Here is a 231,728-nt window from a genome sequence, read left to right as displayed (position 1 = left end):
AGGATTCGGAGTTTTGCCTGGGATGTCCCGCTGGGATCTGAGTCTGGGAGAAGAGCGAGGAGGATGGAGGTGGGGGGCTTTATTTGAAGATTAAGAGTTTGGGTTTCTCTGGTGGCTCAGACAACAAAGAATCTGCCTGTGATGCAGGAGACCCAGGTTTGACCCTGGGTCAGGAAGATCCCCTGGAGAAGGAAAAGGCAACCCACTCCAGTATTCTTGCATGGAGAATTCCATGGACAGAGGAGCCTGGCAAGCCATAGCCCATGAGGTCTCCAAAGAGTCAGGCATGACTGAGCACACACAGGGGAGACGGGGTGAGGCTGGTACCTTATTGTGGGGTCAGACAGGTGGGTGAGGATTTAGCATCAGGCTGGGACCCCATTTAGGGGCCTGACTGAGACAAAGGATCTGGTATAAAGCTCTAGCCTCTAATTCCAGGCCCTAGATGGAGGCTGCAGGTTTGAAAGCAACTAAGCTCTTCGACAGAGCCTGTTTGGAGAAAAAGTCTGGGACCCTGGAATTTAAGGCTGGGTGGGAATGACCCTCCTCCACTACTGTTATTGTTCAGTCGGCCAGTTGTGTCTGACTCTTTGCAACCCCATGGACTGAAGTACACCAGGCCTCCCTGTCCCTCACCATCTCCTGAAGTTTGCCCAAGTTCATGTCCATTGCATCGGTGATGCTATTCAGATATCTCATCCTCTGATGCACTCTTCTGCCCTCAATCTTCCCCAGTATCAGGGACTTTTCCAACGAGCCGGCTGTTCACATCAGATACTGGAGCTTCAGTTTCAGCAGCAGTCCTTCCAACCAGTATTCAGGTTGATTTCCCTAAGATTTGATGGTTTTGATCTCCTTGTCCAAGGGAGTTTCAGAAGTCTTCTAAAGCACCACATTTCGAAGGTATCAATTCTTTGGCATTCTGCCTTTACCCTCCACTGTCACAACTGTACCTGACCACTGGGAAGACCACAGCCTTGACTATACGGACCTTTGCCGGCAGAGTAATGTCTGTATTTTCCACCACACTGTCTAGGTTTGTCATTGTTTTCCTGCCAAGAAGCAGTCGTCTTCTGATTTCATGGCTGCAGTCATGGGGCCAAGTGCCATGATCTTAGTTGTTTTTTTTTTTTTTAATAATATTTAGTTTTAAGCCGGCTCTTTCACTCTCCGCTACTGTGGGGTGGGGCAAAAAGGGCCCAGCTCCCGGCCCAGGGCTCCACCCTTAGCCGTCCAATCAGCGCTCAGCACAAACTTTCCCAATTCCCCACACCAGCTGTCAGCTGCCCCCCCTCCCTTGAGCTCCGCCTGGCCGGGCGCTGGAGCGCAGGGAGAGGCCAGGGCGGGGTCTCGGGCAGTCTCCTGCGGATCCAGAGTGGAGTCGGCCGCGGAGGGACTGCACCGAGCCCGAGGAGACGCCGCGCCCCGCAGCCGCCCGGGCTGGTCCCCCGCCTTGAGTGTGGGCCCCACCGGGATGGGGAGTCGCCGGGGCCCGGGCCAGCCGCGGGCCGGCCTCTGCCTGCTCCTGGCCTCTTTGCAGCTTCTACCCCGGACGCAGGCCGGTGAGCTGGGAAAGGGGAAATAGGACCTGGAGTGCAGGGTCCAGCGAGGCTCCCAGAGACGCCGCGGAGTGGGGAATGCGGGTGTGCACGTTGCGTGGGGCGCTAGTGTTTGACTCTGGGCGGTTTGCGGGTGTGACAGTTTGGGGAGGCATGGAAACCTGTGACCCTGTTTCGTGGTGTGTGCATGGGAATGCATGCAATTTATAGGTATGTGTGCGTGCGCAGCCATGAGCTTGGGGGCATTTAGAGTGAAATTATGTGTGTGCTCGGAGTGGGAGTTGACGATTGTATGGATATGGGCGATGGGATAATCCCTGGGAGAATCTGTGATTGAGTTGTATTGCGAGTGTGTGTCTGTGTGTGGGGCTGATTTTTAAGAATAACCGCGCGTGTTATGCGTGTGTCTCTGATTGTGTGTCTCTGGGTGACGCTATGAGGGCTGTGGTTGTGACTTGGGGGATACATAGGTAAATAACTGCCCATGAGGATCATTCTAAGGGGGATGGTAGGTGGGGACTTGTAGGGGAGAGGGTTGACCTGGGATTCAGAGCTCCCTTGGCGGCTCCCCAAATGGCTTCACCTTATTCTTCCTCTTCCTCCTTTGTGCCCAGTTAGCGCACTCCCACCTCCTTTCCCCCACATCCCTGACCCCCTCCCCCACCCCGCGCTCCCCAGAGCCGGGATCAGCACCATGGACAGGGCCTCGGGAGGGCCCTGGGGAGGGGCGAGACGGGGCGGGGCTCAGGGAAGGGAGGGGCGGAGTGCGGGCCGGGTGGTGGGGGGAGTGGAAGTTGCTCCCCCAAGCTGAGCAAGCCTCGGGTGTTTTTCCCGAGGAATTTCTCAGGGCCCCCCCCAGGGGGTCCCGGGGGCCGCCGGACGGATGAGTCAGCGCTGACGCACGCCCAGCTGTGCGGTTCTGGCAGGACGCCACGCCCCGCCCCTCAGGGTTCTGGGTCGGGGGCGCCCCGGGCTTTGGGAAGGTCGTGGTTCTTCAAGTGTGACTGAGGGGGTTTCCCTGGTCTAAGATACCCCAAGTCAGTCCCTCCCGGTAATCCTCCACTAAGGTGAACTCAGACGCAGCCCACCCCCACCCGAGCACCCTGGCCCCTCCAACTTTCTCACTTTCTCAGCAGTTCAGAGAGGTCCCTGTTCACGCAGATGATCCCAAATTAGCCTATGCCCCATTCCCACGCTCACACATCCACACAGTCGTGCGATCTCACGCACGCATTCCGAATATAAGGCCCCTGGGACGCCAAGAATGTTAAACACCTGATGCCCACGCCCAGGCAACCCCATCAGCCGTCCGCCACACGGCCTCGGCTTTTGTCACCCGCCTACACTTTCAAACTCTCACACGTTCTTCCACTGGCATCCACACAAAGCAGTAAATATTCTCAACCAGTCACCCACTCGCTGACTTGGCCTCAGGCTCACAGTTAACCCCACGCCTGCATCTGTTATAGCTCGAGTTTGAGCTATAACAATCACAGATTTCCCTGAATCACCTGCAGAACCTCTGACTCACTGCTGGGACCCCAGAACAAGTCCAAGAACTGCACCTAAACACTCCATCATAGGCCAAATACTCACAGACATAGAGACACCACAAAGAACATGCTCAGCTAGTCCCTGGACCATATAGAGTCAGTCATACACATGCCTGCAGTCTCATCCACATACACTATGGCACGTATACACATTTGCACATTCATATATAAGCTCCCCTACACATCTGAGGGGTCCCAGCCATGTCCCAGCCTGATCCCTGCCTGCCTTTCTCCAGATCCTAGACCCCACCCAGCATCTCCCTGGGGTCCTAACCAGCACCGGGGAGAGTCTGTGGGGAGAAGGGCAAGCTGGGTGCTTGACAGACCCCCACCTTCTGGTCCTGCAGGCAGAACTCAATGCCTCTTGTGTATTTCCTTGTCACCAAGCCAGCTATGAAAAGAAAGGCAGTTAGTTTCTGAAAGGCCATGACAGAAGGAACACAGATTGAAGTAGGAGACATTTGGGTTAGATGATGGGGAAGGCTTTTAAAATGTGATTGAGCAGTCGGTCGAGGGGAGATCCTTCTGAGTTTGGGTGAAAGGAGAGCCTGGGAGAGCCATGCTGGGTGGAATCATGGATCTCAGCCCTCCCCGGGGCTCCAGCCTGCAGAGAGGGCAGCTGGGCTGATTATTCCACCCAGGAGTGACCCTTGTGGTCAGGAGAGCCTGGGAGTCCAGATCTTAGCCCCAGGGGGCTGTAACCCAAATACCTCTTAATGACAGCCCAGCCACAGAACAGGCAATTCAGGCAATTAAAGATGAGGCTGGTGGAAGCAGCAGAGTTGGGCGGGGGGGTGGGGGGGTGGGGGGAGTGGGTATGGATAGAAAGAGAGAGAGAAAGAGAGAGAGAGAGAGATGGGAGAGTAATCCACACATAGAGATAGAGAGAGGCATGCAGAGAAAAACAGATGTGAGAACCAGGGAAGTACCAAGAGGCAGAGACAGAGAGAGCTAGAGAGTGAGAGCGAGCGTGAGTTAGCAAAAGAGAGAGGGAGAGGGACTGATTCAGAGTTGGACACAGAAAGTGGGATGGGGAGAAGGCGGGGAGGGGGAGAGAAGGAAAAATAGCAGAAGTTTGGGGCAAGAGAGAGCTGAGGCTGGAACAGGGCTCTGTAGTCTGGTGAATGCGGGATCTGACCCAGGGGGAGCGGAGATGGGAAGCCCACATCTGAGCCCCGATCTCCCCCAAGTCTGGCCCCTCACCCTGGCTCCCCAATGGTGAGCTCAGCCGAGCCGCCCCCGGGGTGAGGTCATGGCAGATTCGGCAGAATCTGGCTCCTGCCAAGAGGCTGGGTCAGGGGGTCAGTGGGACAGTCTGCTGAGGGGAGGGGGATCAGGCAGGGGCTTTGGGCCCAGGGGAGGACCCCGCCCACCCTTGCCCAGCCATGTGGTTCTACTTAGCACTGGCCAGGCTGCACCGGGTGGGGCTGGTAGGACAGCCTGGGTTAAGATCTGACTGGACCAGTCTCTTCCTTTGCTGGGATGAGAGGGAGAGGGTCAGAGGGAGGAAGTCAGGAGGTTATCAGGGAGAGGTGGTCAGAGGAGAAGGTCGGAGAGGGTGATGAAATGGGGAGGTCATGGGTTGAAAGAGACTGGGATAGGCAGAGGAAAGAGGTCGGGGGTAGTCAGAAGGAGACGGTCAGGGTCAGGCAGAGGAAGGTCAGAGGGCATGGCCAGAAATCAGTGGGGATCAGATAAAGTGTGGTCAGAGGGAAGAGATCCAAAATGGCAGTGGTCAAAGAGAGGAAGTCCTGGGCGATGGTGGTCAGAGGAAGAAGCCAGGAGAGGTGGTGGTCAGAGGGAGGAAGTCATGGGTGAAGGTTGTCAGAGGAAGTCATGGACGAGTGTGGTCAGAGGGAGGATGTCCGAGGGAGTGGAGCCAAGGGAAGAGGTGGGAAGGACATACAGAAGGAGCCCCTCCTCTCTAAGCGGGTTTCCCCTGGCAAGGGGGCTTCAGGCCTGGGAAGCAGCCCCAGGGAGCTGGTGCGGGGGAGTGTGGAGAGGGGGACCGCCTGGCTCTGGGGCTCAGGCCAGGAAGCTTTGATTCATCCCAGAACTAGGTCAGCTTTTTTTTCTTCTCACCAAAAACCAAGGGAAAAAAAACAGGAGTCAACAGGCTGATGAGGCCGGAACAGCTGTGGAGGGGTGAGGGGAGCACGGGTCCCAGGCCTGCTCCTTCCCCCAACCCATAAACACAGTTGGGGATGCTGAGTCCTCCAAACTGGAGCTGCTCACACAGAGTCCTGGGCTTGTTCTAACTGCCCTGCACCCCGCCTTCTTTCTCTAGTAGATCCTGTGGATGTGCTGAAGGCACTGGGCATGCGGGGGGGCCAGGCTGGGATCCCTGAGGGACCCGGCCTCTGCCCCCAGAGGGTCCCGGAGGGCGACCGAGCATTCCGGGTGGGCAAGACTGGCACACTTGGTGTCCCCACGCAGGAGCTCTTCCAAGGTGAGTCAGGGCCAGAGGGGCTGTGGGTCATCCTGGGAGCTGGGGTCACAGCATGAACTGCCCCCTTCCCTCTGCCCTCCCAGATGGGCACTTTCCTGAGAACTTCTCCATCCTGATCACCCTGCGGGGCCAGCCGGCCAACCGTTCTGTCCTTCTGTCCATCTATGATGAGGGCGGCGTCCGGCAGCTCGGCTTGGCCTTGGGGCCAGCTCTGGACCTCCTAGGTGACTCCTTCAGCCCCCTCCCCCAGCAGGTCAACCTCACGGATGGCAGGTGAATATGGGGAGGGTGGGGGATCCCGGGAGGGTGAGTGAGGAGCACCCCTCCACTGAGACTGTGTGCTTGCAGGTGGCACCGTGTGGCAGTCAGTGTGGACGGTGAGATGGTGACCCTGGTGGCTGATTGTGAACCTCAGCTCCCCATGTTGGCTCAGGGACCTCGATTCATCAGTACAGCGGGACTCACTGTGCTGGGGACCCAGGACCTTGGCGAGGAGACTTTTGAGGTAGCTTTTCAGGGATTGGGCTTCCCTGAAAGCTCAGTTGGTAAAGAATCCGCCTACAATGCAGGAGACCCCGGTTCGATTCCTGGGTCAGGAAGATCCACTGGAGAGGGGATAGGCTACCCACTCCACTATTCTTGGGCTTTCCTTGTGACTCAGCTGGTAAAGAATCCGCCTGCAATGTGGGAGACCTGGGTTTGATCCCTGGGTTAGGAAGATCCACTGGAGAAGGGAAAAGGCTGCCCACTCTAGTATTCTGGCCTGGAGAAGTCCATGGACTGTATAGTGCATGGGATTGCAAAGAGTCAGACATGACTGAGTGACTTTCACTTCACTTCACTTCACTTCAGTGATGGGGAAACTGAGGCAGAGGGCTGAAGGAAGGTTTGTCTGCAGCCTGAATCTGGAGAAGAAATGGAAGAAGAGAACTATCCAGCTTCAGTTCAGCACCAGGAAGCTGAGAGAAGGGAGCCCATGTGTTGTAGTGCATCTTTGGTGTCTGTCTGTGAGACTGTAAAACCACGATTCAATCATTTGTGATGGTGCATGCTAGGCTTAGGCTTCACAGGTGGCACTCGTAGTAAAGAACCTGCCCGGCAATGCAGGAGACAAAAGAAACGTGGGTTTGACCCCTGGGTCGAGAAGATCCCCTGGAGGAGGAAATGGCAACCCACTCCAGTATCTTTGCTTGGAGAATCCCATGGACAGAAGAACTTATCGGACTATAGCCCAAGGGGTCACAAAGAGATGGACACGACTGAAGCGACTTAGCATGCACACACGTACTTAGCTTAAGGTGGGAGGATAAGACTGTGATGCGTGACCACACTGGCTGTTGTGATGGTGTGTGTTGCCAGCAAGGCAAGGTGTCATGAGGCTCTGTGACAGACGTGTTTTCAATGTGTCATAAAATTGTCATGTGTGTCATAAAAATCCAGGAAACTCATCATCCGGTTTCTTTTTCTAAAAGAAAAAAATGTCTATTGTTATGGCTGTGCTGGGTCTTCGTTGCTGCTGTGGCTACTCTCCAGTTGCAGTGCATGGGCTTTCCCTTGTGGTGGCTTTTCTTGTTGGGGAACATGGGCTCCAGGGCACGTGGGCTTTAGTAGTTGTGATGCATGGATTTAGTTTCACTGTAGCACGTGGCATCTTCCTGGACTAGGGATTGAACCCATGTCTGCATTGGCAGATTTTTAACCACTAGACTACTAGGAAAGTTTTTGTTTGCCTTCTCGTCCCTGGTACCTTGAAGGGCACCTGACTCACAGTAGGTGTCACCATGTGCCTAAGAGAAAAGGAACAAATGTGCCTCTGATGGGACAGACGTTTTGGGGTGTGGCTTGTGGTTTGGCATTACCCTGATAGAATCTTCCTGCTCTCAGTTTTGGGGTGCAGAGGGATTTCTGGGGCTGTGGTGGGGCTATCCCTTCCTTATACTTAGTAGTGGTGATTTTGTGGAAAAATACGAGACCCTGCTGCTTGGAATGGGGATTGGGGTCAGGCTGTGGACCCCTTCGCCAACCCCTACTCTCTCCTCAGGGAGATGTTCAGGAGCTGGTGATAAGCCCAGATCCCCAGGCTGCCTTCCAGGCATGTGAGCGGTACCTTCCTGGCTGTGATGACCTGGATCCAACAGTCACCACGGTGAGTATGGGGCTTGTCCTGAGGTCACTGGCTCAGACATCCCTGGCTCCAGGTCTCAGGAATAAGTGAATTCTGAGCCCTGTCCATGGGGCTGAGTGACCCCCGCCCTCAAACCATTCCTAGGCATGAATGACTTTGACCTCCAGTCACATAACTGACCCTTGGCCCCAGATCATGTATTGACCTTGACCCCAATTCCCAGGGCTGAGTGAGCCCTGGCTTTAAAACACAGGACCAATGGACCATGTGCCAGCATGACCTCCCGTGATCTGAGTGATGGAGTCTCCACTCAGGGCCTCTGGATCTGATTGGAGTCCTCTCCCCAGGTCCCTCAGGGGGAGCCAGAAACCCCTCCCCCTAGGCGAAAGGGGAAAGGAAAAGGGAAGAAAAAAGGGCGAGGTCGTAAAGGGAAGGGCAGGAAGAAGAAGAACAAGGAAACTGTGGCTGTGAGTCCTCCTCCTGGCTCCCTGGACAACCAGGTAAGGGGTCTGCCCTTTGCCCGCCCTGCTTCTGGACTCTGATCCCCACTGATCCCTTGTGCCTCATCCAGGGTCTCCCCCTCTGGTCTCCAGTCCCTGACCTTTGACTTATCTCGGCTGACCAATCACTGTTGGGGGGGGGCTTATCCTGTCTTAGGAGGTCTCTCATATCTTCCTCCCAACCTCCAGTTCTAGGGGTGGGGGTGCTGGAGGGAGGGGACACACCAGATGAGTACATTATTATTAGTGGGGTTCTTGTGAGGGCTACTGTTTAAGAAGAGCCACTAGCTGGGTTCAATGATGGGTTTGTTGGTGCGTCATTGTTTGGCGTTGACTGGTTGGGGTTATTCAGTGAAGGGTCACTCACTGGGGGGACTCATTGGAAAAGACCCTAATGGTGGGAAAGACTGAAGGCAATAGGAGAAGGGGATGGCAGAGGATGACATGGTTAGATAGCATCACTGACTCAATGGATGTGAATTTGAGCAAACTCCAGGAGATAATGGAGGATGGAGTTGCCTGGTCTAATAACATCCATGGGGTTTCAAAGAGTTGGATGTGACTTGGTGAGTGAACAGCAACAACAGCAATTAGGGGCACACTATTTGGACTCCCTGATAGAGATTACTGGTTGACATGGGTTACTGTAAGGAGATATTTATTAAGGTTGATGTTTGGGGGTTTCTAATTGGAGGTCATTCTTGGAAGCCATTGATGGAGGCCATTGTTGGTGTTATTGGTGTCACTAGCTTAAGGCTCATGGTGGGGGAGTGTCATTGTTGAGGATCACTAATTGGGGAAGTCGCCAGTGGGGGACTATTGATGAGAAAGCACTAGTGGGGTCACCAGTTGGAATCACTCGTTGGGGAGTGATTTTGGGGGGATCATGGATGACATAGTTAATTTGGGAGTCCCTGATGGGTAATTAGTTGGGAAGTCATTGATGGATCATTGGTTAATGAAATTACTGTCTGGGGGGGTCATTGGTTGGAGAGCACTAGTTGAGTTCATTTGTGGGTATTCGTTGTTGGAAGATCACTGGTTAAGAGGATTCATTGGTTGGGGGGTCACTGGTTAGTACTTCTTGTGGGGGTCATTGGTTGGGGAGGTCACTGACTGAAAGAGTAACTTGTTGGGGTCATTGATGGAAGTCGTTAATTGGGGGGCCAGTGATGGGTGACTGGTTATAGGAATACCTGGTGGAAGATCAAGGATACAGATTATTAGGAGGTGTTTTGGTTAGTCATTGGTTAGGATTCTTAATGGGGGTCACTGATCACAGGTTATTAATTGGAGGGTCACTAAATTGGGCTTCCCAGGTGGAGCTAGTGGTAAAGAACCCACCTACAAATGCAGGAGATGCAGATTTGATCCCTGGGTTGGGAAGATCCCCTGGAGGAAGAAATGGCAACCCGTTCCAGTATTCTTGCTTGGAGGATCCCATGGACAGGGGAGCTTGGCAGGCTATAGTCCACGGGGTCAGAAAGAGTCGGATACGACTGAAGTGACTTAGCATGCATGCATGCAATGGTTCATGACTGTAGGAATAATTGGGGGCCATTGATGGTGGTCATCAGTTGGCAGGGCCACTGTTTAGGTGTCCCTGGTAGGTGCCCTTTGTTGGGATCCTTGTTTGGAGGGTCACCGGTTGCATTACATCTGTTCTCAGCATCATGGAGAAAGAGGTTAGCGCTTCAGCCTAGAACAGAGATGCCAGGACTATTCTACCCTTCCTCAGCCCCTTCCTCAGCCCCTTCCTCAGCGCCAACCCTTCACCTGGGCCCCCACCACCCGCTTTGCACCCTGACCCAGTTCCTTTGCAGCTGTCTGGGCCAGCAGGAGCTCAAACTCCCCCTCTGACTGCAGCCTGGCTGGCTGACCGCTGAGCTCTGCCTTGGGAGCGGACACATGAGCTAGGCTTCCGGGAGTCTGGCCCTGAGTGCTGGACATTGACCTTGACCACTGGGCTTTGGATCCAGTCCTGCTGTGACTCCCAGCCCTGGCCAGCCCCGACCATCCTCCATACAAGAGGGCTCCCCCTGCTGGCTGTCCTCATCCAGCCATCACACCTTCGCCTCCACAGGCCTGAGGGTGCCCTATATACCTCTGATGTTTTTTGAGAATCCTCCTCTGTCCCCCTCCCTGGACTGAGTGCTCTGGGAGACAGGGTCTGTCTCTTCCTTCACCTTCCTTTTGCCTTTTTTTTTTTTTAAAGTATCTTCCCTTTTGACCTTAAAAATTATTTATTTATTTATATAGCTGTGCCTTGTCTTAGGCTTCCCTGGTGGCTCAGATGGTAAAGAATATGCCCAGAATGTGGGAGACCCGGGTTTGATCCCTGGGTTGGGACGTTCCCCCTGGAGAAGGAAATGTCAAACCACTCCAGTATTCTTGCCTGGAGAATCCCATGGACAGGGGAGCCTGACAGGCTACAGTCCATGGGGTCGCGGAGAGTTGGACACAATTGAGTGACTAACACTTTCACTGTCTTAGCTGTGGCACGTGGGATCTTTCTTAGTTGCAGCGTGTGGGATCTAGTTCTCTGACCAGGGATTGAATCTGGGCCCCCTGCATTGTGAGCGCAGAATCTTAGCCACTGGACCACGAGGGAAGTTCCCTCTCTTCCGCCTTGATTGACCTGGTACTCTCTCTGTCCTTCCTCCAGACCTCCACTGACATCCCCAAGACAGAGACACCAGAACCAACTCTGTCTCCGACACCCACGCCTTTGGTCATCACCACAACTGTGACCTTTGGTAGCAATGTCACCATCCTAGAGGTTGGTGGGAAGTGGACGGGGCTGGAAGGGAAGGTCCTGGGGTGGTGGTGGCGGCAGACAATGAAGAGCTCGGGGCAAACTTTGGTCTGTTCCAATGTCCTCAGGAGGGCCTGGACCCTGACAATGGAACTGAACTGGAGACCCTGGAGACTGAGTTAGACAGAGAAGATGAAGAAGAAGGTGATCCCACCATGGGCCCCCACTTCCGGGCAGCAGAACAGTCATGGAATACTGAGTTCCAGATCTTTCCTGTGAGTTTGGGTGGCTTAGGTGCAGGGACTCCTTCCTGGAGCCACACATGGCCACATTCTTTTTTTTTTTTTCTTTGCTCTTGCCTAGAATGCCTTCCCACCACCCCAGTGCAGTTGACAAATATTTATCTACAGATACTGTGCTAATGTGACAGGCATTGTGCTAATGAATGGCTCTGTGGGTAGGGTGATTCATTTGGCTTTTAGTCTAGGCATGATGAGAAGCCCTCTGGAGAGGGAACATGACTTGGGAGTTTTCAAAGCTCTCTCTGGTGCTGAACAGCCTGTGGACTGTAGGGGGAGCCAGAAGGGCAGCAGGGAAACCAGCGGTCTATGCAAAAGGAGAATCCTGCGGACAGAAGAGCCTGGCCCGCTACAGTCCACGGGGTCGCAAAGAGTAGGACACGTCTGAGTGATTAATACACACATGCATGCAAAATAGAAAGTGGTAACCTGGATGAGAGTGGTGGTGGTTGGGGGAGGGCGGAGGGGGCGGATAGAGACGAGTGGACTGACTTGAACCGTGCCCCATTTTGCTCTTGCTGCTGAAGGTGAAGAAAGATGCTAAGATGACTGGGGAGATGCATGGTGGCACCACTGAGTAAGATGGGGAAGCCTGAAGGAGGAGCAGGTGGAAAGGGTCAATGATCTTATTTCGGATGTGCTAAATTGGCAACTGGGCTTGCCTGGTGGCTCAGTGGTAAAGAACCCGCCTGCCAGTGCAGGAGACGCTGATTCGATCACTGGGTTGGGAAGATCCCCTGGAGAAGGAAATGACAACCCTCTCCCATATTCTTGCCTGGAAAATCCCATGGACAGAGGAGCCTGGTGGGGGCTTCAGTCCATGTGGTCCCAGACTTGACTGAGTGACTGAACAACAGTGACAAATTGGCAACCCTTGTTCGGTTGTCAGTGCAAGTGATTGGTTAGAAAATTCTGGAGCTCAAGGGGTGGTCTAGACTGGAGATAAAGACTTAGAACTCATTAGCAGAGAGATTCTATCTTTAGTCCAGGGATTGGAGGAGCTTGTCTAGAAAAATACTGCAGATAGGGAAGGCATCTAGGTTCTAGCCTTGATGTTGGACAAGGAAGAAGGTGAATAATCCTACCATCTTACCCTGAGTGCTTGTGATGTGCTAAGCATTGTTTTAACTTCTTCATCCTCCCATGGGATATATAGAGCAGGCTTTGACCCATGAACTTTGCACGTGAGTCTGCAGGAGTTAAATAAGTCTGTAGGAGTTGAATAAGTTGAATAAGTGAGAGGCAGTTCCAGGATTAAGATCTCACAGCATGCCCCAGAATTCATGGTCTTCACCTTGCTGCAGCACAGCCAGCTCAAAACTGGAAGCTGAGCTGCTGGAAACATATTGGTTGAAGAAAGAACAACAGAGGCAGCTCAGAGAATGGACTCTGTGTATGCATGTGTGTGTGTGTGTGTGTGTTTAGTGTAAAGTCAGTTAGCTGAGAGTTCTGTGTCTGAGTTCCAGGCTCACATCTGTTTTCTTTCCACCCCCTGCTCCAGGGTGCTGGGGAGAAAGGAGAAAAAGGAGAACCAGCTGTGGTCGAACAGGTAAGGGGTCTGGGGCTGGCAGAGTTGAAGGGGTATGGGCAAGAATGGGGGTCACACTCCTTTCTCCCCCAGGGACAGCAGTTTGAAGGACCCCCAGGAGCCCCGGGACCCCAAGTGAGTCATGACTGCATTCCCCTCTTCTTGCCTTTTACTTCCAGTTGGGGTGTTTGATCTCCCCGGGTGCGGAGTTGGAGTGTAATGTTGCCAGATCATTCAATGACTGTTAGATACTTGAGGCTCAAAAGATGAATAAAAAACGGGATTGAGATGTAAAGTTGGAGGTTTATATGGATCAGCGTAGCATTGAGGGGCCAGGAGTGGCTCAGGGATGGGGTAGGAAGGTCAACACGGGGCCGAGGTCAGTGGTGGGCCACAAGTCCCCTTGGCTCAGACTTTGCACTTCTCATGACCTCTGTACCTCTGTCTGCAACAGGGGGTGGTTGGCCCCTCAGGCCCTCCTGGCCCCCCAGGATTCCCTGGAGACCGTGGTCTACCGGTAAGAGAGTCTCTCTGGCATGTAACCTTTGGGGAGAGGGAGATTTCAAGCTGTGGAGCTGAAGCTGGGAGCATGGCTGGGGCTGGGGACATCACCTTGGGGCTGGCACTGACCCCTCCTGCTCATCTTTCTCCCCATTCGTGAATTGCCATCTGGCTCCTCTTCCATCTTAGGGGTGGGGCTATCCCCTGCTTTTTTCCTTCTGTCTCTATCCTTGAGTGTTTTTTGTCTCTTTCTCTCTATGTCTGTCTCCTCATCTCTCTTTCATCTGTCTCCTTTCTGTTTCTGTCTCTTTCACTTTTCATCACTTTCTCCCTCCCTCCCTCAATTTCTCTGTGTTTGTCTTGTCTTCTGTATCTTCTCTCTCCCTGCCCCCCTCTTTCCATCTCTCTGCCTTCACCTGTCTCTCTCCCTCTCTCCCGCTCTGTTTCTCTCTGTCCCCTCCTTCCCCTATCTTTTGCCCCATCTCTCTATCTCCATCCCTCTGTGTCTCTCTTCCTCTCTCAGGGCCCTGCTGGCCTCCCAGGCATCCCTGGCATGGATGGGATCCGGGGTCTCCCAGGCACTGTGATCATGATGCCGGTAAGAGGGAGACAGGCTGGCCTGGCCTTGGGGAGTGGAGTCCTGACCCAGGAAGTGGGGACCTCTTGTAGAAGTTACCCTCACTACTAGTTGCCCTCTAGTTCCAGTTTGCAAGAGGCTCTCACAAAGGACCCCCAGTATCCTTCCAGCAGGCCCAGGCTCAGGCAGTCCTGCAACAAGCTCAGGTGAGGGGAGGATAATCCGGGGACTGTTGGAGGGTGGGGCTTCCCCATTGGCTCAGCGGTAAAGAATCTGCCTGCAATTCAGGAGATGTAGGTTTGATCCCTGGGTCGGGAAGATCCCCTGGAGAGGGGAATTGCAACCCACTCGGGTATTCTTGCCTGGAGAATTCCATGGACAGAGGAGCCTGGCAGGCTACTGTCTATGAGGTAGCATATAACTGAGCATGCGTGTCAGGAGCTAATGGGAGGACATTGAGAGGATGACAAAGATGGGAGACTCTGAATAGTCAGGAGACAGGTGGATATTTAACTCTTGACGATGATTTTGTGGGGGTGTGGAAGACTTGAGGCTTTGTTCCCCTCTGTCTCTTCAGCTCTCTATGAAAGGCCCTCCTGGCCCGGTGGGGCTCACTGGACGCCCGGGTCCCGTGGTGAGTAAGGAGGCTGCGTGAAAGAGGGAACACATCCGTGGAGATGACTCTAACTCAAACTCCCTCTAAGTGCATCACCCTATTTTTCTTCTCCAAGGGTCTCCCTGGGTATCCAGGTCTGAAAGGAGAGATGGGAGAAATGGGGCCGCAGGTGAGATTGGTGGGGTGAGGGGCAGGGTGGATGGGAAGGTGGATGTCTCCCATGGCCACAGGGTAAAGTGCGAGTTGGGGAAAATAGCAAAAGGGCTGATGATACACTTGCAATTACTGCCTTTTTGATGTTTGAAATTGTGGTGCTGGAGAGTCCCTTGGACAGCCAGGAGAGCAAACTAGTCAATCCTAAAGGAAGTCAACCCTGAATATTTGTTAGAAGGACTGATCCTGAAGCTGAAGCTCCAATAACTTGGCCACCTAATTCGAAGAGCCAGCTCATTAGAAAAGATGCCGATGCTGGGAAAGATTGAAGGCAGGAGGAGAAAGGGGCAACAGAGGATGAGATGGTTGGATAATATCACAAACTTGATGGACATGACTTTGAGTAAACTTCAGAAGATAATGAAGGACAAGGAAGCCTGTCATGCTGCAGTCCATGGGGTCGCAAAGAGTCAGACACGACTTAGTGACTGAACACAACAGGGAATGACCTAAATTAAGTCCTTACTCTTTGTTAGTCTTTTTCTGCCTCCTTTTCTTTCTCTTCTAGGGTCCCCGAGGGCTTCAGGGACCTCATGGGCCCCCTGGCCGAGAGGGAAAGATGGTGAGTGATTCGTATGTCTTCAGGTCATCCCTTAGCCATCTCTCAGCACCCAACACGAGCCTCGGCTCTGTGTTCTCAGGGTCTGCTGGTGTCATTGGTGGGATAAGAGCACTGAGGACAGGGAATGGCAGTCCACTGAGGGTTATGGACTGCCGTTCCCAGTCAAGGGTGACAAAGGAAGCTGGCCAGGTCATGGAATCAGGGAGGACCAGCTGAGGAATGATGCTTGAGTTGAGATTTGAGGTATAACCAGGGAAACAGGAGGGGAAGGGCATTCCAAGCAAAGGAACAGTACATGCAAAAGGAAAGACTGGCACATTGGGGAAAATGATAATTCCAGATAGTATTAATGTTCCATGGGGAACATACAGCAAGGAGATTAATGCAGACTGAAGATGGGGGCTTTTTTTTTTAAGTGTACTCTTCTCTTTTCAAAAAATTTATTTGTAAAAAATTTATTTATTTTTAATTTTTCTGACTGTCCTGGGTCTTCCTTGCTGTGAAGGGCTTTCTGTAGTTGCAGTGAGTGGGGCCACCCTCTCGTTGTGGAGCACAAGCTTCTCATCGTGGTGGCTTCTCTCATTGTGGAGCACAGGCTCTAGGGCCCACGGGCTTCAGTAGTTGTAGCTCATGGGCTCTAGAGCTCAGGCTCGGTAGTTGCGGTGTACAGGCTTAGTTGCAGTGTGGCATGTTGGATCTTCCTGGATCAATTCTCAACCACTGGACCAAAAAGGAAGTCCTCTTTTTATTTTATTTTATTTTTTGGCCATGCGGTATGTGGGAATCTTAGTTCCCCAACCAGAGATGGAATCCTTGCCCCCTTGCAGTGGAAGCATGGAGCCCCAACCACTGGACTGCCAGGGAATTCCCTGAAGACGAGGGTTCTTCATTTTTGTGATGCTGGTAACTCGGATTAGAGAAAGGGCACTAGGGATAAAGAGTAATGGATGGGTTTGAGATATACTTGAGAGGTTCAATTAGTACACAGCGAAACCACCAGCACAAGGGACTGCATGAGGAAGGTACTCCCCACATGGCAGTAGATGTCCTGACTATGTCACCCCTACCCCCCACAGGGCCGCGCTGGAGCAGATGGGGCTCGGGGCCTCCCCGGCGCCACGGGACCTAAGGTAGGTGATGTGGCCAGGACTGGGACTTGGAGGGACTGTCAGGGTAGAGGATTCAAGGCTCAGATGGTATCTTTTTGTGCAGGGTGATCGGGGCTTTGATGGCCTGCCAGGGCTGCCTGGTGAGAAGGGCCAAAGGGTGAGTGTGTGAGGCCCTTCCCCCACATCCACGCCCCTCCCGATATATTCATGACACTCTCCCCACCCCCAATATCAGAGCCTCCATCCCTGTGTCTGAGTGCTCGCCCCTCACACCCCATCTCCCTTTCTTGGGGGTTGATCTCTACCCTCACCTTTTGACTCTGAATGGCCCTCTGTGTTCCCCACTCCAGGGTGACTTTGGTTATGTGGGGAAACCTGGTCCCCCAGGAGAGGATGGACGGAAGGTAAGTTTGGAAGCAAGTTAGGGGGTGGTTTGGAAGCCAGAAAGCCAGAATGAGGGAAATAGAACATTCAGGAGACTGGGGGAGGGGTGAAGGTCTGCATTGGAGACTCAGGAGGCCCCATCAGGGGCTCAAAAAGACAGATGGAGAGTTGGGGGTTAGTACTAGAGTTACTGGGCTTTCCCTATGGCTCAGCGGTAAAGAATCCACCTGCCAATGCAGGAGACATGGGTCCCATCCCTGGGCGGGGAAGATCCCCTGGAGGAGGAAATGGCAACCCACTCCAGTGTTCTTGCCTAGAGAATCCCATGGACAGAGAAGCCTGGAGACCATGGGGTCGCAAAAGAGTCAGACCTGACTTAGAGACTAAACAACAACTAGAGTTCAGAGGTGAGGCCCGGGACTGCAGGTCCAGACTGGGGTCACGGGCCTGAATTTCAAGTCACGTACACCCAGCTGGCTGGATTCTGCCACAAGTTCTGACTCTGTGATGCCCTGGAAGGGGCTGCCCAGATGAGGGAAGGTGATTCTCTAAAGGTCATACCCTTGCCTCCCCAAGTGATGCCACTTTCCCACAGGGAGCAGAGGGACCTCCGGGGCCCACTGGCCAGGCAGGGGAGCCGGTGAGTATGAGGGACCCCTGGACTGCTTGTCTGACGCAGAGGAGGGAGGCAGGCCTCCTTGGGCCTCAGAACAGGGATGCTGGAATAACATTAGCTCCCACTTCCTTGCAGGGCCCTCGAGGACTGATTGGCCCTAGAGGCTCCCCCGGACCCCTGGGACGCCCGGTGAGAACATCACTGTCTTTCTACATCCCTGTTTGTCCTTTCCTCACCGTTATCTCCTCTGCATGTCCATTCCTTGCCGCCTGGCTTCTCTGCCCACTCACTGTTCCCCCTGTGCCTCTCAGCGTCTCAGACGCAGGCTCCTCCACGTGTGTCTGCCCTGGTCTCACAGCCTCTCCTCCCCCAGGGTGTGATTGGAAGTGATGGTGCTCCAGGTGCCAAAGGAAATGTGGTACGTGTTCCAATACCTGATGCTTTCTTTCTTTATCTTTGGCTACACTCAGTCTTTGTTGCTGCACGGGCTTTTTTCTAGTTGCAAGTGGGGGTACTCTCTAGTTGCAGTGCACAGACTTCTCACTGTAGTGGCTTCTCTTGTTGCAGAGCACGGAGGGGCTCTAGGCGCATAGGCTCTAGGTCCATGGGCTGCAGTAGTTGCAGCATGGGGACTCCATAGTTGCGGCTCCCAGGCTCTAGAGCACAGGCTCTATAGTTGTGGCGCACGGGCTTAGTTGTTCCTTGCCATTTGGGATCTTCCCAAATCAGGGATCCAACCTGTGTCTCCTGCATTGGCAGGTGGATTCTTTACCACTGAGCCACCAGGGAAGCCCCACCTGATGCTTTCTTTTAAATTAATGAATGAATTAAAGTTTCGTTTGGGCTGGGTTTTCATTGCTGGGCACAGGCTTTCTCTAGATGTGGCAAGCCGGAGCTACTCCTCACTGTGGTGTGCGGGCTTCTCATTGCGGTGGCTTCTCCTGTTGCAAAGCATGGGCTCTAGGCACACGGGCTTCAGTAGCTGGCAGCTCATGGGCTCTAGAGTTCGGGCTTAGTACTTGTGGTGCATGGACTCAGTTGCCCTGCGGCATGTGGAATCCTCCTGGACCAGGGGTTGAACCCATGCCCCCTGCATTGGTTGGTGGATTCCCATCCACAGTGCCACCGGGGAAGCCCCCCTGATGCTTTCAGACACTCTGACCCTATGACCACCCATATCCTTGTCCACTCCCATGACCCTTTCCCTCATTTCAACTTCACTGACACCTCAACACCACAACCTTTCCAGCTTCACAGAAACCTCACTTTCTCCCCAGGGTCCTCCAGGAGAACCAGGCCCCCCAGGACAGCAGGGAAATCCTGGGTCCCAGGTTTGAGCTATTTTTCCAATAAGGGGGGGAGGGGTGGTCCATGAAGGTCATAGACCATTCTTAGCTTCTCCAACTTCTGCACTCACTGTCCTTTTCTAATGCTTTTCTTGTCTTTTAAAATATCTCCAGGGAATTCCCGGCCCCCAGGGACCCATCGGCACTCCTGGGGAGAAGGTGAGTGACAGCTCTACGTTTCCCTCCTCCCCTATCGTCTTCTTCCTTCAACTCTGCCTGCAGGAAAAACTTCCCATTGGGCCCCTTTTGTAAGCCATGGATAATGATCAATTGCAGCAGTCCCTAAACAAGCCCAGAGTAACCAAGTGTCATTGTTGGAGAAGGGCTGATGGTGAGAAATAGACCTCGACCGAGTTTAGAGAACAAGGGGATATTATCAAGACATGGGGGAACCTCTCAGAAGCCAGAAAGTATTACCAAGATTCATGGGCCAAGAAATCCTTTTCTTTGGGGTCTTGCAGTGTCGTCTTTGTTCCTCTGCATGTCTGTTTCCATCTCCCCTGAAAGACAGGATTCTTTCTATATACATCTTGAAAAAGCAAAAATGTTAGTCTCTCAGTCACGTCTGATTCTTTCTGACCCCATGGACTGTAGACCACTACGTGCCTCTGTCCACAAGATTCTTCAGGCAAGAATACTGGAGTGGGTTGCCATTCTCTTCTCCAGGGGACCTTCCCAACCCAGAGATCAAACCCATGTCTTGCGCGTTGCTGGTAGATTCTTTACCGTCTGAGTCTGTTCTTACTTCAACCCTGTTTCTACACAATCTTGTACTGCTCTGTCACTATTTCAGTTCCCAGCTCCTTAGGATCTTACAGTTTCTTTACCCAAACCCATCTGATCATAGTTTCAATGAGACAAGGTGTTGCTTCCCTCAAAATTTCAGGAGAGAGTCTGACTGGCTTAGCTGGGCCAGGATCTCCCCTCTGGACTCATCAACTGTGTGCAGGACATAGAGGGGTCACCACATGCCTGTGTAGACCCACCACTCTTCGGTGGAATTGTGGGTTGAAGGGGCTTCTAAAGGAAGGGGTCCCCCTTCCCAGCATGTCTGTCACACTATTTTTATATCCCTTGCCTGAATTCTCCCAGAAGCAGAGGCTTTCTGAGGCATAGAGAGGGGAGGCGGCTTGTCCAGGGTCATACAGCAAGTTCGGAATTGCTGAGAATAGATTGCTTGACCAGTAGGATCTGCTTTTTCTCTAACCTTGAGGTAGCTGCATGTCTGAGCAGGGATTTCCTGGTGGAATGCCAGGCCCTGAGACGCTGTATCTCTCCCTACTTTTCATCTTCTTTCAGGGTCCTCCTGGAAACCCAGGAATTCCAGGCCTCCCAGGATCTGAAGGCCCTCCGGTGAGAACTAGATTCTGGGAGAAAGAGGAAGGAGAAGGGAGAGGCTTGGGAGTTTGGATGGCAAATCAGGTCTTTGACAACTCAGAACGTCTTTCTCCCAGGGTCACCCAGGTCATGAGGGCCCAACAGGAGAAAAAGGGGCCCAGGTAAGGGACCTGAAGAGGGGCTGATTTGGGGATGGGGGTTGGCAGGCAGGGCCAGGAGTCTCATGAGAAGAGAGAGGAGGGCGCTGGGAACATGGAGGGGGAAGAACAGGTTGACGCTGATCTTATCTCCATCTCAGGGTCCAGCAGGGTCAGCAGGCCCTCCGGGCTATCCAGGACCTCGGGGTGTGAAGGTAAGTGATGCTTTGGGCCTGCAGTTAGGGCTGATTCATCAGCACTGACTTCGGGAAGCTGGCTCCATCAGACACTTCTACAAGAGTGTGAGAGAGGAATCAGCCCGCCAGGCAAGGTGCGGTGGAACTGGCCCTATGCAGTAGGGTGTGTTCTACTTTGAAGCTGAACAGCCAAAGGGTAACATTACAGCATAGTTGTCACCTTGCAGTTGGGAATAGTTTAACCCATTACAGGCTGAACCCCACTGTTAAGCACACACATCACATCCCTAGGTCAACACATTATAATCAAGCAGGGTTGTTTTAAAAGCTCAAACAGATAGCCAGTGGGAATGTGCTGTTTGATGCAGAGAGCTTAAATCAGTGCTCTGTGACAACCTAGAGGGGTGGCATGGGGTGGGAGGTGAGAGGGAAGTTTAAGAGGGAGGGGACATATGTATACCTATGGCTGATTCTTGTTGATGTATGGCAGAAACCAATACAACATTATAAAGCATGTATCCTTCAATTAAAAATAAATAAATTAAAACAAACAAAAGCAACAAAAACTCAAGCCAAGAGCCATACAATCTACAAGCCTAGATGTGCTAGGACCACTTGAGAGCTGTACTGAATAGAGACTTACTGTTGACCAGCTGTAGGGACATTGTAATTAAAATCTGTGTGGTAGCTAAGTCCAGTTACCTTGTAGCTAAGTACAGGTATCCATCACCTGTAGTCTAAGAACAGAGTTTGGTTAGTCTAAGAACAGTCTAAAAGCCACATTTTCGCATTGTAGACAAGCTTCACCCTATAGCCAAGGAGGTGTAGTTATGTTGTAGCTGGCCATGAAGTCCTGTGGGTGTCCAAACTCAGAGTTCCATTGAAAGTCAGGCATGGTTTTCTATGTACAGTTGAAGGCTATGTTTTGGCTGAGTCTAGTTACACCATAGCCATGGTCAGAGAACAATTGTGGTCAAACTTGGTTACATCGTGGTCAATGAATTGCCCTGTGGCTAGAGACAGTCATGATAGTGTCAAAACACATAGTTACATCGTATCCAAGGGTAACTTCATTGTAGTCACTGAATTCCATTATAGTGTGTCTCCCTGTGGCTGGAAACAGTCATGCTATTGTCAAAACATAGTTATAGTGTATCCAAGTACAATTTCATTTAACTCACTGAGCTCAGTTACACTGTAGCCGAGTGCAGCTTTTCTTATGGCCCAAGCCAAGAATTTGGTGTGAGCAGCATCTGGGCTTGCACTGAGCAGTCTCACTGTAGCCAAGCACAGACTCCCCTTGTTGCCAGGCACAGAGTCGCACTGTATCCAGCACAATGGGAAACATTCCTTCGCCTTTAGAATGAAGCTGGGTTCTGGAATGTTCATCCTTTTCCTCCTGCCAGAAGGAACTGTGGACACAGTGTCCCTAGGAGATGGAAATCAATTACTTGGAAATTTGGCCTTCCCTTCACACCCCCACACAGATGATCTTGGGAGGCTGCCAGTGAGAAGGGGCGGGGGAAATGAACCTCTTGTACACCATACTAGCAGATGATGGGACAAGATAATTTTCTCTGGGGCTGCTGCCCACCCCCTCCCTCTAGTCCTGCATCCTCTTGGGACTGTCCTGGCTGTTTCAGGGCAGAGGACTGAGTTCAGGGCCCTTCTTAAGTGGGGGCAGCATGGGGACTGAGAGCTTCTTTCTTTTCAGGGTACCTCTGGCAACCGGGGCCTCCAGGGGGAGAAAGGAGAGAAGGTAAGAAAGAAGGGGATTCCTTGGGAGAGGGGAACCCTAATATTGGGGCTCTGACTCTGCCCCTTCATGAAAACCTTGACTTCTGATCTCTGTACTGTCTTCCACCCAGGGAGAGGATGGTTTCCCAGGCTTCAAGGGTGATGCGGGGCTTAAAGGAGATCGGGTAAGATGATCTCCAAGGGAGGAGTCTGGTGAATCTGGGGGACTTGGGAAAAACAGTGAGGAGGTGAACTGGGGCAAAGACAGCGGGCAGGGATGACAAAGAAGGACTATTATCAGGGTTTCTCCCTTCTGTTCCAGGGGCAACCCGGACCTCCAGGTCCTCGGGGAGAGGATGGTCCGGAGGGGCTAAAGGGGCAGGAGGGGCTGCTTGGCGAGGAGGGTCCCCCAGGCTCAGCTGGGGAGAAGGTGAGTGGACCTGGTCACCCGCCTCCAGTCTGTCCCCAGCTTCCTGCAGTCAAGGTGTTCCCTGGCCCTTTGCCCTCAGCCTTCTGTCTTTTTATCTCCAACTTTAGGAGGCTCTCCACTTCTTCACTTCTGCAGCTCAGCATGATAGAGCAATGCAATGCACTCTATCTTATTTATATCCCATAACCACTATAGGCAACAGACATTTTTATCCCCATTCTACAGACAAGTAAACTGAGATTTGGAACAGTTGAATGAGCTGTCCAAGGACATGCCCCTAGCAGACAGGGACCAGGAGTTGAACCCATGTTTCCCTGGATCCCACCCTCCTCCCTTTGCCACCGTGCCCCAGCCATCCTGCCCCTCCCCCACTGACCCCCAAATTGCAATCTCTGACTTTTTTCCTACAATCTCTCTGCAGGGCAAGCTTGGCGTGCCGGGTCTCCCAGGTTATCCAGGACGTCCAGGCCCTAAGGTCAGATGCTAGGAGGCAGGTGGTGGGCAAGGGTAGGGTTTAGAGACTGATTAACATCTGGGGTTCTAGGCTGTGGTCTGGGGGGTGTGAACTGGCCACCTCATGGGGCACTGAAAATGTAAGATGTGGGCTTTGGCATCAAACTTAGGCTCAAATACCCAAGCTTATCTGCTAAGTGGCCTTGGGTAAGTCACTCCTCACCTGCTAAGTGACCTTGAGTAAGTCACCCCCTAATACCTGCTAAATGAACTTGAACAAGTCTATTGAGCCATTTTTCTCAGTTGCAAAATGGAGATACCAGCAGTAGCTACCTCATCAATTTGATTATAATAATGTTGATGATTTTGGTGATAATAAATCTGTAGGACCCTCTTACTGGTATGATTGAGGTTGGCTCAAACAAAAAGTCAGTAAAGAGCAGAATCATAAAAAACATGCAGCTTACATATCTCGAATTAATTATAACTTAGAATGTATTTATGTAAAAATGTACATTGGCTGCCAGTGTGTTGATGGATGAGGCTATTGGTAAGACGTGTCTCTCTGCCTCAGCCACACCCGTGTTACATCACTGATGATTTGTAGTTTTTGTTTACATAAAGCGGAGCAGAAAAATCCAAGACATTTGGAAGAAATCTGAGCACAGAATCCTCGAGTTCCATACTTTTGGCGCCTTGTTCTGGCACAGTTATCTTGCGTTTGTGTGTCCTAAGTCTCTTCGGTTGTGTCTGACTCTTTTCAATCCCATGGACTGTGGCCCGCTAGTCTCTGTCCATGGGCTTCTCCAGGCCGAATGCTGGAGTGGGTTGCCACGCCCTCCTGCAAGGGATCTTCCCGCCTCTAACCCGCCCCTTACCCAACCGCCCCCACGTTTTTGACCCCGCCCCTGGCGCTGCCTCTGAGGCTGCCCTTTAACCAGGGCCCTGCATACCCTGGATGCCCTGCCTGCGTGCATGCTAAGTAGCTTCAGTCATGTCCAACTCTTTGCGACCCCATGGACTGTGGCCCGCTAGGCTCCTCTGTCCGTGGGATTCTCCAGGCCAAGAATACTGGAGTGGGTTGCCATGCCCTTCTCCAGGGGATCTCCCAGACCCAGGGATGGAACCCGCCTCTCTTACTCCTGAGTTGGCAGATGAGTTCTTTACCACTAGCACCACCTGGGAAGCCCCATAGTTATCTTGCTCATGTCTATCTAATTTGACAGTGATTTTTTAAAAAATTGCTTTCCTTTATGTTAAATCTTTTCCATTTCTCTCTCTCTCTCTCTTTTTTTGGGGTTGAACTCTGCTGTTTGCAGCATCTTAGATCCCAAGACCAGGAATTGAACCCAGGCCCTCAGCAGTGAAAGCGCTGAGTCTTAACCACTGAACTGCCAGGGAATTCTTGTCTTTTCCATGTAACTTTGATCTTAGAGATATCTTTCTTTTCCCTTTCTGCATTTCATCAGTTTTCATAAGCTTTCATTAAATCACATGAGTCCATTGGCAAGGGTAACTGCTATAAACAGGTTTGGGAATTAACTCAAGGCACCAAAATTCAGAGCAGAACTCAGCCTGTTGGAGCAGGAATTCCTGGGAGTTCAAAGAAATTCAAAGGCTCGAAGCCAAGGCTGAGCAGCGTGCCTTGAGCATCAAGCAATGAACACATTACAGGAGGCCTGATGTATCAGTTAAGTTGAAGTCAGTTTTGGGTTGCTAGAATAAAAATGCCTTGGACTGGATGTTTTAAACATAAAAATTTGTTTTGGAGGCCAAAAGTCTGAGATCAGAGCGCCAGCATGGTTGGATTCTATGAGGGCTTTCTTCCTGGTTTGTAGATGAACATTTTCTGTCTTTGTCCTCACATAGTGGAGGAAAAGGCCCTGATGCTGGAAAATATTGAAGGCAAAAGGAGAAGGGGGCAGCAGAGGATGAGATGGTTGGATGGCATCACAGACTCAATGGACATAAATCAGCAAATTTTGGGAGATAGTGAAGGACAGGGAAACCTGGCATGCTACAGTCCATGGGGTCACAAAAAGTCGAACATGATTTAACGACTGAACAACAACAAAGGAGAGAGGGAGGAGCCAGAGAGAGAGACAGACCGAGAGAGAGATAGTCTCCTTTCTTTAAAAAAAAACCTTTTTATTTTGTATTGGGGTATAGCCAATTAACAATGTTGTGATAGTTTCAGGTAAACCAAGAAGGGACTCAGTCATACATATGCATGTATCCATTCTCCCCCAAACTCCCCTCCCATCCAGGCTGCCACATAACATTGAGCAGAGTTCCCTGTGCTCTACAGTAGGTCCTTGTTGGTTACCCATTTTAAATACAGCAGTGTGTACATGTCCATCCCAAACTCCCTAACTATCCCTTCCCCCATCCTTCCCCCTGGCAACCATAGGTTGGTTCTCTAATTCTGTGAGTCTCTTTCTGTTTTGCAAGTAAGTTTGTTTGTATCATTTCTTTTCAGATTCCATATATAAGGGATGTCATACGATATTTCTCCTTCTTTGTCTGATGCTTACTTCACTCAGTATGTCTAGTCTCCTCTTCTTATAAGGACACTAATCCTATTTACGAGGCCCCTACCCTCATGACCTACTTAGTTCCCAAAGGTTCCACCTCCAAATATTATCACACTAGGGATTGAGGACTCAACATGAATTTTTGGAAGACACAAACATTCAGCCCATAGCAGTTACTAATTGCGTGAGTAACAATGACAGTTAACATTCGTTGAATTCATACTATGTACCAAGTACTTTGTAACAAAAATAAAACTAAACAAGACACTTTCTACACATATCCCATCTATCCTAACCAGAACCTTGTTCATATCATCCCAGGCTACAAACAGGGAGACTGGTGCTCAGAGAGTTTCAGCCATTTGTCTAGGGCCACACAGCTAGTCCAGAGATGGATCTAGGATTCAAAACACAGTGAGGGGTGGGAGGGGATATTGGAGCCTATGATGTCTTCTCCCCAGGTCAAGGGAGGATGCCTCCAAGATGGGCAGGAAAGCAACTACTGGAGTCAGTTAATAAGTATTGAGTAAGTGCCCACCATATGCCAGGCAGTGGGGATTAGGACTAGAGTGTTATGTCCTAGTCATTGAATAACTAAGCAGACAAGCAGGTCATTTCAAGACAAATATTATGGGGGAAACAAAATAGGAAAATGTGTTAGTGCATGATTTGAGGATGAGGTGGTCAGGATGGTGGTGGGAGGCTTCTTGAAGGAGGTGACATCTGAATGAGATCTAGATGAGGAGGGGATCTAAGAAGAGAATTTTAGGCAAAGGCAGACAGTGCAAAGGCCCTGAGGCAGGAATGTACTGGTATGTGAGTAGCATTAAAGGGGCTAGTGTGGCTGGAAAGGAGTGAGCAAGAGGAGAGAGGTGAGGATGCCTGAGGGCTGTCTTGGAGGAGGCAGGGGCTGGAGGGACCAAAGAAGCCTCTGGAATCAGTCACCTGGAAATGCCTGAAAAGATGGGATGACCAAATGGAGGGCTAACATTGCCCACCACCCATTCCTCATCTCCATTTCTTCTCTCTCATTCTCTTGATTCAGGGATCTATTGGCTTTCCGGGACCTCTGGGACCATTAGGAGAAAAAGGGAAGCGGGTGAGTCATGATCTAGGGGTCAGTGGGGAGGGGAAGGGCTCGCATGAGAGGAGGAGTGTGTGTGGCTGTGCGTGACAGCAGGTGGGACCATAGGCAGGTGTGTCTGTGCCTGGAAGCACTGTGTGCACACACATTGCCACATGCAATGCAGGGCACATGTAGGTGATCCCACCTGGCCCTACAGCACGTGTGCCCATGTGCCATGTGCATCCTACATGCCCTTCAGTGCAAATCAGATGGGACCTGGATGCTGCAGCCTCGGGGCTTGTGACTGGGTGAACAAGGGCACCAGCTGCATGTCTGTTGTGTGACTGTGGGCATAAATGCATGAAAGGGCATGTTGATGTGTGTTAAAGAATAGGGAAACACACATAGGAATATGTATTTCTATGCACCTGAGGGATTGTGTACACATGCGTGCATTGTTTGGCTATGTGTGCACTGCAGCTATGTAAATGGATATTGTGTATATGCACTCATCATGTACACCACTGTGTTTATCAAGACCGTGTCCTCACATGAGCCCATGTACATATGTGTTTACTACATTGGGTAGACACATGGGCAAAGAACATATTACCTGACAAGCTCCATGTGTCATCTCGAAGCTGTGGTCACCCCTTGCATGCCATGGTGGCACACAATCCTGTATGCATACCATGCAGCTGTGATAATTAAACAGGTGTCTGTGTGAGTGAACATGCTTCTAGGGGTGGACCCTCTAGGTACAATCCTAATATAACTGGGTGTCTGTCATCTTTTCATAGTTGGGTGTGTAAGTTGTCTTTATGTATTTGAGTGAGTGAAAGGCTTGCGAATGAATGTGAGACAGACATCTTCCAGGTCTCTGACTGGGTGTATTTGTGTGTTTCTGTCCTGTCTTTGCACCATCACCACCTTCTCCTTCCCCCTCGCCCCAATTTATGTTCCAGGGGAAGGCTGGGCAGCCAGGCCTGGAAGGAGAGCGGGGACCACCAGTAAGAAAATGGGGACAGGGCCAGAAAGATGGGCTATGAGGGGAGAGGTGGGTGGGAAGAGAGTTTGGGGGATGTCGGTGGTCCTTGGGTGGTCACAGAGGGAAGGGACCCTAAGGACTCGGCCTCACTTCCTGGCTCCCGCCCCCCCACCCCTGCCTAATCTTTGCTTCTTTTCACTTCAGGGTGCCCGTGGAGAGAGAGGGCAACCAGGTGCCACAGGGCAGCCGGGCCCCAAGGTATGGAGAGGGTGGGTGGCCAGGTACCCCCATGCAAGCCTTCTGGTTCAGGCCCACCAAGTCCCTCCCAACACATCCCTGTTGAGTTTGTTCTGCAGCCTGAGTCTAATTCATTCTATCCTAGGGTGATGTGGGCCAGGACGGAGCCCCTGGGTTCCCTGGAGAAAAGGTAAGTGAGTGAGTGAGTGAGTTTGTGTGTGTCTGTGTGATTCTGGCGGGGAGACAAGCCCAGAAGGTAGGGAGACATTATAATGCAGAATGCAGAAAGAGCCTCTGATATCCGAGAGCTGTGAGTTCAAGTCTTAACTTTGCTGCTCACCTGCTCTGTGACCTTGGTTGAGTCACCTAACCTCTCTGCCTCGGTTTCTCCCTCTACCAAATGAGAATAACCACAGTCCCCCTCCCAAAGTGCTGCTGTGGCAAATGAAATGACTTCCTGCAGGTAGAATGCTTGACCCCATGCCTGGCCTGCAGGAAGCACCCAGAATGCTTGTTGTCATTAGGTGGGACTCAGAGGGAGGGGGAGGAAAGCAGAAAGGATGCTCTAATGATTCTGCTTCCGTTTCAGGGCCTCCCAGGTCTGCAAGGTCCTCCTGGGTTCTCTGGACCAAAGGGTCCCCCTGTAAGTCAGCATATCCTGCTGGGGGAGGGGGAACCAGGCAGTGGGGAAACTCCTTATTGTGCTTCAGCTCTCTCATGCTTTGTCCATCAGGGTCCCCAGGGAAAAGATGGGGTACCTGGACACCCTGGACAGAGAGGAGAATTGGTGAGCAACCCTTTGACCTCTGACCCCTGACCCCATTGAGCACTTCATTTCTTCCACTCCATGATACTTTTTTTCATTTATATTTTATTAAAAAAATTTTTTTTTTTTGGCCACATCTTGTGGCATGTGGGATCTTAGTTCCCTTACCAGGAATGGAGCCTGCACCCCTTGCAGCGGATGCTCAGTCTTAACCACTGGAGCACCAGGGAAGTCCCATGACACCTTCTTTCAATGTTTCTCCTCAGGGTTTCCAAGGTCAGACAGGCCCACCTGGACCAGCTGGTGTCGTGGGTCCTCAGGTCAGAGTGGTCCCCACAGGTCTCCCCAGTTTTGCACCAGTTTGGGGATATTTGGGGAGGGGAGATGGTGATCCCAGACAGAACCACTACCCCAGGCCACCTCCATTCAAGATGAGCCTTCTTCCTCTCCAGGGAAAGACAGGAGAAGCAGGGCCTCTGGGTGAGAGGGGGCCCCCAGGGCCCCCTGGACCTCCTGGTGAACAAGGTCTTCCGGGCCTGGAAGGCAGAGAGGGGGCCAAGGTGAGACCACCACCCCATGGGACATCTCGGTTGAGTGACCCCAAAGATCCTGGAATGGCCTTAGCATCAACCCTGTGGGGGAGGGGACCCAGACTCACAGATTGAGGGGAGACGCCCCTGCTCCACAGTCTGACTTCCCTCCCCTGGACTCCTGCAGGGGGACGTGGGACCACTGGGACCCCTTGGGAAGGAAGGGCCACCTGGACCCAGAGGTTTCCCTGGTCCTCATGGAGCCCCCGGGGACCCAGTAAGTATGGTTTGCATGTGCCTGGCTGGGCTGTGAAGTGGAGAAAGAAAGGGGGGCTTAGGAGGGACATGGCCATAGCCTCCTGACCATGGAGGAGGAGGGATGGATCCCTGAACCTCAGTGCCAGGAAGGGGGTGGGAACTCTGAGCCCCCCAGAGTAAACACAGGACCTGGGAGCACTTTAGGGGGGTCTCTCTTTCTAGGGAAGCAAGTCATGGGGACTTGTGGATCTTAGTTTCCTGACCAGGGGTCGAGCCCAGACTCTCAGAAATGAGAGCACAGAGTCCCGACTACTGGACTACCAGTGAATTACCTTTGGGGGTCTCTTGACTATGAATCATCTCCTCCTCAGGGACCGACTGGTTTAAAGGGTGACAAGGGCCCCCCAGGTCCTGTCGGTGCCAACGTAAGTGTAAATCCATCTGCTATGGCGGGTGGGCAGGGTGGAGGGGTCTCGAGATATCTGGGAAGCTGGGTATGGTCATGATCATGTTCAGCTATTTTGGGAGCCAAACAGGCTTGAGTCACACTCCTCTCTGCCACTCACTGGCCAGGCAATCTATCATTCCATCAGCCTCAGTTGGTTTGTCTGTAAAATAGTCCCATCTCTAGGTTGTAAACCTCAATGAGATGATCTGTCTGACACATACTTACTTGCATACCAGATCTCACTGTTTAAATGTGGGCCCTAGTTCCCTGACCAGGAATCAAACCTGTGCCCTCTCAATTGGAAGGGCAAAGTCTTAACCACTAGACCTCAGGGAAGTTGGACATGAGCCCCTTTAAAAACCTCCTTTCTTCTGGAGCTTACTACTATCTAGTCAAGAAGATAATGGATCAGCGGCGGTGAATGCCACAAAGCCAAATAATGCAAACTAGTGGGGAGCAGGGGAGGGCCCTTAAATAGTCTGGCCACGGGACTTTCCTGGAGGTGCAGCCGTTAAGGCTCCGTGCCTCCAATGCAGGAGGTGCTGGTTCAATCCCTTGTGGGGGAACTAAGATCCCATATGCCACCCTGAGGCACCAAAAAATAAATAAAAAAGCTGACTAGGGAAAGTCTCCTGAGAAGACGACATTTGAGCTGAGACCTGAGGAAAGAGCCATGTGGTTGGCTAGGAGAAGGGAGGAAGAGCATGTGCAAAGTCCTGAGGCTGGAGGAAGCAGTGAGGGGGCCGTGTTGCTGGAGGGAAGTGAGTCGGAGGAGGTGAGGGCACGGAGGAGATGGGGGCAGGTCGCGTAGGGCCTCCTGAGATGCCCGGAGAGCTTTTTTCCTCCAAATGAGGTGGGAGCCTTGGAGGGCTGCGAGGAGAGGAGTCACGTGCTCTGACTTGGATGTTGATAGCGCCCTCTGGCTGCTGTGTGGGGAACGGCCTGGATTGGTGGTAACCACCTAACTCAGGCTGCTTACAAACCCTCCAATAAATGAGATCTACTGTTATTGCTATCATTCCTGACCCTCCACCCCTGTTTTCAGGGATCCCCTGGGGAGCGTGGTCCTGTAGGCCCAGCAGGGAGCATTGGGCTTCCTGGTCAAAGCGGAGGCCAAGGCCCCGTGGGCCCCACAGGCGAGAAGGGTTCCCCGGTAAGTTCCTGCCCCCTCCATTCATCCCCAAGAACCAGCCCTCCACATACCAGGACTGCATTTCTGCCCTGACTCTTTCTACTTCCCCTAACAGGGTGAACGTGGCGCCCCTGGCCCCACTGGTAAAGATGGGATCCCCGGGCCCCTGGGGCTTCCTGGGCCCCCTGGAGCTGCGGGGCCTTCTGGCGAGGAAGGGGACAAGGTGAGAGAGAGCTGAGGCAGAGGGAGGGGCTGGAGGAGGACAGGGGAAGAGGGAGGCTGGGTAGTCCCTCATCCTGTTTGCTTGCTTTGCAGGGAGAAGTGGGTGCCCCCGGTCACAAAGGCAGCAAAGGTGACAAGGGAGATGCGGTGAGTGGGGGACCCCAGAGAGGGAGCTGGTCTTTGGAGAGGGGTAAAAGGGATATTGAGAGGATGGCAGGGGGGCGGGTCACAGGGTTTCCTGCCTTCTTGAGCCCCATCTTGACACTCAAGTAACAGAAGTCACTTAAGCTACCCAGAATAAAGGGGCCAACTGCGTTCCCAACTTCCCTCCAGGAATTCAGTCTCAGCACCCATCACCCGGAAGCCAGCTCAGTCCTGGGAAACTGATGGGACTTTGAGGCCAACGTTCTGATGGGCCAAGCTTATGAGAGATGCTGTGTCTGGTCCCAGGAGTTGGTGGCTAGGAAGACAGGGTTGTGGGGAGAGAAATGCAATTTTCTAGTGGGGTGGGGAGTGGACAGGGGTGCAGTGATTGATGTTGCTAGTGTTCCCCCTTCATCTTTTTCCAGTTTTTTAAAAAAATATTTATTTATTTGGCTACACTGGGTCTTAGTTGCTGCTTATGGGATCTTTGATCTTCGTTGTGGCCTGTGGGATCCAGTTCCCTGACCAGGGGTCGAATCCTGACCCCCTTGGGAGTGCAGAGTCTCAGTCACTGGACGACCAGGGAAGTTCCCCACCTGCGACCTTAGTCTTAAACCTGAGGGTTTCTTGACTCTGTTCCCGCCTCCAGGGCCCGCCTGGACCAACAGGGATACGGGGTCTGGTGGGACACCCCGGCTCCCCGGTGAGTACTCCCAGCTTTGTGGTTCTCTGGATCCCTTATGGGAAGGGACAGTGTTCTCCACTGTGACTCAGGCCCCAGTTCAACCCTAACCCCTACCCTTTCGTGTCAATGCTCAATTCAAACTCACCCCAGAATCTGACTCAGTCTTGACCTTAACCCTCAAACTCTATCACAGCCCTAATTTTAATGCCCTAATTTTAATTGTGACCTTAACCTCAATCCCAACTCAGACCTTATCTTCACTATCCAACATTAGCTGAACCTGACCCAGTCCTACCCTTGACCCTAGTCCAGACCCACCCTCCAATACTGACCCCAGACCTGAGCTCCAATTCTGAATTTACCTCGGACCTGAGGTCAAGCTCAACCCTACCTCTCAACCCCACTTGGACCTTAATTGACCTCAGCTTGACCCTGACTCACTTGAGATGACCAAGGCTCATCTCGAAACTTTGCTCAGTCCTGGATTTCATTCCTAAACCCTGACCCTTAACCTGCACCTTTAGACCCAACCCTGACCCTCCCCAAACTTCATTCCAACCTTGAACTTCCATCCTGACTTTGACCTTGAACCTAACTCCAACCCTTGACACAGACCCTAACTGTGTCCTGCCCTGTCCGCCTTCTAGGGAGCAGACGGGGCTCAGGGACGCCGGGGACCCCCAGGCCTCTTTGGGCAGAAAGGAGATGATGGAGTGAGAGGCTTCCCTGGCATGATTGGTCCTCCTGGCCTACAGGTGGGTGTCTGAGTTTGAGGCTATGGCCTCTGATCCTCCCCACTTTGTGCCCCAATTTTGCTTCTTTGCTCCACAGGGAATGCCAGGCCCTGCTGGAGAAAAGGGAGAAGTTGGAGATGTAGGATCCATGGTATGAACTATGGGGGGAATGGGAGGGGTGGTAGGGCAGGGTTGGCCATCAGATCAATTTGGGGGTCATGGGGCACATGTGGGTCACCAATATCAAGGGTGGTGTTTGTGGTTTGTTGTTCAGTCACTCAGTTGTGTTGGACTCTTTGTGACTCCATGGACTGCAGAACGCCAGGCTTCCCTGTCCTTCCCTGTCTCCCCGAGTTTGCTCAAACTCATGTCCATTGAGTCAGTGATGCCATCCAACCATCTCATCCTCTGTCGCTCCCTTCTCCTCTTGCTTGGAGCTTTTTGAGGGGCCATGAGGTCACTGGATGCTATTCTGACTGTCCCATAGGGTCCCCACGGAGCTCCAGGCCCTCGGGGCCCCCAGGGCCCCAGCGGATCAGAGGTAAGAACTGGGGGAGGGGGAGGGCCTCAGGACATCACTTTCCCAAGAAGGGGCTGTTGGAATCCCTCCATCCCACCTATACCCTTCGTTGTCTCTCCAGGGTCCTCCAGGGTTGCCTGGGGGAGTTGGTCAGCCTGGCGCTGTGGGTGAGAAGGTGAGAGAGAGAACAAGGGGCTGCCCAGGGTCCAGGAGGCTCAATCAGTCCTGCCTGGTTTGGGGGAGTGGTGGTGGCAGTTCTGGCTGCCAGGAGGGGACCCCTCCTCACTTTCACTTTGCCTCCCGCAGGGTGAGCCAGGAGAGCCTGGAGACCCAGGACCCCCCGGGACCCCAGGCACCCCGGTGAGTGACTTTGTTCTGGGCCCCTGCACCCATCTCAGGGAATCCCTGACCCTTGGGCATCTTGGGCCCCCATGACCTCTGGGCAGCCCTAGGTCACTCATGGACCCAGACCTATGGGCATCCCCAGTTATTTTGATGACAGAGACCTGAAAGGTATCAGGGTGGCTACATCAAGTTCTCTAGGTTGTGTACTGCACAAGGGTGCGTGGCTGAGGGGGCAGGTGGGGCTCAGATCTAAAGCACAAGCCTTGGCTTGAGGATGAGCTGCCCAGAGGGGATCCCAAAAATATTGATTCATTCACTTGTTTGTCTGTGTCCAGTGTTAGTTGGGACACATGGGAGCTTCGCTGGGCCATGTGGGATCTTTCCTTGGGGTGCACAGACTCTCTACTTGTGTCGCGAGAGTTCAATAGTTGTGGCATGTGGGCTTAGTTGCTCCACAGCGTGTGGGATCTTAGTTCCCCGACCAGGGATTGAACTTGTGTTCTCTGCATTGCAAGGCAGATTCTTAACTACTGGACCACTAGGGAGGTCCTGGGATCCCTTTTCTGATTCACCCCAGAGTGGCACATGGGCTAGCCCAAACTTGCCCATGACCTCTGGTCAACTGGATCACTGTGACCCCTGATTCCAGTAAATCCTAGATTCCTCTGACCCTTGGGCAGTCTAGGCTACTTTGACCCCTAACCCCAGGAAAGTCCCAAGCCACGCAGATTCCTGAGTTCAGGTATGCTAACCTTGACCCCTGGAGAGTCCAGGCTACTCTGACCTCTGACCTCTGTTTCTGCCAAGGGCCCCAGGGGAGAAGTTGGTGAAAAGGGGGATACAGGTCCATCTGGGGCTGCTGGACCCCCAGGCAAGAAAGGACCCCCTGGAGAGGATGGAGCAAAGGGGAATGTGGTGAGTCCTGGGGCACATGGAGGCCGCAACCCAGGGAGGGGCACATGTGTCAACTCGAACCTGCTCCTCAACTTCCAGCCAGGGGTCCTGTGTGCTGATTCCACAAGCAACCCAGAACGTGGCCAAATGATTGAATGAAAGAATGAATCAGTGTAAACATACAGTGGTAATCGGTCATGGCAGCAGGGGAAACTTGCTTCCACATAGAGTCATTCTAACAGTGCTGGAAAGGTCAAAGTTGAAACTGATGAGGGATCAGGGTTGGCTGATTGGGATTTGCCATCAAGGCAGAGGTTGAGCCCCTCCTGCCATGGTGATGGTCCTCTGGGTGGGGAGGGAGGGCGGTGAGGAGCTTCAGAGTCTGAGGGACCTTGATTTGAATTTCAGCACCCCACCCCTTACCGGGTCCCCTCTCTGATTTTTATCTGTGAGTCCCTAGCTGGGAGGATGCAGTGAAATGATTCATGGAACATTTTTAGCTCCCATTAAACACCAGAATGTTCCTTCTAGCAGGGCTGGGGTTTTGTGTTTTCTTCACCAATGTATCCCCAGCAACCAGAACTGTGTCTGAGGACAGCTGAATGAATGAATAAATGAATGGATGGATGAATGCTCCATCATTCAGAGATATGATTTTTCATCATTATGTGTTCCAGGGCCCCACAGGCCTCCCAGGAGACCTAGGCCCCCCCGGAGACCCTGGAGTTTCGGTGAGTGTGACCCCCTCTTCCTCAAAAGCCCAGCATATTCCCTATTCTGTCCCCAATCTCATCACAAACCTGAGCAAGGTCGATGAAGCAAAAAACCTCCACTTGCCTCCAAGCATCACCCCAACATTCTGCTGTGTCTTCACGACCCCTCCCAACTTCATTTCCCCTACCACAGGGTCAAGATGGCCCCCCAGGGGAGAAGGGAAACCCTGGAGATGTGGGGGGACCGGTGAGTAGGGGAACAGAGGAGGTGGTGCCTAAAGAGGGGTGTTGGGGCAGGTGAGTGGGTGAATTGAGGGCCAGGAGAATGGGTTAATGAGGTCCCCAGGGCCCCCAGGGATGCATCTGCTTTGTACCATGAATGTGAGCAGCTTGAAGGAGGAGGCAGGGGGAGGGAGGGCTGGCTGGTGCTGGGGTGATGTTTGGGGAAGGCTGTTTTCCCATCAAAGGCATCCTGAAACTGTCATCCTTGACTCCCGTGCTGCTTACAATCTCTATAGGGTCCACCTGGCGCTTCTGGGGAGCCTGGCGCCCCTGGGCCTCCTGGTAAAAGGGTGAGTGATGCACACCACCCCCGGCTCTAACTTGGTTCCACTCACTCTCATAGGCCCCCCCTTACCTCCACAAGCCCCCCTCATACCTAGAGGCCCCCACTCATCCCTACAAGCCCTCCACTCACCATCACAAACCCCTACTCAGCTCACAGCCCTCTACTCAGCTCACAGGCCCCTACTCAGCTCACAGCCCTCTACTCAGCTCACAGCCCTCTAGTCACACTTTCTACTCACCCCTCAGGGTCCTTCTGGTCGCATGGGTCAAGAAGGTAGAGAAGGAGAGAAAGGTGCCAAGGTGAGTTCCCCCTGGCCAAGAGAGGGGTTCTTTTATTTTTGGCTGCGTTGGGTCTTCATTGTTGTGTGTGGGCTTTCTCTAAATTGCAGCAAGTGGGGGCTACTCTCTAGCCGTGGTGCTCGGGCTTAGCTGCCCTGCGGCATGTGGGATCTCCCCAGAGCAAGGATCAAACCCGTGTCCCCTGCACTGGTGGAGAAGGCAATGGCAACTCTCTCCAGCACTCTTGCCTGGAAAATCCCATGGACGGAGGAGCCTGGTAGGCTGCAGTCCATGGGGTCGCTAAGAGTCGGACATGACTGAGTGACTTCACTTTCACTTTTCACTTTCATGCATTGGAGAAGGAGGTGGCAACCCCTCCTATGTTCTTGCCTGGAGAATCCCAGGGACAGAGGAGCCTGGTGGGCTCCGTCTATGAGGTCGCACAGAGTCGGACACGACTGAAGCGACTTAGCAGCAGCAGCAGCCCCTGCATTGGCAGGTGGATTCTTAACCACTGGACCACCAGGGAAGTCCCAGGGAGCGGTCCTTGTCCTGACCCATTGGTCAATAGTTGGGCCAGCAGAATGGGGAGGGACCTGTGACCACCACAGTTGCCCCAATTTCTCCCCGCTCCCTGATGGTTCTTGGCTGGAGGGTCAGGAGGCAGGCTCCCCCTGATTCTCTCTGCCTCCTCCCTTCCACCTTGCTCCTTTTCAGGGGGAACCAGGTCCTGATGGACCCCCAGGGAGGACAGGCCCAGTAGGGGCTCGAGGGCCCCCTGGACGTGTTGGACCTGAGGGTCTTCGTGGGATCCCTGGACCTGTGGTGAGTGGACTGAGAATAGGGATGGGGGTTGGGGGGTGGGATCAGGCCCTCCCTGTCTGCTCGCTTCTTGTAATTTGTCATCACAGTTGGGAGGAGCTGACCCTGGTTGGGGTGGGAGGGGGGCGCCACACATGAGTTCTGGCAGGGTGCAGCCCCTCATGTTCTATTTTGCCCTAGGGCGAGCCAGGCCTCCTGGGACCTCCTGGACTGTTAGGCCCTCCTGGTCCCCTGGTAAGAGACTTCTTCATCCCTGAGGTCCCCGCACTGAGACTCACACTGGACATCTATCCAGTGACCATCTAGTGACCTTGGGTTCTGATAGTGCGGACTGACCCCTCACTGACTATCCTTCTGATGGTCCACCCTGACCATCTATACTAACCATCTCTTCAGATCACTCATCTTGGCGGTCTACACTGACCAAACCGACCATCTATCTTAACAGTCTTCACTGACTACCCACACCGATGTTGACTACAGATCATTTATCTTGACCATCCTCCAAAAACCCCTCCGTTCATCTCTCATCAGCTCTCTTCTCTCCTGACCACCCCCATGACCACTTCCCTGGTAATTCGATTTGAAATCTAGGTAATTTCCCATTTGACCATCCTCCAGTCACTCACATGAGGCTTTCTGTTTGAGACTTACCAACTGACCCTAGGGCTTCCCGGGTAGCTGAAACAGTGAAGAATCTGCCTGCAATGCAGGAGACCTGGGTCCAGTCCCTGGGTTGGGAAGATCTCCTGGAGGAGGGCATGGCAATCCACTCCAGTATTCTTGCTTAGAGAATCCCATGGACAGAGGAGCCTGGTGGGCTACAGTCCATAGGGTTGCAAAGAGTCAGACACCACTGAGTGACTAACACTTTCTCTTTCAACTGATCCTAACTCTCCTTCCAGGGGCCCTCTGGCCTACCAGGGCTGAAGGGAGATGCTGGCCCCAAGGGAGAAAAGGTAAGGATGCCTCTTTTTATTCTTCTTCTTCCCCAGCTACCTCCCTCTCCTCCACCTTTACTTCTCTCCGTAGCCAGAGGGCTAGGAGATTGGGGTCTCCTCTGCTCCCAAACTCACTACCCCAAGGCTGGAAGGGAACAGTCTGTCAATTCCCCGCCCCCATTCTTCCCCCACATGTGTCTCTCATATCCTCCAGGGCCACATTGGATTAATTGGTCTTGTCGGCCCCCCTGGGGAGGTTGGTGAGAAAGGGGATCAGGGGTTGCCAGGAGTGCAAGGCTCCCCTGGCCTCCAGGGAGAACCGGTGAGTGTTCGTCATGCCCCAAGAGGGAAGATTGTGTTCGAGGGGGATGGGAAAGCAGAAGTGGGGCTTGTTTGGGTGTGGGGGATTAGGAAGCCTGGGTCTTGAACAATAGGGATTGTGTCTGAAGGAAATGGGGGGCTCTATCTGGGGACTTGAAGGTTGTGACTGGGGTTGAGGGTCTTCTTTTGAGGAGACTTGTCTGGGGGATGTGTCTGGACCATAAGGATGAACCCCATCAGTGATGATTCTGATGCCCTTTCCCCAGGGTTCTCCTGGCCCCATTGGCTCTCTGGGCCACCCTGGGCCCCAAGGCGTGGTGGTGAGTATAAGGGGTTTGCAGGGGTGGGGGAGTCACCCTGTTGGGCCAGCCAGGAGTCCAAGCCCCCCTGTCTCTACCCCACAGGGTCCTCCAGGACAGAAAGGCTCAAAGGGGTCCCCGGTAAGTAGTCACCGCTCCCTTGGGCTCTCACCTCCCAACCCCTCAGCCCCCTTCACTGTACCAGAACCCTCAATGCCTTTGGGTTCATTCGTTTATTTATTCAGTCAGTCAGGCATTTGATTATGTCTTCAACACTTACCATTGTATTTTATAAAATCTAAGATTTCATCTGTTGTAAGATGCACCATTGTTTTATGAACTGCTACAGAAGAAGACAGTTCTGCCAAGTTAATGATGACTTGTCACAGATGTTAAGATGCTGATTTCAGAGATGTTCAAATATGGAAAGAAAATTTGCATTTTATGCTTGGGGCTGAAAATTGCATGTCCTTCCTCCAGTTGTGTGTGTGTGTGTGTGTTGGCAGGCAGGGGTCTCCATAGACAGAGTTCACACCCAAGTACTTCTCCCTATAGGGATCCCAAGGTCCTCGTGGAGACACTGGCCCCCCAGGTCCTCCTGGTCCCCCGGTAAGTTCCCTATGGGGCTCTGTCCGAGTGTCTCCCCTGGTCCCTCAGTGACTAGAAGTGGGCGGAGCACACACCACGTGTTCGGGGATTGCAGGTGGGAAGGGAGGTGGCTCAAAAGCTGAAGGAGGATCTGGGCTGTGTGTAGAGGGGCTTGGGGGACCTCCATGGGGGCTCTGATTGGATTTTGTCTGTCCATCTCTCTGGCCTTTCTCTGTCTCTACCTCAAAACGTTGTTTCACTATTTTATCTTTCTTTTTGTCTTCTGGGTCTCTCTCTGTCTCTCTCCTTTGCCTGACTGTGGTTCTGGCTCTTTTTTTTCTTCTCTCCACTTCCCATCTCTGAGCCTTTCTGTCCCTCTCCTTCCTGTGTCGCCCTCCGTCTCTGATTGTCCATGTCCCCGGTTCCTGTCTGTATCTCTCCTTACTCTCCACACCCCTGTGTCTTTCTGCCTCCCACATCTCTCATTTCTGCCTGTCTCTCTCCTTGTCTCTTCCTCTTGCCGTCCTCCTCTCCTCCATCCCCACCTCTGCCCAGGGTCCCTCTGCGGAGCTGCACGGGCTGCGCCGGCGCCGACGTTCCCTGCTAGGCTTGGGAACCCCGGAGGGCGGCCTGGAGGAGGTGCTGGCCTCGATGGCGTCGCTGAGCTTCGAGTTAGAGCAGCTGCGGCGCCCTCCCGGCACGGCTGAGCGCCCGGGCCTCGTGTGCAAAGAGTTGCACCGCAGCCATCCGCATCTGCCAGATGGTGAGGTCTCGTCCCTCCCCCCGGAGGGCGGGGAGACGTGGGATCCAGCCCCCGGTTTATCTTCTCCCACTGGCTCTGCGGCAGGGGAATACTGGATTGATCCCAATCAAGGCTGCGCGCGGGATGCGCTCAGGGTTTTCTGTAACTTCACGGCAGGAGGAGAAACCTGCCTCTACCCAGACAAGAAGTTTGAGACCGTGAGTACCTGAGTAGGGGGCTGGGAGGGGTTGGTGGAAGGAGGGACTCGAAAATATCTCATTCATACCTCACCGCTCCCCAACCCTCCCCCTCCCCGCCCCACCAGGAGTTGATTGGGATTTTATTTTTCCTTCAACCGACGTCTATTGAGCACCTTCTGTATGCCAAAGTCCTTGAAATGCTGGGGCTACAGCAGATAATCTAAAACAAACAAACCAAACAAACTAAAAAAAACAAACCCTTCTTTGCTTCGATTTTGTTTTATGGAGCTTATTTTCTGTGGGGAAAGACAGATAAGAAAAAATAGTAAGGAAATCAATAATAGTGGTGAACCTTGAAACAATAGGATATATGTGCCAGCCCTAAGAACTCAGCTGCATTAACTTACTGAGTCCCAGCCACCGATGCGGTCATTTTATTATTATCCCTAAAATAGATAACCAACAAGAACCTATTGTAAAGCTCATGGAACTATACTCAATATCTTGTAATAATTTATAAGGGGAGAAAGGGTTTCCCTGGTGGTTCAGTGGCAAAGAATCCACCTGCTAAGCAGGAGATCTGAGTCAGATCCTTGGGTCAGGAAGATCCCCTAGAGAAAGAAATGACAACCCACTCTGGTATTCTTGCCTGGGAAGTCCCACGAACAGAGAAGCCTGGTGGGCTGCAGTCCATAGGGCTGCAAAAGAGTTGGACACAACTGAGAGACTAAACAACACCAACATCAGGGCAAAGAATCTGAAAGAAAGAAAAAGATATATATGTATAATTGAATCACTTTGCTGTACACCTCAACTAACACAACATTGGAAATCAGCTCTGTTTCAATTAAAAAAATAACAATTCTGTTATCATCCCCCAGATAGGGAAACTGAGGCATGGAGAAGGACAAGATTACCCATGACCACCTGGCCCTTGTCTCAGCCCTTAACCACCCATCTATACTGCCTCCTAACCTGCTCTCTTATAGGTCCCATGGGTTAACTGCCCTCCACCTGGTCCCCCAGAAATCCTGGGGTTCTCCATCAGGGAGTCTAACAGTCTCTGACACTAAGAACCAGGCTTAGCTGTAGAGAGCAGTGGGTGAGCAGTGAGCCTCTGGACCCTGGACTGCTTCGGTTGGAATCCAGATCTGTTATCTCAGTTTTTTCATCTGTAAAGTGGGGGCTCAAGAAAGTATCTACCTGATAGGGTAGTTGTGCAGTCATGTTACCAGTACACATATCAGATGACACTGATACACTGACTGTGTGCAGTGCTGGGGTGGCTCAGATGGTAAAGAATCTGCCTGGAATACAGGAGACCCAGGTCTGATCCCTGGTTTGGGAAGATCCCTGCAGAAGGAGATGGCTACCCACTCCAGTATTCTTGCCTGGAGAATTCCATGGACAGTCAGGAGCCTGGCGGGCTACTGTCCATGGAGTTGCAAAGAGTCGGACACGACTGAATCACTTGACTAACACTTTTTGTTAATGTCTCTACTGCCGGTAAACCACTTAGTGAGCACAGGGCCTGCAAAAGTGCACAGTGATGTTCTTCTTTTAATTAATTTATTTTTTGGCTGCACTGGGTCTTCGTTGCTGTGTGTGGGCTTTCTGTAGTTGTAGTGAGCAGGAGCTACTCTTTGCTGTGGTGCACAGGCTTCCCGTTGCAGTGGCTTCTCTTTTTGAGGAGCATGGGCTCTAGGCGCACAGACTCAGTAGTTGTGGCCCACAGGCCCATTAGTTTGGCGCACAGGCTTTGTTGCTCTGCGGCATGTGGCATCTTCCCAGACCAGGGACTGAACCCGTATCCCCTGCATTGGCAGGTGGATTCTTAACCACTAGACCACCAGGGAACTCCCAAGGGGTGTGTTGTTAAAACATCACCATTGGACACCCAAGGCTCCGATCCACAGGGCCTTCGGGGAGACAGTGTAGGGCAGACTCCTGGGAGTTACCTCACCTCAGGGGAGAGGTAGGAGCCGGAGCATTTATCCACCAGCTCTTGTCAATCATCAGTGGAGGCACCCTCAGAAGTCAGAAACCCCCAGCCTCTTGGATCTATCCTGGGTACCAGCCAAGCCCAGTCCCACAGCCAGAGAATAACCTAAGAGTTCCTGATATTTATAGTCAGCAGATTTCTTTTTATTCATTTAGCTGCACTGGATCTTAGTTGCAGCATGTGAGATCTAGTTCTCTGACCAGGGATTGAACCCGAGCCTCCTGCATTGGGAGTATGGCCCCTTAGCCTCTGGACCACCGGGGAAGTCCCCTACAGTCCGTAGCTTTCAGTGTGGGGTGGTAAATGCAAAATTGACACGTTGCCAGCCCCCCCACCCCAGGGCACCTGTTACACCCTTCCCTCTGTCCCCCAGGTGAAACTGGCCTCTTGGTCCAAAGAAAAGCCAGGTGGCTGGTATAGCACATTCCGTCGAGGGAAAAAGGTGAGTTACCTGCAAAGCCAGGGTGGGGATGGTATAAAAATTGGTGTAAACCAGCATGGGAATTGGAGGAGGTGAGATGAACAGGATAGCCTCACCTCTGCCTTTATGCTGATCATAGGCTTGTGGGGGGAGGGGGGGGGAGGGGGCAGCATCATATGTGTGATGTGGGGGGAAACACAGGACATGGTGGTGATCTACAGGCAGTGCTGGAAGGACCTGAAGGCTTCCTGAGGGAAGTCACAGCTCAGCTGAGGTCTAAGGAATTAACTGGTTTGCAAGTTTGGGAGGACATGGAAGGGTGTTCCGAAGAGATGGAACAGCATATACAAAGTCCCAGAGTCAAGAGAAAGCCTGGTAAATTAAAAGAAGAAAATGCGACTTGCTCTGCTGTAGAGAGAGTGAGGGGGAATGTGGTAGAGAAGAGGTTGGGCAGGTAGGTGAGAGCTAAGACCACCTCCTCAGAAAGACCTATGGGCAGTAGGGAGCCATGGAATGTGTTTAAGTGAGAGGGACTGAGATTCAATCTCTATGATAGGAAAATGCCTCTGGGCTGCTGGGGAAACTGGAGGCTGGGAGACCCAGGAGGAGATTGATGTGTTGGTTTAGAAAGGCAAGGAAGGGAAGTGGCTGGAGCTAGGGGAATGGGGGATGAAGAGGAAGGAATGGCTTAGAACGTTATCTAAGAGGGCAAGTCCATAGGACCTAGTTAATTGATGAGATGGCAAGTCAATAGGACCTATCAATAGTAATTGATGAGATGAGTAATTGATGAGATGGAGGGGAGGAAAAGAAAGAGAGATGATGCCCAGGTTCCTGGTTTGAAGAACAGTCTAGTGAGATTCTGAGATATATAAGTGGGAAGAGGATCAGGTTTATGCAGTGGTGGGAGATCTTGGGTCCATTTGGGATTTGTTTATGTAACATATTTATGTATGCTAAGCACTGGGAACATAGCAGCAAAGAAAACACAGTTCCTGACTTCCTGAAGTTAATATTCTATTGGGAATGGGACCAAGGAAGCAGACAGAGAGTAACCAAGGAAACAAAGCTACCATATAATGTCAAGTGGTATATGGGTTTGGGCCCCCCTAAAACAGACCTGAGACTCAATTGCAAGGGGTTTATCTGTGATGTGAGTCCAGAAAACATCAATCAGGAAATGTGAAATGATACAGGGAAGAGAAGGAAGCCAAAAAAGATGTGTTACCGGGCTAGTTATCTCAAGCCAGTGATAACTTAATAATATATTTTATGTAGCCCAATATATCCAAAATATTGTCGTATCAATATAAAGATTACTGAAGCATTTTCAACTTTTTCCCTGTGAGTTCTTCAGAGTCTGGTGCATATTTTATATTTATAGCACATCATAATTTTGATACTAAATTTCCTTGGAAAGAGTTAGACTGCATAAAACCTGCAGTTGAAAAAGCAGATTTGCATCTTCAAGTTGTTCCAAACCTCAGTTTTCTGATAAATGGATTGAGGCTCAGTTGTTCATTATAAATTAAATAAAGTTAGACATTTTTTAATTAAATAATTTAAATAGATGGACCCATAGAGGTTATCATACTATGTGTAGTAAGTCAGAAAAGGCAAATATCGGATGATATTACTTACATGTGGAAGCTAAAATATGACAGGAATGAACTTATTTACAAAACAGAAATAGACTCACAGACATAGAAAACCAACTTATGGTTACCAGAAAGGAAAGGGAGAAAGGGATCTATTAGAAGTTTGGAATTAACATATACACACTATACACTACTATGTATAAAATAAACAATGAGGACCTACTGTATAGCACAGGGAACTATATAGTCAGTATCTTGTAGTAAACTGTAATCGAAAAGAATATGAAAAAGAATATATATATGTAATATCTGTGTGTGTATATCTATATATATATATATACATATAACTAAATCACTTTGCTATAAGCCTGAAACTAACACAGCATTGTAAATCAACTATACTTCAATTTTTTAAGAAATGAGTGCCAAAAAAAATTTAAAATTTAACTGAAATTGTGAAAAGTTTCTCAATCTCACCAGCCACCATTCAAGTGCTCAATGGCCACACAGGCCTAGGGGCTTGCAGGAGAACCAGGGATGATCAGATGGCTGGTGGGGCCTCCAAAGAGGAAGTCATGGCAGCAGGGGCAGGCCGGCAGTGGATACAGATCCTGGGAGGTGGGTACCTCGGAAAGAGTCGAGGCAAGGACACATCCTCAGCTCCTCTTTGTCCCACCTCCAGTTCTCCTACGTGGATGCCGATGGGGCCCCAGTGAGCGTGGTACAGCTGACCTTCCTGAAGTTGCTGAGTGCCACGGCCCGCCAGAGCTTCACATTCACCTGCCAGAACTCGGCCGCCTGGCTGGACGAAGCTGCAGGTGACCACAGCCGCTCTGCCCGTTTCCTCGGGGCCAATGGGGAAGAGGTATCCTTCAACCAGATGGCAGCCGCCACCATCACAGTCCCCTACGATGGCTGCAGGGTAAGGAAGAGGGCAGGGACTGGCCAGATTGGGGAGGGGAGCCTGTGATTACTCCCCTCCCCCTGACTTACCCACCATCCGTGTCTTCCCGTGTCAGCTCCGGAAGGGACAGTCGAAGACCCTCTTTGAGTTCAGCTCCTCCCGAGTGGGATTTCTGCCCCTGTTGGATGTGGCAGCTGCTGACTTTGGCCAGACGAACCAGAAGTTTGGGTTTGAACTGGGCCCTGTCTGCTTTAGCAGCTGAGAGCTTCCGGGGCTGGGAGGGACAATGAGGGAGCCCCCAAGACGGGCCATATTTGGTGCTGAGGCTTTGAAGCCGTCATATTTATCGTCTCCTGTGACTGCGTGGAGCCAGGAAACGGTCTGCTCATCATGGTCAAACAATATTCCTTCTCCGTTCCAGGGGGTCTGGGGGCTGGACTACCCTGGTCCATGGGTCCCGTTTCTCTGCACTGCGCCCCGGCTGGCATAACTGTAGTCTGGCTCTTTCTCCCCTCGGTGCCCACCCATCACTCATCTCCCTCCCCTGAGCTCCCCCACCCCAGCAATGAACTTCTGACTCAGAGCTGATGAATGCCCCCACCCACACCTGCCTCCCACCCCCTCAGTCAGTGCTCTCAACACCCTTTGGTGCTACCTTCCCCATAGTTAAGCACTGGATGTCTCCTGAACCCAGACTGGGATCCCTTTGCTCATTTCTTCTTTTCAGGTGGGTTCGCAGTGAAGGGACTGATGTCAGACTACAGAGGGAAGTGGGACTTCCCTGGACTGAGCTGCGTACTCTTTCTGCTGCCTCAGCCCAGCTCTGAATACTGTCTCCCTCCATGCCTCCCCAAATACACCTTGCCATGCCAGGTGGCGTGGGGACCAAACTGGTGGGGTTGGGGGGAAACTAGGATTCTAATGGTGCTGCCCTATTTATACCTGGGTCTATATTAAAAGGGAGAATCCCCTCTGTTGTATATTTAATCTGCTTCCTCCTTAGGGAAGGCTGGGATATGATGAGAGAAACCCCCATCCCCCCACCCTAACTCCCCCATACCACCACCTGCCCCAGGCCATAGGGCATAATTGGCATCTCAAGTCTGAGAATAAATCAGTGAACTGTGTCCTGTCTGTGTCTTTCTTTCTTTTTACTTTTTTATTTGCTTATTTTTAGTTTTGGCTGCCCTGGGTCTTCATTGCTGTGCTCAGCCTTACTCTAGTTGTAGTGAGCAGGGGCTACTCTCTAGCCGTGGTCCCTGAGCTTCTCATCGCAGTGGCTTCTCTTATTTCAGAGCATGGACTTTAGCGCACACGGGTTCAGTAGTTTCGGCTTCTGGGCTCTAGAGTGTGAGAGCGTGGGCTCAGTGGTTGTGGTGCACGGGCTTAGTTGGCCTGAGTCATATGGAATTTTCCCAGACCAGAGACAGAACCCATGTTCCCTGTATTGCAAGGCAGATTCTTAACCACTGGACCACCAGGGAAGTTCCTTGTCTGTGTCTGTCAATTGATGTTCTCTTAGGGTCTGGCTCTTGTCTCACCCAAGGCATCTTGCCATCACTTGTCTTAATTAATTGTGCCTTTTGGTAGAGGTAGCTTTAGTGATTCACGTGCATGCTGAATTGTGTCTGATTCTTTGTGACCTCATGGACGGTAGCCCATCAGGCTCCTCTGTCTATGGAATTCTCCAGGCAAGAATATTGGAGTGGATTGCCATTTCCTCCTCCAGGGGATCTTCCCAACCCAGACTGAACCCGCACCTCCTGTGTCTCCTGCATTGCAGGTAGATTCTTTATCCCCTGAGCCATTGGGGAGGTGGGTTAAAGATGAATCGGGTTGGAGGGTAGTTTGGAGTGAGTTGAGTCGGTCTGGGGATCTGTTGAGTTGGAGGTTGAAATGATGAGAGGGTTAAGGGTTTGAAATTGGATACTGGATTGAGTTGAATTAGGGTTGACTTAAGAAGGAGATTGAGTTGAGTAGAGGTGAGTAGGGGTTATTATGAATTTGAGGTGGAGGATTACCTATTTGGTGAGTCAAAATGGGATCAGTTAAGATGAGTTGGATGTGGGATGACTTGTGTTGGGGATTAGATGTTGGGTTGAGGATTTTCACTTTGGTTTTGACATGTACACACTGCTTTATCTTATTTATTTTTGGCTGTACTGGGTGTTTGTTGCTGCACGCAGGTTTTCTGTCGTTTCGGAGAGCAGGGGCTACTCCAGTTGCAGCGCAGGCCCCTCCTTGCAGTGGCTTCTCTTGTGGAGCAAAGGCTCTGGGGCACACAGTCTTCAGTAGTTGTGGCATTAGTCCTGGCTGTCGGGCCCTAGGGCATTCAGGCTTTTGTATTTGCAGCACGTGGGCTCAGTATTTGGGCCTCACAGGCCTTAGAGAACGGGCTCAGCAGCTGTGGTCCGTGGGCTCGTGGCTCTGCGGCATGTGGAATCTTCCCAGACCAGGGATTGCATCTGTGTCCCCTGAATTAGCAGGCAGATTTTTATCCACTGCGCCACCAGGGAAGTCCCCGGGTTGAGGGTTTTAAAAGACAGACTGATTGGGAATTCCCTGGCGATCAAGTGGTTCGGACTTGGTGTTTTCACTGCTGTGGCCGAGGTTCAATCCCTGGTGGCGGAACTAAGATCCCACAAGCCACCGGCTCGAATTGAGATGTAATTCACGTACCATCTAATCCACCCACTTAAAGTACATAATTAAATGGTTTTTAGGGTATTCACAGACTTGTGCAACCGTCACCACAATAAATTTTGAAACATTTCATCACCTCAGAGAGAAATCCCATATCCATTAACACTCATCATCTCCTCCAAACCTCTGAGTGGCAGAAAAGCACTAATCTTCCTGTCCCTGTGGATTTGCCCATTCTTGACATTTCCCATAAATGGAATCATAAAACATGTGGTCCTTTGTGTCTGGCTTCTTTCATTTAGCATGATTTCACAGTTCAAGTTGCAGCATGTATCAGAACTTCATTCCTTTTTATTGTTGAATAATAATTTACTGCATTTTGTTTATCTATTCATCAGCTGATAGACATTATTGAGTTAGGAGTGATGGAGGGCTGGTGTGATTAAGTTGGATCAGGTGGGATTGGGTGGGCAGAAGTAACAGGTTGGAGTAAGTTGCCTCTTCCAAACTAGGGCTTGCATGCATGCATGCTCAGTCATGTCTGACTCTTTGCCCGTCATGGACTGTAGCCCCCAAGCCTCCTCTGTCCATGGAATTTCCCAGGCAAGAATACTGGAGTAGGTTGCCATTTCCTTCTCTGGGGGATCTTCCTGACCCAGGGATCAAACATGAGTCTTCTGCATCTCCTGTGTTGGCAGGTGGGTTATTTACCACTGAGCCACGTGGGAAGCTCAAACCAGGGCTCACTCTACTATTTCTGTCAGCAGGCTCTCTAAGGCCACCTGGATTTATTCATTCATTCAATAAATGTTACTAAGAGTTGAAATTCTATGAAGAAGATGCCCAGAGGTCATCCATTTAATGGTCACCATTATTATTCATTCATTTGTTTATCTCTGTGGCATGTGTTCTCAGCACTAAGGCATGTTTCCAGATACTGCGGATAAAAGAAAGATGTGTCTGCCCTTAAGATCTTAGTCCCGCGGAAAACAGATTATATACAAATAGCTGTGTAATACGATTTCAGGTGGTAGTGATCGTGGTGAGGGCTTCCCTGGTGGCTCAGATGGTAAAGAGTCCACTGGGAAGATCCCCTGGAGAAGGGCACAGCAGCCCACTCCTGTATTTTTGCCTGGAGAATCCCATGGACTGTAGCCCGCCAGGCTCCTCTGTCCATGGGATAGCAGAGTCGGACACGGCTGAGCCACTAACACTTTCACTTTCAATTGTTGTGAAGGAAAATCAAACAAGTTGCATGGATAAAGACTGATGGAATAATGTCTTGTTTGAAACTGGTTGGTCAGATGAGGCTTTGCTGAGGAGCTGGTGTTTTAGCAGAGATCTGAAAGAGAAGAGCCATAGGGAGGTTGTTTTGGCCACGTGGCTTTTGGGATTTCAGTTCCACAATCAGGGATTGAACCCAGGCCATGGCAGTGAAAGCCCCAAATTCTAACCATTAGGCCACCAGGGAACTCATCTTGTGAAGTCTTAAGGAAGTATCTGACACACAGTGTAAGAACCCGGAAATCATCAAATACCCATGAGGGCTCTTGAGAGGATGGTGTTTCTCCCAGTCACCTCTTTTCTGGATGTGTGGCTTTTGCTGATTTCTTCATCCTGACTTTTATCAATCCAAACGTTGACTTGGCCCTGCCTCCTTTTAGTTCCTCTCTCAAACATCTTTAACTCAAGAATGCATATGATGGGCTTCCCTGGTGGTCCAGTGGTTAAGAATCTGCCTTGCAATGTAGGGGACGCAGGTTCAATTCCTGGTGCAGGGAAATCCCACATGCTGCAGAGCAACTAAGCCCATGTGCCACAATTACTGAGCCTGTGCTCTAGAACCCGAGAGCTGCAACTATTGAAGCCCACGAACCTAGGGCCTGTGCTCCATAACAAGGGAAGACACGGCGGAGAAGTGCGTGCCCTGCAACTAGAGAGAGCCTCCGCTTGCTGCGACTAGAGAAAGTCTGCGCGCAGCAACACAGACCCACCACAGCTAAATAAAATAAATAAATAAATGCATCTTTTAAGGGAAAAAAAACCTATAGTGGGAACTTCCCTGGTGGTCCAGTGGTTAAGACTCCAAGCTCCTAATGGAGGGGGCTCAGGTTCCATCCTTGGTCAGGGAACTAGATTCTACATGTAGCAACCAAAATCCTGCGTGCTGCAGTTAAGACCCATCACAGCCCCCCCCAGAAGAACGCATAATAGTATCACCAATGCTGTATGTTATTTTCCTCTTCCTGGGCACACATAATTGAGATCACATCTCGCAGCTCCCCTTGTAGTCAGGTTGGGGACAATTGGGTCTTGGCCAATAGGATGTGTGTAGCCATAAAATAGCCCACATAGCCCTCCTTGCTCTTTCTCTCCATTCCATGAAGATCTTGGAGATCATGTGTGTCAGATGAGAGTATCAGATGTGGAACTAGAAAGACTGCTTCCATTAGTTATTACAGCTGACCCTTGAACCAAGGCTGGGTTTAGGAAAACCAACCCCTGAATAGTCAAAAATCTGCACATAACTTTATAGTCAGACCTCTGCATCCATGATTACGAATCCATGGGTTCAACCAATCTCAGATCATTATAGTACTATGTGAGCATGCTAAGTCGCTTCAATCGTGTCCAACTCTTTGTGACCCCATGGACTGTAGTCCACCAGGCTCCTCTGTCTATGGGATTCTCCAGGCAAGAATACTCGAGTGGGTTGCCATCCCCTCCTCCAGGGGCGCTTCCTGACCCAGAGATTGAACCCACAGCTCCTGTGGCTCCTGCTTTGCAGGTGGATTCTTTACCGCTGAGCCACCAGCGAAGCCCATGGTACTGTATATATTTATTGGAAAAAATCTACATATAAAAGAACCTGTGAGTTCAAATTCATGTTCAAGGGTCAACTGCACTTGGAAGAATGCTGTCAGGGAGAACTCCATTAGATGTGATCAAGAAATTACTTGTTTTAAGCCCTTGAGATTTTTAAGAGTTGCTTGTTTACAGCAGCTATCATTAATTATCCTAACACAGTGAATAAATCCAACTTTTACCGAAGGTCAGCATGTAAGCATGTGTGCAAACCAGGAGGTCTCACTGCAGGAAAATCAAGCTAAAATTTATTGTTGAATATCATTATCTTCAAATGTGTCCACCACTGTGAATCTGTCACTGGAGGTGTGCTCTTCCCAAGCCCAGATTTCCTACCATTCTCCCACCCCTACTGTCTTTCCCTCCCTGATAGCTCTCCTTGCCTGCGTCTTCACTCCCTTCCTCTAAGTCTTTCTGCTCTTTTTTTTTTTTTTTTTTTAATTTTTGGCCACGCAGTGCGGCTTGTAAGATCTTAGTGCCCTGACCAGGGATCGAAACCACACCCCCTGCAGTAGAAGCAGAGAGCCCTAAACGACTGGAGCACCAGGGAATTCCCTGGATCAAACTTATCTTGCTAGATCGAATTTATCTCACTTTCTTATGAAGAGCAATCCCCTCAACCCTTCGTTCAGACCCTGTCTCCATGCCCACATGATCCATGATTAGTTCAACTCAGTATTAATAATGATAATAAAGACCATCGATTGGCTCCATGCCAGACACTGTTCATCAAATGTCTTTCCTGAATGCTTTTATTTATTTCTCATCACCACCTTTGAGGAAGGTTCTGTTGTGCTCAGTCACTCCAGTTGTGTCAGACTCTTTGCAATCCTATGGACTGTAGCCTGCCTGGCTCCTCCGTCCATGAAATTCTCTAGGCAAGAATACTGGAGTGGTTAGCCATTCCCTTCTCCAGAGGATGCCACTTGGTTCTCTTACTACCTCCTTTTTGCAGATAAGTGAGCTAAGAAACAGAGGTAGAGAGTAACTTGCCCAGAGTCTACAGCTAAAGATTTTGCTAAGCAAAAAGCCATCTTCTCCCTAAAGGGAATTATTTCCAACCTAATTTTAAAAATTATACCCAATAACACCCCAGAGTTTGAATGCGGGTCAGCCAGCATCTGCTTTGGCAACTCCAATCCCATGCTGGTACAGGTATTTTGGAGGGGAGGACCAATTAATAGTGTAATGAGGACTCTTTAATTAGGTAAAAGCTCATTAAAGAATTAGAAATCTGCCCTGCTAAATTAAAGGGTAATTGACAAAGATGTAAGGAGGGAATTCTAGGCCTGGCTCGCCTCTGCTCTGTGTATTTACTCAGCATCATCACCAGCACCCAGGCGGCTGCTAGGAAACCCCCAGCTGATTTGCATATTCAGCAGCCATAATTAATCACACCGCTAGTGCTTCTTGAGCAATTACTCTCGAGGTGGTGGTGGCGGGGGGTGGGGGTGGGGGCATGGGACGGCCAGCGGGGAGGCCTGCCTGTGGCTTTAGACAGGGCTGTAGAGGGTGGCTGGAGCAGGGTAATTTACACATACTCCCTGACAACATTGACAGAGATACAAACAATGACATACACAGACCAAGGGCAGGTGGAATCAGACCCGCATCTTGTCACCTCCTCCCCTCCCCCTCTGCCACCAACAGCTGCAAGTCTGGACCCACAAGCAGACTCAGAGAGGCAGACCTGCCTCACACACACCCCTACATCCTTGGCCAGAGGCAGATATGGTGACATGCATAACAGGCCACACACACAGTTGTGTCTGGATGCACACCCAGAACCCCCCAGACAACTGTGTTCACAAACCCACACTCAGAGACGGAGCCACCTCTGGAGGGAGATCCTCTTTGTCACACAGAGAAGTACCACATCCTGGGGCCTGGCAGACGCTAAATACACAGACGGACACACAACCCCACACACAGAGATGTGCCACCAACACAAAAGCCACAGATGTGGATCCAGGTAAACTCCGTCATGGTTGTTTCAGAGACAACCCTTGCTCTGCCTACACATTCATTCACTCAATCAATCCACCAATTTTTTAAAAAATATTTATTTATTTGGCTGCACTAGGTCCTAGCTGCAGCATGCAGGATCTTTCATTGCTGCTGCTGCTGCTAAGTTGCTTCAGTCGTGTCTGACTCTGTGAGACCCCATAGACAGCAGCCCACCAGGCTCCCCCGTCCCCGGGATTCTCCAGGCAAGAACACTGGAGTGGGTTGCCATTTCCTTCTCCCACGCATGAAAGTGAAAAGTGAAAGTGAAGTTGCTCAGTCATGTCCGACTCTTAGTGACCCCATGGACTGCAGCCCACCAGGCTCCTCCGTCCATGGGATTTTCCAGGCAAGAGTACTGGAGTTGGGTGCCATTGCTTTCTCTGTCTTTCTTTGCAGGGACCCACAGTTTCTAGCTGTGGCATGGGCGACTCAGTAGTTGTGATGCACGGGCTTAGTTGCCCTGTGGCATGTGGGATCCTAGTTGCCTGACCAGGGACTGAATCCACGTTGTCCCCTTCCTTGCAAGATGGATTCTTAACCACTGGACCACCAGGGAAGTCCCAACAAATCTGTATTTAGTACCTATCATGTGCCAGGCTGTGTTTTAGGCCCCAGGGACCCAGCAGTGAACAAAACAAAGATTCTCTGCCCTCGTGGAGTTAACACTCTAGTGGGGCTGACAGGCAGTAAGCAGATACATATGTATATGATATGTCAGGTGGCACTATGAAAATAAGGCAGGGAGGAGGACTAGAGGGGTGTTCTTTAAGACAGGGTAGTCAGGGAAGTCTTCCTGGAGAAGACATCTTTGAAGTGGAGGCTCATACAGAGAGACAGAGAGGGAGCCAAGCAACACCTCACACAGCCAGGCCCAGAGGCCGTGAACCGCTCAGAACCATGCCGATCCCCACCTGGTCACGCAAAGAGGTCCCGACCCTACAAGAGCAGACGTGTGGCCTCCCATGCTTAGTGTCCCAGACATATCAGAACTTCCTTTCGAGGAGACGGGCGTGGACCCTGAAGATGACTGTGTAGCACAGGAGAGATGGGAGGCTGAGCAGACAAAAGACCAGATTGACATCAAGAGATTATCTTGTCCCTCTGTGATGCTGGTCTCATCTCCCTTATATACGCTTTTCCTCCCTTGCTATATTTATTTTACAGTATTTTTGTGTTGAAAAACTACATAACATAAAATTTACCATTTACCATTTTTAACTGTACAGATCAGTAGTGTTAAGTATGTTCACACTGCTGGGCAACAACTTTTTCATCTTGCAAAGCCAAAAACCTGTACTCATTAAACGACTCTTCATTCCTCCCCACCTCAAACCCTGGTGCTCCCCTTTAATTTTGTTTGTTTGTTTATGGCTGTGCTGGGTCTTGGTTGCTGTGCATAGGATTTCTCTAGTTGCAGCGATGAGGGGCTACTCTTGAGTTGTGGTGCGAGGGCTTCTTTTGTTGTGGAGCACAGGCCCTAGGATGCCTGGGCTCAGTGGTTGTGGCACACGGGCTGAGTCGCTCCATGGCATGTGGAATCTTCCTGGATTAGGGAACGAACCTGTGTCCTCTGCATTGGCAGGTGAATTCTTAAGCACTGCGTTACCTGGAAAGTCCTGTCCCTAGGAATTTGACTTCTCTAGGGACTTCGTATAAGTAGAATCATGCAATATCTGTCTTTTTGTGACTGGCTTATTTCACTTAGCATAATATCCTCAAGGTTCATCTGTGTCATAGCATGTGTCAGAATTTCCTTGCTTTTTTCAGGGTGAGTAATAAGCCATTGGATGGTTGGCCCACATTTTGTTTATCCATTCATCTGTTGATGGACACTTGCATTGCTTCCAGATCTTGGCTACTGTAAATAATGCTGCTATAAATACAAAAGTGCAAGTATCTCTTTGAGACCCTGCTTTTGATTCTTTTGGATCTATACCCAGAAGTGGAATTGCTGGATCGGGTATTATTTCTTTTTAGAAGTTGTTTTCATTCAGACACACATTATGTACAATAAAATGCATTGATCGTAAGTGTTCTTGTGGAGGAATTTTGACAATTGTCTACACACCCTAAACAACACGTAGACTGTTTCCAGCACCCAGAAAATTCCTCACGTCCTTTCCCATGCCCCTCCAGACACACCCTCTTCTCAGATCCATTCCATGTGTGACAAAACCTGTGAATGAAACATGGAAGTTGTACAGAGGCCGTGTGGCATAATGTTTAGAGCCAAGTCACGTGGTGCAAGTGTCAGATCCTTTGCTATAACAGATGTGACCTTCACCATACCGAGTCTCAGTGTCCAGAGCTGTAAAATGGGGTGAATAATAGCCCTACAGCATCAGATTTGTGCAAGGATTGAATTAGTTAATAGAGATCACACACTTAGAACAATGTCTGCCATGAGGTAAATGCTATACAAATGTTGTATTTAAGTGTTGCATATATAAAAATATGCATATATATGCAACACTTAAATGCAACATATATATCCACATATGGAGAGAGAAAAAGAGAGAAATTTTATAATGAACACTCATATGCCTACCACCCAACCTAAGAATAAAGCATCACAACCACAATTGAGATCCGTGGGTTGGGAAGGAGCAGGGCATGGCATCCCACTCCAATATTCTTGCCTGGAGAATCCTGTGGACAGAGGAGCCTGGAGGGATACAGTCCATAGGGTAGCAAAGAATTAGACATGACTTAGCACGCACGCACACAAGAGTATATTTCCACCATGGCATTTCTCTTCCTTCTCCACCAAGGGTAGATGAATTTCAGTGAAAAATATGGGTTTAATTGTGGTTGAAAGAACATACTATAAAATTTAAACCATTTACCCATTTTAAATGTCCGGTTCAGTGCCCCATCGTTGAGCCATCATCTCCACCATTCGCTTTCAGAACTTTTTCATCTTCCCCAGCTGAAACTCTGTCCCCATAAAACCCTAACTCCCTATTTTTTCCTTTCCCTAGGTTGTGGGAATTTTTGACCTCATTATTTCTCCATGTTTACCTCATACAGGAAGTTGTATCCAGGGGTGATGCACAACATGATTTGGCAAGTTCCTAAACTGTCTCACATGGGTACGATATTGAACACGCTCTTTTGCGACTCACTTTGTTAGCTCAGCCAGAGAATTTTTTTTCCGTCTTCTCCATGTAGACACAAGTATTTCTAATCTTGTCTTTTTAATTGCTTTGAAAAGGTTTACCTCAACAGAGTTAGCTGTTTTCTTACTCATAAACTTTTAGGTGTTTCCCATTTTGTTCCTCTGCAAACATCCGGGCATGTGTGCACATGGCTAAGTGTATCCAGGCCGTGCGTGCTAAGTCGCTTCAGTCGTGTCTGACTCTTTGCAACTCTATGGACCGTTGCCGGCCAGGCTCTTCCATCCATGGGATTCTCCAGGCAAGAATGAATACTGGAGTAGGGTTGCCATGCCCTCCTCCAGGGGATCTTCCTCTTCTAGGGTGTATACACACAGAAGTCGCTCAGTCATGTCCGACTCTTTGTGACCCCATGGATTGTAGCCCACCAGGCTCCTCGGTCTATGGGACTTTCCAGGCATGAATACTGGAGTGGGTTGCTGTTTCCTATAAATATATAATAAAACAGGAAATTCTGGGTCAGGGAGAAAGTACATGTTCATCTATCCTGAGTATGATCTTCATGCTGGTTGTCCAGACTTCACTGTGTACCTTTCAGCTCACCACCCTCCAGAGGCTCCCTGTTGGCCCTGAGACAAAGTCCAAGTTCTTCTACCTGCCTCTCTGGTCTCATTTGTCACCGTACCTCACCAGAAGACATAGCCTCCTGCACCCCATGGCCTCACGTCCTTTGCACCTGCACTTCTTTCTGCCCAACACACCCTGTCAGCTCTTATTCAACCTTCCGGTTGCAACTCTGGTGTCACTCTCTGATGCTGACACCCCCAGTCAGCAAACCCTGCCCCACTCCTAACTCTCAATTATTTGAAAATGGGGTTGCCTCAAATCCAGTGCAGGCTGGGCCCAGACTGAGCACTCGGTCTCTGCTGCTGGCTAAATGGAGGAGTCCTTGCATCTGCCTTGGGGCTGGGGCGGCAGCTGCAGAGACACCTGGGCTCCAATCCCAGTTCCACTGCTTCCTGGCTGTGTGACCTCAGGCAAGTGTCTTAACTTGCCTGAGCCCCTCACTCTCCTCTTCTGTGAAACCCTTCCCAGGGCTGTTGCAGGGGTTCAAATGAGCCCCAGCCGGACCTGGCTCAGGATAGACCACTCTTGATAGGACCTGCTGTGGTTCAGAGCCAAGTTCCAGCCCCACAACCTTGGACTAGGGCTTCACTCCTTCCTGGCTTGGCAGGGCTGGAAAGCAGTGCTGGGTCTCCTTGTCCCGCCAACTCAACCCTCAATTCCCAAGCCTTTAATGGGAACCATATGCGCTGGACGCCTGCCCACCCACCCGCCTGCCCTTCTCCGCCTCCTCCCCCAGAGAGGCCTCCTGAGTCATCTGGTCCACCTCCCCTCTCCCAGCTTCTCACAGCCTCATTCCCACGCTGCCCTGGCCTGGGGTTCGCGTGTCCAGGATGTCTGTTGTCGTGTCATGGGTCCCTGTGGGTCTGTATGTGTGTCTGAGCTGTCTGTCTGAACTGTTTGTGCGTGTGACTGTGTCTGAATTATGGGTCTGTAGGTTGGCTTTAAACAAACAATGTGCCTCTTTTTGTGTGTCCTTGTCTTGCGTGTAGTCTATCTGTCATGTTTTGTGTGATTGTCTTGTGGGTTTGTGCATGTCACTGTATTTTTAAAAAATGTTTATTTATTTATTTGGCTTAGTTGTGGCATGCAAACTTATAGTTGCAGCATATGGGATCTAGTTCCCTGACTAGGGATCAAACCTAGGCCCCTTGTATTGGGAGTGCACTTAGCCACTGGACCACCAAGAAGTCCCGCATGTTAATGTAGTAACAATCTGTTTTACAAATCTCTACGTGTGTGAATCTGTGTTCTTGAGCTGTGTGCCGGAACTGTGAGGTTTGTGTATTTTTTGTGTTTGGGGTCTGTGTGTGCGTTGGGTCAACTGTGTGAGTGCTGGTTCCTGGGTAACTGGCTGGTTCACCTCTGATGTTCTTCCTCTCCTTGATGGATGTGTGTGTGTGTGTGTGTCGGCGGGGGTGGGGTGGTTTCTGGGGCCCTTGTGCCTGGAACACGTATCTGGCTGTATGTTGACTGTGGTTGTGTGTACTGGTTCTGGGTGACACTGTTCAGTCTGAGCATGGTGTTGTGCCTGGACCACTTATGGGGGTGTAGTGTCCCTGGGTGACCGTATGCTCATGTTGTGTGCTTCTGTGTCAGTTGACTTGAGGTCAGTCCTATGCAACTGGAGAACAAATTCCTATTTTCATGTGGTCATTCAGTGTGTATGTGTGTGTGTGTGTGTGTGTGATACCTGGAGAGGAGGGATTTCCTGGGGTGGCTACAGTCCCACTCTGAGAAAGGCCCACAAGAAGGAAAGAATGGGGCTGGACGGTGGGGACAGTCTGTGGGGAACCCCAAGGTCAAGGGCTCAACCTTGGAGCCTTTACCAGGACATGGAAAGAGAGCTGGGCTCCATTCTGGGTGAGCAATGGGAGGGGCGGGATTGGGAGCCCTGGACTGGAAGGACCCTGGAATGATCGCCATGGAGATGCAGAAGCTGGGGAAGGGAAGAGATGATGCTCAGCTCACCTGGGATAGATCAGGTCTTTTGGAAGCCACGTGACACCGGAGGAGCTGGCCCAGATATCCCCAGCAACCACAGCATTAAGAGCCTTGTGGATTTCTCTGGTGGTCTAGTGGTTAAGAATCCTTCTGCCAATGCAGGGCACACGGGTTCCATCCCTGGTCTGGGAAGATCCCCTATGCTGTGGGGCAACTCAACTCATGTGCCACAACTATTGAGCCCACACACCCTAGAGCCTGTGCTCTGCAACAAGAGAAGCCACTGCAATGAAGGGCAGCCCACGGTCTCCAAAATTAGAGAAAGACTGCACGCAGCAATGAAGACCCAGTGCAGCTAAAACTAAATAAATAAAATTTAAAAAATAAAGAATCTCGTGTATGGAATTGCACATGAATCAAATTATGGTCTTAAGCTCTGCTATACACCCTCTGTGGCCTTGCTCAAGTGTCTTAAGTTCTCTGAGCCTCAATTTCTCCATCTGAAAAATGGGACCAAGGCAGATGATGTCAGTCCCCTGCCTGTATACCCCTTGCCCTCATGGGTTCCTGTGCACATTTCAGCCTCAGGGATGTCTCAGCTCACATGCTGGCCAGACCATAAATGCTGAGGAGCTGACACTTCTGGGAGCAGCCCTTCCCCAGTGACACATGGGACTTGGAGAATAAAAACCCACCTCCCTCACCCTCCTGTGGGACAATTATGAAGGGCAGCCAGCATCTACATACTCTCCCAGGGGCCTCCAGGAGGACTGACCCTCAGTTGTCTAATCAGAATAACAGGAAAGGAAAGATGCAGAACAAATAACCCAATACAAAAGTACGGAGGTCAGTAGGTTGACTTTGCATCAGACAGAACTAGGTTTGAATCCTGTGTCTGCTATCTATAGCTGGGCAGCCTTGGCCAAGTTACCTAGCCTCTCTGAGCCTCAGACTTTTCAATCTTAAAATGGGGATAATAATTTCTACCTCAAGGGTTGTTGGAGGAATTCAAAGAAGCAATGGAAAAGACTTCACCTGGTGTTGAGTCCTAAGTGGGAGCTCGATGAGTGGGACGGTTGTTATTAAAGAGATGTAGGAAATTCCCTGGTGGTTCAGTGGTTAAAACTCCACACTTCCACAGCAGGGGGAATGGGGTTGTCCCCCTGTGAAGCATGGCCAAAAAAAATAAATAAATAAAAGAGATGTAGACCTGAGTGGATAGTCTCACATAGCCTGGGGTATTAGGGCTTTGTGAATGATGAGGTTTTCTCCATACAAATAAGAGGAATGCATGTTCCAAGCACATGTCAATCAGGGATTAGCTGTGGGAAATAAGGCCCCAAATCAGGGAACTTTGTGCTTCCAGGAGCTTCTGCCTCTATTATTCACAGGAAGGTGGAGAATAACACACTGGGAACCACTGACTTCAAGAATGCACCATAATGCGTATATAAAATCTAGTCCAGCCATATATTGGAATATTGAGTGCTAAGTTGCTTTGGTTGTGTCCAACTGTTTGTGACCCTATGGACTGTAGCCCTCCAGGCTCCTCTGTCCATGGGGCTTCTCCAGGCAAGAATACTGGAGTGGGTTGCCATGCATTCCCCCAGGGGATCTTCCCCACCAAGGGATCGAACCCACATCTCTTTGTCTCCTGCATTGACAGGCAGGTTCTTTACCACTGTCGCCACCTGGGGAGCCCATGATGAAATATTATTCAGCCATAAAAAGGAATAAAGTTCTCACACTTGCTATACCGTGGATGAACCTCGAAAACATGCTCAGTGAAGAGGCCAGACAAAAAAGGACAAATAATGTATGATTCTACTTATATAGAATATCTAAAATTTTGGGAAGATGAAAAAGTTCTGAAAACAGTTTCATGGGGGAGTGATAAATTGGGAGATTGGGATTAATATATACACACTATTATATATAAAACAGATAACTAATAAGGACCTACTCTATAGCACAGGGAACTTACTCAGTACTCTGTAATGACCGATATGGGGATAGAATACAAAAAAGAGTGGATAAGTGTATATGTATAATTGATTCACTGTGCAGTACACCTGAAACTAATACAACATTGTGAATCAACTATACTCCAATAAAAATGAATTGAAAATAAATAAATAAAAACTAAAAATTGAAAAAAAAGTTGACAGTTTCACAACACTACAGAGGTAATTAATACCACTGAATTGTACCCTTAAAAATGGTTTAAATGGCAAATTCTATGATACATGTATTTTACTACAACTTAAAAAAATTAATACGGCAATATACCAAACCCCACTGAATTGTACATTTTAAAGAGCAAATTATATGGCATGTGAATTATATCTCAATAAAACTTAAATATATATATCTCTCTCTCCCTGGTTTTAACTTAGAGATTTGGAAGCTTCCATCATTGTCACTTGCAACTGCCTCTCAACAAAAGTGAGCAACACTGGTGACTGTAGACAGTAGCATTCCTGAAGGAAAACCTAGTGTCTCTACAACTGTGCTTGCTAGACATCACTGCAACACAATAGAAAGATGACCTCCACCCACCTTCACTCACTTCCCCCACCCACATCTCATGCTTCTAATTGATGGAATCTCATTGCCATACAGAAATCTAGCTGCAAGGGAGTCTGGCAAACATAGTTTTTAGCTTTGCAGCTTCTGTAGTATAGGAAGGGACACTAGGGGCTTGGGATGGTGCTGAGGCAGTTCATTGTCTCTTGGTTTTGATACATAGAATTTTTTCCCTCTTTCAATGGTAAAAGTTTCATATCCTCCACCCCTACCCCCTTGTTTTCTATCCAATATAGTTTAAATGAGGCTAACTCCTCTTTCTGGCTCTGGAGGGGTGATCTATGAACCAGGTCTGGTCAAGCTACACAATCAAGTGTAATTGAAATTACACTTGAAATATGATTGGCTCAGAGATAGGCACATAACTTGAGATGGGTCAATGAGAGTCATTATTTTGCAAGCTCTCTTTTTGCTAAAGCTGCTGAGCTTGGAAGATGAAAGGTTCTGGGAAGTATCTATGTCATCTCCTGGCTAAAAGAGATCCCTTATAGAGAATAGGGATTAAAAAGCAGAGACATCACTTTGCTGACAAAGAGCTGTTTAGTTAAAGCCACTCTAGTGCTTTTGCCTGGAGAATCCCAGGGACAAGGGAGCCTGGTGGGCTGCCATCTATGGGGTCACACAGAGTCGGACCCGACTGAAGTGACTTAGCATGGTTCTTCTAGTAGTCATGTATGGATGTGAGAGTTGGACTATAAAGAAAGCTGAGTGCCAAAGAATTGATGCATTCAAACTGTGGTACTGGAGAAGGCTCTTGAGAGTCCCTTGGACAGCGAGGATATCCAACCAGTAAATCCTAAAGGAAATCAGTCCTGAATATTCATTGGAAGGACTGATGCTGAAGGTGAAGTTTCAATACTTTGGCCACCTGATGCAAAAAGCCAACTAATTGAAAAAGACCCTGATGGTGAGAAAGATTGAGGGCAGGAGGAGAAGGGAGCAACAGAGGATGAGATGGTTGGATGGCATCACTGACTCAGTGGACAGGAGTTTGAACAGACTCTGGGAGATAGTGAAGGACAGGGGTGCCTGATGTGCTGCAGTCCAGGGGATCACAAAGAGTCAGACATGACTGAGTGACTGAACAACAACAACAACATAGAGAATAGTAGATGATAAATGGGGAGAGACAGGATTCTGATGATATGACAGAATCCCTGGATCCAGCCATGCTTGCATTCCATTACCTCTGGATTTTTTTTTTTTTCAGTTTTGTGAGATAACAGATAGTCTTTACTGTTTAAGACAGTTGAAGTGGCTACTTGCTATCAAAGGAGCACTGAATAATATATGGTGGGATTAGCAAGAGCAAAGACATGGGTAGACATGCATGGCTTAGGTTCATTTACTCGTTAAATTATTCTTGATCATCTTCTTCATGTCAGGCCCTGTGCAGAGTAAAGGAAAACAAAGGCCTGGACTGTTTCTCCCTCTAGCTGGAGACATAGAGGGGTCAAAGATGAGTAAAGCCAATGGATACTCAAGCACCAATTAAGAAAACCCAGTGACACCTGATGAGAGTTGGCAGAGGGATCCACTGCTCTTCTACCCTACCTCTGCACACTGTGGAGAGCCAACTGCCAGTGCCAGACATCAAGCCACCTGGCCCAAGAGTTTTGTTGTACAAGGTCCTTGAGAAGCTGATCTCTTTTCAGTGCTGGTGCTCAGTTCTGACTACGACACTAACCACAGAGGAAGGCAGACACCATGCTCATCATAGCATTGACCATGATGCTGATCTCAAAGCTGACAACAGTACAACCAGGACACTGAGCATGACACTGACCACAGTAAAACCTGATCATGATTTTGATGGTAGCATGGCCAGGGCACTGTCCAAAGCTAGGTCAGAACCCTGACCACAGCATGACCAGGTCAGTGATTGTGACTCTGAGCACAACATGGCCAGGAAGCTGACCACCACACTGACCACAGCACAGTTAAGACCTGTAGAGACCACAGTACTGACTGCAGTGCTGACCCCAGTAGAACCAGGATGCTGATGGAAGCACAGATCACAGTTTAACAGGACACTGACTACAGCATGATCAGGACACTGAACTTGGCCACCGACCACAGCTGTTGAATGTATTGGTCAGGGTCCAGTCAGAAAAACAGAGCTCACACCAGATAGTTCAATAGCAAGAATTTAATATGGGGATTTAGTCATAGAGATGGCAGTTAAGCTTTAAAAGTAAATACGAGGAAGTGAATCTACTCAGGAGTAGCAAGCTACCACTTCCAAGGGCTGAAGCAGCAGAGGGGGGAGGGGGTTACCCTGGTAACGGCCACCTGGCAGGAGCTGAATGAACCATGGTGAGGACTCCCAACGGTGCTGATGTCCAAACTGACAACGTACTATCAGGACACTAAGTATGACCCTGACCGCAGTATGACCTGATCATAATTTTAATATAGCCTTCAATGTAGTAATACCCTCCGGGCATTGATTGCTGGCTAGGTACTCTCTTTATTCATGAGTCACAAAGTCCCCAACAACTCAAGAGGAAACAGTTCTCCCAAGAGAAGGAAAGCTCTTTGCCTGGCATTGCATGGCCGAGAAGGGACAGACCAGGGTGGAACCCAGGCCGTATCATATAACAAGCTCTTTCTCCTTGCTTTGACAAAAACACCCATAACTTGTTATCTGTCCCACACAGTAGGATCAGTAAAATTCCATGCTTCCCCATTCCCAATATTTATGATCGATTCCTCTATAACCTGACTGGCCTGCTTGGTCACTACCCCTCCCCCGCCAAAAAGCCACAGAGGGACTTTGGAGAAAGAAGATGATTGGGGAAGCCGAAGAGGGGGGAGGCAGAGAAAGGATGGAGGCAAGACAAGGACGCTCTTCATCTGCAAATAGCTTTGTGTGGAGGTGGCTGATTCTCTTAGGATTCTGGTCTCCAGTCTTGGGCCATTGAAATGAGAGGGAGAGACTGTCCCAGGTGTGGTGGAAAAAGGGAGACTGAGCCCGAGGACCCCTGGAGAAGGGGAGGAGGTGAAAACAAGGTGCCCACCAGCTGGTCACCCCTTTCGGCCTAGTCTAACGATCTCCCGCCCGCTGTATCTGTCTTCCTTTTTGTCTCCTTCTTCCACCCCACCCCTCGCCCCCCGTGTCATGGCCGTGACCCCTTCCTGCAAAGAAGAGTTTCACACACTCTGCCTCAGTTTCTCTGTTCACTCCTGACTTCCGTAAGCATGAGGCCTCTCAATGTCTCTTCTTTGCTGCCAGGCCTTCCTCCTACGACTCCGTCCCTGGATCCCCTCCCACCCCTCACTGACAGCGTAGGAAATGTCCAGGGAGGGGAAACTGACAACCACGTGACGGAACCTCACTCCCTCCCCCCATCTCCATGACCACCCCCCCCATGGCCTTGGGGTTCTGGGTCGCGTCCCCAGCTACCCTCCCCTTCTTCCTTCCATCTTCCTTCCCCCTCTTCCCCATCCCCAGACCCAGCAAGATCCGCTCCCGAAAACGAGCTGGGGGTTGGGCGGGGGGGCGGAGCCCGCAACAAAGACTCTGAGCGAGCGCGGGGGGCGGGGGTGGGGCGGGATCCCAGCCGCCGGCGAGGCGGGGGAGGCGGCGGCGGAGGGTCGCCCTGGCCGGCGGGCGGGCGGGGTCGCGCCTGGTGGCGGTCCCCGGGCCGAGGCGCCGCTAGGGCGGGCGGGGGACGGGACGCCGGGCCGGGGGCACGTCATGTGGCCGCTCGCGGTCCCGCCGCCGCCGCCGCTGCTGCTGCTGCTACTGTGTTCAGGCCTCGCCGGACAGGTAGGGGCCCGGCGGGCAGGTGCGGGCGCGGAGGGCTCCAGGAGGGGAGGGGGCTCAGGAGGTCCCGCAGAAACGGGACTGGGGGCTCCATGGCTTCCCCCCCGGGGCGGTGAGGGAAGGGGGGTCGCAGAGGGGGAGGGGCTGGGCCGTCCACCCTGGCTTTGGGAATAAGAAGGGAAGCTTTAAATTCAGCTTCAAAGCATCCTAGGTTTGGGGGACCACCTGACTCCAGCTTCGGGGTTCTCAACCTCTCGGTGACCCGGAGCCCACACCCGCCATCTCGCTCGAGCTTAGTGGGGTTGTGGGAGGGGACTTCAGTGGGGTTTGGGCATTACTTGTCCTTCATGCCCCCCATCACAGCCCCCGACTCCTCGCCAGCATCCCCAGTGTGGGCAGGGGGTGGGACTCGCATGTGTGTGACTGATGGGGATGTGTGCGAGGTGCTGGAGGGGTGCTGGGTAAACGTGGGTGCCTTTGTGTCACGGTTGGGTGTGACTGAGAGTTTGTGTGTGTGGCTGTGCAGGTGTGGGGCCGGCTGTGCGTGAGTTGGGGCGGGATTGGGAGAGGGTGTGTGTACGTGAGGCAGATTCTGAGTGTCACAGCTGGAAGCTGTGACTTGAAGGGCTGTTGTGACAGTGGGAGGCTTGTGAGGCTGCGACCTGGAGTTGTGTATCTGTGTGTGATTGGCAGAGTGACAGCAAGTGAGGTCTGTGTTAATCCCAGTGGTATTTGGGCAGCTGTGACTGTGTGTAAAGGGCTGTGTGTGTCAGTGTCCCCATGACTCTGTCCATCTGCCTGGGTGTTGTACAAAATGTGTGTGACCAGGTGTGTGCCTGGTGTGGGAGCTTTAGGTAATTGTGTGTCATTCTGTGCCCAAGTCATTCTAAAAGGGGGTATGTGGGGCAAAGACTGTGTGTGCGAACGTGTATATCCATGTGTTTGTGTGTGTGCACTGCACACGCCATGCTTTCACAGAAGTGTGTCTCCCTCTCCATGCTACCTCACCTCTTGAGCAGGCTTTGCAAAAGGAGGGGTGGTCCCAGCTTTCTAATGCTATTGGGAAACCTCTTTCCTGCTCCATCTTCGGGGTGGGAGCCCCCTAAGATCTCATCTTTAGAAGCTCAGAAGGAAGCTGGAATCCAAAATAATAAAATAATAATTATGATAACAGCTAACACTTATTAAATGCTTATTATGTGCTGGGCACTGTTTCAAGCACACAGAATGAACTAAGGCATTTAATCAGTAATTAATGGGTGCTCATGTTACCTTCACTTTACAGATGGGGAAACCAAGGCACTGGAAAGTTAGGTCACTTGCTTAAGCTCAGACAGCTAGGGTGTGGCAGAGCTAGGACTGAACCAAGGCTCCTGAACCCACACATTTACTGTCTTGTTAAATAATCCACTCCATGGGTGTGGACAGTGCCTGTGTAGACACTAGAAGGGTTTCTAGGTAGAAACTCAGAGGAAGAACAATCCTGGTACCTTCTCTTTTGTGGTCAAGAGAAGAAAAAGGGACTTCCCTGACAGTCCAGTGGTTAAGACTCTGTATTGTCACTACTGAGGGCCCAGGTTCAATCCCTGGTCAGGGAACTAAGATCCCACAAGATGCGCGGTGTGGCAAAAAAAAAAAAAAAAAAGAGAGAGAAGAAAGAAATCAGACCCTTGTGCCCACTCTGGGGGTCTGGGGACATTGGGAGAGATGGAGATAAGACTGTAGGTAGGAGGATTTCCAGGCCACAGAAGACCTCAAGAGGTGCCCTCCCTCACTCTGTTTTCCCATCACAGTATCCAAGTACTGACTGGGGTGGGGAGTGTGCTTAGTGCCAGGCATCAGGCTGCACACTACAGGTGCTCGACTGATACATGAATCCCAAAGAAGTAAAGAAAGTCAGCTGAGTGAGAGACAAGAAACCAAAAGATGTGTACGCTCAAGAGAATGGTGGATAAAAATGCACCAGGAGGGAAGCTGAATTGGGTTTCCCAGAAGGATCCTTGGAACCACCATCTGGGGACTCTTCCCCCATCCCCTGCTAACCTTTAGGAAACTCTACATTTCCTGTCCCGTGCCAAGATTGTCTAGGGGTGCGGGAGAGTGCAGTGAGAGGTGCTGTTGGGTGACCCCAGAGGAGGGTGGGAGATGCTTGGGGGCGGGGCTCACATGAAGATTCATAGGGGAGGAGCTAAATGAGGCTGTTTGGGGGCGGGACTAAACTGAGTCCGTGGAGGCGGGGCCAAATGGTGGATGGGGCGGGACTTAGCTGGGGTGATCAGTTGGGGTTATGCTGGTCGGGTCCTTCCACTAGCTACAGTGGGCGCTACTGTGTTGTGTGTCCCAGCTTGCCCACCCAGCCTAGCGCCCCAGGGAAGAGAGAGGTCTGGAAAATGGACACTCTATCCCCTCTGAGTCTCCTCCATTGTTTCCCAGGACCTCCTTCCCCGTCATTGATGGGCCCTGGGCTCCACCAGGGGTCCTTTCTGGAAATTATGCATTTGTCCATTCAATCAACAGATATGATGAAACACTGGAGATTCAGCCTTGAACCAAGTCATCAAGTCCCTGCCCTCCTGGGGTTGACCTTGTAGTAGGAGAGACAGACAAAAACCGAATAAATATATAATACCGTGTGAACAACTAAATCAATATATAATACAGTGCAAGTGGCATGAAGAATAATTAAACAGGGTAAAGGAGGTTAAGGGCTTCCCTTGTGGCTTAGTGGTAAAGAATCCACCTGCCAAGCAGGAGATGCAGGTTCTATCCCTGGGTGGGGTAGATCCCCTGGAGAAGGAAATGGCAACCCACTCCAGTATTCTTGCCTGGAAAATCCCATGGACTGAGGAGCCTGATGGGCTACAGTCCATGGGGTCACAAAAGAGTCAGACACCACTTAGTGACTAAACAACAAGGGAGGTTAAAGAATGATGGGTGGGGTGGGGAGCTGTTTTAGCAGGTTTGATAGAGACTGTGTCTCTAAGGAGGTGGTATTTGAGGCTCCCTGAGAGGTGAGAGAGATGCCTTCTGTGTCCAGGGGGAAAGCTTTCAAAGCAGGGACAGCAAATGCAAAGGCCCTGAGGTAGGAACAAGCTTGGAGTGTTTGAGGAGCAGCAAGAAGGCTGGTGTGGCTAGAGAGGAGTGAGGGAAGGAAAAGTCGAGGGGAAGATGAGGCCAGGGAAGCCAAGAAGGACCAGACCAAGTGGAAACTTGTGGGCTGTGGATAGGAGCTTGGATTTTACCCTGAGAACAGGAAAGTAGTACATGTCAGAGGAGTTGTCCATCCATCCAGGGTCTGGAGCTACCAGAGAGCTTGATAGCTTCAAGGCTCACCATCTTTCCTCATGGAAAGATGCTCCCTTCCTGACCACTGGGAAGTCCTCTTTCAGATCTAGCTACATTGGGACTTCCCAGGTATTCTAGTGGTTAAGAATGTACCTGCCAATGCAGGGGACACTGGTTCAATCCCTGGTCTGGGAAGATGCCACATGCCATGGAGGGCTACTAAGCCTCAGTGCACCTCAGTTACTGAGCCTGTGTGCCCCAGAGCCTGTGCTCTACAACAAGAGAAGCCACTGTAATGAGAAGCCATTGCACCAAAACCAGAGAGTAGTCCCCACTCGTAGCAACTAGAGAAAGCCTGAGCAAAGGAATGAAGGCTCAGCAGTCAAAAAAATAAAAAAGATCTAGCTACATCTCTGGTACTGTGTGAGTTTGGGGTCCCCTCTTTCCTGGGGTCCTCACAGGATGGGACAGGAGGAATAGCTCAGTTTATACTGCATGCCTCAGGGCCTTTGCATGTGTCATTCCTTCTGCCTGGGACACTGTTCCCCTAGGTAGCTACTCAACTTCCTCCCTCTCCTTCTGCTTAAGTCACCTCCTCTGAGACCTCTGCCTTTGTGCTGTTTTTCTTGATAGCCTTTGTCACTACATTTCCAGGATTTGTTTATTCACTTATTGGGCTTCCTAGGTGGCTCCGTGGTAAAGAATCTGCCTGCCAGGCAGAAGACATGGGTTCAGTCCCTGGGTTGGGAGGATCCCCTGGAGAAGGAAATGGCAACCCACTCCAGTGTTCTTGCCTGAGGAATCCCAGGCAGAGGAGCAGAGGAGCCTGGGCAGAGGAGCCTGTCGGGCTGCAGTCCATGAGGTCACAAAAGAGTCGGCCATGACTTGAGACTAAACAACAACAAAACAACAAATTATTGTCTCTCTCCCCCTAGAGGGGCAACTTATCGGGGTCCGGTGATCTGTTGTATCAGTGTTTACAGCAGAGCCTGGCACGCAGTAGGATCTCAAAAAATATCTGTCGAATGAATGGATCAGTCCCTCCTCCTCTTCCCCCCACAGAGTCTCTTTCTTTCTCAAACAGTGGGACTCTTGTGCCCAGGGAAGGTCAGGGGAACAACCCTCCCCTTGGGTTATCCCATACCCATTGCAAGTCAACCATCGCTCCTGGATTGCAGGCATTAGGAAAACCCGTCTTCATCTGTGCCTAAAAATTCCAGCACTCCAGGGCACCACTATTTAGGATTAAAACTCTGTTCCCCCAGGGCTCCATTAGAGAATGTAAATGTTTCGGGTGGAGGGAAGTAAAAGGAAATCTCGAGGACTCCCAGATAATTAAGTGAATTGGACGTTTTCTTCCTAAGGGGTTGCTGCTGAGCTCAAGCTGAAGGAGCTGGGGCGACATCTAGTGGTAGAATGAGGTTTGTGCAGAGACTGGTGTGTCCCGTTGACTGGTGAGGAGGTGCAGGCAGTGTGTGTCAATAGTCCTGGCCAGGGTGTGACAGGTGAGGCACTCGCCTTGGGTGCAAAATCGAAGGAGGTGCCAATAGCTTCAGAAACCAATATTTTTTTAAAAAAGATTTATTTTTACTTTTTGGCTGTGATGGGTCTTCACTGCTGCACGCAGGCTTTCTCTAGCTGAGGCGAGAGGGGGTCTACTCTTCGTTGGGGTGCTCGGGCTTCTCACTGTGGTGGCTTCTCTTGTTGCGGAGCACAGGCTCTAGGGTGCTCGGGCTTCAGTAATTGAAGCCTGTGGGTTCAGTAGTTGTGGCTCAAGGGCTCCAGAGCACAGGCTCAGTGGTTGTGGTGCACGGGCTTAGTTGCTCCGTGGCATGTGGGATCTTGGACCAGGGATCGAACCAGTGTCCCTTGCATTGCAAGGCAGATTCTTAACCACTGGGATACCTGGGAAGCCCCCAAGATAAATATTTTTATGCAATATTTTAGGAAAATAAAAATCAATGCAAAAAAAATCCATGATGAACAAAATAACAAAATTTTAAATAAAGGCAGGATCAAACTCTGCTTGTGTATGACTCACTTCACTCTAACCGTGCCCCAATACAATAGTAGTGTGTCTATAGTGTCCATGCGCATATGTGTGTATGTTTAGCAGCCGTGTACTTGGCATTGGTCAAACTGGGCACCGGGACACACGTGTGCCATATTCACACCTATGGGTATATAGGCACAGTGATTCTGTGTCCATACAAGTTGACCACATGGACGTGTGAAGATTTCTTATGATCTCAGCAGCTGGTGTTAGCAATGACTCTGTGTCCCCAGAATTTGGTGGCCAGTGCCTGGGAAGCAGTGACTGGCTGTTTTCATTTATCCATGCATTCATGTATTCATTTAGAAAGCATCCATTGTGAGTCTTCTGTGTTTCGAGCCTTATACCAGACACCGAGGCTGGGTGACTGTTTGAGCTCTCAAGGAGTGAGATGAAGATTTAACTTCTTTCAAGTTGAGCCTGGCTGTGTTGGGGAGAAGGGCTTTGTGGCAGGGGCAGGAGACTTTGTTCGTGTTTTTCCAGGAACTCATGTCTGAGCACATTGACTTATCTTCACTTTCAGAACAGAAGCCTGGTCTTTCTCACAACCCCATCCATTCAGAGTGTTAGTTGCTCAGTTGTGTTCAACTCTTTGCGACCCCATAGACTGTAGCTGTATCTCTGGGGTTTCCCAGGCAAGAATACTGGAATGGGTAACCATTCCCTTCTCCAGGGGATCTTCCTGATCCCCGGACCAAACCCAGGCCCCTGCTTTGCAGGCAGATTCTTTACCATCTGAGCCACCAGGGAAGCCCTCATCCATTCAGAGCTCAGCCACAAATCAAGAAGGAGCAGAGAGGAGTCAGAATAGGTTCCATGAAGTCTGTGCAGAGAAACTGACTTGTGTTGCTTCTGGGAAATCCAGTAGGTTCTCAGTGCTGGTTTACTCTTTAAAAAAAAAAGAAAGAAAGTGTTACTATTAAAAAAAAATTTTATTTATTTTTAATTAATTTATTTTTGGCTGTGCTGGGTCTTTGTTGCTCATGGGCTTTTATATAGTTGCAATGAACGGGGGCTCCTCTCGAGTTGTGGTGTTCAGGCTTCTCATTGCGGTGGTTTCTCTTGTTGCAGAACACGGGCTCTAGGGCGCTCGGGCATCAGTACTTGTGGCACATCAGCTCAACAGTTGAGGCTCCTGGGCTCTCATTTGAAGGTGTGTAAGGCGGTTCTCCATTGTGGCCTCAATTTGCGTTTCATTAAGTGATGTTGGAAAAAGAAGAGTTAGTGATGTTGAGCATCTTTTCATGTGTTTGTTTGCCATTTGTATATATTCTTTGGAGAAATGTCTAATCAAGACCTTTGTCCATTTTCAAAATTAGGACGTCTGCTTTTTTTGTTGTTTAAATACAAGGTTTTAAAGCCAGGAATAAGACGTGGTTGGATTTGTAAGAGGGAGAGATCCTCTGGTTGGAACTTGGAAGACAGGTCGGCATAGGGAAAGTAAAGGTATGAAAACAGAATTATTACAAGAGCTAACAAAACCAGAGGCAAGTTGGTGGCAGCCGTGGGTAGAGCAGGACCAACATTTAGGGGGCAGGGGGAATGTGACTCTCATTGTATAGTGGCCAAGGTCCTCAGCCAGGCCTGCTGTCTCCTTTGGAGTCTCCTCTTGGAATTCTGAACCAGGCAGGAAAGCAGAGATGGCAAGACAGAGAATTCCTGGGAGGAAGTGTTTCAACACCATTTCTAAACACTTGCTGTAACCAAGCGAAAACCAAAAAAGCTCAAGGCAGGCACAGGCTAGAAGATTAACACCATGTGTGTTTGTGTGTTCTGAGGGATGCAAAGCTGTGTGTGTGTGGACAGAAATTCATGCCTTTCCTCTGTGTGAATGAAATATCATGGGAGCCAACACGGTCCCTTTGACAGAGGCCACTTGGCGTCTTGCAAAGGACACTGAGTTTTTCTTGGTTTATGTTTTCTAGCTTTTCCACTGGACATTCTAGCATTTTTGCCTGCTGCACATCAAACAGAAATGACACTTATGTTTTATACTTGGGTGTTATTGTTAAGTTGCTACGTCATGACCGACTCTTTTAACTCTGGACTGTAGCCTGCCAGGCTCCTCTGTCTATGGGATTCCCCCAGGCAAGAATACTGGAGGGGGTTGTCTTTTCTTTCTCCAGGCGATCTTTCCGGATCAGGGATTGAACCCAGCTGCCCTGCATTGGCAGGCAGATTCTTTACCACTGAGCCACCTGGGAAGCCTCTTTACGCTTGGTACCTTAGTTCATAATTTTGAATGAACTTCCTTCTTGACATATCTACAAAGAGGTATGCAAATCATAACAGTGCCCTTTAGAAATTGTCTTAAAGTGACATAATGTGACCAGTACCAGGTTGAGAAACAGAACGTTTTAAGAATCCGGAGCCCGCTGATGCCTCTTCTGGTTCCCATCTGCACTTTCACCTTCCCCGTCCACCTAGAGGAACCACTGAGCCAGGCATCTCTCACTATGCACTGGTTTGACCTGCTTTTCAACTTAATGAGTCACTAAATATATTGTTTTTGGTGCCTAGTTTCTTTTGCTCAGCATAATGCTTGTCAGATTCCTCCATATTATTGTTTTGTGGTAGATTGCTTGTTTCTCTTGCTTTGTGCTGTTCCATTGTGTGAATATATCGAGTGTGATAGATCCATTCCACTGTTTCTTGGCATTTGGGTTGGTGAAGTTTGTGGCTGACACAAACATTCTTAAGTAAACACCCTGATACATGCCTTTAGGGGTGCTTGTTTGCATTTCTGTTGGGTGTATATATACAGTAGATTCTCTTTTTTCGAAGTGATTATGTTCTATAAAGAATTAGTGAGGTAAAGACTGAATGCTGTGAATACTGAGTTAGTGAATACTGAGTCATCATGGCATTAGATTCCTGCAAGGCTCTGGTCACATTTTTGTTTACGAAACAATACGCAAACCCCTTTTATGAATGTTTGTGTTTAAAAATACTTTATCTAATATATGTTGCTGATTCATTGGCATCAAACTCATGGCCAAAGGCATTCTTTTTTAAAAACTTAGTTAAATTAATTTATTGGTTGCATCAGGTCTTAGCTGTGGCTCGCAGGACCTTGTGTCATGTGGGATGTTTCCTTGCGGTGCATGGACTTTCTCTAGTTGTGTCTCTAGGGTTCAGTTGCGGCAAGGGGGCTCTAGTTGTGGCGCACAGGCTCCAGAGCGTACAGGCTTAGCAGCTGCAACACTCAGGCTTAGTTACTTCTCAGCATATGACATCTTCAGTTCAGTTCAGTCGCTCAGTCATGTCTGACTTTTTGCAGCCCCATGAATCGCAGCACGCCAGGCCTCCCTGTCCATCACCAACTCCCAGAGTTCACTCAGACTCAGGTCCATCGAGTCAGTGATGCCATCCAGTCATCTCATCCTCTGTTGTCCCCTTCTCCTCCTGCCCCAAATCCCTCCCAGCATCAGAGTCTTTTCCAATGAGTCAACTCTTCTCATGAGGTGGCCAAAGTACTGGAATTTCAGCTTTAGCATCATCCTTCCAAAGAAATCCCAGGGCTGATCTCCTTCAGAATGGACTGGTTGAATCTCCTTGCAGTCCAAGGGACTCTCAAGAGTCTTCTCCAACACCACAGTTCAAAAGCATCAATTCTTCGGCGCTCACCCTTCTACACAGTCCAACTCTCACATCCATACATGACCACTGGAAGTTCCCCCAACCAGGGCCCGAACCTACATCCCCTGCATTGTAAGGCAGATTCGTAACCACTGGACCACCAACTGAGTCCCCCAAAGACAATCTTGAGCAAAGCTTATCAATGAGTCCTATTTTCTCTAGAAGACACTTTACAACCTTCTTTTGCCTAGAACACTAGACAGAACTTAGCACTGTGCACGTGGTCCCTTAAAACAGCAAGATCACCAATAAAATGCATGAGAATGTGAAAGTTTCAGCATCAAGTAGACTGTGAGAAAGAAAGTTATTTGCAGTTATGAGAACTGAAATAAGAGGCCCACAGCATGGCTGCATTGGATCTCCATTGGGAACCTGCGTGTCAGTGACTCAATATTTTTGCTACCCTGTGAACGTCCATGGATTACCATAAAACTCCAGGAGGATTGATTTGAGGGTTACAAATAAATTGTAGTGAGTAGGTGAGTTTGACAACACGGAACCCACAAATAGTGAGACTCAAGTATATATACCTAGGAGAAGGACTGTTGAGTCATAGGGGAGGAATATGGGCTTCCCAGGTAGCTCAGTGGTAAAGAAGCTGCCTGCCAATACAGGAGATGCAGGAGACACAAGTTTGATCTCTGGATCAGTAAGATCCCCTGGAATAGGAGATGACAACCTACTCCAGTATTTTTGCCTGGAAAATCCCATGGACAGAAGAGCCTGGTGGTCTACAGTCTCTGGGATCACAAAGAGTCAGATATGACTTAGTAACTGAACGCATACACAGGGGAGGGATATATTGAACTTGAGGAGGTAAGTGCCAGTCTTCAAAAGTTGCAAAGACTCTTCAAAGAGTTTACCAGTTTACTGTCCCACTAGCAGCATCTGAGCCTTCCGGTTGCTCTGCATCATTACCAACACTTGGTATGGTCTTTGTTTCACTTTAGACATTCTGATGGGTGTGTAGTGGTATCACATTTTGGGTTTAATTTACATTTCATGATGACTAATAGTATTTAAATACCTTTTCACATGTTTATTGACCACTTGAGTATTCCCTTTTGTGAAATGCCTTCTCAAGTCTTTTGCCCATTTTGCTATTAGGCTGTCTGCCTTATTCTTATTATTTTGTAAGAATATGTGTTTTGTATACATCCAAATTTTGTATCTGTATTTCTGTTTCTTATATGAATTAAAATTAGGATATCAGTTCTTTGTTGGACATAGGATTGCAAGTATCTTCTACTATGTGGCTTGTCTTTTCATTCTCTTAATGTCTTTGATAAATAGAATTTAATTTGAATGTAGTTTATTTTTACTATGGTATGTTCTTTTTTTTTTTAACAAGTGAACTTTAATTATTTTTGGCTGTGCTGGGTTGGGTCTTCATTGTGCTGCTTCTCTAGTTGCAGCCTGCAGGCTTAGTTGCCTCACAGCATGTGGGATCTTAGTTCCTTGACTAAGGATCATACCCATATCCCATGCTTTGGAAGGATAATGCTTAACCACTGGACTAACCAGGGAAGTCCCTGAATGCAGTTTAAATAATAATGTTTTTCCTTCAAGATTAGTGCTCGTTAGTGTCCTGTTTTCGGAGAAGGCAATGGCACCCCACTCCAGTACTCTTGCTTGGAAAATCCCATGGATGGAGGAGCCTGGTGGGCTACAGTCCATGGGGTCGCTAAGAGTTGGACACGACTGAGCGACTTCACTTTCACTTTTCCCTTTCATGCATTGGAGAAGGAAATGGCAACCCACTCCAGTGTTCTTGCCTGGGGAATCCCAGGGACGGGGGAGTCTGGTGGGCTGCCATCTAGGGGGTCGCACAGAGTCGGACACGACTGAAGCAACTTAGCAGCAGCAGCAGCAGCAATGTCCTGTGTTGGAAATCTTTGCCCACCACACAGTAATGAAGATATTCTTCTATATTTACTTAAAATACTCATTGTTTACCTCTCACATTTAGATGTAAAATCTACCTGGAATTGGTTTTTGTATATGATGTGAGATACAGATCAACATTTATTCTTTCCCCTTTGAATAGGGCCAAATGACCCAAGAACAGGCTCCAGAGTCTGGGCTAGATTCCAGGGGATCTTGGAAGAATTTCTTAGCATCTCTGTGCCACTATTTCCTCATTTTGGAAATTGACATTATCTACTTCATATTGGTTTTCTGAGGGTAAATGAGTTATTACATGGACATTGCTGCAAATGGTGCCTAGCTCATGTTGTTGTTGCTGTTGTTCAGTTGCTAAGTTGTGTCCAGCTCTTTGCAGCACACCAGGTTTCCCTCTCCTTCACTGTCTCCCAGAGTTTGCTCAAATTCATGTCCATTGGTTGGTGATGCTATCTAACCGTCTTAGCCTCTTCTGTCCCCATCTCCTTTTGCCTTCAATCTTCCCCAGCATCAGAGTCTTTTCCAATGACTTGGCTATTCCCATCAGGTGGCCAAAGTACTGGAGGTTCAGCATTAGTCCTTCCAATGAATATCCAGAGTTGATTTCCTTTAGGATCAAGTGATTTGATCTCCTTGCTGTCCAAAGGACTCTCACAAGTCTTCTCCAGCACCACAATTTAAAAGCATCAATTCTTCAGTGCTCAGCCTCCTTTATGGTCCAACTCTCACATATGTACATGACTACCTGAAAAACCATAGCTTTGACTATATGAACCTTTGTTGGCAAAATAATGTCTCTGCTTTTTAATACACTGTCTAGGTTTGTCACAGCTTTCCTTCCAAGGAAAGCTCATGCTGCTGCTGCTGCTGCTAAGTTGCTTCAGTCGTGTCTGACTCTGTGCGACCCCATGGACGGCAGCCCACCAGGCTCCCCGTCCCTGGGATTCTCCAGGCAAGAACACTGGAGTGGGCTGCCATTTCCTTCTCCAATGCATGAAAGTGAAGTCACTCAGTCGTGTCCGACTCTTAGCGACCTCATCAACTGCAGCCTACCAGGCTTCTCTGTCCAAGGGATTTTCCAGGCAAGAGTACTGGAGTGGAGTGCCCTTGCCTTCTCATAATAAGTACTCAATAAACCTTAGCAATTATTGTTACTGTTTCTGACTCTTACAAACTTTTTTTCCTCCTGATAATTTATCAGATCAGGGGAAAAAGATATCTTCTCATGGCTCCTGGTGTGTTCAGGTTGCTGTAATAGAATAACATAGACTAGATGGCTTATAAACAACAGAAATCTATTTCAATTCTGGAGTTGGGGAAGTCCTGGATCAAAGTGAAAGTGCTGGTAGGTTTGGGGTCTGCTGAGGACCAGTTTCTTGGTGTCTTCTCACTGTGTCCTCACGTGGAAGGGAGAGGGAGCTCTCTGGGGGTCTCTGTATAAGGGCACTAATCCCGTACCTGAGGGCTCCACCCTCAGGACCTCGTCACCTCCCAAAGACTTCACCTCCAGACACTATCACATTGAAAGTTAGCTTTCAGTATGTGAAATTGGAAGGAGTAGGGGGAGACTGACATTCAATCTGTAGCACTCCCCAACACAATGTTTAGAGTCGTGATGGTGACAGTGAAAAAGGGACACTTTCTGGAGATATTTCTACATCAATTTCAGCTGGCATTGGTGATAATATGAATGGAGGAGTAGGGACAGAGAAAGAACACAAGAGGGGCATAATCGATAGTTTCTAACTGTGGGTACATCTGGGCCAGGAGCAGGATAGAGCAAGCAAGAAATATAGGATGTAGAAATTTAAGGAAGGGACTTCCTTGGTGGCCCAGTGTAAGACTCCATGCTTCTACTGCAGGGGTTGTGGGTTCAATTCCTGGTCGGGGAACTAAGACCCCACATGCTGCAAAAAAAAAAAAAAATTAAGGAAGAACTCATTCTCATGTCTGAAGAAGGCAATGGCACCCCACTCCAGTACTCTTGCCTGGAGAATCCCATGGACAGAGGAGCCTGGTGGGCTGCAGTCCATGGGGTCGCTAAGAGTTGGACACGACTGAGTGACTTCACTTTCACTTTTCACTTTCATGCATTGGAGAAGGAAATGGCAACCCACTCCAGTATTCTTGCCTGGAGAATCCCAGGGACGGGGGAGCCTGGTGGGCTGCCGTCTATGGGGTTGCACAGAGTCGGACACGACTAAAGCAACTTAGCAGCAGCAGCAGCATTCTCATGTCAGTACAGGGGTCCTTAGGGGAGGGAGCTTTCAGGGAAAGTTTAGGGATGGTCCCCCCTTTTAAACAGTTTTTTTGAGGTATAATTTATATATCATTGGTCTTCTCTGGACTTGGACAGTAAAGAATCCACCTGCAATGCAGGAGATCTGGGTTCGATCCCTGGGTCGGGAAGATCCCCTGGAGAAGGAAATGGCAACCCACTCCACTATTCTTCCCTGGAGAATCCCATCGACAGAGGAGCCCAGCAGGTTACAGTCTATGGGGTCGCAAAGAATCTGACACGATTGAGCGACTTTCATTTTCACTTTGTATACCATTAAATCCACCTAACTGTGCAACTCAATGACTTTTAGTAAATTTTCAGAGTGGTGCGAACATCATCCCAATCTAGTTTGAGGACATTTATATCACCTGCAAAAGATCCCTCACGCCTGTTTGCAGTTCATTCCCACGCCATCCCATTTCAGACAATCACTACTCTAATTTCTTTGTCTCTATATTCGCCTTTTCTGGACATTTTGTGTAAATAGAAATCGTACAAAATGTGGCCTTTTGTATCTGATTTCTTTCACTTAGCAAAATATGTTTAAGGTTCACCTATGTTGAAGCACATATCAGTTTGTTCCTTATGATTCTTTCTAAAAATTTATTTATTTATTTTTGGTTGTGCTGTGAGGTCTTTTCTCTAGCTGCATTGAACGGGGGCTACCGCTTGTTGCTGTGCTCAGGCTCTCACTGCAGTGGCTTCTCTCGTGGAGCGCTGACTCTAGGGTGCTCAGGGCCTGTGGGCTCAGTAGTCGAGGCTCACACGGGCTTAATTGCTCTGCCACATGTGGGAACTTCCTGGATCGAAGGATCGAAGCCACGTCTCTTGCATTGGCAGGCAGATTCTTGACCACTGAGCCGCAGTGGTATGGATGTGTTCACCAGCTGTATGGATGTACCACACAGCGTATCATTTCACCAGTTGATGAGCGTTTGAATTGTTTCATTGTGAACAATGCTGTTATGAATATTCATATGCAATATTCATATGTCCATTCCGTGGACATATACTTTCATTTCTCTTGAGTGGATGGAATTGTTGAGTCTTATGGTCAATTTCTGTTTAACATTTTAAAAAACTGGTAAATTGTTTCTCAAAGTAGTTGCAACAGTTTATTTTACTTTTTATATTAATTTTTGGCTCGCTGCACTGGGTCTTCGTTGCTACGCTTGGGTTTTCTCTAGTTGCAGTGAGCAGAAGCTACTCTTGGTTGCGGTACAGGGGCTTCTCACTGTGGTGGCTTCTCTTGTTGAGGAGCAGGGACTCTAGAGTGCAGGTTCAAGTTGTGGCACACGGGTTTAGTTGCTCTGCAGCATATAGGATCTTCCCGGGTCAGGGATTGAACCCATGTTCCCTGCATTGGCAGGTGGATTCTTACCCACTGGACCATCAGAGAAGTCTGCAACATTTTATATTTCCACTAGCAAGAGGTTTTGGTCTCTTCACATCATCACCAGCACCTGCTTCTGCCCGTCTTTTTGATTGAGGTTTGTCTGGTGGATGTCATATGTGATTAGTCCCATGAAAGACACAGGTGGAGATGTGCAAGGAGGAGATGGGCATGGGAATTTGAGCTCTAGGTGGAGATACGGCCTGTAGAAATACCTTTGGGAGTCTCAGTTGTAGATTCAGTCAATTCAATAATTTCTTGAGCACCTGTGCATGCGTGCGTGTGTGCTCAATCGCTTCAGTTGTGTCCAACTTTTTGTGACCCTTTGGATTGTAGCCCACCAGGCTCCTCTGTCCATGGGCTTTCCCAGGCAAGAATACTGGAGTGGGTTGCCGTGCCTTCCTCCAGGGGATCTTCCTGACCCAGGAATTGAACTCGTGGCTCCTGCATTACAGGCAAATTCTTTATCTACTGAGCCACCCAGACAGCCCCTTGAGCACCTACTATTATATGCCAAGCACTATCCTAAGCTGTAAGGATGCAGCTGTGGAAAACACAGGCATGTAGGAGCCCTTGTGAAGCTGAAAGTCTAGTGGAAGAGACAGACCAGAAACAAATAAAAGTACAATACAATGTCACATGGTGATAGATATTGTTCAAAAAAAAAAAGTAGAGCAGAGTAAGGGACGGAGAGGTGGTAGTGGTGCTGGAGGTGCTGCTGGAGTGGGGGGGCCAGGGGAGGGCTTCGAGATACAATGGTCAGATCACTCAGAGTCCAGGCAGGGAAGCAAGCCACTCTGGGTGTTTCAAAGAGAGGAAGTGTATTAATAATATGGAGAATTAGTTTGTCTCAAAATGGAAGAGTTGAGAAGCCAAACTGATGGAATGATCAGGGAATCCAGGAATAAGCCACAGCACAAAGCTACTGGAGGGACAAGACAAAAGGAGGGGTGTGATGAGGAAGAGGCTTGTGTGTGGGAGCTGGGATCATGGGGTCATAGAGAAGGTGTGGCCACTGTCAGAATGCACACTGCCACCCTAAGCAGAGAAAGAAGAAATACCCTGGCCCTCTCCCTTCCTCCTCACTCTCCAGTCTCCAGTCTCCCTCCAGGGCCTCTCATTGGGTGGGACTACCAGGAAGCCAGGGTGCCAGAGAACCTGGGAAATGTAGTTTTCTGGAGAAAGGTAGGGTATGGCTCTGACCTACACAATGATAGCCCAGAAATATAAGTGAAATAAAGGAATAAACCACAGGGACTTCCTTGGCCATCCATTGGTTAGGACTCTGCGCTTCCACTGTAGAGGGTGTAGATTCAATCACTGGTCAGGAAACTAAGATCCCTCATGCCAGGTGGCATGGCCAAATAAATTAATAAATATAGTTAGGGACGTCCCTGGCAGTCCAGTGGTGATAAAACTCTGTCTTCCAATGTCGTGAGCCTGGGTTCAATCCCTGGTTGGGGAACTAAGGTCCCACATGCCATTTGTCCCACACGTGTTAGTCGTTCAGTCACGTCCAACTCATTGTGACCCCATGGACTGTAGCCCGCCAGGCACCTCTGTTCATGGTGATTTCCCAGGCAAGAATACTGGAGTGGGTTGCCATTTCCTTTTCCAGGGGATCTTCCCAACCCAGGGATCGAACCTGGGTCTTGAACATTGCAGGCGGACTCTTTACCATCTGAGCCAACAGGGAAGCTTTCACATATCATGGTACAGCCAAAATAAATAAATACAGTAAAAAAAAAAAAAAAAGAACAAACATCGTGTATATCTGTGTTAATAGTGAAGACAGCAAGTGCAAAGGTCCTGAGGTGGGAGTGTGCTGAATGGAACCAAAACCCTAGGAGTGAGTGTGATGGATGATTCAGGCACAGAATACAGAATGACAGGGGCTAGGAACCTAGGACAAAGCCTCAGGAGACATTTAGGAAGAAGGCAGGAGACAGTGATGGTGCAGCATTGAATTCAGAGGACAAATGACTTTCAAGAAGGGAATGATCCACAAGGGCTTACTTGTGAGAGTGACTAAATGAGGCTGTGGGATGAACAAATTGTAGGGCCACTGGTCCTTTAGTGAGAGGATTGTGGGAAACATACAGGAAATGGGAGGTGAGGGAGCAGAGACGGCAAGAATAGATGTGAGTGTAGACCACTCCTTGAAGGAGTTTGGCTGGAAGGAGCTAGTGCTGTTTCCTGCATCACCAACAGTTAGTGAATGAGAGTATCATCCTGTTCCAAATTCTTTAAACTGGGAGGGCTTGGAGCCCAGTGGCTCGGGGATCTGAAATCAGACCCACCTAGGTTCCAATCCTGGGCTCAAATTTATCTCCTGGCTCCTCTCTGAGTGGTTTCCCTCTTGTAAATAGGGAAGGTGCTGTACTTTTCATGGGAGATTTCACCCAGTACTCAGCAAGTGTATTTGCAAAGTGTTCAGCACTCCTAAATGCAAGCTGTAGTACAAGTAGGCAAAGAGACATCTCATTTTTCTAAAGCTCATTATCAGTTGCAGATAATAACAATGTCAGCTATTTATGAAACACGATGTCCCAGACAAGCAGCAAAGTGCTTTACAAGCACCATCTCTCCCCAACTTACTCTGCTGCAACCTGCACACTTGGCATCTTTCCTGTTCCTTCAACATTTGCTTCTGTCTCAGGGCCTTTGCACTTGCTATGCTTCCTGCCTGGAGCTCTTCCTTCAGATATCCAAATGGCTCCCTCCACTTTCTTCAGGTCTCTGCTCAAATGTCACTTTTCCCAACCACCTTGATTAAAGTTTTACTCCCCTACTTAGTCCATATGTCCCCTCCTCTCCACCCCCATTTGTTGTCTGTCTGATCCTATTGTTGTTCAGTCACTCAGTCTTGTCCGGCTCCTTGTGACCCCATGGACTGCAGCACACCAGGCCTCCCTGTCCATCACCAACTCCCGGAGCTTGCTCAAACTCATGTCCATTGAGTCGGTGATGCCATCCAACCATCTCATCCTCTGTTGTCCCCTTCTCCTCCTACCTTCAGTCTTTCCCAGCATCAGGGTCTTTTCCAATGAGTCGACTCTTCACATCAGGTGGCCAAAAGTATGGGAGCTTCAGCTTCAACATCAGTCCTTCCAATGAATATTCAGGGTTGATTTCCTTTAGGATTGACTGGTTTGCTCTCCTTGCAGTCCAAGGGACTCAAGAATCTTCTCCAACACCATAGTTCGAAGGCATTAGTTCTTTGGCACTCAGCCTTCTTTATGGTCCAGCTCTCACATATGTACATGACTACTGAAAAAAACCATAGCTTTGACTAGAAGGACCTTTGTCGGCTATAGAATGTTCAGCTCCACAAAGGCAGAGCTTTTAAAATCTGTTGTTCATGGTGCTTGGGACATAGTAGATGCTCAATAAATCTTTTACTTGATTGTCAGGACATGGGAGCCATTTACAGGTGTTAGGTCTGCAGATCCTTAAAACCATCCACTTTGCAGATGAGGAAACTGAGACAGAGAGAGGTCATTGCTTGAGGTCACATAAGGGCAGAACCTGCCTCTCTGGATCGTTAAGCTCAGAAAAAAAGGATTGTCAAGACCCCCACCATCTCTACCCCCCATGCCCAGCGCTTCTCCCGAGGGCGGTGAGCGGCCACTACCCAGGAAAGGCCTGAGTCATCGTCGCCTCCAGACGGCGGCGGCCGCGGGCTGAAGGCGACGGTGGCGGCGGCCACGCGAGGTGATGCGGGGACGCCAGGAGGGGGCGTGAGTGCAGGGAAAACAGAGGAAATTAAAACCGGCAGGGCTCTCCTCCTGGCGGCCTGGCCGCCCCCGCCGCCGGCTGGTGCGTGGGTGGAAAGTCGGGGGGGCACTGCACGCCCCCCTCCTTCGAAGGGGCGGGCCCGGGAGCTGGTCCCTGGGGTCTGGAGGAGGGTCCGAAGCATCAGTTCCCCGCCCTCACCCTAAGTTCAAGTTGTGAGTGGAGACCCGCCTGGGACTGTCTGCAAAAGGCTAGTTCCTGTCTCAGCCGTCGGGGGTAGCCATGCCGCCCCTTGGAGTCATGTGGGCGGCGGGTCCTCCTGCTGCAAAAGTGACCCCATTCCTGAAGTAGTCACATCTATTGGTCTCGGACGCGCCACTCTAGGCTTCCCTCGTCCGAAAACAACCAAGGGGTCCCGAGTGGTCCTGGTACCGGGGTGCCCCTTCCCCAAGGAAAAGGAGACCCTTGGCCTTCCCATTCAAGGAAGCGCACCAGAGTCCCCCGCCCCATGCCTGGTCTCTCGGTTTTTAGGGAGCCGGTGTCGGTGTCCTAGCAGGAGGTGGATAGGGACTTGTGACTCCGGCCACCCCCCTCTCACCGCCCCCTGCCAGCTTTGGATGGTCGGGGTGGGGCGGGTGCCCATTTAGACGCTGGCCAAGCACCCGGGGGTCTAAGAGAGGGGCTGTGCGTGGAGAGTGGCCAGGGAATACCTCACTGGGGTTGGGGTGGTTGGGGGGTAACTGGGGGCGGGGACACCGCTGGGGGCGGGGCCGGGATGCCGCGGCGGTGGGGGTGGGGCAGGTGGGGAAGGCCGCCGGAGGGGGCCCCTCGCGGGATGGGTGGGTCCCGCGTAGAGAGGGGTGGCCAGGCCCGGGGGGGTGTAGTCCGGGCGCCCCCCGCCCCCTGCCGGGCTCTGGGCCGGAGCCGTGACGTCACGGCGGCTGGAAGTGCCCGGCGCGGAGGCGCGGGAGGGGGTGCGGGGGGGCCGAGGCGGCGCTTTATAAGCGGAGCCCCGCCGGGCGCGCAGAGCCGCAGCCCGCGTCCCGGAGCCCCCCGGCCGGCCTGGCCCCGGCCCGGCCCCCAGCTCGCGCTCGCGTCCCCTGGGGCGACTGGGCGGCGAGGGACGGAGCGCCAGGCGGCGGGCGGCCGCGGGGCATGAGGCGGGGGCGCGATGTCGGTACCGCTGCTCAAGATCGGGGCCGTGCTCAGCACCATGGCCATGGTCACTAACTGGATGTCGCAGACGCTGCCCTCGCTCGTGGGGCTCAACGGCACCGTGTCCCGTGCGGGCGCCTCCGAGAAAATCGTGAGTGGCCGCCGCGCAGGGGGCGCTCCCGAGGGGGGGCGTGGTGCCCGAGCCGCCGCCGCAGCCCCCGGGGGCCCCCGCCCCCCTGCTTTACCCGCGCGCCCGGCCCCGGGGGCGCCCTTCCTGGGCTGGGGGCTGGACGCCGAGGCGGAGGCGCCCTGGGACCCCCGGCCACCTCCGCGGCGCCTTTATTATTGTTATGATTATTTCTTAGGCTTAATGTGCAGTGTCCGAGTGGCGACAAGGTACTAGGCTCGCTCCGGCCCTGGGGCGCAGGCAGCAAGGGCTGCGGAATTGAGCCTGGTCCGGGCTGAATGGGGCGAAGAGGGAGGGTAGATTCGGGGGTCTGGGAGGAACCCAGCCTCTGAATGGGCAAATCTCAGGGTCTCAGAGCATCTCCACTGTCACAATCTCTCCCTGCTTGTGTCTTGATGTCTGAGTAGTCCCGTGTGTCTATCAGTCTGTCTCTCTCCCTCTCTTGTATCTTTGTCTCTCTCTGTGTGTTTCCCTGTCTCGCTCTGTCTCCTTGATTTCTTTTTCCTCTGGTTTGTTTCTCTGTTTCCCCTCTCTGTGAGTCTCTGTTGAGCTGTCTCTGACTTAGTGCTTCTTTTCTTCTGTGTTTCCTTTCCTCTCCCCTGTGCAGCCCCCGCCCCACCCCCCAGCATCTCCCTTCTAATTACCTGTCTCCCCATGTGCTGAAACCCTAGGAAGCAGATGGGGTCTCAGACTCTGGGGGAGGGGGGTGCAGAGAGCAGGGCTTGGGACTCTGTGCTGCCCGCAGAAACTCCAGGTTTGCTGCCTTCCCCATACCTTCCTATTCTCTTCTATCACCTTCATCCTCTAGCTTCCCAAGTCAGAGAATTTGGCTGGGGGTGAGGGGGCGCAACGAGAGAGGGCAGGATGTGTGTGTGTGTGGGGGGGAGCTCCTTCAGGGTTAATAATGGTGGTCTTGGTGTCCTGGGGAGACATCTTCCTGGACAAATTTCCCTCAGGATCCTCTAGGTATGCCCCATACCCCTCATTCCTTCCCCTTTTCAGTCTGGTTTTGGGACTCCTCCCAATATCTGGATCTGGGATTCATGGGATCTCCCTTTCCTGCTTGACAGTCCCCCAGCTTCATCAGCTCCCCTCTTGAGCCTCCAATGGCCACCACCCTGAAAGGAAAGAGGTCTTTGCTCCCAAGGGTTGCGGGCAAGTAGAGGCAGGGATGCCGTGTCCTGTGCTCAGGCTTCATCAGCCCCTGGAAGGAATTGTCACTGGGCTTGGCCCAGGTGAGGGCTTTCAGTCTGAATTCTCAGAATTGAAGTCAGTGTGTGAAACAATGTCTTTCTGTGTGTCAATCCCATCAAGCGATGTCCTGGTGTATCTATCTATGCGTGGGTTTTGGTGTGTGTATGGGGGCGTGTGTGAGTGGAGGTTAGAGAAAGTTCATGTGCTTTGCTGGCGTGAGGGCATAGATGTGTCTGCCTGTATGTAAGGGTGCATTCCAGACGGAGTGGGTGTGTCCCTGGGTACTCACTGTGTCTGGGTGTGGATGTGTCTAAGTGTGTATCTGCAGTTGTATGTCCCTGACTGTGGGTTTGCATGTATGTAATTGCATGTGTGCATATGTTTGTCTACATGACTCTGAGACAGACTTCTTACTGTTGCCTTTTGGGGGTGGGGAGGAGATGGTGTCTCATTGAAATCAGAAGCTGGATTATTCCACTCCCTTACCATCTAAAAAATATGAGTCAGTGTAAACGTGTGCTCGTATCATGTACAGCATATGGGTAATGTCTGGGGAATGTGTACATAAGTGTGTAACAGCATGTCTCTGAATTATGACTTTGTGTGTGTAAATATGTCATTGCAGATATGTACATGTGCATATAAATGTGAACATGTCTGTCTTTAGAAGTGCATGCTATATGTTCAAGTGTTTATTTAGGAATGGTATGTGTGCCTAGTTTGTATGTGTGGGTGGATTCCTGTGTGTGTCAATTTTTCTGTAAGTGTGAGGGTGTGTGTGGTTGGATGTTGTCTCTGCTCTAGCCTATCTGTAGCTGACAGGACCTTGATCCAATGCTTCCATGAAGTTACCTACTAAAAGCTAATAGTCCTCCCATCCTTGATCCCCATCCCCATTCCTCAGTCTCACTCAGCCTTGCTAGAAGAGCTCTATGGAGTGAGATGCCAAAGAACTCAGGGTAGGACCTAGAAGGAGACTGTGACATGAGAGTGCTCTAGAAAGGGTCTTGGGAGTCTGTAGACATAGATTGAAATGCAGACTTTCCCCCAACTTGCTGTATGACTTGCACTCCGGGCCAGTGACATGACACTGTAGGCAGAAGTTTCCTCATCTATAAAATGGGAATGATAATGTCTACCTCACAGAACTGTTGTGGGTAAGAGGTCTATCATCCAGGTCCTCATCCATCCATCCCTTCATCTACCTATCCATCCAACTATCTTTATACTCATTGTTTCATCTACCCATACATCTGTCCACTCACCTATCCATCCATTCATTCATCCAGTCAACCATCCTCCCACCCATTCATCTCTTCATCCTTCCATTTGTTTCTCCATCCACCTCTCCATCCATCTATCTTCCATTCACCTATTATTCATTATGTGTCTCTTAATCGATTCTTCCATGCATCCATCCTTCCATCTATCCATCTCTCTATCCATCCAACTCTTTTGTTTATTCAATAAAATTATTGAGTACTTTCTTTATGACAAGTGCGTGTATGCCTGAAAATCCCAGTTCAGTGCCTGGGATGTAGATGCTCAGTGGCAGGACTCTGAGTCAGATGAATCTGGGTTTGAATTCTGGTCCTACAAGTTACCAGTCTTATGACCTTGGGGAAAATTATTTAATCTCTCTAAGCTCCAATATCCTCATTCGTCAAGCAGGGTCCCCGCTAAACCACAGGATCCATGAGGACATCTGTGTTTTACTCATTATTGAAACCTAAGACCTGATGTATAGTAAGCCTACAATAAGTATTTGTCAAGTGGCTGAATCAACAATTGCATCTTCATAAAGATTCCACCTTCCAATAAAAACAAATGGTTAGGTTCAGTAAGGAGAGGCTTCTCTGTTTGCCATTACAGCCAAGCAAATAATAGACATGGAATAAATATTTGTCAAGTGTCTAAATCAGTAATCCACCTTCATAAGAATTGAAGAACAAATGGAAGGCACAGAGTAGGTGTTTAATAGGGAAGAGTTGTGGGAAGGTACATAGCAGCAACACGGTTAAGCTGAGGGGTTCAGGAACCCGGGTAGTGAGAATTCCCGGTCCTGAAGCAGACAGTTGGATGCTGGTGCTTGACTTTAAAAAGGGTCTCTTTGAGGACGGGACGAGCCCAGATCCTCTGGCCATTGTTCACCTCCCTGATCTGATCCAGAGAAACAGCTTAGCATGCTAAGAGATTCTGAGAGATGCTGTTACAAACCATCTCTGGAAGACAGGGGGAGGGGGAACTGCCTCTGCTACTACCTTTGGCCAACTCCCAGCCATAAACCATCCCTGTGGGATGGGAGACTTCAGCGGAATGGTTTCTCACCTGGGGGTCATAAATTCAGAGCCAGACCAAGCATTGTCAGCTCCATTGCCAGCGGCTGCCGTCATTCCAGGGCCTGAAGTGAGTTACCTGCATCTTATATGTTATGCCCTTGTCCATCCCCTCCTCCTTGAGGGATGGAGGGAAGGAAGGGGAGATGAAGGAGGAATATTCTGTTTGGGGAGGACCCTTTTCCTCCTGGGAGAAACAGGGATGGTCTGGCAGCTATTTTTGAGGACTTCCCAGTAAGAACCAAAGTTCGGAATCCTTGTCTTTTCTTGACGGTTTTCAGTGGGGAAAGGACCCTAATACACAGTCAGTTGAGGCAAGGAAGGACTGTAGCAAGTGGCCTCACAACTCAGTGATTTAACACTGCACTGGTTTATTTTGTGCTTGCACTATGCGTCCATGTTGGCTGGTGAGCTCTGTCGGTGGTAGTCAGGGACCTGGAATGAGGGAGGCTCTATAGTGACCTGATCATTGAAACAGGGAGAGCAAGGCACGGCATAGCCCCCCTCACTGCTTCCTAAAGCTTTCCCCTGGAAACCCCATGTTACTTCTGCTCACATTTCATTGGCCAGCACAAGTCACATGGTATGCTTAACCCCAAAGAGGGTGAGACAGGAGGTCCTACTATGACCTGGAACAGAGAGAAGTGGCCAAATATTTATGAAGAGCCCTAAACATGGCTGTATACTACTGATGCCTCCTCCTCTTATTCTATAACAAGAATTCTCTTGGACATTCTCTCCATTCATTAATTCATTCAACGAATATTTATTGAGCACCTATTATGTGCCAGGCACTCTTCCAAGTGGCAGGGATATGACCATGAACAAAACAGACAGATATCTTGTCCTGGTGGAACTGATATTCTAGGGCAGGAAGGGGGACAAATAGATAAGTGCACAGATAAATTGATAATATATACATGGTGATACAGGGCTTCCCCCGTAACTCAGTGGTAAAGAATCTGCCTGCAATGCAGGAGATGCAGGGTTCAATCCCTGGGTTGGGAAGATCTCCTGGAGGAGGGCATGGCAACCAGTATTGTTGCCTGGAGAATCTCATGGACAGAAGAGCCTGGTGGGCTACAGTCTGTGGGGTCAAAAAGAGTTGGACACAACTAAAGCGACCAAGCTCACCCCCACCCCCCCCCACACACACAGAGTGATAAATGTGCTGTGAAGAACCATAGAGCAGTATAAGGGGAGTGGAGAGTCTTGGGGAGACTATTTTAGATTGAGTAGATGTCTCTTAGGAGGTGACATTTGAACAGAGATCTGAAGGAAGTAAATGGAGGTAACAGCAAATGCAAAGGCCCTGAGGTGGGACTATGTCGGAAATTTTGGAGCGACGGTGAGGAAATCAGTGTGGCTGAAGGACAGTGAGTGAAGGGGAAAGCTAGAAGGAATGAGGGCAGGGAGGTGGTGGGAGCCACATCATGTTTGGGGGAGAGGGACTTGCAAGGATTTTAGATTTAACTTGCAACTTGTTGCACATTATCTGTCTTTTCATGCTTTCCTTTTCCGCATTGCGCTTTTAAAAAACTATTTATTTATTTATTTTTGGCTGTGCCTGGGTCTCCCTTGCTGCACTTGGGCTTTCTCTAGTTGCAGTGAGAGGGGGCTGCCCTTTGTTGCAGTGCTCGGAATCCTTATTGTGGTGGTTTCTCTCGTTGTGGTGCACAGGCTCTAGGCATACAGGCTTCAGTAGTTGCGGTACAGAGGCTTCGTTGCTCCACTGCATGTGGGATCTTCCCGGACCAGGGATCGAACCCTTGTCCCCTGAATTGGCAGGTGGGCTCTTAACCACTAGACCACCCGGGAAGCTCTCAGCATTGCAGTTTTAACCTTCTGTTGCTCACAGTGTAGTTGATTTATTTATTTTGTTGTCTGATCCTCCCCCTTGAAACGCTAACTCCATGAGGGCAGAGATTTTTTTTAATCCATTTTTGTTGACTGTTGTAGCCCCTGTGCTTTAGCACTGGGGCTGGCACACAGTTGGTGTTCAATGAACAGTTTTTAAATGAATAAATGAGATGCCGGGGGGATGCTGAGCACAAGAGGGATGATGACTCAGGTGTTCACAGTTTTTCTCTGGCCCCTGTAGGATGGACAGACTGTGGGAGGTAAGGGCAGGAGCCAGGAGACTGGGGAAGAGGCCACAGCCCTGGTCCAGGTGAGCGATGATGGGGACTGGACCAGGGTAGGAACCAAGGAGGCGAAGTATTGTGGATTTCACCCGCACCTGCCTATTCACCTGCTCATAATTGTGGACTACAGCTTCTGCTCAAACACCTCAATATGTCAGGAAATATTTGAGTACCTGTTTTGTACTGGGAAGGGTCCTGGACTGTGGAATATAGAGATGAATAAAGCCCTGACTTCAATCAGATTACTGTCTCATCCGCAGTACTTGTGACACGTCATGGTGTGCCTGGAGACAGGGATATTTCTAGAGTGTTGCGGGGACACAGGAGAGGGGCACTGAAATCAGCCGGGGTGTGATGGAGCTTTCCTGGAGGTGGTGATGTCCAACTGAGTCTTAAAGTGGAGAAGGAATTGGCCAGGTGAAAACAGAGCAGGGGGGCTCCAGACAGAAGGAACAGCAGAGACAAAGGCTTGGAGGTGAGGAGCCTCCTGGTGAGGACAGAGAGATGCAAGCAATTCAGAAAAACTGAGCACCTGAGTCACCATCCCTCTGGTGCTCAGCACCCTCCCTGGCATCCCATTTATTCACTTAACAGCTATTTATTAAACACCAATATGTACCAGGATGGGAAGAGTGTGGAAGTGGCCTAAGTGGCCAGGGGGGGACCATGTCATGATGGGATTTGGCCAGAGGTGCCTATACTTCATTCTTTTTAAAATTTTTTTATGTATTTATTTTTATTTTTGGTTACATGGGTCTTCCTTGCTGGTGAGGGCTTTCACTAGTGGCGTTTAGTGGGGGCTACTCTCTTGTTGCGGTGCGAGGGCTTCTCATTGTGATGGCTCCTCTTGTGCAGCACAGGCTCTAGGCTTACGGGCTTCAGTAGATGCAGCGTATGGGCTCGATAGTTGTGGCTTGTGGGCTTTAGAGGTCAAACTCAATACTTGTGGTGCATAGGCTTAGTTGCTCCATGGCATGTGGAATCCTCCCAGACGAGGGATCAAACCCACGTCCTCTGCTTTGGCAGGTGGATTCTTACCCAGTGCACCACCAGGGAAGTCTGCCTTTACTTCATTCTGAGTGTCAAAGAATGGGAGACCTGGAGGACTTTGGAGCAGGAAAGGAATATGAGGCTGCCCGTTGCATTTTTCTAGAGACCTAATTGTTAGCATATCCTTCTAGACTGTAAATGTGAAATTTGTCTCATTTAAAAATCTCCCCATCTCTTGTGCCAAATCTAAACTCCTTACCTGGCCCAATTCAGTAAACCTCAGTTTCTTCATCCATAAAATGGGGACAACAATAAAATACACACACACACACACACACACACACACTGTATAGCATTGTGTTTAGCAGTGTGCCTGGCATATGGAAGGAGCCTGTGAAGGTTAGCTATTATTATTATCACAAATCCCTACCTGCCTGAGTTGCAGATCTAGGAAGGACCACTTTTCCATCCCATGCTAGTCTTGTTTCTGCCTCTGGAACTTGTTCCCATCTTCTGGGAACATCCTTTCTCTAGCCAGCTCCTTCTCGCCCCTCTGATTCAGGCTCAAACATTATCTCCTCAGAGAGAGCTCCCCTGGCCTCCCCAGCTAAAATGCCCCCCACTTTATTATTTGAACCTGTTCTGTTCTTTTCCCAGTACTCATATTGATCTGAAATCATGTTGGTAACTGTCTTCCACCAACAGAACGGTAGTGCCATGCAAGCAAAAACTTTCGTCCCTCTTGTTTGTTACTGGAATTGTCTCATTTGGGGCAGTAGGTATTTCTTGAATGGTCTCAGTTCTGCCCCATGACACTACTGCCCCCTCTTTCTGCTAGTGAAACTTCTGAGCCTTAATTGAGTATTTCTGTGACTATATGAGTTTGAGCAAACTCCAGGAGATAGTGAAGGACAGGGGAGCCTGACACACTGCAGTCCATGGGGTTGTAAAGAGTCAGACATGATTTAACAACTGAATAACAACAACTCAATCTTCTCCCATGGCTCAGAAGTGCCTGTTTCTTTCTCTTTTCTATTTAATTAATTAATTAATTTGGCATTGTGGCTTGTAGGATCTGAGTTCCCCAATGGGGGATTGAACCCTCACCCTTAGCAGTGAATGTACAGAGTCCTAACCACTGGACTGCTGGAGAATTCCTCAGAAATGTCTGTTTCTTAAAACATTTTTTCCCCTTGTGTCTTTGTTTCTCAACTTGTCTCTGTTTGAATGGATGTCCAACAAACGGGCACATTGCCAGCAGCCCACATTAAAGTATGAAGTGATCTTGCAACCAGAAAGCAATCATCCCCGACTAGCAACCTCTGAGCTCTTCCGTGCCAAGTCCTGTGCTGGGGGCAGGGGATACAGCAGTGAACAAGGTCTCTTTCCTCACAAAGCTTCGTGGGGAGACAGTGAACCTGGAATTGTGCAAATAGCCATGTGCACACTTCTAGATAATTAAAAATTAGTGGGGCCGTGAAGGAGAAGATGTGGAACTGTGAGGACAGGAAGTTGGGAGGGACTGGCCACCTTCCCTGAGGAGGTGATGTTTGCCCTGAGACATGAAGGATGAGTAAGAGCTGGGTAAAGACGGAGCTGGTAACTTGGAGGGAGAGATGCCAAGAGAACAGGGCATGTAAAGGTGTTGGGATGGAATGGCAGGTGTTCTGTTTGATGATCTGGTGAGATAGGCAGGGACCATAGCTGTCGGGTGCTGCTGACTACCACCTGAGCCTGACGCAGCACATAGAAATGGCTTGAAATGCTGCCTTTTGCCCATCCAATTGGCACCACTAATAGCACCATGGACAGCTACCAAGGGAGGGTAGTCTGAACCTTGGGGCTGCTTGAGTGCAGTTAAAACTGGCTTCCTCCTCTTCCAGAGGGAAGCTCTGGTTTTTGCCTCTTGGCATCTGCATTCCCCCCAGCATCCTTCTCACCTCTGGCCCTGGGTGGCTAACGCCTCTTTGTGAAGCTCCAGTGAGGAGCAGCCGCGAAGCTGGGCGAGGAAGAAAAGCAGCCTTCCGGGGGAGGTTCAGGCGCTTGGAGAGAGTTTGATGTGGGGTTGGGTGTCTTTGTGTGTGGGAGTGAAGAAGTTGCCACTGAGAGATCTGAGGGACCAGGCTGGTTCTCAGTCCTCTCTTGTCTCAGCCTTGATGCTTCTCTATTTTTAAACATTGTCTTTTAAGTCTCTCTCTGTGTCTCTCTCTCTGTCTCTCATATCTTTGTCTCATTAGCTATCTTTGTTCCTCTCTTTGTCTTCACTGTGTATCGCCATCACATAATAGAAAGCGAAAAAGTGAAAGTTGCTCAGTCGTGACGGACTCTTTGCAACCCCATGGACTGTACAGGCCATCGAATTCTCCAGGCCAGAATACTGGAGTGGATAGCCTATCCCTTCTCCAGGGGATCTTCCCAACCCAGGGATCGAACCCAGGTCTCCCACATTGCAGGCAGATTCTTTACCAGCTGAGCCACAAGGGAAGCCCATCACATAATAGGCAATCAATAAATGGAGGCTTTTTTCCTTTGTTTATTATTTGTATTTATTTGGTTGCACCGAGTCTTAGTTGCAGCATGCAGGATCTTTTATTAGCAGTTGCCACCTGTGAACTCTTAGTTGCAGCATGTGGGATCTAGTTCCCTGGCTAGGGATCGAGCCCAGGCCCCTTTGCATTGGGAGTGTGGAATAATAGCCACTAGGCCACCAGGGAAGTCCCCTCAAAAAGTGTTTGTTGAGTGAATATTGATGGTTATCTGTTTGTCTGCCTGTGTCTCATGTCTGCCTCTCTTTGTCTCTGTCCCACTGTCTTCTCTCCATCTCTCTCTTGTCTCTACCTCTGTAAGTCTCCTTCCTCCTTCCTGTGTGTCTCTGTCTTTATGTGTCTCTTTTGTCTCTGGTTCTGTCCTTTCTGCCTCTTGGTGTGTCTGTCACTATCTCTCTTCCACGTCTATCTCTTGTGCCATGCCATGTGTGTGTGTGCTTAGTCATGTCCGACTCTTTGCGACCCCATGGACTCTAGCCCACCAGGCTCCTCTGTCCATGAAATTCTCCAGGCAAGAATACTGAAGTGGGTCGCCATTCCTTTCTCCAGGGGATCTTCCCAACCCAGGGATCGAGCCCTCGTTTCTTGCATCTCCTGCATTGGCAGGTGGATTCTTTACTGCTCTGCCGCGTGGGAAGCCACATCTGTCTCTCAGTCTCTGTCTATCTATGTCTCTCTCCAGGATTCTGTTTCTATTATTGCCATAGTTGCTATATCACAGTCCAGGACCCTGACAGGGGGTAGGGGTGAGGCTCAAATCCTCAGACCTGAGAGGGCTCCTGAGACAGGACAGAGCTGGAACCTATGTTGGGCAGGATTCAGTGACGGGCCAGGCCAGCATCAGCCCTTGAAGGCCCTAGAGGGACAAGTGGGGAGTGTCTGTACCCCTGGTGATGCTGGGGATGGGGCATGCTTTAATGGGAGTCTGGGGTGAAGGGTGGGTGGGTGCCCAAGCTCTCGGCGAGCCTGAACCCTCCTCCACCCTCCCCCACCCGCTCTGCTGCCCAGGAGGGTATCCCTCTAGGACCCAGCCACCAGGACCCAGCATTGGCTCCAAGATGGAACAGCTGTCTGGGCTACAGCTGCGGAAGCTCATTTTGAACAAGGAAGATGATTGCAGGAGTGATTGGGGGAGGGAGAGCAAAAGGGAGGGGAGCAAGGGCCAAAGAGGAATCAGGCTTGATGGTTGCCGCTGCTGCAGTGGGCAGTTTGCCTAAGAGATGGGGAGACCGGGCGAGGCGGGAAAAGGCAGAGGAAGGTCTGTTGGCCCAGCCGTGGTCCATCTGTCCCCACTTCTGGTCTTCCCTGGTGTGAAGTTTCTCCGCCCATCTCTGGCTGTCTCTCCCTCTTCCTGTATTTCAGAGCCTGAATTTCTTGACTCTGCCTGTGTCGCTTGGTCTCCCTATTGCTTGTTGCCGCCTCCTGCCCAGTATATCAGTTTCCCCATCTCTCCCTGCCTGCATCTCTCTGTCTCTCTGCCTGCCACTCCGCCTGGGTCTCTGTGTATCTCTGAGCCTCCTCCCCCAACCCCTCGGTGCTGCTGTCATCATCAGAAGCACGGATAAATCTCCAGCAGTCTTTTGGACTGCTCTTTTCTTTTGTTGTCATTTCTGCGATGCTCAGGGGCTGCGGACAAATAGAGATGGCAAATTCCCAGGAAATAATGGGATCGTGTCCTTCCATACAGGGGTATTTACAAAGATATCTCAATTAGGACTAATTAATTAAGCGAGCCACTTCCCCTGCCCTCTCCCCCACCCTGCAGTCCCGCAGCCTCCTGGGAGAGAACCAGCCAATGAGGCGACGGTAGTCTGGTGCTCAGATGGCGTCTCAATGTTTAATTTATAACAGCCTTCTCCCCGCTGCCCTATCCATCCATCCAGAAGAGCAAGGTGGCTTCGGGTGCATAGACTCAGGCAGAGGCTGGAGACCTGCTGGTCCCCCCAGAGCTGCACTGGGTCTTAGTTGCAGCATGTGAGATCTAGTACCCTGGCCAGGGATCAAACCCAAGGCCCCTGCATTGGGAGCTTGGAGTCTTAGCCACTGGACCGCCAGGGCAGTCCCTGAGTGCCAAGTCTTGATGCCCTATTTGCTCCTCTGTAGCTTCCCTCCCCCAGGGCGTAGCGCCAGGGTCCCCATTTCTTCCACTGCTCTGGTCCCACCAGGTCCCTTGGGATTACTCCTTACCTCTGCCTGTCCCTTCCCACTGCACACAGTCTGTTGAGGCAGCCCTCAGCATAGCATCCACCAGCGATGCAGCCTTCAGTATAATGACAAAGACGATGATGCCCCCCTTAATGTGATGCCAGGGTAGCATTGGCGTGATAAACATACCTTGAAATGTGACTTCGGTTCTGCAGACAGGCATTGGTTGGGGCATTTGGTGCAGTGAGAAGGAAGAGAAATTTGCTCATTCCGGTGAACGCATTCTCTGGCTATTCTAGGAGACCAGGAATCCCCAGCCCTGCTGGCCGAAGCTGGCTCCATTAGCCCTTGTAAAGTGCCATGTGACCTCAGCAGGACACCAGGCTTATTAGTAAAGCATAAATTCTGCAGGAATATTTCAGGACTGACTGCCATGCTAATGAATTGGTTGAGGACACCTAAGAGTGCAACCGACAGAACATATACAGATGTCAGTTCCTGCTGAGAGGAGCGTGGAAATATTCGCTGTTACAGGCAGCTGGACACAAATGCACATGGAGAGTTGTATTAATACATGGAAGGGCAGGGATCTTCTTGAATGGACACAAATGTGTAACATGTTTGTGGCTCCCGATTAGACATACAGATACGTACATGGCTGTGCAGATTAGCACACACAGGGTCATGGGCGTTTATAAGGGGGCATTCCCTTCTGTGATGGGCACTGTGGCAGTGCAGTTTCTGGATTAAGCAGTGTTCATTTATGTACGTGGCTACACAGTAGCACATGGACTTGAGGACTCAAGGAGAGAGGCATACAGATAAACATGTATGCAGTGTACACCTGATCTATATAAAGATATGTTGTGTTGTTTAGTTGCTAAGTCATGGCAACTCTTTTGTGAGCCTGCTAGGCTCCTCTGTCCATGGGATTCTCCAGGCAAGAATATTAGAGTGGGTTACCATTTCCTTCTCCAGGGAATCTTCCAGACCCAAGGATTGAACTCGAGTCTTCCTGCATTAGCAGGTGGGTTCTTTAGCACTTAGCTACCTGGAAAGCCTACACACACACACACACACACACACATATGTATGTATAATATGTATACGTATATATTTAAGAGTCCTTATGCAGACTGACTTGTGGGCTCACAAATTGCATATGGGAATAGATGCTTGTGAACACGTCTAAATGAAGGGAATGTTCACACCTATGGACAACAGTGCAAGAGGCATGCATATTTGCACTCGCGCAGTGATGCACACCAGCATTCCCCTCAGTTTATGCTTGTATGCACCCATGCACATGACTCATCACAGATGTGTCCAGATGTTCCATGCGTGTCCAGAATGCAGATGCTCACAGGTGCCTGTGGATGAACACTGATGTCCACAGTCACAGTGCCCCCTGTGGACCCCAGTACCCACATGTCACTATTTGGGATGCAAATGACCACCGCCCGACCAAATTCCCCAGGGTTCCTGGCAAAATGAGATCTCAAAGCCAGCATGAGTGACTTTTTCAGACCCTTTTTGGAGAACCATGGGGGAGGAGACCCGAGTTACACAAGTGCAAATACAGAGCCCCGAGCCAGCCTCACTCAGGCTGTCTTAGCTGAGATTCTCCCCTGTTTGACACCCTGCTCCCATCAGGGCCAGTTATGGCCGCCAATGCTCAGGTATGGCTTAAAGTGGCACCCAGCACAGGTGGAGCTCCGTGTGTGTTAGGGACTATCTCTAACACTGAATAGAACCATCATTATGAATATTCTTTTTTAAAAAATATTATTTATTTATTTAGCTGTACCAGGTCTTAGTGGCAGCACAAGGGGTCTTTAGCTGAAGCATGCCAACTCTTAGCTGTGGCATGTGGGGTCTAGTTCCCTGATCAGGAATGGAACCCAGCCCTCCTGCGTTGGGAGCACAGAGTCTTAGCCACTGGACCACCAGGGAAGTCCCCTATTATGAATATTTTTGAAATGCAAAGAGATTCTTTATCCCCTGCATTTCAGTCCTGGCATTATCATCATAGTGTCCCAGTAGCCTTCCAGCTTCATCTGTTTCTCTCCTGTTCTGAGAGTCAGTCCTTTAAAGCCATGGTTTCCTCTCCCACTGTGCACTCTTCCCTGACATCTCTCTTCATTCTCATTTGCCTCCAAACATCACAGTTCCTGTCTGTCTGCCTGGGGATGGGTGGATGTTGGAGCATCTATTTGGAATAAAAAAAAAAAAACAAAAAACCTAATATGGCCCAGTGAAGTAAGAGTTTTAGATAAAGAATACAGGGAGTCTCAGAAAACCCAATAACAGGGGCTTCAGGGACTTGGGAAGCTGTCATTCACTCACTTTTTTAGCAATTCAGTTGGCAAATATTTATTCTCTACCTACTAGGCGCCAGGTAGACAAGAAAAACAGGGTGTTTGCTCTCATGGAGCTGATATTTTAGTGGAAAGAGACCAGTAACAGGGCTTCCATGGTGACTCAGTGGTAAAGAATCTGCCTGCCAATGTAGGAGACATGGGTTTGATCCCTAGTCCGGGAAGATCCCACATGCCATTTAGCAACTAAGTCCATGCATCACAACTGTTGAGCTGGGCTCTGGAGCCTGGGAGCCACAACTAAGGAAGCCTGCGTGCCCTAGAGTCTGTGCTTGGCAACAGGAGAAACCACCACAATGAGAAGCCTGAGCACCACAATTAGAGAGTAGGCCCCCACTTGCTGTAATTAGAGAAAGGCTTGCGCAGCAGCAAAGACCCAGCACAACCAAAAATAAAAATAAGTAAATAAATAAAATTATACATAAGAAAAGAGACTGGTAATAAGTGAGAGATTATCAGCCGGTAACAGCACTGTGCATATGTAAACTAGGGTGAGGGATGTGGTGGAGGTGGGGCTCCTATGGATTCAGGAGGAAACCCTCTTTTCTGTCCACCCCCCTACTCTGAGGCGTCTTCATTTCTGCACTCCTCACTCCAGCCTGTCATGGCTCTGGTTTCTGCAGCCCCTGATCCGCCATGCGTCTCCAGCTCCAGGGCCCCACTGGCCCCCAAACCTTTTAATTGCCTTGACCTCCATGTTCCAATTCCATCTCCCTGGACTAGAGAATTTATCTCTTTCAACTTGTATCAGGAATCCATTTACCGTCCAGTTTGTCAGACACCCTGGGTGCCTGGGGACATGTGGTTTGGAGGTCTTCCACTCAGTTGGGATTTACAAGTAGAAGTTTTCTCTTGGAAGGGTCACTGGGAAGGGAGGCAGTGCTAGACATCATCACTCATTCACTCATGAATGCATTCACTCCACAAACTCTGACTGAATGCCTAGTGTCTCAGGCATTGTTGTAGGGGCTGAGATGCAGCTGTGAATATGATGGGTCTACCTCAGTTTTGTGATATGTATATTACATGGAGACGCAACAAACATCTAAGCAGATATATAAACAAGTTCGTTTTGGAGAGATACATGCTGCAATGAAACTAACAAGTAAAAGAAAGTGACCAGAGAACTTCATTTTGTCAAGACACCAGGATAGGGCTCTCTGGGGAAGTGACTCTTTGCCAGCTTTATTGAGATATAGTGGACATATAACATTGTGTAACTTTAAGGTGTACAAGAAGATGATTTGATACACACGTGTATTACAAAATGATTTTCACCAGAGTTAGTTAACACCTCCATCACTTCACATCATTACCATTTTTGTGTGTGTGAGGTGAGAACATTTAAGATTTCTCTCTTAGTGACTTTCAAGTATATAATACAGTGTTGGTAATTATTGTCACCATGCTGTACATTAGATCCCCAGAATTCATTCATCTTAGAAGTTTGAAGAGGTGACATGTCAACAGAGACCTGACAGATGAGAAGGAGCCAGCCATGGAAAGAACTGAGAAAGGGAAGACCATTCTTGGAAAAGGAAGACCATTCTGGCAAAAGAGTGTTCTGAGAAAGGGAAAGAACTGGGAGAAGAGCATTCTGAGAGAAGGAGAGAACTGGGAGAGGAGCATTCTGGGAGAGGGAAAGAACTGGGAGAGGAACATACTGGGAGAGGGAAAGAACTGGGAGAGGAGCATTCTGGGAGAGGGAAAGAACTGGGAGAGGAGCATTCTGGGAGAGGGAAGAGCATTCTGGGAGAAGAGCATTCTAGGAGAGGGAACCACAGTGCAAATGTTCTGACATGGGAATGAGTTTCATGCCTTCTGGAAAGAGGGCTGTGTGACTCAAGAGGAGGAGAGGACTAAGGTCTTACAGGTTGATAGGGGACACTTAATGCAGGGCCTCACGGGCCAAAGTGAGTTGTTGGGTTTTATTCCATTCTAAATACAATGAGAAACTGCTGGATAAGTTGCAGTGGAGAGGGGAGCCATGATCTGATTCACATTGTTTAAAGATCCCTCTAACTTCTGTGATGGGGAAAGGATACCAGTGAGTGAGCGTGGAAGCAGGGAGATCAGGGAGGAGGTGACTGCAATAGTCCAAGCAAAAGCCAGAGGTGGCTGGGCTGGGAAAGAAGCATCTGGAAAAGTGAACAGTGCGCAAATTGGCACGGTTCTTAGGGGAGAGCCATCAGGACTTGCTGATGGATCCGACTGACGTTGGGGAGGAGAAGGTGAGGAACAGAGAAATGGGGTGATGTTTGGAGAGGACCAGAGACCTGGGAACCATTTCTAAAGGTTGGGGTGTGGGGGGTGGTGAATAGAGCAGACCAAATACCAGCTGGGTCTGCTGCTGCTGCTAAGTCACTTCAGTCGTGTCCGACTCTGTGCGACCCCATAGACGGCAGCCCACCAGGCTCCTCCGTCCATGGGATTTTCCAGGCAAGAGTACTGGAGTGGGGTGCCATTCACCCTGCCCATTAATAATCAGGTAGATATAATGGCCTGGATTTCCCTTCTAAGTTCTGTGAAGGGCATTTCATTCCCCAAGATTTACCCGCCATGCTCCTTGGAGGGCCTGTTTTCTCTTGGTCATCCCTGCCTCTGACTTCCCACTTCTACAGAATTATTATTCTCCACTTTGCGTCTTGTGCCTTTTGGTCTCTGTTCTGACCTTTACCTGGACTGAGAGCTCAGTCCTCGAGGTCATGGAGATTCTCAAATGCCAGAGCACATCACTCTAACTTGATCCTGAAAGCAGTGTGGCCGTTTATCCAATTACTATTCAACAAATAACCATTGAGGACCTACTATGTGCCCTTCTTGGGGGATAAGATGGTGAGCCAAGCAGTGCATGGAGCCTCCTTCAAAACAGAAAGACAGGTGATGACCAAATTTCACAAATAAATATAAATGGCAGCTGTGATAACAGCTTGAAGAAAGATTCTTGGTGTCAAAAGAGCATCTAATAAGGGGATTTGATCTAATTTGGAAAGTCAGAGGAAGTAAGAGGTAAGATCTGAAGCAGAGAGCAAAGGGTATTCTAGGCAGAGAGAATTGCTTATGCAAAGGCTCTGGGATGAGGCAAACTATACGGCAGACCAAAGACGGCCCTGGAAGGGAGAGACAATGTAGCATGAAAGCAGAGAAGTAAATACAGGGCAGGCATGCAGGGCCTCGTGGCTGTGTTAAGGGGTTTTATCTGTGTGCTAAGAATAAAAGAAATCTGCCAGTGAGGTTTTGGTTGGGAGAATGATATCATCAGTAAGCATTATAAAAGTTCCCTACCCTCCTACACTGTTGGTGAGAATGTAAGTTGGTACAGCCACTGTGGAAAACAGTATGGAGGTTCTCAAAAAACTAAAAATAGAGTTACCATATGATCCAGCACCTTCACTCCTGGGCATATAAACAGACAAAACTATAATTCAAAAAGATACATGCACCTCTGTGTTCATAGCAGTACTATATACAGTAGCCAAGACATGGAAACAACCTCAATATTCATTGACAGATGAATGCATAAAGAAGATGTGGTCCATATACACAAGGGAATATTATTCAGCCATAAAAAGGAATGAAATAATGCCATTTGCAGCCATGTGGATGGACCTAGAGATTATCATAGTAAGTGAAGTCAGTCATAAAGAGAAAGACAAATACCATATGATATCACTTATATGTGGAATCTAAAAATATGACACAAATGAATTTATCTTCAAAATAAAAACAGACTCGCAGATAAAGAGAACAGACTTCTGGTTGCCAAAGGGGAGGGGCATGGGGAAGGATGGACTGGGAGTTTGGGATTAGCAGATACAAGCTATTTTCTACAGAAGGGATAAACAACAAGGTCCCACTGTATAGCGCAGGAAAACTGTATTCAGCATCCTCTAATAAACCATAACGCAGTAAGGAATATATTAAAAAAAAAAAGGTTCCTGAGGCTCCCATGTGTGGAGTGAACTGGCAAGAGAAAGCGTAGATCAAGACAGATCAGATGGACTTTCTGAATTGTGAGGGTGGCTTGGACCATTGAGTGATGATACAGCGCGGAGAACGCTGCATGAGTTGTAAAGTATCTAGGAGTTAAGGTCAACTAGACCAAGTGAGCGGAGAAGGCAATGGCACCCCACTCCAGTACTCTTGCCTGGAAAATCCCATGCATGGAGGAGCCTGGTGGGCTACAGTCCATGGGGTCGCTGAGAGTTGGACACGACTGAGCGACTTCACTTTCACTTTTCACTCTTATGCATTGGAGAAGGAAATGGCAACCCACTCCAGTGTTCTTGCCTTGAGAATCCCAGGGACAGGGGAGCCTGGTGGGCTGCCGTCTGTGGGGTCGCACAGAGTCAGACATGACTGAAGCGACTTAGCAGCAGCAGCAGACCAAGTGAGAGAGTAGAAATGTGGGTGGGGATAATGCCTGGGCATCTGAACCACTGGCCGGGGGTAGGGAAGGGGATGGAGAAGTTAACACAGGAATCTGGATCTGAACTAGGTTCAGGAGAGAAGATTTCTTTTCATTTTGAGCATTTTTGGGACTGAGATGCTTTTGAGAGCCAAGGGTCTTGGTGAGGGGGAGGGGATCAAGGAGTCAGATATATATATGTATTTGGAGGTCTGAGGTTGTACACACATGCAAGTGATAGGAGATTTGGTAAGAGTAAATACCCTCAGAGAAAGATCGAGGGAACGAGAGAGCCTAAGACTGAGTCTGGAGCACTAGTTCTCAACTTGGAGGTGATTCTGCACCCAGGGAGATATTTGGCATTGTCTGGGGACATTCTGTTGTCACAGCTGAAAGGGGATATGACTGGTGTCTAGCGGGTAGAAGCCAGACATACTGCTGAATATCCTACAATGCACAGAATTGTTATCTGGCCACAGTATCTGTCATGCTCAGGTTGACTTATCCTGATCTTGAGTAACATTTAATGACCAGGTGGAGGAAGATGAGTCTGCAAAGGAGACTAGGGTGGGAAGGAACCATGCAAACATGTGTGATGGCAGCCAGGGAAGGAAATATATCAAGAAAGAGAGAAAAGTCAACAGAGTTGAACCCTGATGAGAGGTCAAGAGAGATGGCAGGCTGAAAAATGGCCATTGTGTTTGGAAACATGGAAGCCGTGGGTGGACTTGGCAAAATCTGTGTCGGTGGTATGATGGGGTCAGAAACTAGACAGGAGCAGTGGGAGTGCTAGTTCGGGAAGTGAGGAAACGGAGGCAGGTAGTGTAGGCAACTGAGAAGAGGAGGAGAGGAGCTGAAGACAGATGGAAGGAGGAGACAAGTAAGGCGTTTTGTTTTTTCATAGGAGAGACTTGCGTTTATTTAAAAACCAATGAGAAAGTTCTTTTCTTACAAAACAGAAACGGATCCACAGACTTAGAGAATGAACTTATGGTTGCCGGGGGGAAGAATGGGAGGAAGAGATAGTTAGGGAGTTAGGGATCGACATATACACACTGCTATATTTAAAATGGATAACCAACAGGGGCCTACTGTACAGCACAGGGAACTCTGCTCAGTGTTATGTGGCAGCCTGGATGGGAGGGGGGCTTGGGGAGAATGGATGCACGTGTATGTATGGCTGCGTCCCTTCGCTGTTCACCTGAAACCATCACAATATTGTTAATCAGCTATACTCCAATAAAAATAAAAAGTTTAAAATGAATGAGATAAATAGATAAATATAGATAAAAGAGATCGTATAAGAAGGCAGAAGACTCTGGAGAGTCCCTTGGACAGCAAAGAGATCAAACTAGTCAATCCTAAGGGAAATCAACCCTGAATATTCATTGGAAGGACTGATGCTAAAGCTGAAGCTCCAATACTTTGGCCATCTGATGCGAAAAGCTGACTCATTGGAAGAGACCCTGCTGCTGGGAAAGACTGAGGGCAGGAGAAGAAGGGGACGACAGAGGATGAGATGGTTCACCGATTCAATGGACATGAGTTTGAGCAAACTCTGGGAGATAGGGGAGGACAGGGAAGCCTTTGCAAGCCATGGGGTTACAAAGAGTCAGACACAACTTAGCGACTGAACAACAACAACATAAGAAGGCAGAGGAGGACCAAAGCAAGAAGAGCTGCATGATCTTTGAGATAAAGGGCAACTCCTCTATTGTGACAGGAGCGGGGGCCCAGAATGGAGCAAATGATTGTAAAATATGTCAGGGGAGAAGAAAGGTTCCACTTTATGGCTGTTATTCTCCCTGGAAGATCAGGGAACACTGGAGGAAAATGGAGAATAGTTTGAGTCTCCCAGTTTAGCTCAAGTTGCCCCATGACAGTGTGCAGGGGTTCATTCCCATCGTACACACCCATGAAGAAGGCCCTCTTCAAAGTCTGCTACTGAGCTCCTGGCCTCAGACTGGTCCTCTGAGCCTAGAGACAGATCAGATGGGGAGAGGGTGTCCAACTCCAGTGTTTATGAGTTAAGACTCATGATGGATTCTCGTAAACTCCCCAACTCTTGAAGATTAATGCTGCTTGTAATAGCTTATCAAGAAAGCCTTGCAACAATCCTTGAAAGACCCATAAAATCCACGCTGGTGAATTTTAGATAATGGCATTGGAGAGATAAAATCCCCCTACCCTCATTAATCATGGGACACACCAATCATTTGAAGTGGACATTCATTCAAGAGGCCTAAGCACTTGTTGGGGGAAGTGATCCATGAATAAGGAGATGCTCAGAAAGAGGAAATGTCAGCTGTGGGTTTACCACTGATTGTTGAAAGTTGAGCTTGGGTAAGAGGGGCTCAGATCCTGAGATAGACCTGGGGGAAGCTGGGTTCTGAGTCAGAACAGGCTTAACTCAGGTTCTGAGACTGGAGATTAATTCAAGCCCTGCAGAGCAAAGGTTTACCCATGAGGTCTTAAGATACCCCACAGTTGACTCTGAGACAATCCAGGATCAAGTCCAAACCCTGGATCAGCAAAGACTGAACTTCAGTCTAGGGATAGACCAAAGATAAACGTGGTCCTAGGAGACCTAGGAGCCCAGGAATGAACCCAAGTCCTGGATGAATCGAGGCTACAGTTCAAGCTTGAGATAGGTAAGGTCAAATCCAGGTCCTCAGATGGGCCAGAGTTGAACCTAAGTTTTGAGATGAACTAAGGGCTTCCCTGGTGGCTCAGATGGTAAAGAATCTTCCTGAAATGTAGGAGACTCGTGTTCGATCCTTGGGTCAGGAAGATCCCCTGGAGAAGGAAATGGCAACCCATTCCACTATTCTTGCCTGGAGAATTCCATGGACAGCGGAGCCTAGCAGGGTACAGTCCATGGGGTTGTAAAGAGTCAGACACGACTGAGCAACTTAACACTTTCACTTTCTTTCACTTCCCTGAGATGGACCAGTGCTGACCCCATATCCTGAGACCAGAGAAGAGGTTATGAGGATAGAAAAAGAAAATGTGCTTCTCTTGGGGAAGTTGAGGAGAGCAGGGATCTCCCTACCTGTTGAGCCACTTTGCTCAAACCGTGGAGTACTGCTGATTAATGTCCATTGTAAATGACATAGCATGTCCCAGGACTGATGAGGGGAAGTGTATTTTATTTTCCAATGCCAGGTCATCCTAGGATGTAAGTTGAAGCCAGCTCAGGCCCTTGAGCCCAGAAACATGTTCAGCAGAGCTGACAGCTTGGGAATACCCAAGGTGGCCATGCCCGCCTCCGTGTTGACTGCGACCACTCTGATGGAGACTAGAGCAGTGCTTTCACGTCACACAGACTCATCACACACAGGGGGTCAATTCACACTGCAGCACACACACACGTAGCATCCAAGCCCATACATGTTCCTCAACCCACAGCAACACGCTTTGCACATATATGCACATTGATACAGTAGCCGTGTATAAATCCTTGCACACACACACATGGGCACAGAACGAATCACAAATACACTGCCAGCCAGCCAAGGCAGCGCATTCAGACGCAGCCTCCCACCCTATGATACTTTCATGTTTACAGCAATGCCCCGGCTCTAGGGGATATGTTCTCAGAGAACAGTGCCCCCTGGAGTTGTGCAGTGCAGTGCAGTGCCTGGACATTCACATTCACGTTTTTTTTACCCACCTACAGAGCCTTGCACACTCTTACTCAGTCCCTGTTTTATACACTCATATGTACAGTTCCATACACTTGCTGATGCTTGCACACTTAGGCCTGTACTTGGCTACACACTCACGTGTGTTCTTGGCCACATGGACACAGATGTGCCACTCATCCATCTCACACACTCAGGCTGTGTGCCAGTCAGAGCAAGCAAGGCTGTACTGCCTAACACACAGTCCCCAAATCTCAGTGGTTTAGCACAACCAAATGAGCAGCTGCTCATGCTACATGCCGGTTGGCAGGGGTCTCTGCTTCATGTGGCCAACTGCTGGAGGCTTCTCATCCACATGCACTTCCACAGTTACTGAGGCAAGAATGTGGCAAATCACGCACTGGCTGTTAGAGCTCTTCCCCGGAGATCACTTCCACCCACACGGCATTGGCTAAAGGAAGTCCCAGGGCCACACTGGGGAAGTAGAGTCTTATCCTGAGCCCAAGAGAGAACTGGAAAATTTTTGAACACTTCTACCAGCTGCCAAATCTGTTTCACATTTGAAGAGATACTCACAGATGCAGGTACACACACACACACACACACACACTTTATTTCTTCCCTTACGGACTAGTCTTTGGGACCTAATCCCCTCCATGGGATGGGACAGGAGGGTTTGCCTCCAGAGCTCCTTTGTCTCATCGTATGTCTGAGGGGTCTCCCACCCACTTCAGAGCCAGGGGGTCCCAGAGTAAGAAGTTTCCAAGCCGGAGCTATCGTCAGAGCTGAGAAAACAGCACACACGCCTTCTCTGCCCCCAGAGTGGGCGGTATTTTTCCACAGACGCTGGGAAAGAATAGTAATAGGCATTGAGAGATCTCCGTATTGGCCGAGAACCTTCCTCATCTCAGCAGCTGCATTGGAAGAGGAGCCCCGAGGGGAGAAGGCAATTCCAGAGAGAGCCCAGTCCTCTCCACCCGTGCATCCTCGTTGCCACCAGGACCCTCTCTTTCCCCTCTCATGGCCCACCCCACTCCTCCTCTGCCTACTTGAATATTCTGAGGCAGGAAACTCATGAATATTTATAAGGGCCTGGCAGTGAGGAGGGAGAAAAAAAAAAAAAAACATTTGGAATTTATGAACCAGGATCCGTCTATAAATAACAGGCCTGTGACTGGCGGGGCTCTTCCCTCACCCACCACATTCCTTTGACTTCAGCTCCAGCCCCATCCAAGCCTCCCAGAGCTGTCCCTCCCCTCTTCACACACACATGCACACACACACATGCACACACAGAGCTTGGCTGTGGATGCATGAATCCTCTTCGTCCTGTGCGCTGTCACACACACACTTTCCCACACAGCTGAGCGCACACACATTCCCACCTGTCTGGGAGCTGGCCCGCTGCCTCCCTTCCACACACAGACACTCACAGGCAAAATTTGCCTGAACATGTCCAGGCAGCCTCCTCTGGTGTTGGCGTCCAGACAGATCCAGGCATTCGGGCTCAGACCAGCACACACAACTCAGAATCCCATACAGTCACACACACACCCAAAGAGATGCCTCTGGACCACTCTTGGACCCACCAAGCATGGCACGGCCCTTGGCGGGTCTCAGTGTCCTCATCTCTGTGGGGTTGGTGCTGAGAGTCCCTGCCTCATAGGGTGTTGGGCAAATTGTTTTTTGGCCATCTCATGTGGCATGTGGGATCTTAGTTCCCTGAGCAGGGATCAAACCCGTGCTCCCTCCATTGGAATCATAGAGTCTTAACCACTGGACCTCCAGAGAAGTCCTGCTTTGCAAAAAAAAATTTTTTTTTTTTTGGATAGGAAAGTAGGATTTATTGGTGGGCATTAGTAGGTGGCTCAGTGGTAAAGAATCCACCTGCAGTGCAGGAGACCTGGGTTCCAGCCTCAGATGAGGCTGACCCTGCTTAGTCTCCTCTCCCTGACCTGCCACCTGCAGTGGGTGGAAAAAGAAGGTATTAATGCTACCAGTGGGGTTTCCCCAATGGCTCAGCGGTAAAGAACCTGCCTACAGTGTCGGAGACGCAAGAGATGAGGGTTCGATCCCTGGGCTAGGAAGATCCCCTGGAGGAGGGCATGGCAACCCGCTCCAGTATTCTTGCCTGGAGAATGCCATGGACAGAGGAACCTGACAGGCATAGGGTCGCAAAGAGTTGGACGTGACTGAAGCGACTTAGCACACACGCGTAAGTAAGGTGGGGACAGCACCCAGGCTCTCGTGAACACAGGGCCCACCATTTGTCCAGAGGGCAGTGATTAAGGATGGATTTGACCCCGTAGCCACCTGGAATGAGCTGCTTTTCTGCCACCACGTTTCCAAGTTCATCCACGTTAAACTTAGTAAATCCTCACTTCTTGGAGATGTAGATCTTCTGGCAGCCAGGGAACTTGAACTTGGCCCTGCGGAGGTCCTCAATCAAACACTTCCTGTTCTGCAGCTCGGTGCAGATGGACATTTTGACCTGCCCACTGTGCCCTGGGGCTTTCAAAGGCTCTTCACACACCTGTCTGGAGGCTAGACTGGGACTAGCATGCCATTCATGAATGTCCACTGGAAAGGACTGTCTCCAAGGTCCCTTAGGGCAACCTGTATAGACAACAGGCTGCCTACACTACCAAGGGGGCTGCAGTTTGCAGCCATTGAACACTAGGCCCCCATGGGGAAAAGAGAACAGTTGGATTAATTGGCTGCAAATATGCACATTTTTTAAAGTAACCAATGAATACCTGTGGTATGCAAGGTAATATTCTAGGCACTGGTGATACAGCAGTGAACAAAAACAGGTTAAGACCCCTGCCTGACATTCCAGAAAAGAAGAGAGATAACACACAAAATTAATGCATAAATGATGTAGTGTGTTGGAAGCTGATAAAGCAAAGAAGGAAATGGGTGGTGCTGAAACATTCGTTGTTTTGACAGGGGCGAGGTGGGGGGGTGCTGTCAAGGAGGCCTCTTGAAAAAATGATGTTAAATAAAGGAAATGGAAGGACACTTTCCAGGCAGGCGGAATAGTGGGTGCAAAACTTGATGTAGAAGAAGCGTGCCTGGGGTGTCGTAGGAACAGTGAGGAGGCCTGTGAGGCTGAAACAGTGAGTGAGGGGGAGCGTAGAGGAGGTGAGGGCAGAGGGGTGACAGGGGCAGATTATGCAAGGCCTTGTGGGCTGTGGGAGAACTTTGCAATTTACAAGTGAGGGTGGGAGTCATAGAGGCTTCTGGTCAGAGGGAGAATAGGATCTGACTTACGCTTGTAGGTGGCCTCTATTTGCTGCAGGGGGGAATGCTCTGTGGGTGGCGAGAGTGGGATCGAGGGGACCAGGGCAGAGGTGACTGCACTAAGATGTCCATCCAGAGAGCAAAAAGTGCATAGATTCTGAGTGTAGAGAGGTAAAAGAAAAAGATGGGTTTTCCAGGTGGCGCCAGTGATAAAGAACCTGCCTGCCAATCCAGGAGATGCAAGAGATGTGGGTTCGATCCTTGGGTTGGGAAGATCCCCTGGAGGAGGGCATGACAACCCACTGCAGTATTCTTGCCTGGAGAATCCCATGGACAGAGGAGCCTGGATGGCTACAGTCCATAAGGTTGCACAGAGTCAGACAACACACACAGGTAAGAGAAAGAGACATTTAAAGTTGTTTCTAAATGAATGCATTTAAGGGATTCATTCTTTAATTCCAGAAATGTTTATTGAGCACCTACTGGGTGCCAGGCCCCATTCTGGCTTGCAGATACAGCAACACAGAAAGCAATAAGCATCCTTTGGATGCTGCCCTTGGAACGCTGACAGCATCACGGGAGACAGACAAGAAACAAGATAAATTTTAATGTAGGGTCAAGGGGCAGTACATCTTATGCAATAAAATGCAGCACAGCAAGCCTTGGAAAGTGATAAGGACTGCACATTGTGGGCTGGGTGGACCGGGCAGAATTGGGGATACATTTTGAAGCAAGAGCTGTTCTCGGGATTAGCTGATGGATGGCCTGTGTAGGTGGAAATGACAGAACCTGGTGCCTGGGTGTGAAGATGAGCTTTGAAGGGACACTCACATAAATGCCCTCTCCTGTTGAATGCTCATTGTTTCTCCTCATCTTAGGTTGGGTTTGTGAGAAGCAGAACCCAAGACGGGGATTTGGAGCACATGACTAATTGTGAGTAGGGGGAGGGGTAAAGAGAAGTGGGACTAGGAAGGGGACTCAGGTACAGTGGCGTGATCCACAAGGATGGAGGAAGCTCTCGAATGTAAATTGCATTGCCTAGGGGTAGGCTTTGGCATCAGTTAACCATTGGCTGCTCCTAGGGGTGGAGGAAGCCTCTGAGGCATCTCAGGCTTGTGGTAGCTCCCGAAAGCCAAGGGCAGGTCTCCAGAGAAGGTCAGCAGTGCTAGCTCTGAGCTTCCACTCTCAGCATCTGTGGGGCGGGTGTGCCCCATTATAAGGAGATCTGGGCAGAGCCCCAAGAACATCTACACCCCCAGGCTCTAACAAAGAGGGTCACGGGAACACCAGGCATTTATGCCAATCACACTGCAGATGTCTGACACCAGAACCCGTTCTCAGCTTTCTTGGGATAAAAATCAGGCCAACTTGGCACTGGGGCTCCCTGACACAGCTGAGATCCTTTCTGGATTCATTAACTGCCGGAGGCTCAGCCCTCCGCTTCCCAGACTTGCCTAGACATTGCAGAAGGGAGCTGTGAGGAAGAGATACAGCCCAGAAGCAGTTCTGAATAGCTCACCTCATTCTCCCATGGTCCTAGAGGAAGGCACTGCCATCACACCCATTTGGCAGATGCAGAAACGGTGGCACAGAGTAGTTGAATCACTTGCCAAGGTCACATAGCTAGAAACTGGAGGAGCCAGGATCTGAACTCAGGTCTTCATGGTCTGGGATCTTTGTGCTTCTGAGACACATTCAACTGCCTTAGACCCCATGTGTGTTAGTCACTCAGTCTCCAGGCAGGAATACTGGAGTGGATTGCCATCCCCTTCTCCAGAGGATCTTCCTGACCATGGGATCGAACCCAGGTCTCTTGCACTGCAGGCAGATTCTTTACTATCTGAGCCACCAGGAAGCCCACCTTAGAGCCCATGTGTGTGTGCTGTGTGCTAAGTTGCTTCAGTGGTGTCTGACTCTTTGCAATCCCAAGGACTGTAGCCCGCCAGACTCCTCTGTCCATAGGATTAGCCAGACAAGAATACTGGAGTGGGTTGCCATTTCCTTCTCCAGGGGATCTTCCTGACCCAGGGATCGAATTCATGTCTTTGGCATCTCCTGCATTGGCAATGGGTTCTTTACCACTAGCACCACCTGGGAAGCCCTTGGACCCCATGATCCCTTCGAAACCTGAAACCCCTGCCTTCACCTGAGAAGGGATGGGAAGAAGGGAGGAAATCCCTGAGAGAATAGAACAGACAGTGTATGGAGGGTAGGAGAGAAGGAGGTCATCTGGAGGACTCAGAGTACGTAGGAGGCATTCATTTGTCCATTCATTTGTTCATTCATGTCCTGATGATGCCTGCCTATCTGTCCAGCATGTGCTGGTCCTGGGGCCACAGCGGGAAGGAGCACCTAGTTCTGCTCTTTTAGAGCTCACAGCCTGAAAGAGCAAGCAGACACTCACCCGGGCAAGAAAAACTATGAGATATAAGAACCTTGTAAGAAGGGAGGGGTGGGGACTTTGGAGACACACACAGAGGGGACCTTGACCCATCTGCAGAGATGGGGAGGCTTTTCGGGGGTGGTAATGTTTCAGAGGTGGCCTTCCCAGGTGGTAAAGAATCTGCCTGCCAATGCAGGGGATTCAGGTTGACCCCTGAGTCAGGAAGATCCCCTGGAGAAGGAAACAGCAACCACTCCAGTATTCTTGCCTGGGAAATCCCATGGACAGAGGAGCCTGGCAGGCTACAGTCCACGGGGCTGAAACAGTCAGACATGACTTAGAGACTAAACACCAACCATGTTTACTCTGAACCCTGAAGGATGCAGAGATTTTGGACAGTCCTGGGGTAGCTGGTAGATGGCAGAGTAGAAACACCAGCCTCTCTACAATGCCACAGAATTTGGTTCGTAATTCCAGCTCTACTGCTTAATTTACAGAGCAAGCAGCACCACTTCAAGGTCTTAAAAATTATTGTACAAACGTTTATTGAGCACCTGTGAAGTGAAAGTTGCTCAGTCATGTCTGACTCTTTGCGACCCCATAGACTATACAGTCAATGGAATTCTCCTTCACGGGAATGTAAAATACATTATAGTCAATAATATTATAATAACTTTGCATGGGCACAGATGGTAACCAGGTTTCACATGGTGGTCATTTCACAACATATAAAAACATCTAATCATTATGTTGTATATTTGAAATGAGTGTAATATTGTAAGTATATATATTTCAATAAAAAATAATGAAATGAAAAAAAAAAAAAGGAATTCTCCAGGCCAGAATACTGGAGTGGGTAGCCCATTCCTTTCTCCAGGGGATCTTCCCAATCCAGGGACCAAACCCAGGTCTCCCACATTGCAGGTGGGTTCTTTACCAGCTGATTGCCACCAGGGAAGCCCAAGAATACTGGAGTGGGTAGCCTATCCCTTCTCTAGGGGATCTTCCCAACCCAGGAATCAAACCAGGGTCTCCTGCATTGCAGGCAGATTCTTTACTAACTGAGCTATGAGGGTTATTGAGCACCTACTATGTGCCAAGTGCTATTCTAGGCACTGGGAACATGGTCGTGACCAAGACATAAGGTCCTTGTATTTGTACACTTCTTCCCTAGTGCGTCATACACTACACCAGCCAACAAATATAGTTTGATATCCGCTGTCACAAATGCCAGGCAGAGAGTTGGGGATTGAGAAAGTCTCCTTCATAGTTAAGAGTCACCTAAGTTTAATGTGGCCGATAAGGGACTAGTCTCCAAAATTTACAAACAGCTTATGATGCTTAACAGCATCAAAACAAAGAGCCCACTCAAAAAATGGGCAGAAGATCTGAATAGACATTTCTCCAAAGAGAACATGCAGATGGCCAACAGGCACATGACAATATGTTCAACATCGCTGGTTATTCGAGAAATGCAAATCAAAACTTCAATGAGACATCATCTCACACCAGCCAGAATGGCTATCATCAAAAAAAATCCATAAAGAACAAATGCTGGAGAGGGTGTGAAGAGAGGGGAGCCCTCCTTCCCTGTTGGTGGGAATGTAAATTGGTACAGCCACTATGGAGAACAGTATGGAGGTTCCTTATAAAACTGAAAATAGAGCTGCCAATGACCCTGCAATCCCATCCTGCACATATTCCAGAGAAAAACATGATCTGAAAGGATACATGCATCCCAGTGTCCACTGCATTGGCTGTTTACAATAGTCAAGACGTAGAAACAACCTAAATGTCCATGGACAGAGGAATGGATAAAGAAGGTGTGGGGGGTGTGTGTGTGTGTGTGTATGTATATATATATATGTATGTATGTATATATATAATGGAATATTACTCAGCCATTAAAAAAATAAAATAATGCCATTTGCAGCAACACGGATGGATCTAGAGAGTGTCATACTAAATGAAGTAACTCAGACAAAGGAGAAATATCATGACATCTCTTATATGTGGAATCTAAAAAGAAATAGTACAAATGAACTTACTTACAAAACAGAAAGAGACTCACAGACTTAAAAAATGAACGTACGGTTGCTGGGGGGAATGGATAGTCAGGGAGTTTGGGAAGGTTATGTACCACTGCTACATTCATAATGGATAACCAACAAGGACTTATTGTATTAGTACATGGAACTCTGCTCAATGTTACGTGCCAGTCTGGATGGGAGGTTTAGGGGAGAGTGGACACATGTATATATATGCTGAGTCCCTTCACTGTTCACCTGAAACTACCACAACATTGTTAATCAGTTATACCCCAATACAAAATAAAAAATTTAAAGTTTGAAGGAAAAAAGTCACCTCCTTGGGGAATTTCCCAGTGGCCCAGTGCTTAAGACTCCATGCTTTCATTGCCAAGGGCGTGGATTTGATCCCTGATTGGGGAATTAAGAGCTCGCATGCTGCATGGTGTGGCCAATAAAATAAAAGGAAAATTCAACAAGAAAAATTAAAAAAAAAATTTTTTTTAAATCACCTCCTCAAGGAAGCCTTCCCTGATTACCTCCCTTAAAGAAGAATCACTGTTCCTTCAAAGACTTATTATTGTGAGGCATAAAATGGGACATTTGACTGGAGCAGAATTTAGAAAGAGGTAGCCTGGGCTCTGAGTTAGGTACCCTTACCTTGCTCTTGGTATCTGAGGGAAATTGACCCCTGAAAACTACATTTCCCAGGTTCCCTTGCTCACTGGCTCCCTGTTAGGTTTGGCCAATGGGAAGCCGTGGTAGGAGTTGTAAGTGGGAGGAAAACAGAAGTCAGGGGATTTCTGTCCCTGTTACTTAGCTGCAGTAGTGGTCTTGTGTCCCTTCCCTGGGTCTAGCTCTAGTAACCCCCTTTGCCCTGCCAACCTTGCAGCTTATTACAATTGCTATTCTTCTGATCACTTTCCCTTCCCCACCTCCCTCATCCAGCCCTTCTGGGTCCTTGGCACCACACTCCCCATATTAAATTTTCTCCATGGAACCATCTAGTGTGGCTACTGTCTCCCAAAAGACTGATGGCATGTCAGGTTCTGCTACTTTCCTCCCTGACCTTTGACTTAGGACACCCCCTGCACCCCACAACTGTTGTGAGATGAAAGGAGACAACCCTATCAGGGGGTGACCTTCCATAGTTCTGTTTTTTCTTTTAATATTGTTTTGTTTTTGCTGTGATTACTTTTAGGATTATCTTTAATTTATAGCAAGGGATTTGTGTGTGTATGCTTAGTTGTGTCCGACTCTTTGCAACCCCAAGGACTGTAGCCCACCAGGCTCCTCTATCCAGGGAATTTTCCAGGCAAGAATACTGGAGTGGGTTGCTATTTCCTACTTCAGGGGATCTTCCCCACCAAGGGATTGAACCCAAGTCTCTTGTGTCTCCTACATTGACAGGCGGATTCTTTACCACTTCACCACCTGGGAAGGCCCCCGCCTTTTTATTTTATTTTTTTAATTTTATTTTATTTTTAAACTTTACATAATTGTATTAGTTTTGCCAAATATCAAAATGAATCCATCACAGGTATACATGTGCTCCCCATCCTGAACCCTCCTCCCTCCTCCCTCCCCATACCATCCCTCTGGGTCGTCCCAGTGCACTAGCCCCAAGCATCCAGTATTGTGCATTGAACCTGGACTGGCATCTCGTTTCATACATGATATTTTACATGTCTCAATGCCATTCTCCCAAATCTTCCCACCCTCTCCCTCTCCCACAGAGTCCATAAGACTGTTCCATACATCAGTGTCACTTTTGCTGTCTTGTACACAGGGTTATTGTTACCATCTTTCTAAATTCCATATATATGCGTTAGTATACTGTATTGGTGTTTTTCCTTCTGGCTTACTTCACTCTGTATAATAGGCTCCAGTTTCATCCACCTCATTAGAACTGATTCAAATGTATTCTTTTTAATGGCTGAGTAATACTCCATTGTGTATATGTACCACTGCTTTCTTATCCATTCATCTGCTGATGGACATCTAGGTTGCTTCCATGTCCTGGCTATTATAAACAGTGCTGTGATGAACATTGGGGTACACGTGTCTCTTTCCCTTCTGGTTTCCTCAGTGTGTATGCCCAGCAGTGGGATTGCTGGATCATAAGGCAGTTCTATTTCCAGTTTTTAAGGAATCTCACACTGTTCTCCATAGTGGCTGTACTAGTTTGCATTCCCACCAACAGTGTAAGAGGGTTCCCTTTCCTCCACACCCTCTCCAACATTTATTATTTGTAGACTTTTGGATCGCAGCCATTCTGACTGGTGTGAAATGGTATCTCATAGTGGTCTTGATTTGCATTTCTCTGATAATGAGTGATGTTGAGCATCTTTTCATGTGTTTGTTAGCCATCTGTATGTCTTCTTTGGAGAAATGTCTATTTAGTTCTTTGGCCCATTTTTTGATTGGGTCATTTATTTTTCTGGAGTTGAGCTGGAGGAGTTGCTTGTATATTTTTGAGATTAGTTGTTTGTCAGTTGCTTCATTTGCTATTATTTTCTCCCATTCTGAAGGCTGTCTTTTCACCTTGCTGATAGTTTCCTTTGATGTGCAGAAGCTTTTAAGGTTAATTAGGTCCCATTTGTTTATTTTTGCTTTTATTTCCGATATTCTGGGAGGTGGGTCATAGAGGATCCTGCTGTTATGTATGTCAGAGGGTGTTTTGCCTATGTTCTCCTCTAGGAGTTTTATAGTTTCTGGTCTTATGTTTAGATCTTTAATCCTTAACAAAATTCTAGCAACCAGAATCCAGCAACACATTAAAAAGATCATACACCATGACCAAGTGGGCTTTATCCCAGGGATGCAAGGATTCTTCAATATCTGCAAATCAATCAATGTAATACACCACATTAACAAATTGAAAAATAAAAACCATATGATTATCTCAATAGATGCAGAAAAAGCCTTTGACAAAATTCAACACCCATTTATGATAAAAACTCTCCAGAAAGCAGGAATAGAAGGAACATACCTCAACATAATAAAAGCTATATATGACAAACCCACAGCAAACATTATCCTCAATGGTGAAAAATTGAAAGCATTTCCTCTAAAGTCAGGAACAAGACAAGGGTGCCCACTTTCACCATTACTATTCAACATAGTTTTGGAAGTTTTGGCCACAGCAATCAGAGCAGAAAAAGAAATAAAAGGAATCCAAAATGGAAAAGAAGAAGTAAAACTCTCACTATTTGCAGATGACATGATCCTCTACATAGAAAACCCTAAAGACTCCACCAGAAAATTACTAGAACTAATCAATGACTATAGTAAAGTTGCAGGATATAAAATCAACACACAGAAATCCCTTGCATTCCTATACACTAATAATGAGAAAACAGAAAGAGAAATTAAGGAAACAATTCCATTCACCATTGCAACAGAAAGAATAAAATACTTAGTAATATATCTACCTAAAGAAACTAAAGACCTATATATAGAAAACTATAAAACACTGGTGAAAGAAATCAAAGAGGACACTAATAGATGGAGAAATATACCATGTTCATGGATTGGAAGAATCAATATAGTGAAAATGAGTATACTACCCAAAGCAATCTATAGATTCAATGCAATCCCTATCAAGCTACCAACAGTATTCTTCACAGAGCTAGAACAAATAATTTCACAATTTATATGGAAATACAAAAAACCTCGAATAGCCAAAGCGATCTTGAGAAAGAAGAATGGAACTGGAGGAATCAACCTACCTGACTTCAGGCTCTACTACAAAGCCACAGTTATCAAGACAGTATGGTACTGGCACAAAGACAGAAATATAGATCAATGGAACAAAATAGAAAGCCCAGAGATAAATCCATGCACATATGGACACCTTATCTTTGACAAAGGAGGCAAGAATATACAATGGAGAAAAGACAATCTCTTTAACAAGCGGTGCTGGGAAAATTGGTCAACCACTTGTAAAAGAATGAAACTAGAACACTTTCTAACACCATACACAAAAATAAACTCAAAATGGATTAAAGATCTAAACATAAGACCAGAAACTATAAAACTCCTAGAGGAGAACATACGCCTTTTTAAAATTAAGTAATTTGGCTGCATTGGGTTGCAGGATCTTTCATTGTAGCACACGGACTCTCTAGTTGTGATGCGTGCGCTCAGTAATTGCATGGGCTCAATTGCTCTTAGTTCTGAGATCAGGGATCAAACCCATGTTCCCTGCATTGCAATGCAGATTCTTAACCACTGGACCACCAGGGAAGTCTCCTTCCACAGTTCTTATCACTCATGGTTTGAAGCTCTGTGTGCCACTCACCTCCACTACAATCCTAAGAGGTGGGTGCTGCTGTTGGCCCTGTTTTAAAAATGGGAAACTGAGGCACAGTGAGGTTCAAGTTGCTTGCTGAAGGTCATGTGGCTAAGAGGTGACTCTGGGAATTTCCTCAGGCATAGATGTGCATGCATAATGCCTCCCAGGTGGCTCTAGTGGTAAAGAATCTGCCTGCCAATGGAAGAGATGCAAGAGACTCGGGTTCAACTCTGGGTTGGGAAGATGCTATCGGGAAGGAAATGGCCACCCATTCCAGTATTCTTGCCTGGAGAATCCCATGGACAGAGGAGCCTGGCAGGCTACAGTCCATAGGGTAAAAAAGAGGTGGACACAACTGAAGCGACTTAGCATGCACGCACGCACATGGATGGCACTTGGCAAGGCTGATGATAATGTTAACCATTCCATATGAGGCCGGATCTCTGGTGAGTGCAGGTGATGCTGAAACTTCACTTTGGACGGACGTAGGAGCCAGCGGCCACAATGCATGCTGATTGAAGGCCCTTCCGAGACCCGCCACCTGGCAGAACAATCCCCGGGCTCCTGCTGGCTCCTGTCCCAGCCCCGGAGGAGAGGGTGCAAAGGGCCTCTCTGTAGCAGCTTTGGCTGGGAGCAGCTGCTTCGTGCTTAGCCAGGATCGATTTCCCTTCAAGTGGCCCGTTCTCGCTAACAAAGGGCTCCGGTGACCCTGGTGGCCAGCACTGCCTCCTCCCCTTTCTGAGCGGAGGATGTGCCTCGTGGCTGGGGCTGTTTTTTCTGAGATCTATTTCTTTGAAAGCTCTGGAAAACTCCAAAGCAGGGGCTGAGTCAGCCCCCTGATGTGCTCAGTTGAATCTTGCTGGTGGATTTTTTCTGCCTCTCTGTCTCACTCTGGCTGACCCACCCTCAACCATCTTCCTGACCAGACCTTTTCCCTGCTCACACATGGTCATGGGCTGAACAGTTCTCCCCCTCCTCCCTCACTGCAAACAGATTCATATATTTGTTTTGTTTGTGGCTGTGCTGGATCTTCGTGCCTGACGGCTTTCTCTAGTTGCGGTGCTCAGGATTCTCGTTGTGGTGACTTCTCTTGTTGCGGAGTGCGGGCTCAGTAATTGCCCCTTGGCATGTGAAACCTTCCTGGACCAGGGATTGAACCTGTGGCCCCTACATTGGCAGGTAGGTTTTTAATCCCTGGACCACCAAGGAAGTCCTGCATCAGTACTATGCTTAGTGCTGTAGTACAAGTGGGGAAATGGAGGCCCAGAGTGGTTAAGTCATTTGCCCAAGGTCACACAGCAGAGCTGAGTGGAACTCAGGCAACCCGGCTGCAGAGTTGGCACCCTAAATGACCATGCTCTGTTGCCTCACCTTGGCTGGGGGAATTGAATGCCCATCTTTGAAACCCTGGAATATGTATCCAAGGTGTAACCAAATGATCAAAGCTTTGGACCCCAAATTAACTTGCCACCCCCAGAGGCGCCCACGGAGCCTCCAGAAGTCAGTTGCAGACAGTGCTGATGCTTGGCTGTCTCTGTGAGTTATTAGCCAGCAGATCGTCACCTCCTGACTGCACTGTCCAGCCTTCAAGGCCTCCCTCCCTTCATCCCTCGCCCAGGAGCCTCATAGCGAATGCCTCCATTTTGTGCCAGGGCGTCCCTGGCTCCTAGCGTGAAATTCCTGAGCCAGCCACGGAAGATCAATTTCCCCCATGACGACCTTTTTCACGCACTGCCGCATCGATTTCAGGAATCCAACCTCAGCCAATGGGCCCATCCCCCACAGCGGGGACTGTTGGCGGCAAATTTATGCCCAGGCCAGAAATTGAATTCCTGTAAGTCAGGAGAAGTGTCGGAAAAGCTCACCCAGGCTCATTTTTACTTCTGACAAACTTCGGGTGAGAGATTAAACCTGGCTCGGTGTCTTTCAGCTGCAGGGACCATGGTTGCGGGGTTGGTTGGGGGGAGCAAGATGACCTCGACGTGTACATTTTTCTTCCATTCCCTGGCTTCACCTTGGCCTCCCAGAGCTGAGAAATAAAAAAACAGCCAGACTCCCAACTGCTTGGCTTAAGGGCATTCCCATTTCTGACTAACTAATGTTAAAAATGTGCACGCTGTGTATACCCAAAGGCTGGTCTCTTGGTCCCTGTGGCAAATATTGAGCCATTCAGAGGGATGGGAAATAAAACTTCTAATTCATTTCTGGGTTTCCCAGGTGGCTTAGTGGTAACGAATCTACCTGCCAACGCAGGAGACACAGGTTCGATCCTTGGTTTAGGAAGATCCCCTGGAGAAGGAAATGGCAACTCAGTCCAGAATTCTTGCCTGGGAAATCCATGGACAGAGGAGGCTGGTGGGCTGCAGTCCATGGGGTCAAAAAAGAGTTAGACACAATTTAGCGACTAAACAACAACAATAACAATTTATCTCCATCACCAGCCATGCCGCTGTTTACACCGGGTCCTGAGGCTGCTTCAGCCTCGGTAAACTTTGCAAGGTTCTTCTAATTAAGCTTCCTCGGGTGACAGAGAGGACATCAAAATGTGGATAATTCCATAGTTCCCTCACCCCTCCACTCTGCCCCTGCCTGAAAGCTGGGGAGGGAGAAACAGAGAAATCAAATGATGGCACTGGCAAGGAAGAAACCTCCGTCTTGCTAGAAAGATCTCTCTCACATGCCTTTAAAAATGAGACATCTGATGCAGACGTAGTCACTTCCCTTTGGTACAAAAGCCCCTAAATATTAAAGAAATAAATCCTTGATGTCTACAAAGAAAGGATCAAAAACGAACCTTTCTGAAAGGAGAAGAGCTTTTATTTCTCTGTGAACTTTTCTAGATCTAGCCTCTGGCAGGAATGCCTGTGGAACATGGAGTGCAGAAGATAAAGAAATAAATGACTGTCATTCACGTGTTCATTCATTCAGGAAGTGTCTGTGCAGCAGCTACTGCGTGCTAGGCATCAGGCTGGGAGCCAGGGAAACCTCAGGGAGAAATTAGAACCTGGTTCCTGCCCCTTCAAAGCCAGTGGGATCTGCTACAGAATCTCTGATCAGTAGTCGTCAAAACTGCCAAGGTCATGAAAATCGAGGAAAGATGGAGAAACTATGACAGACCAGAGATTAAGGGGGTGCTACAACTAAATGCAGTGTGGGATCCTGGACGGGAGTCTGGACCAGAAAATGGACATGAGTGGAAAAACTGGTGTGTGTGTGCTCAGTCGTGTCCGACTCTTTGTGACCCCATGGACTGTAGCTCGCCAGGCTCCTCTGTCCATGGGATTCTCCAGGCAAGAATATTGGAGTGGGTTGCCACTTCCTTCTCCAGGGGATCTTCCTGACCCAGGGATCAAACCTGGGTTTCCTGCATCATAGGCAGATTCTTTGTTGTCTGAGCCACCAGGGTACCCCTGGAAAAACTGGAGGCATCTGAGTAAAGTCTGGAGTTTAATGAGTGATGCACCTGAACTGGTTTCTTAGTTGTGACAAATGTCCATGAACATGTAATAGGTTAGCAACAAGGGAAATTGGGTGAGGGGTGTATGTAAGCCCTCTCTTTACAACTTTTTTGTAAATCTAAAATCCTTCCAATATAAAAAGTTTATTTTTAAAAAGTCAGCAGGAAGGACTTCCCTGGTGATCCAGTGGTTAAGACTCCACTCTTCCAATGCAGAGGGCAAGGGTTTGATCTCTGGTCGGGGAACTAAGAGCCCACATGCCTCACAGCATGAGTGCGTGCTAAATCGCTTCAGTTGTGTCCGATTCTGCGACCCCATGAACTGTAGCCTGCCAGGCTCCTCTGTCCAAGGAATTCTCCAGGCAAGAACACTGGAGTGGGTGGCCATTCCCTCCTCCAGGGGATCTTCCCAACCCAGGGTTCGAACCCATATCTCTTACATCTCCTGCACTGGCAGGTGGGTTCTTTACCACTTGTGCCACCTGAGAAGCCTGAATAAAATAAAATAATATATAAAAAGTTAAACAGTCAGCAGGGGACCTAAGACAGTTCTAGAACAGTGCTGTTTCAATTTGTTGTTTTTCAATCGCTCACTCGGGCAGGTCCGACTCTTTGTGACCCCATGGACTGCAGCACGCCAGGCTTCCCTGTCGATCACCAACTCCCGGAGCTTGCTCAAACTCATGTCCATTAGGTCAATGATGCCATCCAACCATCTCATCCTCTGTCGCCCCCTTCTCTTCCTGCCCTCAGTCTTGCCCAGCATCAGGGTCTTTTCCATGAATTGATATAAAAACTCCCACTGACTGGACATTCACAATGTACCACACACTGTGACTAACTCTTGACATGTACTAATTCATCATTTTGACAAGAATTTTGAGAAGCCTGGCCATTATGATCCCAACTTTTAGATGAGGAAGCAGAGGGGCGAAGAAAGGCACAGAGGGGTTAAGCTACTTGCCCAAGGTCACACAGGAAGGAGTGGATCAGAATTGGGGCTGAAGCAGCCTGTACTGATGAACTCTATAGCCGCCTGTTCATGCACAGGTATTTAGTGAGCAGCTAAGGTATCTTAGAGGCTGGTAAGAGAAACAGAACTCTTTTAGGGCTTTCAGGGATCTTAATTCAAGCAATTGGTTTAGTTTTATTTGTTTACTTTTTGGCTGCTTGGCATGCAGGATCTTAGTTCCGTGACTAGGGATTGAACCTGTGTCCCCTGCATTGAAAGCTTGGAGTCTTAACCGCTAGCCCACCAGGGATGTCTCTTTCCATCCCATCTCTGCTGAGAGGATGCAAATATGTATCTCCAGCCAAACCCTCTCTCTTCCTCACCCCAACTACCTAACTTGGCATTTCCACGTGGAGGTGGTCAGAGTCCTGTGGACTCTGTCTTTATTTTTTATTTTTATTTTTTGGCTTTGCCGAGCAGCATGCAGGATCTTGGTTCCCAGACCAGGGATCAAACCTGTGCCCCCTCTAGTGGAAGCTCAGAATCTCAACCACTGGGCCACCAGGGAAGTCACAGGCTGTGACTTGTGTAAAACACAAGAATCTGCCCATTTTCTGTCTCCATTCCACATGCCCTGGGGCAAGCCCTCACACCAGAATGACTTTGGAGTAAGCAGCATGTTCAAAGGCCTGGGATGATAAAGAGCTCAGGAGGCGCTTGGGGATCTGAAAGAAAGATGGTAAGGCTCAGGAGACTCAAGTGAAAGTCTGTTTCCTTCCAGAGGGGTCTTCTCAAATGGGGTGTTCTTAAGGGTTGGAGACAGAGAAGAACTTGTCCTCTATCGATGCAAGCTGGTATGAGGACTGGAGTGGCCCTTGTATGGTAGCCTGGATGCAGAGCTCTGCCCATAAACCCTACTCTTGGGGCTATCCATGGGGATTCGAGGTGATTCCAACAGTCTGGGCCACACTCCAAGGGAATGGACTGTGTTTGTAAATTTTTGCACAAGGCAAGCCCTCTCCACACCTTCCCTGGACCCCAAGGAGGGCAGTCAGTCAAACTCAGAGACCTGTGTCTCTTCTCATCCCAAGAAAGTCTGTTCCATTCATTTTTGGCCCCCATTGGCACTGTAATGGCAGAGCCTAGGATCCAGGAATATGTGTGTGGACTGGGGCCCAAGGGGCACTGGGGGGTCTTCTGCCATGGCTTGGGTGGCTTCAAGAGGGGGAGAGGTTGTGTGTGCCAGCCTGAGTAGCCTCTCAGGGTGAGATGGGTAATCTGCATTGGAAGGATATGAAAGAATAAATGAATCAGGGGCTTCCCTGGTGGCTCAGTGGTAAAGAATCCACCTGCCAGTATGGGAGATGCAAGTTCGATCCCTGATCTGGGAAGATCCTACATGCCTCAGAGCAAGTAAGTTCTGTGTGCCACGACTGAGCCTGTGCTCTAGATCCTAGGAGCCACAACCACTGAAGCCTGCATGCCCTAGAGCCCGTGCTCTGCAAGAAGAGGAGCCGCCACAATGAGGAGCCTGCACACCTCAGACAGAGAGCAGCCCGCACACCTCAGATAGAGAGCAGCCTGCACACCTCAGACAGAGAGCAGCCTGCACACCTCAGATAGAGAGCAGCCTGCACACCTCAGATAGAGAGTAGCCCCTGCTTGCTACAACTATAGAAAAGCCCACACAGCAATGAAGACCCAGCACAGCCAAAAATAAATAAATAAGATTATATTTACAAAAAAGAATAAATGAATTGGGAATTCCTGCTGGTCCAGTGGTTGAAACTTGGCACTTTCACTGTTGAGGGCCAGGATTCCATCCCTGGTGGGGGAACTAAGATCCTGAAAGCTAAGTGGTACGGCAAAAAAAAAAAAAAAAAAGTGAATGAATGAATGGATTTATAGCCGCCCCCCTCCCCACATGCCATCCCAGCCCTTCCCTTGGCTGCAGGCTCTCACCAGCCAGGCCCCAGCTGCTCAGACTGAGGGAGATCCTGGTTCTCCATCTCAGCACGGGTGAGCTGATGTCTTCTTTAAAGCCTGTCAAGCTTATCACTCAGGGGGGATTTGCCCAATACCGCTAGGTTTGACAGGGGCAGCCTGCTATTATCTCAAGCCCTCCAGAGGGACTCAGGACCCGTCACGGCTGAGACGAGGCAGACAAGCATGTCCCTGATCATTCATCATGGCCCTGCGCCATCCCCAGAGTCAGAGGGGAGCCGCGGCCGCCTCCGTGACTGCCTCAGCCGATCTACCGTTTGATCTCAGCCAGTCCCTCCCTGGAAGAGATGGAAACCCATTTGGTGGCGGAGGGGAAATGCATGGTGGGTCTGTGAGGACGTTTGCTCTCTGACTCACCAGCCCATCAGCGTCTAGTTACTCAGTATTGATCATGGCAGGGCCGGGGGATTCAGCAGTGACCAAAGCAGACAGAGCTCCCTATCTCCATGATATTTTCTGTCTGAGAACAGAGGTAGGCTTTGAGCCAGTGGTCACACCCAAGAGGTCCCAATGGCCATTTTTTAAAATTGTTATTATTATTTTATTTTGAAAGGATATGATTTTATTTATTTATTTTTTTGCTGTGCTGGGTCTTCATTGCTGCTTGGGTAAGCTCTAGTTGCAGCTTCTCACTGCAGTGACTTCTCTTGTTGCGGAGCATAAGGGCTCGAAGGCTTCAGTAGTAGCAGCTCCTTGACTCTAGAGCACAGACTCAGTAGTTGTGGCGCAGGAGTTTAGTTGCTCCGTGGCATGTGGGATAAGATCCCTAATCAGGGATGGAATCTGTTTCCCGCATTAGCAGGTGGATTCTTTGCCACTGAGCCACCAGGGAAGCCCTTAATTCCTTTGTTTTTCTTCCCCCGCCCCCATATTTATTTGTTTGGCCTCATTGAGTCTTAGTTGCCCTGTGGTATGTGGGATCTTAGTTCCCTAACCAGGGATTAAAACCAAGTTCCCCGCATTGCAAGATGGATTCTTAACCTCTGGACCATGAGGGAAGTCCCCCCAGTGGCCATAGTGATCAGGGCTTGAAGGAGGACAGGGGAGCTGCAGTGTGGTGATGAGGACCGTGGAGACAAATGGTCGTGTTAGAATCTCAACTCATCAAAGGCGAATAATGACAGTCCTGTCTAAGTGCCGTGGTGAGAACTCCATCAGTTAAAACATGCAGAGTGCTTAGAACAGTGCTTGACATACACTAAGAAGAAATAGAAGTATTAGGGGAAAAAAAGGCACAGGATGCCTGAGAGTTGGCTAGGATGGGGAAGGGACAGTGGAGGCTGCTTTTGGAAGAGACATTTATGCCTGAGCCCTAATGGGGAAGGGTTAGCCTAGCCATGAGATAGGGCAAGGTTAAAAATCGTTTTTTTCTTTTTCAATTTCTTGGCCATGCTGCATGTCATGTGGGTTCTAAGTTCCCTGACCAGTGGTCCAACCCATACCTCCTGCAGTGAAAGCTCAGAGTCCTAACCACTGGAGTGCCAGGGATCTCCCCGGCAAGAGTTCTTTTTTAAAAAAAAATTAAATTTATTTTTTAATTGAAGGGTAATTGCCTTGCAGAATTGTGTTGGTTTCTGCCAAATATCAACATGAATCAGCCATAGGGTATGATTCCCTCCCTCTTGAAACTCCCTCCCACCTCCCTCCCCATCCCACCCCTCTAGGTTGTTACAGACCTCCGGTTTGAAGCAGATTGTATGGAAAGAGTAACATGGAAACTTACATTACCATATATAACATGATAGCCAGTAGGAATTTGCTGTATGACTCGGGCAAGGCATACAGAGGGTCCAGCCAGTGGACGGGTTGTGGGGAAAAAGTGTGATGTGTTCCAGGAAGAGTAAGATGACTGGCAAGGGTCCCCAACTTCGGAGATCTAATGCCTGATGATCTGAGATGGAGCTGATGTAATGATAGAAATAAAGTGCATAGTAAGTGAAGTGCATTTGAATCATCCTGAAACCATCCTTCCCACCCTGCCTGGTCCATGGAAAAACTGTCTTCCACGAAACCAAAAAGGTTGGGGACCACTGGCCAGAAGATGGGCCACAGAGAACAGGGTCGTGTGAGCCTTGTTGATTGCCTGTTACTCTGAAGCAGGACTCCTTTGCACCAAATTATGTCAAGGAGATGGTCTGGAACCAGAAGCCAGCCAAGTCACATGGCAAGTAAGATGGAGCAGCATCTCTGTCCCTCTTTGGCAGGACTTGATGCTCTCTTTCTTTATCTCTCTGCCATCCGGCTGTCTGTGAGTCTTCCTCATCTTGCATTCTCAGTCCCAAATCAAATGGACTTTCAGTGACTCTTTTTTTTTTTTGGCTGCACTGGGTCTTTGTTGCTGTAAGAGGGCTTCCTCTAGTTGCGGTGAGCAGGGGCTACCCTCTAGTTGAGATGCTCAGGCTTCCATTGTGGTAGCTTCTCTTACTGTGGCACACGGGCTCTAGGCGCTCCAGCTTCAGTAGTGGCAACATTCAGGCTCAGTAGTTGTGGTGCACGGGCTTAGTTGCTCCTAGTCACGTGGGATCTTCCTGCACCAGGGATTGAACCTTTGTCCCCTGCATCGGCAGGTAGATTCCTATCCACTGTACCACCAGAGAAGTCCCCCTGCTTTTTTTTTAGATTTTTAAAAAGTGGGCCATTTTGAAAAAGTCTTTATTGAATTTGTTACAATATTGCTTCTGTTTTATGTTTGTTTGTTTGTTGTTTGGGCCGAGTGACATGTAGGATCTTAGCTCAACGACCAGGAATAGAACCTGCACCCCCTGCTTTGGAAGGCAAAATCTTAATCACTGGGCCACCATGGAAGTCCCAGCACCAATTCTTCCCAATCATCTCAGTTTCATACCTGCATCAAACTCAAACGATTTTGACTTTAGGAAGTCACCAAATTGGCATTAGAGTGTCACAAGGATTATAATAATAGCAAAAGCAAACCCTTCTGTAGCATTACTGTCAATACATGCTGATGACTCTTCTCCTTGCTCACACATGTAGTCTTACTCATTCAAGCTTCCTGGCAACTCTGTGAGGTAGGTACAGGTATCATGTCCATTTTACAGATGAGAATATGGAGACTTATAGAGGTGATCCCACTCACACCACAGGGGAGGGGCCAAGCCAGTACATAAACCCGGCAGTCTGACTCTCGGACCATCTGACCTTTCCAACATCTGAGTAGGGAGAAGGAACGTCCAGAGAAAACGACTCATTTCTACCGTAAGGATGTTGTCTGGAAAGATCCTGGTGACATCACATGGGCTCCTTTTTTGGGGAGGACCGTGGGAGAGAGCCTTGCCTGTTCTTGGTACTAAAAATAGTTAAGTTTTCTCCTGAGCATCTGGCATGCTTTTGTTTCAGGACATTGGGAGCCGCATAAATGACCAGCTTTCCCTTTTTTGAGTTGGCTGCTAAGGAGCTGGGAGCCAAATTTATGGCCCGACCATATGTTGGTTGTTCAGGTTTTTAAGGGCTGGGTTTTTCTTAGCTTTCCTTTGAGCTCTAGCGTCTCTACTTTTTCTCTTTCTTCCCTTTCTCCCTTGCAAAGACAAAACTTTAAGGGACTGAAAAAAAAATCTTCACGAGAACAGTCCGTGTTTATTGTAGAGAACTTTTGCTTCAAGATACGTTTAAAGATGGCAATAAAAATCCCTGCTTGTTCTCAATTTTAATGGGTGCATAGTGTTTCCCCTGGGCTTCCCTGGTGGCTCAAGTGGTAAAAGAATCTTCCTGCAATGCAGGAGACCCAGGTTTCACCCCTGGGTTGGAAAGATCCCTGGAGAAGGCAATGGCTACCCACTCTAGCACTCTTGCCTGAAAAATTTCATAGACAGAGGAGCCTGGTGGGCTATAGTTCATGGGGTCGCAAAGAGTCGGACACAACTGAGCAACTAACACACACACACACAGTATTCCTCCCTGTAGAGTTTTTAGTTTATTTCATTTACTTTTGGTGCACTGGGTCTTCGTTGCTGCATATGGGCCTCCTCTAGCTGTGGCGAGTGGGGGCTACCCTCTAGCTGCAGCGCTCGGGCCTCTCATTATGGTGGCATCTCTCGTTGCAGAACACAGGCTCTAGGCATGAGGGCTTCGGTAACTGCAGCACATGGACTTAGTTGCCCCACAGCATGTGGAATCTTCCCAGACCAGGGATCGAGCCAGTGTCCCCTGCATTGGCAGTGGGATTCTTAACCACTGGATCACCAGGGAAGTTCCGCTGTAGAGTTTTTAAATCAGCCTCCCTATTGGCAAAAGGCCAGAGAGGGGAAAAAATTCCACTTGTCCAATTTTAGACAGCATTTTAATGAGCATTCTTATAGCCATCGAGTGAGTGCTCGTCCACACCATTTCCCTGGGCTACATTCTTAGAGTGGGATTGACTGGGTTAAATACAAAATGCAGAAGCCTGAAGGCTTTGGCTCTGGATTGACAGCCTGCCCTCCAGAAATATCTAATTCCTGCTCTCCTCTTTAATTGGAGCTCTCGTGCATTATTTTACATATCCTTGTAAACCACTTGCGGTCCTCTCCGGAACAAGGCGGGGAACAAATAAATATATGAGCCCCAAGACACTTCTGCTTCCTGATTAAATTATACAGCCTCCACGCAATAATATCTTTGACTCATTAAGAGGCAGCCGCTTGCTCTGTTCCTGTTGGCTGAACCCCTGATAGCCAGCACTTAATGGTTGGCGGCCCCTCCCCCCAGGATTCTGTGGCAATCTCTCTGCTCCCAAAAGAACCAGGAATTGTTTTCTGAACCAAGACGTAGGTGATGGAGCTGTAGGCTGAGCTGATGATCCTGGACCCGACAGCTAGAAAAACTTTCCCTGCGTGTCTCGTCCTTACTCAGTCCTGGACTGGTTACCAAGACTGCTGTTTAATTGGGGTAGTAGCTTGGGTGAAAGCATTTGAAAAATTCTGGGCAGAAAAGACAATTTGAGGAAGAGCTAGTTGAATGCCTGGCTTATGCTCTTAGAGCCCATTAGCAAGAATATTAAGCTTGGAACCAATCGCTCAACCGACAGAGTGGCTGGCTTCCTCCAGTACGTTTGCTACGTTAGAGGTGAGATGGGCTACCAGACCAGAAGTGTCTGTACCAGGAGGGCTCTCACACCTGCTGATACAAACATTTCTGTTAGTGATGTGCTCAGTCGTGTCTGACTCTTTGCAGCCCCATGGACTGTAGCCTGCCAGGCGCCCCGTCCATGGAATTTTGCAGGCAAGAATACTGGAGTGGGTTGCCACTACCTACTCCAGAGGATCTTCCTGACCCAGGGATTGAACCCTCGTCTCTTAAGTCTCCTGCACTGGTAGGCGGGTTCTTTATCACTAGTGCCTCCTGGGAAGCCCCTTCTGTTAGTTATAGGTGTTCTCTATTCCTAGGACTATGACCTCCAAGAATTTGTAGCTTTGGTTCCAACCCCAACCCAGTCTGGGGAACTGGTATTTAGACACTCAGACGCTGAGCCTTCCAGGATGTTTTAGCAATTTCCCGGGACCTGGACTTGACTGTGTTTTTGAACTGGAACCCCACGGGTGAAACTCAGAATCTCTGCCATGCAGAGATTTGGCAGCCAAACCCCAGGCATTTAATTGAGCTGCTGCAGAGAATACCCCAGCAAGGTACGTCCAACGCAGACAATTACTTTAGGCAAGCCATGAAAGCCTTCTCTCCGTGCCACTTAAATCTTGCTTCTCTTTTACAATTCAATATTTCATATGTTGAGAGAAGACGGCTTGTTTGCTTCAAAGGACACGCTACAGAATGTAAGAAAGGGATGTTAATTATGTTGAACCAGGCTGCTTTGTCTCTGCATAAACGAAAATCTTCAGGGGATTCCGTCCAAATTGCTTGGGAACCAGGGCCAGGGGAGCACAGATGGAGGTGTTTGAACTCACATTCATGATTCTGTTTTTGTTTGTTAAGAACTATATTTGCCATGAAAAAAGGTGAAACTAGTTCTGTGTTCTCAGATCCAAGGGGGAAGGCATTCCTGGGTCACTCTTTTCTTTAAAAAATTTTTATTTTATATTGGAGTATAGTTGATTTACAATGTTGTGTAACTTTCAGGTGTACAGCAAAGTGATTCACTTATACAGATTCATATGTGTGCTGCGTGCTTAGTCACTCAGTCGTGTCCAACTCCTTGGGACTCCATGGACTGTAGCTCGCCAGGCTCCTCTGTCCATCGAATTTCCCAGGCAAGAATACTGGAGTGGGGTGCCATATCCTACTCCAGGGGGTCTTCCTGATCCAGGGATCAAATCCCTGTCTCTTGTGTCTCCTGTATTGGCAGGCAGATTCTTTACCATTAGCGCCACCTGGGAAGCCCCACGTATACATATAATCTATTCTTTTTCAGATTCTTCTCTGATGTAGGTTATTGCGGAATACTGAGTAGAGTTCCCTGTGCTATATAGTAGGTCCTTGTTGATTATCTATTTTGTATATGGTAGTGTGTATAGTCCCCACTCCAGTACTCTTGCCTGGAAAATCCCGTGGACGGAGGAGCCTGGTGGGCTGCAGTCCATGAGGTTGCTAAGAGTCGGACACGACTGAGCGACTTCACTTTCACTTTTCACTTTCATGCACTGGAGAAGGAAATGGCAACCCACTCCAGTGCTCTTGCCTGGAGAATCCCAGGGACGGGGGAGCCTGGTGGGCTGCCGTCTATGGGGTCGTACAGAGTCCGACATGACTGAAACGACTTAGCAGCAGCAGCAGCAGTGTGTATAGTAGTGTGTGTGTGTTAATCCCAGCCTCCTAATTTATCTCTGCCCTGGGGTTACTCTTCTAACCTTGAGCCATCCTCCTTTTTAAAAAAATTTTTTTGTTTTTTTGTTTTTGGTTGTTGTTTTATTTATTTACTTACTGCCCATGCAGCATGTGGGATCCTAGTACCCCAACCAGGGATTGAACCCACACACCCTGCACAGGAAGCCCAGAGTCTTAACCCCTCTGGACCACCAGGGAAGTCCCATGGGGCATCCTTCTTGTTTTAGACCAGGTGGGCTTCCCTGGTGGCTCAGATGGTAAAGAATCTGCCTGCAATGCAGGAGTACTGGGTCCAGTCCCTGGACTGGGAAGATCCCCTGGAGGAGGGCACGGCAACCCACTCAGTATTCTTGCTTGGAGAATCCCATGGCGGGCTACAGTCCGTGGGGTTGCAAAGAGTTGGACATGACTGAAGCAAATTAGCATGCACACATGAGTAAGGAGGGGACAGTGCCCAGGCTCTCATGAGTGCAGAGCCCAGTGTTTGTCCAGGGGGCCACAATTAGGGATGTCTTTGGCCCCACAGCCATCCGGGATGAGCCCCTTTTTGTCACCATGATTTCAAATTTATCCACATTAAACTTAGTAAATCCTTACTTCTTGGAGATGTGGATCTTCTGGCGGCCAGGGAACTTGAACTTGGCCCTGCAGAGGGCTTCAGTCACACCTTGTTCTGCAGCTCGGTGCGGGTGGACATTATGACGTGGCCAGTGTGGACCCTGGCTACTGTGCCCTGGGGCTTTCCAAAGGCACTGTGCACACCTGTCTGGAGCCTAGATTGCAGACAGCATGCCGGTTGTGAATGTACACTGGAAAGGACTGTCTCCAAGATCCCTTAGGGCAACCTGTACAGACAACAGGCCATCTACACGACCGAGGGGGCTGCTGTTTGCAGCCATTGCATGCTGGGCCCCCATGGGGAAAAGAGCGCAGTCGGCTTAATTGACTGCAAACCACCTGGACCCTTTCTGCTTGAAAGGGAGGCTGGGAAGGTAAGTGACTTCATTCCTTCATGGGGGAGACATGGACTCTCACAGAGGTGGTGGTTGTTGTTCAGTCGCTCACTCATGTCCAACTCTTTGCGACCCCATGGACTGCAGCATGCCTGGCTTCCCTGTCCTTCACCATCTCCCAGAGTTTGCTCAAACACATGTCCGTTGAGTCAGTGATGCCATCCAACCATCTCATCCTCTGTCACCCCCTTCTCCTCCTGCCCTCAGTCTTTCATCAGTGTCTTTTCCAATGAGCCGGCTCTTCACATCAGGTGGCCAAAGTATTGGAGCTTCAGCTTCAGCATCAGTCCTTCCAGTGAATATTCAGGGTTGATTTCCTTTAGGATTGACTGTCCAATGGACCCTTCAAGATTCTTCTCACAGCACCTTGTACAGTGGGGGTTCCCTCAATCTCCAAAATGCGTATTTTAAGGTGCAAGGAATGACTAATTACAATAGTTTCAGTTGGCATTTTATGAATGGTTTGTTTTTCTTAAAAATTAGTGGAGGAGTCAAGCTCATCTGTACAATGATACCACTTGCTCACATTCCATTTAGCTTAAAAAAAAAAGACTTTATTGAGTGGGAGAGAAAATAGGTGGGCTAATAGCTGGAATCTCTAGGATTGCTCATAATTCATAGTCTGGCTTTTATCTCTGCTACAGCTCATGGAAACAGCCTCTGCTGTGTGATAAGCAGCCGCTGTGCAAATAGTCCATGGTAGTGGGGCTTTGTTTGTCTGTAAAACACTTGGGGTTTTATTAGACTTTCCTTCCTGTCTGTAGGGATGCATTATGAATAGGATTGGAATCTTCTAGTTTCTTCCCATCTCTTCAGTTTCCACCCATCTGCCCTGGTCTCCCACCATCGACACTCCCAGTCTGTTCCACGCCCCAGCAGCCAGGGGGCGCCTGTGAACACCTGAGTCTGGTCCTGTCTATCCTGTGATCAGAACCCACCACGGCTCCCACTTCCCTCAGACCAAAAATCAGTGTCCTCCCCATGGCACATAAGCACTGCACAGGCTGTCCTGTTCCATCCCTGTCCTCATCTGTCCCCTTCCCACTTTTCTCCTTGTTCCCTCTGTTTTAGCTATAGCCTTCTCCACGTTTCCCAAACACACCAGGCATGTTCCTGCCTCAGAACCTTTGCACTTGCTGTTCTCTTGGCTTGGACCATCTTTCCCTTGATATCACCAAGGCTTCTCCCTCACTTCCTTCATGTCTTTATTCAAATGACACCTTCTCATGAAGACCTTCTTAGGGCCCCTAAAATTGCAAGCTTCCTAGGTGACTCAGTGGTAAAGAATCCTCCTGCCAAAGTGGGAGACAGGGGGTTCAATCCCTGGATGGGGAAGATCCCCTGGAGAAGGAAATGGCAAGCCACTCTATCCAGTATTCTTGCCTGGAAAATTCCATGGACAGAGGAGCCTGGTGGGCTACAGTCCATGGCGTTGCAAGAGTCACACATGACTTAGCAACTAAGCAACAAGAACATTGTCATTAAAATAAAAAAGATTGGGACTTGTGACTGGCTGGAAGTATGTTCTGGGGAAGCTCAAGGCGGCATGATGTATGCTCCATCCAGTGAGGATTTGATGCTTTTTGAGCAGTGTTTCTCCAGTTCCTCCATATATTGATCAGAATTGGAGGGTGGGCTGTGCTGTGTGGTGCAGCATGTGGCATCTTAGTTCCCAACCAGAGTTTGAACCTGAGGCCCTTGCAATGGAAGCACAAAATCTTAACCACTAGACCACCAGGGATGTCCCATTGGTCAGAATTTGTGTGCCCAATGTCCCTTCCTCTCTCCCCTTCTACTGGTTCTTTCATTCCTCCAGTTCAGCTTAAATGCCCGTCCCTGGTATACCTCCTCTGAGACTCTCAGCCTAGGGACACCCCTTGTTATGCTCTGCACTTTATTTGTAGCATCCACTGCAGCATATCGTTCTAGAGGGCTTCTGGGGTGGCTCAGATGGTACAGAATTCACCCGCTATTCAGGAGTCCAAGGTTTGATCCCTGGGTTGGGAAGATCCCCTGGAGGAGGGTGTGGCAACCCACTGCTGTTTTCTTGACTGGGAAATCCCATGGACAAAAGAGCCTGGCAGGCTATAATCCATGGGATGACAAAGAGCAAATACGACTGAAGCCATTTAGCATGCATGCACATAGTTCTGGAAGCATCAGTGGGATTCCATACTTGAAGTCTGCCTCCTCCACATCCGTGGGGAGCAATAGATACACTTTCTTCATTTCTCCTCTCTTCCTAGTCCCTCTCACAGACCCATGCCTGGCATACAGTAGGCACTCACTAGATATTTTCTAGTAAGTTTGGGAAATTATGGCTGAGTTCCCGGATGCACATGAGCATTTCAAAGGCTCTGATAAGTCCTGCATTAAAAAAAAAAAAAAAAACTCATTTCACTCAGCATTACACAAACATATTTGACCACAGAGCACCCCTTTTCCTCGCATGCCTGATAAGATTGCCAGGGTTCCAAGAAGCCAGGTTTGGGAAACAGCCATAATTGATAATTGAATTATCTAAGTGGCATCATCTAACTTGAAACTTAGTGTAGGAGTCTGAAAATGATGCCTTCCAGGCAAAGACTTGAAGGTCTTGGTGAGGACTGTATCACCCTTTGGCCATTACCTTGCTCGGGCTTTTAGGGAGCAGGAGTTGCGGAAGCCGGAATGGCATAGGTGGAGGGTTTTTTTTTTGGTATTTATTTGGCTGCATCGGGTCTTGGTTGCTTTCCATTTTGATATACAGACTGTAGTCGTGGCACATAGGCTTAGTTGCTCTGCAGCATGTGGGATCTTAGTTCCCCAACCAGGGATTGAACCTGAAGTCCCTGCATTGCAAAGGTGGATTCTTAACCACGGGACCATCAGGGAAGTCCCCTGGTCTATGTTCTAATGGTGGTTATGGAGGCAGTGGTGTGTACGTGTGCAAATACGTGTGAGAGAATGAACTCTCATTTTGTGGAAGGGCTTGTATCCCACAGTTCCTTGCTGTGTTCCTTCACCCCTTGTACCTCAATCTTGTCACCTGTAAAATGGGGCTTTCCCTGAGGAAGGATTTAGATCACACACCCCTGGCACGCAGAGCACATGGTCTGGGACATCCCAAGCATCCAGGGAAGGGCATCTGTCATCTCCCTGGGATCCCCTTTTTCTCCCAGGGGGTGAGGGGGTGAATCCCTCTTGGGGTTCCCGCTCTCTGACCCTGACTTCCCCGCAGACCCTCTTCCAAAGCCCAGAGGAAGGCTGGCAGCTGTACACCTCAGCCCAGGCCCCCGACGGAAAATGCATCTGCACGGCTGTGATCCCTGCGCAAAGCACCTGCTCCCGAGACGGCCGGAGCCGGGAGCTGCGGCAGCTGATGGAGAAGGTAAGCACCGTCCAGGTTCCCCTGTGAAAATCTCTCACTTCCCCACCCTCTCCTCTGCTTCCCACCAGGTCAGCTGGGACTGGATCTAAGCCATGATTATGCAAAGCTGGTGGATAACCTGGCTGCCCTCCGGGCGGGTGTTTTAGTCAAAATCTCTCTGCTGCTTCTTTGGAGAAGAAGCTGAGCACTGTGTGGGCACAGGGAAGGTGAACTGCAATGGCAGCATCTGCATCTCTGGTGTGTGAGCTCCAACCACACTGTGTATTCAGCCTCAGGACTCAGCTGCTAAGAAGGGTCTCGCCCTCCATCCCAAGACATGTGAAGATTCCTTCCCCTTCTGATTGTGACTGATAGAAACTGGTCCCCATTCAATCCAAGCACTTCCCAGGTGGCTCAGTGGTAAAGAATCCACTTGCCAATGTAGGAGACGCAAGTTCGATCTTTGGTTTGGGGAGATTCCCTGGAGAAGGGAATGGCAACCCACTCTAGTGTGCTTGCCTGGAGAATGCCAGGGACAGAGGAGCCTGGCGGGCTACAGTCCATGGGGTCAGAAAGAGTCAGACACGACTTAGTAATTAAACAACAGCAATTCAATCCAAGGATATTTGGGTGCCCTTTACAGGCTGATTGCTGTTCTTTGCCACTACCCAGATGAACTGCTTATGAGTCAGTTCTGAAGTCAGTGTTGAAAGGGACTAGCTACCTCCCACCATCCTCCTGTAGAGGAGGAAGCTGAGGACAGAGACCCTTGTTGGCACCAAAGTCTTGTCTGCCTGCGACACCAGAACAGTCCAAGATGACCATGTGGTGTCCCCTGATTGTTTTTTTTTTCCTTTCTTTTTTATTTTTAAAGTTATGAAAGTATGATAAAGCATTTACAGGAGACTTGGAAAATACAGAAGTTACATATAGTTCTACTATATATTACAATTTTTTTAAGCAGATAAATTTTTTAGTTGGAGTTTTAATATCAAAGTCTCAAAAATAAGTAGAATGCATAGACAAAAAGTAGAAGGATATAGTAGACCTGAAAAGCACTGTGAATCAATTTAGCATAATTAAGATTTATACAGGGATTCCCTGGTGGCTCAGATGGTAAAGAATCTCCTGCAATGCAGGAGACCCAGGTTTGATCCTTGGATCGGGAAGATCCCCTGAAGAAGGCAATATCCAGTATTCTTGCCTGGAGAATCCCATACACTTAGGAGCCTGGTGAGCTACTGGCTATGGGGTCACAGAAGAGTCAGACACGACTGAATGATTTTCACACACAGACACACGCAAGATTCATACAATTTTCACACAACAGCAAAATACAAATTGTATTCAAGTTCCCATAGACTGTAAACCAGGAGACACTAAACACATCCAGGGGGTGTCCCCTGATTGTTGACAATGACTCTTAAAATGTTTTGTGACGTCCAGGATGGCTATCAGGCTGTTTGTTGGCTTTCTCAGAACTTCCAAGTGTCACATGGACAATGGTTCAGGAATGTCTGCGTATTTCAACAAGCATCCAGCATTGTCTCTGAGTTCACCTTGACTGGGAGGAGCTCACCTTAGCCAGGTGGAAGTGGAACCTAGGGAGCCCTCGGGCTGATTCAGAGAGGTCAGGGCAAGGGAGGTTTCATTCCATCATTTACTCGTATTTACTGAGCATCTAGTATTTATTGAGAATTCAGCTGTGGACAAACCAAACACCGGGTCTGCCTCTGAGGACCCCACCTGAAGGAGGCAGATGAATAAGAATGTTCCAGGTAGTATTCACAACTGGAAAAAAATAACCACATAAGGGAGAGAGGGTGAGTGGCCCCTTGAGGGAGGGTGATTGGGGAAGGCCACTCTGAGGAGGTGATGCTGGAGCTAAGACATGAAGGGTGAAGAGGAGCCAGCTGTGGGAAGACGAGAGGAACAGCGCTCCAGATAGAGGGATCAGCAAGTGCAAAGGCCCAGCAGTCGTGGACAGATGTAAGAGTTGGACTATAAAGAAAGCTGAATGCCGAAGAATTGATGCTTTTGAACTGTGGTGTTGGAGAAGACTCTTGAGAGTCTCTTGGACTGCAAGAAGATCAAAACAGTCAATCGTAAAGGAAATCAGTCCTGAATATTCATTGGAAGAAATGATGCTGAAGCTGAAGCTCTAATACTTTGGCCACCTGATGCAAAGAGCCAACTCACGGGAAAAGACCTTGATGCTGGAAAAGATTGAAGGCAGGAGGAGAAGGGGGTGACAGAGGATGAGATGATTGGATGGCATGACCGACTCAATGGACATGAGTTTGAGCAAACTCTGGGAGATGTCGGAGGATAGAGGAGCCTGGGGTGCTACAGTTCGTGGGGTCGCAAAGACTCAGACACGACTTAGCAACTGAACAACAGCAAAGGCCCTGAGAAGGGAAGGAGCTTTGAGCCTATGAGAGTGAAGTTGGGCTGGTCGTTGGAATAGATGAACATGGAGAGGAGGCAGGCCAAGGGGCAGAAACAGCTCGCAGGGTCTGCAGGAGAAGGTGACTCAATCTTCCTTTTGAAAAACTCCCTCTCCAGACTTTCCCAAGGGTCCAGAGTTTAAGACTCTGCGCTCCCACTGTAGGGGGCATGCATTTGCCCCCTGGCTGGGGAACTAAGATCCCACATGCTTCTCAGAATGGACAAAAGAAAAGAAAAAAGAAAAATTCCCTCTGGCTGCTGTGTGGAAACTTGACTGCTGTGAATGAGGGTGGAGGCGAGGAGAGCAGGGAGGCAGGGAGAGGTGGGAGGTGGTGGTGGCCAGATCAGATGGATAGATTGGGCGTGCTTTGGGAGGTTGCTGGTAAGGTCGGGAGGAGAAGGTTGGTTGGGTGTTTAGCCTCTGGCCCCACCAGGTCTTGTCTGCGGCATCCCCGGGGATGGGGACAGGAGTTGGGCTCGCCCTAACCCTCCCGCTTCCTAGGTTCAGAACGTCTCCCAGTCCATGGAGGTTCTTGAGTTGCGGACGTACCGGGACCTCCAGTATGTGCGCAGCATGGAGACCCTCATGCGGAGCCTGGATGCGCGGCTCCGGGCAGCCGACGGGTCCCTCTCGGCCAAGAGCTTCCAGGTGTGTCCTTCAGGGTTCAGGTCAGAGGTCAAAGGAAGAACTGGGATTGGTGCCCATTACTTCCCGGAAGGACAGAGGGTTGACTGGGATCTGCGGTCCTAATTGGGCTGAATGTCAAGAGTCAGGTGTGCATCAAAGATAAGGGGTGGGATTGCTGGCACCAACTATGTGGACATGAGCAAACTCCAGGAGATAGTGAAGGACAGGGAAGCCTGGCATGCTGCAGTCCATGGGGTTGCAGAGAGTAGGACATGACTGAGCAACTGAACAACAGCAATTGGGGTTGGGTGGGAGGGAGGCTCAAGAGGGAGGCGATATGTGTATACATTTGACTGATTCACTTTGTTGTACAGCAGACACCAACACTACATGGTAAAGTGATTATACTCCCATAAAAATAATACCCCCCCCAAATGAGTGAAGTTGTGGGTTGAAGGTTGGAGCCAGGTCTGGGTCACTGGTTAGGGGTCGGGATCAGCACAGGTTCCCTCTTGGGGGCAGGAGCTGAAGGACAGGATGACAGAGCTGTTGCCGCTGAGCTCGGTCCTGGAGCAGTACAAGGCGGACACACGGACCATCGTGCGCCTGCGAGAGGAGGTGAGGAATCTGTCCGGCAGCCTTGCCACCATCCAGGAAGAGATGGGCGCCTACGGCTACGAGGACCTGCAGCAGCGGGTGATGGCCCTGGAGGCCCGGCTCCATGCCTGCGCCCAAAAGCTGGGTATGCCTTGATGTTTGACCTTGACCCCTGACCTCCACCTCCAACCCCAATACCCTCTGCGTGTTCAGAGCACGGTTTTGACCTCTAACTTCCAAACGTTGATCCTTGACTTTCCTACCCAAGGCCAAAAATAGACCCCCAAAACGGGAAATGGCCCTGACCCTACCCCTCCTCACCCCCAAGCTAACTCCACCTTGGGACCAGATCTCTGGATCTTCCCTCACCCCTGGTCCCAGCGCTTCAGTTTGATCACACCCCCTCAGCCTTGCCCTGTGTCCCTCGGACTCTTCCCATCCTCCACCCTCATTCCCCCTGTTGCTGCCTCCCAGGCTGTGGGAAGCTGACGGGGGTCAGTAACCCCATCACCATTCGGGCCATGGGGTCCCGCTTTGGCTCCTGGATGACGGACACGATGGCCCCCAGCGCGGACAGCCGGGTGAGTGTGCTCACGCCGGGGGTCAGAACTCGGGGGCAGGGAGACATAGCCCGTGGTGCTCCATAGGTGCCCAGTGACTCCACATCAATGATTATCTTGTCCTAGGGTCTCCAGGGCCCTTGACCTGCCCCTGACTATCTGTCTAGTGACCACCAAGTGACCAAGAACTTTCCAACTCTGTGAATCTGCAAGTCAGCTGACGTCCAGTGACTGTATAGAGACTAATGGTTTCTAGTACCACTGACCAGCTCCCAGTGAGCACTGATCTCAGAATAACCACCAGTGACCAGTGCCTTCCCAAGGACTAGGATCTATGAGCACCACTTGATGACCTTTGAACTTCCAGTGACCCCCATGGTCACAATTGCCTGTCACCTCTGGCCCACAGGAACCATCCATTAACTGCTCAGTGACTATCCTAGTGACAGATATTGGTCACTGGGCAGCCACCATCATAGATCGTTCAATTAGTTATGTCTGATTCTTTTGCAGTCCCATGGACTGTGGCCCACCAGCCTTCTCTTTCCATGAGATTTTCCAGGCAAGAATACTGGAGTAGGTTGTCATTTTGTTCTCCAGGGGATCTTCCCCACCCAAGGATCGAATCCGTGTTTCCTGCATTGGCATTCTTTACCACTAAGCCATCTGGGAAGTCCATAATAGCCACTTCTCCACTGTGATCATTGACCTCCTGAGGCATCATGGTGATTTAACCAAGGGGTTAAGAGCCTGGGTTTGAGGGGAATTCCCTGGCTGCCCAGTGGTTAGGACTTGGTGATTTCACTGCCGGGGCCCAATTTTGATCCCTGGTCAGGGAACTAAGATCCAGCAAGCCACACAGCGTGGCTGAAACCAAAAAACCACCACCACCACCACCACCAGCAAAACGAACAAAAAGAGCTTAGGTTTGGGAATCAGACTTGGATTTGTATCGCACTTCCACCAGTTCTTAGCTAGGGAATCTCGGGCAGGTTCCTTAATGTCGCTGAGCCTGAGTTCCCTTATCTTCAAAATGGTTATAATAATGTCAGCCTTACAGTCTTTAAGATATTTAACCCAATAACCAGCACTAGTAAGAGCACTCGTAATTGCTAATTACCATGGGACAGTGAGTGATGTTGACGGAGAGGATGATGGTGACATGGCAGTCACCTATCGTTACTGGGATTACCCAAAGCAGTGGGTTCAGGTGACCTCTTGCCACCCCAGGACAGTCTCATGACTGCTAACTGTCCCATATCCAGTGACCAGTCAATTCCTAGGCCCGGCGAGTCTCCAGGGACTGCAGTTTCCCCTGATTCTTGGGGATCAAGCCCTGTCCTCCGAGTGTCTGAGACCAATGGCACTGGCCCAGTGACCCCAGTCACCGGGATGTTGCCTGGTCATGAAGGGTCACCAGACGTCATGTGACTGAGTAATGACCACTAAGTGACTGTTGACCCCTATGACTATGTGATTGATGTGTGACTGTTGGGACCCCTGGTCAGCAGTGGCCCAGCAGTGACCAACAGCTCTCTCGCAGGTCTGGTACATGGATGGCTATTACAAGGGCCGGCGCGTCCTGGAGTTCCGCACTCTGGGAGACTTCATCAAGGGTCAGAACTTTATCCAGCACCTGCTGCCCCAGCCGTGGGCCGGCACCGGCCACGTGGTGTACAACGGCTCCCTGTTCTACAACAAGTACCAGAGCAACGTGGTGGTCAAGTACCACTTCCGCTCTCGCTCCGTGCTGGTGCAGCGGAGCCTCCCCGGGGCCGGCTACAACAACACCTTCCCCTACTCCTGGGGTGGCTTCTCGGACATGGACTTCATGGTGGACGAGAGCGGGCTCTGGGCCGTGTACACCACCAACCAGAATGCGGGCAATATCGTGGTCAGCCGGCTGGACCCGCACACCCTGGAGGTCGTGCGCTCGTGGGACACCGGCTACCCCAAGCGCAGTGCCGGCGAGGCCTTCATGATCTGCGGCGTGCTCTATGTGACCAACTCCCACCTGGCCGGGGCCAAGGTCTACTTCGCCTACTTCACCAACACGTCCAGCTATGAGTACACGGACGTGCCCTTCCACAACCAGTATTCCCACATCTCCATGCTGGATTACAACCCCCGGGAGCGGGCCCTCTACACCTGGAACAACGGCCACCAGGTGCTCTACAACGTCACCCTCTTCCATGTCATCAGCACCGCCGGGGACCCCTAGGGGCTGCCGTCGCCTGCGCTGCCACATGAGGGCCACGGGGGCCCTTTCCACTCCGCTGTGTCCCTTCAAGTTTATGTCTCTGTCCTGCCCTCTCTTTCCCTCCCTCTCTTCCTCCCAGTACTGTTTTTTCTCTCTCCATCTTTGCGCCCAGCTTTCATTCTGTGCCTCTGTATTTCTATTGGTGCGTTTTCTCTGTATTGTCTCTTCTTTATGATCTGATTTTGATACATCTTTTTTTTTCCTGATGCCTCTCTTTCATTTGATCTGACTCTCCAGGTCTCTTTCTCTCTCTCTGCTTATCTGTCTCTCTCTCTCTTCCCTCCTTCCCTTCCCTTTTTGCATCCCACCCAGACCCTCTTCTCCTCTCCCCACATCCCTTCCTCCCAACCCAAGGAGTTGAGTGCATGGATCTGTTTCTTTTTTTCTTTTTTTAATTTACACTTTTTCTTTCCGGGTTGCCGGAATAAACGGGATCTTTGACATTTGATGCTTTAATTGCTCTGTGTGTCTAGAAGAGGCAGAGGAGGCGAGGTGGAGGGTGAGCCTGGAGGCCCATCCCAGCTGGGTTCCCTTGTCTGAGGACACGAGCTTTGTGAATAGGGGCAGGTAAGCACAAGTCCGGGGCTTCCTAGGTGATGCTAGTGGTAAAGAACCTGCCTGCCAAGGCAGGGGACTTAAGAGATGGCAAGTTTGATCCCTGGGTCTGGAAGATCCCCTGGAGGAGGGCATGGCAACTCACTCCAATAGTCTTGCCTAGAGAATCCCATGGACAGAGGAGCCTGGCGGGTGCTACAGTGCACAGAGTCGCAAAGAGTTGGACATGACTGAAGGGACTTGGCATGCGTGCACGCACAAGCCCAGCCTGAGGGTGGGGGTGAAGGGGGGTTGGGGGTAGAGGGTGGGGTGGGAGGGATGAGGGCAGGGATCATGGTAGGGTGAGCCCTTTGGGAAGCCAGGCGAGGAGACCCAATCCAAAGCTGTTTCAGTTGACCCAAACACCAGGATCCAAACAACCGCAAATTCTATCATGACACTGAAGACTGGCCTCAAGTGAATATTGTCAGTGTTTTTTTAAGACATTTTTTGATGTGGACCATTTTTAAAGTCTTTATTGAATTTGTTACAAGTGTTGCTTCTCTGTTTTTGGGTTTTGGCCAGGAGGTATGTGAGATCTTAGCTGCCCGACCCGACCAGGGATCAAACCTGCCCTCCTGAACTGGAAGGTAAAGTCTTAATCACTGGATTGCCAGGGAAACCCCATTGCCAGTTTTTTTTTTTTTTCTTTCACTCACTGATCACACTGGTGCATCACTGGTGACCATCTGGCAACTTTTAACATTTTTTTTTTAACAGTTTGGCTGCTTTTAAGAATATAGGTATGATGGGACTTCCCTGGTGGTCCAGTGGTTAAAACTCCACTCTTTCCACTGCAGGGGCTGTGGGTTCGATCCCTGGTCATCTGGTCGGGGAACTAGGATCTCTCATGCCTCGTGGTGTGGCCAAAAGAGAATATCAAACCAGATAATCCTAAAGGAAATCAACCCTGAATATTCATTGGAAGGACTGTTGCTGAAGCAGAAGCTCCGAAGACCGACTCATTGGAAAAGAACCTGGTGCTGGGAAGGATTGAAGGCAAAAGGAGAAAGGGGCGGAGCAGGGGATGAGATGGTTAGGTGGCATCACCGACTCGATGGACATGAGTTTGAGCAAACTCCAGGAGATAGTGGAGGACAGGGCAGCCTGGCATGCTGCAGTCCACGGGCTGCAGAGTCAGACATGACTGAGTGACTGAACACCAACACCACCGAGAGAGAGTGGGACACAGCAGAATTTTCCCTTTTTCTTGTTTTGGCTTTGTAATTTCAAAGCCATTTTGTGTAACTTGCACCAGTTTTGAGTGCGCTAGTAACAAAAAGGTAGCAACAGTCTGAAAGTGCGGCGGGGGGGGGGGTCTTCCACTGGACACACCCACACCTGATGCCCTGGCTTGGGCAGGGATAGTCCTCAACGGGGACTGACGTGGAGATCGGGGCTCCTGGAGGGAAAGAAATGGGCAAAGCGAGCAAGTCTCAGAGACAGGAAGGGTGTGTTGAACAAGTCGGGAAGAAATTGAAGAAGTCAGCAGAGTCGAGGTCCTCAGAAGCCTTGTTAATGTGACTGAGGTGGGGTGGAAGGGGGTCACAGAATGGGAAGGACACAATGAAGGCTTTATTTTAGCCAGATCCTTGGTGGCCTGGGCGACAGACAGCAAGGTGAGGGGGAAGGACAGTCACCTCTGGAGCTGTGGCCAGGAACAAAGATTGTGCACCCCGTACTCCCACCTTTGCCCCAACGCATGGCCCCCACCCCACTGAAATCTCTAGCAGAAACATCATGCAAACAGCCCCACCCACCCAGGCTCCCCTTCCCTCCAACCCCACCGCCCCCTGCTGAGGCCACAGAGGTGGCCAAACCTGCTCCTGTGGGAGGAACCCTCCCTCCCTGTCTCCCCATCTCTAATTAATGGCCTCTTGATTAAATCATCTCTGCTCTGTGCTGGCATCTCCCGGAACGCGGACACTGGGGCTGTATTGCCAGTGAAACCAATGAATAATAAATGTGACTGCCTGATGCATGCATTTAAAACCAATTTTTAAAGAAATCGTCAAGAAAAGCAATTAATTTCCATTTAAATTAGCAAGTTTGACATGAAAAGAATCAATTCCTGGATAAGCACTTTGCTCTGTACCTGCTTAAAAACACACACACACACATACACACACACACACCAAAAACACTCACCTTAGAACATCTGTACCCCATCCCTCCCATCATATTGGGCATCGATGCCCACAGGTCCCTGGCATTAGAATGGTGCCTTCTCTCATACACACAACACAGGGGCAGGCCCCGCCTTCCAATTCTTTTGCATTGGTGGCTTTTGTTCCAACAACCCTGAATATTCATTGGAGGGACTGATGCTGAAGCTGAAGCTCCAGTACTTTGGCCATCTGATGTGAAGAGCCAGCTCACTGGAAAAGACCTTGATGCTGGGAAAGATGGAGAGCAAGAGGAAAAGGGGGCAACAGAGGATGAGATGGGTGGACATGAGTTTGAGCAAACTCCAGGAGACAGTGGAGGACAGAGAAGCCTGGCGTGCTGTGGTCCATGGGGTCGCCAAGAGTTGGACACAACTGAGCGACTGAACAACAAAATATGGGCAGGAGAAATAACCCCCCATCCCTTGACCCTGGCCTGGGTCACATGTCATCCGCCTGTGTCCAAGGTTGCCTGCTGATCCCAACTTCCCCTATGATGGACGTGACTGGCTTCACGGGGGAAGCTCTGCAGACCAGCCAGTGGCAGTACCCACGTCACCATGAACTGAAGTGACCACACTGCCCCTAAGGTAGTTTGAGCAGGGAGGTGCCAGACCAGTGGCGTAGACTATATTCTCATCATCCTGAGGGCTTGGGATCCAGGGCCTGGATTCTGGGCAGGAGCGGGTGGGTGGGAGTGTGGAGCAGGTGACAGAAGCCACAGCTTTTGAATTATGGATGCTGAGAGGGCTCCAGGGCATGTTTATCTAAGAGCAACTTTATGTGTTTGGGATTTGGCTGCTGCTAGACAAAGGAAGAGGGAGGTCCATGGAGGCAGGTGGGGACCGCCAGGACAGACACACACCTAAGGACAACAGGGGGCACATGTTCCATCCCTGGTCAGGAAACTAAGACCCCATAAGCCAGGTGGCAAGGCAAAAAAAAAAAAAAAATTCCCTACCAGCCCCTACCCAGGAAAATGCACCCCTACCCTCTCCCTTCCCCAACAGTATCTTAGATGCCTGGGAGCTCAGGGAGACTTTCCTTGGGCGTTTGGTGTTAAGAAAGGGGCACAGGCCCACTTCTCAGGTGGTACTTTGGAGGAGGACCCTGCAAACCTTTCTGCCCCCAAGTACTCATTTCCAATCCTTCCCAGAGGCTCCACTGGACCAGGAGCGGGGGGCGATGTCTCCCCCAGCCCTAGAGAACGACAGTGGGGCCTCTGCCTGCTTCGTGGCCCCCACAGACGGTGGTAGAAGGATCTGTCTGGAGGGGCAGCCAAGCAGCCAGAGCTGAGAGGAGGCTCATTAAACCTTCCTAATGACAAGTGTGCTAGCAGGCAGAAAGCAATTGCTCCAGAAACCGGCCAGATGGGAGTCGGCCCAGGTGACTATGAGCAACTCAGGCCTGTGGTAAGAGACTCAGCCCTGGGGGTAGGGGGTGCTCTTCCTCGGCGTCAGGCCAGGCAGGGCTTATTGGATTCCCAATCCCTGCTAGCCCATCACTCCCAAGATCCAGGCTGGTCCCCATTAAGGGTGTGTGTGGGGTGCAGAATGGACATAACCCCTTTTCCAACACACCCATGAACCCCCTGACTGACCTCTGAGCCTCCTTGCCTGGCCTGGATCCAGGGGCATCTGTGAGGAGTCATGCAGAACAGGTGGGCCACGCCCCTGGCCTCCACCTGAAGAGTCCTGCCCCCTCCCACATCTGCTGCAGGGATTCCTTCTGCTCAATGACCCTCCCCTTACCATGTTCCAGCACAGAACTCCCCCCACCTGCCACCAGAAGGCTGGGCAGGACCCCTGCTCTCAGAGACATCTGGCAGTGCCCCTGCTCCCTGTTGCCATGGTATTAGCATCTGCAGAGGTGCCTGGGTCCTGGCAGAATGCTTATGGTGACAGGGAAGTGGGCATCAGAGTGTTGGGAGTATTTTGTTCCAACTGAAGCAGGCTGTGTGTGTTCAGCGGGGGGAGGGCGGGGCGGGGCTGGCGCCAAGAGCACGAAGGGTGAATGGGGGCTTCACTCTGGTTCCGAGGATTCTCCTGCTCCACCTGACCTGCTGAACCCAGAGCTGTGTGGTCAGGGCCCTTGCATTCTGGAACATTCCTGAACACCCAAGTTTGAGGACCTTGTTGTTCCACTTCCCTGAGAGTCTGCTGCTGCTATGAAGCACCCCTGAGGGAAAGGAGTGGCTTCCCAGGGAGGGAACATGGCCTGGACACCTGACGCCAGAGGTGGCGGGAGATGATCGCTGCCCCGGGGATGGGAAATGAAATGCCAGACAGCAGAGCAGTGGTTCCAGGTTTAATCAAGGGTGGGGAAGGCGCTGCATGGCTGCTTAGAGAGGCCCCATAGCAGCCAGCAGCCTGGGCCCCACACGGAGCGTCTGCTTTTTACAACTGAACAGAGGAACACGGCCTAACCAGCAACAACTCAAGGCCCACCTGCCCCCATCCTGGACCTGGGGCGGCACAGGGGCAGCTCAGCTAACTAGGCCTTTTCTTTGGGACAGGTTACTCCCAACCCTGGCCCTGGGAGCCCAGGGAGCCTCTCCACCCTGTGCCCTTCTGAAGTCGATTCCTAAAGGGGAGGGGGGTCTAGCAGGGATAGCCCCAATGGGAGCGGACAGGGAGCACCCGGTGGTGAAGGGCCCCCTCCCAGCCATTCTGGGATCAATAAATACTGTGTGACAGGAGAAGGGAGGGGTCCCCACTGGTTGGCCGGCAGCAGGGAGCGGAGTCTGCGGGCCCAGCCACCCCGTCCCACCCGTCTGCCCCCGGGGGGCCAGGCCTGGGCCATCCACACCCCTCACTCCGTGCGAAGGATGATGTGGATGCCCGAATCCGTGAACACGGGCCCGCTCATCTCCCCTGTCCGCAGAGCGAAGGAGGCGTCTTCAAATGGCTTCTGCATCTGACCTGGGGGAGGAAGCAGGAGAGATGGTGGGTGGGGTCCAGACCTGCAGGCAGTCCTGGGCAGACGGGGCTCCCACTGCGCCCCCAGGGCCCTCATTCGGACTCATCCGTCATGCACTTTACGGCCCTGTCATGGTGCCTGAGCTGGGCGCAGCTGGGGGTAGCAAGGCTATTAGGGAGGCCCCGGGAAGCCTGAGGACAGCATGACGAATGAGGGCAGAGTGGCTGTCTCCACTGTGCACCGAGAGAGGAGTTTTAATGATGAACTGGTCTCCCTGGGCCCAGTTCCTGGGCCCTGCCACACTGTCTCGCCTGCCTCCTTGGGTTGCCCACAGCCCCTTGCTGGCTCCCCAACACCCCTCAGCCTATTCTGGGCCCTTCCTTGATGCTCTAGAGACCCCAGGATGGAGGGGGGAGGAGGCGGCAGCCTGGTTCCCTCTGCTCCTCCCTTCCCACAGCCCCAGGTTGAGAGGCCTGAACTTGGCGGGGTTGCTGATCTTGACCCCCTCCTCCCCTCACTCTTGGTTTCTCCACCCAGGAGGGTGGGCAGAGGATTCTGGGGGACGTGCTCTGGGATTCTTAGGGGCCCCAGCTTTGCACCTCAACAGAAGGAGAGGGAAATGGCAGCAAGCACCCACCTTTGTGGGCCTGTGATGGGGACAACTGAGCAGAGAGACACACAGATGGACGCCCCACCCCAAGAGAGATGCCACCACTGGGGAGAAGACTCTGCAGCCTGAGGAAGGGACTCTGCTGCCACCTGGTGGACCCTAGAGGACAGTGCGACACGGGCCATCCCTCTAGGTGGGGTGCAGGCACCAGTGGGTCAGAGGGTCTTGCTGGGGTTCAGGGGTGCCCATTCTTTGCGCACCTCTGCTGAAGGCACCCAGGTCTCCCCTGGCCTTGGCGGAGCTGCAGTCGCTGAACTGTGAGGCCAGAGATTCAAAGTCCTCCTCTCCAGACTTAATCTTCTGGATGTAGCCTGCAAGAGGGACACGAAGGGAGGCCTCCCAGTCAGGGCAGGGCGGGCGGAGGGTTCCGGGCAGGGCAGCACTTCACTCAGAAAGGAGCCTGCAACCCCTGCCAATTGAGTGTGCATGAGCATGCATGCACAACCACAGCCGGAGCCATACACACCCATGACAGGCACGCACCCCATGACCCTGTGGTCACCTCAAGAGCAGCTGGTCTCCTACCCCAGTCCTACACTGCTTTCTCTGTAACTGCCCCCTCCCCACACACACACAGGAACTCATAACGAACAAGGCATGGCCTCTTCCTACCCCCACACACTGAGAGAAAGTCTACCTCCAGGTTCTGCTGGGGAGGGCAGCAGAAGACAGGACAGACGTTACAAAGGAGACTGGGGGACTTCACTGTGGTCCCGTGGTTAAGGCTCAGGGCTTCCAACAGAAGGGGCACAGGTTTGACCCCTGGTTGGGAATTAAGATCCCACAGCAGTGCAGCCAAGAAAATAAAAATCAAAAGGGACACTGGGACGCCCCAGGGCAGTGGTAGGAAAATTTTCTAGAGGCTTCTAGGACAAAGGCAGGAGGCCACAGCACTAGCCCAGCTCTGCTACAGGGGACGGCTGAGCCCTCAGAGCAAGGGCTCGGCTGTCCCGTCTGACCAAAGTGTGAGGAAGGCCAGGGCCACTTCCTGGGGTGTCATGAAGAACCCTGGAGGCGGCCTGGCTGGGACTCAGCAAGGGACAGGTGGCAGACTGCACCCCGGGGGCAGCTGACACAGCTCTTCTCCCAGCTGCCCTGACGGGGTGAGCTGGCAGCACGCCAGATTCACCCTCTGTGCAGCCCAAACTACATACCGATTCTCCCTGGGGGGACAGGGAGACCGGGCTGATGGGAGGGAAGGAAGAGGACTGAGGGAAAGGGCTCCCAGCAGAGGGCAACACCACGGTGACACTTCCATCCATGGCTCCCGTCTGACCTAAACGAGGCTGTGACACACCTGGCACCTTTCTGAGGGCCACATGGACGCTGCTGATTAATCCACTTGGTGCTCAGAGACCCACATACCCAGCCAGACCATCTGCCTGTCGCTGAGCTGGTGGGAACTTCACCTTGGCCCACGGATCTCCAGCTCCGGTCTAACCTGTCACTGTCATCCGTCCGTCCGTCCAGGACGCTATGACAGCACACCTGTCACCCCACTCCTCCATCTCACTACAGGTCACGGCAGTAACTCGTGTCCTGGCATCTGATCTGCTTGGCTGCTTCCACAGCTGTTCCCGTGACCCCTGCCTGGCCTGTGTCCCTGTGCCTCTGAGCCTCGACCATCGGTCATTTGCCAGCCGGTCACAGGGACATGAGACACAGTGCCAGGCACTGAGAGACACCTTGACAAATGGCAGCCGCTGTCAGCATTCTGTCCTCCCTTCTGTGGGGCCCGGCCACTCGGACTGCCCTGTTTCTTTCTGACCTGCGTACCTGTCTGCACCGTGTGGTCTGCACTGGCTGTCACCGCGCTGTGCTGCCTGGTCAGACAGGCTCTCTGATGGGACACGGCCCAGCCCCCTGTGGCCTGCATGCTGCGGTGGCTTTTTTTGGGGAGGAGTGGGGTGGGGAGGCTGCACCCTGCAGCTTGTGGGATCTTAGTTCCTTGACTAGGGATCAAAGCCAGGCCCTCAGCAGTGAAAGCCCAGAATCCTATGCACTGAACCGCCAGGGAAGTTCCTGCAGTGCCTCTTTCCGTGAAAACCCGGGTGGGCTCCCAATACCCGCCGTGGCTGCCAGGTGGACCCCCTGTGCCTGACACATCCACAGCTGACTCCGATCTGAACTGGATGGCACAAGGATTCCCCTCCTCCATCTCTTCCTCTCCCTGGATTCTGGTTATGTCCTCAGTCTCACCTGAGCAACACTGAGATATGCTCCCCCCCACCTCTCCTGTCTGGACTCCAGTAAACCCAGCCAGGGAATCCTGAGTGCAGCGCCCCCCAGTGTACCTGCCCGCCTCCAAGTACTTTGTGGGAGCACTGCTGCATGGGCCCAGCAGTTGGGGAGTCGGCCCCAGTCCTGAGCCTTGTTCAAGCACCCCTTGCAGCATCCTCCAGCCACTGGGGCTGGGGGCACAGCTGCAGGGATCCCTGAAACTAGGCAGCCTGGCAAGGACACACGGTGTGTGTGACGCAAGCAACAGCAGCCTAAGAACTGAATAAAAGCCAAGCTTTTCTCCCCATCATTCGTAGCACTCACATCTTCCTGTGATCAGCAGCTCTCAGAATATATTCTGCTACAGGACTTCCCTGGTGGTGCAGTGGTTAAGAACCTGCCTTGCAAAGCAGGGGGACATATGTTCAATCCTTAGTTGGGAATGAAGATCCCACATGCCTCCGAGCAACTAAGCCCACAAGCTGCAATTAAGAGAGTCTTCATGCCGCAGTGACAGATCCCGTATGACCCAACGAAGAGTCCACGTGCCTTAACTATGACCTGATGCAGCCAAATACATAAATACATTTTTGTTTAAAAAAAAAAAAAAAGAAAATATTCTGCTTGGATGGGACCGATTTTTTTTCTTACGTTTTGGCCACGCCCCACGGCATGTGGGATCTTAGTTCCATGACCAGGGATCAAACCTGTGTCCCCTGCATTGGAAGCATGGGGTCTTAACCACTGAACCACAGGGGAAGCCCCTGAAATGATTTTTTAAAAAGAAACAAGACTTCCTTTCTGAGCTCTCCTTTCTAAAGCTGACCTCTGGGAGTCTGGCCACCAGTCAAGATGAAAAGCTAGGGACTTCCCTGGTGGTCCTGTGGCTAAGATTCCACGCTCCCAGTGCAGGGGGCCTGGGTTCAAACCCTGGTCAGGGAACTAGATCCCACATGCTCCTGCTAAAGATCCCACATGCCTGCCTGCTGTAACTACTGAGACCCAGTGCGACTGAATAAATAAAAATACATATTAAAAAAACAGGCCCCCCAAAAGCTCCTTCTCCATCACATGCACTGAGGTAAGGCCGGGTGAGCACATAGAAGGTGGAAATCTGCAAGCCAAGGAGAGAAGCCTCAGAAGAAACCAAACCAATCAACACTCTGATCTTAGACTTCCAGCCTCTAGAACTGTGAAAAATAAATGTCTGTGGCTAAGCCACCCAGCCTGTGGTATTCTGTTGTAGCAGGCAGTCACACCATAATGATTCCAGCGACAGTGAGTGAACAAGTGGAGTGGTCTCTGACTCTAATGAGGTTTAGAGACAAACTAGGGAAAGGGTCTGGACAGGGAAAAAGGTGATGGAATTAAGTCTGCCTTCCTCAAGACCCAAATTTCAGGGATTACCCTGGTGGTCCAGTGACTAGGATTCTGTGCTACCAATGCAGGGAGCCAGATTCGATCCCTGGTTGCAGAAGCAGATCCCACATTCTGCAACTAAGAGTATGCGTGCTGTAACTAAGGATCCCGCATGCTGCAACTAAGACCAGGAACAGCCAAGTAAATATTAAAAAAAAAAATCCCAATTCCAGGAGGGGATGTCTAGAGACCAGAGACCCCAGCCTGAAGCCAGGAGCCTGGAAGGGAGCCACCCACCGTGAGTGGGGACACTGGGTGGAAGGCGCTCACTAACCCTCCAGACCCTGGGCACGGGGTACCGGGATGGGACTCACACTGGGGCCTCTCTGCGACCTTGGGCACGTAGGGATGGAGGAATGGGCAGTAGGCAGGGAGGGCTTCTCTGTGGCCTGGCTTCCTTACACAAGGACACAGGCAATGACAGGCAGCCGGTCCCCAGATCCCTGACAAGCCTTTGGCTGCAGCCCAAGAGCTGCAGAGGAGCGGGCCCTGAGAAAGAAGCCTCAGCAGAAAATGTGGACACACTGCTTTTCAAGGAAACTGGGGAGCACAGGTTCTAAATGGGTACAGAGGGACCCAGGCTACCAGCGGCAGACTGTGCCACTGAAAGGCTGATCTCGTCATCACCTGGAACAAGCCCATGATGAGAAGAGGCGACGGGGCAGAAGACATCCTTCTTCATGAAAGAGGCAACCAGGCCCCGATGCCCAAAGCTTGCTGACCTGGCACATGGGTGTCTGGTGACCAAGTGTACCGAAGTCTGCGCCATCTTACTGCACCCTCATAATGACCCCTGAGGGGGCCCATCTCAGGACACTAAGACCATATGCCAATGTCAGTGGAGGGTCTGCATGCGGAGCCCACCAGGCCTCCCATGCCCTGGCCCAGCGCTCCACCCATGGACCATTAGCAAGCAGGAGAGGCTGCAGTAGGCAAAGGCCTTGTCCTGACCCTGGTCCCCACCACACACACCTACACGACTGGGGTTAAGGCTCTACCATGCAGACAACATGACACTGAGCCCACTGCTCTGCTAAGCGTTCAGTGGTTGGCTGGCCCCTGGATCTTCAGGCCACCCTGTGTCCATTCTACAGATGAGGCCAACTGAAGCTCCGAGAATGAAGATACTTGCTTGAAGCTACACAGCTGGCTTCCCTGGTGGCTCAGTTGGTAAAGAATCTGCCTGCAATGCAGGAGACCCTGGTTCGATTCCTGGGTCGGGAAGATCTGCTGGAGAAAGGATAGGCTGCCCATTTCAGTATTCTTGGGCTTCACTGATTGCTCAGCTGGTAAAGAATCTGCCTGCAATGTGGGAAACCTGGGTTTAATCCCTGGGTTGGGAAGATCCCCTGGAGAATGGAATGGCTACCCACTCCAGTATTCTGGCCTGGAGAATTCCATGGACTGCAGTCCATGGGGTCAAAGAGTTGGGCACAACTGAGCAACTTTCACACAGCTGGCACCGAGATCCACCTACGGGCCAGTCCAGGGTGGGTCACGTTACCTCTGACCTTACCCGCTCCCTGCCCCTCTAATCTATCACCCAGTCCTCCTGATTCTGCCCACTCAAGCGCTCTAGAATCTACTCCCCCTGCCTCCCACCCACTCCAAGTTCAAGTCACACTGTTTCTAGCTGCAGTTCCTCCCACAGCCTCTACCAGGCCCCCTGGCACAGGGAGGCATGTTCGACCCCTGCTAACACTTCCGAGTCCGAGTGTACACTGATCTAAGGTGAGGCCCCAGGGCCCAGCTGCTTACTGGGCGCACCCACAGATACCCCTTCCCCAGACCCAAGCTGACCTCAGGACCCCAGGCTCCCACTGCAGTTGTCAGCCCCACTAGACACATCCTTGTCCCTCAGAGATGGGACAGGCGGCACCACTCCCAGGCAGGCCCTAGAGCCCAACAGCTTTTCTTCCAAGCAATGCTCAGATGTCCCCATGTCTACCTGCCCTCTCTGGCTGGGACTGTCCCCCAGGCTTCTGTCTCTGGCCTGCTCCTCTGCTCAACCCAGATCCTCTCATGGTTGCCTTGCCAAGGTTTCTTCCCCCAGCCCTCAGACTTGGTGAGACTCTCCCCAGATTGTGCCTCTTCCCGAGTCCCCTCAGCCAGTGACGACATCTCCTGCCACTCACTCTCCAAGTGCCCATCACCTTCTGTGCACTCTCACGTGGTCCAGAAGCCTCAGAACTAGGACCATTTGAGCTAAAAGCACCCAAGAGGTCACCTCTTGGTTTCTTCTGCGCATCCCACCACGTCCTCTTCCCGAGTGGCAGCCAGACCCCACTCATCACTTACTGCTCACTGCTGGCCCATCCAGCCTGGGCCTGGGCCTTCCGGCTTTCCTGGCCCGTCACCCTCCAGCCACACAGCTCTTTCTGAAAAGCCATGACTTTAGGGCCCTTCTCCCAGCGTCAAGTGGCCATGTGTTTCCTGCAGCCTCTGGAAAAGGACCCAAACTTTTGGCCTCAGCCTGGGCCCTCCTCCACCTGGCTGGGACCTGCCCTGATGGGTTTCATTTCTCTTCAGTCCCCTGCAGTCTTCCCCTGAGTCCTGCCCAGAGCCCAGCCCCAGGCCTTCATTTCTGCTGCTTCCTCTGCCAGGATCCCTTCTTGCTTCCTCTGGGTTCAGGAGACCCGGATGTGGGCGCTACTGTGGGCCAGGCTTTGTGTCCGGTGTGCAGTGGGCAAAGAGACAGACCCAGCCCCTGCCCTAGGAAGCTCGGGAGGCGAGTTTTTTTTTTTTTCTGCTGTGCTGGATTGAAGCATGCAGGCTTCTCTAGTTGTGGTACACAGATTAAGTTGCCCCAAGGCATACAGGACCTAAGTTGCCTGACCAGGGTTGGAACCCGTCTCTCCTGCACTAGACGGCGAATTCTTAACCACCGGACCATCAAGTAAGTTCAAGGAAGTAAGCTCTTTAAATCTGCCTTCAAGATTCTGTGCAAAAACTTGGCTCCACTCTACAAGGCTGAGAGGTGGGTGGCTAACAGGCGCCACTTATCATGCTGGGAACTTTATGGGGTGAACAGGTGTGGGTGTAGGTGTGTGTCAGTAATATCCCACAGGCCAGTTATGTGGCCCAAAACAACAGCCAATATGGACTAACCGTGCCAGGCCTGTGCTAATAACCACCATCTTAATGGCCAAGAGCAATTACACAACATTTACTAGATGACAAGGGCTGTTATTCGTGCTTTACTGCACTAGAGCTTCCCTGGTGGCTAGAAGATAAAGAATCTGCCTGCAGTGCACGAGACCTAGGTTCGATCCCTGGGTCAGGAAGATCCCCTGGAGAAGGAAATGGCAACCCACTCCAGTGTTACTGCCTGGAGAAATCCATGGACAGAAGAGCCTGGTGGGCTACAGACCATGGGGTCACAAAGAGTCGGAAACGACTGAGCAACTAACAATTTTTTTTCTTCACCCTATGTGGTGGGTCCTATTATCTTAACATTAACTTTGTAAGTTAAAAGACTGAGGCTGAGATGTTAAGTAGCTTGCTCAAGGTCACACAGCCAGGACCTGGCAGAACTGGATGGGCACTCAGGCTGTTTGGGCAGGGGTGAGACACTGGTTCTGTGGGGTTGGAAAGCCTGGGAGGTGTCTGGGATCTCTGGTGAGAGAGGCTGAGTGGATGATGAAACCACACTTGTGATCCAGACCAGCACTGGCTGACAGAACTTCCTGCAAGGATGGAAATATTCTCCAGTTGTGCTGTCCACAGCCTATAACCAAGTGGGACTCCTGAACAGTGTAGCTGGTGTGACTGAGGAACCAATCTTTAATATGACTTAAATTGAACTAATTTACATGAAAATAACCACATGTAGATAGAAGCGGCCACACTAGATAGCTCTAGACCAGGATGCTGAGGACTACAGCCCTGGGGTCAAATCCTGCTGTTTCTGTAAATAAAGTTTTATTGACACATGGCCACGCCTATTTGTTTACACATCACCTGCGGAAGAATCCCAGGGATGGGGAAGCCTGATGGGCTGCTGTCTGTGGGGTTGCACAGAGTCGGACAGGACTGAAGTGACTTAGCAGCAGCAGCAGCGGCTGCTATGGAGTTGCCAAGCAGAGCTGACAGAGACTGTATGGCCCACACAACCTAAACTATTTACCATCTGGCCTTTTAAGAAAAAGTCTGCCTACCAACTGCTGCTCTAGACTGTGGAGGAAACACAGAACTGAGCGACAAACAGCCTGCTCAGAGCCGAATTAATTCACTGACTCTGTCGGCTAGTTCTAACACTGCTGCCTTTCCAACCTCCTTCTTGATCCATCCAAATACGTGTCCCAGGACCCTGCTTGATGACACTACTCTCCAGGATAGCTCCCACTGAACGACGACCCACAAAGTGACAACTGTGTGCCACCCGTTACACCATTTCATCTCACTGAGCTTTCACAATGGCCCACGAAGGCAAGGAGATGACGATGTCCATTTGACAGAGGTGAAAACTGAGTCTCAAGGAAGTGACATGAATCTCTCAAGGTCAAGGAGCTCCTAGGGGCATAGTGACCATGTGAACCCAGGTCTGCCAGCCCCAAGGCTGCGTCCTCTCCACCAACCCTGGCCCACTCTCAAAGACGAGCTAGGGAGGAAAATGAAAGGCAGCCATGGAAGCCAGGCTCACGCCACCAACAGGCACTTACAGGTTGGCCAAGGCCACAGCTGACAGCTAAGCTGGCTGGGGTGGAGGATCTCATGTGATTTCTGTAAAGCTTGCGCTGCCCTTGGGGAGAGGGACTGCCCCCTTCCCCCAAGCCTGGTCTCCAACCCCTGCTCACCATTGATCAGCTCCAGGGCCTCTTCCTTGGTTCGGGTGATCTTCTCCTGCCGCCAGGATGAGGGCCGCCGTGACTGGCTGTGCTTGACCAGCAGGTGTGAGCAGCGGACCCTGGTGGGCTCCCCCTGTCCGTTTTTGCCGCTGCCACTGCTGTTGCCACTTGGCCGCTCCCACTGGCTGGCATTAGTGATGTGATTGAAGTAGTACACCCGGCCTAGAAGGGCGGGGGGCACAGAATTTAGCTGGGACCTGCTCAGAGGATACCACCATCAAGCCATGATACGGAACTGGCCAACAAGACGCCTTCACTCAGCCAGCCCACTGCTGTCCACCAGTGTCATCGGGACTTACGGAGCTAACCCTCTAGGGGGGGAAGACAGGCAATAAACAAGCAAGCAAGACCATATAACAACTTTGGTCATAATAACTTCAAGGGGGGAAATAACCCAAGGTGAGGAAGAGAGGTTGGAAGCATGCACTCAGAAGCCAGACTCCCTGTTCAAATCTGCCACTCACTCCCTGTATGATCTCCCTTCTCCGGGCCTCAGTTTTCTCACTTGTAAAATGGAAATAACAACAGTACTTGCCTGAATGGTTTTTGGAAGGACTGTATGGGTTCACATCTGTAACGAGTTTAGGATAGCACTTGACATATATTAACACATTATCGATTGGGGAATTTTGCAGAAACTAACGCCTGTGGCTGGTGATTTGTTATGTAAGTGAATGTTGAGTAACATTTGGGTAACCAAAGACATACTAATGCATCTCTGGTCAAAACGTGGGCTTCCCAGGTGGTGCAGAGGTAAAGAATCTGCCTGCCAATGCAGGAAGCAAAACAATCTTGGGTTCGATCCCTGGGTAGGAAGATACTGTGGAAGAGAAAATGGCAACTCACTCCAGTATTCTTGCCTGGGAAATTCCATGGACAGAGGAGCCTGGTGAGCTACAGTCCATGGGGTCACAAAGAGTAGGACACGACTTGAGCATGCACATGTTACTGTGAGGCGTCTGGTCAATAAGAGTGCAACAGCTACTAGTACCTCCAAAACAAAGCAATGGGTGTTTATTCCGCTGCATAAACTGTACCCATGTGTGTCAGACACAAAAGCTTTGTCCTTTTCCCCTACCCAGTTACAGAACTGGGGTCCAGCATTATTGGGGTCAGATGTTATCCAGAGACTAAAGAGCATGGAGTGAGGGCTGCCAACAAGAAGCTTGAAGTAGGACCCAGCAGAGATAGGGTGTCATTCCTGGAGCAGAGTCTGCTGGGCTTACACGGAGGACTTGTGCCGAACACCGTGAAGGGCTGGATGGCACCCTCAGGGAACACTGTTAGGACTGAACTGGGTAGAAATGGTTGGAGTGGGAGCCCCAAATCGGGCAGAGCATAGGCTTTACACTGTAGGTCGCATCCACAGGTCAAGGCTGCAGGGTGGGGTGGGGGTTGGTGAGAGCTGAGCCACTGACTGCCTCAAAAACCTTGGCAATGGGTTCCATCTCCCTGAACCTCAGTTTTCTCATCTGAAAAGTGGGGGTAAGAGAATAGGGACATCAAACCTCCAGGGGGTTAATGTGGAGAGTGGATGGTGCTGTATGCAAAGTGCTCCTGATGTTCAAAAACTCAAATTATTACTGCGACTATGACTGCTAGGCTCTATGGAGAAAGAAGTGTGAAATACTGGAACCTGCATCTTAGTAGTTTGCAGCAAGAAGGGTAGGGGGCTCTGGAGTCAGAATGACTGGGTCCGAACCCAGCCCCCACCCCCTGAAATCAATGACCTTGGGCGGGTTCCTGGCGTTTTCTGGCCTTGAGTTTCCTGATCTGCAAAACGGGGGTAACAATTACCTCTCTCCCAAAATTATGGCCATTTAGAGAAAGCACACACCCAAAATGCTTGTAACTACGCTTGGTCCTGAGATAAACGTTCCCTATTCTTGACATTATTATTGGGGGAAAGCCTTAAGTCGGGTTCCGGAGCACAAGGGCAGTTCTCAGGCAAATACCACCGGCCGGATATCGCAAACTAAGAATATGGTGTGGATGGCAGCGAGCGTTATTAGCAGAAGGAGGTTGTGGATCCGAGGCCGAACAACACCCTAGGGCCCCGCCCTGAGCATGATGTTGGGGTGTCCTCCCCAAGGGGTCCCCCCTGGGACCAGCGGGTTGCACAGACCTTCCCTCAGGACTTCTGGTGCATTAGGCCGAACGAAAGTGTCAATCAGATCGGCAGGGCCAGGGCCATCGCCTGAGGGAGTGCCGCGGGATCACCATCCCCCCGCCACGCTGGGAGCACCCTGGGACTCCCCGGCCACGCCCCTTGCCTCAGTTTCCTCGGGATTCCCCTCTCCTCAGGCTCGCAGCCCTCACAGGGTGGGCCAGGGCCGTTACCCGGGGACGACGCGGAGGAGCCAGGACCCCACGGGAACCGAGCGGCGGTGCCGCGCTCGAGGGGCAAGCTCGAGCCCTGCTTCTGCGGGCCCTCGCGGCCCCGTCCCAGCCCCGACCCCCGCGGCACCTGAGCTGCGGCTCATACGCTTCTCCCAGCCGGGCGGCAGCTTCTCCTCGTCCGCCATCTTCCCTCCTGCCGCAGAGGCCGCTCCGCCTCCGCCGCACCGCCTCTGCCGCCCGCGTCCGCCCACCGCTGCTGCCGATTGGCTGAGCCCGCCCCGCAAGGGGTCCTGGCGACAGCACTCATTGGGCACCCTAACTGTCCGGACTGACTCTCTGGCTTCCTATTGAGCAGAAGCGGGGGTGGGCGGAGCCTCCCATTTTTTAATCTGGGCCCCGCCCCTGGTCGGCCTCACCCAGGTCCCGCCCCCTTCCTTTCCTCGGCCGCTAATTGGTGGGAAAGGGACGCGAACACGCCTTATCAACGCCCTCTGCTGAGCTTCCAAAAGTTCCGACCCCTCCTTTGCGTCCTACGCCGCAGAGCCCATCCGATTGGCTACTACTGCAGCAATTCCCGCCTTCCTAAACCATAGCCCGCGGGCTGTAGCCTCCCATGCGGAAGTGTCTGGCTTGTGTGGAGGTAACCGCAGCGAAGGAAGTTCTTGAAAAAGGCGGTGCTGCCTTTGCTGTTGCCATAGCAACACAGTTACCTTGGTGATGAACGGCTAAGAATCCAGAAGCCTATATTTGGCTCCTCCGTTCTCCCTCGTCACACCTGTTTCCCCCAGATGTCCAAAGCTAGCCCACCTCCTTTTAATTTTTTGTGCAAGACTCTTTCCCTATTTTACTGACCCAAATACCTTCCATTTCCTTTGAAATCTACTTTACTTCACTAATTCCCTCCCAGTTTGGCTTCTGCCTCTGTCCTGGGTGACTCGTGGGTGTTGGCATTGCCATTCAGATGAAGACACGGTGGCTTTGTGGGTGGAAATTTGTGGGTGGAAGCGCGGGTGGGAGGATAATGAGCTCAGTTTGAATCAACTTACTTTTTAAATTTATTTTTTATTGAAATATCAGTTGAATAAGTCAATTTAAAACGAAGGCTGTGGCACTAAAGGGACATTGAAGAGGTGGTTGGAGACCTAGGGCTGTAGATTTACGTGGGGATCGGGACACCAAAACGGAAGAGTTCAACTAAAGTTCATCTATAGAAGGAGGAGAGTGAAAAAGCTAGTTTAAAATGCAACATTAAAAACACTAGGATCATGGCATCTGGCCCCATCACTTTATGGCAAATAGATAAGGGGAAAGTGGAAACAGTGACAGATTTTATTTTCTAGGGCTCCAAAATCACTGTGGATGGTGACTGTAGTGATGAAATTAAAAGACACTTGCTCCTTGAAAGGAAAGCTATGACAAACCTAGACAGGGTATTAAAAAGCAGAGACATCACTAAGCCGACAAAGGTCTGTATAGTCAAAGCTACAGTTTCTCCAGTAGTCATGTATGGATGTTGAAAGTTGGACAATAAGGAAGGCTGAGCGCCAAAGAACTGATGCTTTTGAATTGTGGTTCTGGGGAAGACTCGAGAGTGCCTTGGACTGCAAGGAGATCCAACCAGTCCATCCTAAAGGAAATCAGTCCTGAATATTCATTGGAAGGACGGATGCTGAAGCTGAAGTTCCACCTGATGCCATCACTTTGACCACCTGATGTGAAGAGCCAACTCATTGGGAAAGACCCTGATGGTGGGAAAGATTGAGGGCAGAAGAAGAAGGTGACAGAGGATGAGATGGTGGGATGGCATCACCGACTCCATGGACATGAGTTTGAGCAAACTGCAGGAGATGGTGAAGGACAGGGAAGCCTGGTGTGCTGCAGTCCATGGGATCGCAAAGAGTCGGACATGACTTAACAACTGAACAACATAGCATACAACCTTATGTAACTGTTAAAAAGAATGAGGCGCAGTGACATGAAACACAGGGAAACATGTCTAGGACAAATTACAGAAGCAGGATGCAGCTGAAAGTTAAAAGCACCCAGGAACCAGATTGCTTTGAGTTCAAAGTCTGGCTCTGCCACTTGCTGTGACCTTAACAAATTACTTAACCTCTGTACTTCAGCTTCTCCATCTGCAAAATGAGGGTAAGAAAAAAACATGTCTCATGAATATCCTTTAAGTAAAGATTAAATGAGTTCATCTATAGAAAGCATTCAAAAACAGTGTCTGGTCCATAGCAAGGGTAGGTATTGCTGGGTGAAAAAAAAAAAAAAAAGCAAAACATAGTACAGCATAGCAATTATAGTATGTATGAAAGCATAATAAGGGACTTCTCTGGTGGTCCAGTGGCTAAGACTTTGTACTCCCTAAGTAGGAGGCCTAGGTTCAATCCCTGGTCAGGGAACTAGATCCTACATACCGCAACAAAGACCCAGTGCAGCCAAATAAATATATATTAAAAAAAAGAAAGCATAATAAAACCAAAAAGACCAAGAAAAATTAACTTTTTATATTATTAGAGCAAGGAAATCCAACCAGTCCATTCTGAAGGAGATCAGCCCTGCGATTTCTTTGGAAGGAATAATGCTAAAGCTGAAACTCCAGTACTTTGGCCACCTCATGCGAAGAGTTGACTCACTGGAAAAGACTCTGATGCTGGGAGGGATTGGGGGCAGGAGAAGAAGGGGACGACAAAGGATGAGATGGCTGGATGGCATCACTGACTCGATGGATGTGAGTCTGAGTGAACTCCGGGAGTTGGTGATGGACAGGGAGGCCTGGCGTGCTGCGATTCATGGGGTCGCAAAGAGTCGGACACGACTGAGCGACTGATCTGATCTGATCTGATTATTAGAGTATTATAATTAACTCAAACTGTATAAAAATAATTGTGTATCACTGAGAATTTCTGGATTTATCCAAAGATGTTAATGACTAATACTGGTGATGCAGGTGAAGGAAGAAATGAGGAACTTAAGTTATAACATTCTGACTTTTTAAACAAGCATGTATTAGCATAGTAATAATAATCTTTTTTTAAAAATAATTTTAGAGTTAAGGCTGGACTGCAAAAGTAGGATAGTTCTCAAAGTCCTTTACCCAACCATCCCTTATATTAGCATCTTACATAATAGAATAGAGGCTGTCAACCAGGGGTGATATTGTTCCCCAGGGGACATATGGCAAGATTAAGACATTTTTGGTTGTCACAAAAAGAGAGAGATGCTACTTGCATTTAGTGGGTGGAGGCTGAGGATGTTACTGAACATCCTGCAATGTACAGCCTCCACAACAAAGAATTATCCCCCCAAATGTTAACAGTGCCAAAACTGAGAAATTCTGCCACAGAATGATGATGAAAACTAAGAAATAAATATTGGTCCAATACAATTAAGTAAACTAGATTTTAAATAAAAGAATTTCCTGTTTCACTAGTAATATCCTCCTCCAGGATGTGACCATTTCTAGGTCTTTCCTTGTCTTTCATGATCTTGATACTTTTGAAGACTACAATGGCTTTCATGCTGATGTTTGGACATGATGATGTCTGTCCAATATTTTCTCATGATTTATTGAGGTTTGGACTTCCCTGGTAGCTGAAATGGTAAAGAATCCACCTGCAATGCGGGAGACCTGGGTGCGATCCCTGGGTTGGGAAGATCCCCTGGTGGAGGGCATGGCAACCCACTCTAGTATTCTTGCCTGGAGAATCCCCACGGACAGAGGGGCTTGGTTGGCTACAGTCCATGGGGTCACAAAGAGTCGGACACGACTGAGCAACTAAGCACCACCAGCACATACATCATTGGAAAGGACACCACAAAGATGATATGCCCTTTTCAGTGCATTGTACCAGGCGGTTAATGACGTTGCAATGTATTACTGGTTGTATTAGGGTTTCTATTGCTGTCATGTTAGCCTACAATCTAGTGGATTAACATTTACCATCTCAGTTTCTATGGGTCAGGAATGCAGTACAGTTTAGCTGGTGTCAGCAGGAGCGGCTATGGTCTTATCCCAAAGCTTGACTGGGCAGGATCTGCTTCCAAGCACCCTCATTTGGTTGCTGGTAGGATTTAGTTGCTAACAGAACATGGAATTTAGGACCACAGTTCCTCACTGGCTATTGGCTGGGGGTCAACAAGGCAGCTCACAACATGGTATCTGGCTGGCTTTCATTAATGAGCAAGAGGGCAAGATGGAATCCACAACCTAATCTCAGAAACAATATCCCATCATTTTTGCTATATTGTTAGAAGTTAGGTCTGGCCTAAGAGGAAGGGATTACACAATAGTATGAGTGTGGTCCCAGCTCATTAGGGGCCATCTTAGAGGTCACCTCCCACACTTGTGGTATTTTTGATCACTTGGTTAAGATAGTATCTGAACTATTTTCCCTTTTGTAATAAGTAAATACTTTTGGAAGAGATACTTTTGAGTCTGTGCAAATATCCTTCACCCCCAAATTTTAACATCTATTAGTACATCTTGCCTACACCAATTATTACTATGATGATATAAGGATTAGTGATTTTTTTTTAAAGCATTGGTGAGTTCTTATTTTCCTCTTTCCTTCTACAATTAATTGAAATCCTTTTGTAATGAAGGGTTGTCCCTTCTTCCCCACTCATTTACACTTTCAGCTATTTATTTCTATGAGCATGGGGTTGAGGATATTTATTTCATTCTTTGGGTCATAGTCCAATATTATTCTTTTGTTGTTCAAGTTTTTCTACATTTGGCCACTGAGAGCTTTTTCACAGGTTGGCCTCTGTGCTCTTTCAACATGCTTCTACCTTTTTTGAGTACTTCTTATCTCAAGATGCTCCACCCTGAGCTTGAATTTTCCCTGCTCTAGCTCAGGAATCATTCACTTCTCCCAGAAACCCTGGTTCCCTTTATTGGAGAATATTGTTTAGAAACTAAGATCTGGGGGTTCCTTGAAGGTCCAGTGGTAAAGAATCCACCTGCCAATGCAGAAGACATGGGCTTGATCCCTGGCCCAGTAAGATCCCACATGCCGTGGAGCAACTAAGCCTGTGCACCTCAACTACTGAGCCTGTGTCTAGAGCCCAGGAGCTGCAACTACTGAAGCCTGTGTCCTGGAGTCTGTGCTCTGCAACAAGAGAAACCACTGCAGTGAGAAACCCGTGCACTGCAATGAAAAGTAGCCCCCCTCACCACAACTAGAGGAAAGCCTGAGCAGCAATGAAGACCCAGCACAGCCAAAAATAAATGAAACGTAAAATTATATATATAAAGAAACCAAGATCTGGAAGTAGATACTGGGGTATCACTGCTTCTGGTCCCTCTAAATGGATAAACAAGGAAATGTATGTACATATGCACGTAACTGTATTTCTATGTATGTCTGTAATGTTTTAAATGAAAATCATGAGTTCATACTGATGCTTCCAACTCTAATCAGTCCCATGGGGTTCTATTCACCCTCTTTCACAGTAACTTCTTTCTCCAGCAGCAAGACACCTGGTTATAATTATCTGCAATATATGTATCCAACTCTGTGTGTGAACAGATGTATATTAGTAAGACTAGTTTGGAAATTGCAAAATCATTCTATGAGGAACATATTTACCAACTATAGTACAATGTTTGTGTGTAATTCTTTTTGTCTTTAGCCTTATAGTATCAAATCAAAATACATTTTAGAAAATTATTTAGATCAGCTCCTTTCTCCCCCACCTCCTTCAGTGGGGTCTTGTAATTCACTTATACATATGGATCTGTTTGACTGGCTGCACTTGATCTTTCTATATCCTGGTTGACAAATGCGGAGTCCTGCATTCACCACCATAATTCCAGATGTGGCAATTCCATCACCACAAAAATCCCTCCTGCATACTGCCCTTTTATGTAAAAAAAGGCCAAAAAAAATTCAATAAAAATACCAATTAAAAAGAATGAGACAAAAAAATCATTAATATAGAAAAATAAAAAGCATTAAAAAAACTACTGAATGGAAAACAAATATTATAGAATGTATAATTTTTCCAATTGTATTTCAGAAAATTTCTGGATTCACTCAAATGTTAATTATTGCCACTGTCATTAGGGATGTTATATAAGTAAGAAACTTAATTTTTTGCAAATGTGTGGATTTTTTTTACAAGCAGATATTAGCATAGTAATTAAAAAAAAAATTAAATTGGGGACTTCCTGGGGGTCCAGTGGCTAAGACTCCATGCTCCCAATGGATGGGGACCTGGTTCAACCCCTGGTCAGGGAACCAGATCCCACATGCCACAACTAAGGATTTACATGACATGTGCTGCCAAGTAAATAACTAAAAATTAATATTAATTAAAACAATATTTTTAATGGAAGTTTACAGAAATACACTGAAAAAGGCTTCACCTCAGGAGAGAGAATGAGGCCAGGAGGGTGGTCTTACTTTTAGCTTGTACTTTTCTATGCTGATTTGAAAACAAGGACTCCAGCATGTCAAGGCTGTCATAAAATTTAAAAAAGAATTGGGGGGATGGGGGTTTATTTTCTAAGCAGACAGATTAGGAGGAGACTGAGCTAAAAGAGCAGGGGTACCAGAAGACACATATTTCTGATTTGTCAGGAGGAAGGGGAATCCTACGGACAGTAGGGAAGTCAAGGGGGCAGGTAAAAAGGAGGCCAGTGGAGACCAAGGAGAGACCAGCTTTAGTGGACTATAGACCAGCATCCCAGGCAGTCTGCACGACTGCGTCCCAAGAAGCTTGATGGCAAAAAGAAAGCATAAGGCCTGGGGGGGGGGGTGCGGGGGGAGCAGTGGACTAGACTTGAACATGGTTATGTCCTGAGGAAGGACCTACCAGGTCAATACACAGAGAGGGGAGAAGGCTTGGAGCAAGGTTCTAGGTGAAACTTTCAAAAGCAGCTCCAGAATGTGGCTCTGGGTAAGGACAAGGTCAAGGCTGACCTCAGGAGCTGTGGCCAAGGGAACAGAAATGGAGTGTTTGATCTCCTGTCTACTCATACCTGAAGGAAGAAGGCCAGAGATGGATATAGCACCAGACATCCTGCTGTTTTAACTGCATTATCTCATTATTTCATGGAGATGTGGGTGTCATCATGGTGCCCCTTTTTAGAGGAAGAAACAGAGGATCGGCAAGGGCTGAATAGCCTAGGTCACACTGTTTTACTCTGTCCACTAGCATTTCACAGGTGCCAAGAACTGTGGCTGCTTAATCATGCTTATCTCATCTCTACTTCACAACATACCAATGAAGTAAACACAATCAGTTCCAGATTGGATAAGGAAATGAAGGTTAAGGGAGATTAAGTAACTACCCAGGATCACAGTTGGTGGTAGGGCTGGGGTTCCACACCCAGTCTGTGTGAATCTAAACCTGTATTCCTAACTATTATTAATTCTAAGGTCCTTGCCCAGAGGATCCTTGGTCTATTGATGACAATAATCCCAGGATCTTTTGACCTTCAGAAAAGTGTTAGTCACTCAGTTGTGTCCAACTATTTGTGACCCCATGGACTGTGTAGCCTGGCTGGCTCCTCTGTTCATGGAATTCTCCAGGCAAGAATACAGGAGTGGATTGCCATTCTCTTCTCCAGGGGATCAAACCCAGGTCTCCCGCATTGCAGGCAGATTCTTTACTGTCTGAGCCACCAGGGCGGCCCAGAGACAGATGGCTAGCCCCAGAGCTCTGGTCTTCCACTCAGGTTCCCAATCTACTGACTCCCTCCTTGATCCAATCTTGAAGTCTTATTGAGCAGCTGGGTGGGTACTTAGAACAGTGACAACCAGATACCAACCCTCCGCTCAAGAGATAACTCTCACTCAAAGATGACAACAAAGCAGCCTCTAAGTTTTTATTAACATGAGTTTCCAAAAACAAGCATCCATATTAGTGTGGGGAGTGAGGGTGGGAGGAGGGAGAAGGGCAGGAAGAAGGAATTCTGCTCTATTGGTAATAAAGCTCCAGGTTCATCCCATCGTGGATTTCATCTGAAGTGAAGGTGTTAAGGAATCCTTAAGGTGGGCTCCATCCCCATCCCCATCTCTCACAACTGCAACATTTGGGACTGGATAATTTTGATTTGGAAAGAATCCAAACTTTGTAAAAAGTTCATGTTCCTTCTGCACAACAGACATCCTGGAATCTCGCTCCACCCTGATCTCCTGTCCCCCCTCAGGTGGAGCTTAGTAAATAAATATTTTGACCAGAAAGTGTCAAAGTCTTACAAGCCAAGTCAAAATATTTAACCAACCACCCTCCTCCCCCAACAAAATAATTAGATGGCTCCCACTCTCTAAATACTTACCATGTGTCACATTCTAAGTTAAATAGCTTATGGGCATAACCTCATACAGACCTGAGTATTGAACATAGGGAACCAAGTCTGGGTATGTAGATCCTTCCTCAAAAAGTCAAAAAAGGATACAGTCCCCCAGAGACACATGGTCCTTAAAAATCGTGTACCTGTGGGATAAAAACTTTTTAGAAAAAAATCTAAGGAGGCTCTTCACCCCAGAGACCAGCTGAAAAAGTTCTGCCTAAACAAAGGGCTGGCTGCAGCCCTCCCTCAACCAAACTCTTCTGGCCTGCTCCTGTCCAGCCCCTAGTTCTACCCCTGTACTCACCACTTCTTCAATACGATCTTGTTCCAACGGGTGCCAGTTTGGGCTGCGATCAGCTTCTTAAGGTCCCCGATGGTGTCATCCGTACTGGACGCAGAGGAGTTAAGGAAAATGGAAAGGGGACTCTCCCCATTCCCGCCCCAACCCCCAGGTTTAATTACAATCACCCTAAAACAAAGACTGAGTTGCCTGCCTCATGCCAAGCATCCCCCGGAAGCTACAGCACCTTGGTCGGCAGTGGATACTTGCACTTAACGCGCACCTTCTTTCCCAGACGGTCGTTGCAAACAACCTCGATCATCCTGGCTGGAGCAACACAAAGCGAGGACTGGGAGGCAGCTGAATCGAGACTTCAGGGGTTCCCTAGGTCCCAAGACCCCCGGTTATTGAGACTTAACGTTCACGTCCCCATCACTCCCCGTCCCCATCACTCCCTTAGATCGGAGTCTCCCCAGGCCCCTAGTTCCGTGTCCCAGGACTTCGGACCCCAGGGCTACCGCGGACGCCGGGCAGCCGCGCTCCTCCCCTCCAGTAACCCGCCCAGGCCCCGACCCACTCCAGGTAGCCTGAAGACCGAGCCGAGCCTCTCGCAGGCCAGCGGATCCTCGAAGGCCGGGTCCCCTCACCTTTCCCCGACTCCGGATTCCTCCACCTGGCTCCCTCACCTCAAATCGCCTGGAAGCAGCAGACGCCACAACCTCCTCGCACGACTGCTAAACCCAGGCCAGAGTAGACACTAAGAACCTACGCTAAAACAGGAAGCGGAAGTGCGCAACCGGAAGCTCCACCCCTCCCCCCCGTGCCTGTCAACACGCCACGGAGTGCTCATCCCAGGGTAAGATGTGGGCTTGCAGTTCCCAGGAGCGGTTTTGGGCTTCCAAGCCTGGGCAGGGGGACACCTGTGGACGGAGCGTTGGGCCGAATGAGGGTCCCGGCTGGGGAGAGGAGTGGAGTGTCAGCGGTCTTGGACCGGCGCCCAGCCTTTTGGAGGCCCTTGGTTGAAGGCACTTCGTTGTGCCGAGACACCGTCTAGTGTGGCATCTGGTGGGGACGCCCAGGCACATCCCGAGGGAACAGGGTTGACCTCCTGTTCCTGAGCCCAACGAAGCCTCTAACAGGAGCCTGGATCAAGTCCTGCAGTTGTACTCTCCGCCCCGCTGCCTTCATTCAGGGCTGGACCCCGGAAGCGTTTTACTCATCCCTCCCCTCTGGCTATCTCGCCTGTCCCCAGGGACATCTGGGTTGCTGACTACAATCAGTAAGTGAAGGACTCTTCTGATTCTGGCCTGGGTACCAGCACTTACCAGCACTCCAGAATGGAGTTCAGCTCTTATCAGAATGCAGCACTGATGAGGAAGCTGGAAACCAGCACGCGTGCAAGAGCTCCCAGGTCTTTGACTTCAAGGAAGGTCGCTCCTGCCCTACAGAGGGCACTGTGTACCAGATCCCAACCTTGCTTTTCAGCCCCAGAGCAGCCCCTGGACTGATATGTTTCCCCAGGGCTGGTGGAACAGGGAACACCCCTTCCTAAATCCAACCTGCCTGTAGAACTCACTATTGAACTGTTTCTTCTCAGCAGACAGAATTCTAGTTTGACTAGCCTAAAAGGATTCACTCTGAAAAGGGGGCGGCAACCTCTGATTCACCCAATCCACTTTCTCAAAATAAGATGCAAGATTAGGCAGAAGACGTGAGATACCTTCCTGGGGAAAGGATGGATGCTTTGCGACCCTGTCGGGGCTGCCCTGAGTTAAGGAACTGGCTCAAGAAGTGCCGCCTCAAACACTAGACTCAGGGGCCTTCCTGCCTCAGGATTTTTTCTTTTTTCTGCCTCAGGGCAGAAATCTGTTGTTTCTCCAACCTCTGCAGAATCCCACTGAGTGGGCTTCAGAGGGCAGGGAATCTTAATGGAAAGTTTATTCAGATTGGAGACACAGATCCAGATGATGAATCAAAACCTCAGTCTCATTCCTTAATATTAAGCTGCATGGTCTCAACGGGCTTCCCAGATGGCGCTAGTGGTAAAGAACCCGCCTGCCTGGGTCGGGAAGATCCCCTGGAGAAGGAAATAGCAACCCACTCCAGTATTCTTGCTTGGAGAATCCCATGGACAGAGGAGCCTGGTGGGCTACAGTCCATGGAGTTGCAGAGTCAGACACGATTGAAGCGACTTAGCAGGCACACATGCTCACACATGATTCCAACATTCCCCTCTCTGATTCTCCTTTTCCTCATCCAGAAGAATAGATGGGGCAAGAAGGGAGATGGAATGTAAGGGGTAAGCTTGAAGGGACTGGTGTGCCTGGGGAAGTTTAGAAAGAGCACATCTTTGCATTCACATAGAAAAACTAGGTCACACCCGCTGTTGATGGTGTTGACCACTAGACAGCAGAATTGCTGAGCATATTCCTCTTTTTTGGTGCTTTTGGTGTTTTCCCAGTTATCTACAATGGACATATGTTACTCTTGTAATGAGGGGCAAAGTAAATTAAAAAAATTTATCAGTTGATTTGGCTGCATTGGGTCTTAGTTGCGGTATGTGGGATCTTTGTTCCCCGACCAGGGATTGAACCCCCATCCCCTGCATTGCAAGGCAGATTCTTAACCACTAGACCTCCAGGGAAGTCCCAGAAGAAATTTTGGGCTTTTTCGCCATACCAAATAGCATATCCGATCTTAGCATCCTGACCAGGGGCTGAACCCATACCCGATGCAGTGGAAGAACAAAGTCTTAACTATTGGACCACCAGGGAAGTAAGTGTTATTTAAAAAAAAAAAGTTCTCACTCATTTTTTATGTTTCATTCAAAGGTAGCTAGGCAGTTCCCTGGTGGTCCAGTGGTTAGGACTCTACTCTCTCACTGCCTAGGGCCTGGGTTCTGTCCTTGGCTGCAGAACTAAGATCCTGAAAGCCATGCAACACAGCAAGAAAAAAACAGAAAACCCTTTCCTCAAAAGAAACCCCACAAATTAAAAAAAAATTTTTTTTAATTAAAATAGAGATAGCTAAAACACAGGATTGTGTTGCTGAGCCTATGGGCTGGGGGAGATTGAAAAGGGGTGAAGAGTGCTGCTGAAAGGGGAGGGAAATAAAGCCTGGGATTGTTGGGAGCTTGGGGATCTACTGGGGCCTGCCAGTCCCAACTGGGCTAAGGCATCCTGAGGAAGTGGAGGGAATGGGCCATGGGAAGTCCCAGGACTAGGCTGCCACTGCTGCAAGGACTCCCTCCTCCAGAGCTGGGTGGGATATGGAAAGGCCTCAGGAGACTGGACAATTCACATTAGAGCTGCTGTTGCTGCTAAGTCACTTCAGTTGTGTCCAACTCTGTGTGACCCCATAGATGGCAGCCCACCAGGATCCCCTGTCCCTGGGATTCTCCAGGCAAGAACACTGGAGTGGGTTGCCATTTCCTTCTCCAATGCATGAAAGTGAAAAGTGAAAGTGAAGTCACTCAGTCGTGTCCGACTCTTAGTGACCCCATGGACTGCAGCCTACCGGGCTCCTCCGTCCATAGGATTTTCCAGGCAAGAGTACTGGATTGGGTTGCCATTTCCGTCTCCAGACTCACATTAGAGACTTCTATTTCCTGATAAATGTCATTCAGAACTTCTCATGAAGAGACTCAGTACCTGCCCACTGGGGGCCAGGACAGCCCCACTCTCCCATCGGGGCCTCAAAAGGATCTGCTGTCATCTGCTACTGGGAGGAGCTAGGTGTTTCCTAGGAAGGAGAGTTCTGAGTCACAACTCAAGGCGCAAGCTGAGCAGGGCTCCTCTGCCCCTTATTACCTAAATTTCTGACCCGGAGGAAATTCTATGTGGGGGTGCCCATCCTTCCACTCCTGTTTGCTTGATGGGGAGGAGATGGTTCCTAGGAAACCTGTGTAACTGACAGAGGCATTGCCCCTTCATGATGCCATGGGCTTTCTAGAGAGAATCACAGCCAGAGAGATGCCCACACTCTGGCATCAGAAAAATCTGGGCTTGAAGCCCTAGCAAGCAACATGATGTTTGCATGATCCCTGGTGGGGGAATTAAGATCCCACATGCACTGTAGAGCTGGCCAAAAGAAAATTTAAAAAAGCAAACTCTTTTAGATGTATGTGTTAAATTTCTGCAACTATCTATCAACTATATCTGAATAAAGCTTAAAAAACCTATATTTCTTTCACTTATCCATAAATAAATACATAAAAAGTAAAACACTGTGGTAGTCAGGTAGTCAACCTATTAAGATGAGGAAACCAGAAAGCCCTGGACTACCAGAGTCCAGTGGACCACCACGTCAACCATTGGACGACCAGGGAAGTCCCAGTTTGGCATTTCATACACAATTTCTTCTGTGTGTGCGTGTATTAAAAACATATTTTGCCAGGGGATTACATGGTGGTCCAGTGGTTAGGACTCAGCACTTTTGCTGCAGTGGTCTGGCTTCAGTCCCTGCTTAGGGAACTAAGACCCCACAAGCTGCACAGCATGGCAAAACAACAAAGCCCCCAACAAACAAACCAAAACCATGTATTACCATTATAGGCTCCCGAGAGTGTGAGTTAGTAAAAGCTATATATACACACACACACACACACAGACATATATGTAATATATACTTTCTATGTTTCTATTATAAATACACTCTATTTATATATGACAAATCAAACCAGGAATTGGATTCATGTGTCAAAGGACATGCCTCATGCGAAGAGTTGTCTCACTGGAAAAGACCCTGATGCTGGGAGGGATTGGGGGCAGGAGGAGAAGGGGACGACAGAGGATGAGATGGCTGGATGGCATCACTGACTCGATGCACATGAGTTTGGGTGAACTCCAGGAGTTGGTGATAGACAGGGAGGCCTGGCATGCTGCGATTCATGGGGTTGAAGAGCGACTGAACTGAACTGAGTGTTTTTTAAATGAATTAATTTAGGAAAGTCATCAGCTAAACAGTTATTACAGTGCAGGTCTTATTCTCCAATTATGTAGTTCTTTCCTCAAATAGTATGACAAAATTCAGTGAGAGTGTAATTTTGAATAGCTTTTGCCAAATCACACTTTCAAGAGCCTATAATGGCAATACATGGTTTTTTGTTTGTTTGTTGGGGATTTTGTTGTCTTGCTATGCTGTACAGCTTGTGGAATCTTAGTATATGTTACACATATATGTATATATACTTTCGCCACCTGATGCAAAGATCTGACTCATTGGAAAAGACCCTGATGCTAGGAAAGATTGAAGGCAGGAGGAGAAGGGGACGACAGAGGATGAGATGGTTAGATGGCATCACCAACTCGATGGACATGAGTTTGAGCGAACTCCGGGAGTTGGTGATGAACAGGAAAGCCTGGTGTGCTGCAGTCCATGGGTTCCCAAAGAATCAGACACGACTGAGTGACTGAACTGAACTGAACTAATATATGTATATAAGAGAATGTTTAGCTCCAGTATTGTTTAGCTTGCCTGGAATCAACCTGAATGCTCATCAATACAGGAGTGTTTCAATAAATTTCACTGCCCTTATGACTTGGCAACTTTAAAAATGAGTGTTATATATGTGCAGGAAGTGTCAATTCAGGCTCTGTGAAGAACAATTTGGCGCCATCAGTAAAAGTAAAAAATTCAGTGTCTTTTAACAAGCTATATCACTTCTACAAATTTATTCTCATGCACAAAAAAGCATTATTAAGTAAAAAAATAGGGACTTCTCTCTCTGCCTAGAGCTCCGCTTTTGGTCCCGCCCTTTAGGGCTCGGCATCAGCAGCCCACTCCAGTACTCTTGCCTGGAAAATCCCATGGACTGAGAAGCCTGGTAGGCTACAGTCCATGGGGTCGCAAGGAGTCGGACACTACTGAGCAGCTTCACTTCACTTAATCGCCCAGTCACGCATTAGGAGCTCCGTCCTAATCTCCAGCCACGCCCCCAGTCTCGTTCCCGCCCTTAACCCCGCCTCAGGCCTCAATGTCGACCGAGCCACGCCTTTTGTGTTTGGCCCGCCTCTCCGGCCCCGCCCCCGAGTCTTGTTCCCACCTTAACCCCGCCCTGGACTTCGTTATCGCCTTAGCCACGCCTTCCGGGCTAGGTCCCAGTCCCTAGCCCCATCCTCTGTGCGGAGTTCTGATACCGTGCTGGACTGGCTGCCAGATCCAGCCACATCCCCTGAAGAGGAAAGCCGAAACTCCGTCAGCTGCCGGAAACTGCGACCACCTCCCTGTCCGCACCCTCTTTTCCCCCCGCTTCTTAGGGCCCCCACAGGGCGAGTACCCGGGTTCCTTTAGTCGGAAGCGGAAGTGCGTGTCAACGGGATCATGGCGACTTTTGCCGACTTGCCCGACTCGGTCCTGCTGGAGATCTTCTCTTATCTCCCGGTCCGGGATCGGATCCGAATCTCCAGGTGCGGCCGCCCCCTGCGGGAGGGAAGGGCCAGGCGGGGGGCGTATCAGGAGATGCACATCTGATCCTCGCGGGGCCGGGGTCGTTCTAACGGCGGGTCCCCTCCCCCAGGGTCTGTCACCACTGGAAGAAGCTGGTGGACGACCGGTGGCTGTGGCGACACGTCGACCTGACGCTCTACACGGTATGCGGGTCTGGCCGGGCAGGCCTGGGCCGAGGTCGGGTTGGTCAGACTTCGAAGACCACGCCTCCAACCCTGTGTTTCGAGCGAGGCTCTCCCGGGTGCGTCCCGCCCGTGTCCCTTACTTGCTCTGCAGTGACCTCCAGGCCTCAGCTTCCCCATTTCCAGAATGGGTGTAACCAAGGTCTTGCAGGAAAAGAGCTTATGGATGAGTTTTCATGGAGAAATTTTCTATAGTCGACTTAGTTCTAGAATTAATCTCCTGAGTAGTCAACCAAATCATTTCAACTTTCTCCCACTTGTGCTTTATTTATTTTTCTTTGTTGTTGTTCAGTCGCTAAGTTGCCCGACTCTTTGCCACCCTATGAACTACAGCACACCAGGCTCCCCTGTCCTTCACTGATTTCCTGGAGTCGCTCAAATTCATGTCCATTGACTTAGTGATCCTCTCTAACCATCTCATCCTCTGCTGCCCCCTTCTCCTTTTGCCTTCAATCTTTCCCAGCATCGGGTCTTTTCCAATGAGTTGGCCCTTTGCATTTTTCTTTTTATTATGAACTATTTCAAATAGATATAGAAATGTATAGAGGATATATATCTGAAACTATGTACTTACCACCTAGATTTAATCTTTTTAAACCTTTGGCTTTATTCACTGCAGATCTTGTGAAATACACATACAAATGTTTCTATACGAACATATGCATACAACATTTGCACATATGTTTCTTGCACTTTTGAAACCCTCCTCAGAGATAACCGTGACTATAAAGTGGATTTGTATCCCTTCATGTTTTTATTTACTGCCTATGTATGTGCTTATAAGCAATATACAGTATTGTTAATGTGTTTCTAAAATGGAGATAAAACTACTCTTTAGATAATTAAATGCTATTTTACTTATATTAATATATCCACCCATTACCAACTTTATTCACACATCACTTTTGAGATTTACTCTAATTAGTACTTGTAAATCTAATTCATTCCTTTTAATTGCTGTTAAATGAATATACCACAGTTTGTTTCTCTATTTTCCTGTTGACAGATGATTAGATTATTTCCAACTTTCTACTATCACAAACAGCTTTATAAGACCGTGTCTCAAACTTTATTGTGCATATGAATCACCTGTTAGTGTTAGGTTGGTGTTGGTCACTCAGTCGTGTCCAACTTTTTGCAACCCCATGGACTATAGCCCACCAGGCTCCTCTGTCCATGGGATTTCCCAGGTGAGAATACTGGAGTGGGTTGCCATTTCCTCCTCTGGGGGATCTTCCCGACCCATTGCATTGACAGGCGGATTCTTTACCTCCAAGCCACCAGACTATTTTATTATGAAAACTTTCAAACGTATATAATAGTTAAAAGAACAGTACAGAGAACACAGAGTTGCCCACCACTAATACTTAATACATTTGTTGTATCATCTCTTCATCCATCCATCCCTCTTTCCATCAAGCTTTTATTTTCCAAATGTTTGTTTATTTTGTTTTCCCATTTGATTTTTTAAGTATGCTTCAAAATCAGTTGCAGATGAGTCCACTTCTAAAACACTTTAGTACCCATAACAGATATTAACTAGGACATTTGTTTTACATTTCTCTTTTTGAGGTTTAACTTTTTAAAATCACACATCATGAATAATTCTTACAAAAATGTGGAAGTAGTATAACTATGTATGGTGATGGGTATTAACTAGACTTATTGTGATGATCATGTCATAATACATATAAGTATTGAATCATTATGTTGTATGCCTGAAACTAATAAGTGTTATATGTTAATTATATCTAAATTAAAACAAAACCAAAAAAAATTGAAATATTGTCACAAATGAAGCAAGAGCCTTTGACAGTCATCCCCTGGTATCTCTACCCTTCCCCAGAATAACCACTATTATGTGTGGAATTTCCTTCTGTAGCATTTTCTATGCTTTTGGAGCCTTGGGGCTTTATAGGGAAAGAAAGGGCAGTGGTTACAAGAGCAGGATTGGCATTTGGGGTCAGGCTGTGTTGAATCATAGTTGTACTCTTGCAGCAAGATTCGGCCAATGCATTTTTCCAGTAGGGGGGTGGGGTGGGGACGGAGACCTGCCTTGCAACCAGGTACTGTGTGAGCCTTCTAGTTCAATGCTCAGCGCTGCATCTGGCAAACAGTAGTTACTCAATACAAGTTAACCATTATGGTTGAAAGAATTGTACCCATATAAATTATAATATATATATAATAGTCTTCCCAGGTGGGGCTAGTGGTAAAGAATCTGCTTGCCGTTGAAGGACACATAAGAGACGCCAGTTCAATCACTGGGTCAGGAAGATCCCCTGGAGAAGGAAATGGCAACCCACTCCAGCATTCTTGCCTGGAGAATCCCTTGGACTGAGGAGCCTGTTGGGCTACAGTCCATGGGGTCACAAAAGAGTCAGACATGACTTAGCAGCTAAACAACAAAAGTACATAGTATTGTTTCTTTTTTCTTTAACCCTGAAGGTATCATTTTGCCACTCCTTCCTGCATGTCTTGAGGAGTTACCCACCTTTGAATCTCTGAATCCTCTTTGTTCTTAGTTGCTATCTACATGGCTGTTATCACTGGACATTTTTGCTGTTAAAACCATGATGTCAGAAACCAACGTTTCTGTAAGGTAAATTCCACAAAACAGGTATTACTAGGTTAGGCAGTGTGTTCATTTAAACCAACTAAAGAATTCGTTTAAAAAAACATAAGTGTTGGGGGCGCTCAGAGATAAATGCACAGGATTGAAAATATACAAAATTATAAACATTGGAAAGTAAGGTCTCTCCCTGCTTCTGTCACCCAAGTCACCTTGTTCTTTCCCAGAAAGGCAGTAGATGTTCCTGTATTTGAAAAAACAAAACAGGTGCCAGTGGGGGTCCATATTTTAAATTTCAGTAAAAATCAGATTGCATTTCAAAGTAGCCAGACCAAGTCCCACCAGCAGGACCCAAGAACTGCTTTTCCACATCCTGGCTAGTGTTTGATATCATGAAACTTAAAGGATTTTCTCATTTGTCTTTTTACAAGTAAAAATGCTTCAACTTCTGGCTTTGTGGCCATTTGCTATTTTGCCAGCAGTGGCTTCCACTCTTGTGAGTTACCTTTTAGTGGCCAGTGTTTCTAGTGAATCCCTTTCCTCAGCCCAAATTTGCAGGTCTGAATTTGATCAGGAAGATCTGATTCCTCTATCAAGAGTAGTTAACAGGGGGGGAGGGATAAATTAGGAGTTTGAGATTAAAATATACATACTACTATATATAAAATAGGTAACCAACGAAGACCTACTGTATAGCACAGTTGGAGCAATACTCAATATCTTATAATAACCTAAAATGGAATAGAATATAAAATATATATATATAGATCCAGCCATATATATATATATTCATCCATATATATACACATATGGGCTTCTCTGGTGGCTCAGGTGGTAAAGAAGCTGCCTGAAATTCAGAAGACCTGGGTTTGATCCCTGGGTCAGAAAGGTCTCCTGGAGAAGGGAATGACTACCCGCTCTAGTATTCTTGCCTAGAGAACTCCATGGACAGAGGAGCCCGGTGGGTGACAGTCCATGGAGTCACAAAGAGTCAGACATGACTGAGTGATTAACTCTTTTACATATATATATAGCTGTACACCAAAATAGCAATCACTGAATCACTTCGCTCTGCACCAAAACTAATACATTGTAACACACTGTAAATTAACTATATTTCAATGAAAGTGTGAAAAACATGAATTTAGGAATAAAAGGATTAGGGATACCAAGAACCCAACAGAAAAGGAATAGCTGAAAAACAGCAGAATATCGTCTTGCCTGGTCATGGATTTTGCTAATAAAAAAGTCATATTTACCAAAAAAAAAGTCAACAAATTCTATGGTATGCAGTTTCTTTTTTTCTTTTTTTTTTTTAAAGGTAAACTGTACATATGATAAAATACATGAAATACTAGTTATTTATAGTTTGTTTTCTACAAGTCTAACTTCCCAGGGTTAAATTTTACAGCTTTCACTATTACTAAGCTATGATTTTTTGTTTGTTTGTTTGTTTACATCTAATTTACCCTGGGCAGTTTTAACCTTTTTCAGTTTTTATTTTGTGTTGCTCATTTCTATGAAGAGGTGGTCATTAAGAATGGGATAGGCACTTCCTTGGTGGTTCAGTGGTTAAGACTCCAGGCTTCCACTGCAGGAGGCGAGGGTTTGATCCCTGGTTGGTGAACTAATATCCCACATACCACATGGGATGGCCAAAAAAAAAGAAAAAGAGATAAAAATATTGCTGGGTGGATTCACTTTTTTTAAAATCTTAAAAGGTATAAAGTTTTATTAAGCCTGGAATCAATAGTATTATTTCATAAATCAGCAGTAAAATTTTCCTAGGGTATATATACAGATCACAGTGATTTTCATTGTGCAAGGAATTGAAAGGTTTAGAAACAGGCTTTTTGTTGTTGTTGTTTCACTTTCTTACTTATTCCAGAAGGTAATGAGACTCACTGTCCTGGTAGAGACAGATATGTTATGATGGTCTCTTATCCACCATTGCTTTTGTTCAAACTTAGAGGTCAAAATGATGGGGTTAAACCATCCTGTTACTTCTGGAAAGGTATCTGGTTGAGTAAGGCTGGTGAGGGAAGGACAGAATTCCCAGGAAGCCCCAGAACCCTACCTGGGGCTTGTCTGTCTCCAGGTGGGTGGGGTCCCTGGAAGATGCCCCGTATCTCTGGTCCAGACACCCTCCCACCTCTGGCTCTTACAGATGCGGCCCAAAGTCATGTGGCACCTCCTCCGCCGGTACATGGCATCCAGGCTCCATTCCCTACGGATGGGCGGCTACCTGTTCTCAGGCTCCCAGGCTCCCCAGCTGTCCCCTGCCCTGATGAGGGCCCTGGGTCAGAAGTGCCCCAACCTCAAGCGCCTCTGCCTGCATGTGGCCAACCTGAGCATGGTGCCCATCACCAGCCTGCCCTGCACCCTGAGGACCCTGGAGCTGCACAGCTGTGAGATCTCCATGGCCTGGCTCCATAAAGAGCAGGACCCCACGGTGCTGCCCCTGCTCGAGTGCATTGTGCTGGACCGCGTCCCCGCCTTCCGCGACGAGCACCTGCAGGGCCTCACACGTTTCCGCGCCCTGCGCTCGCTGGTGCTGGGTGGCACCTACCGAGTGACTGAGACGGGGCTGGATATGGGCCTGCAGGAGCTGAACTACCTGCAGAGGCTGGAGGTGCTGGGCTGTACCCTCTCGGCCGACAGCACCCTCCTGGCCATCAGCCGCCACCTCCGAGATGTGCGGAAGATCCGCTGACCGTTCGGGGCCTCTCGGCCCCTGGCCTGTCTGTCCTGGAGGGCATGCCAGCCCTGGAGAGTCTGTGCCTGCTGGGGCCACTTGTCACCCCGGAAATGCCTTCCCCACAGGAGATCCTCGCCTCCTGCCTCACCATGCCCAAGCTCAGGGTCCTTGAGCTGCAGGGGCTGGGCTGGGAGGGTCAGGAGGCAGAGAGGATCCTGTCTAAGGGGCTACCGCACTGTATGGTCATTGTCAGGGCCTTGCCCAAAGAGTCCATGGACTGGTGGATGTGACTGCACCCCGCACCCCCGACCCAGGGATCCCCCTCTTAGCTTTCATTAATGAGATCTGGACCCTCTGAGCAGCACCTTGCCAGTAGGCAAGTAATCAGGTTGGAGAGGCCTGAAGGCCAGGTAGAGAGAACCCAGGCCTTGGTGTCTTCAGGTCATTGGAATCATGGTTTACCAGCTGTATGGCCTCTGTGACATGAGCCAGCCCCTTGGAGGCCCTATCCTCACATCTGGAGATGAAGAAGACCTCAGCTACCTCATGGTTACGTTACCGAGCCTTAATGTTTACCACCCCAGGGCCCACCAATGGCCCTCCATGAAGAGCTGTTCTCAGGAACAGGACGATGCGGAAGGGCAGTTTAGGACTTAGGGAGACCTGAGGGGCCGAGACCCCTTAGGAAGCCTAGAAAGCCTAGGAAGCTTAGGAAGCCTATCTATGCATGCACACTGCACACTAACATGTCATTGACACGCAGACACACCACTGATAACACTGACAGACCTACATGCACACAGGAGACATGGAAAGGAGGGCAGATACAATTCATGCTTTGATGATCAAAATGTTAAAGATCCGAAGCTGTCCTTTCTGTATTTTGTATTCTGGATTTTCCCAATTTTCCATAGTGTAATTTTGCTATTAAAGACAATCTTTTTTTTTTTTTTTTTAAGTGTTTGGTTTATTTATTCAACAAATGTGTCTCAAGCTATTTTACAGGGACTGTTCTAGGCACTGGGACCACAGCAATGAATGAAACACACACAAGGAAGAAGGCAGGGTGATCAACAGGTGAACATACGCATGGAATAGTTTTAGAGACTCTGAGCCAATAAACTAGGGCCATGTGATGGACACACGTGTGTTTGGTTGGGTGGGCAGGTGGGCTTCTCTGAGGGGAAGCCTGGGAGACAATGAGGAACCAGCCCTGGGGAGCACTAGGAAAGACAGAAAAAGCAAAGACCTAAGATGGAAATAATGAACTTGGCATTTTCTGAGGATGGGAAGAAGGTCCCAGGGGCCAAGTGAACATTAGTGAAATCAGAGGATGAGGAGACGTTGGAAGGGCCTCACAGGTGGCTTTGGTTTCAGGGGTTCCGTAAGGAGCAACTCGTTTTCCTGTTTTTGAGTCTGAACCACTTCAAAGATGCAGGTGGCAGACAGCAATCCTAAGTGCCTACCCTTGAAATGAAGTGTGTGTGTGTTTTTTTTTTTTGAAGTAGAGTTGATTTACGATGTTGTGTTCATTTCTGCCATACAGCAAAGTGACTCATGACTCACTTATACATATATGTATGCATATACTATTTTTTTTTTTTTTGCAACACAGCATGTGTGATCTTAGTTTCCCAACTAGGGATCAAACCTGTGCCCCCTGCAGTGGAAGTGAAGGAAGCCTACAGTGAATGGTGTTGCTGGGTTTGTGGTCCCCAAAGAAGATTTAACTCCAGACCAAAGACAGTTTCAGTCACTCAGAGCTTTGTGTAGATTTTTATTTGAAGTGAAAGTGACAGAGAAAGCTTCTGACATAGACATCAGAAGGGGGCAGGAGAATACCTGGCTTGCTAGTTTCGGCAGGGCATTATATACTCTTCTGCTAACTAGTTAAATAAAAATAATACCTCAAGGTTTGTAAAAGTTCCACCATACCCTTTCCCAAGGCATACATCATGTCATACCTTTGGTACAAGATAAGCCAGGGGGAATGATCCTGGTCAATGTCTCTGGAGACATACTGTTGCTGTGTCATCAGGGCTACAAGTCTTGGAAACAGTTTCCCAGGCAAGATTTGTTACAATTATAATTATTCATAGAGTCTAAGAAAAGCATTTCCATGAGTAAGACACTGCAGCCATTAGTTCCAGACCTAAAGAAAGGCCAGTTCTCAGGCAAGATACATTGTTGCACAAGGCTTAAGGAAAGCATGAGCAAGAATATTGGACTCCTCTTTAAAGGGCCCTAAGCTTTAAGTCAGAAGCAGGGTGTCTTAACCACTGGACCACCAGGGGAATCCCTATGTATTCTTTTTTATATGTTTTCCCATGATGGTTTATCCCAGAATATTGAATATAGTGGACTTCCCAGGAAGCTCAGTGGTAAAGAATCTACCTGCCAATGCAGGAGACATAAGAGACATGGGTTTGATCCCTGGGTCGGGAAGATCCTGTGGAGGAGGGCATGGCAACTCACTCCAGTATTCTTGCCTGGAGAATCCCATGGACAGAGGAGGCTGGTGGGCTACAGTCCATAGGGTCACATAATCGGATATGACTGAAGCGGCTTAGTACACACTGAATATAGTTCCCTGTGCTATCCAATAGGACCTTGTTGGGTTTTTTGTTTTGTCTTTTCTGGCCACACCTCACAGCTTGTGAGATCTTAGTTCTCTGACCAGGGATCAAACCTGTGCCCCCAGCAGTGGAAGGATGGAGTCCTAACCACTGGACCAAGTGAAGTCCCTAGGACTGTGTTGTTTATCCATGAGTGTTACTCCTGATCGGAGCTGGGTAGGAGGGTATGTGTGGCTTTGCAGGCTCACCACCTGCCTGCCAGTTCAGTATGTCTGCTCTGTGGTGGGCAGAGCCAGGAGAGAGGAAAGGGGGCTGAGCTGGGTACCCTTGGTTCTTTTTTCCAAGTTCACCTATCAGAGAGGACCCAGATGTTTCATTCTTTTCCCACTGGGGCAGCCAATGGAAATTCCTTCCCATCTGACCACATGAAGACCAGGGTGTGACTGCTCCCCTGATGTGGCCATAGTTAGGGGTCTACTTGTCCCACACTGGGACCAAATCTAGCAGCTCCTGCCCAAGGCATCTAGGGGACCAGGTTGATCCAGGCTGGGGCATGGACCCTGGGGACATCTCAGGAAGGGAAATGACCAAGGGCTCTGTCACCTTGGTAGAGGGTGTTTGGAGATCTGGTATATACTGTTGGGAGAGGGGGTGTGATGGAGAGATTGACAGAAGCCCTGTCCTGGCCTCTGCTGGTCTCCCTGGAGATGGAGTGTTGTTGTTTAATCACTAAGTTTGTCTGACTCTGCAACCACATGAACTGGAGCCTGCCAGGCTCCTCTGTTCGAGAGATTTCCCAGGCAAGAATACTGGAGTGTGTTGCCGTTTCCTACTGATATTCAACCTGGAACAGCTCTTTTCCTGCCTTTCCAGTGGGAATGGAGCAACAAATATGGAGTTAGAGGCAGTGGTGTACACAGAAATGTTTAATGGCTGGTGTTAGCAGGTGGTGGTGGGGGGAGTCCTCATTCGTAATGCCTGTAGAATGTGCAGATTTTTGTGGTGTAAAACTCTCTACCATGGCTGGTTTCAAGCTACCAACAGTTTAACAACTTGGCTCAAGAAATTCATGACAATTTAGCAATCAGCTCCCCTACACTGGCATGAACTGGCTGTAGCACACCGCTAGTTAGAGGTGTTTTTTCCCCAGGCTCACCTGGTGGAGGACTCATTCTATCTTAGCGGTGCCTTCCTCGAGTTTAGCTCTGAAGGTTGGTGGAGTTGTGGGACATCAGACAGAGCTCCTCCCCACTTGGGATCTTCTCATCCTTAACCAATGCCTTTTCCTAGATAAGGAGCTGGGGGCTTAAGGCTGTCCTCTGTTTTAAAATGTATCTGGGACTTCCTGGGTGGCACAGTGGATAAGAATCCACCTGCCATGCAGGGGACACAGGTTCGATCCCTGGTCCGGGAGGATTCCTCTTGCCATGGAGCAACTACACCTGTGCACCACCACTACTGAGCCTGCGTCCTGCAACTACTGAGGCCTGCATGCCTCGATCCTGTGCTCCAGAGCAAGAGAAGCCATGACAATGAGAAGCCCATGAACCGCAACAGAGTAGCCCCCAGTCATCACAGCTAGAGAAAGCCCGAGTGCAGCAACAAAGACCCAGCACAACCAAAAATATATAAATAAAATGTACCTGGACCATGGTGAAGCCTTGGGGCAGGAGTCCTGGTTCTCCCCTCAAGCAATAACATTATCTTTGAGCTGTTTTTTAGATACTGCAAGTCCCTACATATGAATGAGTTTTGTCCTAAGAGTATGTTCATAAGTCCAATTTGTTAGCCTGTGTATTCAAGTAACACAATCACTGTATAGTACTATACTGTAACAGGTTGATAATAATTTTCACACAAATAATGCATAAAAACAAACACAGAAATATGGAAAACGTTTTAAATCTTATAGTACAGTACCTTGAAGGTCCAGTTCAGTTCAGTTCAGTCACTCAATCATGTCCAACTCTTTGCAACCCCATGGACTGCAGCACACCAGGCTTCACTGTCCTTCACCATCTCCTGGAACTTGCTCAAACTCATGTCCTTCGAGTTGGTGATGCCATCCAACCATCTCATTCTCTGTTGTCCCCTTCTCCTTCTGCCTTCAATCTTTCCCAGCCTCAGGGTCTTTTCCAATGAGTCAGTTCTTCATATCAGGTGGCCAAAGTATTAGAGCTTCAGCTGCAGCTGCAGCATCAGTTCTTCCAATGAATATTCAGGACTGATTTCCTTTAGGATAGACTGGTTGGATCTCCTTGCACTCCAAGGGACTCTCAAGAGTCTTCTTCAACACCACAGTTCAAAAGCATCAATTCTTTGGAGCTAAGTTTTCTTTATAGTCCAACTCTCACATCCATACATTATGACTGGAAAAACCATAGGCTTGAGTAGACAGACCTTTGTTGGCAAAGTAATGTCTCTGCTATTTATATGCTGTCTAGGTTGGTCATAGCTTTTCTTTCAAGGAACAAGCGTCTTTTAATTTCATGACTGCAGTCACCTTCTGCAGTGATTTTGGAGCCCAAGAAAATAAAGTCAGCCACTGTTTCACCATCTATTTGCCATGAAGTGATGGGACTGGATGCCATGATCTTAGCTTTCCAAATGTTGAGTTTTAAGCGAGCTTTTTCAGTCTCCTCTTTCACTTTCATCAAAAGGCTCTTCATAGAGGCTCTTTCTGCCATGAGGGTGGTGTCATCTGCATATCTGAGGTTATTGATATTTCTCCCTGCAATCTTGATTCCAGCTTGTGCTTCATCCAGCCCGGCATTTTGCATAATGTACTCTGCATATAAGTTAAATAAGCAGGGTGACAATATACAGCCTTAATGTACTCCTTTCCCAATTTGGAACCAGTCCGTTGTTTCACGTCCAGTTCTAACTGTTGCCTCTTGAACTGAGTACAGATTTCTCAGGAGGCAGGTGAGGTGGTCTTGAAGAATTTTCCACAGTTTGCTGTGATCTACACAGTCAAAGGCTTTGGTGTAATCAATAAAGCAGAAGTAGATGTTTTTCTGGAATTCTTTTGCTTTTTCTATGATCCAACAGATGTTGACAATTTGATCTCTGGTTCCTCTGCCTTTTCTAAATCCAGCTTGAACATCTGGAAGTTCACGGATCATGTACTATTTAAGCCTCGCTTGGAGAATTTTGAGCATTACTTTGCTAGCATGTGAGATGACTGCAATTGTGCTGTAGTTTGAACATTCTTTGGCATTGCCCTTCTTTGGGATTGGAATGAAAACTGACCTTTTCCAGTTCTGTGGTCACTGCTGAGTTTTCCAAATTTCTTGGCATATTGAGTGCAGCACTTTCAGAGCATCATCTTTTAGGATTTGAAATAGCTCAACTGAAATTCCATCACCTCCACTAGCTTTGTTTGTAGTGATGCTTCCTAAGGCTCACTTGACTTTGCATTCCTGGCTCTAGGTGAGTGGTCACACCATCATGGTTATCTGGGTCATGAAGATCTTTTTTGCACGGTTCTTCTGTGTATTCTTGCCACCTCTTCTTAATATCTTCTGCTTCTGTTAGGTCCCTACCATTTCTGTCCTTTATTGAGCCCATCTTTGCATGATATGTTCCCTTTGTATCTCTTATTTTCTTGAAGAGACCTCTAGTCTTTCCCATTCTATTGTTTTCCTCTATTTCTTTGCATTGTTCACTGAGCAAGGCTTAGCTTTCCTTGCTATTCTTTGGACCTCTCCATTCAAATGGTTATGTCTTTTCTTTTCTCCTTGGCCTTTTGCTTCTCTTCTTTCCTCAGCTATTTGTAAGGCCTCCTCAGGCAACCATTTTGCCTTTTTGCATTTCTTTTTCTTGGGGATGGTCTTGATCATGGCCTCCTGTAAAATGTCACAAACCTCCATCCATAGTTCTTCAGGCACTCAGATCTACTCCCTTGAATCTATTTCTCACTTCCACTATATAATCGTAAGGGATTTGATTGAGATCATACCTGAATGGTCTAGTGGTTTTCCCTACTCTCTTCAATTTAAGAAAATTTATTGAAAATTCAGGAGTACAGTACAGTGGCTGGCAAACAGGGGCTGGCAAGAAGTGAACAGGCAAGGAGAGTTACTGACTGAGGAGGGAGAGGAGGTGGAAAAAGGTTAGAGCTGAAGGATCATGAGCAATAGGAGATGGAGGAAAAGCTGCGGTTTCATTAACGCATGATATTGATGGCATAGGTTCTGGTTTTTGGCCAGAACCAGATGTATGTTTGAATCTTCAAAAGTTCTCAACTTGAAGGTTCCTGTGTAGGGGACTTACTGTAATGAAACCCCCACCAGGTGGGAGAAAGTAACTGTATGCTCTCCATAAGGACAGAGACCCCAGAACGGTTGGAACCAGAAAGTTGATGATGTTGACTCCCAGTTACCTCACCACCAACTAATCAGAAGAATGTCCATGAGCTGATCATGCCTTCCTCTTTGAAGCATTACTATAAAAACGCCTCATTCAGCCTCACTACCCCTTCCACATTGGGACACACAGTTTTAAGGGCATTAGCCCTCTGTGGCCCCCTTTGCCTGGCAAAGCAATAAAGCTACTCTTTTCTACTTCACACCTCCACTAAAAAATACAAATAAAATAAAACAAAATGTACCTGGAGCTTATTGAATCATGTATAGTAAGGTGACAGATGTGGAGACATTGGTAGTATGGCTGTTAGCGTAATTGACGCCATCTTGGGCCCTTATAGTTCCTCCTGTCCTTCTGCTGACCCCATGCAGAAATGTACTGTACAGTAAACCACCTCTCTGTCATCAAGGGCTTTGTAGTTAAGAGATATTGTTTAACAGTCATTAGGATTGGTTGGCCTCTATGCTCTGATAGTCCCCAAACAGTGATGAAAACTTTCACTGCTGATGTATTCCCAGTGCCCATGGGACTAGTTACTCATTTATAAATCTTGACTTAGTAATGTACATTCTGTTTCCCAGCACCTTCCCCCAGACCCTAGGTTAACTATAAATTGTCCAAAGGTCCCTCAGGGGTGAGGAGTGAGGCCATGAATGCTTCTCAGTGGTCATACACCTGATCCTACCCTGTGAGCATGTTGTGAGTGTGTTAAGTTGCTTCAGTCGTGTCTGACTCTTTGAGACCCTATGAACCAGAACCTGCCAGGCTCCTCTGTCCATGGGATTTTTCCAGGCATAAATACTGGAGTGGGTTGCCCTGCCCTCTTCCAGGGGATCGTCCCGACCTAGGGATTGAACCTGCATCTCTTACGTCTCTTGCACTAGCAGACAGGTTCTTTACTGCTAGCACCACCTGGGAAACCCATGAGCAAGTTACCCTCTAATAAATCGATCCATTGACTATATGAAGCTGCTTGCCTTGTTTTTCAGTCTCAAGATGGCTTCTCATTTCAATGGTCACTTTTCATTCCCTCCATCCTCCAACAACTGTCTTTATTTATTTATTTAAAAAATTTTATTTATTCATTTGTTTATTTTTGGCTGTGCTGGGTCTTGGTTGCTGCATGCAGGCATTCTTTAGTTGTGGCTAGCAGAAGGTAGGAGAAGGCAATGGCACCCCACTCCAGTACTCTTGCCTGGAAAATCCCATGGACAGAGGAGCCTGGTACGCTGCAGTCCATGAGGTCGCTAAGAGTTGGACACGACTGAGCGACTTCACTTTCACTTTTCACTTTCATGCATTGGAGGAGGAAATGGCAACCCACTCCAGTGTTCTTGCCTGGAGAATCCCAGGGACGGCGGGGCCTGGTGGCCTGCTGTCCATGGGGTCGCACAGAGTCAGACACGACTGAAGTGACTTAGCAGCAGCAGCAGCAGCAGCAGAAGGTACTTTCTAGTTGTGGTGCCTGGGCTTCTCACTGGGCTGGCTTCTCTTGTTGCAGAGCACAGGCTCTAGGCAACCACTGATCTCTTTTCTCTCACTAGAAATTATTTTGCTTTTCCAAGAATTTTGTGGAAATAGAATCATATGGTGTGTTTGTGTGTGTGTGTATTTGGGCGGAGAGGTCTTGTTCCTTTTACCCAGCATAAAAATTTTGAGATTTATCAAGATCCTTTCGTTTCAAGGATCAAAAATTTGTTCAAAGTAATTCCCGGGTGACCAGGTGATTAGGAATCCTCGCTTCCACGACAGGGAAACCAGCTTCGATCCCTGGTGGGAGAAATAAGATCCAGGAAGCAGTGCAATGTGGCAAAAACAAACAAAAAACCCCCCACCAGACCCCCAAACATGAACAAACAAATTGCCCCTTAAAAAAAACCAAAGAAACAGAAAAAAAATAAGTAAAAAACATTTCTTCCTGAGTAGTATTCCATCATATGACTAGAGACAGTAATTTGTTATCCATTCACTTATGGATGGTTATTTGTGTTTAAACATAGAATTTTTGAGTGGGAATTAACACAACACTGTAAATCAACTGTATTTCAATTAAAAAATAAAGTATAAAATAAGCCTTGTGGGACTTCCCTGGTTGTCTAGTGGCTAAGATTCCATGTTTCCAAATGCAGGGGACCTGGGTTCAATTCCTGGTCAAAGAACTAGATTTCACATGCCACAACTAAAGATCCTGCATGCCAAAACTAAGACCAAGAGAAGCCAAGTACATAAGTAAATATTAAAAAAAATAAAAGCCTTGAAGACAGGGTTTCCCAGTTGGCACAGGGCACTATCAATGCAGGAGACATAAGAGACTCAGGTTCAATCCCCGGGTCCAGAAGCTCTGCTATAATAGGAAATGGTAACTTGTTCCAGTATTCTTGCCTGGAAAATTCCATGGACAGAGGAGCCTGGCAGGCTATAGTCCATAGGATTGCAAAGAGTTGTAGACACTTGAGAGACTGAGCACATATATACACATACAAGCCTTGAAAACATATAATTTTTGGTTAAAAAGAAATTGTCCTGATGTTGTAAATAATTTTTTTTTTTTGCCACCCCACAGGATGTGGGATCTTAGCTCCCAGACCAGGGATTGAACCTGTGGACCCTGCAGGGAAGTCTTAACCATTGCAGTCTTAACCACTGGACTGCCAGGGAAGTCCCTTGTAAATAATATTAACATTACAGAAAGTGAATCTATTTCTAATCCTAGACCCCACAGGGAATCATTGTAAGAAGTTTGGCTTATCATCTTCTAAAATGTTGTCTTGTTGACTAAGAAAAAAAAAGCACGATGTAAGAGTTGTGATTTAATTTTTATTTGGGACCAGATGAGGACTATAGCTCAGGAGACAGTCTCTCAGACAGCTCTGAGGAATTGCTCTCAAATAGGGTAGGAGGTGAGTAGCTTTATGACTTTAGTGAAGGGGGATAGGTGCAGTCAAGCACACATTTTGATAGAAGGTTTCTGTTAGTCTCAAGGAGCAGATGTCTCTCTTAGTAATTTTAGTGCTTTTCTAAATTTGAGAAGATGCAAGAAATTAGACTTGGAGAATCTCCTGAAAAATCTAACCCTTGGAAGACCTGTTCTGCCAGTTTTTCTCTGTGCACAGAGTGCCTCATTCCTGATCGCTATCCTGAACTCCTTCCACGGTGTGTTGAAGTCACTGCAGTGGCAGGTGATTTTATTCTTTTTTTTTTTTTGCAACACAATGCAGCTTGTGGGATCTTCCTCAACCAGGGAACAAACCAGGGCTCCCGCACTAAAAGCACCAAGTCCTAACCACTAGACCACCAGGGAATTCCGGCTAGTGACTTCATTCTTATAGAATCAGAGGGCAAGCAACAGTTTTCAGTTGGCTTTCTATTATTGTGACTTTGGACAAAAAACAATCATTGGGATCTCTTCGTTTCACTTCTGAGGTCAAGGCCAGTCACAGGAACTAGCAATGAAAACATCAGCTTCGTGGCCCATAAAGGCAGGACTGGAACACATGGCTTCATTAGGCAACTTGGTGGGTTTTCTGATATTTCACCCCTTAATGTGCCCAACCTACTCAGGCATGGCACAGCTAGTCAACCACAAGTCTCCTCTGGATATCAACTACATGGTCCCAACCTGACCAAAATACCCTCTTGAAGTGGGAATTTCTACTAATGTACTTTCATAGCCTTGAGAAATTTCATAGAAATAGCACCTGGCAAAACAGCATATATCAAGAAACTGTGTTGATGATATGTCAACAATGATGAAAAACATTTTTTTCATCATGTTTTTCTTAGAATAATAGCCTTGTTACAGACCCCAAGGCCAGACCCAGAAGGGAGTATGACTGGGATCATGAAAGCATGGACCTTGGAATACCAGGTCGGTGTTAGGTATGAACACTGCCTACACACTTGCTGATTGTTCCCGAGACTATTCCAGAAGGGAACGGCCTGGGGTAAAAACAAGGAGATCTGGACTATGTCAATGTAGTGTCTTGGGAAAGATACAGCAAAGCAAGTTTTGTAGTCTGCAATCAGGAATGAAAGCTGGACTCAGAGTGGACTCTGCACCTCAGTCCAATAGAGGTTGCAGGCCCCCTGATCCATTGCACCAGATTTCGTGTTGTTTTCATTCCGTCACTCGCTCCCGGACCTTTAGGGCAACACCTTCTTTCTGGGGTCCAGCTGACTCCAAAACCAGAGAGAAAGGGCATGAACCATTCAAACTCAGCTCCTTCTTCCAAATCCACTAGTCAGATAAAGTTTGTGTTTCATGCGCAGAAAAGAATCATGACTGTCACTTCAGCTGAAATTTCCCTTACTTGGACCTAGGAAGCTGGAGAAATGGAGTCTCTTCCCTAACTCAGACTAACTTAGAAGCATACCTGTTTTGATGTGAAAGTTGGACCATAAAGAAGGCTGAGTGATGAAGAACTGATGCTTTTGAATTGTGGTGCTAGAGAAGACTCTTGAGAGTCCCATGAACAGCAAAGAGGTCTTACCAGTCAACCCTAAAGGAAATCAACCCTGGATATTCATTGGAAGGACTGATGCTGAAACTGAAGCTCCAATACTTTGGCCATCTGATTTGAAGAGCTGACTCATTGGAAAAGACCCTGATGCTGGGAAAGACTGAAGGCAGGAAGAGAAGGAGGCCACAGAGGATGAGATGGTTGAATAGCATCACTGACTCAATGGACAAGAGTTTGAGCAAGCCTGGTGCCTGGTATGCTGCAGTCCTTGGGCCGCAGAGAGTCTGACATGACTTAGCCACTGAACAACAGCATACTGATAGAGTGCCTGGGACACTCACCTGGTCCCAGACTCATTGGGATGAGCCCCCGTGGACATTCCCCCAACGTGAGCCAACACTATGTGGCTGGACTGGCCTTTATGGTTTCTTATTATGACTGTGATGAAATAAACTTATTTTAAGGCAGGATGAGAAAAAATGTAAACATAGGATTCTCTCTTTGCCCATTTGGGCCACTACCTCCTCCCCTTTGTGTGCAATGTGCATCTGTATTATACATAAATCAGACCTCCTTAGAAGACACAGGAATACCTGCCCAAATATAAAGAGCAAATTTCTCCTGGTGCCAGCAAGGTAACTCCTTGAGAGGAAATATTCCTTTCACAACCCTGTTAAAACCAAAGTGACCCATTACTTGCCCTATATATGCAATCTGTACTTTGTAAACTCTCAGCAGTTCACTTTGATTTTTTTTTTCCTGGAAAAAAAAGTGTATAACTGTGCTTTGATCTCTAACCAATGGAAAAGTCCTCAGGGCTTTCCAAAAGACTGTCTCCCAGGTTATATGGATAACCCTCAGGTTGGCTAGAATAAAATTCTATATTTCGTTCTTGGATTGGCCACTAATTAATTTTTTTGTTGACAATTCCAAGAAGCACTTTATCAACGATCATCAGGGAACTTGAAAAAACAGGTTCATTAGTCACAGATCCTAAAGGGTACAGGGGCATGCTTGAGGTCTCAGATAGAAGGAGATAGAGTGCTGGCTTAAAAAAAAAAAAGCACAGAGTGCGACTTGTGAGTTAAATTTATTTGGAGCAAAATGAGGACTACAGCCTGGGAGACAGCTCCTCAGATAGCTCTGAGAAGCTGCTCCAAAGAGGCAGGCGAAATGTCAGTATAGATGTGATATTGGTGAAGGGGGAGTACATGCAATCACGCACATACTTTTTGCAAATGGTGTCCCACTCCTATTCTCCCCTGACATGCTTGTTCAGACATTTCCATCTGTCATCAGGATTATTGACTTAACTTTAAAAAAAAATAATTTATATATTTGGCTGCTCGGTTCTTAGTTACAGCATTCAGGATCTTTGATTTTCATTGCAGCATTTTGGGATCTAGTTTCCCTGACCAGGGATCAAACTTGGGCTCCCTGCATTGGGAGTGGGAGTCTTAGCCACGGGACCACCAGGGAAGTTCCTGCCTTAACTTTTAAAATTGTCCTCCCCAATTCTATTTTTGCTTCCTAGGAATCACACAAAAGACGTGTGTGCTCAGTCGCTTCAGTTGTGTCCAGTTCTTTGCGACCCATGGACTGTAGACCTCCAGGCTCCTCTCTCCACGGGATTCTCCAGGCAAGAATACTGGAGTGGGTTGCCATGCCCTCCTCCAGGGGATGTTCCCTACCCAGGGATCAAACTCTCATCTGTTGTGTCTCCTGCATTGGCGGGTGGGTTCTTTACTACTCACACCACCTGGGAAGCCCCACACATCTTTTAAAAATATATATCAGATAATGCTCCTCTTGTAGCTCAAAGCCCTTCAGGGGTTCCCCACTGCACTCAGAGTTAAACCTGATATTCTTATAGTTGCCCAGATAACCCCCATATACTCTGACACTGTTACTTCTCTAATTTTATTTCCTGCTGGTTTCCATCCTCCCCAATTCACTTCCACCATCTTAGGTACTGAGCTTCTGCTGTTGGTTAAAGAGGCCAAACATTTCATGCCTCAGGATATTTGCACTTGCTGTTCATTCTTCCTCCAGAAATTCTAAGACAGTCCCTAAAATCCTTCAGCCTGATTGCTGGGGGTGGTGGGGGGTGGGTAATGTGGAAATACTGTGTCTAGATAACTCTGAATTTTAGTTTTAAACTGTCACTCCTTCCCTGCCAAACCCCAAGCAGTAAGCATTGTTAGAACCCAAAGTTATCTCGGGAAGGGAACATTTACTTATGGAGGAGAAGAAAAGAGTGGCTTTATTCCTTTACCGGGCAAAGAGGGAATACAGCAGGCTAGTACCTCATGAACTGTGCCCCACTCCTTAGGGAATAGGGAGAGGTCTTATAGATAGGGCTAATGCTCAGGGGTAGGTGATAAGGATCAATGGAGTGATGGGCTTGAGTTCTTCTGGATCTGGAGCATTGGTGGTGTGGTAAGTAGGAATCAGCATCATCAACCCTCAGGTCCAAATGGTCTGGGGTCTACATGCTTGTGGGCAGCCTACCATTGTTAATCATTAACTTTTTCTACCTGGATTGGGTGTCAGTATCTTGTGTCTGGACTTCATGAGACTCAGGTATTTTTATGTCTCAGTGCAGAAGGAATCCAGGATACTTGTGAGAGATGCAAGTGGGCAGGTAAGGGGGCTTTGCCAGGAAAATGCTTTTTTTTAGATAAGAATATCCAATACAGAAAGGATTATTTTGTGGTTGGTTTCAAGAGCAGCTGCTTGAGACAGCGCATGATACCCTTGATCCCCAGCAGATGGCAACACATCATATCTGCCATGTAAATGATCAGTTCAGTTCAGTTCAGTCGCTCAGTCGTGTCTGACTCTTTGCGACCCCATAAATTGCAGCACGCCAGGCCTCCCTGTCCATCACCAACTCCTGGAGTTCACTGAGACTCACGTCCATCGAGTCAGTGATGCCATCCAGCCATCTCATCCTCTGTAATCCCCTTCTCCTCCTGCCCCCAATCCCTCCCAGCATCAGAGTCTTTTCCAATGAGTCAACTCTTTGCATGAGGTGGCCAAAGTACTGGAGTTTCAGCTTTAGCATCATTCCTTCCAAAGAAATCCCAGGGCTGATCTCCTTCAGAATGGACTGGTTGGATCTCCTTGCAGTCCAAGGGACTCTCAAGAGTCTTCTCCAACTTTATAACATAGGAATTAAGAAAGCTTTAACATTTGTATTTCTCTTCATCCCTCATAAGGGGAAAAATAAAGGAATGCATATTTGTTGGGCATCTACTTTATCAGGTGAATATCAATATACATCTTTGATTTAAATCAGACCATGTCCCTCAACTCTCAGAACTCCCCCAAGCAATCAAATGGGGAATTAAACTAAAACTTAGATGTATATAACTATAGTGTCTACAATTTGGAAAACTCAGCAGGGGCCACAGGACTGGAAAAGGTCAGTTTTCATTCCAAACCTAAAAAAGGCCATGCCAAATGATACTCAAACTACTGTACTGCTGCTGCTGCTAAGTCACTTCAGTCGTGTCCGACTCTGTGTGACCCCATAGACGGCAGCCCACCAGGCTCCCTTGTCCCTGGGATTCTCTAGGCAAAAACACTGGAGTGGGTTGCCATTTCCTTTTCCAATGCATGAAAGTGAAAAATGAAAGTGAAGTCGCTTAGTAGCGTCAGACTCTTAGCGACCCCATGGACTGCAGCCTACCAGGCTCCTCTGTCCATGGGGTTTTCCAGGCAAGAGCACTGGAGTGGGGTGCCATCGCCTTCTCCAACTACTGTACCGTTGTGCTCATTTCACATGCTAGCCAGGTAATGCTCAAAATCCTTCAAGCTAGGCTCCAGCAGTACGTGAACTGGGAACTTCCAGACGTAGAAGCTGGATTCAGAAAGGGCAGAGGGACCAGAGATCAAACTGCCAACATCTGTTGGGTCATATAAAAAGCAAGGGAATTCCAGAAAAACATCTACTTCTGCTTCATTGACTAAAGCCTTTGATTGCATGGATCACAGCTAATGGGAAATTCTTAAAGAGATGGGAATACCAGACCACCTTACCTGCTTCCTGAGAAACCTGTATGCAGGTCAAGAAGCAACAGATGGAATTGAACATAGAACAATGGTCTGGTTCAAAATCAGAAAAGGAGTATGACAAGGCTGTATATTGTCACCCTACTTTTTAAACTTACATGCAGAGTACATTATGCAAAATGCTGGGCTGGATGAATCACAAGCTAGGATCAAGACTGCTGGGAGAAATATCAATAACCTCAGATATGCAGATGACACCACTCTAATAGAAAGTGAAGAGAAACTTAAGAGCCTCTTGATGATGGTGCAAGAGGACAGTGAAAATGCTGGCTTGAAACTGAATATTCAAAAAACTAAGATCATGGTAATCAGTTCCATCACTTCATGGCAAATAAGATGGGGAAAAGTGATGACTCCAAAATCACTGTGGGCAGTGACTGCAGCTATAAAACTGAAAGACACTTGCTCCTTGAAAGAAAAGCTATGATGAACCTAGATAGTGTAAAAAGCAGAGATGTCACTTGGCCTACAAAGGTATCATCAAAGCTATGGTACAGATGTGACAGGTGGACCGTAAAGAAAGCTGAGCACTGAAGAATTGATGCTTTTGAACTGTGGTGCTGGAGAAGATTCTTGAGAGTCCCTTGGACAGCAAGGCGATTAAACCAGTCAATCCTAAAGGAAATCAACCCTGAATATTCATGGGAAGGACTGATTGCTGAAGTTCCAATATTTTGGCCACCTGATGCAAAGAGCTAACTCATTGGAAAAGACCCTGATACTGGGAAATATTGAGGGCAGGAGGAGAAGGGGTCAACAGAGGATGAGAGGGATGGGTGGCATCACCAATTCAATGGACAAACTCCAGTGAGATAGTGAAGGAAAGGGAAGCCTGGCGTGCTGCCAGTCCATGGGGTTGCAAAGAGTCAGATACGACTAGCGACTGAACAAGTCTCAAGATTAATATACAAATGTAAGACAAATTCTTCCCAGGTGCCGCTAGTAGTAAAGAAACCAGCTGCCAACGCAGGAGACTTAAGAGTTGCGGGTTCGATCCCTGAGTGGGGACGATCCCCTGGCTGAGGGCATGGCAATCCACTCCAGTATTCTTGCCTGGAGAATCTCATGGAGAGAGGAGCCTGACGGGCTACAGTCCATAGGGTCGTAACGAATCGGACACTACTGAAGTTACTTAACACACAGGTTCAAAGATAATAATAGAAATAAAAAACTGAAGAGGGTTGCATTAGTTATCCACTGCTGCATAACAAACCACCGGCAAACTTAGTATCCCTTTGTGAAAGGAGGTACTAAGGAGTTGCTAGAGCTGGGAGAAAAGCGTTCTCAGAGACTCCCACAGCCTGGCGGCTCCCAGGTGTGCACGAGGACCGGTCCAATCGACTTCAGGGGCCCTGGTTCCCCGGCTCCGCCCGAGCCTCCCGCCTGGCCCCGCCCCCAAGATCCCTATTGGAGCCTGCCCCGCGGGGCCCAACGGCTCCAGTGAGAGGATACTGGGACTCCCCAGCCCCAAGGCTAGAAGATGCTGTGGTCGCCGTTCTCGCCGCCTCAGGTGCTACTAGGTCGCCCCCCGAGTCTTCCCCCTTCTAAGGAAATGGAGTGGGCGTCCCTAGAGCGGCCATCCTTATCGAAACCGCGCCACTGTTTTCCTAGCGATCTGCCTCCAGCACCGAGGAGCAGATCCGTGTGCGGCCCCGCCTCTTGGCGGGCGAGGACTCGGCGAGGGCGAGGAGAAGGTGCTTGTAGGGTGGGGTCTTGGTAAGGGCCTGGAGATGGGGCTCGGAAGGCAGGTGACAGTGCTCACGGAGCGGGGTCTTGAGAAGGGCGGGAAGATGAACCTGTGGGTACGAGGTCTCGGCGGGGGCAGGGGCGTAGGATCCAAGGGGCCGGGTCTGGGCGCGGAGACCGGGCTCAGAGGGGCGGGGTCTCGGCGTGGTTGTGGAATTCTGGGAGGCGGGGCATAGGGGGCGGGGCGTGGAACTCCAAAGGGCGGGGTCTGAAAGAGGGTGTGGCCTTATGCCTCCGGAGGCGGGGATTCGAGCGACTGGGAATCCAGCTGGCGTTGACCTTCCGTCCTCGTGTCCTTCGGTTCTCGTGATCTGGCCGTTTCGTCCGTTTTTCCAGCGAGAGGCGCCGGTGAAAAAATTTTTTTTGTGTGCCGGTGAAATTTAATCAAGGAGTCCCTTTCTGCCGGCCTTGTACAAGAGAATTTTACTTATACAAGAGACTTTTGCTTTCGTGAGCGGCATTGAGGTGAGGTTAAGATAAACTCTTTTTCAACTTTTATTTGTTTGACAAATTCGTTTGGGAAAATAATTTCAGGATTCTAGGGTGAGTGTAAATAAGCAAGTGTAATAAAAGGCGAAGGAGGAAAAGTGAAAACGTAAATACAGGTCTTAAAGATTATTCAGCTCTTTACATCCAGTCAGCTCCAACTTTCCTCCAGCGGCTATGATTGCTGCTGAGTTTAAAAATATAGGGATCTCTTAATATTGATATTATTAAAAGGGATTTTGGTGTCGTATATTTGTAGTGAAGGCGTGACAAGAACCCAAAGTGAAATACATGCGATTGTATTTCATAAAAACAAAAGGGTTCTTCAGTAAATGGGAGGAAGCAGCTTTCCTAATATTAGTAGAAGAAAATTGAATTTAGTAGCCTTAAACGAGATGTGTTTTGACCAAGTGAGTTTTTTATTTTTTCAGTGAAGTTAAAAACTCATGGGTGAGAAATTGGAGGAAGAATGATTCTGGAGGAAATTCAGCAACATGGGTTCCTTGTTTCTGAAAATACTTCTCATACCTTATTGTTCAGTCGCTAAGTTGTGTCTGACTCTGCGACCCCATTGCCTGCCTTACCTTTTCTTAAATAACACGAGTGGTTTGTATTGCGGACAGGCATTTAAATTAATTCCAGTGTTAATATTTGTACTGTATCTATTATTGGATGTGTGCACCTTCTTAGTCTAGCTGTAACTGAACATTGTCCAGGGCACTCAACAAAACTTGCTGAGTGTGAGCCAAACCTAAGTCAATGCATGGGCACCAGAAAAATAAAAAATGCACAGTGCTGTCTCCACCAAGTAGGCTATTTAGAGGAGAAACTGATGTGAAACTGATATGAGGGCCTATAATGGACAGATGAGCTTAATTGTATGGACAAGCAGGGAAGGAGGCTTGATATTAGGAGGCACTGATATTTAAGAACTGAAAGATAAGTAGGACAGAGCTGGGCAGAGGCTGTGGAAGAAGGGGGTCTGAGAGGTGGAAGAAAGTTCAGAATCCCAGAAGCAGGACAGAGCCTGGTGTATTGCTTGAATGAAGGAAAGAGAGACCTGACCTGGAAGGGCAGAGAGTGATGAGAAAAGAAGGGGCAGTGTTGCCTGAAATGTGGGTTCACCTCTTGGTGGGCATCTAGCCAAATGACATAACCAAGCCAAAGAGCAGGAGAGGTAAGGATTTATTACTTACGGCAAGTAAAGAGGACACTGGGATTTTTCCCAAAGCAATGACTCCTTGAACAGCAAAATTGGGGTAGTTTTAAGCTAAGGGTACATTCATACTCATGAAGGGGGTTGAGCAGAAGAGAACTCAGCATGGAATTGGGGTAGAGGTTGCCATTTGTCCTTACGCGATTTTTAACACTTTAGTTGTCTTCCATCTGTAGTTGTTTGTGGCTGCAATCTCATGCCTGCTACTTTCTGGATAAGAGTTCTAACTGTAGAGAGAGACGAGAAGGAATCATTTTTGGTGTATGTAGAAAGGGGAAGTGAATATTTCTAAAAGAAAGGGGAAGTGAATATTTCTAAAAGAAACAGTGCTGTGCTTTTCAGAGTAAATATTGCAGTTAAAAACAGAAACAAACTGAAAATGTTACATGCCCTGTATCTTTTGTTCTTGCCAAGTTGAAACGTCATTTTGCATGGTACTGTTATTTTTTAAATTTTTAAAAAATAAAGATGAAAATCTATTTGTTTATTTTTAATAGTTTATTTATGTATTATTTGGCTGCACCAGGTCTTAGTTGAAGCATACGGGATATAGTTCCTCCGACCAGGAGCAGAATTCAGACTTCTCTGGAGGCTCAGACGGTAAAGCATCTGCCTATGATGCAGGAGACCTGGGTTCGATCCCTGGGTGGGAAAGATCCTCTGGAGAAGGAGATGGCAACCCATTCCAGTATTCATTCTTGCCTGGAAAATCCCATGGGAGGAGCCTGGTAGGCTACAGTCCATGGGGTCGCAGAGTCCATGGGGTCGCAGAGTCGGACACGACTGAGCCACTTCACTTCATTGATAACACCGAATCTTAGCCACTGGACCACCACGAAAGTCCCTAGTGTTATTTTCTTTAAACAATTAGTCAAAACACATTTTATTTCAGCTAAGCTTGCCTGGTGGCTCAGACAGTAAAGAATCTGCCAGCAATGCAGAACATGTGGGTTTGATCCCTGGATTGGGAAGATCCCCTGGAGGAGGAATGGCAACCCATTCCAGTATTCCTGCCTGGAGAATTCCATGGACAGAGGAGCCGGGCGGGCTACAGTCCATGGGGTCGCAAAGAGTTGGACACAACTGAGGGACTAACACTTTCACTTTTCACAACTTCCATAAAGTAGGAATAGTAGAGGGAATATTTATATTATTGAAATAAACTGAATATGAAAAAATTTAAGTAATTCAGGAAACTGTAGAGTAAAAATATCAACATTTCCCTTCATATTTCCCCTGCCAAATGCCCATGAAACAGTGTTGTGCTCTTCTCCAGAGGGTCCCAGTGTTACCTATCTCAGTAGGCCTTTGCAGTTTGTTTTACAAATTGTAGCAAATGATATATAACATAAAATTTTCCTTTTAAATTTTTTTTTTTTTTTTTTTTTTTTACGTAAACCATTTTTTTTTTAAAGTCTTTATTGAATTTGTTACAGTATTGCTTCTGTCTTTTGGCCCCAAGTCATATGGGATCTTATTAGCTCCTACCCAGGGATCCAGCCCTCACCCCCTGCATTGGAAGGTGAAGTCTTAATTGCTGGACAAGCAGGGAAATCCCAGTTTTTAACCTTTTTTGAGGGTACTTTTCAGTAGCATTAAGTATATTCACATTGTTGTGCAGTCAGCACCACCATCCATCTCCAGAACGTTTTCATTTTCCCAAATGGAAACTGTACCCATTAAACAGTAACTCCCTGCTTTCTTTCTCTGTGGAGTTGACCCTTAGCTACATACCTCAGATAAGTGGGATCATCTGATATCCATCCTTTTGTGTCCAGCTTATTTCACTTAATATTTTCAAAATTCTTCCATGTTGTAGCATTTGTCAGAATTTCATTCCTTTATAAGGCTGAATGGCTTCCCTGATAGCTCAGTTGGTAAAGAATCTACCTGCAATGCAGGAGACCCCAGTTCAATTCCTGGGTAGGGAAGATCCACTGGAGAAGGGATAGGCTACCCACTTCAGTATTGTTGGGCTTCCCTTGTGGCTCAGCTGGTAAAGAATCTGCCTGTAATGTGGGAGACCTGGGTTCAGTCCCTGGGTTGGGAAGATCCCCTGTGCTGAGGTCCAGCCCCGGTGGATCCAGGGAATTCGAAGTGGGGACCGCGTCGGCGATCAGAAAGCTTCAGCTTATTTAAATGTAATTAAAGATATAAAGAGTGGTTAAGGATAGCTCAGTGAGGAAATTCAGTGGAGAAAAGAGGCTGAATAATTCAGCCAGAAGGTGAGAGAAAGAACGGCATAGGGAGACCAAGTTGTGGTGAACAAGGCCCACACTTTATTTTCCAAAATAGTTTTTATACCTTAAGTTATGCATAGAGGATAATGGGGGAAGGGGTAGAGTCATGCAAGGACAGCAGTTCCTGATCCTAATCGAAGCCAGGCTTTCAAACTTATCATATGCAAAAGTTTAGGTGATTTACATCATCTTCTGGCCAGGAGGCCTGTTAACATTTTAAGAAAGTTATTTTTCTCTAAAGGTGAGTATTCTAAAGTCAGGCGCCAGCCTCCAAAAAAGCATTGGATAAAGTTGCATTCCTATAGGGCAAAGGTGAGGTGGGCTCAATCAAGAAAAGAATTAACTCAAGGGTCCAAGGTTACAAACATTGAGGCTACTACTTACATTTCTATACACCCATTATATCAATCAATACACTGCCAAGGACACAGTAGGTAAGGGTTATGGAGACTTAGCAGCAAACATTGGCGCAACAAGTGAAAAACCCTTCACCAATACAGTTTCTAATCAATCTTTTAACTACTCAAAGGAATCTGTGTTTAGACAGTTTAGAACATCTCCTGCCTCTCACAGTTGGGAGGCTCTGAACAATCACATGTAGCTGGAAAAACCTATTCAGGCAGGCTAGAGGATTTCCAAAGGAGTTTGTAGGTTGAAACACTGTCAACACCCAGGAATTATTAACTGGAGCTGTAACCTAACTCTTTTTTCAGAGAGAGGTAGTGGGGGACAGCCCCCCGTAAAGTCAGAGGTGTAGGTGAAAGCACAAAGCAGAAAGTAGGCAGACTCTGGTTTTGGGGGTAGATGCTCGAGAATTTCCAGAGGGACTCCTGAGGCTCGATCCCGCCTTTGCATATGCCGAGCCTCCTTCCTCATGACCTTTGCCATGGGCGGAGTTCCTCACGCTGGCTCCCGGCAGTGATAGAATTCTAGTTGAGTTATTCCAGATCCTGAAAGATGATGCTGTGGAAAGTGCTGCACTCAATATGCAATATGCAATATGCACTCAATATGCAATATGCCGGCTCCCGGCACCCTGGAGAAGGGAAGAGGTTCCTACCCCAGTATTCTGGCCTAGAGAATTCCATGGGGTTGCAAAGAGTTGGGCACGACTGAGCGACTTTTACTTTTCATATTCCACAGACAGAAAAGCCTGGCGGGCTACAGTCCATGGGGTCACAAAGAACTGGACACGACTGAGCGACTAACACACAAGGCTGAATAATATTCAATTGTAAGTATACACATGTTGCTTATCCATTCATCTGTTGATGGACATGAGGGCTTTTTCTACCTTTCCTCTATTGTGAATGATGCAGCTATGAATATTCATGTGCACATATCTGTGTGAGTCTCTGTTTTCAGTTCTTTTGGATGTGTATACTATTGCTGGGTATACAGATCCAAAAGAATGGAAAAACTCGAATTGCTGGGTCTGTGTTAAGGTAGTTCTGTAATTCGGTTTTTGAGGAACCGTTACACTTTTCAACAGTAGCTGCACATTTCACACTCCTACCAGCAATGCATAAGTGTTCCAGTTTGTCCACATTCTCTTCAACAATTGTTAGTTTTTTTTCTTTTGATAAGAGCCATCCTACTGTGTATGAAGTGATGTCTCGTAATTTATTTATTTTTTTGCCCCACCAGCCTGTGGGATCTTAGTTCCCTGACCTGGAATCCAACCCAGGCCCTCTGGAAGCGTGGAGTCTTAACCACCGGATTGCCAGGAAAGTCCCTCAATATGGTTCATGTTTGCATTTCCCTAATGATTAGTGATGTCAAGCATCTTTTTGTGTGCTTACTGGCCATTTATGTATTTTCTTTGGAGAAGTATTCATTGAAGGCTTTTTCCTCACAGTCATTTTTAACACGTACATATATTTTATAAGCTTCCCAGTGGTAAAGAATACACCTGCAGTGCAGGAGTTGCAGGTTTGCAATGCAGGAGACTTGGGTTTGATCCCTGGATTGGGAAGGTCCCCTGGAGGAGGGAATGGCAACCCACTCCAGTATTCCTGTCTGGAGAATTCCATGGACAGAGGAGCCTGGTGGGCTATAGTCCTTGGGGTCCAAGGAATTGGACGTGGCTGAGCCACTGAGCATATACATATATTATAGATTATGTAAACGTATTGAATACTTCAAGATCTATGTCAGTTTTTTGGTTTTAAAGGCCGTAATCATATCCCACATACAAATATCTGGTCATTCTTTAGCCCCTTGCTATACTCTAATGGATATTTTGGTTTGTTCCAGTTTTTACCCATTATAAACAGTTTGTACAATAGTAAACAAGCTTGAATACACACACACATCTATTTATCTGTCTATATCTGCACAGTTGCCAAGGTTTCTCTTAGCTACATTCCTGCAAGTTGCTAGTTGAAGGCATGGGGATATTTAAAATTTTTATACACATAAATTCGAATTATCCCCAGCACAGTCCCAACTACCACGGGCCCCTGGTCATCTTTGTCATCTGTGGCAAAGAATTTTTTCTACTGGGTACTGAGGGCAGGTGGCTGCCTGAACCTGGAGCCCAGATAAGACATCCCTGGGGCACTTCCCTGGTGGTCCAATGGCTAAGACTCCATGCTTCCAACCCAGGGGGTCCGGGTTTGATCCCTGGTCAGGGAACTAGACCCCACATGCTATAACTTAGAACTAGCATAGGCCCTCTCCCACTTCCCTCAAAAAGAGACATCCCCTGAAGCCCTCTCTCAGCCTGCTGGTCTACCACATTTTGAAATTATTCTCTCCAACCCCTGTCACTCCCACAAGCCTGAGAATAGGCCTTGATATCCCTCTTGCAAAAACAAAAAACAACAAAAAAAATCCCCTCTGCTGTATCAAACCTCTCTCTGAGGGAGTCTGCCTTGTAGGGGTGGCCCTGCCCCAAGAGGAAATTTCCTTTACCTTCCTGAAACCTCCAGCTGACAACAGCCCCCTCCTCTTTTGCCAAGGAGTGGGGAGAGCATAGTCAGAGTGAATAAACGCCCCTCACCCTCTGTCCTCCCAAGTTCACTAGTGCCTGAGCTTTCTGGAATGTGTGTGTAGTGTGTATGCTCAGTTGTGTCTGACTCTGCGACCCCACAGACTGTAGCCTGCCAGGCTCCCCTGTCCATGGGATTCTTCAGGCAAGAACCTTGGAGTGGGTTGCCATTACCTTCTCCAGGGGATCTTCCCAACCCAGAGACTGAACCCAAGTCTCTTGCATCTCTGGATTCTTTACCACTGTGCCACCTGGGATAACCCTTTTAAATTTGATGGGAAAATATGCTATTTGTTAAATCTGTAAAATACACTATGCATATGTGTGTGTAAAGTATATATGATATATACATATTAATTTTCACATGTTATACAAAATACATATATTTTTGCCTCTGCCAAACCTCACCTTGAACAAACTTGCTTCTCCTCCATCTTTCCCTCTCAAGTAGTGGTCATCTCTTAGCCAGTGTGCTAATATTGTAAGGAGAGGCTTGCTGTAGGCTGAAACCTCCCATCCTAGGGTCAGGCTCTTTTTTTCTTTTTGGCTGCACAATGCAGCATATGGGATTTTCGTTCCCAAACAGGGATTGAACTTGTGCCCCCTGCATTGGAAGTTTGGAGTCTTAACCACAGGGCTGCCAGGGAAATCCCAGGTCAGGCTTTCTTTGATAGGAAAAAGAATAAACAAGGCTGAGAAGTGGGATGACTGGTGGGGTGGTAGGGTAGTTTGTTAGGGCGGACAGCTGGTTTCCAGGTTCACAGGTGGGTCAAAGTTCAATGACCCAGGAGACTTGGGGGTTGGGGGGTGGGGAGAAGCCTGACTGAAGCTTGGTAAAGTTTTGTCCAGGCTGTTCAAGCGGGACAGACAGTTCAGCTACTCATTCACAAGACAGATATTGGGAATTCGGATAGCCTCTGCCTGGCCTTGTCCTAGGTAAACAGAGGGGTCATCCTTGGGTCTACCTGAGTTGTATGGGGAAGGGTGTTTCATTTCAGGGCACAAAGGGTTGGAGGGGCGGTTCTTACCCATCACTGTTTTCTAGGATCACAGGGCTCAGGTATAAAGTTCAGTTGTTGGGAATTCTCTGGTTGTTCAGTGGTTAGGACTCAGCGCTTTCACTGCTGGGGCCCAGGTTCAATCTCTGGTCGAGGAACTAAGATCCTGCAAGCTGTGCCTTCCTCCCTTCCCCACCTCCAAAAGTTCAACATTGTGAATATAAAGGATCCAGTGGTCCTTCCTTGGTTTCTTTACCTTCTCCCGTTGGCTGAAGGTCTCCCACAGCTCCGCTTCTACCCCAGTTGAATTCCCTAGCAAATCCTTTGGTCTTTCCTCTGATACATATACCATACTAATGACTTAGAATAGTCTGCTGCTCCTGGCCTCTGCCAAGGCGTTCTGGGCCCTGCCACTGCTGCTTACCAGCCCACTGCTTCTATTTCTGCCCTCCCCAGTTCTGTCCTGTGAACAGCAGTAAATATGATCTTAAAAAAATAAAAACAGGAACAGAACACTCTTGGTGCCTAATTCTTCTGCTAAGCTGGTCATGGGGTATAAATCCACATGTCCCTTTGCCCTGGCCTTTTATTATTATTTATTTACTTTTGGCTGCACTGGGTCTCTGTTGCTGCGGGTGCATTTCTCTAGTTGGGGGTGGGTGGTGGGGCGGGGTCGCGGGGTGGCTACTCTGTTACGTTGCATGGGCATCTCATTGCCGTGGCTTCTCTTGTTGTGGAGCGTGGGCTTAGTTGCCCTGCAGCATGTGGAATCTTCCTGGACCAGAGATCAAACCCGTGTCCCCTGTGTTGGCAGGAGGACTCTTAACCACTGGACTACCAAGATAGTCCATCCTTTGCCCTGTCTTGACTCAGCTCCTGGTCCCTCTGCTCCTTCAGTTTTCCTCCCTAGACACTCCAGTCACCAAGCTCCAGCCACTCCCACACGGGCTTTCTTCCCCCTTGAGCCCCCTCCCAGAGCTAGTTCGTGCCCTGGCCAGTATTTTGAGACCCTCTTCCTCCAGGGCTTCCAAAGGCCAGGACGAGGTGAGAGTGGAGCCCCAGGAGCCCCTGCGTTCCAGGATCAGTGCTTTTTAGGGTTTTGGATATTTGGGGGATAATATTGTATTATTCTTGCTTCCTTCCTTCCCCCCTCCCTCCCATCTTTTTTTTTTTTTTTGGCTGTGCCTTACCAAGGATAGAACCCTGGCCCCCTGCACTGGGAGTACAGGGTCTTAACCCCTGGACTACCAGGGACATCCTGTTCCTTTTTCTTTCTTTTTTTTCCCCCTTGCCAAGTGGCTTGTGGGATCTTAGTTCCCCCACCAGGGATTCAACCTGGGCCCTTGGCAGTAAAAGCCTGGAGTCCTAGCCACTGGATTGCCAGGGCATTCCCCTCCTTGTTTTTGCTTTATAAACTTGGACAATCGACTTGCAAAACTGTTCTGAAACTTGATTACCCACAATAGTCACGGGAGATTACTAAGCTTCCCCTGGGTGGCAAGGTCCACAGGCCTCTTTTCTAATTGTGAGAGAGACAGGGCCTCCCTGGCCTTTTAGGAAACCTGCCTGAAGGCAGGTGGGCGGGCTTGCCTTTGCTTCATTCAGGGTCATGTGAAGCAGTGTCCAGGCTTGGGTGGAGTGGAATCTAGGCTTGGCCTGTTTCTCACAGCATCTCCCTTGTCCTCCAGCTGTACCTGCTCAGGATCCCACCTGTCACCAGCAGGGGAACGTGGAGGAGGAAGCAATGGCTGCAGAGCTGCCAACAGCCTGGTCAGAGGTAACTGGAAATCCCCTTCCATCCAACATGGCATCTCCCTTCCTTGAGGGTGGGTGGCCTGGAGCCTCAAATCCCACTGGGACTTGTCCCTACTCTTCCTCTAATGGTGGTGAAGGAGCTTCCCAGAGAATGCTGGCATTGCCTCAGTATTTATGAACTTTTCTCAGTATAGTCACTTCTGGGCTGTGACAGAAAACCAAGAAAATCTATGAGACCACTTTGTCTCAGGAACTCTTGGGAACATCACTCATTCATTTATCTAAATTAAAAAAAAAATTAAAATTTGTCACCATTTGTTTATTTAAAAATAATTTATATTGGAGTATAGTTGCTTTAACTCATTCATTTACCAAGTATTCTTCCAGGACCTTGGGGAGCTCAGGGCTGGGTGTTACCTGACTGAGGGGACCCAGGCAGGATGGGTTCACAGACTAGCTGGAGAGGAGTTCAAGTGTGTGTTGAAGAATTAACATATCGATGGGGCTACATGGGGCTGCTGAGGTCAAGTTCACCTTTCTGTCTGAACTTCCCAAGCCTCAGTCATCTGGCTCCATCTTCCTGATGCCCTGGCCTCATGGGACACTGATGGAGATGAGCCTGTGATGTTTCAGGACCCAGTAACCTTCGAGGAAGTGTCAGTGGACTTCTCCCAGGAGGAGTGGGCCCAGCTGGCCCCTGCTCAAAAAATTCTGTACCAAGACGTGATGCTGGAGAACTACAGGAACCTGACTTCTGTGGGTGAGTGTGGTTGGCCACCTCTCTTCGTTAGTCGATTTTGTTTTTCAGAGCTATCAGTGGTAGCTTACACGTCTGGGAGTTTACATGTCTGAAGTAAGGTCCTGGAGCAACACCCCCCCACACGTACACAATGGGCAGGGTGTCATTCATAGTTTTTGTTTTTTTTTTTTAAGCAGATTTATTATTTTTAAAAATTATTTATTTATTTTATTTTTTTGGCTGCACTGGGTCTTTGTTGCTACGTGTGGGTTTTCTCTAGTTTCAGCGAGTGGGGGCTACTCTTCATTGCAGTTCACAGGCTTCTCATTGTGGTGGCGTCTCTTGTTGCAGAGCACAGGCTCTAGGGTGCAAGGACTCAGTAGTTGTAGCGCACAGGCTTAGTTGCCCCTCAGCATGTAGAATCTTCCTGGAGCAGGGATCAAACCCATGTCCCATGTGTTGGCAGGTGGCTTCTTATCCACTGTACCACCAGGGAAGTGCCATTTATAGGTTTTTGCTGCAAACGTTTCTCAAGCACCTGCTGTGTTGCAGGAACTATTCTTGCTCTTGGGAGGAGCATGTGGTCCATCCTTAAGAAGTGATATTGTAGGGACTTCGCTGGCAGTCCAGTGATTAGGGCTCAACACTTCTCCTCTGGAAGGGGAAAAGGTTTGATCCTTGGTTGGGGAACTAAGCTCCTGCAAGCTTTGCAGCATAGCCAAAAAAAAAAAAAAAATTGACTGTGTAGAATGGGGGTGAGCACTCTTTTTGTTAAGCGGCCAGGGAGTAAATATTTTCAGCTAAGTGGACCCTGGGTCTCTGTTGCAACTGCTGAATGCTGTCACTATGGTGCCAAAGCCACCGCAGATAGCATATAAACAAATAGTCAGGGCTGTGTTCCAATACAACTTGACTTGCAGAAGCAGGTGGCTAGTGCCTGGGCTGCAGTCACTAGCCCCTAGTCTCCTGTCTTCCTTTTGAGAGTGAAGATTTATTCATTATATCAACCTGATTTTCTTCATGATCGGAAGCTTTCATGCCCCTTCTGTGTGTCTCTGAGCTTGGGTCTGAGGATCCCTGATCCCTGGAGGGCATGATGTGAGACAGAGTTTTGGGTCTTGGGTTATTATGTTGGGCTTCCCAGGTACCTCAGTGGTGAAGAATCCACCTGCCAGTGCAGGAGATGTAGGTTTGATCCTGGTCTGGGAAGATCCCCAGAGAAGGAAATGGCAACCCACTCCACTATTCCTGCTTGGGAAATCCCATGGACAGAGAAGCCTGATGGGCAACAACCCATGGGGTCACAAGGAGTGGGACATGATTGAGTGACTGAACAACAACCATCATTATGTTACTGCTCTTGGGGCCACACATGCTGAAACTGTTGGCCCTACTCTGGGCGGAGTTTCCGTGCCGACCCTGCACACCCCCCACCTCATGTGTATTTCCCCACGTGCCAGGGTATCATCTCCGCAAACCCCGCCTGCTCACCCAGGAGGAGCTGAGAACACGGAAGAGGAGACTTCTCCAAGACACCTGTGCAGGTGAGCCCTGGGGAAAAGGAGCCCCTTTATAGAGTTTCTCAAAGGTCATTTTTGTCTGAGAAATTGTGTCTAGCCACTTGGGGTGAATTTCCTCTAGAAACTTCTGCTTTCCTTCCTCTCCTTCCCTTCTCTCTTTTCTCTCCCACTTTTTTTTTTTTAAATTGAAGTATAGCTGATTTACAATGTTGGATACATTTCAGATATACAGCAGAGTGATTCGGTCATACATACATGTTGTTTTAGTCGCTAAATCATGGCCACCTCTTTGTGACCCATGGACTTAGCCCACCAGCCATATGTGTATTAATATATATGTATACAGGGTATCCCTGGGGGCTCAGTGGTAGAGTTCTATCCCTGGGTTGGGAAAATCCCCTGGAGAAGGAAATGACAACCCACTCCAGTATTCTTGCCTGGGAAATCCCATGGACAGAGGAGCCTGTTGGGCTACATAGTCCATGGGGTTGCAAAGAGTTGGATATGACTTAGCGACTAAACAACAACAACATTTATGTATATATCTATATTCTTTTTTTTTGTTTGATTCTTTTCCATTGTAGGTTATTATAAGATTTGAACATAATTCTTGCTGTTTCTACCACTTTTGCTCTAAGAATAAGCTCTGTCCTGCTTTCTCTTTTTTTAAAATTCATTTTTATTGGAGTATAGTTGACTTACAATGCTGTTAGTTTTAGGTATTCAGCAGTACCTAACTAGTTATGCACTAGTTATGCATACACATATATCCATTCTTTCTTAAGTCCTTTTCCCATATAGGCCATTACAGAGTACTGAGTACTGCTTCCTCTTTCCAGAACATTCCCAGGTGTGCTATTTTCCCATTTTCCCACTGTCCTCAAAGTGTATTTGCCCTCTTTTAGACTATTAGCAGTTGTCTCATTCTTAACAGAACTGTTCCCTGGCCCGTCACTTGCCATTTTCACCCCTTGTTTGCATGCTTGTCAAATTCTCTACCTTGCTGAAATCCTAAGTCTGTCTTTAACTGCTGGTGTATTCTTCCCTGTCACATTGACTGAGAAGAGTCAGTATATGAAAGAAAAACTCCATGGGCCTCTGTTTGTTATTTTATGTTATCTAACCATTTATTTCTCCATGAACTTAAACCTTTTTTCTTCTGATCATTTCAGACCAGAATTCTCAGCTTAAAACCAAAGAGACCACGGCTGAGAGGAATAAAGTGTGGGAAAAACCATTTACTGGCAGGAAAGGGGTAAGGCTCATGAGGGCTCATTGCTGGTTCTCTGCAGGAGGAAATTGCCATGAGACAGACAAGCAGCACAACCTGGGGAGACACGAGGGGCCAGTAGCCTTCACCTAAGATAAGTCATGTCTCAGTAGAGAGTCTAGGGTGCCATGAATTTGGGTAGTATCCTAAACTGATTTCAGTAGTGATTCATAGAGAGATAGATCCCACAAGTAAGCAGGTCTGTATATATGACTTAGAATTGAATTTTTGTTTTACAAAACTATCAGAAAAAAAAAGTCAGTACATAAGAAGTCTTATGAATGCAGCCATGATGGAGCCTTATGGTAGAGCATTCCCTGTATTTACCTGGTGGCTCAGATGGTAAAGAATCTGCCTGCAGTGCAGGTGACCCAGGTTCAGGACCTGGGTTGGGAACATCCCCTGGAGAAGGGAATGGCTCCCACTCCAGTATTCTTGCCTGGAGAATTCCATGGACAGAGGAGCCTGGCAGGGCTACAGTCCATGGGGTCACAAAGAGCTGGACCCGACCGTGTGACTAAACACTTTCACTTCATTATGTCTACTCAATTTGAACTCAGACAGGGCAGAAGCAGTGCACGTGCTCTGAAAATGGTAGCAATTTCTAAGGTAGGAATTTGATTTCTTTACACCACATACTTCCTATGGGGGAGAATTCCCATGAGTGCAATGAAAGTAAGAAAGCCTTTAGTTACTGCTTATCTCTTCATTGACAGGTACCAACTCAACCTAGAAAGAAGTCCCGTGAACACAGTCTGTGTGGAAAAGCCATCAGAAGAAATCCTGACCTGACTACTAAGAGGAATTACACAGGTGTGAAACGTGATGAATGTAAATAATGTGGGGAAGTATTTAGTTATCCTTCCTTCCTTGGGGTCCACGTGCGATCACATGCTGGTGAGAAAACCTACAAATGTTCTCAGTGTGGGAAGGCTTTCAGTTGCAACTCCTTTCTCGGGCCGAACGTGTTAACTCATCCTGGAGAGGAACTCTGTCTAAGTGTAGCTAGTGTGGACAGATCTTCAGCTCTACCTCGAGCCTTGCTGTACCCAAGAGGATGCACACTTGGGAGAAGCTGTATGAATGCAGTGACTGTGGGAAGGCCTTCGGCAGGAGCAGTGACCTGACAGTGCATAAGAGAGTACACACGGGAGAAATGCCACCAGTGCAGTGACTGTGGCAAAACCTCTAGCAGAAAGTTCTTTCTGATGGCACACATGAGAACCCATACTGGGGAGAAGCCCTACCCATTCAGTGACTGCAGAAAAGCCTTCCATAAGAGCTCTAAGGCAACTGCCCACAAGAGGCTACATGCAAGAGGGAAGATGTAGCAGTGTCGGAAGCTTTCCAGTCATTCATCACGTAGGAAACACGTGAGGATGCACACTGAAGACAAGTCTGGGAGTGGAAGCAGAGAAAGGCTCATCGATCCCACAGGAGAGCAACTGTGAATAGCTTTGGTATGGGGGGAATCCTGCTGGGGCTTAAACTACTGCACAAGGAAATTCAGAGTGGCAGAGAAAACATATAAACGTGAAGAATGTGGGTTTGCTTTTATTAGGTCCTATCTTGAAGCTGGAAATCTAGCTCATTAATTTTCAGTCTGTGTTTTTGAATTTAAGCAGTTAAGGCCATAGATATCCTGCTAAATACCCCATTTGGCTACATTACATGTGTGTGTGCTCAGTCCTGAAGCTGTGTCTGACTCTTTGCCACCCTAGGACTGTAGCCCTCCAGGCTCCTCTGTTCATGGGGTTTTCCAGGCAAAAATACTGGAGTGGATTGCTATCTCCAGGGGATCTTCCTGACTCAGGAATCAAACCTGCGTCTCCTGCATTGGCAGGTAGAGTCTTCACCACTGAGCCACCAGTTGAACTTGCACATGGGTTTTGAGCTAAGGTTTTTAAAACTTTGGTTTAGTTCTAAGTGTCATCTGATATATCTGTTACACCTGTTTTAACTCAGTGTCACTTTACTTTTTAAGCCTATCAAAATACTACTTCACTTGAATTTCATCCAAACTCTTTCCTTCCCCCCAATCTTCTAATATCCCTATGTCTTCCGTGGTTTGGTGGGACACCTGGTGGTTCCTCAGGTATGTCGTTTCCTCTGTAACAAGTTGGTAAATCCAACTTTGTCAGACTATAAGTTTTGTCCCTGGTGGTCTTTGGCTGATTTGTGTTGGGACAATAATGTGTAGTCACATTATTATTTTATTATATAGAATACACTCTACTAATTATGAGAATATATTTAGATTCTTGTCTTCTAAAATGTTCCTAAAATACCCTTCTAAAATGTCTTCTAAGATGTTTTCCTATCCATTGTTGATTTTTATTTATGGTGTCAGGTTTTGTTGTTCAGTCGCTAAGTCGAACATAATTTCTGTTCAAACTTGGGAGATGAACTCCAGGAAATGGAATTTTGTGCTAACAGTTGAACGACAGTTTTTTAAACATCTCTGTTCCCCTATTTCCAAGACCAAGAAAAGAAATCTTTAAATGTATTTTTCATGCAGACAGCTGTTTCTTTGAATCTCTCTCTGGAGAATGATGTTTAATTTTATAATTCTGTCTGAAAACTTACCTTGCATGTAAAATGCACCATTTTAAATGTACAGGTTGATGAAATTTGACCAGTGTGTAAACCCCTATAATCACCACCTGAATTAGGATATAAAACATTACCATCTTCCCAGAAAGAATAACATTGATTTTGCCCATCATTAAGAAAGCTGTAAACTGTGGAAACGAAAATGCTTTTGTGTTCCATAATAAAAGCAATTTGACAGGGAAAAAAAAATTCCCTGGTGGAAGTTTCCAGTGGGTAGGACTCCATGCTTTACTGCAGGAGGTGCATGTTCTATCCCTATTTGAGGAACTTAAGATCCCGCAAGCTGCCTAGCGGCAAAAAACAACAAAAACCCTCAAAAAACAACATGACTTTAAGCCTGGCAGTGTAACCTGAGCAGACAGCCTAGAAGCATGTGTGATGTGCCTCATCACACATGCCCGCATCACACGACGTGATATCATTCTCAATGCCCTAATCAAGAGCTTTGCACACGACTCTAAACACCTTAAAGCAGTTGCGTTGGGGGTTAATTTGCAGGGCAGATTTACTGTTCTAGCTTAGGCCCGTCTGATGTATTTCTTTCTCAGCCCTTCAAAACAATAGGGTTTTAAAAAATTGTATATTTAAATTTATTTATTTGGCCGTGCCAAGTCTTCGTTGTGATACGTGTGATCAGGTTCCCCAGCCAGGGATCAAACCCAGGCTGCCTGCATAGGGAGCACAGAGTCTTAATCCCTGGACCATCAGGGTAAGTCCCCCTGCACACACACTAGTTTAACTCTTTGTATTTTGTGCATATTTCTAAACCTACACTTTAAGACAGAGGTCTGCAAACTTTTTTGGTAAATGGGGAGCTATTAAATATTTTTGATTTGGTGGGCCAGATGATCTCTGTTACAACTACTCAGCTCTACCATGTGGCACAAAAGTGGTCACAGAAAATACATAAATAAACAGGTGTGGCTGTGCACCATCAAAACTATACAAAAACAGAAGCCAGGCGGGCTTATCCTTATTTTAAGGCAGAAGTTGTATTAAGAAAGAGGAAAAGGAGACTCGTGCTTTCAAAAAGCACTGAACCTTATTGGCTTATTTATTATTAAAAAAACAAAACACATGCAGAACTTTGAAGTGTGGACACTGGATCCTCAATATGTAAGAAACTGGGAATTTCCTGATGGTCCAGTCGTTAGGACTTGGCGCTTTCACTGCAGTGTTTCCGCGTTCAGTCCCTGGTTGGGGAACTAAGATCCCACAAGCTGAGAGGCCTGGCCAAAAGTTAAAAATATTAAAAAAAATTAATTTCGATGGACAAATGTAATCTTGAGGGAAAAGGGGAACTAGGAAATGCTGCTTCCAAAGTTCAGAGAACACACATTGTTGGTGGGACCCTAAAGTGGTGTTGGTCGTAACAGAAAACTACTTGACCCCCAAGAGAAATCAAAAGCTGTTCAAAGACTTGTGCACAAGTGTTCATAACATGTGTCACGATAGCCAGAAAGAGAAAACCCCAAATTTCCCTTTGGGGAATTGGAGAATGGATTAATAAAATATAGTTAACTATACAATGAAATATTATTTGGCCATACAAATAAATTAAGTTTTTTTTTTTTTCTTTCAATTTTTTAACTGTGCCATGCAGCATGTGGGATCTTAGTTCCCCAGCTGGGGATAGAACTTGTGCAGTGGAAGCTTGGTGTCTTAACCACTTGACCACCAGGGAAGTCACAGAAAGGAATGAACCTCGCCAAACATGCTCAGTGAATGAAACCAGTCACAAAGCACCACAGACTGTACTATCCCATTTATGTGACATATCCAGATTAGGCAGAGAAGCCATAGAAACATAGAGTAGGTCCATTTTTGCCTGGGCTGGTGGGGAGAACCCAGTGAACTGTGCAGGCATGAGGGATCTTACTGGGGTAATGGAAATGTTCTAAAACTGGTTCATGCTGATAGCTGCACAGTGTGATGAATGTGAACGTGGAGTCAGTCGTGTCTGACTCTTTGTGACCCCATGGACTGTAGCCTACCAGGCTCCTTTGTCCATGGGATTTTCCAGGCAATCGTACTGGAGTGGATTGCCATTTCCTTCTCCAAGGGATCTTCCCAACCCAGGGATCGAACCTGGGTCTCCCGCATTGTAGACAGACCACTAAAAATCATTTGAGCTGTACATTTCAAATGTGTGAGTTTTATAGTATGTAAGTGATACCCCACTAAAGTTGTTTTAAAAGGTTCTTCCAATGTGCATTCATTTTGGTAAACATAGCTACCGTCTTCATCATGGCAGGATAGACCCATAATACTATTTTGAAGTCATCTTGTAATTGTGGCATTCCTTGGAGAGGACAGTCACCGTCTGTTTTCTCAAATGCTGGCATTCAATTGTTAATGAATCTTTTTTAGATTGAATGAATGATCTAAAGAGGGCAACACTCTTTAACTCATTTATTGGGGTTCAGTTGGGGGTATTTATCTTGGCAGTGTCATCTTTTCTTTCAGGGTCTTCTTCCTTTTAACCCATAGTTTCCATGCTACACTTTTGATTCTTTTCCTTGTGTTATTTAGAAGTCTTTTGGACTTTTTGTGAGAAATGGCATGGTTTTCTTTCCTAGAATACTTCACAGGGTATTTCTGGAGAAGACCTAGAGGTATATGTATCTTGCTGGTCCTCATAGAGTTCTCTTTGTTGAGCCTATTCATAGCAAATTGGATATACTCCTTCCTGTCTAATAACTGATGGGTAGATCGTTGGGGGGATTTCTACAGATAATCATATCTATATATACAGACAGATTTCATTTGCTCCTTTTAAATTCTTACCACTTTCTTATGCTCTTGTTGCTCTTATGCTCTCTGGCAGCGGCTTTTGAATCATATTGATTGGAAGGGGCCTTCTGCACCCTGGTCTTCTTCCTGATCTTAAAGGGCATTGTGTTCCTATCGTATCAAAGTGTTATCTGCTGTTACATTTTGGTGGATGACTTTATCAGGATGATAAAGTTGCCTTCTCTTCCTAGGGCATTAGTGTTCTTTCTTATGAACAGGCATTGCATTTTTTTTTACAAAATCAAATGTCTGTTCTGCATCTCGTGAGATGATAGTATTTGTTCATTGATGTATTTCAAAACCCCTGGAACAAGGGTAGAACTCATAGCAGGCACTCAATAAGTATTTGTTGAATGAATGAATGAATACAGGTAGCTTTTTCTTTTGTTTTTTTTAACATGTCTGTGTGGTAAATGAATTGACTCTTCTACTGTGCTATTAACCTTGGATTCCTGGGTAACTCTGCCCTCTCATATCTACTACACAGCACTGTTCCTAGTTTGCTAGCTAGGATTTTTGCACCTTTGAGTGACACCAAATTGCAAATTTTCCTTTGTCATGCTGTTCTTTTGTTGGGATATGCCAGCCTCATAAAGTTAGTTGGGGAAAGTCCCTCAAAGTCCATGCCTTCATTCACCGATTATCAACTTTTTTTTTGGACAACTGTTTTATGTTTTCTCTCCTTATGTATGTCCGACTTATTGTGATCCTATGGGCTGTATAGCCTGTCAGGCTTCTCTGTCCATGGGATTTTTCAGGCAAGAATACTGGAGTGGGTAGCCTTCCCTTCTCCAGGGGATCTTCCCCACCCAGGGATTGAACCCAGGTCTCCTGTGTTACAGGTAGATTCTTTACCATCTGAGCCACCAGGGAACCCCCCCTTTCTTTTTTTAATGGGTGAGCCATTACAAACATAAGATTTCTTTAGCATTCATCCTAAGAACCAGGATATTGTCAAAAAATAAAAAGATCTTCCCTACTTCCAGGCTGATCGTTAGCCTGCCACAGTTTCATGGACGTTGGCCAGAGACACCAGATTTCTGGGTCAGAGACCAAGGGCTTTATTAACAGTGCAGGAGGCAACAGATGCTTCACGTTCCTGTTGATTCTCCTGGACTCCCAAGTTGCACAGGGATGATGTAAAATGGCCCATGTGGATGCTACTCATGGAGTCAGTTTGTGTCACAGCTCAGGAACTCCAGCTCATTTTCTAATGAGCTGTAAACAAATCTGCCCCATCTTTGCCCGGGAGGGACTTTAACTTTAGGACACTGGACTGCAAACATACCTGCCCTCTGCTCCGAGGATGTCTGGTCTATAAACATCCTCAAGGACACAGTGCAGAACAGAGCAAGACATATGGAAATGTGAGTTAGCCCATGGAGAACTATCTCCCAATGGACATTTCCTCTATAATCAAAATATAATGAATGCACATATGAAATTTAACATGGATAAAATGTTAGCGCACACAACCTCTAATCAAATTTCTCCCCACAAATATCCTTTCTTGAGGATTCAAAATATAATTTAATTTTTAAGTTATTTTTTTAAAAAAACCTTAGGAATTCATTGGTGGTCCACTGTTTAGGGCTCTGTACTCTGCCAAGGGGCCTACTGGGTTCAATCCCTGGTCTGGGAACTAAGATTCCACAAGCTGCGAGATGCAGCCGAAAAAAAGCAAAAAACTTACATAACAAGTCCTGGGAAAATAGACACTTAAATATAGCCTTCTGACAAAAGTGACTGTATTCAACCCAGAAGAATCGGGTAGGACAGGAACTGGATGCCTGTACAGAAAACTGTCATTTTTTTTTTTTCCCATAGAAGTTGTGAAAGCCCTCGTGAGCACCCATCCTTCTGTGTCATATGGAAGGACAAATAGAGAATGGTTGTGTTAGTATAACGACTATGTATGGGCCTTCAGATGGGACCTTCACTGGTATTCACAAGAGAACTCATTTTGAGAGAGGGGCTCTGTCAGTGTTACGAATGTGGATTTGACTTTATGCTACATTTTTTTTTTAAATTATTGAAGTAAATATGATTTACAATGTTGTGTTAGTTTCAGGTGTACAGCAAAGTGATTCAGTTATATGTGCCTGTATATATTGTTTCCAGATTCTTTTCCCTTCTAGACATAGTTCCCAATGCTGCATTTTTTATGTGGACCCCGAGTTCATTGGCTTCTTGGCTTTTCCTTGCGTAATATAAATACGCAAGGCCACATATATCACTCTAAATGCCCTCCAAGTTATTCAACAAGTTGTGATAGGTGATCTTTTTACTTATTGTGGCTCAGTTCTAAATACTGTATTATTTCCATTTTAACAGCCCCTGAGACACATGGGTTATTCAGGAATATGTCTTCTAGATGCAGTGCTGGGGTTTCTCGGTCGCCTTGTTTTTCATTTCCATTCTAGTTGTTTGTGATTGGAGGCAGTGACCTGTAGGATGTGGAACCTCTGGCATCTGTTGGGACTTTATGGGCCCAGTGTAGCACACGTTGCTCTGTGTCCACTCTTGCCACTTCCTACTATCACAACCTAGATTTTGCTCAACTTGTTAAATGTTAGTAAAACAAAAAACAGAAAACCCAGCTTGCTCTGTCTTTCTTTTCTTTTTTAAAGTTATTTATCACTGGATATGTTAGGTCTTTGTTGCTGCATACAGGATTTCGGTAGCTGGGGTGAGCAGGGGCTGCTTTCTCTTATGATGCACAGGCCTCTTACTGTGCTGGCTTCTCTTGTGGAAAACAGGCTCTAGGTGCATGGGCTTCAGTTGTTGTGGTGCAGAGGCCCAGTTGCTCCGCAGCATATGGGATCTTCCTGGGCTAGGGATCGAACCCATGTCTCCTGCATTGGCAGGCAGATTATTATCCACTGAGCCACCAGGAAAGTCCCTCCCCATCTTTCTTGAAGGAATGCCTCACAGCCCTGGCACATGGCAGAGGCAGAGCCACTGGTGTGATTTCTAGGAAAGCCGTTGAAAAGGGGACAATCCCATGTTTGTTATCTTACTCTCTTTCTCCTCGGTACTTCCTCCCTCTTTCTGCCTGGAAAGTAAATACAGTGCCAGGGACTGGAAGAAGGTAACCAGTAGGCAGAAGCCACCAGCAAAGATGGTGATGCCAGAACACAAGGCTTCCTTGCTTCTCAGCAGTTTCTCTGAGTAGCTGTACTTACACTGAACTGCTTATCTCTAGACTCATGGTACATGAGAAAAAGAAATACATATATTTTTTAAAGTCTCCACTGTAGTTTCATGATGGGAGAGCTATCAAGAATTTTTTATTTCTCGTAGGAGTTTAAATTTTTTTTTTTGACTGCATTGGGTCTTAGTTGCAGCACACAGGATCTTTGTTTCGTCATGTGGAGTCTTTCGTTATGGCACACAGCCTTTTCTCTAGTTGTGGCTCACAGGCTTAATTGCTTCACAGCATGTGGGATCTTAGTTCCGACCAGGGATTGAACCTACATTCCCCTGTGGTGCAACATGGATTCTAACTACTGGATCACCAGGGAAGTCCTCCCTTTCAGAAATGTTTATTACTCCCAGCTGAGTATAGTGTCTGCTGGTATGGTAGCCATGAGAACCTGCATCTTGGGTATCCACCTAGTGGGCTTAGTTTATGAGTGGCCCTGGTTGCTGCCCTGCCCAGAACCTACCTCTGGGGTTGTGCTAAGACTGCTCCTGGCAGTGACTAAGCCTGGCAGGAGTAATAGTACCAGCCCATCCCTGTGGGTCACAGGGCTCTCCCACTGATGGCCACGGTTTAAGAACCCCCCACTAGTCTGGCCCAAACTTGGCTAGACTGTTCCTCTGTCTAGGACTGCCCTGACTCAGCCTTCCTCCACCCTCTCTGTTCTGACTGGACTTGACAACAGATAACAGAATATCAATGGGAGTTGTTGATAAACTTGTCAAAGCTGATTCTGTGACCTGCTGTCACAAAAGGCTGATTGAAATGGGTTCGGAAGAAACTAGGAGAAAAATTGGAGACAGCAAGGAGAAAGATTTTTTAGGTCTATTTTTTTCAGTATTATTAATAAAGCCATGCCAGTTTTCTGTCAGATGGTTCTCCCTCCTTCTCATTTAAGCCTTCTGTGTACTTTAGATGTGTCTCTTGTAAAAAGGATTTAGCTAGACCCCAACTCCCACGTCAGTCCACTCTGAAAGTATCTTTCAATCTGTTTAGTTCAGTTCAGTTGCTCAGTCGTGTCCGACTCTTTGCGACCCCATGAATCGCAGCACGCCAGGCCTCCCTGTCCATCACCAACTCCTGGAGTTCACTCAAACTCATGTCGATCGAGTTGGTGATGCCATCCAGCCATCTCATCCTCTGTCGTCCCCTTCTCCTTCTGCCCCCAATCCTTCCCAGCAGCAGAGTCTTTTCCAATGAGTCAACTCTTTGCATGAGGTGGCCAAAGTACTGGAGTTTCAGCTTTAGCATCAGTCCTTCCAAAGAACACCCAGGACTGATCTCCTTTAGAATGGACTGGTTGGATCTCCTTGCAGTCCAAGGGACTCTCAAGAGTCTTCTCCAACACCACAGTTCAAAAGCATCAATTCTTTGGCACTCAGCTTTCTTCACAGTCCAACTCTCACATCCATACATGACCACTGGAAAAACCATAGCCTTGACGAGACGGACCTTTGTTGGCAAAGTAATGTCTCTGCTTTTGAATATGCTATCTAGGTTGGTCATAACTTTCCTTCCAAGGAGTAAGCGTCTTTTAATTTCATGGCTGCAATCACCATCTGCAGTGATTTTGGAGCCCCCCAAAATAAAGTCTGACACTGTTTCCACTGTTTCCCCATCTATTTCCCATGAAGTGGTGGGACCAGATGCCATGATCCTTGTTTTCTGAATGTTGAGCTTTAAGCCAACTTTTTCACTCTCCTCTTTCACTTTCATCAAGAGGCTCTTTAGTTCCTCTTCACTTTCTGCCATAAGGGTGGTGTCATCTGCATATCTGAGGTTATTGATATTTCTCCCGGCAGTCTTGATTACAGCTTGTGCTTCTTCCAGCCCAGCGTTTCTCATGATGTACTCTGCACAGAAGTTAAATAAGCAGGGTGACATACAGCCTTGACGTACTCCTTTACCTATTTGTAAACCTGTCTAGTTTTTTATTGTGATTTCTAATAGATTAACCTCTACCACCTCATAGTTATGATTTCTATCCAGATTTCTTTTAAAAAATGGCAATAGAGAAGATTTGATGAAAATGTATAGATACAGTTAAAAAAAACAATAAACTTGTGGTGGTTTAGTCGCTAAGTCATGTCCGACTCTTGCGACCGCATGGACTACAGTCCTCCAGGCTCCTCTGTCCTTAGGACTCTCCAGGCAAGAATGCTGGAGTGGGTTGCCATTTTCTTCCCCAGGGTAACATGTATCCCCTGCCAAAAGAAGGAAAAAGAATGCAAGTAAACAACAGGTGAAATACAGATGTCTGTACCTGAGTTAATCATATTGTGGCAATGTCAGTATTCTTATCTTGATAATGAATTACAGTTATGTAAGACATTGTCATTAGGAGATGCTGGACAAAGAGTCCGTGGGACCTCAGTACTATTTTTGTAACTTCTTGTGATTCTTAAATTATTAAAAATAAAACATGACTAAAAGTTGAGAAAGGAACAACACTACCTAAATGAATAGCGTGTTAATACATTCTTACTTTTGCTCACTCATTTTTGAGATTTAAGTCACATGAAAGTATAATTTATTTAATTGCTACATAGGGATCTTTTGTATGAATGTATACAACTTACTTATCCAGTCTACAGTGGATGGGCCTCTCTGGGTAGTTTGTAGCTTTTATCCATTATTAATAAAGTTGCCATAAACATTCTTGTACACCTCCCATGAACTCACTGGGTGTAGGATATTTATGTTCAGATTTCTTTTGTATTTTATGTAAAATGTATCTCATTGCTGATTAGTAATGAGAATGGGCATCTTTTTATATTTATTGGCTCTTGTGAGTTTCCCTTTGGAAATTACCTTTACATGTTTTTACTAATTTCTCTCTGTATCTTTGTCATTTCTCTATGATGTTTAGGAGTGTGATATTTCTGATACCAATTCTTTTTTCATTGTACATGTCCCTCTTTCTTTATGGTGTCTTGAACAGTGATTCTGAACTTTAATGTGTTAGTTTTTGTGTCTCTCTTAAGAAATCCTTCCCCAAACTCAATTCTAAATATGTTCAACTTCATTGTTTTCTTCAGCTATTCATGTTTGGTTTCACATTTAAATTTTCAATCAACCTGAAATTGACTTTTGTTTGTGACACTGTATGACAAGTTTATTGATAATGGTTTCAGATTCCACAGTGCAACTAATCTTTAATAAGTAAACTACCACTTGTTAATACTGATACTGTATCAAAGAAGACTTTTCAATTATCTTAAGAGGCTATAGAAATACTCCCCCCCTTTCCATCTGTATGTATCTGTATGTAGCTGAATTTCTTCACTTACTTCAATCAAAACAATGTATCACAGCAGAATGATTGTAAAAGCAAGCAAGTATGAGAATACAACTGTTCCTGTTAAGTGGACATTAAAGAGATAATGCAAAAATGTAAAATAATGCCACTCTTTTAATTTTTTGTTTTGGAAAATATACTTAAAAAATAAAGTACTATTTATTTATGTTTGCATGTAATGACTTATTTTTAACAGATGAGTAATAATATTTTTTGAGTAATATTTTTAAAAAACCCAGCTTTAACATTATTCTTGAAATTTGACATTGTTTAAGAAGATTTTAGCAGAGCCTTACAATCTTTTATAGAAATGAGAGAAACTTATGTCAAAAGAAAAGGTAAAGAGATCAAAATAAGATTGTATGTATATCTAAGAATCAATTAATAAATATTAAAATTCACAAATAAGTAGAAGAATATTATATAAAAATACAAAATGCTTTTTTATTACCTAACATTATCTCTTTCTTCTTTCTATCAATCTTTTAATCAATCAATCATATTAGTTAAGGTAATGCTGGCTGTTGAAACAGATAAGTCCTGAAGTCCAATGTAGCATTAAAGATGTATTTTGTATATTCTTTATATGTGCTGAATGTAGAACTGACAGGATTTTGTGGTAGATTACATAAATACTACTCTATACTAGTTCATGTTGACAGAAAACAACAAAATTCTGTAAAGCAATTATCCTTCAATTAAAAAACTAATTGAAAAAGAATAAAAGGTGACTTCAAGGATTTTGGCTTGAGCAGTTGCTCAATAATGGAACTGTCATTTACTGAAATGGGGGAAGACTGAGCAGGAACAGATGTTGGGGAAAATCATGCATTAGTTTTGGGAATCTGAAAATTAACATGACCATCACACCCAGTAGTGGAGATGTCAAACAGGCATCTCCTCAGGCACACTTCAAGAATTAAACAGTACCCCAAATTAATCAACATAGAATTTAGAAAAACCTTTTATTTTGAAATAATTTTAGATTCAGTGGTGCTAATGACATTTCATACAGCTGCCGCTTGCCAGGGTCACTACAAAGATATGTTATGACATGCTAGTTTCTTTGGAAAAAATGTCACTTGAGAATTTAGAATTTATCATAGCATGAAGTGTCTTTTTGACCAAAAGTAGATTCCCCTTTTGCCCCCTCTATCAACTTTTTTTTTTTCTCTCCACACTGTGTTGCTTGGGGGATCCTAGTTCCCCAGCCTAGTTCAATCATGAGATTGAACCCGTGCCCTCAGCAATAAAAGTGTTGAGTCCTAACCACCAGACCACCAAGGAATTCCCTTAACAACCTTTTTTTTCTTTAAACTTTTTATTTTGTATTGGGGTATAGCCAATTAGCAATGTTGTGATAGTTTCAGGTGATCAACTTCTCATTTTTAAATATTTCAAACTTGCCATGAAGTTGAAAGAATATCCTGGTGAGCATGTGGAGAAACTGAAACTCTTGTACACTGCTGGTGGGAATATGAAATTCAACTGCTGTGGAAATCAGTTTGGAAGTTCCTCAAATAATGAAACAATTATGTTTCACTTTGGGTATAAATCCAAAAGAACTGGGAAAGAAAAGTGAAAGTGAAGTCACTCAGTCATGTCCAACTATTTGCGACCCCATGGACTGTAGCCTACTAGGCTTCTCCATCCATGGGATTTTTGGTTTTGGGTATTTTTCTGGGCTCCAAAATCACTGCCAATGGTGACTGCAGCCATGAAATTAAAAGACGCTTACTCCCTGGAAGGAAAGTTATGACCAACCCAGATAGCATATTCAAAAGCAGAGACATTACTTTGCCAACAAAGGTCCGTCTAGTCAAGGCTATGGTTTTTCCTGTGGTCGTGTATGGATGTGAGAGTTGGACTGTGAAGAAGGCTGAGCGCCAAAGAAATGATGCTTTTGAACTGTGGTGTTGGAGAAGACTCTTGAGAGTCCCTTGGACTGTGAGGAGATCCAACCAGTCCATTCTAAAGGCGATCAGCCCTGGGATTTCTTTGGAAGGAATGATGCTAAAGCTGAAACTCCAGTACTTTGGCCACCTCATGCGAAGAGTTGACTCATTGAAAAAGACTCTGATGCTGGGAGGGATTGGGTGCAAGAAGAGAAGGGGATGACAGAGGATGAGATGGCTGGATGGCATCACTGACTCGATGGACATGAGTCTCAGTGAACTCCAGGAGTTGGTGATGGACAGGGAAACCTGGCGTGCTGCAATTCATGGGGTCACAAAGAGTCAGACACGACTGAGCGACTGATCTGATCTGATAAATCCAAAAGAACTGGGAGCATGGATTCAAATATTTGCACAACAATATTCACAGCAGCATTATTCACAGTAGCCTACTGATGCCAAACTCAAAAATTTACAAATTAAGTTGTTTTTATTTTTTTGGAGTTTTTATTTTTCCTTATATAAGTTATTTAAACATTTTTAAAAAAAAATTAAAAACAAATTTTTTTTTTTAAACCTTGTTGTGTGGCCTGCAGGATCTCAGTTCTCCAACCAGGGATCAACCTGTGCTCTCTGCAATGGAAGAACAGAGTGTTCACTGGACTGCCAGGGAAGTCCTAATTATTTTTTTCAATTTTTATTTTATATCAGAATATAGTTGATCAACAATACTGTGTTAGTTTCAGGCGTACAGAGAAGTGATTCAGTTATACATACATAAATTCATAGCTTTAAACATAGCCCAAACAAGGAGATGGAGATTTTCAGTCATTTAGAACACAGCTGCTTAGCATACCCCAGAAATAAAATCTGCCCACCATGAGAAGATAAATCCTGGGGCTATAAAGACCCCAAAGTGCTGTCACCCTTCAGAGCTTTCTGACCCAGAGACTCCCCATGAGGCTTCTGAATATCACCTAGATACATAAACCACCTCTGCAACTGCCTTTTCCTCCTGGAATAGAAGTTTGGCTACTCCCCCCTTCAGAGTAGTAACCCTGATGCTATAACTTTGGTATTTCCTGGTACTTTTCTCATATGCAAACCTGTCAACTGTGTGCTCAGTTGTGTCCGACTCTTTGTGATCCCATGGACTGTAGCCCACCAGGCTCCTCTGTTCATGGGGATTCTCCAGGCAAGAATACTGGAGTGGCTTGCCATGCCCTCCTTCAGGGGATCTTCCCAACCCAGGAATCGAACCCAGATTTCCCACATTGCAAGTGGATTCTTTACCATCTGAGCCAATCGATCTTTCTCCAGGGGAACTTTCTGATGCAGGAATTGAACAGGGGTCTCCTGCGTTGCAGGTGGATTCTTTACCAGCTGAGCTACCAGGAAGACCAAGAAACTTGTCAAAGTTCTACCCAAATAAGGTGTCTGTACTGCCACCTCATGGTCATATCTTTTTCCTTAATTAGTCCAGAAATCACTTGAATACTTAACGTGTATGGCTTCCCAGCTTCCCCAAAACACACATTTAGATAATTGATCCATTTGGTGTTTTATTTTTGTGAGTGGTGGGAGGTACATATGTAATTTTATCTTTTCCCAGATGGCTAACTAGTTAGTTGTCTTTGCACTTTTCATTAAAACTCCATGTTTGTCTCAGTGATCTGAAACACCACCTTTACAAACTAAAATTCCATATGTTTTTGTGCCTATTTTGAGATATTCTACTTTATTCCATTTGATTCCTATTTATGTGACAATACTATAGTGTTATAGTGGCTTTGTGCCATGTTTTAACATCAGTAGGGCATCATCGCTTGTTTTTCAGTGCTTTCTTGGGTATCATCAGATGTTTGTTCTTCCATATAAACTTTAGCATCAGTTTGCCTAATAAAAAAAGATTCTTGGCATTCGTATTAGGATTATGTTATGAAAACCAAAGTCACTCACTGGAGTCCGACTCTTTGTGACCCCATGGACTGTAGTCCATGGAATTCTCCAGGCCAGAATACTGGGGTGGGTAGCCTTTCCCTTCCCCATGGGATCTTCCCAACGGAGGGATCAAACCCAGGTCTCCTGCATTGCAGGTGGATTCTTTACCAACTGAGCCACAAGGGCAGCCCAGGATTATGTTATACTTCCAAATTAATCCTGGGAAATTTATATCTTTATTATGTTAAGCCATTTTATTGAAGAACAAAGGATGTTTTTCCTTTTGTTCAAATCTATTTTGTCTTACAAGAGTGTTTTAAGGTTCTTCATTTGGGTTTTATCCATATCTTGTTAAGTTTGAACCAAAGTTTCTTTTTTTACTATTGTAATTGAGTTTTTCCTTTACCATTTTATCACCTTATTAGTTACTGGCTTAGTAGATGGAGGCTTTTGACTTCTAAATGGCAATTCCATATCTTGCAAAGATACTGAATTCTTTAATTGCTTTTTTTTTTTTTTTTTTTTTTTTTGCCGTGCAGCATGTGAGACCTTCCCTGGTGGCTCAGCTGGTAAAGAATCTACCTGCAATGCAGGAGACCTGGGTTCGATCTCTGGGTTGGGAAGATCCCCTGGAGAAGGGAAAGGCTATCCACTCTAGTAGTCTGGCCTGGAGAATTCCCTGGGCTGTATAGTCCATGGGGTTGCAAAGAATTGGACACGACTGAGCGACTTTCAGATGAAACCTGGTTAGCTCCCCAACCAGAGGTCAAACTTGTGCCCCTAGCAGTGGAAACTCAAGAGTCCTAACCACTGGACCACCAGAAACTTCCCTGCTTATATTAATTTTATAATTGATACTGTAGACCTTTCCATGTGTAATAATATATCATCTGCAAAAAGAGGTGGTCTTACTTCTCTTGCAATTAATTTCTCTCATCTAATTGCATTAGCTAATGTCACCAGTACACAGACACACACATAGCTATAGATATAGATAATCAACCAACAAAGTATTCGCCAATTTTTATTTTCTTGAGTGTTTATATAAATAATGGCTATTGAATTTTGTCAAAGGCTTCTTCAGCATCAATGTAGATAATCATATAATTTACCTTCTTAGATGTCCTATAGGATGTGTTATTTAATGGATTTCCTAATAACTGAACAAACCTTGACTTCCTAGAGTAAATCCACTTGGTCAAGGCTTATTATTTTCTTAATGTGGCTTTATATTCTACTTGCTAATACTTACCATAGCTCATTTGAATTAATATTCAAATTCAAACCCATTGTCTCATTTTATGATAGCTCATTTGAATTAATATTCAAATTCAAACTCATCATCTAAAAAAATACTGATAAATGTTACAGCATAGATGTTTATGCTATGTGAAAGAAATGTCACAAGAAGGCATATAGTATTTTAATTTTTTTATTTAAAAAATATCTATTTGGCTGTGCTGGGTCTTAGTTGCGGCATGTGGGATCTAGTTCCCAGACAAGGGATCAAATCAGGGCCTCCTGCATTAGGAGTTCAGAGTCTTAGCCACCAGACCACCAGGGAAGTCCCCCATATGGTAATTTTTTAAAAAACTGATATGAAATGGTCAGAATAGGCAAATCTGTAGAGATAACCAATAGATTAGTAGCTGCTTAGGGTTGTGGATGGGATGGTGTATTTGGGGTGATGAAATCATTCTAAAATTGATTATAGTAATGTTTTCAGAATTTGTGAAAAACCATTGAATGTACACATTAAGTGGGTGAATTCTATGTGAAAAATGTCTCAATAAAGTTGTTACCAAAATCCCGTCCTCCAAGTCCAAAACCAATTCCTCTGAACTTGCGGCTCTTTTGTAGTATAAGCTCCTATACAATCTATCTTGGTTTTCTGTTTTTTTTTTTTTTTCAAGCAGCATCTTGCGTGGATTGCAGGATTTCAGGATTCTCCTCCTATTCAGCAACACAAGGGACCAGACGGTCAATACTGAAATCAGATTGATTATATTCTTTGCAACCAAAGATGGAGAAGCTCTATACAGTCAGCAAAAATAAGACTGGGAGCTGACTGTGGCTCAGATCATGAACTCCTTATTGCCAAATTCAGACTTAAATTGAAGAAAGTAGAGAAAACCACTAGACCATTCAGGTATGACCTCAATCAAATCCCTTATGATTATGTAGTGGAAGTGACAAACAGATTCAAAGGATTAGATCTGATAGAGTGCCTGAAGAACTATGGACGAAGGTTTGTGACATTGTACAGGAGGCCGTGATCAAGACCATCCCCAACAAAAAGAAATGCAAAAAGGCAAAATGGTTGTCTGAGGAGGCCTTACAAATAGCTGAGAAAAGAGAAGCAAAAGGCAAAGGAGAAAAGGAAAGATATACTCATGTGAATGCAGAGTTCCAAAGAAGAGCAAGGAGAAATAAGCCTTCCTTGGTGATCAATGCAAAGAAATAGAGGAAAACAATAGAATGGGAAAGACTAGAGATCTCTTAAAGAAAATTAGAGATACCAAGGGAACATTTCATGCAAAGATGGGCACAATAAAGGACAGAAATGGTATGGACCCAATAGAAGCAGAAGATATTAAGAGGTGGAAAGAATACACAGAAGAACGATACAAAAAAGATCTTCATGATCCAGATAACCATGATAGTGTGACCACTCACCTAGAGCCAGACATCTGGAAAGTGAAGTCAAGTGGGCCTTAGGAAGCATCACTACGAACAAAGCTAGTAGAGGTGATGGAATTCCAGTTGAGCTATTTCAAATCCTGAAAGATGATGCTGTGAAAGTGCTGCACTCAATATGCCAGCAAATTTGGAAAACTCAGCAGTGGCCACAGGACTGGAAAAGGTCAGTTTTCATTCTAATACCAAAGAATGGCAATGCCAAAGAATGCTTAAACTACAGCACAACTGCACTCATCTCACATGCTAGCAAAGTAATGCTCAAAATTCTTCATGTGAGGCTTCTACAGTACATAAACCATGAATGTTCAAGCTGGACTTAGTACAGGCAGAGGAACCAGAGATCAAATGACTAACATCTGTTAAATCATAGAAAAAGCAAGAGAGTTCCAGAAAAACATCTACTTCTGCTTTATTGACTATGCAAAAGCATTTGCCTATGTGGATCACAACAAACTGAGGAAAATTCTTCAAGAGATGGGAATACCAGACCACCTAACCTGCACGCTGAGAAATCTGTATGCTGGTCAGGAAGCAACAGTTAGAACTGGACATGGAACAACAGACTCATTCCAAATTGGGGAAGAAGTACTTCAAGGCTGTATATTGTCACTCTGCTTATTTAACTTACATACACAGTACATCGTGACTACATCAGTAGTCACGTACAGATGTGAGAGTTGGACCATAAAGAATGCTGAATGCCAAAGAATGAATAGTTTCAAATTGTGGTGCTGGAGAAGACTCTTGGGAGTCCCTTGGACTGCAAGGAGATCAAATCAGTCAATCCTTAAGAAAATCAACCCTGAATATTCACTGGAAAGACTGATGCTAAAGCTGAAGCTCCAATACTTTGGCCACCTGATGCAAAGAGCTGACTCACTAGAAAAAGACCCTGATGCTGGGAAAGATCGAAGGAAAGGAGAAGAGGGTGGCAGAGAATGAGGTGGTTAGATAGCATCACCAACTCAATGGGCATGAATCTGAGCTAACCCTGGGAGACAGTGGAGGACAGAGGAGCCTGGCATGCTGCAGTCCATGGGGTCACAGAGTTGGACATGGCTTAGTGACTAAACAATACAGTACAGGGAACACAGTCATGTAGACTGAGTGCATGATTGCCCCACCGTGGACATTACAGTATTGATGACAGGAACAGGTGTGACTGTTCACCAGCTTTGCCTGGGTCATGAAGGATTCATGTTGGTCTTTTCTAACCCTTTCTATTCTGGACCTGGCTGTCTCCATCAGCCTCCAGTGGGGCCATCCATTGAGTTTATCCCATTGGCTTTATCCCCTAGGCTATTTGGGATCCTGCAGTCAATGCAGCTCTGGTTCTTTCTTTACTCTTCACCTAGAGCTGCCACTCTCACAGGCAGCTGTCTTCCTCCTGACTGCTCAGTCACTTGTCACATAAAGAATGGCTTGTGATCTGGGGGATTGGGACATTCCTGTTTTTGAGAGGCTGAGGCAGCTGAACTTGTGAGCCTACTAACGTCCCTATTCAGGAAACCTGCAGGACTGACCCTACATGTGGGTGTTTTAAAATTCCATTTTCTATTAGATGTTTTATTCAGGTGTTTTGTTTGGTTTTCCCTTTCTGTGAAATACTGTCTGAGCAAGTTGCTTTATTCTTTTCATTTTTTAACTCAATATCTCTCTCAGTTCAGGGTCTGGTTTTAGTAGCAATTATAAAATCTAGCCCTTTAAAAATCTGATTTTTTATTGGTTAGTTGTTTTAAAATGACTGTTCTAAACACGTGCCTCAGATATATAAATTAATGAACCTCAGGCACGTAAGAGCCTTCTATATTGGATGGGTATTTTGTTGACCTGGGACTCTATGAGAGGTACTGTCAGCCAAGCCTACTTAGAATTTCTTTTCCCTGGAAATGGTATTTTACGAGATTCCTACAAATAATACATATAATCTCCTTCCACAATTTTTTACTATGATAAAATATACATCACATATTATTTATGCTCAACCATTTAAACTGTGTAGTTTAGGACTTTCATGGTGGATCAGGGGTTAAGAATCTGCTTATCAATGCAGGGGACATGGGTTCAATCCCTGGTCCAGGAAAATTCCACATGCCTCAGGACAACTTACGCCTGTACATCACAACTACTGAAGCCTGACTGCCCTAGAGCCCGTGCTCCATAACAAGAGAAGCCACTGCAATGAGAGAAGCTCATGAACAGCAGCTACAGAGTAGTCCCTCTCCCCACAACTAGAGAAAGCCTGCATGTAGCAACTGAAGACCCAGCATCAGTTCAGTTCAGTTCAGTCGCACAGTCGTGTCCGACTCTTCGCGACCCCATGAATTGCAGCATGCCAGGCTTCCCTGTTCAGCACCAACTCCCGGAGTTCACTCAAACTCATGTCAATTGAGTCGGTGATGCCATCCAGCCATCTCATCCTCTGTCGTCCCCTTCTCCTCCTGCCCCAAATCCCTCCCAGCATCAGGGTCTTTTCCAGTGAGTTAACTCTTTGCATGAGGTGGCCAAAGTACTGGAGTTTCAGCTTTAGCATCATTCCTTCCAAAGAACACCCAGGACTAACTTCCTTTAAAATGGACCAGTTGCATCTCCTTGCAGTCCACAGGACTCGCAAGAGTCTTCTCCAACACCACAGTTCAAAATCATCAATTCTTTGGTGCTCACCTTTCTTAACAGTCCAAGTCTCACATCCATACATGACCACTGGAAAAACCATAGCCTTGACGAGACGGACCTTTGTTGGCCAAGTAATGTCTCTGCTTTTGAATATGCTATCGAGGTTGGTCATAACTTTCCTTCCAAGGTGTAAGTGTCTTTTAATTTCATGGCTGTAATCACCATCTGCAGTGATTTTGGAGCCCCCCAAAATAAAGTCTGATACGGTTTCCACTGTTTCCCCATCTATTTCCTGTGAAGTGATGGGACCAGATGCCATGATCTTCGTGTTCTGAATGTTGAGCTTTAAGCCAACTTTTTCACTCTCCTCTTTCACCTTCATCAAGAAGCTCTTTAGTTCCTCTTCACTTTCTGCCATAAGGGTGGTGTCATCTGCATATCTGAGGTTATTGATATTTCTCCTGGCAATCTTGATTCCAGCTTGTGTTTCTTCCAGTCCAGCGTTTCTCATGATGTACTCTGTATATAAATTAAATAAGCAGGGTGATAATACACAGCCTTGACATACTCCTTTTCCTATTTGGAACCAGTCTGTTGTTCCATGTCCAGTTCGAACTGTTGCTTCCTGACCTGTGTATAGGTTTCTCAAGAGGCAGGTCAGGTGGTCTGGTATTCCCATCTCTTTCAGAATTTTCCACAGTTTATTGTGATCCATACA

General features: G+C 48.1%; 6 protein-coding genes and 3 non-coding genes across 15 annotated transcripts; 5 read left to right on the top strand and 4 right to left on the bottom strand.

Annotated features, from left to right (window-relative positions):
• The first annotated feature begins 1,295 nt into the window (after positions 1 to 1,295).
• Positions 1,296 to 46,011, top strand: COL5A3 (collagen type V alpha 3 chain). 2 transcript variants are annotated; one of them, XM_005910857.3, is made up of 67 exons: positions 1,296 to 1,562; positions 5,403 to 5,561; positions 5,645 to 5,834; positions 5,910 to 6,066; positions 7,603 to 7,707; positions 8,034 to 8,186; positions 10,852 to 10,965; positions 11,070 to 11,216; positions 12,742 to 12,789; positions 12,862 to 12,903; positions 13,223 to 13,285; positions 13,793 to 13,867; positions 13,969 to 14,052; positions 14,424 to 14,480; positions 14,578 to 14,631; positions 15,184 to 15,237; positions 16,314 to 16,367; positions 16,450 to 16,503; positions 16,697 to 16,750; positions 17,326 to 17,370; positions 17,482 to 17,535; positions 17,720 to 17,764; positions 18,624 to 18,677; positions 18,807 to 18,851; positions 19,992 to 20,045; positions 20,147 to 20,191; positions 20,329 to 20,382; positions 22,079 to 22,123; positions 22,233 to 22,286; positions 22,424 to 22,531; positions 22,953 to 23,006; positions 26,564 to 26,617; positions 27,550 to 27,594; positions 27,777 to 27,830; positions 27,955 to 27,999; positions 28,399 to 28,452; positions 28,543 to 28,596; positions 28,842 to 28,895; positions 29,028 to 29,135; positions 29,293 to 29,382; positions 29,735 to 29,788; positions 30,857 to 30,964; positions 31,059 to 31,166; positions 31,259 to 31,312; positions 31,959 to 32,012; positions 32,642 to 32,749; positions 32,826 to 32,879; positions 33,216 to 33,269; positions 33,370 to 33,423; positions 33,555 to 33,608; positions 34,401 to 34,508; positions 35,165 to 35,218; positions 35,394 to 35,447; positions 35,719 to 35,772; positions 36,014 to 36,067; positions 36,764 to 36,871; positions 37,049 to 37,102; positions 37,774 to 37,827; positions 38,024 to 38,131; positions 38,397 to 38,450; positions 38,535 to 38,570; positions 38,985 to 39,038; positions 39,573 to 39,780; positions 39,865 to 39,977; positions 42,335 to 42,403; positions 44,663 to 44,902; positions 45,000 to 46,011. In XM_005910857.3, the coding sequence occupies exons 1-67, from the start codon at positions 1,475 to 1,477 to the stop codon at positions 45,144 to 45,146; spliced, it is 5,238 nt and encodes a 1,745-aa protein (XP_005910919.2). In that variant the 5' UTR covers positions 1,296 to 1,474; the 3' UTR covers positions 45,147 to 46,011. The 2 variants fall into 2 exon arrangements, with proteins under 2 accessions (XP_005910919.2, XP_070229735.1); XM_070373634.1 differs by having other exon boundaries at positions 5,400 to 5,561.
• An 18,215-nt stretch (positions 46,012 to 64,226) lies between these two features.
• OLFM2 (olfactomedin 2) lies at positions 64,227 to 142,477 on the top strand. Its single transcript, XM_070373633.1, has 6 exons — positions 64,227 to 64,441; positions 135,224 to 135,373; positions 138,303 to 138,449; positions 138,951 to 139,170; positions 139,500 to 139,606; positions 141,129 to 142,477. Exons 1-6 carry the CDS (start codon positions 64,370 to 64,372, stop codon positions 141,804 to 141,806), a joined length of 1,374 nt encoding a protein of 457 aa, XP_070229734.1. The 5' UTR covers positions 64,227 to 64,369; the 3' UTR covers positions 141,807 to 142,477.
• Positions 65,964 to 66,036, top strand: TRNAD-GUC (transfer RNA aspartic acid (anticodon GUC)). The gene has a single exon. It is a non-coding gene; the product is annotated as a tRNA-Asp (tRNA).
• Positions 108,442 to 108,576, bottom strand: LOC138988686 (small nucleolar RNA SNORA70). Its single transcript, XR_011464953.1, has one exon. It is a non-coding gene; the product is annotated as a small nucleolar RNA SNORA70 (small nucleolar RNA).
• LOC138988688 (small nucleolar RNA SNORA70) lies at positions 131,808 to 131,942 on the bottom strand. The gene has a single exon (XR_011464955.1). It is a non-coding gene; the product is annotated as a small nucleolar RNA SNORA70 (small nucleolar RNA).
• Positions 142,478 to 146,898: 4,421 nt separating the features above from the next.
• On the bottom strand, positions 146,899 to 159,300 carry PIN1 (peptidylprolyl cis/trans isomerase, NIMA-interacting 1). The gene is made up of 4 exons (XM_014483359.2): positions 159,147 to 159,300; positions 156,629 to 156,841; positions 148,394 to 148,504; positions 146,899 to 147,525 (listed from the first exon to the last, which is right to left on the bottom strand). Exons 1-4 carry the CDS (start codon positions 159,202 to 159,204, stop codon positions 147,416 to 147,418), a joined length of 492 nt encoding a protein of 163 aa, XP_014338845.2. The 5' UTR covers positions 159,205 to 159,300; the 3' UTR covers positions 146,899 to 147,415.
• Positions 159,301 to 166,848: 7,548 nt separating this feature from the next.
• UBL5 (ubiquitin like 5) lies at positions 166,849 to 168,410 on the bottom strand. 2 transcript variants are annotated; one of them, XM_014483360.2, is made up of 5 exons: positions 168,297 to 168,410; positions 167,877 to 167,994; positions 167,635 to 167,718; positions 167,436 to 167,473; positions 166,849 to 166,998 (listed from the first exon to the last, which is right to left on the bottom strand). In XM_014483360.2, the coding sequence occupies exons 2-5, from the start codon at positions 167,930 to 167,932 to the stop codon at positions 166,955 to 166,957; spliced, it is 222 nt and encodes a 73-aa protein (XP_014338846.1). In that variant the 5' UTR covers positions 167,933 to 167,994; positions 168,297 to 168,410; the 3' UTR covers positions 166,849 to 166,954. The 2 variants fall into 2 exon arrangements, with proteins under 2 accessions (XP_014338846.1, XP_005910920.1); XM_005910858.3 differs by having other exon boundaries at positions 168,258 to 168,406.
• Positions 168,411 to 173,223: 4,813 nt separating this feature from the next.
• On the top strand, positions 173,224 to 180,465 carry FBXL12 (F-box and leucine rich repeat protein 12). Its single transcript, XM_005897032.3, is given in 4 exon segments — positions 173,224 to 174,017; positions 174,128 to 174,200; positions 178,979 to 179,519; positions 179,522 to 180,465. Coding segments are annotated over 4 exon segments (978 nt in total). The 5' UTR covers positions 173,224 to 173,931; the 3' UTR covers positions 179,800 to 180,465.
• Positions 180,466 to 196,401: 15,936 nt separating this feature from the next.
• On the top strand, positions 196,402 to 227,597 carry LOC106700887 (zinc finger protein 177). 5 transcript variants are annotated; one of them, XM_070373629.1, is made up of 9 exons: positions 196,406 to 196,500; positions 197,073 to 197,201; positions 201,822 to 201,912; positions 206,357 to 206,445; positions 207,057 to 207,183; positions 208,623 to 208,706; positions 209,855 to 209,937; positions 210,669 to 210,765; positions 224,350 to 227,597. In XM_070373629.1, exons 4-9 carry the CDS (start codon positions 206,413 to 206,415, stop codon positions 224,469 to 224,471), a joined length of 546 nt encoding a protein of 181 aa, XP_070229730.1. In that variant the 5' UTR covers positions 196,406 to 196,500; positions 197,073 to 197,201; positions 201,822 to 201,912; positions 206,357 to 206,412; the 3' UTR covers positions 224,472 to 227,597. The 5 variants fall into 5 exon arrangements, with proteins under 5 accessions (XP_070229732.1, XP_070229730.1, XP_070229731.1 ...); XM_070373630.1 differs by lacking the exon at positions 196,406 to 196,500 and adding an exon at positions 198,965 to 199,038 and having other exon boundaries at positions 196,994 to 197,201; XM_070373631.1 differs by lacking the exon at positions 197,073 to 197,201 and having other exon boundaries at positions 196,402 to 196,500.
• The last annotated feature ends 4,131 nt before the right edge of the window (positions 227,598 to 231,728 follow it).

The sequence above is a fragment of the Bos mutus genome, chromosome 7, assembly GCF_027580195.1.
Source record: "Bos mutus isolate GX-2022 chromosome 7, NWIPB_WYAK_1.1, whole genome shotgun sequence".
Taxonomy (NCBI): Eukaryota; Metazoa; Chordata; class Mammalia; order Artiodactyla; family Bovidae; genus Bos; species Bos mutus.
The sequence above is the reverse complement of the archived record's forward strand: the minus strand, read 5'-3'. Positions and strand labels throughout refer to the sequence as shown.

Excerpts from the sequence above, each read along its gene's own strand:
- PIN1 (XM_014483359.2), bottom strand. The coding sequence starts at position 159,204 with ATGGCGGACGAGGAGAAGCTGCCGCCCGGCTGGGAGAAGCGTATGAGC. Across the intron at positions 156,842-159,146 it reads GCGTATGAGCCGCAGCTCAG|GCCGGGTGTACTACTTCAAT; the intron begins GTGCCGCGGGGG and ends CCGCCCTTCTAG. Across the intron at positions 147,526-148,393 it reads CCTGGGTGCCTTCAGCAGAG|GTCAGATGCAGAAGCCATTT; the intron begins GTGCGCAAAGAA and ends TTCCTCCCCCAG.
- LOC106700887 (XM_070373631.1), top strand. The coding sequence starts at position 206,413 with ATGGCTGCAGAGCTGCCAACAGCCTGGTCAGAG. Across the intron at positions 206,446-207,056 it reads TGCCAACAGCCTGGTCAGAG|GACCCAGTAACCTTCGAGGA; the intron begins GTAACTGGAAAT and ends GTGATGTTTCAG. Across the intron at positions 207,184-208,622 it reads CAGGAACCTGACTTCTGTGG|GGTATCATCTCCGCAAACCC; the intron begins GTGAGTGTGGTT and ends CCCACGTGCCAG.
- COL5A3 (XM_070373634.1), top strand. The coding sequence starts at position 1,475 with ATGGGGAGTCGCCGGGGCCCGGGCCAGCCGCGGGCCGGCCTCTGCCTG. Across the intron at positions 11,217-12,741 it reads CTGAGTTCCAGATCTTTCCT|GGTGCTGGGGAGAAAGGAGA; the intron begins GTGAGTTTGGGT and ends CCCCTGCTCCAG. Across the intron at positions 36,872-37,048 it reads GTGGGATCCCTGGACCTGTG|GGCGAGCCAGGCCTCCTGGG; the intron begins GTGAGTGGACTG and ends ATTTTGCCCTAG.
- UBL5 (XM_014483360.2), bottom strand. The coding sequence starts at position 167,932 with ATGATCGAGGTTGTTTGCAACGACCGTCTGGGAAAGAAGGTGCGCGTT. Across the intron at positions 167,719-167,876 it reads AAGGTGCGCGTTAAGTGCAA|TACGGATGACACCATCGGGG; the intron begins GTATCCACTGCC and ends CTCTGCGTCCAG. Across the intron at positions 167,474-167,634 it reads AAGATCGTATTGAAGAAGTG|GTACACGATTTTTAAGGACC; the intron begins GTGAGTACAGGG and ends TTTATCCCACAG.
- OLFM2 (XM_070373633.1), top strand. The coding sequence starts at position 64,370 with ATGTGGCCGCTCGCGGTCCCGCCGCCGCCGCCGCTGCTGCTGCTGCTA. Across the intron at positions 138,450-138,950 it reads TCTCGGCCAAGAGCTTCCAG|GAGCTGAAGGACAGGATGAC; the intron begins GTGTGTCCTTCA and ends TCTTGGGGGCAG. Across the intron at positions 139,607-141,128 it reads CCCCCAGCGCGGACAGCCGG|GTCTGGTACATGGATGGCTA; the intron begins GTGAGTGTGCTC and ends GCTCTCTCGCAG.